The sequence below is a fragment of the Vanessa cardui genome, chromosome 26 (assembly GCF_905220365.1).
Source record: "Vanessa cardui chromosome 26, ilVanCard2.1, whole genome shotgun sequence".
Taxonomy (NCBI): domain Eukaryota; kingdom Metazoa; phylum Arthropoda; class Insecta; order Lepidoptera; family Nymphalidae; genus Vanessa; species Vanessa cardui.
The window spans coordinates 5,950,897-6,239,254 of NC_061148.1; the positions used below are offsets into that span (position 1 = coordinate 5,950,897).

The 288,358-nt window shown below is 34.3% G+C and overlaps 8 protein-coding genes across 13 annotated transcripts; 3 read left to right on the forward strand and 5 right to left on the reverse strand.

The window, feature by feature from the left end:
• The first annotated feature begins 14,754 nt into the window (after positions 1-14,754).
• Positions 14,755-169,209, forward strand: LOC124540688 (ryanodine receptor). The gene is made up of 111 exons (XM_047118358.1): positions 14,755-14,888; positions 57,455-57,581; positions 64,680-64,829; positions 67,462-67,515; positions 68,155-68,172; positions 68,982-69,059; positions 74,933-75,051; positions 75,896-75,965; positions 77,541-77,740; positions 78,313-78,495; positions 78,884-79,055; positions 79,724-79,893; positions 80,392-80,516; positions 81,128-81,331; positions 82,476-82,645; positions 83,992-84,182; positions 84,680-84,820; positions 84,923-85,077; positions 85,387-85,528; positions 86,133-86,343; positions 86,766-86,843; positions 88,013-88,143; positions 88,610-88,700; positions 88,863-89,012; positions 90,061-90,214; positions 90,771-90,898; positions 91,793-91,873; positions 92,808-92,907; positions 94,612-94,729; positions 94,867-94,947; positions 95,038-95,150; positions 95,422-95,533; positions 96,150-96,286; positions 96,972-97,097; positions 97,994-98,108; positions 98,683-98,821; positions 99,061-99,135; positions 100,092-100,237; positions 100,861-101,004; positions 101,764-101,938; positions 102,543-102,740; positions 103,356-103,461; positions 104,250-104,361; positions 105,570-105,710; positions 106,492-106,629; positions 107,650-107,802; positions 108,119-108,234; positions 108,781-108,955; positions 111,451-111,554; positions 112,102-112,235; positions 113,334-113,423; positions 113,694-113,818; positions 114,099-114,281; positions 114,404-114,451; positions 115,109-115,226; positions 116,176-116,390; positions 116,616-116,763; positions 117,424-117,618; positions 118,334-118,465; positions 118,818-118,947; positions 119,752-119,900; positions 120,582-120,730; positions 121,521-121,683; positions 123,055-123,247; positions 123,663-123,740; positions 124,452-124,575; positions 125,400-125,493; positions 125,925-126,062; positions 126,696-126,852; positions 127,523-127,845; positions 128,862-129,016; positions 129,420-129,597; positions 130,713-130,848; positions 137,969-138,093; positions 138,677-138,797; positions 139,148-139,337; positions 139,713-139,962; positions 142,696-142,840; positions 143,515-143,627; positions 143,851-143,922; positions 145,672-145,830; positions 146,293-146,520; positions 147,139-147,251; positions 148,578-148,671; positions 148,792-148,920; positions 149,189-149,326; positions 149,939-150,118; positions 150,549-150,669; positions 151,171-151,281; positions 152,009-152,136; positions 152,477-152,607; positions 152,842-153,002; positions 153,334-153,535; positions 154,158-154,319; positions 154,653-154,809; positions 155,547-155,749; positions 155,940-156,143; positions 157,186-157,331; positions 158,612-158,711; positions 159,518-159,649; positions 160,207-160,300; positions 161,962-162,117; positions 162,496-162,589; positions 163,294-163,442; positions 164,209-164,339; positions 164,819-164,977; positions 165,600-165,807; positions 166,301-166,432; positions 167,088-167,354; positions 167,909-168,011; positions 168,571-169,209. Exons 2-111 carry the CDS (start codon positions 57,525-57,527, stop codon positions 168,672-168,674), a joined length of 15,414 nt encoding a protein of 5,137 aa, XP_046974314.1. The 5' UTR covers positions 14,755-14,888; positions 57,455-57,524; the 3' UTR covers positions 168,675-169,209.
• On the reverse strand, positions 31,776-32,710 carry LOC124540685 (protein unc-13 homolog C-like). The gene has a single exon (XM_047118355.1). It carries the CDS (start codon positions 32,678-32,680, stop codon positions 31,934-31,936), a length of 747 nt encoding a protein of 248 aa, XP_046974311.1. The 5' UTR covers positions 32,681-32,710; the 3' UTR covers positions 31,776-31,933.
• On the reverse strand, positions 131,233-133,503 carry LOC124540686. 2 transcript variants are annotated; one of them, XM_047118357.1, is made up of 5 exons: positions 133,242-133,503; positions 133,019-133,153; positions 132,511-132,673; positions 132,093-132,169; positions 131,233-131,587 (listed from the first exon to the last, which is right to left on the reverse strand). In XM_047118357.1, exons 1-5 carry the CDS (start codon positions 133,293-133,295, stop codon positions 131,321-131,323), a joined length of 696 nt encoding a protein of 231 aa, XP_046974313.1. In that variant the 5' UTR covers positions 133,296-133,503; the 3' UTR covers positions 131,233-131,320. The 2 variants fall into 2 exon arrangements, with proteins under 2 accessions (XP_046974313.1, XP_046974312.1); XM_047118356.1 differs by having other exon boundaries at positions 132,093-132,175.
• Positions 133,965-137,346, reverse strand: LOC124540684. Of its 2 annotated transcripts, none has more exons than XM_047118353.1 (6): positions 137,230-137,346; positions 136,287-137,162; positions 135,497-135,649; positions 135,039-135,237; positions 134,494-134,540; positions 133,965-134,412 (listed from the first exon to the last, which is right to left on the reverse strand). In XM_047118353.1, exons 1-6 carry the CDS (start codon positions 137,269-137,271, stop codon positions 134,113-134,115), a joined length of 1,617 nt encoding a protein of 538 aa, XP_046974309.1. In that variant the 5' UTR covers positions 137,272-137,346; the 3' UTR covers positions 133,965-134,112. The 2 variants fall into 2 exon arrangements, with proteins under 2 accessions (XP_046974309.1, XP_046974310.1); XM_047118354.1 differs by having other exon boundaries at positions 134,334-134,412; positions 134,494-134,536.
• Positions 169,210-170,653: 1,444 nt separating the features above from the next.
• On the reverse strand, positions 170,654-178,145 carry LOC124540712 (Golgi pH regulator). The gene is made up of 9 exons (XM_047118389.1): positions 177,990-178,145; positions 177,687-177,850; positions 177,316-177,422; positions 176,481-176,584; positions 175,849-175,970; positions 174,725-174,945; positions 174,004-174,185; positions 172,314-172,499; positions 170,654-171,202 (listed from the first exon to the last, which is right to left on the reverse strand). Exons 1-9 carry the CDS (start codon positions 178,029-178,031, stop codon positions 170,942-170,944), a joined length of 1,389 nt encoding a protein of 462 aa, XP_046974345.1. The 5' UTR covers positions 178,032-178,145; the 3' UTR covers positions 170,654-170,941.
• An 875-nt stretch (positions 178,146-179,020) lies between these two features.
• On the reverse strand, positions 179,021-180,782 carry LOC124540821 (zinc finger protein 888-like). The gene is made up of 2 exons (XM_047118541.1): positions 180,449-180,782; positions 179,021-180,369 (listed from the first exon to the last, which is right to left on the reverse strand). The coding sequence occupies exons 1-2, from the start codon at positions 180,629-180,631 to the stop codon at positions 179,074-179,076; spliced, it is 1,479 nt and encodes a 492-aa protein (XP_046974497.1). The 5' UTR covers positions 180,632-180,782; the 3' UTR covers positions 179,021-179,073.
• Positions 180,783-181,040: 258 nt separating this feature from the next.
• LOC124540729 (glycerol kinase-like) lies at positions 181,041-229,350 on the forward strand. Of its 4 annotated transcripts, XM_047118417.1 has the most exons (14): positions 189,170-189,254; positions 206,206-206,288; positions 211,884-212,040; positions 212,873-212,974; positions 213,742-213,959; positions 214,876-214,985; positions 215,882-215,987; positions 216,746-216,938; positions 221,679-221,856; positions 223,553-223,633; positions 223,988-224,112; positions 225,098-225,235; positions 225,637-225,723; positions 227,709-229,350. In XM_047118417.1, exons 1-14 carry the CDS (start codon positions 189,212-189,214, stop codon positions 227,804-227,806), a joined length of 1,719 nt encoding a protein of 572 aa, XP_046974373.1. In that variant the 5' UTR covers positions 189,170-189,211; the 3' UTR covers positions 227,807-229,350. The 4 variants fall into 4 exon arrangements, with proteins under 4 accessions (XP_046974372.1, XP_046974370.1, XP_046974373.1 ...); XM_047118416.1 differs by lacking the exons at positions 189,170-189,254; positions 227,709-229,350 and adding an exon at positions 181,041-181,205 and having other exon boundaries at positions 225,637-226,439; XM_047118414.1 differs by lacking the exon at positions 227,709-229,350 and having other exon boundaries at positions 189,169-189,254; positions 225,637-226,439.
• Positions 229,351-232,402: 3,052 nt separating this feature from the next.
• LOC124540838 lies at positions 232,403-234,260 on the forward strand. The gene is made up of 3 exons (XM_047118564.1): positions 232,403-232,526; positions 232,642-233,823; positions 234,050-234,260. The coding sequence occupies exons 2-3, from the start codon at positions 232,684-232,686 to the stop codon at positions 234,143-234,145; spliced, it is 1,236 nt and encodes a 411-aa protein (XP_046974520.1). The 5' UTR covers positions 232,403-232,526; positions 232,642-232,683; the 3' UTR covers positions 234,146-234,260.
• The last annotated feature ends 54,098 nt before the right edge of the window (positions 234,261-288,358 follow it).

Genomic DNA, 288,358 nt, shown 5'->3' on the forward strand with positions numbered 1-288,358 from the left:
AATTTGTACTTTATTCGGTAAGGAAGTCTGGGGCTTTTGAATTGTATCGTAATGAAACGTGGCTAGCATCAAATATATCTTGAGCTACCGTCTGAATGGTCGTTTTAGACCGAGATTATAATAAAAATTAAGCGCAGTGCATACAATTCAACCGAGAAAAAATGGCTTACTGAAATGAAAAAGTTCCATTACTGACGAATGTTGAAAATAATGAGAGGATGATTTTTCGTAAAGGTTAGTGGTCACTATTGCTGATAGAAAATGGCGCTGTAAGAAATATTAATTATTCCTTGCATATCCAATGCACCACCAATCTTGGGAACTGAGACTTATATTCCTTGTGCCTGTGGAACACTACTGATTAGAACTCAACCCACTGGTGTTTGGCGGTAGAATATCTGATGAGTGTGTGGTATATTCATACATATCCTTATTAGGGTTGAGAAATATTTAAAGAACTGTCATATAAATTACCGATATACTGTTGCTTAAATGACATAAGTTATAATTATTTAAAATTTCATCACAAAAAAAGTAAGCTAATCTTAGATCAAGAAAAAAGAAACAAGCTTAGATCTTTTAAATGTAGAGTATGTATGATCTATGTAGATGTAGAGTATATATGATGTATCTAGTAAATGTCGAGACTTTCTATTTCCTATAGTTGTTATTTGTCTTCTTTTTAATCTTATAGTTGTCAATAAATCCTTATGAAGCCGAGATGGCTTATGTACTATAAGTTGATACAGCTATCATTACGGCCATATGAAATGTCAGTGTCAGTTGATATGTGGCAATGTCTTTACATGTATTAAACATGTAACGCTGTTCTAAGTTAAGGATTAACAAGGAAATTAATACTATTATTATTGGCTTTAAAATTCAATTGAGCTTAGTGTCTCAACCGTACCGATCAATCTCACTCGTGTCTTCTCCGTCCTACGTGACATTGGCGAAATAATCTGTGCTCTGCCGGCATAACTAAAAGCTATTATACTAAGAATTGATTTGAATTAAACATGTAACGCTCCAGTAAATAACTTATCACCATTAGTTACTTTTACAATTACACGAGTGAAAAAGAAAGTGAAATGTTACAGAATAATACTGCACGTACATTTGTTCATCTGCATTCGGGTAAAATATTGATACTAAATATACTACCAAATATGTGTTTATTTATGTCATCACATAAGAAACTTCTAAAATAATCAGTGTTTCATTACTATGTAACCTTCATCTCAAATTAATCTATCGTTGCGTACCTAATTTTAAACATCTAAGCATACATAAGATGATGTAAAGTAAAGTAACAAAGCCTGTAAATTTCCCACTCACACAAGAACATATATAACCAAGCTGTTCCAATGCGGCAGAATTTCGAAGAAATTAGACACATGCAGGTTTTCTCACGATGTTTTCCTTCACCGCCGAACACGAGATGAACTATAAACACAAATTAAGCACATACATATAGTGGTGCTTGCCTGGATTTGAACCGCAATTATCGGTTAAGATGCACGCGTTCTAACCACTGGGCCATCTTCTCTGAACACGATGAGATGTGTTTAAAGCAAGATTTAATAAATAAGTTTTTTAAATAATAAAAACATAATTAAAATTGTAAAAAAAAAATGTTGTACACTCATCCTTAGTCCGATGGCATAGGTCAACTTACGTTGGCCCACGAATCTCTCCCAGCCAAAATATAAATAGCGCGTATGTCTTGTGTTCCCGCCCGCTCTAAATTCCATCCGGCGCTCGCGCAGCCCGGACTGTTGGAAATTCCTATTTTAATGTAGGATTTTATTATCGAAATACGACTGGAAAAGGCCACTTGTGTTATATATCGTTTCGTGTTGTGTGAAAATGTGTGATCAGTGCATACAACGATAGTTATTGGATGTTTGATATGTGTTGGTAAGTACTATATATATACTGTAGTAATCGCTTGAGCTAAAATATATCTTGATGTCTAAATCAGTATATTATAAAATAGGTCATTCTTAAATAATACTGTATTGATATTGATGTTGGGAATACTTGGTTCCAAACCCATTTTTTTTAGATACACTATGTACCTACTTACCTTATATGTTTCAAAGGACTATTGCCTATATAAAATTTAAACTATTCTAGGTAAGTACTTGCGTGTATACTGTCATAATATATATGATGACTAGATGTGTCCGTAACCTTGTACGCTTTTGAATTAAACAAAAAAAAAGATTGTAGTCTAAGTTACTCCCTATATATCAGTTATCTGCCAGTAAAAGTCCCGTCAAAATCGGTCCAGCCGTTCCAGTGATTAGCCGGAACAAACAGACAGACAGATCGACAAAAATTGTAAAAAATATTTTTTGGTACCGTGTATAAACACATATGCATTGAGTAAAAAAGGGCTATTTTAATATTACAAACAGACACTCCAATTTTGTTATATGTATAGAAGGTGACGATTTATTTCTTTAGACGGAAATTATTTTTATTTTTGAAAATATATCTTTAAAAAACATTATATGACTTTTACGGTCTGATCACGTGGTTGTAATATATGATATAATACATTAATAGTCTTACTCTCTTAATAGTTATTTAAAAAGCGATTTGAAAATAAGTCATTCAATAATGAATGAAATGAATGAATACGGAAGAACATACGAGAAGATTATACATTCGCCACACTTAAATACTTTTACAATAGTAATTAGTCATGTAAAATAAAAGTTATTATTTTCGAAACGTACTTAGTATATAAGTCTTCTTCGGCGTTTAATGTTGATATTGTAGGGTTATATACATGTCGATATTACTCTTATGTACAGGGTTATTGGCAATTCGACGTATTCCCGTTTGGAGGTGATAGGGGTGACTATTTGCAATCATTTTAACCCTCCTATGCAAAGTACAATCTAACAAACGCGATAACTCAAAAACGATTCACTTTTGCACTATGCAATAAATAACCTTATGTATTTATGAAGAGCTGAGTGGTTCGAACGCGTGCATCTTAACCGATGATTGCGGGTTCAAACCCAGGCAAGCACCACTATATATATGTGCTTAATTTGTGTTTATAATTCATCTCGTGCTCGGCGGTGCAGGAAAACATGAGGAAACCTGCATGTGTCTAATTTCATCGAAATTCTGCCACATTTGCATTCCACCAACCAGCACTGGAACAGCGTGGTGGAATATGTTCCATACCCTCTCCTTAATGGAAGAGAAGGTCTTATCTCAGCAGTGGGAAATGTACAGGCTGTTACTTTACTTACTTTATATATTTATGTATAGCATTATACACTTTATTTAACCAATGAAGTTGTAAATATGTATTGGTTTAATCAAATTAATCGCTATAGTCTGTACGAGATCGCTTTTGGCAATATAGACGGTATTACATGCGAAGTTATCAAGTTTTATCACACGTTCTGTGTACGAATAAACGTTTATTTTGTTATTAATTAAAGTATATGTTGTTATATATGTTCCTCTTAAGAAACCGAAAGTGATGTCATAAATTTATTTTACATCAATGAATTTGCTTGGTTGTAGTATTTGTGAGAGCTCGCTCGGAAAGCAAACACACTTTTCATATGTTTATCTCCAAATAACAATCTTTAGTGTTGTCTTAAATTTTCGTGATTATTACACATAGAAATAAAACTAGTTATAACGGATTTGAATCGCGTATATTAATTATTTTTGGCATCCCGACGTTTCAGTCTACCCGTGACCACGAACGCTGTAAAGTGCTTTAGTATTGTTGTGTTCCAATTTGAAACCCTTTTTAAACTGGAACACAACAATAAATAAAATAAGTTAGTGTAACTACAGTCCTATGGGACACATATCTTAGTCTAGGAGTGTGTACAACAGCGCTACGCGCGCAGGTGATAATGCTTGCATAGGCGGGCCGACCGTCAGGGCGTCACAGTAGCATTCGTAAGCGATCCCAATCCCCCCCCCCACCTTCAATCACATGGGGGAAGCGCGTAATGCGTTTTTCCAGCGAGAAGAAAAAGGAGTGTGTACTACGATTTGTCGATATAGCCAATTCATAAAATATGCAACCCTATTTGAAGTGAATATATCGTTATCATATATTTGTGATAACGTCGAAGAAGTCCTCAGGTTTTACTAACACCTTGTAACATATATAAGCAGTGAACTATTTAGCTCGTTGCCAAATATATTAAGCTTTAATTCCGTGTCGTTACGAACAGTTATTTATCACGACACATGTTAAATACCCACACATTATGTGTATTTGTCAATTAGCTAATTTTATTACATATTATAAATGTGAAAGTTACTCTGTCTGTTTGTCGCTCTTTCACGACCAAACCGCTGAACTGAATTCGATGGAATTTGGTGTGAAGCATACCTGAATTCTAAGAAAGGACAAGGGTTACTTTTTGCCAAACACGTGACAACCAACAACCTAAGAACTAGCGCACTGGTAACTTTTGTCTCGGTGACTTTTAAGTGTTTGTCACTGTCACGTCACGTTTCCAAAGTGGGGTGCGCTCATTAATAGAGACAGTGACAAAACATTTTCGAAATTGAAGTGTCATTTGCAACTATGGATTTCGAAGAGACGGTGGTTCTCTGTGAACTCATGAGTCTCGGCAGAAAAAGACTTTAATTTTCACGTGAATATATAATACTCTTTCATTTTTTTTATCATAAAGAGCTGGTCTCTTTTCTACTTCTTCTATTAGAACATCATTATCAATATCGTCTTCACGAATATTTACGTTTTGAATAGATGTTGACGCCGAAAGTCGGCAGTCAAAGTGCAAATAGCGCAAGACTGACGACGAGAGTGACAAATTTGTCGCTAGCGGACACAAATGTCACGCAATTGTCACGTCGTAACGTGCGCACACCTCCTTACATATTCATGGACTCGACAAGAGTGACGAAACAGTCACCGTGACCAAAGCTACCAGTACGCGTTAGTTCTAAAACGCCAGCGAAGCCGCGGACGACTACTAGTTAATGTATAAAAATGACAATTTGCGGTTATTGACGTCGTATTGGAAATCAAATAAAAACCTAAACGCCCGACAGTGGTTGACGAAGAAACTTTCTACGTAGCTCGACTTCGCATCGAGGTTTTGACATTATATAAAACTTACTTAGTGTTAGGGCTTCGTGCAAGCCCGCCTGGGTAGGTACCACACACTCATCAGATATTCTACCGCTAAATAACAGAACGCCGTATTGTTGTGTTCCGGTTTGAAGGGTGAGTGAGTCAGTATAATTACAGGCACAAGGGATATAGAATCTCAGCTATTCCATTAAAAAAAAACTGGGTTTTAAATTACAAATAAACAAAGAAAACGTCTTGTTTTTAGAGCCACAAATATTCGCTAATGGATAACAAATCGTCAAAGTTTTGACAAATGTTTCAGGAACGATTCGAATACAAACATTGAAACAATACAACAATACATTTACATCGTTCTTTCGATGATATTAGACGAGAACTGACATAGCCCAATGGTTCGTAAAACTTTATGAATTTTATGGGATCAAGACACAAAATATTCATGTGCATCATTTAGTATTGTTCTCGTGCTATTCAGGAAAACATCGAGAGGAAACTGGCATGTTTATCATGAAAATCAGCTTGACGTGTATAGGAAAAGAAATTAATTTAATGCGATTAACAATATCAATAATAATTTGAACGAGGAAACTATTTAAAATATATATTATTGCACAAGTCTATCATAGTAAAAGTAAAAGTAAAGTAACAGCCTGTTAATTTCCCACTGCTGAGATTATGCCTCCTCTTCCATAACATATTCCACCACGCTGTTCCAATGCGGGTTGGTGGAATGCACATGTGGCAGAATCTCGGTGAAATTAGACACATGCAGCTTTCCCCGCGATGTTTTCCTTCACCGCCGAGCATGAGATGAATTATAAACACAAATTAAGCACATATATATAGTGGTGCTTGCCTGGGTTTGAACCCGCAATCATCGTTAAGATCGGTTAAGATGCACGCGTTATAACCACTGGGCCATCTGAGCTCCTTATAGTCTATCATAGTAATAATATTTAACAGGGCGCTTGATATGCTCAATGAATTTGTCACGTGACGAATAGTCTTCTATTCTTGTGAACTTCAATGATTTTCATATTACACGTGATAAATTTGAATAGAATTTTGATAATTTATTTACATTATGTTTAAACCACCATTGACAATATTATGAGCAATATTAAATACTACTATGTATTTCACCGTAAGATTACAAAATTCGTTAGATTACAATCTGACGACATACATGCATCATGCTGCAACTGCAACTGTTCTACGCCAGTTCAAAATTTGACTGCTTCCCATCGCCGGGATTACAATATAGCGAAAAATAATACGTTAAATTGCAATAATATTTCTCAGTTCACAATATTTCGAATGATTACAATCTATGTCGTCAGATTGTAATCTAACGGATTTTGTAATCTTACGGTGACATATACATTGTTTAAATATAATTTACCTGTGCACTTTTGTAGACTAAAAATAAAACATTTAATATTTACACTAAAGTCAATCAAGAAAATCAAATTTAGCTATAAACAAGTATCAAGATCGTTTCCAATTTCGTACTTAGCATTATAAATAGTGCATTCAATTGGGTAATATAAAATCACCATCCTGAATTACATCATCCTGAATAGTGTTTTATAGTATTTGTCATCCACTGGCAGCTGATTTGGCAATAGATTATACGATTCTCTACATAATAGTATCGTTACGAACAAGATCGTGAAATCAAGCTTGTCACGTCAATAGTCTAAATTTAAAGCGAATGAATCTGCTTAGCGCATGTACTTATATAAGAATATTGTATGCTAAGATCTTCGGAACACGCTGCATCGTTTGATATGAGTTTCATGTATATCGGTTTGGTAGCGTTTTCAGTTAGGTTTCAAATCAATTAAAAGCCGCTGGAGCTAATCTCAAATGAGGCTCGCTAACTACGCAGAACGTATAACGTACAAGTTTGTGGACAAATATAAGTCCACTCTCTATTCCTTCACTCGTAATCCATCACTGGAATTTCTTCTTGGAACACAGTTTTCCAAACTAAGGGAGTATACAATATTCAACTTTCAGACACGGGGTTGTTAGTGAGATTTTTTCGATAGAAAATTCCAATAACATTTTTTTCGGCCCAATCTGGATCTCCATGGAATCGAGGCTTTATATCAAACCATTAGATCAACCAGACATTAATCTATACTTAGTTTATAAAATATGTAGTAATTAATAGTTAAGACTAATAATAGACTTTGGAATTGAATTGAAATATAATTAGTCGAGATATTTAATAATCAATGCTGCTGCATTAATTATAGAATCGTCAAACAAGATCCGACAAAATTTGGAACTATTTGGGTATTTAGACTTTTATCAATGATCATCATCGTCATTATTACTTTTCTTAAGGATGGATAATATTTATAATTATATTGCAAGAAATATAAAAGAATGCTTAAAAATTTAATACCGTGAACAGGTAATGTATAAATTTAGCATTCTATCAATTTGTCTTACGAGTAAATCTGTCTAAAATCTTATATAATGTAAAAGCTGTTAGAGGTTCCAAATTGTGACTTCATAATTATTAACGGTGGCATGACTACAGGAATTTACCACAACTCGAAATATAGGATGCATTAAATAATTGAAAAAGTAGCCAAAAATATTAAAACCTACCATCTTGTACTCAAAAGATTTTATAATTTCGAACGTTTCATTAATTTTGTCCCTAGCAATTTATTTAGAGCCAATAATTTTTATTGACTGAAAAAAAATGACTGTGTTTATCAAACATCAAGAGGTATAATTAGACACGAGAAATAGATCAAAGTGAATAATAATAAGCAAAGGGATTTATCATAGGCGTTTTATTGTGGAAACTAAATTTATGCGCGTCGACACATGACATTAAATTAAAACAAATAAGACTTAGCTGTCATTATCCGTCGCCATGAACGATCGACAAAATTTCATTTGGTAATAAATAAACGAATTTATGTTTCCAGTCTTTACACTTATGCATATTATGTTCCGAATATTGTCACCTAATTTATCCCAGAGACTCTTTTAAAGAAGTTCTCTTTTTAAATTTCTCTTACTGCTAGCCAGAAAATACAATTCTTTGCCAATAAACTCAAGTAATCTCATAAGCAGTAAACCAGCTGCTGAGATAGCTTTTACTTAGAATACGTGAATCTTATTCTTAGATAGCTGAATCAAACCCAGCGGGAAGCCTACCGACTTGTAATTAATTTCAAATTTGTTATAATTAATCTCTTGTTCTGTGATGATAGAAAACATTATGAGAAAGCCTGCATGTGTTGCATACTTGGTGTACATCTACTAAATGGTATTGGAGTAGTCGTAAAATAAGTTCCAAGCCCCTTTAATTTGAGGCATCATCAGCCCGTTGTGAAACTTTAAACAATTTTAGATTTGCCATCATTAAAGTGTCTGTTAAAAATCATAATTTATAAGATATCAATCAATAAAACGGAAAAAATAAGTCCTAAGCCTCCTCAATTTACGGCATCAGCCCGTTGTGAAACATTAATCTATATTAGAGTTTCCATTAATAAATTTAAAGATTCAGTTAATCATATTTATTAAAACAATCAATAAAACGTTATTTAGATAAAACAAGAAGGGTTTAAATAATGTATGTCAATTTTTTATGTTTGCTAAATTATAATTAGATTGTTTTCGATTATCAGAATTATGTTATTTAATTACTGATACAAATAACTCCTCAGTATCTTCAAAAATTTTGTTGTAGTTACCGTATCAGTAGTAGCTTCGAAGCTTAAGTTCATTTCATAAAATGACAATTCATAGTTGCTTAAACTATATTTGAAGACAATATGCATTGTTTCGATTTGATTTGACGAGCAAATTAAACCAATACATCTTATTAGATTTACTTCAGAACCAATTCACAGAAGTTGATCTCTATATCGGCAATCGGGACATATCATTTGGCTTTCATCCAAACTTACGACACGACAACAAAGAAATAAATAAACGTATGCTTAAAAGAGCACTGTTACTGTGTTACGAATTGTCGAAGTAATTTTGAAATGAACTGTCTGTCGGCATGTAACATTATTCAGATGAACTTTTTTTTTATGTAATAGGTTGGCGGACGAGCATATGGGCCACCTGATGGTAAATGATCACCATCACCCATAGACACTGACGGTGTAAGAAATATTAACTATTCCTTACATCGTCAATGTGCCACCAACCTTGGGAACTAAGATGATATGTCCCTTGTGCCTGTAGTTACACCGGCTCACTCACCCTTCAAACCGGAACACAACATTACTGAGTACTGTTATTTGGCGGTAGAATAACTAATGAGTGGGTTGTACCTACCTAGACGGGCTTGCACAAAGCCCTACCACCAAGTAAACTATTCAATTTGTCTTCGAAATCAACTCAAACTCTAAAATATTCAAGCACATAAGTAATAAAATCGATTTAGTTTAAGGTCCTTTCGTTTATTATGTAAGACTATATTTGCTAGTTTTTGACCCCCTCTTTCCTATTATAAGAAAAATGAGACGGCCGAGCTCTGTCCTTCTGTTTAATATTAATTACGCATAATTTAAAGGAGAAATGAATACACATTCGGTTTTTTTTTTCAATATAACAAATTTTGAAATATTTACTGTTAATTCGAAAGGTTCTAAAAGTACGCATTCGAGCGAACCTCGGCAGTCGCGCGGCTAAATGAACATTTTTTGTTCTTACCCTGACCATGCTAACCCTTTTTTTTGAGTATCCATATTTGGCCTTTTTCTAATATTAAATTTCAAATAAGCCTGTAACAAATGGTGCTTGTATAAAACAATTTTCTTTTATAGTTTTACGTTTGGCGCCCTAAAGGGTTCATAATGGTAGTATAATAAGCTAACCCAAGTACACATTATGGAATGCAATAAACGATTTAGTATATAGTTTACCTTGAGCTAGGTAGGGGGCAATCTTGGTCCTTCACTTATGACTATGCTTTTACTATTGTAGTAGTAGTCGCCTGTGGTTTCGCTCCCGATTTTGGGTAACGTGTGTTAGGCAAAAAAAGTAGCCTATGTCCTGCCTATGTCCTTTATTGGAGTTAAATTTTTTTTCATACCAAATTTCATCAAATTCGGTTTAGCGGTTTGGATTGAAAGAGCCTCAGACAGACAGACAAACAGAGTTACTTTCACATTTATAATATTAATAGAGGTGTATACTTACTAAGTGCCAACGAGCAGATAAATATTTAAAGAAAAACATATAAATTGGCCCTGTAGATAAATAGTTTGGCACTAAAAGTATCAAGGAAAAAATATTAGTGTGTTTTTTTTCGTAACACTTATTCGTATATAACTTATATTAAACTTATTTAGTTATTTAGCTATTTATCGCTCTAAAATATATTTATATATAGATTGATGGTTTCAACGGGTTCATTGGTCTAAGGGCTGATTTTTCAATCCTCAGATAAACAGACAGATAGCGTTTATTCGACCGATAGCCAAAAAACCAGTTGTTCAATCGTCAGATAGACTTTATTCGACGAGTAATTCCATTATCGAAGGAATAAATCTATCTGACCCTTTAACGGCCCGGTAACCGCTATTCCATAGATAAACGTTGAAAAAGACGTTGATTTTTAATTGTTGAAAGTTTGACGTTAGGGTTTCATATTTTAGAAAAAAGTTACAAATGCAATAATTAAAAATGGATATTTTCGATAGCATGCATTAGAAGAAGAAGCCATAATAAATTTATATATTAACCGTAATTCAAATGAAAGAAAGGAAAGAATTATAAGATTTTTTAAATGTTTTTTTTTTAAGTCCTCGTATTTGAGTTTTAAGGTTTTCCACGAGCGGAAACTTGTTGTAATTCCGCATGAGTTAAAACCATCCTCAATTTTCTTCCATACGGCCTCTTTATCTTTATTAGAAACTGCATCGGTCTTTTTATTTTCAATTATCACTTTATATTTGTTGACTAAACTCATGAGTAGCTGAACTTCTGCCTCATTAAAGTTCACCGAACACTCTCTTTTTTTAGACTCCATTATATCTACACCAATTATACCTATTCCAAAAAAAATACATTCAATTAAACACCACATCCAACCAAACGATAAAACTAAAAATAATAGACACGGCATGTGACATGACAGAGACGTTATTGACAGAAATTGTGAAAAACATCTGTCTTGCTCTAATGCTTGCCTAAACAATATATTTGTCTCGCTTCTTTGAAGTTGGAGTTGCCAGAGTTGAATTATTATGTCAGGTAGTTATCAATGGAATAAATAACAGTCGAAAAACCGGTGAGCATTTGTTCATCTGATAAACAGCCAAATAATTTTATACTTTAGATAGTTATTGCACCTATTAACTGAGGATTGAAAAATCGGCCCTAAATTGAATTTATTTTATTTTTTATTTTATTTATATTTTACGGAAACAAACAACAAGATAAACTTATGGGATATGAATATAAAAAATTACATATATCAGCTGAGTTTCCACTGGTAATTAGACACATATTATCAAAATTAAAAAAAAGACTAACATACATAAAATCAAATATTATAAACGTATACTGACGAAAATCTTAGGCAGTTACGAATAAAATCTAACATAAACATAATTAAACGAAACAAAATTAAAAAAAGTAACAAAACATGAATGAATGTGAATGAGTGAATGTTGAAGAGTTGCAGAACCCATCAAAATATTGCAAATATTTCAGTCCTTATTAAACGTAGATAAGAACCGAGATGGCCCAAAGTTTAAAACGCGTGTGAATTTTTATGTGCTTAATTTGTGTTTGTAATTCATCTCGTACTCAGCGCTGAAGGAAAACATCGTGAGGAATCCTGCATGTGACTAATTTCAACGACATTGCCACATGTGTATCCTCCAACAGGCATTGAAACAACGTGGTGGAGTATGCTCCAAACCTCCTCAAATTTATAGGCCGTTGATGTATCAATCAATTGCCTTTTATACAAACAAACATACTCCTATACATTTCACTTTGATGTCGAGGCCAACGTAGTCGTGTTCGAACTTACAAAAAATAAACTATTAAACAAACACAAATCAACATTCATCATGATCACCGTCTGGTTAGGTACCACCCACCATATATTAACAAACAGTAACTACGTATAGTTATATGTTTCTAGTTGACTGCACACCTTGGGAATGAGATGATTGCCTCCAGGCTGTTTCAAATAACAAGAATATGTTTATTACTATAAATAGTAAATTGTAATGATAAAAAAAATCCCGCTGAGTTTCTTTCGCCGGTTCTTCTCAGGTCTGAGGTGTTATATTCCGAACCGGTGGTAGATTTTCGACAATGAATAAGAAAGTGTAAACACTTCTATTTTGAATAAAGGTTTTTGACACACAAAGAACATCACATTATATCAATATGTTGATGTACCATTGGCAATGTAAGGAATGGTTAATATTTTTTTATGTATCACTATCTGTGGGCAGTGCAGATAACCACTAAGCATCAGGTGGCCTATTTATTTGTACCCTAACCAATACCATAAATAATATAACGTTATTTATTTTGTAACTAGAGGGTCGCTAGTATATTAATAGATATTAAAATACTCAAACAACAAGATTAGGATTTTCCTGTTGTTTTAGGCGCGTAGGCTCTTTTCTTTGCTATTAATAAAAAAGGCATACTATTCCACAGAAGATTATATATTGGTTATGTAGATAGATATAATTTATAAGGTAATACCTAATGCGCATTAAGTATACGAATTAAATAATATAGTTAATATTTCATAGAGTTACGTCAATAACTTTGTGTTTTAAATCAGTGGTAGCTTTATGTTTAACTAGTGGACGCCCGCGGCTTGCGTTTCAGAGTGTTGGTTGTCATGTGTCAGGTGAAAGGAAGGAGCCTATAATTTTTCTAGGATTTCAACTTTTCTTCATAGTAAATTTCATCGAATTCGGTTCAGTGGTTTGGTCGTGAAACAACTCCAAGAAAGGACATTGGTTACTTTTTTTGATACGTGACAATCGCGAGCGAAGCCGCGGGCGTCCACTAGTTAAACATAAAGCCACCACTGGTTTAAAACACAAAGTTAGTAACATTACTTTATGAAATATATTGGTGGTAGGGCTTTGTGCAAGCCCGTCTGGGTAGGTACCCACTCATCAGTTATTCTACCACCAAACAACAGTACTCACTACCACTTACCATCAGGTGGCCCATATGCTCGTCCGTCAACCTATACCATAAAAAAATAAAAGATTTTTTTTTCATATAATGTACATAATTACCTTATACATGTACCTATATAACCAATATATAATCTTCAGTAGAAGAGTATGCCTCATTTATTAATGGAAAAAAAGCCTGTGTCTAAAACAACAACAAAATCTATTCGGTAATTCCGGAAAATATCGTGTAAAGAAAAGGAAAAAAATTCAAATCTTCATTTTTTTGTTTTGGTATTCTTATTTATCACACACACTTACATATTTTCTTTTATAAATCAATGCACAGACTAGCGTCTTCGCACGGTTGCAATGCTGATACTAAATATACTACAGAATTTGTTTATTCACAACATCACATGAGAAACGTCTAAAATTATTCGTGTTTCTTTACGATAAGTCCATGTATTTGACGACCTCCGTGGTCGAGTAGTGTGTACACCGGTTTTCATGGGTGCGCCACTCCGAGGTACCGGGTTCGATTCCCGACCAAGTCAATGTAGATTATCATTATGGTGTCTTGGGTCTGTGTGTTTGCGGTATCGTCGTTACTTCTGATTTTCCATAACACAAGTGCTTTAGCTACTTACATTTGGATTAGAGTCAATGTAGATTATCATTAATTTTTCTATGTTGTCTCGGGTCAGGTTTTTGTTGTACCGTCGTTACTTCTGATTTTCTCTAACACAAGTGCTAATGTATGTGATGTTGTCTCATATTATATACAAAAACTTACCTTTCGAATCACTATATTTATTAAAAAAAAACCGCATCAAAATCCGTTACGTAATTCTAAAGATCTAAGCATGAGTCGAGATGGCCCAGTGGTTAGAACACGTGCATCTTAACCGATGATTGCGGGTTCAAACCCAGGCAAGCACCGCTGATTCATGTGCTTAATTTGTCTTTATAATTCATCTCGTGCTCAGCGGTGAAGGAAAACATCGAGAGGAAACCTACATGTGACAAATTTCATAGAAATTCTGCCACATGTATATTCCACCATTGGAATATCGTGGTGGAATATGTTCCAAACCTTCTCCTCAAAGGGAGATGAGGCCTTAGCCCAGCAGTGGGAATTTACAGGCTGTTGTTGAAGCATACATAGGGACAGACAGCGGTAAGCGACTTTGTTTTATACTATGTAATGATGATAGCCATGATGCTGAGGCGAGACACTGATATAAATCGCTATAAGCTTTAAAATTATACGTATTATAGTTGAGTATTATTTCTGGTTCAAATATCTTCACGAACTCGTATAAAGCTCCGTTAACTTCGGTTAAATTCGAGCGATTCGCAACTCCGAATATTCCCGAAGGCTGGCTTGAGTTTGCGGATGTCAGTAATTCACTTGTATTCAGTTTTCAGTACGTCTGCGGCATTTGACCGTAGCGGTTGTGTGTGAAATGCGTGTAAAACGATAATAGAATACAGTTTCTCACTTATTTTTGTCATAAAAGTGTATTAAAACATGTATACAGTGTTCAGTTTAAGTGATACGTGGATTTCATTGTGATATCGTGCGTGGGATTTAATTTAAAACGATAATATAGGTTTGTTTTTGTAATTTTGCACTTTTATGTAGTTAACCTGTATAATCGGCGGCCTTTACGAGTTTTGCAAAATCGATCAATGCATTTTCGCTATTGTATCGTGTATACAGAGGTCATTTTCGCTTGTCAGCATTTGTAACATGTTAGCTAATGTTTCCAATATGTTGTGCTGATATTTATTAAAATTGTGACACGGAACGGGCTGGTCATTTGCGTTGAACTCAACATTTTATTAAAGTTAGCTTTTACGTATACGAACTGCAGTGCAGTAGAATTCTTGTATCTTAAGACTTCTACTAGTGAGTCCCAACTATGCACGAATACAATATACAACTCAAACTCGGAAATAAGTTACAAAATTAATAAAAAATAAACACAATATCTATATTTATTAAAAACTTAAGGCTCTGTATTTTTGAACGTGCTAATCTCAGGATCATCAAATCCGATTTGTGATCTTTTTTAAGTGTTAGACAGCTTACTTAAAAGGAACGGTAAAACTACATAGTATAAAATAGTCGCTTACTGTTGTCTGTCCTTATATATGCTTAGATATTTAAAATTACGAAACGGATTTTGATGCGGTTCATTTTAATAGATAGACTGATTCGAGATGAAGGTTTTTGTATAAAATACATGGAAAATACACTAAAGAAACACTGATCATTTTAGATGTTTCTAATGTGATGTCGTAAATAACCAAATTCTGTAAGGTATATTTAATATCAGTATAGTACACGTGCGAAGCTGGGTTGATCACTAGTATACTATAAGTTTATTAAGATCGTCGAGGGAGTGTTTAAAGTGGGTGAAACCGCGCGGATTAGCTAGCTACTAATTAATATAAGGAGTCTTTTATATATCAATATACCTATCTATTTTTTAAAGGAAACAAACAGTAAACTTAATAATTAACTTTTCATTAATAAAACATTAACCAATTAAACTTTCATTAATTTTGTAAACATAAAATAAAGCTTAGGAACGCCAACAATGAGAAAAAATCATTTAATTTAATTCAATTTTAATATCCTTTGGTCGCAACCATCTTTGTTAAAATTGAATATGTTAAGTTATCTATTTATTATATTTATAAAAATTCGTATGTAAAGTTAAACCTACCCTAACCGAATCTACCCTATACCTAATGTTCTTGCGCTGGTGTTAATTCGTAAGTACAGTCAGGGTAAGAAAAGGTTCGTCACCTTAAGATCTATTTTCGTGTGCTCAGTATGAGCGATAATCAGCTTTACCGATCGAGAATGACATATTGCGTCGCAATGATTCGATGTTTAGATTCAAAAGGTACTAAGAGTTTAAGACTTGATAAAGGAATTAATTTGAAAATTGACGAAGGTTTTCTTACTCTGACTGTATATAGCTAATACGCAATGGAAGATTTCGTATTGATTTCGATATAATCAATATAATAGCTGCAATATGCATCCTTGTATCGTATATACTTGTGTCTGTAATACAGCGGGATCTGAAGTACTATTCTGCAACAAGAAACTCGAATCTCACCGCAGAATACGAGCTTAAAATATCGAACGTTAAGTGTGATATTGATGATAAAAGTTATCTGTCTGTCTGTCTGTCGGTGTTTCACGATTAAACGACTGAACTGAAATTTATGAAAATTGGTATGAAGCAAATTTCAACTCCACGGAAGGACGTAGGCTAATTTTTTTGCCTATCACATGTCACCCAAAAATGCGAGTGAAACAACAGGCGACTACATATGTCAATATAAAAGCAAAGTCATAAGTGAAAGACATAAAGAACTTGGTGGTAGGGCTTTGTGCTAGCAAAGAAAACTCAAGATTACCCCCTACCCAGCTGAAGGTATACTATATACTAAATCGTTTACTGACTCATGACAACTAAAACTCAAAAACGCAAGCGAAGCCGCGGGCGACAACTATTAAGATATACCTACGTATCAAAATGGTGTATCACTTTATGTCTGTTGTCAATATTTCACGAGAATTTTGACAGAATCGCACTGCTGAACCGTCAACTGGATGATGAATGGTTTAAGTTCCTAAATATGCAATTTGCTATATCCCCAATAAGATATACAGATGAAAGTTAGAATTAAAAATTAAAAATGCATTTTAAATGTTGCTACAATGCAAACAAATGAAGTATACATACTAGTGATTGTTTATTTACGACATCACATTAGAAACTTTTAACATTGTCAGCGTTTTTTAACTATATTGTCCGTGTGTATTATACAAAAACTCTCGAATCATTCTAACTATAAAAAAAGCTCAGCAAAATCAGTTGCGTAGTTTAAAATATCTAAGCATACATAGGGACAGACAGCGGTTAGGGACTTTGTTTTATACTATGTAAAGATAAGTATGTTTTCTTTTATTTTTTTTGTTTATTTATGTAGATTAAGTAGTATTTGCTTCGTTTTCTTTTGTCCAGATTTTTTCAATGAAAAATAAGTAAGTAAAGTAACAGCCAGTAAATTTCACATGGCTGGGCTAAGGCCTCCTCTAGTCTATCACACAAAATGTGATAGCAAAGTCATTTATTGATATTAACAGTACAGTAACAGCCTGTAAATCTCCCACTGCTGGGCTAGGACCTCCACTCCCACCAAGGAGCGGGTTTGGAACATATTGCACCACGCTGTTCCAATACGAGTTGGTGGAATTCACATGTGGCAGAATTTCAATGAAATTAGTCACACGCAGGTTTCCTCACGATGTTTTCCGTCACCGGCGAGCACGAGAGGAATTAATACTATTCATTTTTAAATACTATTTAGAATTGTGCGGCGTCCCAGATAAACTTTTCTTTTATTCCTTCTTTCTTATAAAATCCTTCGTCAAATCCAAGCCCATCTATCACCCACTAATCATATATTTTCGCCAAGGATCATTAGTTATTGTCAGAATACTTGTGTTTCGGTTTGAAGGATGAGTAAGCAAGCGATTCCCATTTACTGTATTAGCGATGTGTTAAATGGTTACCATTTCTCATCATCGATGTCTGTGATCAGTAGTGATCACTTACCATCAGGTAACATTTGTGAGTCTACCTGACAATATTATATAACAAGTATTTTGTACATTTAGATTAATATACAAAGATTATAATTTAAACGACTTCATGTAATGTCAATAACTCGCTTATTTTTAATGGTCTTACTTTTTAATTAACTTAATCATTTACGATTAAATAAAATTGCTAAGTAATTATAAGCTATGCTAGCTAGGATGTTAGTTACAATAGTTAGGCAGGTAGGCTTATGATGGTAGGTAGTAGCCACTGACTATAAACATCGGTACTAAATGATTAATTAACCATCTTTTACGTCGTATAAGTCCTACCAGTGTTGGGTAAAACGTTCGGAGTCTTGTATTTGCTGTAAAAAGCTCACTTAGTATTGAAAATGAAACACAACAAAGGAACTATCAATTAATATAATGTAAATATAAATATGAGACAACATCACATACATTACTCTGATCCCAATGCAAGTAGCTGAAGCACTTGTGTTATGGAAATCTGTAGTAACGACGGTACCACAAACACCCAGACCCAAGACAACATAGATAACTAATGGTAATCTACATCGACTCGGCCGGGAATCGAACCCGGGACCTCAGAGTAGCGTACCCATGAAAACCGGTGTACACACCACTCGACCATGGAGGTCGTGGGCGCATCCCATTGATAGTTCCTTCTAATATGTCTAAATCGTACCCAAAATATAAAAATTCAAACAGAGAAGTTTAGCTTATTCCACCACGCTGTTAAAATATCAGTTGGTGGAAGACATTATATAAAACACTTGTGGAAGATTTTCATCCTCCTCGTGCTCCTTTGCTATGTTTTCCATCTCCGCCGAGCGCGTGATGAATTATAAACACAATTTAAGCACTTGAAAAATCAGCAGTGCTTGTCTGAAACGCGCAATCAAAGATTCATTCGTTCTATACACAGCCTTCTCGGCATTTTTTTGTATATAGTTCCAATTTATTTGTAGCTGTATATATCTACATATATATACAAACTCTTTTGTTTGTCGTTGTTATTCTAAAAATGCCGTCGAGTCGAGTGGTTCAGTAAAGACAGATAGTTGTTTTGTACAATTAATAGTAAACTGTAACAGTAAAAGCCTGTAAATTTCCCACTGCTGGGCTAAAGCAGGAGGCCTCCCATTAAGGAGAGGGTTTGGAACATATTCTACCACGCTGTAACAATGCGGGTTGTTGGAATACACATGTCGCAGAATTTTGATGAAATTAGACACATGCACGTTTCCTCACGATGTTTTCCATCACCGGCGAGCATGAGATGAATAATAAACACAAATTAAGCACATATATAGTGGTGCATGGTGCTCAATTTATAGAATTGTATGAATATGTTATTTGAGGTCAATGAATGTTTTTAATTTGAGAATTCATTGAACAATTTATAGTCGTCCAAGTATTAAATAGTGTTTTCTATTCCAATTCAGTTGAACAATTTACGATACATGTTTTGCGATACAAACATACTTCTTCAATAAACAGTAATAACATTTGTACCGTACGTAAATTCTGAAATTGATAGAATATATTATAGTCTGAATCTTACTAGATGTTACGCTAAACTTATTTAATTAAACATGAGCGAAGGTACCAAAGACTGTGGGTTCAAACACGAGCTTGCAATTTGTGCATATAAGAAATATTCGGTGGTGAAACATATACAACAGGTTGATAGAATATCACATGTAAAAATAATAAATAATAATAAAGCCCATTTATTTCCAACAACCTTAAATAAAAAAAAATCTTAGAACTAAATAACTAATACTACTCTATTATTGGAACCCCACGCTGGGTAAAGGCCTCCTCTAGCGCACACCATAATTTCCTATCTTTTGCTTTTACTCTCCAATTTGTTCCTGCTACTAGATTTATTTCGTCGAGCCATCTTTTCCTTGGATGACCTCTTTTTATTTTTCCCTCAGGTCCTTTCCATGTTGTGGTTCCTAATGTCCATCTGTTGTCTGTGTATCTCGCTACATGCCCAGCAAATCGCCATTTTTTGTGTGCGAGAAATGTAATTCTGTAATGTAAATAAGTTCTGTAATGAGAATATCACATATACCCATGTATATTTTCTTGTTCACAAAATATGAGCGCTTTTTGCTCAAAGTTTACTTTTATTTTATTTTAATTTTAAGAGATTATTCTACAACTAATACCGCGAGTTTAAGTATGGTAAACAATTTAAAATACTCAATGCCGTGACAAATCCAATAGCGAAAAATTTATATTCAATAGAAGCGCCAATCTTGGTTATAAATCGTTCGAGAATCTTTTACAAGTTTTACTTAGAATGGGTTCCTGTCTCCGTTTTTATTCCATTTAACGGCGTACAGTACACAACTCAGACGTAGCATCGCCAAATTTGTAAAACCTATCACATCAGAATTAAGTACGCTATACCAAATTATCAAAATTTATTTCTTATTTGAATATAATCTTTACACAAACGTAATAACCCGTATTATCATATGACCTAATTTATTCGTCAATTTGACTAAGATTTACACATTCTGTCTCGGGTTGAACTGCCGCGAGAATCTATAGCATCGAATGGCGCGACAGGCTATTTCTATTGGTTGGGTAAATCGGCAATAATCGGTTTTATTGAATTTGCCGATGCTACATCTGAGTACACAACTCAGTATAATACAACGTTATGAAATACCGAGAGATCTGAAATGTCACGCTCTTTTGTCGGGACTCAGCTTTGAAGTGTCACCATACAACCATGCAAAATGATAGATCACTAATAGTATTGCTGTTTGTTTTTCTGAATAAATGGTTAGTGAGCCCCATATAGACTGGCCTCCAAAAAGTACTTATACTTCAGTATCCATTAACTACCGTAAACAGTTATAAGAGGCATTTACAGACGCGCTTATAAACAATTTTCCTAGCTTATAACTTCCATGCATAATATTAATATTCATTGCCCGTGCGATGTAATTAGCATACTGTAAGTTATGTTCGTTTGAATTTAATCACGCTGAACACATCGATGTATGTTACTAGCTTGTTAACTGTGGATTCGTCTGTATTTAAGACATCATTTATTTATTTCGACTTAAGCTCATACTTTATAAGTCAAGATGGCCCAGTGGTTAGAACGCGTGCATCTTTACCGATGATTGCGGGTTCAAACCCAGGTAAGCACCGCTGATTCATGTGCTTAATTTGTCTTTATAATTCATCTCGTGCTCTGCGGTGAAGGAAAACATCGTGAGGAAACCTGCATGTGACAAATTTCATAGAAATTCTGCCACATGTGCATTCCACCAACCCGCATTGGAACAGCGTGGTGGAATATGTTCCAAACCTTCTCCTCAAAGGGAGCGGTGGCCTTTAGCCCAGCAGTGGGAATTTACAGGCTGTTGTTGTTGTTGTTGTTGTTGTTGTTATTTGTTTGTTCTAATAAGTTTAATGAAGATTTCCTGATTGATTTTTTTGGCTTACTGTGCTATAGTCTAGTCTAAATGTGTATATGTGTTGTAGTGCGCTATAATGTGCAAAAGCACAAGTTCTCTCTCTGCTTTCTAATTCGATGGATACGCGAATGCAGCACGACCGTAAATATATTTAGGCATAGAATCAACGGCTTTAAATGTTTCTCGAGGTCTAAACAGTACCGATTTCCAATTATCGTGCTGGTTCTGAGAAATCTGGAAAAATAACTCAAATATTGATCCGAGATATGGTTTAACCTCGAAATCTACTCGTTACATGAATGATTCGTGGACTCGTAACGTGATAAAAACCCTGAGATCTTGAGTTTTTAAGTTCAAACCTCAGATCAGCTCTATAAAAAGTGATCGGATTTTTTGACCAATTCGGATTGATATCGACCGGAATTGGTCAAAATTCTTATGAAATTGGGAAGTGTGTACAGTCCAGTGCCTTAGGAAGAAAGTAAAGCCTGGTGCTGCGTTTGAATTCTCTCCGCCCGTACCGGATCTGCCCATCGGATTTCCTGCGTAGTTGACTCGTTTTCCTTAAAATTGGCAACGGTGGTTGACTTTATTATATCAATAATTTTAGTCGATTATTAATTGATTGAAAAAAATAAAAATTAATTAAAAGAGTATCGGAATTGCGATTCAACGGGGAAATGCTGCTGGCATTCTTGTCACATTCCACGCGGTCAAGATTTATACAATAATTAATTTTAATTAATATTCATATATATTTGTAAGGGCTAAATGTTAATAATTATTTATTTCATAGTATAAAACAAAGTCTCTTACCGCTGTCTTTCTCTATGTATGCTTGAAACTACGCAACGGTATTTTTACAACTTAAACAACCAGATGACTTTAAATCGAAATCAATCCAATATAGATTCAATAAATCTTTGTTACCCTTTTAATTTAAGATTTCGATTGCTTATGAAAGTTTTAATGCCTGCGCTAGTATGCTCGACTTTTTTCTTGTTTTTATTTTTTCACTAGGTGCCTTATAGCATCATGATTTCCGTTCCACATGTTGGTTACCAATGAATCCTTACAGCATACTAGATATGCACGGTTTTGCTTGCGTTTGTGTGTTGTAGGTAGTCTGATTGAGAGCCGAGAGGGCCCAATGGTTAGAACGCACCTTAACCGATGATTGCGGGTTCAAACTCAGGCAAGCACCACTGAATGTTCATGTGCTTAATTTGTGTATATAATTCGTCTCATGCTCGGCGGTGAAGGAAAACATCGTGAGGAAACCTCCTTATGTTTAATTTTATAAAAAAATTGCCACATGTGATTCCACCATTGGAACAGCGTGATGGAGTATGTTCCAAACCTTCTCCTTAAAGGGAGAGGGCTTAATCAAACAATGGAATTTTACAGAATATAGAATGGAAATTTACAGGTTGTTGTTGTTGTTGTCAGGTATTAGGCATGAAAAAGTATTATTTGTCTTTCTATGAGATTCAAGCTTAATTACAAATTGTGTTCAGTGGTTACGCGTTAAAAGAGCCACAGGCAGATTCGTTTATAATATTAAATACCTTCTCCCATACAATAATCAAGACAGAAATCGGAGTTACTAAAATAACATCTGCGTAGGATTGGCTCTAATAGAGTCACATACAAATATATACAAACTAATATTAATGCGTAAAACATACATATAGTGTGCAACATATATTTATATTAGCATTTGAAATATTTCTAAAGCATTTATCGACGAGCTGAGATGGCCCAGTGGTTAGAACGCGTGCATCTTAGCCGATGATTTCGGGTTCTAACCCAGGTAAGCACCACTATATATATGTACTTAATTTGTGTTAATAATTCATCTGGTGCTTGTACGTGAAGGAAAACACTGTGAGGAAATTGCATGTATCTAATTTAATCGAAATTCTGCCACAAGTGCCAAGAACCCGCATTGGAACAGCGTGGTGGAGTGTGTTCCAAACCCTCTCCTTAATGGAAGAGGAGGCCTTATCCCAGCAGTGGGAAATTCACAGCCTGTTACTTTACTTTTGTTTTTAAAGCATTTATTACGACTACTAGTTTCATTGGGTCGGTTATTATGAGTAAGATAACAAATAGCCTATGCCATTCCTTGGAGTTCAAGCTTGCTTCATGCCAAATTTCATAGAATTCGGTTCAGCGGTTCGGTCGTAAAAAAGCGACAGACGGACAGATTACTTTCACATTTATTAGTTATTAGTATAGAAGAATAAATAATTTGTAAAGATATCATTAAGGAGTCGCCTCTAGTAATAATAGTTTATGTATGTCGAACGCAGTTTTGATATTATTTTATTCAATTTTCAGAATTATATTAGAGATTAAAGAAATTACAAATTATGTCAAAATATACATATCATATATACACATCAACACCGTCTAGGGATATTTTGTGTAAAATTCTTAAACTCAAAAAATCATATCCGGTTTTAAAATCTTTTGATGAAAGACTATTTTGTAAACCTTCTTGGACGATTCTAAATTTGAATTTGAAAAAAATAAATAAAAATAAAATTTTTACGCGACATAATGTTAGCGATGGCCGAAGGTTACGTTTACCTACCGTCATATTAAGATATTTTTTTGTGTCAAATTTAAGTTTTATAACAAGTTATCGATTAATTTCGAGTTAAACCTATTGTGTGCATCATGCAACGGTGCCATTTAACGAGAGAAGAAATGCTAAGGGCAGGAGGCATGCTCCAAGCTGGGGCTACTCAACAGAGAATAGCTGAGGAGATTGGAACAAGATAAAACGTCATATCTAGGTTATGGTCACGCTACCGTGCTACTGGTGAAGTGACTGAAAGATATCCAGGTGGGAAGCGCATAACCGATCAACGGCAAGACCGATATTTGCAAGTTGCCGCGAAATGAGAACCAAATGTTACGGCACTTCAATTGGTTCAGAGGCTCCAGCCAGAGGACCAGTTGCTTGTGAGTGACCAAACTGTAAGGAGAAGGCTGCATGAAGCTAACCTTCATGCTCGCAGGCCATTTCGTACTCCAGCACTACGCCGAGGAAATCGTGGGCGACGACTAGAGTGGGTTCGTGTAAATTTGCTCTCGGATGATAACCAGTGGTCTGTAGTGCTGTTTACCGATGAGTCCCGGTTCGGTTTCCATCCCGATACACGTAGCGTATGTGTTTGGCGATTCCCTGGTCATGATAGCCGTCTGCAACATCTTCAGAAAGTCCATTCATACCACGGCGGCATAATTATGGTTTGGGCGAGAATTTATCTTGGTGGAAGAACAGACCTCGTTTGGATCAGAAACACCATGGCGGCCAAAAAATGTCGTAACGAGATGCTTGTGCCAATAATTTAGTCCCATAGACTAAAAATGGCCCAAGAATTCACGCTCATGCACGACAGCACCCGTCCGCACACAGCGGGAGTGGTGACGAGATGCTTGTAGGAACAAGACGTATCGGTCTTAGGCTGTCCCACTCAATCACCTGACCTAAACCCCATAGAGCACGCGTGGGCCATACTCCAAAGAAGGGCTTCGAGGAATTTTCCTGCAAATATTGCGACGGATGAGCCACTTTTTTGCATCTTAGTCGGACCTGGGACAATATACCGCAGCAAGACTTGGATAACTTAATCCAAAGTATGAAAAATTGTTGCAGGACGTTATAAATGTCCTGGATAGTTTTACAGACTACTGATTTTTCATATGACTGTTAAAAACAATAACTTTTCTAAATTTTTCACATTTTCTTGAGACAAACATTAATTGTTAGTTTTACCATTATTTTACGATTTTTCTTTATTTAAGGATAAATTTTTTTACGCAAAATAATATGATTTATTTTTTATTCTGGAGTATAGTCAGATAAATGGGCTTTATAAAAATATAAACATGTTGCATGTTATCTTTAATAAATTTTGAAATAATTGAGTAAATTCAAAATATCCCTAGACAATGTTGATGTGTGTAATAGGTACTTGGAACCTCAAAGCACACGCAGCTAAGCTATAAATGTCCTGACTATAATTAGATGGTACCATTTTGTCGAACGGTAACGACTTCTATAATTATAAAGACGAGTGACGTCATGGATAGTATCTTTCTTGGTGTGTACTACTGCGAAACGTAGACAAGTTATTTTTTAAAAATTTGTTCCAGAATAAAATCCGCTTCTACACATTTTATTTTGCTCGGATTCAGGGGATAACCGGGGCAATTGTCCGGGGACCTCCACGATACAGGGGAACAATATCGGGGATCCGGGGATTCAGATGAGCTTACAATTTTAATGTTATATATTTGTAGTTATTTATGTATAGTACGACACAAGATAGATGTAGCATCGGTAAAATTCGTAAAACCGATCACAGCCGAATTAAGTACGCTGTCTTAAATTATAAATAATTATTTCTTAGGCGAATATCATCCTTACACAAACGTAATAACTTGTAATATTATATGACCTAATATATTCGTCAATTTGACACGTCGATTTATACGCACTTGCTTTCACGGGTTGAATTGACGCGGGAATCTATAGCGACGAATAGCGTCGAACGGTGCGATAGAGAGCTATTTCTATTGGTTGTGTTAATCGGCAGTAATCGGTTTTACGAATTTGGCCGATGCTACATCTAAGTTGTGTCGTACTACATGTTCCTAAATACTGTTTAAAGAGTAACTAATACGAAGGGTTCATAAATTATTGCTTACAGACTTGAATTTTCTGGTGCTTAATTTGTGTTAATAATTCATCTCATGTTCGGTGGAGAATGAAAACATCGTTGTACACATAGAAGTTATATGTGTATAATAAATAAAATTCGGTCACGTATTTCAATCTGTAGGAACAGCGTATTGGAATAAGCTACAAATCTTTTCCTCATTCCCAGCTGTGGTCGAGTGGTGTGTACACCGGTTTTCATGGGTACGCCACTCTGACGTCCCGGATTCGATTCGTTTATTAGTTTTCTATGTCGTCTTGGGTCTGGGTGTTTGTGGTACCTTCGTTATTTCCGATTTTCCGTAACTCAAGTGCTTTAGCTACTTACATTGGGATCAGAGATGTGTGATGTTGTCCAACATTTATTTATTTTATTTATTTACAGGCTGTTACTTTCTTTTATACATAACGATATTTCTCACATTTAAAGGTTGGTGGTGAGTTTTAGGTACCCTATCTTCGTCCTTTTAATTCCAGCTTGCTTCATACCAAATATCACCAAATTCAGTTCAACTTTTTAAAAGAATAACAGATGGACAAAACGAGTTGCTTCCGCATTTAAAATATTAGTATAGATTATTAAATTTGTATATTGTATAGGGCTTCAGTAAAATATATATCTACTAGCTGCGGCTTTGTTCGGGTGGAGGTTGAATATATCTATACCACTATTTGTATACCACATTGGTGTATATTTGACCCTTAAGGGTAGAATATCCAGAAATACATAAATACGTATCTATCCATTTTAATCATTAGCCCAAAAATTAAGTTTCATTGTTTTTAGTTGAAAAATGATGGACCTCCATACAAACTTTCCACCCCCATGTCCCATAAGGAGTAGAATATTCAAAATTCCTTCCTTAGTAGATGTCTACTTAATAAAACGATCCTACTCACCAAATTTCATAGCCCTAACTTTAATAGTTTACGTGGGCGGTGATTAATCAGTCAGTTAGGATTATTTTATAAGTATAAATAGATAGATAGATAGATAGATAGGTTTGCCCTTCTCTATAAGTGTAATCTCACTACCCCGAGGTTGTCTGCAAAAGATTGCTATTAATGATAAGCCAGCATTTGCATGCAATTCTATTTTCTATTCTCCGTAAAACTTGTTATTTTAATTGAGCAATCAAGTTGTTATCTATCTATCTATCTTTATATTCATCCCTAGTATATGTGGAAGACAGTAAATGGGATATTAGAATATGTTATATAAGATGAAAACCCGGTTAAAATCGATAAAACTAGACATACATATACTAACTACCGTAAGCCTATACGACATTAATATTTGGAACACATTTTCTGAACGCACCCGAACATGCCTGCTCGTTGAACTGTCATGTCATTGAATTTCATGGATTTAATATCGAAATATCTCGATTGTACGAATTGCGAATATATATTTTTTATGGTTTAGGTTACCATCACCCATAGACAATAACGATGTAAGAAATATTAACTATTCCTCACATCGTCAATGTGCCACCAACCTTGGGAACTAAGATGTTATGTCTTGTGCCTGTAGTTACACTGGCTCACTCACTCAAACCGGAACACAACAATACTGAGTACTGTTATTTGGTGGTAGAATAACTGGTGAGTGGGTGGTACCTACCCAGACGGGCTTGCACAAAGCCCTACCTCCAAGATAAGATATTATTTATCAACTAAAATCATTATATTTTAACTATTTATAATTGTGGATAGGTTTCGATCGAGTCTATCGTAGACCTGCACGAAATCTATATTATATTAATTTATTTATTTATTTATTTTATTTAAACACTTTATTGTACACCACAAATTAAACAGATAAGTAAGAACACATAAAAAAAATAGATGGTACAACCGGCGGTCTTATCGCTTTAAAGCGATTTCTTCCAGACAACCGAGGTGATATGGAGTAGTAGCCAACAGAGAAATGGTAGGTGGTGTAAAATAGACTACATGCATAGATACAAATAATATAATACATAAATAAACTACTACATACATATAGCTAGGTACATAAATACATTTATACATACATATATACATAGAGTCATACATAAAAACATATAAATATACAGATATATACAAATAACAAATGGTATCTAGTCGCCATTCAGTGTGAGAGTGTGAGGTAATAATTGATAACTTTAGTTTTAAATAATGTTAAAGAGGTTGCAGATTTGATATTAAGCGGGAGGGCATTCCACAATCGAGTAGCCTCAGCCGTAAAAGATTTTTTGGAAAAAATTGTTTTCTGTACAGGTGGATTTAAAAGTAAATTTCCAGATGAACGTAAGTTCATGTTGTGTCCGTCAATAACATTGCGAGAGTTCAAAAATTTAAATTTTTCTTTCAAATAAATAGGTGAGTGAGGATTGAATAACACACAGTACAGAAGACAAACAATATGTAGATTCCGGCGAAAACGAATAGGTAACCACTTGAGCTGAGTACGAAATTCAGAGACATGGTCATATTTGCGTAAGCCAAATATGAACCGTATAGCTAGATTTTGAAGACGCTCAAGTTTATTTAAATGGTCCTCATTTAAATCTAGATAGCTTGCGTCTGCGTAATCGAGAATAGATAGAAGTAGAGAATGTGCTAACATAGTCTTGGTGGAAATAGGAAGAAAGGAACGGAGACGTCGTAGAGAGCCCATCGCCGAAAACATTTTCCTGCTGACTACATTTAACTGATGTGACCATGAAAGTGTAGAATCTAGATGTATACCGAGATTTTTTACCGTAGAACTATATGGTATAGTACAATTATCTAATATAATCGTAGGAATGTTTCTCCAGTCAACTCTTGAAATCATAGCAGCACTGCCAATAATAATGGCCTGTGATTTTGATGGATTGATCTTTAAACCATAACACTTGCTCCAATCACTGATTGTAACCAGGTCATCATTAATGGCAGCGATAGCGCTGGGCAAGTTATCCAAGGTTGACTGGGTATAAAGCTGGAGATCATCTGCATACATGTGGTAGAGAGAAGAAATCTTTTGAGTAATAGAATTAATGAAAATTGTAAAGAGAATAGGAGACAACACGCCACCCTGAGGCACTCCAGCACGTACTTCACACCAAGACGAAAATGTCTCGTCTACCTGAACACGTTGCCTTCTGCCTCTAAGATAACTCTGAAACCAGCCAAACACCGATGGAGATATGTTAAGAGAACGCAGCAAACTCAATAAGATGTCAAAGTTGACAGTACCGAAAGCATTGCTAAAATCTAACAATGTCAGCACTGTAAGTTGTTTATTATCCATGCCCAATCTAATGTCGTCGGTAATTTTCACGAGCGCTGTGACCGTACTATGACCGGAGCGAAAGCCAGATTGGAGTGGATTAAGAAGGCTGTGCCTATTTAGGAATGTTATTAATTGCTGGAGCACTAGTTTTTCTAAAACTTTGGAAAGGAATGGAAGGATGGAGATAGGACGAAAATCAGTGTAGTTCATAGAATTAGCCTTTTTGGGGAGTGGAATAATACGGGCTACTTTCCAGGCATCGGGGAACTTTGAGGAAGTGATGGATTCATTAAGGATATGAGTAATAACAGGAGCAATAGTTTCAAGGATAGGTACAATCATATTACGGCCAACGCCGTCGTCGCCCACGGCATTAGAAGAGATGGACACTATGCTCTTCTTAACATCACATTCGGTGAAAGGAATGAAATTAAACGGTGGATAGTCAAAGGTTGGCAAACAAGAAAGAATATTTAACGTCCGCTCTTTTTCTGCGTTGTCAATAACGTCAGATGAAGAAAAATGCTTATTAAGAGACTCTATGTCAATGTTACGGTGAAGAGAATTATGAGATGATTTGCCAATTCCAAACGATTCGAGGAATTTCCAAACTTTAGCTGGGTCGCCGTTTTCGACTGATTTATGAATGTGGCGTCGTTGCGCATCTCTACACGATGTATTGCAGCGATTCCGGATTTTATTATATTTAATACGGTTTTTGTCACATGCATCAGATTTTAATTTACTTTTAGCCATAGCTTTTTTTGCAATTAGACTTTTTAATTCCTCAGATAGCCAAGGCGCTGGTAAGTGTTTAATTTTAATAGGTCTAACCGGAGCATGATTATCATAAAGATCAGTCAAACAAGAATTAAACATGTCAACTTTTAAGTCGACTGAGCTGGCATCGACTACAGCTGACCAATTAATTTTGCGAGCATCCTCAGTAAGACGTTCTTTATCCATTCCACCAAAACTACGCCGCAGAAGTATTCTCGATTTTGGTTTAGGAGGACGAACTTTGTATGAAACAAAAATCAGATCATGATTCGAAAAAGCATCAGCCTCAAATTGGCCGTGCGTGAGGACAAAATCTGGAGATGACACTATAATAAGATCAAGAAGTGAAGGGACACAGTTAGGGGGGTTATGAGTGGCCGAGAGAGGCAAAATGTGTAGGTTGCACGCTTCAATTACAGAGTTTAGCTTTCTGCATCGGTTGTCACCTTTAAGGAGACATGTATTAAAGTCACCCATAATTATGGTATGACTATATAAGGGAGACAAATTAATTAATAAACTTTCGAATGCAGAAAAATAATCAATATGTAGAGAGGGAATATAAAATACGCCGAGAAGAATTTTGGTGAGAGAAAGAGTTATTTCGATGAGTAAGTGTTCAGCAGCATTAGTTGGAGGAGGCTGAGTCGACGAGCTAACAATAGTAAAGGGAATATAAGAACGAAGGTAGATCGCGACTCCACCCCCACCTTTACCAATGCGGTCGTTACGTATCAGTGTAAACCCTGGTAAGCAGTAAGATGTAGATGGTAAACATGGCTTTAACCAGGATTCGGAGATGAGAATCGCGTGGATATTACGAGATTCAAATGACGCAAGCATATCGGGATAATGGGCCGGAATACTCTGTGCATTAATGTGAATAACGTTGAAATTCTTCATTGAATCTGAGAAACAAGAATTAAGGACGACGTTTAAAGGGAGGGAAGATGTACTGTGGAAACTATCCTCATCCTCAACTGACAGATCTTCATTTGATGAGCAAGACAAAAAATGGCTACTAGATATACTATTATTTAATGACATTATGATAGTTTTATAATTGATATATATATATAAAATACAATAATAAAATAAGAAAATTTATATATAAATAACTTATAATAAATAGTAAATAAGTTATAATAATAATAAACCAATAAAGGCAGAAACCAACCCACCAGCGGTCTGAGAGAAAGAAAATCACTTAAAAGGTAAAAAACAAATTCAAAACCGTTGTAAACTAATAGATAGTATCAAGTAAAAATAAAACACGTTACAACAAAAGAAACAAAATTGTAAAAAATAAAATAAAAAAGAAAAATATAAAAAAAAAAACAACAAAAAAGGAAAAGAACAACAAGTAACATATTTATAGTAACAAAAATAATATATAATGAATGCAATAAGTAAACTATACTAGTATTGAGATAAAGAAAAAATAATGCAGAAGCTTAATTATGATAAACATTCGTTATGACATTTATATCTCAAAGCAATATTAGCAATAACGGAACGCAGTATGAATGCACTTGTCAAGATGTCAACGTGACAGTGTTTAGTTGTTTACATTTTACAACATAAAATTGCTTACTACCTGATTTGTTAAATTATATTAGTTTTATTACGTGATAAAACTAAACTGAACATTGAAATAAACAAAAACAAGACAATAAAAAGAAAGAAACGAAGTTGATACAAGTACTCGCGAAAGGAAGACGTTAAATGTTAAATGATCAATAGAAAAAACAAAAACAGTACAAGATAATAAGGATAAATTATTTCTTAACGATCCTTTTAGATCGCAAATAAGTTGTTTTGCTATCCTTAACTGCATTTGAGACAATAGTCGCAGCAGAAGGGCCTTGAACCACACTGTCACTGTCACTGGGGATGGCATCCAGTTCCTGTTTTGTGTGAACACGATGCTTCGACTGGTCGGACCCCATCACCACCACTACACCATTATCAGTCCAGCATCTAGATATCCCAAATCGCTGCCGGGCTGCTAAAAACACTTTATGGCGACGTTTGGTTAGAAATTCAGATATGGTGATACCGGTGCCTTTAAGGTTCTTTTTGGCGCCCCAGACCTTGTCTTTAACCGAAGTATCCTTGAATTTCACCAGAATCGCACGTGGCTTACCATTGCCAAGCTGACCAAGGCGATGGGAACGGGATATGGAGTCAGCTGTTAATCCAGGGAGTTTAAGGTGATCGCCCAAAACTTTTGAGATATGAGCCGGTATATTCTCATGTTTGTCCTCTGGAACACCATGAACCAGGAGTATTTTCCTACGTGACCGCATCTCCATCACATCACATTGTTGGGACAGCAACTCCACCTGCAGTTGCAAACTTTCAAGAGCCGCTATTACAAAACTGCGGAACGAATTGAATTGGCTGTTGATATTGGACACGGGGCTTGAGGCAGGAACAGCATTTCTCAAGTCTCTCTGGAACTCTGCCATCCTTAAGTTAAAGTGCTCCGTGAGATCCGCTATAGAGCTTTTAATTGATTCCATGTTGTTGTGTTAGATTTGTTCTAATTGTGGTAGTGATTATTAATCTCAGACCAAGCTGGCAGGTGTAGGAAATGTCACAGGTACATTAAATTATTTTTATATTATTAAAACTATTTAAATTAATCAAATTTAAAGATGTAAAAAATTTGCGACTATTATTTACACTGTTACATTAATGTTATATATGTGAAAGTAACTCTGTCTGTATGTCGCTCTTTCACGACCATACCACTGAAACGATTTTGATGAAATTTCGTATGAAACTTGAACTTCAAATAAGGATATAGGCTACTTTCTTGCCTGACACATGAAAACCAATACTCTTAAACGCAAGCGAAACCGCTGGCGATAACTAGTTATTAATATAGATACTTATTTAATAATAATTTATTTATTTAAGCATCATTTTGAACAAAAACAAGATGTGAACGATAATAACTACGGTACTATAAAACTGTGGTGCAGTTATTAACGCCAGCCAACAAAGCGACAATTGCTCTATTAATTAAAACACTTAAATTACACATATTTGTTACATAATATATGAATACAAAAAAGAAAAGAAAAATAAAACACGAAAACACTAAAGAATTTTGAATTGACCGATTACAAGATTTAAAAAAATAAATAAAATAAAATCACCAAATAAAGAATAAAATAAAAGTCATCAATAAATAGTAACATCGATTTAGCCAAAACAATTTTGAGAATTAAATTATATTACAATTAGTGTATTATACTTAAAACTAATAAGTTACATACAACAACAACAACAGCCTGTAAATTCCCCCTGCTGGGCTAAAGGCCTCCTCTCCCTTTGAGGAGAAGGTTTGGAACATATTCCAATGCGGGTTGGTGAAATGCACATGTGGCAGAATTTCTATGAAATTTGTCACATGCAGGTTTCCTCACGATGTTTTCCTTCACCGCTGAGCACGAGATGAATTATAAAGACAAATTAAGCACATGAATCAGCGGTGCTTGCCTGGGTTCGAAACCGCAATCATCGGTTAAGATACACGCGTCTAACCACTGGGCCATCTCGACTCCCCTAAGTTACATAATTAATGAAGTTAATGAACTTCAGTATATATTTGATTTCTTTGTTCTAAGTAAATAAATACAAAGTGTTTTAACCCTTTGTTTCGTTGCATTTAGTAATTGCGTTAAAATTAATTAATTTAATCATAAAAGTTCATTTACCGCCCAGCCCTTTGTAAATTACGAAAAGGAATAGTGAAGCTAGAAAATAGTGACGACAACCAAGAGCGAGCCATACTCAAACATTAGGTGTTCCGTAGATCATTTACACTTGGACTTTTTGTACAGTCATAGTAAATATATATTTAAGAAATAGTGTTTACGATTCTAAAGGTACAAGTCTTTAATTAACTTAATGAGATGTAGTCTTAATAATAGGGTTTAATTCGAACACGAAAACGGATGAACATATATTTTAGCTAATTGGGAAATAAACACCTAAAAGTAATGGAGTAACTGATCCCAAATATTTCCACGTTTATTCACGTATCTATAATATATTCCAATCGGATAATAACAAACAAAGGTGGGATTCACGTATGCTACACGATTCGTTAATAGCTCAGCTATATTGTGCACTAATATTTCTTGACTAATATATCTTTATTCACGATACCACAATTTTTCACAAAATTACCGATCGTGTCATGATTTTTAAATATACAATATTTTTATATATAATTTTAATTGAAATATCATTTATTAGTATGATTATTGATTCGATTATCGACACCGTATAGTGGGACTCCCGTCACTTCCTCTCGTGGCGTGGTGCGACGACTGGTACTGCCTGGCACAAGAAAAACAAAAGGCGGTTGATTTTGAACAGGGTGGGCAGAAGAAAGCTAGATTGGTGGATGGGCGGTAAAAGGATATAATTAATATACAATACGCGGATAAATAATATATGTATCGATTGGTAAAGTAATATAGTGACATAAATTAATGTTATGTGTAGTTTTATTACAATTACTTTAATTTTACTTTCAAAGTTTGAGGACAGATTAAATGCAATATTTTCGCAAATCCACAATGAATATCAGAGATTATACAAGCATTTGATAGGATTGACGTTGCGTCAATTTGATGTCAACTGCTGTTTATGGCCTTTGTTCTCTTGTAGTTAAATAAATTGGAGTCCTTTTTATTGTTAAAACATTTTTAACGGTTGACTAGCTGTTACTCCCGGCTATGGCCACGTAGAATATGAATATATTTACAAATTACCTTAAAATATTATGTTGATGATTGGTATGCAAAGACGTCTTTATTTCCAAAAAAAGTAGCCTATGTCCTTGCTCAGGCTCTGGACTATTTGTGAATCAAATTTCATTTGAATCGTTCCAGTAGTTTTGGTGTGGAAGCGAGACAGATATATAAAGTTACTTTCGCATTTATTATATTAGACAAAGTCCCAAAATCTCATCGACGAACAACAGGCACTCCAGTCAGCAAAAATCCTTTTCCAAGTATGCGTTGATAGAGTTTTCCCGTCATTTTTATTATAGGGAACCCTAAATTATGCCCGCCATCCTTTCTCGTTGACCTTATTTGCTCTCGACAAATATTCAAGCAGAAAATACGTAAACTTGATATCCTTTGACTTCAATTCCATTTGTACAATAACGCAATCTCTGACTCTCGTTTGTATAGTTATATGAAACGAAATATGGTAAATAAATTATATTTCGTTTATAACCGAATTTGTAAAAAGAATGTTCTCAATTTTTTGTTTTTTTTTTTTGGTAGTGTAACCTCAGAACTCTTTTATGGATGATTTGGAAACGTACGTTCCGATTTGGAAAATACTTTATTTCGGATGATCAAGTAAAAAAATGTGTATTTTTTTTTCATTTATATCCTAAATGTATGTGGTATTTGAAATCGGGTAATCGGCTTATTTTAGTACTAATTGTCACCAGCAACTACACTAGCGTTTTAGGGGGCTATTTGTCATGTGTTACCCAAAAAAGGTACCCTATCTCCATTCCTGGACATAAAATCAAAATCAAATTTATTCAAGTAAGCTTTTACAAGCACTTTTGAATCGTCATTTAACAATTAAGTGAAGCTACCACCGGTTCGGAAAGTATATTCTACCGAGAAGAACCGGCAAGAAACTCAATAGTTACTCTTTCTTCAACATTTAAAAATTACAAAGTCAAGTTAGTTATATACAATCATTTAAATTAATATATCCTGCTTGAAAGTCAACAGGTATAAAAAATTTGCTTCATACCAAATTTCATCGAATTCGGTTCATTGGCTCGCTCGTGAAATACCGACAGATAGACAGACAGAGTTACTTTCACATTTATAATATTAGTATATTAGTTCAATATAGATAACTAAAATTGTATTCAATAAAGTCACACATTATAGTTTTACTATAAAGAAAGCTAAGTTTTATATTTCAGGATTCCATTACATTATAAAAAAAATAATATGTATTTGTAACTTATTTTCATTTATAAAATAAACTGTAATTGAAAGTTAATTGAAAGCAAGTCAATTGAAATTGTATAACGATGTTTCGGATTGGATTAACAGCCTGTAAATGTCTAATAGGCGGTCTTAAGCGTTTTCTCGTCTGGAGCTTACTATAGCTCCGAACCGATTGTTTAAAGTTGGGTTAGTAGTTAGCTAGGTTTACAAAACTTTCTCAATATGTATTAGTTACACACGTGTTTGTAGGTATAGTAGAACACAACTTAGATTAACATAGAGCATCGGTAAAATTCGTAAAACCCATCACATCCGAATTGAGTACGCTATCCGAAATTATCAATATTTATTTCTTATGTGAATATGATCTTTACACAAACATAATAACTTGTAATATCATATGACCTAATATATTCGTCAATTTGACATGTCGATTTACATTGCTTTCTCGGGTTGAACGGACACGATAGCGTCGAATGGCGCGATAGCGAGCTATTTCTATTGGTTGTGTAAATTGGCAGTAATCGGTTTTATTGAATTTACCGAAGCTACATCTAAGTTAGGTCGTAATATATGACATTCGTCATATGCTTCGTGGTTTTAATCGCGTTTTATCTATCATTTATAATTATTTTTGGGAACTGCTCTTGAATTGAGATGGCCCAGTGGTTAGAACGCGTGCATCTTAACCGATGATTGCGGGTTCAAACTCAGGCAAGCACCACTATATATATGTGCTTAATTGTGTTTATAATTCATCTCGTGCTCGGCGGTGAAGGAAAACATCGTGAGGAAACCTACATGTGTCTAATTTCATCGAAATTCTGTCACATGTGCATTCCACCAACCCGCATTGGAACAGCGTGGTGGAATATGTTCCAAACCCTCTCATTAATGGAAGAGGAGGCCTTATCTTAGCAGTGGGAAATTTACAGGCTGTTACTTTACTTTAATTTACTTTACTACTGCTCTTGAGATTTCGTTTTAATCAAATTTGCATTTTAAAAGTTATACAACTTTGCCATGTGGCTTTGTTGCAATTTCAGAACGGAAGAAACCAATTTCGACTAATGACGAATCATTGAAATCGTAGACCTTATCTCAATGGCAGTTTTGAGACCTAATGACGACTAAAGGTGATACAAATATACACCTTATTGTAAACCCAAACAATAGAATTTCGAAAAAAAATCCTTGTTCTTAAATTGCTGTACAGAACAAAACTATAAGCATAACAAATGAAGCTCGACTACTTAAAACATTAGTCTGAAAAGTATTCTTAGCTATGAACAATTAATTATTCATCATCTTATTATTAGACTTATATAAATACATTTTAATTTAATTCATAAATGTCATTATGTTCAGATGATAAACAAATTACGGATACATGATATTGAATAATTACATCCAAGCTAGTTTAGCAAGTTGACCAGCTTCATTGATCTTCTTCAATGTAACCTATTTTTTAAAATGGACCACCTGATGATAAGTGGGTGCCGCCATCATTCCTTACGTGACCATGCGCCACCAACCTCGGGAACAAAGTTTTAATGCCCATGCTTGTGCCTTGTGTTTTTTTTTCTCGCCGAATGCGCCCAGGTCCACCGGGTTTACCCACTAAAAAACCAGCGGTACCCTCTCCATCTTTCGCCGGGCGCCACGGGATTGCCTACGCATGCTACCGTGACATGCTCCTTGTGCCTGTAGTAACAATGGCTCACTCATTTTCGAACTGGAACACAACAATACAAAGTATAACTGCTTGAAGAAAAAATATACGATGAATGTATCTACCCAGACGGGCTTGCACAAAGCCCTACCACCAAGCTTAGAGATATTACAAATAACAATCATTGAACAGTTACAAAACGAAATCTTTGATTTACATATAAATCTATGTTATCGTAGAACCAATAAATATTCAAATATTAATGACAAGTTATTTTTGTTGTCGTTTTAATCGAATGGTTAGTCCGTGGGAGGAAAAAGCCGTTCACAAATTTATATATACAGTACTACATGTTTCCCGTGGCTTCGCTCGCACTTTAGTCGTTGGTCACGTGTTACACAAAAGGAAGTAGCCTATGTGATTCCTTGGAGGTTAAGTTTGCTTCATTACAAATGTCATCAATTTCAGATCATTGGTTTGGAGGTGAAAGATCGACAGACATAGAGACATTATTTCCACATTTATTATATTACATGTTAAAATATATTAAAATAAAATTTTATATAATATTATTAAGAGTATATATATATCTCTTACAGCTGTGGGTTGGCTGTACGAAATTTCTTTTAAAAATAAGCCCGCCATTGTGAATAATAATTTCATGTGTAAAGTTATTGTCTCAGTAAAACGTGTTTCATGATTTTAAATAATACTATAACCCACGGCGACTGTTGTAATCATTACACCACGTAAAAATTGGCTGCAAGTCAAAATCGTCATTAGTAAAGACTTCCTGTTTCTCTGCATAGTACATGCATGAATCTTTGGATAAATTTACCATTAAAGATTTCCAAGACGTGATCGGATTTATTATTAACTAGCTGTGCCCGCGACCTTGTACGTCTTTGAATAAAACAAAAAAAAATGTAGCCTAATTTACTCCCTATTATATCAGTTATCTGCCAGTGAAAGTCCCGTCAAAATCGGTCCAGACGTTCCATAGATTTATACGGAACAAACAGACAGACAGACTGACAAAAATTGTAAAAAATGTAATTTTGGTATTATGTACTGTGTATACATATGCATTAAGTAAAAAGGGCTATTTTAATATTACAAACAGTCACTCAAATTTTATTATATACACAGATTCAATAACATAAATTCCAATTTCAAAAAGTGTAACTATATAATGTTTCCAATTTCCCATGACAAAAGAGAGCCGCCTCACAAAATCTACTTTTTAATTTAAATACGGCGACCGGCCTTGACTTAGAGAAGAAAGCGAGCAAATAGTCCATTCATATAATATGTTCGGGTTTTAACCCCTATAAATTTACCTAACGTTGCCATAAAGTTCTATTGACTGGCGGAGAACACCACGCGCCGTATTTAAATAAAAACATTAGAAATTAAAAGCAAAAAGTTTGTATATATCAGCTAGACTAAAGTAACTGCCTGTAAATTTCCCTCTGCTGAGTCAAAGCCTTCTCTCCCATTAACGAGCGGGTTTGGCACCTATTTTACCAAGCGGTTCCAATGGAATACCCATGGTGGTAGAATTTCGATGAAATTAGACACATGCAGGTTTCCTCATGATGTTGTCCTTCACCGCCGAGCACGAGATGAGATGAATTATAAATACAAATTATCAAGGGCGTAGCCAGGATTCTATACAGGGGGGGGCAGATTAGCAAAATCCCATACTACATTGTTTTAATCGTGATTTTTAACATATGAGTATCTAACATTGGTGGTGGAGGTGAGGTAAACATTAAAAACAAATATAACAATAAGAAACAGCTTTATTATTTGAAGAGTAATCTGCGCGGTTCTTCACAAAATTTATTAAAAACTTCTCTTACAATTTCATCTTTTTTTTCTTGGACAATTTTCCGGTGTACGCTTAACATACATAGCCCGTTTAAACGGTTTTCGGTCATTGTAGACCTCAGCCACGTTTTGATACGTCTCAGGGTAGAAAAAGACCTTTCTATATTACTTGTTGTACACGGTTGTGCCAACAAAATAAGTATGGCTTTTTTGGTTGTCGGGAAGAAAGTGTCCGCCTCCTTTAATACATCAATAAAATCTAATTTTTCTAGAGCGTCTTTTTCCATACCTTTATCCTTCCAAAGTTTATACCATAATTCCGCTTCATGCTCAAAAAGAAGAAGATCATAGTACTGGCAGAAATCTTGCGATTTTTCTTTAAAATCAACCAGTGACATATTTAACATTGAACTTGGATGTATCGACATTAAACTAAAAGCTGGTAAATGTTCATTAGAAAAACGCTGGTCGAGTGCGGATATCAAAGAATCTAAATAAGGAATGATAATTGATCGCTTCCAAAAATCGCATGAACTCTCAGCTGGGTGATTGGACCTATGTTGTTGGTGACATACAATACGCGGGATTTGCAAATCACTGCCAATGGCAGTTGCAGTTCTACGTGAAATGTCTAAAATAATCTGACTCTCTTTGTCTGCGTTACCACGATGATCTCTAATAACAGAAATAATTCTCTTGATATGATTCACACACGTGTACATATCGATATTCTTCGATTGTAATGCATTTGCAACAGGTTCCAATATACTTGAATATTTGGCTATCAATGTAACGCATATAATGAATACTGATTTAGTAGCAGCACAGTGTAACTGATAGGCGCTTTTTCTTGCAGCAGCATTTCCTTCTGTAGATATATTTGCAAGTCCATTAATAATTTCTTCAAAATGTTTGTTGAAAATTGCAATACTCTTATATTTTTGCGACCAGCGTGTCTCACATAAAGCCGGAATATTGGGAACATATTTCCTCCTTAAAGAAGATTCTCGGAAAAAGTTAATTATATCTTTTATCGTGCCGATTGTGTTCCGTATTTCTGGCACTTGATTCAAATCATTTATTACTAAATTAAGCCTGTGACTTGCACAATGAAAATATAAGGCTTTTTTATATTTCTCTCTCAGTTTTTTTTGAACGCCCCCAATACTTCCAGCCATTGTAGAACACCCATCGTAACCTTGACCAATGCACCTATCAGGTTCAAGTCCTACGTTTTCTAAAAACTTATCAATTGCTGACGCTATAGTATTAGCATCCATTGCAATCAATTCTACGAATCCTAGAAATTCTTCTCGGATCATATTTTTGCCTTCGTCGTAAAAACGGATTCCAATGGAAAGCTGCTCTCTTCCAGCTATGTCACATGACTCATCTGCCATGACACTATATGCAAAAGCTTTCTTTGCTACCTGTATAATTTCATTCTTTACGACCAAGCCGCACAAATCAATAATTTGGTTTTGAATCTGTGGGGAAGTATACATGGCATTTTTTTTGCCATGTTCTAAGTGCTGTTTTAAATCTTGATCGCCAGATCCAATTTTTAGATTTAAAAGGTCTTCAAAAATACCTTCATGATTCTCTTTACCCCTCAAAGGCAAGTCATGAGTGCCACAAAAAATAACTGTAGATATTATAGATGCCAGTATGTTTTTATTTTTCTCTATTTCTGTCTGATGAGCCGTGTTCATCATTACATCCACAGGCATTTGCTCCGATAAATTTTTTGCATCGTTGACTGCATTTTTATGATATTGTGATGAGAGATGCTTAACGCAGTGTTCATGTATATTTTTAAAACGGCAAAAAGGTCGAATTACAAATGAACCCAAATATCCAGCTACTATTTTTGGAGGAAATAGTACGCAATATAAACACAGCGCACCTTTTAGACGTTTGGAATAAACCAGCCAAGGTGAATAAGTTTGCAACCAACTATGATTAAATTTCCGCTTCAGATTAGCAGTTTCGGCATCTTTAGCAAAGTCGTAATTTCTAGGGGGTACCCAACAACGATTGAGCATATCCAATTTTTGACTTGTGGTCATCAAAGAAGTTCGCCCTACCCATTTGCCTAGATCATTATCACAAACTACTTCATCTTCAGGTATATTTTCTACAATTTCGACTTTAGAAGAACCAGCTTGAGCCAGTGAACTCTGTGATATACTTTCGACCTTCTTTTCTTCATCACTTTCACTACTAGTTTCTTCTTTTTTCCTTTTCAAAGTCTCTGAAACAAAAATCCATATGCTTTTAAATAAAATGGTGATTTTTATACACAACAAGTAGAATTTATTATTAAAACAAAAAAAACAACTGCACACTAAACAGAATATCTCCTAAACCCGTAAGAATTTCAGGATAAAATGTATCCTATGACACTCCCGTGAATAAGACGAATCTAACGACTTACATCAAAATCCATTAAGCCGTTTAGGCTACAGGAGGCCACAAAGAAACAGACATACATTCATACTTACTTTACATACATACATATACTCGAAAACATTACACTCTTTTTTCGGCAGTAGAAGGTTATAATAATATTTCACACCAAGCCTCTAGCTAGTCCTAAACTAAAGCTTGTGCTATGGGTAGGTACTAGACAACGTTATATTTTTTAGATACTTATACACTTTTCTTGTAATTATTATTCATAGAAAACACACAGACAGATCAGTAACAACCATAGAAATAGTATGCAATAGAAAACCAGTAGGTGCGGCAAAAAATGAATGCATTTTGCAAAAATAAATGTAATTTTTCGGGTTACATTTTCTTGTAATACAGACAAATCTTCACATAACACGATATCATTAAAACAGTATACACTTTTATTGCTGTTAATTTTATGATTTGCATGTAATATTAGAAAATGTTGTCTTAGATTTTCGCGATTATTACACATTGAAATAAAACTATTTTTAACGGATTTAAATCGCGTATATTAATTTTTTAACATCCCGACGTTTCGAGCACTTTGCAGTGTTCGTGGTCACGGGTAGACTAAGGTGACATTTGTCTATTTGAAGTACAAAGAAATTATTATTTAAAACTACCGCCAACGATTTCTCAATTGGTATCTTGAGTAACGTTCCGGTTGCACGCAGAAGGCACTAACTGTATCTTTAGGTCTTGCAGTCTGTTGGATTTGGGATTTTAAATTTTTAATAAGTGGATCCCAGGTGTTAGAAAGTCTCCAACCATCTTCTCTATTGAAGTTCGGATGTTTTTGAATTTCAATAGCCTCGCGTATCATTCTAGGAATGAATCTGTGTTCTCTAGCGAGGATCTGTGGTTTATCGAATCGAATAAAATGGTTAGGTTTATCCAGAGCGTGTTCACAGACTGCAGACTTTGAAGATCGCCTATTTTTGACATCTCCTATATGTTCTTTGACCCTAGTACCGATACTCCTCTTTGTTTGGCCTATGTAAGATAAACCACACTCACATTCGAGTTTATATACTCCCGCAGTTTGTAAAGGAATATTACTCTTGATAGGTCTCAAGAATTTTAAAAAAAAAAAAAAAAAATTAATATACGCGATTTAAATCCGTTAAAAATAGTTTTATTTCAATATTAGAAAATATCAGCAATACGAAATCACGCCAGGGCGCTAAAAGTTTATAGCTGTAAACAAAAATGAGCGCGTTTGATATTTTATTTGTCTCTTTTTCTCTTGTATATCGTGCATTTAATAATGACCTCTCGTTTCACACTTTGTATGTCTAATAGCGGTACTAGCGCGCGAATTCTAAGTCTATGGTAACAACACAAACAGACATTTTTATGCACATGCACTAATGCGAGGCGGGAACCCGTGACCCTAGGTACCGAAGTCCGTCGTGCGAATCACTGCATCAATCGAGTCTTCAAATTATCTTTCTAACAAACAAATCTGTTTCTAATAACATTCATAAATTATCCGCATAAAAAATAAAAATCGATGTGCATCGAGTCGATTTTTCGATAATCGCGCATGCGTGTGTGCCATCCAACCTGTCTCTTTCTACCACACAAGCACAATACGCGGACACGAGAGAAAAACAATAGCACGTCACGTTGGGTTGTTTGGCGCGCGCGGCGACTAGCCCGCTCGACTCACGTAATTCCTCAATCTACACTCCCACATCATTATTCTTTGCTGTTATTTAATACATTATAGAAAATTATTTGACTATGTACTTACCTTTAAAAAACTTCCTTATATCCATTTTCAAAACAAGTGAAAAAATTAGAAATTGTCAATTTCGAGAAATTGTCGAGGCATTCAATTGTCAATTGAATGCCTCGCCTCTCGCGGCTCTCGCTCGCTCGACCCGCATCCCGCTCAGGGGGGGGCAGCTGCCCCTCCCTGCCCGTACCTCGCTACGCCCATGCAAATTATGTAATGTATTGTAATTACAAATTAAAAGCAACAACCGAAAGTATAATTCTGCGTCCATCGTCGCATTAGTAAATCAAACCGTATAGTACGACACAACTTAGATGTAGCAACGGCAAATTCAATAAAACCGATTACTGACGATCTATACAACCAATAGAAATAGCTCCCTATCGCGCCATTCGATGCTATTCGTTGCTATAGATTCTAGCGTCAGTTCAACCCGAGAAAGAAAGTGCATGTAAATCGACGTCTCAAATTGACGAATATATTAGTTCATATAATAATACAAGTTAATGCGTTTACGTATAGATCATATTCACATAAGAAATAATTATTGCTAAAATTTGGGATAGCGTATTTAATTCGGATGTGATCGGTTTTACGAAGTTTGACGATGCTATATTTAAGCTGTGTCGTACTATGCTTGTCTATAGATAGTAGTCACTTGTTACCTTAAAGAAATAGCTATATAACAACACAAATACTTGATGGTAGGGCTTTATGCAAGCCCGTCTAGGTACTTTGTGCAAGCCCGTCTGGGTAGGTACCACCCACTCACCAGTTATTCTACCGCCAAATAACAGTTGTGTTCCGGTTTGAAATGAGCCAGTGTAACTAAAAGCACAAGGGACATAACATCTTAGTTCCCAAGGTTGGTGGCACATTGACGATGTAAAGAGTAGTTAATATTTCTTACAGCGTCATTGTCTATGGGTGATGGTGACCATATATGATCGTCCGCCAACCTATACCATAAAAAAAACAATTGTGTGTGTAATGTATTATTACAAATGAAAAGAACTATTCTTCTTTTTATAATCGCCACAGCCGAAGTATAATTCCCCGTCCATTGCTACGAATCACGCCGTACTCGCCTGAATAAATCACACTGTACGTGTAATTTACGCCATTGTCCGTTGGTTTATTTAATCCCGACGTAAAACGATGTTTCTCCATTAAAAGGTTTTATTTAACTCTGTATGTATGTGAGGATTACGTTTTGCAACGGAATATTAAAATAGTTGCACTCAAACGATTTCGCTGAGATTTTGCGCAAATATTTCGAGCTGGACACAATAGAATCTGATATAGAATTGTATATGTACTTGTATATTTCCTTACGGATGGATAGGTTAAATAAAAGATTGGATTCGGGATATAAGACTCTAGACTTTATATTCTTAGTAATTAATTATTATTATTTATTTCGCATTTATAAGTGTAAAGTTGTATGTTTTTTTTTTATTTCATTGACTTATTCAATTTTTGAAATCGCTCAGCAATTATTTTGATTATTTATAAGAAAGCTTAAACCATATATTAGTCAAAAATCAAAATCTAAACAAACTTTATTCAAGTGGGCTTTTACGAGCACTTTTGAATCTTCATTTTACAATTAAGTGAAGCTACCTCCGGTTGGGAAAGTAGATTCTACCGAGAAGAACCGGCAAGAAACTCAGTAGTTACTCTTTTTTAACATTTAAAAAATACAAAGTCATGTTAATTAAATACAATTATTTAAATTAATATATCCTGCTTGGAAATCAACATGTTTTAACTACATGCTTTTTTTAGTATAGTAATAATTTACGAACCGGTACATTTAAATGCTATTCAACGCTGTATACATTTTTTTTTGCTGTCGGTACCCTTAGTCATCTCACGCACACTAAGACATATTGTGAGCACGTACTTCACTAACTTGTACTAATGAACGAGGATAATACTTTAACGTAAACTGATGCGCACTCCCGATAACAGAGATCTAGGAATACATCTCTGTTCATATCGTATAAAACATATGCATAACAATATGCAGTATCTTCTGTAAAATATTCTTTCCTTTTGATAACAAAACTTTACGAAGATTTTACATTATAATTCTATCTGTACAAAATTTAATTACATTAAAATTTGCTCAGAAAATGCTTACGATGAATGCACGCAAAACATTTTAGTTGTAGTGATCATGAAACGTGCCTTTTCTTAATTACAAATAAATATTTGTGTTGGGGATTAAACAATTTACAATGAAAGTCACTCGAGCGTCGGTAAACATAGAAAAATTCGATTCAGTCTGTTTGTATATGTCACAGTAAAATTACAAAATTCGTTAGATTATCTTACGAGACACATTGTAATCTGTCAAAATATTGTGATTGGTCGCTCTTACAATAAGACCGACCAATCAGAAAGAGCTTTCGACATGACACTTTAACGCGGGACAGATTGTAATCATGTATCAATGTGAAAATAATACGTTAAATTACAATTATATTTCACGGTTCACTTTTTTTTTACGGTATTGATTGGCGGACGAGCATATGGGCCACCTGATGGTAAGTGGTCACCGTCACCCATAGACAATGACGATGTAAGAAATATTAACTATTCCTTACATCGTCAATGTGCCACCAACTTTGGGAACTAAGATGTTATGTCCTTTGTGCCTGTAGTTACACTGGCTCACTCACCCTTCAAACCGGAACACAACAATACTGAGTACTGTTGTAATGGGTGGTACCTACCCAGACGGGCTTGCACAAAGCCCTACCTTCAAGTAAATTATTTCGACAGATTACAATCTGACGAGACAGATTGCAATCTAACGAGACAGATTGCAATCTAACGAATTTTGCTATCTTGCGGTGACATATACATTCGCGTTGCTTGTGTACATAGTGTTTGTTACGTTAAAACACTTAAAACTATCGACTTCCACTGCGTTTCATATATTGCGTTTTACGCGCCATAAATCCACTCATGAAAGGTACATAAAAAACTTATATTTACGCAGACATAAGCTATAACACGAACTGTCTTTTTTAGTTTTTTAATAAATACGAAACCAAGAATATTTTTGTTTTATTTCTTACTAGCGATCCGCCCCGGCTTCGCGTACTAATCATACTACATAATTTGTTTATTCACATCACACTAGAAATTCCTAAAATTATCAGCGTTTCTTTACTATATTGTATGTATATTATATACAAAAACCTTCCTCTCGAATCACCCTATCTATCAAAGAAAACCGCATCAAAATCCGTTGCGTAATTTTAAAGATCTAACCATATATATGGGCAGACAAAAGTTAGCGACTTTGTTTTATACCATGTAAAGATTCAAACAGCGTCGTAATAAAGCGTCGCTATACACGCTTTTGTGTAACTTTACTTTTTATTGTGCGAAATTTTATGACACTTTTCGTAACAAAGGATGGCGAGTTGTACAGCTATTTGTAATCCAAAACTCACAGCAAAACCAGAATTTGTAATTCCAGAATGTGATATGCGACACTGACTAAAATAATTATAAAATTTATATAATGTAGCTTTGCCCGTGACTTTGTGCTTTTTTGAATTTAGCAAAAAAGTTATTGTAGTAGCCTAAATTACTCCTTATTACATCAGCATTCTGAAAGTGAAAGTGCGTCAGTTCAGTAATTTGACCGTCAAAGAGCAACAGACCAATAGACATACATACAGACTGAGTTACTTTCGCATATATTAAACAAGTATTAGTATAAATTATTTTAAGGAAAGTTTATTAATATTTACTATTCGTGAAAATTTTTGAAATTGATTTTTCAGTTGCATTACTTTAGTTTAGTGATTCTATTACGATAGTATAGCGATTGTTGCTAACAAATATTTGTTGCGGATTGATATGAAATCAAAATAAATAAACAAGTATTAATCAATATATATTATATAAAACTGTTCCGTTACTGAGTGACTGACAGACAACGCACAGCCTAAACCACTGGACCTAGAGACTTGAAATTTAGCACAAGTATTCCTTAAGTGTCCTAGAGGTGCACTAAGAAGGGATTTTTCAAAATTCCCACGGGATAGGGAATAAATGGGATTTATATTTTCGAACCAAAGTAGCTCTATCTCCGTAACTATAATTATTAGGGGTTTCAAATTTAACATGCAAATAGGTTATAACAACAACTAAAAACTAATTTTAGGAAATTTCAGAATTCCCAAGGGATAGGAAATAAACGGGACTTGTTTAGTATAAGCATCTGTGCGAAGCCGGGGCGGATCGCTAGTTTATAATAAAATTAAACCAAATTCAAAATTAGAATTAGATAGTAAAGTTGATAGATATGTTAAAAACAAAAAAAATATCTATCTAGATTGATAGATCGACCGATTTTAATGAAACTTACACTGTTTCCTAAGTTGAAGTGTACCTAAAATATACTAAAAATGTAATTAAATTCTAACAATCTTATATACGTACATTTTGATGATATGCTATCGTAATAACACCAAAGATCATCAAATAAAACTTCAGAGCTTGCAAGCGACTATACACCTTAGTATCTAAAAATTCCCTGACACCATCAGATATATACGACCTATATAAAGGAAAGTTAAAATTTTGCTCACAGGATTTTAATTTTTATTACCTTAACAAAATTTAGGTCAAAGTAACAAAACGTAGGGTGCGTGAAATATTTGCTAAGCAATTTATATTACGGAACATAAAATTATATTTTCCGTAAGAATTGCTTGATGGTGAACAATAAAGATGACCATTTGTACATCGTAAATTGTTGCTAAATATAAAATATTATTTATACTAATTTTGTAAATAAATTAAAGTAACTGTTGTTCAAATCAAATTAATTCAAAATAAACTTTATTCAAGTGGGCTTTTACAAGCACTTTTGAATCGTCATTTAAAAAAGAGTAACTACTGAGTTTCTTGCCGGTTCTTCTCGGTAGAATCTACTTTCCGAACCGGTGGTAGCTTCACTTAATTGTAAAATGACGATTCAAAAGTGCTTATAAAAGCCTACTTGAATAAAAAAAAAAAAAAAAAAAAAAAAAAAAAAAAAAAAAAAAAAAAAATCAATTAAGTGAAACTACCACCGGTTCGGAAAGTAAATTCTACCGAGAAGAACCGTCAAGAAACTCAGTAGTTACTCTTTTTCAACATTTAAAAATACAAAGTCATGTTAGTTACTACAATTATTTAATATTTTTTTTTTTTGATTAATACATCGTGTCTGGAAGTCAACAGGTATTAATTCCACGCTTTTTTTATCATCTATAAAATCATGTATCGTATAATATGTCTTTTTTATCAATATATGTTTTATAAACGATTTGAATTTACGAAACGGCAACGTTAAAATCTTTTTTTGTAGTGTACCTTTCTCCGTCAAATCACTTTCTAAATATAAACATTATTTATTTCTTACACTAATATTATAAATACGTCAAAGTAACTCCTTTCTTCTTCAGTCTGACTGTTGATCTTTCGGGATCAACTTCAAGGAAAGGGAGGTTACTTTTTGATACCTAAAATCCGAAAACCCATCCTTAAAACGCAAACAGACGACAACTACATATGTCGATATTCTTTATTGATTAGTTATACACATATAAATTAAATTATTTATAACATTGCCGAAAAACTTGGCCCTTGGAGTAATGGTGCAAAAAGCTTAATATACAGTTACACACCACGCCTTATTCCCTGTACTGGTGACAGAGGCTGGATCGTTTTTTGCCCAAAGGATCGTAATTGCGAATCAACGGGGAAATGCTGCTAAACTTTTTGCCACCATTCCACGAGATCAGGATTTATGTAATAACTATTTCTAATTCATATTTGTATATGTTTAAGGTCTTAAGATTATTTAGACATACAAAAAAATCCCTCAAGTTCAAATTATGTACAGGATAAGCCATTAAAGATTAATATATAAACATATACAATTATTTTCACATTTATAATATTACAGAACAAAAGGCGTATAATAATTACAAATGATTTACACAAGACTAATTACTAAGATCCTTGTCGGATCATTTTCTTGAACCTACATTGTTTGTAGCTTAGCTGTAGTAACGCTTTTTATCGCTTAAATCTTGTAATATTACCCTTCAAAAGCAATTTGCTTGCTTGATTTATTAGTAATACAAGTATTTTATTGTACACAATGATGTTATATATAAAATATATATTCTATAAACACTAAAGTTATTAATTGCGGGATATTTACCATGTTTTTTATTTTTATTATATGGAGCTCGATATTTCGACATTATCTACGAAGGTCTTGTTCACGAGATGTCTCGTAAACATGGTAAATATCCCGCAATGAATAAATTTAGTAATAAAAATAACCATGTTAATTTAAAATCTATAAACAGTTTTAAAAAATGACGATCACGTTACGTGGGTAGTGAAGAAAGTATTGGCATATGAAAACATAAAAAAAGATTTGGTATTATCTGTTACCGATTCATAATATATTAATAATAATAAAAATAAGGTTCTGTCAGTCTTACACGAGTTCCATACCAAACAATGCTGAAAGATTAAAAGGTTTTTGTACGTTATCCAATAACTATGCTACAAGATATTGCTTTTGCCATTTTATTCTATTTTAACGGGAAGTTCCCTAAAGATTTTTCGGAGATTATAAACAACTAGATAAAAACCAGGCTTCGTTCGGAAGAAATAAATAAAGACGTTTTGTCATTTCCTTTTCATATATATATATTTTATAAACCCTGCGATTGTAACTAAGGATAATCATTCATTTCACTGCTTTCTGAACGCACCCGTAAACGTCAAAGATGGCCGCCGTTGAACTGTCATGTCAAAATCAAAATCAAATCAAAATACCCTTTATTGTACACCAGTAAATAAATCACATGTACACGGTTAGGAAAGATGTACAATAGGCGGCCTTATTGCTAACACAGCGATCTCTTCCAGGCAACCTTAAGGTAGAGTAAAAAAGATATATAAAGAGGTAGGGGTGTACAGAGAAGATATTAACATTATAAATAAATACAGTGTATTATTAATATTAATATTTAAAAAAATAATAATAATGTGCAGTACCTGATATCTAAAATGCATAGATATATGTATCTATCAAATTAAGTCAAGTCATTGAATTTCATGGATTTAATATCGAAATACCTCGAGTATGCGTGTTTTTTGGTAGATGTTGTCGACTACTACTACTAACTATCAATAATAGTGGGTAGGTTTCGATCGGTTATATCGTACCAGCAACAAATTGTTAATAAAGATTCTCCGTTTATAATCTTTCGAATATAAGGATGTTTTTAATTTTATTGAAATATATAGACATAAAAACGTCTGCCGGGATTTCCTAATTTTACTTTCTTCCTTATATTGTTAATACTTAAGATTATTACGTGTAGCGTGCACGGATATGTCATTATACATGATTGAATATTACTTTAATAGTTACAAAGAAATAAGCAATTGATTGGATAATATTCCCAGGGGTATATTAACTTGTAATCCTATTGGTAAATGTTTCTCAAACCTGTGTCTATACTTAGGACACCGGTCTACGGTCATACAAAAGGAGACCGGCCTTCACGTCAATAATTTATGGAGCATCACCGATTCGACTGCTCGCATAGTCAACATCACCAACCATCGAAGTGCGACCATAGAACGCGCAGTTTATCCCGTGTTTACTTAAAATTAATATAGACTATACAACGAAGCGTTTTTGAACCGTCATTATTTAAACACTACAAGCGTTTCGGAAGGCAGCTTCTACCGAGAAGAAATGTCGATTTTTCATATTGATTTTATAGATTTCTATGTAAGTTTATATATTTAGCGCTGTAGGAAACTTTGCCAAAGGCCAGATATCTGCCGGGAACGAGGTCAAGAAACATTTATTGGAAAGTTTTTAAAAACATTTCAGATCCAAATCGAACTTCGCTAACTTTCTGTTTCGAGCTTAAACTTCAACTGTCAAGACATAAATGATTACTAGAAGATCTTATTTACAAATGTATACAATACTAGTTGTCGCCCGAAGCTTTGCTCGCGTTTTAGAGATTGGTTTTCATCTATTAGGCCAATTAAATAGCGTATCTCCTTTCTTGCAGTTCAATTTTGCTTTTTTTGTGACATATGGGCCACCTATTGGTAAGTGGTCACCATCACCCATAGACAATGACGCCGTAAGAAATATAACAATTCCTTACATCGTCAATGTGCCACCAACTTTGAAAACTAAGATGTCATGTCCCTAGTGCCTGTAGTTACACTGGCTCACTCACCCTTCAAACCGGAACACAACACTACTGAGTACTGTTATTTGGCGGTTGAATAACTGATGACTGGGCGGTACCTACCCAGACGGGCTTGCACAAAGCCCTACCACCAAGCAATTGCTTCATACCAAATTCCAAAAATTCGGGTCAATGGTTTGGTACTTTGGCATTTATAATATTAGAATAGAAGTATAGATTGTCGATAACGATTTTTTTAGACTTTTAAAATTGTGATTGAAATACATACCATTTCAATTCTTCCTTTCTTGTCAAAAGTCTTAGAATTAAGTATTTACCAACAAGTTTCTTCCTTTGTTTATAACAATAATATTCTCAGCTCATATCAGTCAGGTTTTCGACCAGGCCATAGTACAGCTACTGCTCTTCTCAAAGTAACTGAGGATATTCGGATTGGTATGGAGAATAGATTGATCACCATACTGGTCCTCATTGATTTTTCTAACGCGTTTAACTTGGTTGATCATGATATTGTTCTTGCCATTTTTAAGTATTTAAACTTTTCTTCATCAGCTCTGGACTGGTTCTCCTCATATCTTCGCGGCCGCCAGCAAGCGGTCAGGCTGGATCAATCTCTTTCCGGGTGGCTTGATCTATCTGCTGGTGTGCCGCAGGGTGGCATCCTTTCTCCTATTATTTTTTCTATTTTTATAAATTTTCTTACTTATAACATCGACTGTTCTTACCATTTCTACGCCGATGATCTGCAACTCTATATTCATACTAAGTTGGAGGATATCGATTCAGCTGTAAATAAAATTAATCGAAACCTTACTTATATATATGACTGGTCTAATAAATATGGTATCATGGTAAATCCAGCTAAGTGTCAGGCGATCATTGTTGGTAGTTCGCGTATCATTTCCAAGTGCGATATTTCTTCTTTGCCAAATATCGTGTTTAATAATAATATCATACCTTACTCTCAAAATGTTAAAGATCTCGGACTGCACATTGATTCAACTTTGAGCTGGAAGGTGCACATTAATGAAGTTAGTCGCTCTGTCACCGCTACCTTAAGGTGTCTCAATAGATTTAGAAATTTTCTCCCTATTAAAACCAAAGTTTTGCTAGTGCAAGCCCTTATATATCCGATCATCGATTACGCTGATGTGTGTTATGTCGATCTCAATGAAATTTTTTTAAATAAACTCGATCGCCTCATAAATAATTCCCTGCGTTTCATCTTCTGCCTTCGAAAATTCGACCACATTTCCCATTGTCGAGCCGAACTCAAATGGCTCCCTATCCGCCAACGCAGGGATTTACGGCTACTGTGTACTCTTTTTTCTATTCTTTTTGACCCTCTTTCCCCTGATTACTTAAAAGATAAATTCAAATTTCTCTCTGACAATCACGATCGACAGCTACGCTCTATTGATTCTCTCATTCTCTCTTTTCCCTGTCACTTCTCTGGTTTCGTAACTAACGCTTTCTCTGTCCAAGCTGTCAGATTATGGAATAAACTTCCGGTAGAAATTAGAAAGGCTCCTACTAGGACATTCTTCAAGCGTCGTTTACAGGATCATCTTATTAAAAACCTCTCTTAATTTTCTCTTTTTTTTTTCTCACTACGCTGTGTTTTTATAATTTCTATTACGACTCTGTTATTTTATATCATGTATGTATATATAATTATAAATGTGTATTCTTATGCATATATACAATATTTCATCTATGTTCTTGTTTTATTATTATTACTATCGTATTTATTATAAAATTTATTGTTACCGCCTTCATGACTTTCTGTTTGGCCTAAAGGTTGACTGGTAGAGAATGCCTTCAGGCATTAAGTCCGCCTTTTGTCACAACTTATGTTGTTGGTCAATAAAGAATTTTAAATAAATAAAAAATAGAGGTAAATTAATAGAGCTACTAGAAATGTCAACGTCATATCTTCCGATGCAATCGTCGGTCGACAATAACAAGCAATCAGAACCATAATTGGGTTAATGGTTCCTGATTGGCAATTTTTGTTTAAAATAGGCAGCTGCTGGACAAATATTCCACCTGGTGGTAAATAGTTACTATCGCTCACAGTAATTTTTAATAGCATTATTACGTCGCAATCTAGATACTGTGATTTAGACATGGCTTAGCAGAACCGTCTGGGTAGGTACCGCCCAAATATATTCTACCACCAAATAGCAATACTTTGTGTTTTGGGTACCAGTTTGATGGGTGAGTGAGATTATGTGCAGGCACGAGAGACAAAATTTCTTACCTCATATTATTTGAAGGAATGGTAAATATTTCTTTTAGCGCCATTGTCATTGGTTGGTGGTGATCAGCAGCAGTGAAATGGACCACCCATTCCACGTTTGACAACCTACATCATTAAAAAGCAGCCTAGCTACACACACATTCCAGAGCGTTGCATATTCAATATCTCGTCTTTCTAACACATCTCTTATGGATGCGTAGCTTTGGGCTATTGTCATCTCCACGATATTCCGAAGACGAATTCAAACGAGATGGAACGAATGTACTCGAATATAATTAATTTAAAACAACTTTTGAATTTTTGTTTTGAAAATTTATAAATATAATTACTGTTAATAAATTTATTTTTAATTAGCTATCGCCCGCGGGTTTGCTCGAGTTTTAGTGGGTTGGTAGTTACTTAGGTAGAAAAGGAGCTTATGACCTTCTTTGGGGATCAAGCTTGATTCACAACAAATTTCATCAAATAGGGTTCATTCGTTCGGTCGTGAAAGAGCGACAGACAGACAGAGTTACTTTCACGTTAATAATATAAGTATAGATAGTATAGATATAGCAATTACCGAAAAAGACCAAGGGTTTATTAAAAATAATATTGTTTAAATCTCTTCAACAGTTCGAAAAAAAGGCAAACATAAATTATATGGATCTAAAAGATCTTTGACCTTTTGCATATTACAAATCTAAGTGAACAGTGTTACTTGGTGGTAGGGCTTTTTGCAAGCTCGTCTGGGTAGTTACCACTCACTCATGAGTTATTCTTCCGCCAAATAACAGTACTTTTTTTGGTGGTAGGGCTTTGTGCAAGCCCGTCTGGGTAGGTACCACCCACTCATCAGTTATTCTACCGCCAAATAGAAGTACTCAGTATTGTTGTGTTCCGGTTTGAAGGGTGAGTGAGCTAGTGTAACTACAGGCACAAGGGACATAAAATCTTAGTTCCCAAGGTTGGTGGCACATTGACGATGTAAGGAATAGTTAATGTTTCTTACAGCGTCATTGTCTATGGGTGATGGTGACCACTTACCATCAGGTGGCCCATATGCTCGCCCGCCAACCTGTAACATAAAAAACAAAAAAAACTCAGTACTGTTGTGTTCCGGTTTGAAGGGTGAGTGAGTCAGTGTAACTACAGGCACAAGGGAATCTTAGTTCCCAAGGTTGGTGGCACATTGACGATGTAAAGAATAGTTAATATTTCTTACAGCGTCATTGCCTATGGGTGATGGTGACCACTTACCATCAGGTGGCCCATATGCTCGTCCGCCAACCTATACCATAAAAAAGTAACAAAAATAAAATATAATATAGTGGTCTCACAGGGTCACTGTTAGGATTACTTGAGTCTTATCTTACTAGCAGACATTTTTATGTTGTTGCCAGCGGTTTTCAATCTAGTAAACGCAAAGTAATATCTGGAGTTCCACAGGGCTCACACTTAGGCCCGTTATTATTCAATATATCCATAAACGACCTAACTAGTTCTCTTAAATATTCTACCCCATATTTGTACGCTGATGATGTAAAACTTCTTAAAATCATTGGGAATTCAAATGATACAATCCTTTTACAAGATGATTTAACACAATTGTACAACTGGTGTCAAAATAATGGTATGAAACTCAACCCAGATAAATGTTCATGGATATCTTTCACTAGAAATTATAATGAGATTAGTACGCATTATAATATAGCTGGCAATCATATCAAATCCGTAGATACGATTAGGGATCTTGGGGTGGTCTTTGATAAAAAATTTACTTTTATATCACATATGGACAACATAATTAGCAGGGCATCTAAAATGTTGGGTTTCGTTATCAGAAACGGTAAACTGTTTCGAAATCCAAAAACTAAGATCATATTGTTCAACAGTTTTGTCAGGAGCATTTTGGAATATGCAAGTGTTGTGTGGAGGCCACATTACGCAACTCACAGTTTAAGACTAGAGAGAATTCAAAAACGTTTTCTTTACCATCTTACATTTTCTTTAGGTAAAGCCAAATTACTTCCTACCTACAATGACAGACTAAAGTACTTCAAAATTATTTCCTTAAGTCAACGGCGTGACATGCTAGATTTAACGTTTTTATACAAATCTCTAAATAGTTTATATGATAATTCTTTTCTAGTTTCTAGAATAAATTTAAATGTTCCTGCTAGATACCCACGAAAACCGATAGCGCCATTAGTAAGACCTTTTCGTAAAACCGTCTTAGGAAGTAACTCACCTGTGGCACGTTTTTGTAAAATCTTAAACGAGCACAGTGCCTCCCTTGATCCATTTGGTGACTCTTTATCTAAGTTCCGTAAGAAAATGTTAGAATTATTAGCCATTTGATTGTTATTGTTTCGTTATCATTTTTTTTTAAATCTCTTTTTTTTTTGCAAATTTTTTGTTAAGTATATTTTTTTTTTTGTAACTTTTCAATTAGCATAATATTTTTAAACTTGTAAATGTACATATTTTTACCGTGTAAGCTCCTTTTATATCCACATTGCATGAGGTATTCTCCTTTATAGGTAATGCATTTAGATTTAAGCTTTATGTTGTTATTGTTACTAATATTTTGTTAATGTATTTACTCCTGGAGGATCTTAATAAATAAATAAATAAATAAATAAATATGTATTACTCGGTATACTTGATAAAGCTTACAAGGTGAATTTCAGTTGGTTTCGTAATATTACATAACAAATTCCATTGAGGCCTGCATTCCGCAGTCATGGACTGAAGTTTCATGCGAAATTGTTTTCATTCTTCCGTCAAGGTCCGTTGAGCTATTTTCGCCCGTATTCCAAAACCATTAAAGTTTATTTATTTCAAAATAAAGTGACATCGCCGGTTAATTGGTTAAATGAAAATACAATCCCGAATATCGGTCAATTTGAAATTCCAAAATTGTTTTAAAAGTGTTGCAATTGTAAAATTTTATTTATCATGGATCGAGTTTTATGTGAAATTAATTAATCTGTTTATTTAAAACTATATTCGAAAATGGAACGTTATTTTTTTAATGGATTCTTATTCTCTTTTGTTTCAGATATGCACTTCAAGAGGAATGATAAAACAATAGACATAATTTGACATTCGAGTGATTTAAAGAAACAAAGATGGCGGAAGCTGAAGGAGGAGCGAGCGAGCAGGATGATGTTTCATTCTTACGAACGGTAAGCTTACTGTTACATTTTATTTATAGATGAAAGGAATCTCATTCCAATTTAAGAAGTATGATCTTTCCAATAATTCAAAGGAAATTAGGTAGTACTTCAAAAAGAGCATTTATCTGTAGTCTAATGCCGCAACGTAAATGCGAAATTTACAATAATCATTCGATCATGATTGTCAAAATCCTTATTATAGAATAAGAAATACGAAAAAAGGTTCCTCGTTTTTCATTTTCGAAATGGTGTGACCTCCAAATTTTGTTACGATATTCAAGATTAGGAAGTCAAAATACTTTATGAAACGTAATTTAGAATTAATCTACGGTATGATGAATGATGATAGATCAGGAGTTTATCCAGAAATAAAAACATGTAACTTGAAAGAGGAACCTGGGATCTCCGCCATTGTTTCAACATTAAAGGCAGGGGTGAGCTAAATCCGGTTAGTCTAAATGGTTGTGAAAATCCAATACAAGATCGCTCTCAAAGATTCAATAAAGCAACTTATCGTGCTTTATCATTTCTAGTAGAGAAGACGAGTACGCTTCGAAATAATTTTGAACCATAAACCAAACGTATAAAACCTGAAAGCGAAGTTCGTGACCTACATACGTGACCTTCAATTGCAGGGTAAATATTATTGCTTAATCGTCTAGCGGCAACTCAAGTTCAGTGAACAAGTGGAAGGCATTTTTTAAACCACCATTGATTTCAAAACGTTTTGTTATGTAATATCATAATCAATTGAGTCTGAGACATTTAAAAAGTTATAAAATCTCGTCAACTATCATGTGGACAACATAAATGTTGCCAGTTCTTTTAATCTGATGATGCAGATTTTAACTTTTAGTGTGAAGAATTAACCGATATTCTAAATTTACTTTGTCTTTGTTAGCTTATGGCAAAGATATAATGTGGAATGCCACAGACTATGTATTCAATTCCGCGGTAAGGCCATTACTTCTCAGCAATAGCCCATAAAACAGATTTTCGGAAGACTACACTCTCCATTTTTTATAAATTTGGTAAGCTGCCGAGTAATGGATCTAGTGATAGTAGTTTTTCTGTACTGCCCGTAGGTATATTAAACACCATTGACCTTGGCAATTAAGAACTATCCTTTGTCCCTTGTAATTGTAATTATGCTGCTCACTCAGCCTTAAAACCGAGACACAATAATACTAAGTATTATTGTTTTTCGTTGGATTATGTCGTTACTTATACAGACGGTCTAGCACAAAGTTTTGTTAGTATGTCATGAGTTGGTGGTACCTACAGGCTTGCACAAAGTGGTACTACTAAGTTTACCACCGTGTTCATTCAAGTTATTAATGTAAATAAAGTATTATAATTGTTGAGGTAAAGTTAAATCACGAAAAGTTAATCTCTAGGGGAAAATAGACAACAGAGGCACTGGTCGTTGTGGTCAATGTAAATTGCACATAGCGGAATGCGTTGCGGTTCTTTTAATATTTGACTACGTATTGTGGTTATATCAACCGACAGCATCTAAACCGTATATTCAAACTATTTATTTTCGCTACAAATACACATGCATTAAAACGATTGTACACAAGAAAGTACATGCTCAGTATATGATGTGCACAACACTGATTTTCAGATTTATTACTTTGAATAATAAATCATACAAAATTGTTAAAATGAGACTTATTTGGCTCAATTATTTTCGAAATGTTGACAAAGAGTTCTGAATCAAAAAGGTTTTACTCCTGTCACGTGTACTGACTAACAGGCCTCCAATTTTTTATGAGATAATCTTATGACAGCAAATGGTCTTAAATAAAAAAACATAAAACTCTTATAATTTTAGTGTAAAAAAAAATAAAGACCATTGACCATTATTATGATGAACATAAACAGCAAACAATGTTTGTTTGCTGTTTATGTTGTTGTAGCTTTGATATAAAAGTAAAAAAAAAAGTTTCAGCCTGTAAATTACCCACTGCTGGGCTAAGTCCTCCTCTCCCATTAAGGAATCATCCCATTTTGGAAAATATTCCACAACGCTGTTCGGGTTGGTGGAATGCACATGTGGCAGAATTTCTATGAAATTAGACACATGCAGGTTTCCTCACGATGTTTTCCTTCACCGCCGAGCACGAGATGAATTATAAACACAAATTGAAAAAAAACATGAATATAGTAGTGCTTGCTTGGGTTTGAACCCGAAATCTTTGGTTAAGATGCACGCGTTCTAACCACTGGGCCATCACGGCTCTAGACCATTATTATGATGAACATAAACTGCAAACAAACATAGCTTTGATATAAGTTGTACGTAATTTTAATTTAAAAACTGGTATCATTACTAACCGTCAGTATAATGTCGGTGTAAATGTGGTGACATAATATATACAGACTTCATACATGCATTTTAAATACTAGCACTTGTGTCGGAAGTCCGATGTCGTGACTTCGTTAACGTTTCAGATTGTAACGAAAATTATATATTAAAAACAAAATTGTTACAAAGTAAAGTGAATTATTATTTTAATATTACGTTAGGAAATGAGTTTCTGAAGTTACAATGAATACCTAGGGGGTTCAAAGAAAGGCCCACTCAGTTAATAAATCTTCACAATGCAACAATTGAATAATAGTGAAGTATATTCAAACGAACTTTTAATTATCTGTTGAAATTTTTTTTTATTATTATTTAATCCATAATTTCGCAAAGTAACGATATTTGTTATTTGTTTTCATAAATAAAAAGAGAAATATGAATAAAAATATCGAATAAAGCGTACCATTTTAATAATTTATATATTATACCTTGCAACACAAAACAAGTGATTTACACTTATCGCTTTGAAAAACTGTAAATCAGTATAAAAAAATATCGTGCTGACATTGCAAATAAATTAAATAAATTATACACTTGAAGCCTTTTTAAAGAAATGTAGCATTAAAAATATACACCCAAGCTAATACACATAGGTTAAGCACATAGGTTGCTAGTTGCCTGATGGTAACCAGCCACTACTTCCCTTAAATATTGGTACTTGGTGTTGTATGAAACATTAACTATTCTTTACATCGCCAATGCGTCACCAACCTTGGGAACTGGGATGTTATTACCCCTGTGTCTGTAGTTACACTGATACTCTGATCGTCGATTCAATTAGCTATATTGTCCATCATTCTATTCGAAAAGGCATTGACCTGTGTCCATACAGCCAACGAAATTAAACTGTTAGTTTTTCTTAATTGACTTTTTGATATGGCAAGTGAGCACAGATTATTAATGACATTTTTCATTTGACAGCACAATCGTTTTCCGCAAAAATGCATTGTGACATTTAATATCTTTCTGATGAGATTGACAGTTTACATTTGAAGTTAATATTCAGAGAGTAACAAGAAAACATTCGTATTTTATAAGATAAAATCTCGTTTATACAAATAATGTATTCTATTTATACCGGCTTTGAGTGATTCAGGCCTGGGGTTTGGCAGCGAACGCCAAAATATAAATGTCTGTCACTATTTATAGATTTGGCCATTTTATAGTTCGTCTAACTGTAAGTTATCGTTGAGAGATAACTGCTTTTTAAACAATGCCCTGAAATATATTTTTAGAGATTCACGCCATTGTAATACGTACTAGTTCAATAGTCGTCTTGGTTGTTTCTGCATGCCTTTCTTCTTGGGTACCAACGATACATCACGTATTTTCCCGAAAAACAGTAATAAATTGTGTTCCGATTTCATATAAAAGATTTGTCTCTAAAGTTTCGGGCACATTGAGTATGTTATTGATGTTTTATTTTACAGTGCTAATTTATGTAGGTCGTGGTAGCTTTGATAGTCTGCTTTGGTTCGGTAAGGATTGTATCGTAATTTCTTTAAATTCTAAAAAAATATTTGTATGGATTTTTGGGATTTTACCTACGTCAACACAACGCTGACCGCTACTGTATTTATTCAGTATTTATTCCACATAATGTGTAAAATATATAAATAAAAAAAAACAGGTAAATTTTAAATGCAAAGGCGGCCTCATCATTTTAGCCCATATCTAACTGACATTTGAACCTTACCTTACGCTTGTGGCAACAGTTCTGGCAACTTGGAAAATGCTAAGTTTGCTATTTTCTCCCTAAGTCAAAAGAAGAGATGACCAAGTAATTAGAACCGTTTCTAAGTCAAAATATATTTCAAAATCTATTCCTTTTAATTACACGCTATTATTGCTACAGTTGAGTCGAGATGGCCTAGTGGCTAGAACGCTTGCATCTTAACCGATGATTGCGGGTTCAAACCCAGGCAAGCACCGCTGATTCATGTGCTTAATTTGTCTTTATAATTCATCTCGTGCTCAGCGGTGAAGGAAAACATCGTGAGGAAACCTGCATGTGACAAAATTTCATAGAAATTGCGCATTGGAACAGCGTGGTGAAATATGTTCCAAACCTTCTCCTCAAAGGGAGAGGAGGCCTTTAGCCCAGCAGTGGGAATTTACAAGCTGTTATATAAAAAAAATTTGCTACAGTTTATATCCGACCTAAAACTATAAACAAGAATAATATGAAAGGTCCAAACAACAGGAATAGGAAAAACAAAGAAATAAATACCAATACTTGTAATACTATCATGATTACAGTATATCCTCACCGATAAAGTACGTTTATATTGGTAATAAAGCCTTGGCAATGAGTGTCGCCGTGTTCCCAATAACTTGGATGGAGTTCATTCACCCGCACCCTTAAGATCCTTACGCTTTTGTCTGTATTATGTATAACCAGGAATAATTTGTGGAACTCGTTAAAACGAAATAGATGAGCCTAATATTGAGGGTTAACTAGAGCGATGTACCTTTTGTAACTATTTTGAGATCAGCTCAGTACCTTAAATCATGGTTTTTCAATTGTATTATAACACCTATCTCTCTCTTTCGTCTGGTGGTGGAAAGGAGGCCGCACATTCTGATCCTGGGTTCCCCAGGTTGGACCGATGAGAATTTATTGAGGTTTTCTATAGAATTTCTCAGTAACTGTCTGAAATCTTGAAGTTAGAAGTACCTCTGAATGGAGAAAATCCTTAGGTGACCTAAGCTCTTTCCGGTTGGATTTTGACGGTACAGATATTTTGAGGAACATAGAGAATATGTGTTAGCGCACACACTTGTTCACTATTAAATTGTGTAGATGAACTAGTAAATTAAATAATTTGATGAGATTAATTTTACACTAACCGTGGTGGAAAGAAAAACAATATAGAAATGGCGGAAAACCGTTAATTTTTTCTGTCTTTAAAATTCTTCATAAAAATTACGAGAACATTTTTCACAACTTATTATAATATTCTATCAAGCAGCAATACTTATTTATCTGTTCCGGTTTGAAGGGACTGAGCTGGTGTAACTACGGGTACAAAGGACGTAGCACTTCAGTTACCAAGTTTATTGGTACGTTGGCGTTGTAAGGAATGGTTATTTCTTTTACGTCACCAATGTCCAAGAGCATTTGTGACCACTTATCGTCCTACCTAATCCATAAAAAAGTATTTCAAGTAAACTTACTTTACTTTTACTGTTTCGAAATATTTTTATTTAATTTAGAATTGAAATTGGTCTCCGAATTCCACAAAATTGGGTAAGGGTGAAAATTCATTTGCAAGATATAGGTCAAGTCGATAAGAGCGTGTTAAAAAGGGCAATAGCGTATATGAAACTGTGTAGAATACATTTCATTTTACGCCCAATATCACGTAAAATTATAACTGTTACATTTACAATAATATTGTATGACAAAGAACTATAAATGTATGCCCAAAATTATTATTGAGATTAGCAAGAAAATGTTGCTGGCAGTTTTTATCTGATTATTTTGTTTTTACAACTTAGTTTTGCGCTTGGGCTTTACCTGCGAAATATCATAGCGTATCCATCATATATTTTATTTTTTACTGCCATTATTCTGAGCCGTCTCACACACACTAAGATATCTTGTAAGTTGAGGTTACGAAATCAACATCCTCTTCCTCTTATAAGCTGATTTATACGTTTTGAAGGGAAACCAGAGATATTAATTTAAAGTGGAGGAGCGCGCCTTCGTAAGTGAATACATAGGATAAGAAACGGGTGCGTAATTCAATTGGCAAAATATCAATAATATTATAAAAATGAAAGTAACTCTATCTGTCTGTCTGTCTGTCGCTCTTTCACGACCAGACTGCTGAACCGAGTTTGGTACAATCGAGTATTACCGAAGAAAGGCCATAGACTTTTTTCTCTAAAACATGACAACCAATTCCCAAAAACGCAAGCGAAGCCTTGAACGACTACTAGTACTATTATAAATGCATGAGACCGCTATCGATGGGACATATATCGATGGTTTTTTTTTTACATAATAATGCTAAAACGGCGGAAGGTAACGTTGGCATAGAATTAGTTCAAAGTATGAAATAGCAGATACATTTTTATTGGAAGAAAAATGTACGGTTCCTGAATGTATATGTTATTTCTACGGCAAGGAATTCATTTATTTTTTCATTGTGTGAGAATAAAATGGTTCCATTTTTATAAGCCAGATTATCGGCGATACGCAGACTAGCTTAGCGAAAATTTCATCACAAGGAATATTGATCCTATTTTATATTGATTTTGTATAGAATATTGTGTGTGCTTTGAAGGTATTGGCTTACAGAACGCATAGACAACAAACATACGTTTTCAACAGACTTCAAAAAATAGGAGGTTATCAATTCGACTATATATTTTTTTTTAAGTTTCTCGTAGTATTTTGTGGTTTTCTTGGCTGACATCGGCTCCAAATAGAACAATAACTATAACTACGTTATAGAATCATACATCGACTTTTAAGTGGTCGAATATTTTTCATTTAATTTTACTTAAGAGGACTTTAAAAATATTTTGAATATGCAATTATTTTTATTACTTTTCAGTGCATATTAATTTGTTATAAAATAGTGTTTTGTTTGAAGTCGGTTTTTTTTTGTTAGAAGTTTTATTTATTATTTATATTGATCGATTAGTATTGGCGATACATTCTAGGTATCTTGTTGGTAGGGACTGGACTGGACTAATTCTGGACTAATTATAATTAATCTTTACAGGAAGACATGGTGTGCCTGTCTTGCACAGCGACGGGTGAACGCGTGTGCCTCGCGGCTGAGGGATTCGGTAACAGACACTGTTTCCTCGAAAACATCGCCGATAAGAACATACCACCGGATCTATCACAATGTGTGTTTGTGATTGAACAGGTTAGTAAAAAATACGGTTTAAAAGATCATATGTAAAATGATTAGCGGCCTAGCCGGCTTCGCACGGGTGGACATAATTTTTTTTTATATATTTTTTTTATTGCTTATTTCCGACATGTTTGACAATTGTTGTACTATTTCAACTTATTTACATAGAAAACCTTAATAAATTACATACGTAAACATTCCCTATGAAACCCTCTATCCATTATTGAAAACCGCATGAAAATCGGTTCTGTAGTTTTGGAGTTTATCGCGGTCATACAGATAGATTTGAACTTTGTTTTCTGATGTGTAGTAATTAGTATTATTTTCTTACGACCTTGATTTGTACATATGCCCTTTTGAACTTAGTGAAGCGATAATTATTCAGTAAAATTACTTTTAAAATGATATTTTATAGCAGAGGTTCTCAATCTGTGAATGAAGTACACGATTAAAATATGTTTCAAAAGAAATGTTACATTATTTTTTATTCATAATGAGCCACTCTATACGAATACGATTCTACAATGATGAAATTATTGGAATGACACTTAAAAGCAGGGAATTGTGCCTCAGAATGGATTATTTTTTACGAACAATCTTTTATTCGTCTGAGTAATTTCACGGCCTTACGATCAAAAATATTTACCGCCATTTTAAGAGTAATGGGTACCATGAACGTCTTTGAATTTCCTAATATAAAAGATTTGGAACTTATTTCCTAAAGCTGAGAACTGTCACACAATTAGTGAAATGTTTACTAGTTAATTTAGGTGACTGGTACATATTGGTACTAGCGACTGGTACTTGGACGAGTGGTACAATTGTTATTTCACTAATAATGATGACACGATCGTTACGTTACTGATTCATAGACAATATTTTCAGTAAAGGCCATGACTATATTTATAGTGGTCTTGTTGTGTGGCAGTGTCTGTTTTAGAAATCCGGGAGATATTAACATCTTTACGAAACGATATAGAATGATTTTTTATTCGCGTAAGACGACAATAAGTAGAAATAACAATAAAACACAAATCAGTTTATATTTGATGAATTTATTTTATTATAACGATGAATGAATAATAATATATCGATAAATGTCATTATGAACATGTAATAGTTGTAATTAATCAAAAAAGCAATATATGTATCTAGCAATTCAGTAGAGCACGCACACTGAGTCTGAGTCTAGATATTTAATAATCGTATTTAAACTATATAAAGGACTTCGTGTGTAATTGTAATTGTTATTTATTTTCTTAGTTACACTAAAACCTTATAACATTAATATATATCTATGACAGTTTCAAATTAATACTCACAACAAAGTTATAAGCGAATTAGTAAACAACGCATGGAATAAGAATTTAAATACAACAAAATCAGCCTGTAAATTTCACACTGCTGGATTAAGGCCTCCTCTCCCTTTGAGAAGAGGCCTTAATCTAGGTGCGGAATATATTCCACCACCATTTCCAATGCGTGTTGATGGAACATGTGGCAGAATTTCTTTGAAATTAAACACATGTAGATTTTCGTATGTAGAATATTCAGTGGTGCCTACCTGGGTTTGAACCCAGCCATCTGGGCTCTATTTATTTTTTAAATACAAATAATTAAATTTAAAAAATCAAAACACAAAAGCTTTTGCATTTACGAAGTAAGAATGCGAAACAATGTACGACTAGAATAAACAGGTTGCATGCATTTTGTAGAGAGTTTACTCTGAAAGCGTGACACGTTTGAGTAAAGAAGGATTTTATTATATTGTTACGTGCCTCGAACCTTGAAAGGATCTTAAGCGACATCGTTTATTCATAGACAATCTTACTTTGTTTTATTGGATAATTTTATCTTCATTTGCAACGATATATAACGTAAATAAAAACAGACATAAACATTTTGTCGGTGTTTGTCAGAACACGTTTAATTTATTTTTCTTCCACTGGAGACCCTTTGTATTGAATATTGGAATATTTTTGTTTCTTTTTCCATTCGTTATTGTATATATTTTTTAATTTAACTGTCTGTCTTTATTTTGTTTTAGAAATCACTAAAACTATTTCCATAGAAATCGAGTTATTTTAATCCAATATTTAACAGACTTTTTTAAAATATAAAGCAAATTACCTAATGTATATGAATGATAAACTATTTTGCTCTTAAAAAATTCTGATGTTCAAATTTTTTTGCTAATTTTACCTTTAATGATCGAAATAACTTTGATGAAGGACGTGATTGGTCGAGATTTGTTGAGTACCAATTGTGATTATTTTAAGTGTCATTCATAATTCAATGAAATAAAAGTCTGATAGTGCATATAAGATTATAAATTTAAATTAATTTATAATTACATATAAGTTAGGTGAAATGGCTCTATAATTCTACTTTATAGTTTTAAAAATAGTCCTTTAAAACACGTGCGCTATGCTGTTGGTATAAATTAATGCCGGCATACGAAGTAGAAAAAAAAAACAAATTACAGTTTAGTACATACTAAAGGCACAAACAAAATATCAATAAATAAAATCTTTTGCACAACAAAATCCCATGCAAAAATTAATCAATAATAATTTAGACCTATGGTCCTAAAAGTTTGGGAACCTCTGGATTATATTTTTTTAATTTTTGCTTTTCTTTACAGGCGTTATCGGTAAGAGCTCTCCAAGAATTGGTGACAGCCGCGGGATCAGAAACTGTAAGTATAAAAATTTTATTTAATAAATATAAATGTAAATGAAATAAAGATTATGATTAACAATTGAACACCTATCCTTGAACTACTTTTACGTTTACCTTTAAATAATTTTCAATATAAACTAAAATTGATCTTATAAATATTTGCAGTTAAATGATTCAAATTTTATAACATGTTACCATTTAAAATTTGAATTTCGAATGTGAAATTTGAATTGCCATTTTATTGGCCAATTATAAATAAAACAACACCAGTAGAACTTATTCTGTGAGAAATAAAATCTAAAAAAGTTCAAGAACGTGGTAAGCGACATCAACTACAATAAACAATAAACGAATTAAAATAGCTTTGAAAGTGCTTACGATTGAGTCGAGTATTGAATGACAAATGCTTTTATCCCTGATATTCTAGAATATGGGCATTCTAAATTTAAAAACGTATTGACAGTTCTTAATTAAAAACATGTTATTAAATACGAATCAGTTTATTTAAAAAAAGAACGATTTTAAACGGCAAATCTCTTTCTTTATCTTATATTCGCAATTCGTTATAATAATATTGTGTTTAACATTAATGTTACCATTTGTGAATAATATTTACCCTTTTTTTAAGTATTGCGTTCGTGTTTAAATTTTACAGGGCAAAGAAAACTTAGTAGTGAGTACACGATCAAATATGAAATATTGGTAATAATTACGTCACGATAATAAATATCTCAAAATAAAAATAAGAAACACATTCCATTTTCAAAATTCAAAATTGCTCCACAGATATTATTTGTCGTGACTTTTTGCATGATATTTTGAAGTCACACGATTCACTGTGTGACTGACTTACGTTTCTTATTCGATTTTTTTTTCGTTTTTCGGCTAAACTGCTTTCTTTCGTAACATTTTTTTATTACAATCGAACTCATTTTTACACTAATTATCTTAGGATTAAGTTACAGATAACGAATAAACTTTTTCATTAAATTGTTAGCTGTCAAAATAGTTTTGACAGTTTGAAATAAAAAAAAAATAAACGTCAGAAATTATTACATTAATAGCAAATTACAATATCCGAACGTCATCTCAATTTTTATAATATTATTAAGAATTTTTATTAAAAAACAAAAATTAAAAAAATAAATTAAATATCCTTTTTATAAATGCATGTTTTAGTATATATTTTTTTAATAATAAATTAAATGATTTACGCATTCCACATTATTTAATATAGATGCTTAAGGTTGATACTAATAAAAGCTTACTAATAGTTTTAAAAAAAAATCAAATAGAAAATGCAATATTTTAGAATAATATTATATTTCTCTCAAATTTAATATTACGTTCAATGTAATTAATTAAAAAAATATATTCATCATTTTTTCAAAATATTTATATTTTTTTTGGTAACAATATATCTTCGTCTGAAAAATATAAGCCATGTGTTGTAATTTTGGTAATAATGACGTTTCCTTCCAGGGTAAAGGCACTGGTTCTGGACACAGAACACTGCTTTACGGCAATGCTATTCTCCTGCGGCACCTTAACAGCGACATGGTATGTATTGTGTAAAATTAGGTTACGAATTCTTATACAGCGTGATTCACTACAGAGATTTACGTACAACACTACACTCCAACACCAACACCCTGTAAATTTCCTTCTGTTGGGCTAAGGCCTCCTCTCCCATTGAGGACATGGTTTGAAACATATTCCACCACGCTGTTCCAATACGGGTAGGAGGAATACACATGTGGCGGAATTTCTATGAAATTAGACACATGTAGATTTCCTCATGATGTTTTCCTTCACCGCCAAGCACGATTATAAACACAAATTGAGCACAAGAACAATCAGTTGTGCTTGCCTGGATTTGAACCCGCAATCTTCGGCTTAGATGTACTTGTTCTAATATCTCGGCGATCTCGTTCAGATATTTATATTATACATTTATACAAAATTGAACACTAAGCTCCTACGATACAGTATATAATTAATTTATGAACAGCACGATGAAAGAATATACACTAATACAAATTGAGAATAAATGAACTAAACTTTTGTGAAATATATAATCCACATAGGTGGATGGTCAAATGGGTAACCTGATAGTAAGTGATCACTACTGTCCATAGACAATGGCGCCGTAAGAAATCGTTTCCAATATACCCATAATGGAAACTAACTTATTTGGCTCATGCCTGTAGGTATAATGGCTCACCTTTCAAACCGAAACTAAACAATACAAGCAATTTCTGATTGGTGGTAGAATATGCCTACTCAGAGAGGTTCGGAAAATGCGCTACCACCAAGAAGGTTCCCGAGGGTTTTAGGCATTAGTGTTGTAAGATTATGGCAATATGAGTTCACTGATAACCATCGAACAACCTACTGTACAAAGAATAAGTACAGTGTTATAGGGCTTTACCTCAAAGACTCTATCAATTCTAAATTACATAACTATTAAACTTTTTAGTGGCTATAAATTATTATTTTTTCTCGAAAAGTGCGTGATTATATTCGGCTGTACTCAGAAACATTACAATCAACACACACAGACCGATTTTATTAAAAACGTAGGCTTTGTTCTAATTTCAAATAAAATAAACATGTAATTCTAAACGTAGGTAAATAACTCGTTTAAGAAAAGGGCTTAAGTCACAGATATAGAGTAGATATAAACACCAAGTATCAAGTCTATACTAAAGATGACGTCATCCCAGCCCTACTTGAACATCATAATATAACTTTTAAAATAAGAACAGTTTATTGATCATCAAAATGAGTTACCTATGGTAGGTAATTATACTATTGACTTAATAAGCTCTAGAAGACTTTTACACTAACAACTCTTTAGTTGTAGTAGTAAAAGTACTAGCTTGTTATTTTTGGCCATATGGTGTGCCTGCTTCAAATCTATGGTTTAAGCTTTCGAGGTATTCCAAATCTGATCAGTTACCAGTCTATCATACAAAATGTGTTAGGAAAGTAATTTATTGATATTAACAGTACAGTCATAGCAACAGCCTGTAAATTTCCCACTGCTGGGCTAGGACCTCCACTCCCATTAAGGAGCGGATTTGGAACACATACCACAACTTTGTTCCATTGCGGGTTGGTAGAATGCACATGTGGCAGAATTTCGATGAAATTAGACACATGCAGATTTCCTCACGATGGTTGATAATTTATAAACACAAATTAAGCACATATATGTAAATAGTGGCGATTGCCTGGGTTTGAACCGAAATCATCGGTTAAGATGCACTAGTTCTAACCACTGGCCTATCTCAGCTCTTGATATTAATAAAAATGGGAAATTTTATTGCCGAGTTCAACCTCTATAATCATATAAAATTTATTTTAAAATCATAATATTCTATATTCAAATCTCATAAAAGCACACTTGAATCTTCATTCAACTCAAATTCACGCTCCAAAACGCGCTGCATTTCTAGTACAAATTGTATGTATATTCGCTTAATCGTTTTTTCAATTAGGTTTCTAAGTACGATAGCGCCCCTTTAAATAGAATATTTTATAAGAACACGATACAACTTATCGTTGGACGACCTCCGTGGTCGAGTTGTGTATACACTGGTTTTCATGGGTACGTCACTCTGAGATTCTCAGCCGAGCCGATTTAGAAATTTCCATTCGTTTTCTACATTGTCTTGGGTCTGGGTGTTTGTGGTAATGTCGTTACTTCTGATTTTCCATGACACAAGTGCTTTCGCTACTCACATTGGGATCAGAGTAATGTATATGATTGTCTAACATTTATTTATTTATATTTTTTTAGTTACGTTTTAAAGTACGATGGCCCATTTATGTAGAAGAATATTGTGTAACAACACGATACAATTTATAGTTTATTTCAACTATAAGAGGACAAACCAAATAAACGCCCATTGACATTGATTTGACGCGATAATATTGGGCGACAGCTTGGATAATTTATCATATTTATTATGGGTTTGTGATAAATGGACATTGAACGATGACAAAGCTGTTATCAAAACTTTGGAAATATATTATAGGTGATATAAATACTTTAGTTAAATACTAGTGGTCGCCCGCAGCTTTCGGTAGTGTTTAACTGAAATAACATTAAACTAATATAAGTAAAACTTATACTAGAAGACGCAGCGTGTTTCAGGAAAAAAATAGTATTAAGCTACCCATTTCGGCTGTATACTGTTACAAGAACCAACATTAAAATTTATTTCCAGCTAGCAGAATTATAATTCTCGGCATTTCTCTACTATAATGTGCATATCTTATACATAAAAACCTTCCTCTATCATCCCTCTCTCTCTGTTCATTGTTGAAAAGTGCAATAAAATCCGTTGCGTAGTTTAAAAGATCCAAACGTACAAATGACGGGAAGCGACTTCATTTTATACAATGGAGACATAAGAAGCGACGCTGCGCCGCTTCGCCCGATTTAAATGAAGACTATTGAAATGATAAGCGAGAATTACATGTTCTTGGGTTCGTTATTCAAGTAGGCACATAAAATCAGTATTGAATTGAATTTTGCAATAAATAATATGCAATATCTTAATTATTATTGCCTATAAGACTGTATGAAATTTGTATTTGCATAATACTTGCATTCTACTCGTGTTTCCGTAGTAATGGTTGTTCGTAATAAATTTGCAAACAGCGACTGAATTCTGCAATGCGCAAACAGTTATTATTTCATGTTAAAATGATTGTAATTTCTTAGTCTAATAATATAATTGATTCAGAGCGCATAAAATGCTACAGTTAGATTATTTTCTATTAGTCGCTATACTTCGCAATTGCTTGATTTTTTTTATGGAATAGGTTGGCGGACGAGCATATGGGCCACCTGATGGTAAGTGGCCACCATCACCCATAGACAATGACGCTGTAAGAAGTATTAACGATTCCGTACATCGTCAATGTGCCACCAACCTTGGGAACTAAGATGCTATGTGACCCTTCAAATCGGACACAATACTGAATACTGTTGTTTGAATATCTGATGAGTGGGTGGTACCTACCCAGACAGGCTATCACAAAGCCTTAACACCTTGTAAATTACTATAATATATAAAGCTTACGTATAAGGTACCGTAAATTGGTTTTCAAAATCCTTTTTCAGTCTGAATTGCGTCTGTATTTGTTGTTAAACACATCTCTGTAAACTTAATAATCATATATCAAAATACTACCAATACTAATATTATATATATTAAAAAAACTATGCCTCTGTTAGTTCCTCTTTCACGGCCAAACCACTGAACCGATTTTAATGAAATTTGCGATAAAGCATAAACTCCAAGCAAGGATATTATTTGTCTAACCTAAAAGCGACCACAACTAGTATATAAAAGCATAGAATAATTAATTACTTAATTAACGAAACAAAGTAAAATAATTAATAACTTCAAAACGCGCGTGTCGTTTTTTGGTTTACCCAGTTTTTGATTAAAATTAAAATTGTACAACTTCGCATCGCGTGACTTGATTTCGTGATTAACGCGAAATAAGCCGACGCTAAACGCTACGCCACTGGCATATGTAATGCCAGTGGCGTAGCGTTTTCGCCGTAGTGTTAATCCGTCGTAGTATTGCAATTTTGATTTGTAATAGATTTTGGTCGTTAATAATCATAGCAGTAAATTATGCCTTAGTATATGAAAACCCTAAGAGTTGAGATGGCCCAGTGGTTAGAACGCGTGCATCGTAACCGATGATTGCGGGTTCAAACCCAGGCAAGCACCGCTGTTTCATGTGCTTAATTTGTCTTTATAATTCATCTCGTGCTCGGCGGTGAAGGAAAACATCGTGAGGAAACCTGCATGTGACAAATCTCATAGAAATTCTTCCACATGAGTATTCCACCAACACGCATTGGAACAGCGTGGTGGAATTTGTTCCAAACCTTCTCCTCAAAGGGAGAAGAGGCCGTTAGCCCAGCAGTGGGAATTTACAGGCTGTTGTTGTTTGTTGTTTTTTTTAAACAAATACGGTTTAACAGTTATAAAAAAAATATGAATACTCGTAAGTTTCCTTTTGTTTACCGTACCCTTGCTTGAAAATATTATTTGCAACACACTGAACGTATCAATCTCCAAAAATGCCATTTAGTTTAATTTTGTCTTTGAATATTATATTATAAATTTAATAACGAAATATCTGGTTTGTAAGAATTTTAGGGATATATGCTGTTGACACATTTTTAACGATCCATAATTTTATTATGGATAGGTTTCCATCAGCTCTATTGTAGACCTGCACGTAATTGTTAATAAAGATGTTAAAAGAGAGCAAATACTTATCGCAGAGGTAACAATCTATTTGTAACATACATTTATTTTTTACGCCACATGCACATACGACTTCGAAATTAACGAGGGGTATTTCAACGGGACGCTTTTTAATGTTTCCTAACTATCATTATTAAATACTAGTTGATCGACCGCGAAACTTCGCGTTTCCAACAGATTTTTAGAAAATTCGAATCTTGAATTTTAATGTTTTGTTTTTTTTTTTTTGTTTTGTCCGAAACTTTTCCTTAGTAGTTTACTTTAATAATTGTTGCTAATTAGTAAATTACAATTAAGAATCCAATCCAGTCAAAACTAGCAGCTAAGAATTCAGCTTGCACTATAAATATTTAAGAAATGATGCATGTGAAAAGTGAAAAAATTCACAGCACACAGTTAAACATAACAGGACAGTAAATTAATTATCCGTGTTTATGCAGAAATGTCCCAACCCACAGAGCACTAATGAAAGCTGTTAATATTTAAAAGAGAATACAATTTTTATAGTGACAGCAACTCTGTTAAATTAAAAATGTGCACTAAATACAAAGTCATGCATATTATTTAAAAGACATTTCATAAAATTGGTTTTCTATTTTAAATCTTAACAACTTATTTATGTGCTTCTTTGACTTGGTATATTCCTGTATTATACTCAAACATAATATTCAATAACGTTCTCACTTTTAAATTTCGTTTAGGGATGAATAGATAAATGGACTGTTGTCCTCTTCTTTCCAAAGACAATTCAATGGTGAGAGTGAAAGAGAGGGAAATCAGATAAATTATTCCAGTTCAGTGTTATGCACTACCCGTTTGATTCTATCACAAATTGAAATTTATATTTGTGTGGCTGCAAATGAACAATTCTGTCATCAATCATCATAATCAATTAGTTATTAATGGTAAATCTATTATACGACGATTCCTACTCAAAGCTGCTTGCTAATGTTTCGATCGAAATGTAATCTCATATCAATCAAGTTCGGAGTCATTTCCGATATTTGATTACAGTTGGGTGAATCGTTCGAAAATCAAAATTCGGCAAGAATTTTAATTATAAGTAAATTTGGCTCATAAATATAGACTAGGAATAAAAATAGATTAATATGTATTTCTTTTTTCTAGTACCTGGCCTGTCTTTCAACGTCGTCGTCTCAAGATAAACTGGCTTTCGATGTGGGTCTTCAGGAACATTCTCAGGGTGAGGCCTGCTGGTGGACGCTGCATCCCGCTAGCAAACAAAGGTAAATCTATTTAAAATATCATTTCCAATTAATATGATGACGTCATCCTAAACGATTTCGGCTACACCCTCAAATTTCAAAGGAGACCAGCTAACGTGGAATAGTACAGTTCACGAATTTATATATTTCCTCACTCTTGTAATCCGATGGAATAAATCCGACAAAACTGAACATTTCAGGTGTAGGACCAACTAGGAATACACTTTCAACTTCCAAGGACCTGGGGTTTGAACCCAGGACTTAGAGATTTGCAGCATCATATTTAGCCACTAGACCAACAAGATATAAACAACTACACTTAAATACACACACACACACACACACACACACACACACACACACACACCCATACAGATTTATAACCAAACATATTATAATATAATTTTTCATGCTTGTTCTTACATTAGTAATTTATATAAGGTAGGGAAGGGAAATGATTAGCTATGATAATTACCAGCACTGTTCTACGAATTATAATGTATTTAAAGGTACCACTACAAGTAACATATCAATCTGATGCCGATTTCAGTATCTAGTTATATTAATTCTTAATTTTCTTACTCCTCATTACCTTAATAGTATATATATGTAATCTATATTATAATATTATAAATGTAAAAGTAACTCTGTTTGTCTGTCTGTCTAACTGTCGCTTATTCACGACCGAACCGCTGAACCGAATTTGATAAGATTTGAAGTGAAGCAAACTTGAACTCCAGGAAAGGACATGGCTGCTTTTTTCCTTAACACGTGACTACCAATGCTCTTAAACGCGAGCTAAACCGCGGTCGACTGCTAGTATTTAATATTGTTAAGTAGTACATATTGTTTGTCTCTATTCCAGATCTGAGGGTGAAAAGGTCCGAGTTGGTGATGATCTAATTCTCGTGTCCGTCGCCACGGAGAGATACTTGGTAATTATTGCTTATAACCTAATAACCTATTAAGCCAACCGATACTACGGAGCTTCTTTATTACACTAAAAGTACATATAAAAATGTAATAACATAATGATCGTAACGAGTCAAACGAATTGTGTGACGTCAAGTGTCAAAGAACTTACAGGCACGTGTACAGCTTGTACACCATTCTTGTCTATTCCCGTCAAAGTTATACCCCACATAGATTATTTTACTTCTATGCAATGATCCGTGACTAATATTATTATAAACATTTCTAAGCTAGGCTATATCGTGATGAAGTCATCAAGACCTATAAAGTTATGTAATAGATAAAATAAGTATAGCAAGCTTTGTGCAAGGCCTTCTAGGAAGGTACCACTCTATAAGATTTTATATTAACATGGTTATTTTTATTATTAAAGTTGTTAATTTCGGGATATTTACCATGTTTTTTTTAATTTTGTTCGGTAGAGCTCGATATTTTGACATTATCTACGAATTTCTTGTTCACGACACTCAGTCAGACGATTCAGTTTCGAAATCCACCGAAAAAAAAAAAAAAAAACATGGTAAGTATCCCGAAATTAATAGCTTTAGGTACCACTCTCTATATATTTTACCGCCAAGCAGCAATAATCAGTATTGTTGTGTTCCGGTTTGAAGAATTAGTGAGTGTAATTACAAGTACAAGAAATATAACATTTTAGTTCTCAAGTGCCTACGCCAAACACGTTTTTTTGTATTTCTTGCCATATAAGTTATGGTCCGCTCATCTAGGTACCATCTATTCATAAAAACCCATTATATCCGTATTATACGCGCTGGAAATTCTAGGTCATCGCTTTTATTATAGTAGGATGCTCAGAGGAACTATTAAAACAAGAATAAAAAAGCCGTTAGATAGAATTTCAGTTTCCAAATCAGACAAGTTTTTTTATAGCCTAATAAAGTGTAATCAACTTTTTCGGACAGCATCAGATATTTTCATAATTTTAAAATTTATTGCAAACAAATAAGCAATAAAAGAAGTTTTTTCGTAAAGTCATTTAGATTACTTCACCATTTTTAATATGGAGGTATTCTGCACTGCATTGCTTTGAGGTATAAAATAAGTTTTGTCACGCGTTGAAATTATTGCTGTATTATATAGCGGTAAAATCAGTTCTTAAAGCTGGTCTCAAAAAATTGATCAATCCTTTTCATCATAGTTTTCTAACTGTTGTATACGTTGTCTATTATAGTTGATACTGTATAATTTATGACTGTTATCAAGACCTCTCTGCTCAGTGATATGAAAAAAGACAGCTCGTTGTACTCCAAAACTTTTATTACCCAAAAGTAAATCCACTACTCTGCCGTGGTATTACAGTAATACCGTTAACATCCGGTCTAATTTTACTTTTGATGGACCCGTGCAAAGTATCTACATGAATCCACTTATCTTGGAGTTTCATTTCCCCCGTAGTATGACAATCACAGCCGTTTATTGTGTTCATAGCTCATAATTGAATTATGGTAGATAACGGCATTATAGATATACCAACCAGTATTGTAACACTAATATTTGTAAACTTTTGTGATTTCCAGCACACAACAAAAGAGAATGAAGTCTCGATAGTGAACGCCTCTTTCCACGTGACCCACTGGTCGGTGCAGCCCTACGGCACGGGAATATCGCGCATGAAGTACGTCGGTTACGTGTTCGGTGGTGACGTGCTGCGGTTCTTCCATGGCGGCGATGAGTGTCTCACTATACCCAGTACTTGGAGTAAGGATGGAGGGCAGAAGTAAGTTGAAGTATTACCTAGCTAATAGTATTGTAATTTCCCACTGCTGGGCTAAGGCCGACCTTTGTGGAGAAGTTTTGGACCTTATTCCTCGCTGTGGCAGTGTGGATTAGTGGAGTGGATTAACACGTAAAGATTTATCTACAGTGCCTATCTTCTCCGATGAGCACGATATGTATTAGGAGCACAAATTAAAAATATGAAAAGTCAGTGATGGTGGCTTGGGTTTGATCACTTGGCCATCGGTTTTATCACTAAAAAACGCCTTCACGCGTTTCTCCCATATGATGTAAGGGGTATATGCGGCACGCGAGCATTGAAGGCGCCACAATACCTACTAAAAACTAGCGATACTCATTCTAATTTTTTGGAGGACAAGGTCGTTTGCGCATACTGCCATCATCGTTCTACTCGTGTTAGGAATGGATATAGAAATGTTTAAATGGTTTTCATTTAATGTCTTAAATAAAAGTTATTTTATTTATAGATAAGTAATAACTTTAGAATGTATAAAGATATATAGATTTACAAATTTAACTTTGAGTGACTACATGACGCGAGTGACATTCCAGTATCGTGGTGTACGAGGGCGGTTCGGTGATGTCGCAGGCGCGCTCGCTGTGGCGCCTGGAGCTGGCGCGCACCAAGTGGGCGGGCGGGTTCATCAACTGGTACCATCCCATGAGGATCCGCCACATCACCACGGGCAGATACCTGGGCGTCAATGATCAGAATGAGCTGTATTTGATTAGCAGGTAATCTTCGTTTCTTCCTTCAGAAAATAAAAATAGTAATAAAAGTTATGTTATAATTTTTTTTTGTTACATTATTTGGAAGATTTTAATTTGATTGAAATATATTTTGTTTCTCGTATAAGGTCCTAACAATAAATTTTCAATCAACATTTAAAAAAATATAATTTCCTTAAAAATTACCAGAAATAATTTAAACATGGAAAAGATTGGTCAAAGTGTTTTGTAACGTGACAATTAAGTACTAGAAGAAATTATAATAATCGAATTTATTTTATAATTAATAATAACTAACTCCAAAATAATATATAATATAATATATATAGAAATTTACTTTTATTAATAACTAAATTAGACATAGTAAAAATTAATCAATTAACTGTGTTTATAGAGAGGAAGCAACAACAGCGTCGTGTGCATTTTGTCTTCGTCAGGAGAAAGACGATCAGAAAGTGGTGCTAGAAGACAAGGACTTAGAAGTGATCGGGGCTCCCATCATCAAGTATGGTGACTCCACGGTTATCGTACAGCATTCGGAGACTGGTCTTTGGTTGTCTTATAAGGTAATTTTTCATAAATATAAAATTATAAAATATAAATAAAAATAACGTCAGAATAGGCTATTTGACAATGCGAAAAATAAATTGTGAATTATTGTAATCAGTGTATATTATGAGTTTAAAAATGGTTATTTAGTAACGAAACTTGAAAATAATACTTAATTTATTCAAAAATCAATAAATAAAAATGCATTTTTTCAAACGTTTGTCACGTGACACAAAACGCTCCTGATTGGCCGGGCTTGTTGATGAAGTCACTTTATTGTAAACCTTGCTTTTCTACTATATGTACCACAGATTAAAATTCAGAAAAGTGACGTCACCGAACCCATTGCAGCGCCATATTGTCCAAGTAGCGTTTTCGCGCGCTATTTAAACATGTAATTTTTAATATGATATTTTTCGGCAAATATGTACTAGAAATAAAAAAATCAACTTTTACTGGGTTCTTTAACCTCTACTTAAAAATATAAAATGGATTTTAAAAACCAGTCAAATAGCCTATTCCAGAATGAGCTAGGTGAAGTATCCCTCGTTTGGTTACTGGTTACATTTACCTGGTTAACCAATCCATCAGAAACTAAACGAACGAAAATCAGACGCTTGTCTGATTATACTTGTATATTTTTTATATGTCTACAATAATACTTGGTTATATTTCCATTGAGCAGTCATATGAAACAAAGAAAAAGGGGCTCGGCAAAGTTGAAGAGAAACAAGCCATTCTGCACGAGGAAGGTAAAATGGATGACGGTCTGGACTTCTCAAGGTCACAAGAAGAAGAATCGCGCACAGCCAGAGTCATTAGGAAGTGTTCATCACTATTCACCAAGTTTATTAAGTAAGTATTTAGTATTACTCACTAATAAACTTATCGCCCTTGTACAAACCTTCGTAACCTTCAAATTCATTCAAAATTTATCAACTCGTATACTCTTTCTTTTGAAATTAAAGCACTGCATACAAAATTAAAGATACCTAGTATGATAACTTGGTTCAAAATAGTGTAACATCTTTGGACTACGTCTAGTTTTATATCAACATGAAATCTTTTTAATGGCGTAATTAGTCATTCCAAATTCAAATTACATATGATATCTTGATTATCGATCATACTGATCACACGAAAATAGATCTTAAGGCGACGAAACTTTTCTTACCCCAAACTTACTATTATTTTAGGCACATCAAGAGTTCAGTTCCTTCTGAATGATAATAATTTTATCATTGTTTTTAATAAACATATTCAAGTGTTGTTCTAAATTTTAAATGTAGAATAATTGTAAAAAGTTAGGTATTAGCATTTTCCAGCTCATTAAATTAAAAAACTCATTCGCAGTGGCCTTGAAACGTTACAAGAGAACCGACGTCATTCGATGTTCTTCGCATCTGTCAATCTAGGAGAAATGGTGATGTGTTTGGAAGATCTGATCAATTACTTCGCACAACCAGACGAAGATATGGGTGAGTTCAATTTTAATAATATCTATGTATGACAAATAATGTCCCGTTTTCCTAGTAGCTTGGTACCGATTTTCCCACTGGGTAGAACTCGTACAACTTGACCAATTATTGCTCAAACCCAGGCAAGCACTGCTAAAATTTCATGTGCCTAATTGTAATTCATTTCGTGCCCGGTGGTGAAGGAAAACATCGTGTGGAAACCTTCATGTGTCTCATTTAAATGGAATTCTATCATATGTCAATCTACCAACACGCGTAGGAGGAGCACCGTGGTGAAATATGCTCTTAGCCTTCTCCTCAAAGGGAAAGGAGGCCTTAACCCAGCAATGGAAAATTTGTACATATTGCTAGTAGCCTCGTACTTTAGGAGCTATAGAGAAGGAATCCCCAAATTGGGCTATAAAAATATCGAATATTTCTACCAAGATCTTCTCAGTAGCAAGTTGGAAGGAAATTTAGAACTTGAAATAATGATCAGTGTTACTCTAATATGTGCGGTGCTTTAGAGTATATTCATGTATGCCAACATATGAAACCTTATTTATAATAATAGTAAGTATAAAAGAAGTATATATGTACACATATATGACTTGTTCTGGCTTATGTCACAGAGCACGAAGAGAAACAAAACAAGTTCCGCGCTCTCCGCAATCGCCAGGATCTGTTTCAAGAGGAAGGCATCCTGAACTTGATCCTGGAAGCGATCGACAAGATCAATGTGATCACGTCTCAGGGCTTCCTTGCTGGTTTCCTCGCTGGAGACGAATCTGGACAAAGCTGGGATATGATATCTGTGTATTTGTACCAACTTTTGGGTAAGTAATTTTAGAAGAACTCTTTACTAAAAGTACTTAATAAGTATAGGTTTTGATAGTGAACGAAAAAAAATAATATGATTAAAATATATTAGAGCTAGTAGCCGCCTACGGCTTCGCTCGCGGTTTAGGGTCATGTGTTAAAGAGCGACAGACAGACCGACAGATAAACAAAGTTACTTACACATTTAAAATATTAGTATAGATGATTAAATTTCGTATTAATTGTACTTTACTGCCTTTGAGCCAGTAAAGTTGGTTACGCGTCTAAGATCATTCTCTTAGCAATTTTGGTACCATTAGATTATGACTGTAAATATACAATACATAATTATATAATGTATTGTATATTAATATAATACTTGTGTTTGTGCGCACACTTGTGTTGTATAATATGACCCGCTCAATTACCTTTGGTTTTCTTGATTTAAATATTTACATTTACTGTACTGCATATTAGTTTTTGATTGTTGTGTGAAAGAGCACTAGACTGTTTTAATATAATTGAACACTTGCTTTAAAATATAATCTGATTCTATTTGTGTAGAATGGTAGTGATTGAAATGATCTCGTTTAGGAATTACCTTCATCATCAATGGCGTCTTTGTCTACTTATCTACAAATAAAAAGAGTATTACTCTATAACTCTAAGTTCATTTAGTACAATGTAAGTTCTCTCTCTTCATAGCAGAGTATTACACTATTACTGTAAGTACACCAAATATAAATCCTTCTTGGGCCAAGGAATCCGTCTCTATAATAAAATTCCGCAGACATTTTTAACTTTGCCGTTTCGTAAATTCAAATCGTTTTTAAAAAATACATTGGTAAAAAAGCATATTATTCAATACAAGATTTTATAGATGATAAAAAAGCGTGGAGTTAATACCTGTTGACTTCCAAGCAGGATATATTAATTTAAATAATTGTATTAACTAACATGACTTTGTATTTTTTCAATGATAAAAATAGTAACTACTGAGTTTCTAACCGGTTCTTCTCAGTAGAATTTACTTTCCGAACCGCTGGTAGGTTCACTTAATTGTAAAATAACGATTCAAAAGTTCTTGTAAAAGCCTGTTTGTATAAAGTTTATTTTGATTGATTGATTGATTCATTGAATAATGTACGTTTCTCTCCACAGCCGCGATAATCAAAGGTAATCACACTAATTGTGCCCAATTCGCCAATTCCAACCGTCTGAATTGGCTGTTCTCGAGACTCGGCTCCCAGGCTTCTGGTGAGGGAACCGGAATGCTGGATGTACTGCACTGTGTGCTCATCGACTCGCCTGAAGCTTTGAACATGATGAGGGTGAGTGTGAAGACTTTTAATATTATAATACAAGATTTAGAAGTCATTTACATATCATTTACATTTCTTATTAATAACTTAGATTGAGTAAATTTAAAGCTATTTTGATAAGTACGCTTTAAAAGAGTATTTGTATATATGCAAACACAATTATAGTATTTGTACTACCATTAAATACATTCTTTAAATTTTCATATATGTTCTTTGTTGGTAGAGTTAATAAAGAAGATAAAGTTAAAACTTCACTCTACTTTCTTGCTTGATTCTCGACACGCTAACAGTTTGAGGATATCTTTTATTTGGATAAGAGATATTACCCTTTCACTTCCACATCTATACTCTATTTCAACTATAAGAGAAGAAAAGCCAAATAAATATTTAACAACAAATTGATGCGATATCTTTGGACAAGACCTTAATTAATCTGTGATATTCTTTTTTAAACATCGACGAAACTGTTATTGGAATTTAGCTATCAAATTAAAGTAAAATTGAAGTGGATAAGTAGATTTTATAAATGATGTTTATTATAAGCAAATCGCATCAAATATGTAGATCTAATGTTTGTTTACGTTTTGTCCTATTTCCCCTGGAATAGCTTATAATTATGTTAGAGTCGAGATGGCCCAGTGGTTAGAACTCGTGCATCTTAACCGATGATTGCGGGTTCAAACCCAGGCAAGCACCGCTGTTTCATGTGCTTAATTTGTCTTTATCGGTGAAGGAAAACATCGTGAGGAAACCTGCATGTGACAAATTTCATAGAAATTCTGCCACATGTGCATTCCACCAACCCGCATTTGAACAGCGTGGTGGAATATGTTCCAAAATCTTCTCCTCAAAGGGAGATGAGGCCTTTAGCCCAGCAGAGGGAATTTACAGGCTGTTGTTGTATGTTAGTTATTTATAGACTCCTTCCCACTCTTTGAGAAAATAGGCAAATAATAAATGTTTATTATTAATTGACGGAATATTTCTTTTACTTTTACAATAATCAATTCCATTTTATTCAACCATGAACCGAGGCGTGGAATGGCCGAAACATAGAGGCGAGACTTTCCATTCATTTTGCTAGAAATGTTCAGCTTGAACTAGCTCTTTTCCATACTAGTTTTTATCAGTGGTACCATCTCGTCATCATTACCAGTCAGCGATGCTTATGCTTGTGCTTGTATGCCAGTATAAATGAGCATATCAATTACGATAGCTGAACTATCTACAAAAATGTTTCAGTAGATTTTTTTTGAATGAGTTAAAAAGATAGATAAATATTTATGAAACGATTGGCAAAATTGTAGTAAATGATTGGTACCTCAAAACATATATCTGATGATAAATTTTTCCAGGATGAACACATCAAAGTCATCATATCGCTTCTGGAGAAGCACGGTCGAGACCCGAAAGTTCTGGATGTACTGTGTTCCCTCTGCGTCGGTAACGGCGTCGCTGTTAGGTCTTCGCAAAACAACATCTGTGACTATCTCCTGCCTGGGAAGAATCTGCTCTTGCAAACTCAGCTTGTGGACCACGTGTCGAGGTAAATGTTTAAAAATGTAATCCTCATTCATTGTAATCACATTTTTCAAAAGCGCCTGGCTATTCTACAAATTTTATTTTTTATTCTAAAACGTCTAAACGTCTAAAGTTTCAGAGTTAAGCCAGTCAGGGATACTTGATATTTATAATAATTATAATACTTTATTATGTGTACCTATTCTACGCTCATCAAATTAGCGTATGGCTGTTGGAAGTCACTTCTAACGGAATATAACTGCAGGCCTTTTTTATATACATTGAAGGATCTGATCTGTTTCATAAACGACAGGTTCTTACAAATTCAGTAACATAAATAAATTTGATTAATGAAAAATGCGATTTTGTAGGCAGATTTTAATTAATAAAAATTCGTTATCAAAATGAGAGATATTGAGAAAACTCTTCCTGTGAAGATAAAACTTATGTCAAAGAAAAAGAGAACAATATTCTTTTAGTATATATTTTTGTAACATATTTGTCAATTTTTGTTGTTTTTAGTGTGCGTCCTAACATTTTCGTGGGCCGAGTTGAAGGATCAGCGGTGTATCAGAAGTGGTACTTCGAAGTGACCATGGACCATATTGAGAAAACTACCCACATGATGCCGCATTTGAGAATCGGATGGGCCAATACTACTGGGTAAGAAGTATTTTCAGCCAGTTCTACTCTGATATAAGCTGAACTTTGTCTTATATTTAAAAAAAAAAAAAATCTGACAAAGAATATACCTATCTTTCCTAGGTATGTCCCGTATCCGGGAGGCGGTGAAAAGTGGGGCGGTAATGGAGTGGGAGATGATCTTTCCTCGTACGGTTTTGATGGAGCTTTCCTCTGGTCCGGAGGTAGAAAAACGCCCGTTAATAGAACTCACGCGGAAGAACCATTTATTCGGAAAGGTAAACTTTATTTGACCTCCTCATCTCTTGATCAAACGCGAAAAAAGAACTCCTTCAATATTAGCTTAGATATGGAACTAGGAATATAACATCTTAATTCCCGAGGTTAGTGGCACATTGGCGATATAAGGAATGGGTAATATATTTTATATCGCAACGTAACGTATATTATCTATGGGCAGTCGTGACAAATTCTATCAGGTGGTCCATTTGCTTGTCCAGTTACCTATATCATATAAAAAATGTCAATTAAAATGTTCCTGGTTTATTATTTTTAAAACAGACGTAAATAATTCATTAATATTTTAGGTGACGTCATCGGATGCGCGCTCGACTTGACCATTCCGCTCATCAACTTTATGTTTAACGGGATAAGGGTCACGGGTTCTTTTACCAATTTCAACTTGGAAGGCATGTTCTTCCCCGTCATCAGCTGTTCCAGCAAGTTGAGGTAAGGATACATCTTCTACTAGTAAATCAAATTATGTCATCTGATGACTTATATGCTTCTATTTATAGACTTGAAGGTCTACTTGATTATATTATTTAACGTTAAAAAAAAAATTATAAAATTCCGCAGAAATTTTTAACTTTGCCATTTCGTAAATTCAAATCGATTGTAAAAAATACCTTGGTAGAAAAAGCATATTATTCGATACAAGATTTTATAGATGATAAAAAAGCGTGGAATTAATACTTGTTGACTTCCAGGCAGGATACATTACATACATACATATATAATTGTATTTAACTAATATGATTGTACTTTTTAAATGTTGAAAAAGAGTAACTACTGACTTTCTTGCCTGTTCTTCTCGGTAGAATCTACTTTCCGAACCGGTGGTAGCTTCACTTAATTGTAAAATGAAGATTCAAAAGTGCTTATAAAAGCCTACTTGAATAAAATTTATTTTGATTTTATTTGGTTAAAAAGTCAATCTTTAAAGTACAGCTAAATTGACACTCATATCATAACAAGCTGTGCTCCTATGGAACTTGGTCATATCGCCCGCTTTTGTTTTTATGCCACAGATAATATTCCCATTTTCTTCTAGTTGTCGATTCCTCCTCGGCGGTGAACATGGACGCCTTCGATACGCAGCTCCTGAAGGATACTCTCCTCTAGTAGAATCGCTGCTGCCCCAACAGATACTGAATCTTGAACCCTGTTTCTATTTCGGAAACTTGGCCAAGAGGGCGCTCGCGGGGCCACCGCTTGTTCAAGATGATACGGCTTTCGTGCCCACACCTGTTGATACTGCTTTAGTAAGTATTTATAAACTTCATTTTGCAGAATATGCATATTATGCAACATATCTTAAAAAGCTAGATATCAGACTATTATTAGTACCCTTCATTCAGTAAAGATTAAAGATTTAATTAAATCATATGATGATTTATTTGGGGTATTTCATTGAGCAATAAATTCATTTTATTCAAAATTAATATTAATACTCTAAAGCAATTGTGTGTAATTTATATATGATTGATTATTTCCAAATTACCGCAACTTTAAATGGTCAAAATTGTAAGTAAAAGTTAGAATACTGTAACTATGTAACTCGTATCGAGAAAGGTATAGAAACACTAGAAAAAAAAAAATCTGAAATGACAAGAATTCTCTTAGAAATAGTATTGAAATAATATGTTAATTTATGAAGAGAACTTAAAATTAATTCATTTTCCAGATAACATTGCCAACTTACATCGAACAAATCAGAGACAAGCTCGCTGAGAATATTCACGAAATGTGGGCGATGAATAAGGTAAGTGGTGCTTAGTGGGCTCTGTGCAAGTTCTTCTGAGTAGCTACCACCTAAACATCGGATATTCTACCCTATTATTCTATTCTATTTAGAATTGTAACTGCACAAGGGACATAACATCTTCCAAGGTCGATGGTGCAATATAAGGAATGTTCATCATTTCTTACAGCTGTAATGTCTGTAGGTGGCGCTAACCATTAAGTTGGGCCATTCGCCCGTTTATCTAACTGTACCGTAAACCTAAAAATAATGCGTACATTTTAATAAATATGAGATAGATACCTGTTTTGGTGTTAAGGTTGATATTAGCTTGCAGGACGATCATGTTTTTAAAGAAAACCACGATATGTGTTCACTTAAACGTTGTTTATTTGCGACTGACTCAAGATTTTAACAGATCGAGTAGTACAATGATGTCATTTTGATCATGATAGAATTAGGATAGGTTCAATATTACTTGTTTGATATATTCATTTGAATTTACATACAATCTCATATAGATAATGAACTTTGACAACGTCTTGGCCTGTCCGCTGGTCATGCCCATAAAAACTTACTGAGTTTTCTTTCAAACGATCCTTAGTGTCGTCCGGTGTCTCGAGTCGGATCATCCCTCTCATTGGATAATGAGAGCGAATAAAATGCAGTTCACCTGTGTTTGCACACACACTAATGCACTATAGTACTTTTCCTTGGTGGTAGGGCTTTGTGCAAGTCCGTCTGGGTAGGTACTACCCACTCATCAGTTATTCTACCACCAAATAACAGTACTCAGTATTGTTGTGTTCCGGTTTCAAGGGTGAGTGAGCCAGTGTAACTACAGGCACAAGGGACGTAACATTTTAGTTCCCAAGGTTGGTGGCACATTGACGATGTAAGGAATAGTTAATATTTCTTACAGCGTCATTGTCTATGGGTGATGGTGACCACTTACCATTAGGTGGCCCATATGCTCGTCCGCTAATCTATACCATAAAAAAAGTAAGCCCAGCTTAGTTGATCTGCCTTAAGATTAGGACGAAATCGGTCAGGACGAATACACCATCAATACCTAAAGAAAGGTCACACGTGCGTCCGTTAGCGTTGCGCGCGCGCGTGTGTGTGTATGTATGTGTGTGCGCGTGTGTGTGTGTGTGTGTGCGTGCGTGTCGAGATGTCGGTGTGCGCAGATCGAGGCTGGCTGGAGTTACGGCGCGGCGCGCGACGACTCGCGGCGCGTGCACCCGTGCCTCGTGCCCTTCGAGCGCCTGCCGCCCGCAGAGAAGCGCTACGACGTGCAACTCGCCGTACAGACCCTCAAGTACGAACCTTCCACTGGAACCTGATACTTATTACTCTACATACTATTGATCATGCATTATAGAGCCGTGATGGCCCAGTGGTTAGAACGCGTGCATCTTAACCGATGATTGCGGGTTCAAACCCAGGCATAATTTATGTTCATAATTCATCGCATGCTCGGCGGTGAAGGAAAACATCGTGCGGAAACCTGAATTTGTCTAATTTCATAGAAATTCTGCCACATGTGAATATGGTCTCCTCAAATGGAGAGGCCTTGGCCCAGCTGTGGGATATTTAATGCGTTTTGTTGTTGTTGTTTGTTGCATGATACATTTTTAATAATGTGATTATAGGCATCTTAAATAATGTGATTAGGATTGTTCTTATGATTTACTAAACATAATCAATAAATTTGCAAGTGTCCTTAATAATATGATTAGGATTATTCTCAGTGGTATCAATTATTTGTTTGTTTTTTTATTCAGGACAATCCTCGCTCTGGGCTACTACATAAGCTTGGACAAACCACCGGCGCGTATTCGTAACGTCCGTCTTCCAAACGAACCGTTTATGCAAGTAAGTGGATATTTCCTATCATCTCATTTAAGATCAATTATATTTTCAGATTTTTCAGATCTGTTTCAGTTGTTATAATGATATTAATTGTGATGTTGAAATAATGATATGACCTTACTCGTTATTTTACAAAAAAACTGAAATTAAATGGTTTCTTCTTAGTCAAACGGCTACAAACCAGCTCCGCTGGATCTAAGTGCTGTTACCCTGACACCGAAGATGGACGAGCTCGTGGACCAACTGGCTGAAAACACGCACAACCTATGGGCCAGAGAACGTATTCAGCAGGGCTGGACCTACGGTCTCAATGAGGTAGATTTTAATTAATTCAAGCTAAATTTTAAACACCGATTTTGTTTCTGAAAACCGCCTCGAAATTTGGTACCAAATTCGATATAACATTTAATTTATAAGTCAACAAATGCTGCATATTTTTGCAAGTTGATGAAATGTGTCTAAATAATAATATCTTAAGAAATAGTTTAAAATTATTTAGATTAATAAAATATTAAGCATGTCAAATAAATTAATGTCATTATTAATTAAAAGTTAACATTATTCAATAAACATTTTAATACAAGCGAGAGTGTGCACAGATTTGTGCACTATAATATCTCCTGCCTATTTTTTTTGGTTATCACGCAACACTATAAAGTATTATGTTATATTGTATATTTGTTTATTTAATTTAGTAGTCTTAGTATTGGCAAATCATTAAAAAAAATTGTATCCTAAAGGTGGCAGCATGTTGACTAAATACCATGAACAGTAGCCCATATCAAAGAGTCGTATCTTTCATGAAATCACATATTAATAATTTATTTTTCCGCCTTAGTGCTTTCGTAGATAGAGTCGAGATCATCGAGAAAGTTCTAGATCCAACTGCTGTGACTCTCACATTTAATATTTGCTGTATTTATTAGGTGTGAGGGTCACAGCTAGCTGTGTCTGGAATACCACACAGAAGAATCAAGAGAAGAACATATCCTTTTACCATTCTATGTTTAGAACACGTGCATCTTAACCGATGATTACGAGTTCAAACCCAGGCAAGCACCATTATATAAATGTGCTTAATTTGTGTTTATAATTCACCTCGTGCTCGGCGGCGAAGGAAAACATCGTGAGGAAACCTGTATGTGTCTAAATTCATCGAAATTCTGCCATATTTGCATTCCACCAACCCGCATTGGAACAGCGTGTTGGAATATGTTCCAAACCCTCTCCCTAATGGAAGAAGAGGCCTTATCCCATCAGTGGGAAATTTACAGGCTGTTACTTTTACATCACATGTTCGAAGCACTTAATTTTTTAAAAGATTTCATTTTACAAGTTTAAATAATCGAATATTAATCTTCAGGATTCAGACATGCACAGATCACCACATCTCGTACCCTATCCGAAAGTCGACGATGCAATTAAAAAAGCAAACAGAGATACTGCATCTGAAACCGTTCGAACTCTTCTCGTTTACGGATACAACCTCGATCCACCGACTGGAGAACAACACGAAGGTATGTGTACAGCTTTTTTTATGACATAGATAGCTGGACGAGCAAATGGTCCCCCTGCTGGTAAATGGTCACCACTATCTACTGATAACAGCGCTGTAAGAAATATTAATCATTCCTTACATCGCCAATTCGCCACAAATCTTGGGAGCTAAGGTGTTATGTTCCATGTATCTAGTCAAACTGGCTCACTCACCCTTCAAACCAGAATTTACTCACCCTTCAAACCAGAATACAACAATACTGAGTACTGCTCTGGTGGTCGAATAACTGATGAGTGGGTATACCATACCTACCCAGGCGGGTTTGCACAAAGCCCTACTACCATGGTTAAATCAATCATAAATATCGTCAAAATAAATTTCCATACTATCTTAAATGATATTGATTTTGTGTATTTTTTATAAATAAAATAATAACGATTACTATTAAACAAAAAAATAAATAAACTGGTGTTGTTCAATTTTATAAAAATACAATTAAAAAAATATATTTCCAAGCTGATCCTTCGAGCCGGATATTTATAAAGTATTATTAAAAGCTAAAATATCTTTTGCAGCTTTATTAGCTGAAGCATCAAAGCAGAAACAAGCAGATTTCAGAACATACAGAGCTGAGAAAAACTACGCGGTCAGTTCGGGAAAATGGTATTTCGAATTTGAAATCCTCACTGCCGGCCCTATGAGGGTAAGTAATATAGAATATTTAATCATAACAAACATGTTTATTGAAATAAATAATAATAAATAAATATTGACAACATCACATACATTACTCTGATCCCAATGTATCTAAAGTGTCATGAAAATTAGAAGTAACAACGGTACTACAAACACCCAGAACCAAAAAACATAAAAAAAAACAGAAAAGTAATGAACTGTTCTACATTGACTCGGCTGGGAATCGAACCTGGTAAAGTGGTGTACATAGCTATGGCTATTTGACATTGCGAAAAATAAACTGTCAATTATTGTAATCAGCATATATTGTGAGTTTAAGAATGATTATTTATTAACAAAAGTTGAAAATAATACTTAATTTATTCAAAAATCCATAAATAAAAATGCATTCTTTTTAAACGTTTGTCACGTGACACAAAAAGCGCTCCTGATTAGACGGGCTTATAATTAAGTCACTTCCTTGTTAACCTTGCGTGCCTACTATATGAACCACAGATTAAAATACAGGAAAGTGACGTCACCGAACCCATTGCAGCGCCATATTGTACAAGTAGCGTTTTCGCGTGCTATTTAAATATGGAATTTTTAATATGATATCTTTCGGCAAATATGTTATATAAATAGAAAAATCAACATTTACTGGATTCCTTAACTTCAACTAAATAATATAAAATGTATTTTAAAAACCAGTCAAATAGCCTATTAAGACACATTCCTTCCACCTGGCTGTCTAAAGAAATTAAAGTTTTAGTATTTAACACTAATTATAACTAAAAATAACACTAATATTTTATACATACATATAATTAATAGCTAATTATAATTTTTTTCAGACTTTCATGTATTTCGTTTATTTCACTAATGAATATTTAATATAGCCAATTTTTTATTATATTTTTAGGTCGGGTGGGCTCACGCGGACATGGCGCCCGGTATGATGTTGGGACAAGACGAAAATTCCTGGGCCTTTGACGGTTATAACGTACGTATACAAATGTTGCATACTCAAATTTTAAATAGACTTTTCAATATAATCTAGTGCCAAGAATTATTGGCGAAGCGTTAATCAAATGTTAAAAAGTTTGATAACAACAAAAAGTTTGATTACAACAAAAAGTTTGATAACAACAAAAAGTTTGATAACAACAAAAAGTTTGATAACAACAAAAAGTTTGATTACAACAAAAAGTTTGATTACAACAGTCCTTAAAATGGCACGGTGGAACCAGTGACACGTTCGGCCAGCAGTTGAAAATCGGTGACATTGTCGCTTGCTTCTTAGACGTTCCCGATCAAACGATTAGTGAGTTACTAGGAAGTTCAGATCCTTGTCTGATAAATGGTCTTAACTAAAAAAACGGAAAAGAATATCCGTAACAAAATTTAAATATCGAACGCATGAAATAATATTGATGTTGTATTAAAACTGTAATATTTACGTTATCTGTCGTAACATTAGTGTATCTGTGTTGTGTTAGACGTTAACTTCTATCAGTATATTTGAATGGTATTCATTGAATACACGAATCATCGATTGATTTAATTCGTGCCCAACGATCCCTTATATATTTTTGAAATGGTTCTTCCAAACTTAAATTTGCCAAACGTTTTTTTTTTTTATAAAATAATTCGAAGCATTTATCAGACAAGCCCGAAAGTGTGTTATGGTTGGTGGTATTATCGAATTTTGTCGTATTGTGGTACCGTATCAGTACAATCCTTATGTTCCTCTGTATTTTGACTTACCTGTATATATTACCCAGTGTACCTAATGTTGCTATTTTCACCCTCGATCCAATAATACATTACAAACTTTAAACATTAAGAAAAGCGAATATTATAAGTAAGAAATAGATGAAACAAAAAGTATTGCACACATTTGCAACTTAATGTAAATTGGGACTTTAACTTTTAAGGAGGAAAAAGTGTACTCCGGTAGTACGGAGTCGTTTGGCAAGCAATGGGCAGTGGGGGACGTTGTAGGAGTATTCCTTGATCTCATTGACAAGACGATAAGTAAATACTGGAGAATTTTGGACTGGCAACACTTAGCTTGCTTATAGAGGCGTGGCGGGAACATTGTTTATAATTCATTCTTAAATAAATGTTAAATAACTTTAGAGAAAATAAAAATAGACAAACTAAATCAGCAATTATTATCAATTAAAACATTATTATAATTATCGACTCTAAAGATAAAGCGTTAAATTAATTAAACACACTATAGACTAATCTTTAGTCTAATGGATTATTTAAAAGTTTATTCTTAATCATATTTCGTAATAATTGACATTGTATGTATATGTCATCGTTAAATTGTAAATAAAATGAACCGTAACATATCGCTTACATTAATTTTCGGTAGATTATAATCTACCAAAACTAATTAAATTTAAACTATGAAATCTTTAATCTAACCGAAATTTCATAAACAATCGAAGATTTTTGATGTTTTATGAGTAAAATCAGCGTTCAAAATATTTTGGCTGTTTACAATCTCGCGAGATAGATAACTATCTAACGGTATTTACAATTCAACGGTGATATATATAAGTAATAATTCAATTGAATGTGTAAATGTGTTCCTGCCACTGTTAAATTCACGCCAGGCTTTTATAGCTGCTAAGCTAATCGACGAGATTACGTCTGCTTCCGATGTAATTCGATCACATCGCTTTGCTTATAAATAAAACAGAATTAGATAGTTTTTTTTTATAATTAATAATATTTTGATATCGATGAACTTTGGCACCATCGAAAGCATGATTAGATACTCAGAACACCATTGAACGCTCTATGGATAGTTCTAAGTTTGACCGAGATGCATATAAAAATATGCAAATCTATTTGAATAGATTATTTTTAAATTTTCATTAATTTCGTGACATATATTTGATGCACTTTTATTGAAAATAAATTTGTGATATACAACACTGACACATTTGCTACTAACAATTTAAAAATGGAATTGAATCCAAATTTGAAAACCGTTTTTTGTTTCCGAAAACAATTGCCTGCTGCCTTGATTATCACTAAATGTAAACCTATGGAGTATCTTAATTAATCATCGCTTGTTCAAATGTAAAGTTAACGCCATAATTGATTTCTTGTGTTGCAATTTGTTAATTTAAATGTGTTATGAATTCGTTATAGTATTAAATTGGTAGGTTCAGAAATCAAAAGTGAACTAGATTTGAAATCCATATCCATAAAGAAAAGTATTTCCATGATATGTACAGTCAGAGTAAGAAAACCTTCCTCAGTTTTCAAATTCATTCCTTTATTAAGTCTTAAACTCTTAGTACCTTTTAAATCTAAACATCAAATCATTGCGACGCAATATGTCACTCTCGATCGGTAAAGAAGATTATCGCTCATACTGAGCACACGAAAATAGATTTAGGGTGACGAACCTTTTCTTACCCCGACTATACCCTGTGTTTTTCTATGATATTCAATCTTGGATATTAATATGGGATTCCAAGTCTTGGTCACTTTTGTTTTGCTTGGTCGTTCAGGTATTTTTGAACCTTTAGTAACCTTAGACCTTTTGGTGTTTCTTTTTTTAACGCAAAAAATAATTGGGTCTATATAAAACTAAAGAAAGTTTCCAAGTTTGTAACTATGGAACAAAATTCGCTTTTTAACTTCAGGTAAGAGCATGTTTGTGTCAGAATCAATTGTACTTGAATTTTAATATTTATGTCAATTGCGTGATAGGTTTCTCTCTGAATGGAGAATTACTGATGGATGCTCTGGGTGGTGAGACTACATTTGCAGATGTACAAGGAGACAATTTCGTACCTGCTTGTACTCTTGGAGTTGGCCAAAAAGCAAGGTAAATTGCATTTATGATAGGGAACTTAACAAACAGAATTCTGTATTTGAAATAAACAAATCATGAAATTTTCCTTAAATATTTTTAATCATATTATTATTATTGCTTTTTTGCTGTATTGAATGTTTGATTTTTAGGCTTTCGTATGGTCAAGATGTAAATTCTCTGAAATATTTTACAACTTGTGGTCTTCAAGAAGGATACGAGCCTTTCTGTGTGTAAGTATTGTCATATCTATAAATGCTGTCATACAATGCCCTAAGTCTTCCACTTCACAGTTAAATTTACTGTGATTGTGATGTTTTTAGTAATATGAAACGGGATGTCACACACTGGTATACAAAGGATCAGCCAATATTCGAAAATACGGATGAAATGGCAGACACCAGAATCGATGTGACAAGGATACCTGCAGGATCCGGTAAGTGCCTATTTTATATAATACATTTCGTGCTATATGACGAAAACGTCGTAAATCCATGGACATGTCAGTTGAAATTATGCCATTCTGTAAACAAGCGTAGTGAATTAAGCTCCAAACTTTCATTACCAAAAAGGTCTTAGCTTCATTGTTAGATATTTACGAGTACTTTATTTATATCGAATTTTTATATTTTAATAAATGGTAAAAAATTATTCTTATAAGGTTCAAGAATTATTATTTAAAATACCCATATTTGTATTGATTTCAGATACTCCGCCATGTCTCAAAATATCTCATAACACATTTGAGACTATGGAAAAAGCAAATTGGGAATTCCTTCGTCTATCTTTGCCAGTAATTTGCCAAGCGGAGTTCATTGAGTAAGTATTATAGTTTTTTAATACATTTCGACCGTCAGCAGTATTTTTACTTGGTGGTAGGGCTTTGTGCAAGGTCGTCTGGGTAGGTACCAACTACCACCCAATATCAGCTAATTTACCGACAAATAACAGTACTCAGTATTGTTGTGTTCCTGTTTGAAAGGTGAGTGAGCCAGTGTAACTACAGGCACAAGGGACATAACATCTTAGTTCCCAAGGTTGGTGACACATTGACGATGTAAGGAATAGTTAATATTTCTTACAGCGTTATTGTCTATGGGTGATGGTGACCACTTACCATCAGGTGGCCCATATAGGTTGACGAGCATATGCTCGTCAACCTATAACATAAAACAAAGTATTATTCAGTGAGAACTAACTTTTTGTAGCTGGTGGATAAATGGCATTTACGTTAACATTGTTTTAGTGAAATTTTGAGATTGTGAGAAAATATGAGATTGACGTTTGAAGGACAATTATACTACAGTTAATAAGGACATAAGAGGCATAACATTTTGATTCCAATATAGACTGTAATTTACGATGGTCTTAAAACAGTTATTCCAAGTAACGAAGACTGTTAATTGTCACTAAATGCTTATTCAAACTATCCCAGTGAGTCCGAGAAAGCCCGTCGTTGGGTCGAGATAAAAGAGCGTCAACAGATCCTGATGAAGGAAGCGACTGAAGCGCAGATGCCGGCTCATATTGACCAGATCATGAGGAGTGGGTTCACCATGAACGATATTAAAGGTTCGTTACACATACCCAAAAATTTACTTAGAGAATTAAATGAAAAGTGTTATCTTGTCTCTTGTGATGTAGACTTGTTTATTACAGTACCAGTATTGAATTAGATATTGTTATATGTAGTATGTATAGTACGAAATAACTTAGATGTAGCATGAGCAAATTCAATAAAAAAATTTAACTACCGATTTATACAACCAATAGAAATAGCTCCCTATCGTATCGTCGCTATAGATTCTTGCGTCAGTTCAATTCGAGAAAGCAAGTGCAATGTAAATCGACGTGTCAAATTGACGAATATATTAGGTCATATGATGTTACGTTTGTGTAAAGATCATATTCACATAAGAAATAAATGATGATAATTTGGGATACCGTACTCAATTCGGATGTGATCGGTATTACGAATTTTGCCGATGCTACATCTAAGTTGTGTGGTACTATATCTATACATTATGTTATTTATTTATCATTCTTAAGAAATTATAAGGAATGATATATGGTTTGAATTTAGTTTGAATTTGTCATGCTTATATGTAATTATAATTTCCCTTATTCGTTAGCTTTCCTTTGTAAATAAAATGTATATTACTTTTAATTATTTTGGTTGCGCCGAACCCCTTTTAAAATATTATTTTCAACAAGCTTTTTGCCCGTGTGACCCTTTTTGTTTCTCCCTCCCCCCAAGGTCTGCACTATGACGAAAATCAAGAAGAAATGCCGACGTCAAAGTCCAAAAAACAACCTTCGAGGCCGCCGAGGAAAGGTTCCATACCCCGCGGTGTCACGATACAGAATTACAGTTTGCAACCAGGTTCTGAATGACGCTTGAAACCAAACTATCCTTCGCTTTACCCTTTTTCATTTATTTTATCTATTTCTTTAATGCCTTTCATTTGCTTTTTTATTTATTTTAGTGAAATAATCATATGGTATAATATTTTGCTACGTTGTTTAACTAAACGTTATTCTATTTCTTTTTCACATCTAGTCTTCTCTCAAATAATCTATGACGTAAATTCAGTTTGAGAACAAAATCAGTCAATTTACAAATGTTCATGCAGATATGATCACGTGACTGATTTGATTAATTATTTCTGTCAAAGAGTAAGAGCTAGCGCGCACCGGTGATTTTTGTCACGGTGACTGTTTCGTCACTCTTGTCAAGTCCGTGAATCGCTCTAACGTGCGTGCGTTACGACGCGACAATTGGGTTACATTTGTGTACGCCGACCGGCGAACAAGCCCGTGACGAAACTGTCAACGTCTTTACGTTTTTTCATAGCTATGCGCGCATTAGTGACAAATTTGTCACTCTCATTCACGTGATAATTAAAGCGTGGTAACAAATTAGTACCCAGTATTCTCTTCGCTTTCTTTTTCTGCCGAGTCTCACGAGTTCACAGAGAACCACCGTCTCTTCGAAATCCATATTGGCAAATGACACTTCGATTTCGAAAATGTTTTGTCACTGTCTCTTTTAATGAGCGCACTCCACTTTGGAAACGTGACGTGATAATGACAAACTCTTTAAAGTCACCGTGACAAAAATCACCGGTGCGCGCTAGCTCTAACAATAACCATGTTCATTCAAAAAATAATAATGGCAAATATTTTATCACATATCTGACAATAATAATGAAGCATGTTAGGCAACAATTATATTGAACCAAAAACTTTGTTTTGTAATCATACGACGGTTGGGTTCAGGTACTGTCAACGGTATGCATCGTTCAACCAGCGAAGCAGAAATGTCTAAATATGAGCTCGGAGTTCAGAGCGCAGAAGACAAGAAAGCTGATAAAAGAGGAAGATCACCTTTCAAGTAAGAATCAACTATTTTCGTTAATTTCCTAAATTTTTACGAATTTTATAAGATCCTATTAAACTGGAATCGTTCTTTAAATCGTTGCAATAATTTTAATCACAAGCTATCAATGCTGAGTTTTTCTTATATCTTAATACTTTTAAACCGCAATGAAGAAATGGTGATTAAACAAACTACGACAAAACGACCAAAATTCAAATTCTTATTTAGACATCAGGAGGAATTTTACGTTAAGTGCTTGCAAGACTTGTATAGTAACAGCCTGTAAATTTTCCACTGCTGGGATAAGGTCTCCTCTTCCGTCGTGGAGAGGGTTTGGAGCATATTCCATGAAATTAGACACATGCAGGTTTCTTCATGATGTTTTCCATCACTGCCGAGCACGAGATGGTGCTTGTCTGGGTTTGAACCCGCAATCATCGGTTAAGATGCACGTGTTCTAATCACTGGGCCACCGCAGCTCTGACTTGTATAAGTTGCTTGTCACCAAATGTAATTTATCACGAAAAAAATATTTTTAAGCTCTGTATTATTTTCCGAATGATGTTATGAAATAAATGTATCCCAACAGATTCTTCAGAAGCAAGCGCGGTGAAAGTGGTGAGCGTTCTAAGTCTCGAAAATCCAAAACACCAGATCCATTCAGCGACACCGAAGTATCTCCTGAGAGGGGAATGAAACGGCCTAACCCCCAAATAAGAATATCTCAGGTAATTTAAATTCTATTACTGTTGGTATAAAGTTCATTTTCGCTTTGAAACTCCTTATAATTTAACTTACTCCATAGAAAATTTACATAATATTTGATTTTAAGTCCCAATCTTTAATATCAATAATCTGCACATTTTATCTTCCCAATAAATTCCCCAGTTTTCAAAATAAGAGTGTCAAATAACATTCCCAAAAATGTAAATATGTGATATTTTACGTGATGTGTTCTGTTTCTAAGGCGAATCAAAGGTACAATAATACGCAGGCTAGGCCCAGTAGACCTAACCTGTACGGAAGCCAGACGGGCTTGAATGTAAGTTTACTGTGTCTGCATAATTATTGGTCTGTGTCTTTTCTAATTAATAACCTAATCTTCGGTCTTCTATAGTCTGTGTCTTCGTCTTAAATTGTGTATTGTTTTTTCTTTCCTTTAACACAACTATGACTTATGTGTATATCTTTAACACCGTAATCTTGAGGATAATATGTGATCGTATCTAAAAATTGGCTAACAAAAATATGTGCATAAAATTTGTATAAGGCAGCAGCTGACTTCATATCTTCGTTGCAACATCATCATTACTCCCTAGGAATATCTTATGTTCATGAAATTAATATCAGAGAGTATCAGACCGAAATATAATATTTTTTTAAGTGATCATTTTTATTTGTTAACTTGCATTAAAATGTTGTGTTTATAGAAAATTATTTTCCAACTATGCACTTAGATACATTACAGAGTAACAACTGATTTCTTGGCGGTCGGTAGAATCTACTTTCCGAAACTGCTTTCAGCTCTAAATTTATTTCAACATAGATTTTATGAACCTACTTGATTGAATAAAGAATATTTTGATATTTGATAACCAAAGTGTAACATTTTAAAATTTGTATTAATTGTTTCGGAAATTGTTAAGAATATTAAACATTCTTAAAACAGCTATCATTACCAATATTCGCTTGCATAAAACTTCTTTGGGGTCGTGCAGTCGTCTGACTGACACCAGCTCTTTGAAATGCTTTTGCTGGAGGATTTGATTTTCGCGGCAGTTGTTTTTGAGGCACCAAGTGCTAACGATATTGATTGACGTTCCTAACACAGAAAAGAATCTTTTGCTTCGTTGGCAATAACAACTAGATGATATCATCGTCGTCTTTTCTGTGATACGCTTTTGAGCCCGATCTTCGGATTTTCTTTTCCAAGGATTATGGGCTGGCTTTATTGAAACAATTTAAGATCATCAATCAATTTAATACAATGTCTTCCAGACCAATCTAACGGTAGCGACTCCACCACAAGAGCGCAAGCAGATGACGACGGGCGCGCTGTCAGCCGCCGCCACGGAGACGGTCGGCAACGAGATCTTCGACGCTGACTGCTTGAAACTCATCAACGAATACTTCTACGGCGTTAGGTAACAAATGTTTACAACAACAACAACAACAGCCTGTAAATTTCCTAGTGCTGGGGTAAAGCTTCCTATCCCTTTGAGGAGAAGGTTTTTGAACATATTCCACCACGCTGTTCCAGTGTGGGTTGGGGGAATACCCAAAACACTCAAAAATTAAGCACATTAATATTCATCGGTGCTTGTCTGGGTTTGAACCCGCAAGGCCATCTCGGATAATAAAACTATGGAGCCAGTTACATTCGGCTCTTTACAAATGTTTAACACTCAATAAATACTATCGTGTCATAGAAACTGTGAAACTACTTTTAATATTTATCCCATTTTAGTCTTATATACAGGGATGTGTTTAAGATGATGTAACAATTTTTTATCACCTAATAGTATATACAATCAGTAATTTTTAAAAGTTTAATTTTTATTATTTAAAATAGGTAGGCAAACTGACAAATAAGCTTACTGGAGGTAAGCGATCACCACTGTCCATACATTGGCAATAAAAGAAATGTTAAACATCCTCTGAATAAACATCTCGAATTATTTCTGTTTGATAATAAAATATGTGATGAGGTGACCGTACTTACCAAGAAGTAAAGCTGTTTAAATATTTATTATGTTTATTGTCACAGGATCTTCCCTGGTCAAGATCCAACTCACGTGTACATCGGCTGGGTGACCACGCAGTACCATTTGCACTCGAAGGACTTCAATCAGAACAAAGTTACTAAGTCTTCTGTCATAATCACTGATGATTACGACCGAGTCATTGAAAGGTAACGTCGTAATTGCTGCTAACATTACATATTTAAACTTTGATTATTAATAAATTTAACGTTAAATAACAATATTATATAAGACAGTTGACGACCTCCAAGGTCGAGTGGTGTGTACACCGGTTTGCATGGGTACGCCACTCCGAGATCCCGGATCCCGGCAGAGTCGATGTAGATTACCATTAGTTTTCTATGTTGTCTTGGGTCTGGGTGTTTGTGGTACCGTCGTTACTTCCGATTTCCATAACACAAGTGCTTTAGTTACTTACATTGGGAACAGAGTAATGTATGCAATGTTGTCTCAATATTATTTATTTATTTATATTTATTTTACAAGAATTTTAACTTGAAAATTTTCGGTTAGGGTGACCAATATCAAGTAGATGCTGGACATATTATTGTGTACAAGTGTGTATCCAAATAGGTGCACTGTCTCTCTCAATCTCATTATCCTTTGGGCGTAGGACCAACGCCTAAACGTATTATTCAGCATGTACATACTACCAAATTTAAGACTGGACACTGACTTGTCACTAAGGGTCGTTTGAAAGAAAACCCAACTCTTTATGGGCTAGATCCAGGGGTCCAACGACTTAGTCATCAGTAACTTCAAATATATGATGTGATATGATGATCATAGATGGTTGTAAAGTTAGTCACTTAGACTTTCCAACCATCTACGATATATTTTTCTAGTGTCAAATGTAAAATTGTTAAGTATTGATGGATTATAAAGAAGAAAATGACAAAATGTTCCAGCGTGAACCGTCAGTCGTGCTACATGGTGCGCGCGGACGAGCTGTACAATGAAGTGATGGCGGAGGCCACCGCCAAGGGCGCCTCGCAGGGCATGTTCATTGGTTGCTCCGTCGACACCTCCACCGGCACAGTCGCCTTCACCTGCGAGGGGAAGGACACCAGCATCAAGTTCAAGGTCAATAGCATGTCTAGCTCGAATATTTTACCACATGTTTTGATAAACTACTAACTTTTACTTGGTGGTAGGGCTTTGTGCGAGCCCGTCTGGGTAGGTACCACCCACTCATCAGTTATTCTACCGCCAAATAACAGTAGTCAGAATTGTTGTGTTCCGGTTTGAAGGGTGAGTGAGCCAGTGTAACTACAGGCACAAGGGACATAACATCTTAGTTCCCAAGGTTAGTGGCGCAGTGACGATGTAAGGAATAATTAATATTTCTCACAGCGTCATTGTCTATGGGTGATGGTGACCACTTACCATCAGGTGGCCCATATGCTCGTCCGCCAACCTATACCATAAATTTTAGATATAGATTATAGATTTATTGAATACAAAAATTTAAGAAACCATTCAAGTCTCCGAAGGGCATTAGAAATATATAGATTCTATAACCACACATTAATAAAAATATGTAAGGTTTATCTGTGGTCTAATTACTATTGTATGTATTCTGACTGATTTCAGCAAAAGGCCATTCGCCCCAGACTAGATATTGATTATTTCAGAATGTCTAAATACTATGTAATCAAGTATTAAAATTACTCACTTTCTCATTCAGATGGAACCGGAAACGAAACTCTTCCCGGCTATATTCGTAGAAGCGACGTCGAAAGAGATCCTGCAAATCGAACTCGGAAGGTCATCCACGAGTCTCCCCCTGAGTGCCGCAGTGCTGCCGACCAGCGACAAACACGTCAACCCACAGTTCCCACCGAGGCTGAAGGTGCAGTGCTTGAAGCCACACCAATGGGCGAGAGTAAGTTGAAAATGTGATTGATAATAGCAGTTACATATAACAAATAAATCGTCCGATACGTCTAATCAGCTGGACATGACTAAAGTAGAGGAGAGGTCTACGGAATTCCAAAAATTGTAACCGAATCTACGGAAGAATTCGAAACGATTAATTAAAATCCAAATTTGAATCGTCATTTAACAAATTATATTTAGTGAAGCTTCCGAACCGATGTTCGGAAGGTAGATTCTATCGAAAATAACCTACAAGAAACTCAGTAGTTACTCTCTTTCTATATTTGAAAATACCAAGTCATGTTAGTTAAATAGAATTATATATGAATTTAATATAGTGCCTAATGCCTAGAAGTATTAGCTCCAATCCTTTTATCATCTGTATAATCTTGTATTGAATAATTTGCCTTATTTACCAATGTATTTCTTACAAATTATTTGAATTTATTAAACGGCAAAGTTAAAAATATCTTTGCAGACTTAGTGAATCATAGTCTCATACATTCAACAGTTTTAACGCACAGCAATAAGACATACATTTTGTCACTTCACTTTTGTTTACTGTACTGTACTTTTCTCTTGATCCATGATCATTTTCATATTTTCCAATAATTATCTCCAGGTACCGAACCAATCGTTACAAGTCCACGCTCTGAAGCTGTCTGACATTCGCGGTTGGTCCATGCTGTGTGAAGACGCAGTATCCATGCTCGCTCTACACATACCCGGTAACAATTATCTCTATGTAGCTTTGGTTATTATTATTAATTGTCGTAACTATATAGTCAGTTAAAGTCCTTAATAATGTTGTCTTAAATTTTCGCGATTATTACACATTTAAATAAAACTAGTTATACCGGATTTGAATCGCTTATATTAATTATTTTTGGCCTCCCGACGTTTCGAGCACTTTACAGCGTTCGTCACGGTAGACTGTCAGTCTACCCGTAATATACGCGTATATCGCGTATAAGTAATATACGCGATTCAAATCCATTATAACGAGTTTTATTTAAAGTCCTTAATGTTGTAATTTTAGTTTGGGTCCAGTAGTATCAGAGTTCGTGTATGATTATGATCTATTGGGCCATACGTTATAGCTGTAGCTTTACGTTTGATTGTTTAAAAATACAAATTTTTTTATTAGTGAACATTTTGGTCATTTATGGCATCTAAATATAAAATCTTCACATCTTCATCTTCATCCAAGAAGGATAGATTTTCGATCTGAAGATTAGAACATCGACATTATTTTGGAAATTTTTCATGTGCCAGTGTAACTACAGGCACAAGGGACATGACATCTTAGTTCCCAAGGTTGATGGCACATTGACGATGTAAGGAATAGTTAATATTTCTTACAGCGTAATTGTCTTTGGGTGATGGTGACCACTTACCATCAGGCGGCCCATATGTCCCCAATCTATACCATAAAAAAATGCTCCGAAAAAAAGCCTTCGAAAATAAATATCGCTATGTTTAGACGCTACAATGATTGTCTAATTTTATATTTCAGAGGAGGATCGTTGCATTGACATCCTCGAACTGATTGAAATGGATAAACTGCTGAGTTTCCATTCGCACACCCTCACATTATACGCGGCGTTGTGCTACCAGAGCAACTACAGGTAAATTCTGATAGATTTATTTGGAAAAGCAAACAAAATGTAACGATTTCAAAGGCATTTTTTTGAACAACTTATTCGAGACTATTCTAGAATACAAGTAAACACGTTTGACATACAAACGAAAAAAGAACAAAAAAACTATATAGCCAGTAAATATTATTAAAGACCTAATTATTGGTAAGTCATTTTGTAAGATGACTTACCAATAATTAGGTCATAATGTCTAATATAAATAATGTCATAATGCCTTATGACATTATTTATATTAGACAGCTCTAATAAATTCACCAAACATATCATAACCTCACAACTGGTCACTATCCCAAACAAAAGTTTAACACAAACTTTTTTTGGAAAAAAGGATTATTTGTAGTATTGAGAACAGCTTACTTCACTGATAAAAACATAGATATGAATACATCATGAAGTTTTTTTTTAATATACACGTGATAAATTAAATCAGACACATAGAATTACTTGCGAAGATGTTCTTTACGTTCAGACGGTGCTAGTCTGATTTGAAACCGTTATTTAGTTAATATTTTTATTTATTTATTTCACACACAAGTTTTGTTTACATTATTTAAAGTTAGCCCTGAAATCCAAACTAGCTTTCGCTGTGTTTTGGAAGTCAGTTTCTTCCCAGATGTTATGTTGCAAATTTGTTTCTTATTATAAAACCAGTAATCAGTTAACCAATCATCCATACAACAACAACAACAACAACAACAACAACAACAGCCTGTAAATTCCCACTGCTGGGCTAAAGGCCTCCTCTCCCTTTGAGGAGAAGGTTTGGAACATATTCCACCACGCTGTTCCAATGCGGGTTGGTGGAATACACATGTGGCAGAATTTCTATGAAATTTGTCACATGCAGGTTTCCTCACGATGTTTTCCTTCACCGCTGAGCACGAGATGAATTATAAAGACAAATTAAGCACATGAATCAGCGTTGCTTGCCTGGGTTTGAACCCGCAATCATCGGTTAAGATGCACGCGTTCTAGCCACTGAGCCATCTCGACTCAATCATCCATGAGTTTTATTTTCTCAACTATATTGTATCGACTCATGAACTCTTCGATCCATCATAGTCAACCATTGTGTAAGGTGCGTTGATTCTCAGTACCTTTGACACCTCTATCCAGTAGACTTACCATTTTCAAGGTCAGTGGAGTATAACTGAATGTTATGTGTGTGTTCACAGGGCCGCGCATGCGCTGTGCCAGCACGTGGACCAGAAGCAGTTGTTATACGCGATACAGTCGCAGTACATGTCCGGCCCGCTCCGCCAGGGTTTCTACGATCTGCTAATCGCACTACATCTAGAGAGCCACGCGACCACTATGTAAGATTACTATTATACAACAACAACAGCCTGTAAATTCCCACTGCTGGGCTAAAGGCCTCCTCTCCCTTTGAGGAGAAGGTTTGGAACATATTCCTCCACGCTGTTCCAATGCGGGTTGGTGGAATACACATGTGGCAGAATTTCTATGAAATTTGTCACATGCAGGTTTCCTCACGATGTTTTCCTTCACCGCCGAGTACGAGATGAATTATAAAGACAAATTAAGCACATGAAACAGCGGTGCTTGCCTGGGTTTGAACCCGCAATCATCGGTTAAGATGCACGCGTTCTAACCACTAGGCCATCTCGACTCTAGATCACTATTATAATACTAACCATTTATCCTCAAATTAAATACTGTATTTGTAAATGAAATTTTTGCCTTAAAAAGTTATCACCAGTTCGGAAATAAATAACTCGAACCTGAGAGTAACAGAGAGGAGCTTCTGTTAATTCTTAAACTAATAACTCTATCTGACTTTATAATTGAAAAATATAATACAAATCTCAATTAACAACAAAATTATTTTAAATGAATTGATTATACAATGACGGAAATAAACTAAAATGACAACATTTTTACTCACAATAATCGTAAGAAGCACATAAATCTCGCGCCAAAAAGTAAACCCAAGTCTCTGTGACAAGAGATCGCGCGCTTCTTTTTAACTTTATTGCGCTACACGGTAGAGATGTATTAGGTGGTAAAAATATTCTAATATTTATAAGAATATTGTTTAAAAAACAAACGTCATTAATAACAAATTTCTTTTTTTAGGGAAGCGTGCAAAAACGAATTCGTAATACCCCTCGGACCTGAGCTGAAGGGTCTCTATGAGGACCCCGAAATGGGACACAGCTTGAGATCGCTTCAGACTGAGAGCGTGCGGCCGCAAATGAAGATGACGGACATCGCGTAAGTATGAAATAAGTACCTAGACACATATATCGTCATTTCAAAACATCTTATTAACATTGTCTTAAATTTCTACGAGAGATCGTTGGCGGTAGTTGCAAATAATATTTCTTTGTTCTTCAAATAGACAAATGCCACCTTAGTCTACCCGTGACCACGAACGCTGTAAAGTGCTCGAAACGTCGGGATGTCCAAAATAATTAATATACGCGATTACAATCCGTTATAACTAGTTTTATTTAAATCTTATTAACTATCCAGCCTCAATAGCCCCATACTCTACGGACTTGAACTCAGGTTGGGTTGTCTGAAATAGATGGCTAATTAGCCATAAGTCCGCCTGTTGTACAACACTTTTAATCAACATTTACTCTTTATATTTTATTTTACTTTTTTGTATTTTATTAATTTTGTGTTTATTTTTTTGTGTCTTTCTATATTTCTGTTTGTGGTGTACAATAAAATATTGACCTCTTGACTATTGTCGTCCACGCTTTAAATATGAATTGAATGATGATATGATTAATAATTTCAATTGTTTTCATTTTTAAGAACATTAAAAATGGTCCAAAAATGAAGCGCGCTTATAAGACTTCATTTGAAAGCGATTGTATCTCGTATGTCTCGTTTGAAAACTGTTGCAAATCCAATATAATTACTGACAGCTGCCATGACTGATATAATGTTCATAGTCGCGATCGAATTTAGGTCATTTGTGGCAGGGCTTTATGCAAGTCCACCTGGGTACCATCCACTCATCAGATATTCTACCGCCAAACGATAGTACTTGGAATTGTTGAGTTTCGGTTTAAAGGGTGAGTGAGCCAGTGTAACTACAGGGACAAGGGACATAACATCTTAGTTCCCAAGGTTAGTCGTATTGGCGATGAAAGGAATTGTTAATGTTTCTTAAAGCGCCATTGTCTATCATCGTCATTAGGTGGCCCATATGCTCCTCCGCCAACCAAAAAAAATGTAATATCTGATGATATCTATTAATGTATCTAAATATGACTACAGGGAAAGTATAACCGAAATCAGCAACCTGTACTCTCCGTACTTCCCACTGGAAGTGGTACGCGAGTTCGTGATGCAGGCTCTAGCGGAGGCCGTGGAGACCAACCAGGTCCACAACCGGGACCCCGTGGGGGGCAGCAACGAGAACTTATTCCTGTGAGTCTACAGATATTTTCTTAAAATCCAATATAACATAAGAAAAAACTAATTCTTAATTTTTTTTTTCAGCATTTTTGATTAATATAATGAAAATAATTTCATGCTAATCAATGTCAATAAAGACAATGGGGTTTCTAATATGATTCACATTTATTTATTAGTTGATATTCAAAAACCAATTAACTACCAACGATATATAAAAGTCTAGGCGTATAGTGAAAACAGAGACACGCTCTCAACTGTGTTACTAATATCTAAATTGAAAATATTTAATCAGTTGGAGGTACAATAAAAAACTTTTTGTATTTTTTAGACCACTGATTAAACTCGTGGACCGCCTTCTATTGGTGGGTATGATGAGAGATGAAGACGTGGAGAAGCTGCTTATAATGACAAATCCTGAGACTTGGGACCCCACTTTTGATAAAGGTAAGATATTGGCTAAGTTTTGATAGTTTTGTGTGATTTTCATTGTTTTTTCTTATGGGTATAGTTTGATGACGCTAATTGGTAGGCTTTCTCTATGCAAAAACTTTGTTCATTTCTGTATATTTTTTATTATATCTCTATCTTTGAAGGGGAGAGCGATTTTCTCTTTTGTGTTTGTTGTCAACTTCGATGTAAGGATACAATACAAATCAACTCAAAATATTCTCTATTCAAATAAGCTTATAAAAGCTTTTTTGAACCGTCGTGTAACATAGTTGAATTGAGTGTAAAACCATCGCTTCGATGCATCGAAATTTGAAGAAATTCACTAGTTATTCTTTTTCACAATCTTAACCACAGATAAAGTGCAATTAAATATGTATCCTATTTGGACTTCAATAAATACTAAGATCCTTTATGTAATCTTACATTGAGTGATTTGTCTTTTTTATCAACGTGTTGTTAACATTAGACTAAAAAAAAATAACTAAAATTCAAATCCTCTAAATAGACTACATTTTTCTCAAATTCCCAAACTGTCTACAGAAGGTAAAGATGAGCATCGGAAAGGTCTCCTGCACATGAAGATGGCCGAAGGCGCCAAGCTGCAAATGTGCTACTTGTTACAACATCTCAATGACATCCAGCTGAGACACAGAGTAGAATTTATCATCGCGTTCGCGCATGATTTCGTCGGTGACCTGCAAACAGATCAGCTCAGGTACATTTGAATATAAAGTCAGAGTAAGAAAGTCTTCGTCAGTTTTCGAATTCATTCCTTTATCAAGTATTAAACTCTTAGTACCTTTTGAATCTAAACATCAAATCATTGCGACGCAATATGTCATTCTCGATCGGTAAACAGATTATCGCTCATACTGAGCACGCGAAAATGGAGCTTAAGGTGACGAACCTTTTCTCACCCCGATTGTACATTCTAGAACTGTTTCAGGTTTGATCGAAGCCACTAATTTATAAATGCATTGAAGTTTTTAATTTTAATAGTTTTTAATCGTTAAACTAAATACAAATTAAATAATAATTTTGGAAAACATACAACAAACAAAAACAACAACAGCCTGTAAATTCCCACTGCTCCCCTTTGAGGAGAAGGTTTGGAACATATTCCACCACGCTGTTCCAATGCGGGTTGGTGGAATACACATGTGGCAGAATTTCTATAAAATTTGTCACATGCCGGTTTCCTCACGATGTTTTCCTTCACCGCTGAGCACGAGATGAAATATAAAGACAAATTAAGCACATTAATCAGCGGTGCTTGCGTGGGTTTGAACCCGCAATCATCAGTTAAGATGCACGCGTTCTAACCACTGGGCCATCTCGACTCAATACTTAACCTTTTGGAACACATGCAAAATAAATCGTTGATACTCGTCATACGAAAGAACTGCAATCAATAAATAAAATTTTAACAAAAAGAAAAACCGACTTCAAACAAAACACTATTTTAAAACAAATGAATATGCACGAAAAAGTAATAAAAATAATTGCGTATTCAACATATTTTTTAGAGTCTTCCTAAGTTAAATGAAATGAAAAATATTAGACTACTTAAAAGTCGATTAACGATTATATCATGTAGTTATAGTTATTGGTATATTTGGAGCCGGTGTCAGCCACAGTGCCCTTGCCCCAACAATCAAAAGAAAGAAGCGATACGAGCCCCATGATTGATCCAGTATATTATTGTGTAAAAGGTAATTTGTAAAAAACATATTTGTCAAAGTATTCTCGTATTGTTTTTTGATAGATATACTGTAGGGTTTTATTAGCTGACACCGACTCCAAATATAACAATAATTATAACTACATGATATAATCGTTAATCGACTTTTAAGTAGTCTAATATTTTTCATTTCATTTAACTTAGGAAGACTCTAAAAAATATGTTGAATACGCAATTATTTTTATTACTTTTTCGTGCATATTCATTTGTTTTAAAATAGTGTTTTGTTTGAAGTCGGTTTTTCTTTTTGTTAAAATTTTATTTATTTTTTGATTTTAAGTGAAGCTGATGTTGACTAACTAATTTTTTTTAATATGGATAGATTAAACGTTCCGTTTATATGAGTCAGAAACTACTTCGAGGACAATTTCAAAGGAAACTTGCGAATAAAGCAAAAATAGACTTTCGAAAATGCGGATTTAATACGTCACGCGGCGTAAACTACAAGGATCCCTCGAAAGAGCTGTAATCGAACTCAGCAAAAAAACTTTGAAAAAGACCAACTATATTTCGTACATCATATGACATCACATCACATACACAAAATTTGATTAAAGATAGTAAGAAATTCTGCCCCATATCGCACCCTAACTGCGAGCCGTATAGGAGTTGCATCACTACATAGTATAAAACAAAGTCGCTATCTCTGTCCCTATATCTTTAAATCTACGCAACGGATTTTGATGCGGTTTTTTTTAAAAGATAGTGTGATTCAAGGGGAAGGTTTGTGTATATAAAACATGAACAATATAGTAAAGAAACACTGATAATTTTAGAAGTTTGCGATGTGATGTCGTATATAAACAAATTCTGTAGTATATTTAGTATCAGTATTGCACCCGTGCGAAGCCGGGGTGGGTAGCTAGTTGATTATAATATTCGACTATGATAATTACATAAACATAACCACATTACGGAAGGTGACTCAAATATCCAAATAACCTATAAATAAAAGATTCGACCAAGTATCGCTAACGTGCTCCTCAGAATTGTTCCGTTCCCTTCCGTTCCGTTACTTTGTGATGGATCCTGTGCTCAGAACCTTACCAAACTTTCACCAAATTACCCTTAAAGTATATATTTTATAATAAAAAAAGAATTATCAAAATTGGTTAACGTGATTTTCAGTTATTCACCTATTTGTCGCGCATATACATAATGCAAATTTAAGACTTATGTCGTTTTCACATGGATATCATTATCGGAAAAAAAATTAAAAAAAATGGGACCCCACGGGAAGCACTACCTTTCCAACAAAAAAAAAATTATCAAAATCGGTCCACCCAGTGAAAAGTTATGAGGTAACAAACATAAAAAAAAAAAAAAAAAAAAAAAAAAAAAAAAATACAGACGAATTGATAACCTCCTCCTTTTGGAAGTCGGTTGAAAACTAATCGATTACACTAGTAAAGGCAAACATCAATTTCGTAAAAAAAAATTAATCTAACTTTTAAACCATATTATTTCAGACGTTACACGGAAATCAAACAATCGGACTTACCGAGTGCAGTCGCAGCTAAAAAGACAAAAGAGTTCCGTTGTCCGCCTCGGGAACAAATGAACGCTATCCTGAGTGAGTAACACGACAAATTCGAACAATTTTGAAGCTTCAGTTAATAATAAGCTTCGTTACGTAATGCGTTACGTTGTCAGTATATCTGGCTTCCCTTTCTCTTACGCCAGCTGTAGGTAGGCTCCTCTTCAACTAAGAGCGCTATTATTATATGTATTTATTTATAACAGACTTTTTTTTCACTTTTGTGGGGCATCTAAAGACACACATGTATGTTTGAAAATATGGAGTGATATTTCGCTGTATGTGATAGGTTTTAACATACTATACACCTTTGATGAAAAGTTATAGTGGTGTATAAAAGCAAAAAAGGAAATGTTGTAATATATTATCAGTACAACACTAAAGGATTGTTGTTAAATTTTTTATTAATGCTTTTTAAATTTTTTATTTCTGTAACTGGTAAATGATTTAAAATTGAGTGTAAATTTCTATAAAATTTGATACCTATATAAAAGGTTAGGTACAATTCTAGTACCAAAATAATTTAAATGTGAAATAAATCATGAATCGAAATATTGTCCTCTAAATGAACGTCTCACCCCAGGCTTCAAGCACCTGGAAGACGACGACCCTGAGAACTGCCCGTGTGGAGAGGAGCTGGTGTCTCGCATGAACGAGTTCCACGAGGGCCTCATGACACACGTGTCGCTGCACGCACTGCAGGAGCCCGACGGAGACGTGAGTTGCGATTTCATCAAAGGGTCACGTATAGTATGACACAAATTAGATGTAGCATCGGAAAATGCAATGGAATGAAAATAAAACCGATTACTATCGATTTAGACAACCAATAGAAATAGCTCCCGATCGCGCCATTCAACGCTATTCGTCGCTATAGATTCACGCGTCAGAGAAAGCAAGTGCATGTAAACCGACGCGTCAAATTGACGAATATATTAGGTCATATGATATTACAAGTTATTACGTTTGTGCAAAGATGATATTCGCATGAGAAATAAATATTGATAATTTGGGATAGCGTACTTAATTCGGATGTGATCGGTTTTACGAATTTTGCCGATGCGACATCTAAGTTGTGTCGTACTATACTATGACAAACTGCCACTGCTTGGCATAGTTCACGTACCATGACAACTTTTACGACGACCTTCATGGTCGAGTGGTGTGTACACCGGTTTTCTTGGGTACGCCACTCTGAGGTCCCGGGTTCGATTCCCGGCCAAGTCGTTATAGATTACCATTAGTTTTATCTGTTGACTTGGGTCTGGGTGTTTGTGGTACCGTCGTTACTTCTGATTTCCATAACACAAGTGCTTCAGTTACTTACATTGGGATCAGAGTAATGTATGTGATGTTGTCTCATATCTATTTATTATTATTATTTTATTATTATCAAGTATGGCACATAACTTATCTTCCTCTTTCATTCAAACGCCCCTCATCAAGCAACAGAGATTGAATATCAGTGATAAAGGGAGGCGAACTGACATAAAAGCTTTTTATTAATGTTTCTAAAATTGCTATATTGTTGGCGTTTTTGATGTTCAGGAGTTAAGGCACTAAAATATTGATGTCAAGTGGAGGACAAGTTTATGTCCGAATAATTGTATGCTCAACCTTTATACAACAAAATTGACGAATTAACCGTTAGTCAAATAATCTTTTATAAAACATTATATTTGGAGACAAAAAAAATCCACCTAAGCAGTACTTAGAACGTTTTTTGTAAACTGTTCATTATACCTACATTTTTCATCAAACATTTGATATCTGTGAGTTACTTGAATTGTAAATAAATAAATGTTTGTTATGTAGGAATCAACAGAGCCAGAAACAAAGACTGGAGCAATGGGAAGACTCTACAACATCATTAATACTGTTAAGGAGCTGGAAGAAGAACCCAAGGTAAGTAACGCTACTTACAACCTATGTTCTCTATACAGCTAATGGTCTTAAGACTTGGTTTAAATCCAAACTAGCTCCATTAAGCTTTCATCAACGTAAGGATACCTGCTTGAGAAATAGTCTAATGCCATACAGTAGAACATCTAAAGGTCTTATAGACAATAATACTTGCTTTTTCTATGTTAATTGTAATAAGAGCTAAAAACCAAAAACATATTGTTGTTTTTTTTTTTCATAATAATAGAATTGTTATGTTTTCAAATCGTATAGGCAATTGAAGAACCTGTTAAGAAGTCGCCAGAAGAAAAGTTCAGGAAGGTTCTAATCCAGACCATCGTGAACTGGGCCGAAGAATCTCAAATCGAAACACCAAAACTCGTCAGAGAAATGTTCAGGTAATATATTTCAAAATAGAACATATGTACATATAATGAAACTGATAGTTAGTGTCTAAACTAAAGTTTGACAGTTTATATATCTTACTTAATCAATAATAAACTTTTTACACACAGAAATTCTAAAGATTCACAAATGGTAATGATGTTATTACAATATAAAATCCAGGTTAGTTTGGACGCCCAGTGTTGGGCAAAGGCCTCCTCCATATCTTTCCATTTTTTCAGCCACTCGCTCTGCACTGCCATGTAAAAGATAATGTATTTTAAAATATTTCAGTCTCCTCGTCCGCCAATATGACGCAGTGGGAGAACTTATTCGTGCGCTAGAAAAGACTTACGTCATCAACGCTAAGACTAAAATGGACGTAGCTGAAATGTGGGTGGGACTCAGTCAGATCCGCGCCCTGCTACCCGTGCAAATGAGCCAGGAAGAAGAGGAACTCATGAGGAAAAGACTGTGGTAAGTTAAGCTTATACAAAATATAAGACGTTTTAAGCCACCATATCAATGGTAACTGTAATTATAATTAATGTCCATTGAAGATTTATTTTTCAAAATACAAAGTAAATTATTCCTTACAGGAAGTTGGTGAACAACCATACATTCTTCCAGCATCCAGATTTAATCAGGTAAAGATGTCATTAATGTATTGGTTATGATTGTCCAAACTATACAATATAATTTCAAGAGCTTATATGCAGAGTATGAAAATCTTCGTCGTTTTTCTAAATTCATTCCCCTTTCAAGTCTTAAGCTCTTAGTACCTTTTAAATCTAAACATCAAATCATTGCGACGCAATATGTCATTCTCGATCGGTAAAGCAGATTATCTCTCATATTCAGCACAGGAAAATATATCTTATGGTGACGAACCTTTTCTTACCCCGACTGTACCTCCACACGATTCTCTTACCAAACGGTAATACTTGTACACATATTTATGCTATTTGTGAAAGTTTAATATATATTTTTTTTATGGTATAGGTTGGCGGACGAGCATATGGGCCACCTGATGGTAAGTGGTCACCATCACCCATAGACAATGACGCTGTGAGAAATATTAACTATTCCTTACATCGTCACTGCGCCACTAACCTTGGGAACTAAGATGTTATGTCCCTTGTGCCTGAAGTTACACTGGCTCACTCACCCTTCAAACCGGAACACAACAATACTGACTACTGTTATTTGGCGGTAGATTAACTGATGAGTGGGTGGTACCTACCCAGACAGGCTCGCACAAAGCCCTACCACCAAGTAATATAAATACTCGTGTTATCATGTAGAGTTCTACGTGTGCACGAGAATGTGATGGCGGTTATGATGAACACACTGGGCCGGCGCGCGCAGGCGCAGTCCGACGCGCCCGCCGCCGCTCCGCCCACGCCCGACGACAAGGAGAAGGTAATATATGATGGAGAAGGTAACGACCTCCATAGTATGTACACCGGTTTTCATGGGTACGCAACTCTGAGGTCCCGGGTTCGATTCCTGGCCAAGTCGATGTTATATCATTAGTTTTCTATGTTGCCTTGGGTCTGGGTGTTTGTGGTACCGTTACTTCTGACTTTCCATAACACAAGTGCGTTAGCTACTTACATTGGGATCAGAGTAATATATGTGATGTCTAAAAAAAATAAATAAAATAAATAAAATAAAATAAATAAATAAAATAAATATATGATACCCCGACGGTTTCGTGTAAACACTTCCACAAAATTAACCCGTGGACCTGCGTGACTATCTCCCGTCCATCTGTGGTCACGCTCTTAGCTGGACAAATAGCTGTCGAGGGTGGGGAGTACCTTAAGATTACTCAAGTGATCCTTCGAGTAATGTCATATAGAATCAAGAGCATTTGAACTACTAATAGAAGTATTTTATCAATTCTGTCGAATATGTGGACGTTCAACAATTCTATATATGTTTAATATAGATATCTGGATACACTTATGTATGTATCCAATTTATTTAAGAGCTTTTTTTCTATTTTCATTCGAAATATCCTCGGGCACTTGTTTTATTTTATAAAACTTGGTAGGAAAGTTATTGTTAGATGCTAAAACTGTTTAATTTTTATACTTTTAAAAAGTCTAAAATAATGTACCTTTGTTCAAAATATTATGTTTTATTGATCGTAAATAAATTTCTGCTAATATCTAATAATGCTGGTGGCAATGGTACTGACCACGTTATTCTGGCGCGTTTTGATGGTGATGACGACATCGCTTCGTAACTCAAAATTTTGTCTTTACGTAAAAGGCTGCAAAGGATGGTAGCGGCGGTGGTGACAAAAATGCTTCGTGACGTAATTTTTTTCATATTACTATAGATGCTTTATTGTTTTTCACAGGACACATCTCACGAAATGGTGGTGGCGTGTTGCCGCTTCCTCTGCTACTTCTGTCGTACTGGCCGTCAGAACCAGAAGGCCATGTTTGATCACTTCGACTTCCTGCTCGAAAACTCCAACATTCTTCTATCGAGACCGTCTCTCAGAGGCTCTACGCCCCTCGACGTGGCTTATTCCAGTTTGATGGAGAATACGGAATTAGCGCTAGCTTTGAGGTATGAATTTGTGAAACTATTACAATTTAAATACAACTCTTAGATGTTTGCACTTAAAAATCTGGAACCCTAGATCCATGACCTTGAAAATATATATTTCAAATTGTACTATTCAATTATTCTTTTGATTATAGAAGTCAATTGATAGAAATTTAACGTAATATTGAAAAGTAACGATTCACAAATTGAAGACAATTGTAAAAGCCTACTTCAATAATATTACAGAGAACATTATTTGGAGAAAATCGCGGTATATCTGTCTCGTTGTGGACTTCAAAGCAACTCTGAGCTGGTGGAGAAAGGGTACCCCGATCTTGGATGGGACCCCGTGGAAGGTGAACGCTATCTGGATTTCCTCCGCTTTTGTGTTTGGGTAAGTTTCAATAAATTGACGAAAAATTGCATATTGTCATTTCACACATTAAAGTAAAGTAAAATTATTATAATAGTTCATTAATTTAGACTCATATTAGTAATGCATATTTTAGGATGGTCACGAGTTTAAACAACGATATTCTTCCAGATTAATTTATTAGCGCTATTTTCACATTCATTTTATCCACTATTTCATGTTTTACAATACATCCCGTATTTTATATCTAAATTTAGCTTCTCATTCTCATTTGTCGCCGCATTCTATTTCTTGACATTCTCTTTCTTACCGGCCAGTATCAGACAATCGGCCAGTATTCATCGTGAACAATTAAAATATTACATTACAACATATTCTAAAAATAGTCAATCGACATATTATTAACTAAATTATTCTAATAAATTATAGTTATACAAAAATAACTCTAACACATATAAGAATACTATAGTTTTTGTGGTATCCTCTAAGGCGGTCACTGGAAATCAGCGTTTAACTTTGGGCGTCATCGTAATCTCTTCTTAGTAAAATATTATAGATTTTCGTTGTTAAATCGATGCAGATATCATATTTTTATAATACGGTGTCCTTTTTTTAAGTATTTTTTGTAGCAGTATGTGTCAGAAATAAAATAATTTCAAAACTGACATTTTCTTTGTATAGGTTAACGGTGAAAGTGTAGAGGAAAATGCCAATCTTGTGATCCGTCTCCTTATTCGAAGACCGGAATGTTTGGGTCCAGCGTTGAGGGGTGAAGGCGAAGGTCTGCTTAAGGCCATCGTCGATGCGAACAAAATGAGTGAAAGAATTGCCGATAGGCGGAAGTTGAGGGAAATGGAGCAAGAAGGTGACGTCAGTGTAAGTATTGAATTATTTATTGGACTTAATGTTTAAAGTTGCCTAGAACCGAAATGGCCTAGTGGTTAGAACGCGTGCGTCTTAACCGATGATTGCGAGTTCAAATCCAAGCAAGCACCAATGATTGTTCATGTGCCTAATTTATGTTTATAATACATCGCGTGCTCGGCTGTGAAGGGAAATATCGTGAGGAAACATGCTTGTATCTAATTTCATAGAAATTATACCACATTTGTATTCCATCATTCTGGAATATGTTCCAAAGCTTCTCCTCAAAAGGAGAGGAGGCTTTAGCCCAAAAGTGGGAAATTTACAGGCTGTTGTCAAATTCCATGAAATTTTTATGAAGCACACTTGAACTCCAAGAAAGTACATTGGCTATTTTTTTGCCTGACACGCGACAAACAACACCCTGAAATGCGTGCAAGGGCACGGGCGACTACTAGTAGACTATGTATACTATACCGGTGGTTCCGCCCGCAGTAGGGCACGGGCGACTACTAGTAGACTATGTATACTATACCGGTGGTTCCGCCCGCAGTAGGGCACGGGCGACTACTAGTAGACTATGTATACTATACCGGTGGTTCCGCCCGCAGTAGGGCACGGGCGACTACTAGTAGACTATGTATACTATACCGGTGGTTCCGCCCGCAGTAGGGCACGGGCGACTACTAGTAGACTATGTATACTATATCGCTGGTTTTGCCCGCAGTTCAGCCACCCGCTGCCGCAGTCGGACGACGACGAGGACTACATCGACACGGGCGCCGCCATCCTAAACTTCTACTGCACGCTCGTCGACCTGCTCGGCCGGTGCGCGCCCGACGCCGGAGTCATCGCTCTTGTAATTACACTTATTACCTTTCAATAATTACAGATTTCCATGACCAAAATTTTTGGTTGCCAAGTAAATGAAGCCGAATGATAGGGTTTTGATCGACATTTCAAAGTTGTGTTAGAGTTTTCTTTGAAATTTAATAAATCGCAAATAATATAATTTTGAACTACCTTCAGATTTAAAACAGTTTTGTGGATTATAAATAGTCCTGAAGCTTGATTTTGAACGAACTTCATTAAAATTGAAATATGTAATTTTTTTTGCATATCAATGTAGCAAATGAACCAATCCTTACGTAATATAATCTCACAGCGATATAAGCAAATTAATAATTATGATTTAACGCATTTGTGAACAGGGCAAAAACGAATCGCTCAGAGCTAGAGCAATCCTGCGGTCTCTCGTTCCGTTAGAAGACTTGCAAGGAGTCCTCAGTCTCCGCTTCACACTCAACAACCCCGCTGCTGGCGAAGAGAGACCGAAATCTGGTAAGACCGAAAGCTAGCAGCTTTGACTTCCTTGCCACGAATATTCTTTACAAAATTGTCAACCCAACTATAGACAATGAACTGTCATTATAAGTATATCTTACTCTTTCTATCTTATACGATTTTATATCACACCAGCAATAAACGGGTTATTCCCTATCCCTTGGGAATTCTGAAATAAAAATAGTTTTTAGTTCTTGTTGTAACCTACTTGCGTTCTAAATTTGAAACCCCTAATAATTATAGTTACGGAGATAGAGCTACTTTGGTTCGAAAATATAACTCCAATTTATTCCCTATCCCGTTTGAATTTTGAAAAACCCTTCTTAGTACACCTCTAGGATACTTAAGGGATACTTGTGCCAAATTTTAAGTCTCTAGGTCCAGTGGTTTAGGCTGTGCGTTGTCTGTCAGTCACTCAATAACGGAACAGTTTTATATATATATATAATTTAATAGATTATAATATATATATATATATATATATATATATATATATATATATATATATATATATATATATATATATATATATATATATAGATTATTTGGACTTATTTTTTGTCTTACGTATTTCATAATGTTCAGACACTGTTAATTTATTTGATTGTGTTTTTTTTATTTAGGTACAAAAATGTTGTATATTCAAGAATGTTTCCTATTATCGCCAAAGTATACATAATATGTTTATCTAATTTTATCATGTAAGCAATTGATGACATTTAGTAATTTATTTCTCTACAAACTAAGAAAGTACGTTGACCTTTTCTCTGTATTCATTTATTAAATTTTCTCTTTTTACAGATATGCCATCTGGACTTATTCCTGGACACAAACAGAGCGTCGGCTTGTTTTTGGAACGAGTGTATGGAATTGAAACGCAAGAGTTGTTCTATCGGCTCTTGGAAGAAGCCTTCTTACCAGATCTCAGAGCCGCTACAATGTTAGATAGGGTAAGTGAAAACGATATCTTGTTACAACAACAGCCTGTAAATTCCCACTGCTGGGCTAAAGGCCTCCTCTCCCTTTGAGGAGAAGGTTTGGAACATATCCACCACGCTGTTCCAATGCGGGTTGGTGGAATACACATGTGGCAGAATTTCTATGAAATTTGTCACATGCAGGTTTCCTCACGATGTTTTCCTTCACCGCTGAGCAGGAGATGAATTATAAAGACAAATTAAGCACATGAATCAGCGGTGCTTGCGTGGGTTGGAACCCGCAATCATCGGTTAAGATGCAGGCGTTCTAACCACTGGGCCATCTCGACTCATATCTTGTTATCTGTATAAATATTATTATTATAACAGGTTTATTTAATTTCACGCCAAATTATAATAAAAAAATAAAAATAAAACTATATTGAACAATTCGGGTGCTTATGTATTTTTGTGTGGAGGGGTACAAGCCTCCTTCAAGGAATTGCTCCCTTCTCTATGACTAGCAGCAACCATCCATTCCTGGCCTGCCAGCATCGCTAGCTGGTCTGCCCAACTTGTATATGGCCGGCCTCTTGTTCTTGTACCTTTTGGACCCAACCAGTTTATCCTAAAGGTGCTTCTTATGTCCCCGTACCTATTAAGCTATCAGTACAAATATAGGATAGTAGTAATTCGTATGTTTTTTTGTTTCAGAATGACGGCTGCGAGTCCGACATGGCGTTATCCATGAACCGTTACATTGGCAACTCCATCCTACCGCTTCTCATCAAACATGCCAACTTCTATAACGAGGCGGAGAATTACGCCAGCTTGTTGGACGCCACGCTACATACAGTATACAGGTATGTACCAAGTGACATTAAGTTGGGAAGTTCTGAAAGAGCACCTGTAGAAAGATGCCATTCCAACATTAAAGTCTGCGTCAAGCTGTTTAATCTATTCGACGATAAACAAAGACGCCATCAAAGGCAACAACAACAGCCTGTAAATTTTCCACTGCAGAGTTAAGGCCTCCTCTCTCTTTGGGGAAAAGGTTCGGAACATATTCCATGATAAAGGCATGATCAAGTTATTCTTATTCCAAAAACAAGTATGATTCGATGGTTCAGTTGTTTGCTGTTTTGTCGTGAACTTATCATTGCATAGTGTAAAACAAAGCCCGTTTTCGCTGTCTTTCCCTATGTATGATTAGATCTTTAAAATTATGCATACGATTTTGATGCAATTTTTTTATTTGGCACCATGATTCGGGAGGAAGGTTTTTGTATATAATAAATAAATAAAATAGCTTTATTTATTCCACAGTACTACTTTTGATGTATATGATTAATTTTTGTTTCGTGTGGACCCCTTCAGGGTAAAAGCCTCCTCCATAGAGTCCCATTTTCCTCTATCTTTGGTAGTGGTCATCCAATCACTCCCCGCGTAGGCTACAATCTCGTCTTGCCACCGGGCGCACGCACGCATTTGTATATAATAAATGGATTAAATAGTTAAGAAACACTGATAATTTTAGAAGTTTCTAATGTGATATCTGTGGTATATTTAAAATATATTCAACCTTCATTGTTGTATCTTCCATCAAAGTTTTTAAACCGGTGAGTGATAGTATCTGATATGCCCGTGCGTCAGATTGTCCAAGAACCGCATGCTGACGAAGGGTCAACGTGAAGCCGTGTCGGACTTCCTGGTGGCGCTGACGGCCGCCATGCAGCCCTCCATGCTGCTGAAGCTGCTGCGAAAGCTCACCGTCGACGTGTCGCGTCTCTCGGAGTACACCACCGTCGCGCTGCGGGTATGCGACTATTCTATCTATACATATAATTAAATTGGAGTGTCTGTTTGTAATATTAAGATTTTTTACTCGATGCATATGTATGTATACACACGGCACAAATTCCAGACAACAACAACAACAACAGCCTGTAAATTCCCACTCCTGGGATAAAGGCCTCCTCTCCCTTTGAGGAGAAGGTTTGGAACATATTCCATCACGCTGTTCCAATGCGGGTTGGTGGAATGCACATGTGGCAGAATTTCGATGAAATCAGACACATGCAGGTTTCCTCACGATGTTTTCCTTCACCGCTGAGCACGAGATGAATTATAAAAAAAATTAAGCACCTGAATCAGCGGTTAAGCCTGGGTTTGAACCCGCAGTCATCGGTTAAAATGCACGCGTTCTAACTACTGGACCATCTCGACTCACAAATTCCAGATTAACAGTTTTTAAAATTTTTGTCTGACTGTCTGTTTGTTCCGGCTAATCTCTGTAACGGCTGGACTGATTTTGACGGGAGTTTCACTGACAGATAACTGATATAATAAGGAGTAACTTAGGCTACAATATATTTATAATTTTGTTTATTCAAACGCGTACAAAGTCGCGGGCACAGCTAGTCTATATTATATATTTGGTTGATCCAACTTGAATGGTAAATATATTACATAGGAACTTTGATTAATAGTTGTAATCTTTACATCCTTAATATTATAATAAACAAAGCATTTACAAAGTATAGAATAGTATATATTATTGACATCTCAATATCGATGACGGGGTACTCCGTAGGGTACCGCCATTGTTAGTAGGGTATCGCCGTTATCTTTTATGCCTATACTCTTATTTAAATAGTAAAAATTGAAAGAACGCAAATATTATTAAAAAGTAATACTATCATAATTTAATATGGGATTGAAAACTACGGATTTGCACGGTGTATTTCACTGTTTCTTTAATCTCACATAATAAATAATAATTTTTCACCTTTTACTTAAAATAGAAGACATCACGTCAAAAAGTAAAAAGTAACGGTCTGTAAATTTCCCACTGGTGGGCTAAGGCCTCCTCTCCCCTTTAGGAGAAGATTTTTGGAACATATTCCACCATGCAGTTCCAGTGTGGATTGGTGGTATACACATATGGCAGAATTTTTATGAAATTAAACACATGCAGATTTCCTCACGATGTTTTCCTTCACCGTCGAGCACGAGATGAATTATAAACACAAATTAGGCACATGAATATTCAGCGGTGCTTGCCTGGGTTTGAACCCGCAATCATCGATTTAAATGCACGCGTTCTAACCACTGGGCGATCTCAGGTTTTATATTAAAACAGTCGAGAAATCATATGAGCTTATTATAATAACCGTAACTTCCACAGCTACTGACGTTGCACTACGAGCGCTGCGCGAAGTACTACGGTAGCACGGGCGGCCAGGGCATCTACGGCGCCTCCTCGGACGAGGAGAAGCGCCTGACCATGATGCTGTTCTCCAACATCTTCGATTCCCTCAGCAAGATGGACTACGAGCCTGAACTCTTTGGAAAAGCGCTGCCGTGTCTCATTGCGATAGGTATAGTCCGAAACAACTTTGATCTAGCATCGGCAAATTCAAGAAATCCGATTACAGCCGCTTCATACAACTAATAGAAATAGCTCCCTATTGCGCCATTCGACACTATTCGTCGCTATAGATTCTCGCGTCAGTTCAACCCGAGATAGCAAGTGTATGTAAATTGACGTGTCAAATCGACGAATATATTATGCCATATGATATTACAAGTTATTACGTTTGTGTAAAGATCATATTCACAGAAATAGATATTGATAATTTGGGACAGTGTTCTTAATTCGGATGTGATCGGTTTTACGAGTTTTGCCGATGCTGCATGTAAGTTGTGTCATACCTATGGGAAATTAACAATGTCTATTACAAATAAATGACTTACTTAAAGGCTTTTTACGATTAAAAAATGTGTTATTTTCAGGTTGTGCTTTACCACCGGACTATTCACTATCGATGAATTACGACGATGAGTTTTATGGCAAGGAAACTCATAGCTTAGGTAATTATATCTCATATTCACTTTTTACAATAGTCGAGAGAGCACAGTTGATGAGATTGGAACACACCCATCACAATCAAAGATCACGAATTCCACGAAGATTTTATTAATTTGTGTCTCTATTTCTTATCGTACCAAAGTTTTGAACAAAATCTTTATTGGAATCTATATTATTCATATAAAAGAAAGTAACTCTGTCTTTTTGTCTGCCGCTCTTTCACGACCAAACCAATGGACCAAATTTTATAAAATTTGGTATGAAGCAAACATGAACTCCAATAAAGAACATAGGCTACGTTTTTTGCCTGACACGTGACTGTTAAGATGTTAGTTACATCTTAAAACACCAGCGAAACTGCGGGCGACAACTAGTATCTTATCTAGTATTACCTATAATGTAGCCACGCTGATTCATGTGCTTAATTTGTCTTTATAATTCATCTCGTGCTCAGCGGTGAAGGAAAACATCGTGAGGAAACCTGCATGTGATAAATTTCATAGAAATTCTGCCACATGTGTATTCCACCAACCCGCATTGGAACAGAGTAGTGGAATATGTTCCAAAACCTTCTCCTCAAAGGGAGAGGAGGCTTTTAGCCCAGCAGTGGGAATTTACAGGCTGTTGTTATTATTATCCCTAACAGGAACGAACTAAATTTCCTAAAATTGTGCTATATACGATTTTTATGACATTTATGTCGCAACTATTAGCAGGAGCCGACAACCCACAATATGACCCACAACCCATCAACACATCGTCGGTGGCGCTCAACAACGATCTCAATACAATCGTTCAGAAATTCTCCGAGCATTACCACGACGCTTGGGCATCCAGGTAAATATATACTTGTCTATGCTTCCAGGTATATTTGATTAGATATTGTTTTGGTTATTGACTTGATTTCGAGATATTGGGTGATAGGTGAACCTGCTTTTTTATTGGTTTGCGGATATTGGCCACTTGATGGTATGTGATCACCACCGCCCATAGACATTGGCGCTGTTAGATATATTAAAAATTCCTTACATCGTCAATACGCCAATATCCTTGGGAACTAAGATGCTAGCCAATGTAACTACAGGCACAAGGGACACCTTGTGCCTGTAGTTACATTGGCTCACCAAGTATTGTTGTTGGGCGGTAGAATATCTGATGAGTGATTGTTACCTACCCAGATAGGCTCGCACAAAGCCCTACCACTGAAGTCCCGATAAAACCATATCATCCATACCATCATACACGATATTTTTTTTTTTTTAATTAAATCAAATGAAATAATCTTTATTTGGACACACACACACACACACCTTATGCAAACAATATAAAAATGTATATAAAAGGAACGTATAAGAATAAAGAATACAAACTAAAATAAAGATGAAAATTAAACAAAACAATGTGTGATGCCCAAATTGGTAAGCAACTCAGCATATATGTTGAAAATCATTTTTGTGATGAGTTTCAACGCTAGTATTCTGTGGCCGCCAATAACTACGTACGTCACGTCGTAGGAAGTGAATTACGAGTATGTGTTATATAAGTTCATAATAATTACATAAATATAAGTATAAGAATATATAATAAAATAATTTAAAAAATAAGGAAAAAAAAAACATTAACATTTTTTATGTTGTACATTCCTGTATTTATTTTGTCAGGAAAATTGAAAATGGCTGGGTCTACGCGGAGTCATGGTCCGACAGTCAGAAATCTCATCCAAGGCTCAAACCATACAACATGCTTAATGATTATGTAAGTATATAATTGCAAAGATATTTAATTTATTTGAATAGTTATATCCTTTTGAAAATGAGCCTTTGTCGTTTTATGTTCCCATTTCAAATAATATGTATTGTCTTACCGGTTCTTCTCGATGGAATCTACTTTCCGAATGATGGTAGCTTCACTTAATATAGTTGTTAAATGACGATTCAAAAGTGCTTGTAAAAGCCTACTTGAATAAAGTATGTATTGATTTTGATTGAGTTTGTGTACATAATCGAAAATTGCTGATTTGACCAAAATCGTTCAGGTGCACATCATGAAAATAAGATGTTCTCTTAAACGAATTTGGCACAAAATGAGACACTTTGTATGGATATTTTATTTTGTACCTGTTGACTTCCAAGCAGGATATATTAATTTAAATAATTGTTTTTAACTAACATGACTTTGTATGACAGGAGAAAGAGCGTTACAAGGAGCCAGTGCGTGAGTCGTTGAAGGCGTTATTGGCGATCGGCTGGTCAGTCGAGCATTCTGAAGTGGACATCCCAAGTACCAACCGAAGCTCCATGAGGCGACAGTCCAAATCTGGCATCGTGAGTACACTTACCATATTTAATATTGTAGAAGCTAAAGCGAGTTTGTCGTTACCCTTCCAATAATTCAACTGATCATTCAGGAGATCAGAAAAGGACATAGAGTACCTAGCACCTGACCCCTACCCTGGTCCCTCGAACACGCCCCCATCAGTTATTTGTTTTTGACAAATATATATAATGTAAATAGTTAGCATATTATGACTTTAAGAAGACATAATCTGAACAAATTTGCTTTGGCCATATAAATTTTTATAGAAAATTTACTTTTCCTTTTTTAAATATCTATTAATAACCCTAGACTTAAAATAAATTGTAGCTGTTTAAGTTTGTGTGTGTCTAGTATCGTAGCTCCGAAACGGATGAACCGGTTTCGATTTTATTTTTTTCCTTAGATGATATATATACCTTTATTTTATTAAAAACTTTATTATTTATATTACCTAAATAATATGAGATTTTTTTTTTATTTTCTTGCGCACTGAAGCAAAGTCACGAGATTTTTGTAAGTACATAATTTATTTATCTAAATTTTCAATAATATTTACTAATTACAAATTAATATTTTTTGATATAACTTTTTTTGATTAAGTTACTTAGTTACGTTACTCAAATTGTGATCTCTCTCGTCAGACGGATTCAGCGACACCCTTCAACTACAACCCTCACCCCGTCGACATGACCAACCTGACCCTATCCAGAGAGATGCAGAACATGGCAGAGAGGCTCGCAGAGAACGCACATGACATCTGGGCTAAGAAGAAGAAAGAAGAATTAGTTACTAATGGAGGTATGCATTACGAAATTAATTATTGGGAATTTCTTAAAAAAATAGTAGCAATACCCCAAATTATTTTAAGAATCACTAATTTCTATTTGTCCCTTCTTTTAAGCTATATGTCATATCAAAGAGTCGAGATGGCCCAGTGGTTAGAACGCGTGCATATCAACCGATGATTGCGAGTTCAAGCCCAGGCAAGCACCGCTGATTCATGTGCTTAATTTGTCTTTATAATTCATCTCGTGCTCAGCGGTGAAGGAATACATCGTGAGGAAACCTGTATGTGACAAATTTTATAGAAATTCTGCCACATATGTATTCCACCTACCATTGGAACAGCTTGGTGGAATATGTTCCATACCTTTTCCTCAAAAGGGAGAGGAGGCCTTTAGCCCAGCAGTGGGAATTTACAGGCTGTTATTGTTATTGTTGTTATTGTCATATCAATTGTGTAAGGATTATGGATGATATTGCACAAGCCCAAGATATCCCGATGAATCCTGCCAATTTTTTGCATCGTCGGGTAGCCCGTAAACTATTGCCCTTTTGATGTTTCAATGACTAGCCTTATTATTTTTGAAAGCAAAGCATACTCAATAGACATTGGCTAATTTATTATCTTATTTTTGTAATAACACTATCAACCATTCAACCGTTTAATATGTAAATGTATCTACAGGTGGAATCCATCCTCAATTAGTCCCATACGATCTTCTAACCGACAAAGAGAAGAAAAAGGATCGTGAACGTTCTCAGGAATTCCTCAAATATCTCCAATATCAAGGCTACAAGTTACACAGACCCAAAACAGCGCAAAGTGACACAGAACAGACCACTACCGGTGTAGCAATAGAGCTCAGATTCGCTTACTCGCTGTTGGAGAAACTGATACAGTATATCGATCGAGCCACAATCAATATGAAACTCCTGAAGCCTTCCACTACGTTCAGTAGACGAACCAGTTTCAAAACTAGCACTAGAGATATTAAATTCTTTTCCAAGGTATGTTTTGTATTTAGAATCCTATCCGTAAAAACCGTTAAGTTTCTCAGCAAGAAACTACCTTTTGCACAAGTTTTCCTTCCAAACACTTCTGGTTACTTCCAAGTTTATATTTAAGTATACACGACGATAATACGACACAAATAAGACGTAGCATCGGCAAAATTCGTAAAACCGATCACATCCGTATTAAGCACGCTATCCCAAATTATCAATATTTCTTTCTTATGTGAATATGATCTTTGCACAAACGTAATAACTTGTAATATCATTCGTCAATTTGACACGTTGATATAAATGCACTTGCTTTCTTGGGTTGAACTGACGCGAGAATCTATAGCGACGAATAGCGTCGAATGGCGCGATAGATATTTCTATTGGTTGTGTAAATCTGCAACAATGGGTTTTACGAATTTTGCGGATGGTATGTCTAAGTTGTGTCGTACTATACATTTGTATTATATAGTAAGAGTAAGAAGACTTTATAGTTCTCTCTGTAAACTTTTACTTCAATTTACACATTCTTCTATGAATTGTACCAAAATTGATCTCGAGTTATTTTTCTTATAACAATCGCATGCTTCGATACTTATTAATTTCATTAATAATGTTAATTACTCAAATTTAATATTAATTAATGGAACTAGTTTCACTTTTGTCTTTAACAATTTTATCTTCTATGTCTTTTGTATTTTTATTGTATTACAAGCAAGACAAGTCGGAGCTAAAGTATTTCAAGAAGGTATCAGTCTTATTATATAAATATTTTGACTAGCTCTTCTCCTTATAATTTTAAATTGTAGATTACTTGTGTAGTTATGTATATGCTTTTATCTAGTATATTATTATTATTTACATATTTAGTGTCATTCTTATAGTGATTGTTTTGACTTGTATTATTGGCATAATTAATTTCATTTTTTATATTTCGAAGGTGTTCTATATTTAAAAATATTTACTTCTTAATGTTAATCGTTTATAAATGTTATTGTATTATATGTTACATTTATTATTAGGTGGTACTTCCTTTAATGGAGAAGTATTTCTCGACGCATCGTAATTACTTCATCGCCGTAGCGACCGCCACCAACAATGTGGGCGCGGCGAGCTTGAAAGAGAAAGAGATGGTCGCTGCTCTCTTCTGCAAGCTGGCTAGTTTGCTGAGATCCAGGTGATTTTTCTCCTAAGATATTCTCTTACACACACATACAAATTGACAAGCTATTTTTTACATATAATAGAAAGAATTATCATTCATGAATATGATCATAATTAAAATCGACTTAGCTTCTAATGATAGATTATCACGAAAATGCCGCATTAATTTCAAAGTTAATTTCCAATATCTTTTAACATTGTAGGTGTCATTTTTTCATGCTTAAAAATATTAGGAATTTCTTTTTTTTTTAGAAATGTGTACCTATAGACTAAATTGTTTGTTGCGCTAATCCGACGAAGATTTATTTGTTTTTTTCACGAGAAACGCTGCAACTGAATATTTTTTAACGATTAAGGGTTATCGTTATCGCCTAATGTATTATATGTACACCTACAAACTCCAATTAATCCAACAGATTGGCAGCCTTCGGTCCTGATGTCCGAATAACAGTCCGCTGTCTCCAAGTGCTCGTGAAGGGCATCGACGCCAAATCCCTCGTGAAGAACTGCCCCGAATTCATCCGTACTTCCATGCTCACCTTCTTCAATAACGTAGCTGATGATCTTGGGCATACCATCATGAATTTACAGGATGTAAGATATTAAATTGTACCCTTTCAACTTTCAGCTGCATATGCAAAAAGTTCGGCTAAAAATTTTATGTACTATGTGAAGTTACGTTTTGCTTTACTATTAATGTAGTTCAATCTTTAAAGCGATGTCAGCGCCAGAATATGTTTAGTAAAGAGTAAAGTAACGGCCTGTAAATTTCCCATTGGGAGAAGGGCTTAGAACATATTCCACCATGCTGTTCCAATGCGGGTTGGCAGAATGCACATGTGGCAGAATTTCAATGAAATTAGACACATGCGGGTTTCCTCAGGATGTTTTCCTTCACCGCCGAGCACGAGATGAATTATAAACACAAATTAAGCACATATAATACATAGCGGTGCTTGCAAGGGCTTGAACCCGAAATCATCGGTTAAGATGCACGCGTTCTAACCACTGCTTACTTTCTGTTATCACAAGACTTGTTATGAAAGTGATTGAGACAGTGATATTACATTGTCTCACTCTTATTCAAACGGGAACAGTCCAATTAAAAAAAAAAAATTTTAACGGTAATAAAGTAAGTCAGTTGGCGTATTAACTTGTTAATGTTACTGTAAGATTACAAACATCGTTAGATTACAATCTATCTCATCAGATTGTAAACTGTCGAAATATTGTGAACTGTGAAATATGATACATGATGACAGACACGCTCAATGATGTTCTAGTAAACAGATATGTTATTAACGCGCAAAAAGTGAAGACTAGAAAACGTCCCAATTGGGACGTTTGACTTGTTTGGTTTTACGTAGTAATACGTTATAATACTTTATAATACATCATAATTACGTACTAATACGTTTTGCGTAATTATAACATCTAGTTGTCTCTTTTTTTGTTATTGTTTTTATCAAGCTATCCTTTTTACTTGTAACGAAATGTAAAATAAACGGTCCCCGGCGCGGCACACTTTTTTCTGTTATTTAGTATGGATATAACATATCTGTTTATTAGAATATCATTGGACACGCTGAGTTTTTTCGCCGTTATCTTTTCCGAACCGGTTGTAATGTTTATTTTAATATGAATATGTAAGAGTTATGTTTGCATATTGAGTAAAGGGATTTGAGTTTGAGTTTTGAGTGTGCGTGCAGGGCAAGTACGCGCACCTACGTGGAACGCACCTGAAGACGTCGACGTCGCTCGGCTACATCAACGGCGTGCTGCTTCCCGTACTCACCGCCATGTTCGACCACCTCGCCAATTGCGAATACGGCGCCGACTTGCTGTGTGAGTTATCTCATTTACACCATTATTATTATTATTATTAGAAACAGGGTGTTCCGGAATGCGATGGCAAACCGGTACCGGGTGATAGGCCAAGTCATAACAGTTATCCTAAAAATATTTATGTCATTTATTTTAAAAATGATGATCATTTTAAAAAATAAACACCTGTGACGCATTTCACTTCTAGTCTCTAAAAATTTTCATTTTATTTTTATTTTGTAATCCAGAGTAATACTTCTGTAGCTAGAAGTCAAAAATTTCAACACAACTGCTCTAATTTTGAAAAAAAAATGACACACAAAGGGAGTTATTCCCATATCAAAAGTGAAATTGACTTTTTAGATTATGGTCAATTTTTTATTTTTCGGAACGAATCCAGTTTTCACGTATTTTTTATGACTTAATTTAAAATGATTTGGTGTACCAATCCCAATCCAATATTTTTTCCAAAAATTTGCATTTTATTTACACTTTAATTGGAACTGCCGCTGTCACTGGAACTCTCTATCGTACGAACTTGGTACGCACTACTGCATACTTTCTTACACGTGTTTTTAAACGAACGTTCCTTTCGTTTACTGCACTCATGCATTTTGCAAACAATAGAGCTGGTATCGACACATGCCAGATTACATTTATCTCGAGACAACTTCTTACATTCTCTCTCGGAACGACTACGAAGTATTTGCTCGACTAAGTTTCCTAATACATCGTTGCGTAGACTTCTATTAGTAGTTTTCTGAAATTGTAACAATATTATAAGTAGGCATGTGTCCGATCTATCGAAACTAATCTTATATCTGATGTCGTCGGAAAATCAATGAAAATGTCATCGATTTTATGTGGACGAGTAACCGTTTCCACCGCATATAAAGAACTATGAGTATCGGTTTGAAACGTCAAAGCATCCAAAGAACAATAACTATAATATTCGTCTATCTCTCTTTAACATTACAGTAACACATCTGTGAGAAAGAGATGAAGCGAATGTTAGACCGATTTCGATATCACATCCGCTTCATCTCTTTCTCACATATCGTACAATGTTAAGTTAAACAAAGAAGGGCGATCTGAAATCGGATTTGAACACTTATATTCAATCAAAATATCCATACACAACCGTGTCACAAAATTGGGATATCGCCCATACCTAATTATGGTAATTATATATAACCTCTATAATAATTATATATAACCACTTTACAATTCATCGAAATAAAGTACAATCCTTTATATTGACTTACCATGCTTTGAGGTACCATATGAGGTATGCAAACATCTAAGTATCTTTCTCGAGTCTCATCAGTATGTTTATTATTATCTGAAACTAACATTGTTTGGGTCAATAATATAAATTAGATAACATTGCAATAAACATTTACATTACATTAAATTAACAGTCTGTAAACTGCTAGGCTAAGGCCTCCTCTCCCTTTGAGGAGAAGATTTGGAACATATTCCACCACGCTGTCTCAATGATTGAATACACAAGTGGCAATTTTTTATGAAATTAAACTAATAACGATATATTCCTTCACCGCCGTGCACGAGATGAATTATAAACACAAATTAAACACATATTCAGTAGTGCTAATCTGGGATGCACGCGTTCTAACCACTGGGCAAACTCAGCTATCGGCAATATCAACTAAATTAAATTACCGTTTTCGTCCGAATAGGCCTGACTATCCTTATTGATTGTCGATTGTCTGTAGTCAAATTCTCGAAGGCATTTCTTCTTAGCTTCGTTTTTAAAATCGTTTTTCATAGTCGAATTACATCTTGGATACGACTTACAGACTTTTTTACTTACTTGCATAAGAGCCTGTAATCAACAACAGCCTGTAAATTCCCACTGCTGGGCTAAAGGCCTCCTCTCCCTTTGAGGAGAAGGTTTGGAACATATTCCACTACGCTGTTCCAATGCGAGTTGGTGGTTGCATGCAGGTTTCCTCAAGATGTTTTCCTTCACCGCTGAGCACGAGATGAATTATAAAGACAAATAAGCACATAAATCAGCGGTGCTTGCTTGGGTTTGAACCCGCAATCATCGGTTAAGATGCACGCGTTCTAACCACTGGGCCATCTCGAGCCTGTAAGTTATATGAGCATTGCTAAATATTTCGAACATGCAAAGTTTTATTTCAAAATCTATAGTGACTTGGCTTACTTTGAAACACTTTCTTAGAGCGACTTTTAGACAGGGATCGCCATATTTGTCTCGTAATATTTGATGTTCTTGTTCATTATTCCATTCATCTCCATCTATTTTAAAAATAAGAAATATTTTCGTTTCACATTTTATCTGAAATTATAAAACTCTTTCAAATCTTTAATATTCAAAAACATAAATTTCAATAAACGTTTCGTAAATTTTAAAGTTATCATTTTACCAAACAGAAAATAAATGTTAGGAGGAAACAATAAAAAAGATTGGTCAATTTCATTTAATAGCGTCAGGGCACAATAAAACAAGATTGCTTATACGACTGGTTTCAAACCATTTATTACGTTATTTTAAGAATTAAAACAAATTATTACAAAACTGTTAACGCTCGAAATTGATTCTCAGCTTTTATAATTACATTTAGATATGGGGCCATCCATTTTTTACGTAAGATGATTTAGAGGGGATACATAGCACCCATGTCTTACGTTTTCTTGCAAGGGTTTACTTTGTAAAATCTATCTATCTATCTATAATAAAAGAAAGTGGTGTTAGTTAAACTACTTATAACTCAAGAACGAATGAACCAATTTGGCTGAAAATTGCTGGAGGGGTAACTTAGAACCAGGAGACGGGCATAGGACTTTTTGTCCCATTCGAAGGGATTTCCGTGAAGTCAGTATAAAATGCGGTATAACAAAAACGCATCTGACATGGAATAACAGAACAAAAATTACACATTATGAAGACCTTAAAAAAAGCCAGTTAGACATTCTGTTATATATTTAGTTCCAGCATTGTATCCGTGCGAAGTCGGGGCGGGTCGCTAGTACACAATAAAATAAACCAAACTTATATTCATTTTTTCCTTTAGTTTCTTACGTAATAAATATGAAATCGAAATGAGGGGGACGGCCTATTCTTATTTTTTCTTATGATAGGAGGGGGTCAAAAATTGGCGAAAATAGTCTTACATAATTAATGGATAGTCCCTATTTTATAGTTCACATGTGTACCGATATTTATGTTTATTATGATATTTGTTGCTATAGTAAAATTGCTATTAATAAATGTCTATAATGGGTTTGGTTTAAGTCCTAGTCACTACCATCGCTACTGCCGCTGCTGTCGCTATCACTAGAATCTTTCCCAGAATCTTTGCCATCATTGACAATGAACAGTTTCTTACATTCCTCTTTACACGAATTTTCGAAAGCTTTCTTTTTATTTTTATCGCAAGTAATCTCAGCGCATGTTTCCTTCGTGGCGTTATTGCATGCTTGTATACATTTCGATCTGTTGCTCTTTTGGCACTCTTTTTCATATTTATCACGTAAATACGATTTCGGTGGAGAAACGGACATAAGAGTTTTATTGTTTGTATAAATAATGAAATCCTGCAATCATAGAAAATCATTAAAATGACGACTCTGATGTTAGATGTATTATATTTTTGTGATTTAATTTTTTCTACTTACATAATGCTTTTCTGGTACTATATCTTTTGTAGCACCAATAGAACTATCTACAAAAAATAGAACAATGATATATTATCAATGTTAAATAATTACATGGTCTGTCATATGTATGCTTAGATCTTTAAAATTACGCAATGGATTTTGATGTGTTTTTTTTTTCAAATAGATTGATTCAAATAGATCCGGTTTTTGTTTATAACACGTGGACATTATAGTTAAGAAACACTGATAATTTTAGAAGTTTCTAATGTGATGTCGTAAATAAACAAATTCTGTAGTATTTTACTTGGTGATAGGACTTTGTGCAAGTCCGCCTAGGTACCATCAGATATTCTGCCAATATACCACATTCACATTTTAGTTCCCAAGGTTTGTGGTGCATTACAGCGTCATTGTCTATGGGCAGTGGTGACCACTTACCATCAGGGCAAAATTTTCGTCTGCCAAGCAATAGCATAAAAACAAATTATATTGAGTATCAGTTTTGTATCCGTGCGTCCCTTGTGTTAAATAAAAATATTCCGTAGTAGACGAAGTTCTCATACCGTTGTAGTTGCGTTTTCGCAAATGTAACGGATGAAGATTTTGTTGTCCTCTTAGTCTTGTTTCACTATCCTTACTACTTTGAGTAATGTCATATTGCTTCTTGCATTCCATTTTACCGTTTCTTATAAACGCGGATTTGAAGTTAGCCTTGCATTTAAATCGTAATTTGCAAACTTTCTTATTTACTTCTTTTATGGCCTGAAAATGAAAAATTACAAAACAATAAATAAATGTTGGACAAAATCACATACATTACTCTGATCGTAATGTAAAAGTTAGAGCACTTATGTTATGGAAAATCAGAAGTAACGACGGTACAACAAACACCGAGACCCAAGACAACATAGAAAAATAATTAACTTTTTCTACATCGACTCGGCCGAACCCGGTCAGAGAGATCGTCAAATACTAATATATAGTCTCGAGTTATTAGTTGTATGCAAGTAATGCAACTTACTTTAACGCATTTTTTAATCGGAACCTGTAAACAAACATCCCCATAATTGTTACGCAATATGATTGTTTCATTGTTTCTGAATTGGTGCTCATTTGGTTCCAAATTACCATCTTTAGCTAGCTTAACCGATTCCTCGAAGGTATTGTTATCATCCTAAAATCAGACATTATAGAAATAAAGAGATCTATGTTGAAATTATGAGCTGAGATGGTCCAGTGTTTCGAACACGTGCATCTTAACCGATGATTGCGGATTCAAACCCAGGCAATCAATACTGAATATTCATGGTAGGCAAGCACCGCTGATTCATGTGCTTAATTTGTCTTTATAATTCATCTCGTGCTCAGCGGTGAAGGAAAACATCGTGAGGAAATCTGCATGTGACAAATTTCATGGAAATTCTGCCACATGTAAATTCCACCAACCCGCATTGGAACAGCGTGGTGGAATATGTTCCAAACCTTCTCCTCAAAGGGAGAGGAGGCCTTTGGCCCAGCAGTGGGAATTTACAGGCTGTTGTTGTTGTTGTTGTTGATTCATGGTATTTTTTTGTGTTTATAATTCATCTCATGATTGGTGGTAAAGGAAAACATTGTGAGGAATCCTGCACGTGTCTAATGTCAAAGAAATCCTGCCACATTTGAATACAACCAATCCGCAGTGGAACATCATGGTGGAATATGTTCCAAAAATCTTCTCCTCAAAGAGAGAGGAGGCCATAGCCCAAAAGTGGAAAATTTATAAACTGTTGTTGTTGATGTTGAAATTCATCATAGACAGTTTTAGTTACCATTTCTGGTTTCGCCAAAATAACAATTGTTATTTTATTGGGTTCTTCTCTTTTGGGTTTTTGTGATTTGAAAAATGGATCTTCGTCATTAGTCAGCTTAATAGGTCTGCTTATAATCTCTTGCCAAATGTTATTCGGCGAAAATGTTTCCGAATATATTATCCTCTTGATTCTCCTACTGTTGTCCCTTGCAAATGGTGCTCTAAATTGTAATTTTGGTTGGCTATAATTTTTCCGTGTTCGGGAACTAAGACGTTGTACGCTGAATCTAGTTTTTTCACCTAATATATTTTGAAATACTTTAGGTTTTTTCCTCGTCACGGTTTTCTTTTTATTTTTATTTTTTGTTATAATTTTGTTTTGAATCGATTTTGTTGTTGGGGGCATGTCAATAGATATAACTTGTATGTCTTCCGATTCGTTATCTTCAGATGAATAATTTTCTGTATCATCTTGAGCATATTCTAAAGATTTTTTTTCAATGCTTAATTTATCGACTGGTTCTTTGGTTTTATTTAAAGCTGTATTCGTTACTTTTTTAATGTCATCAGTATAATCATCATCTAGCGACTCGCTGTCATAAATAGCCGCTGTTGCTGGTTTAAATGTACTAGCCCTCACATAATCTACTTTTGAAGGCAACCATATTTTCTGTGTTTCATTTTGGTTTTCATAAGATGAATCGTCAGAGTCGTCGTTATCGCTTATAGATGCTGAATCGTTCTCTTTGTCCTCTTTAAACTTCAAAACTTTTAGTATTTGATCATATTTGTTGATAAAATCGTACAATGCTCTGTTAACTGACGAAATATTCCCAGATTGGGATTTAAGTATTATTTTTACATCTTTTGATTTTATCACATTATTACATATCACCTGTAAAATATTTGATTTTAGTGTTTAAATATGTTTTTCTGTTATTTAAAAGAATAATAGTACTAACAGCAAATATCAAAAATACTTCAGGCAAATACTTGCGCAACATCTAAGTTTTATTTCCGAACAACGATAAAGTAAATTGTTTGTTATACGACCTCGCGTTTTATTTCATTAAACCCAATAGAAGATTTACATGTAACAAACTATACTATAATATAATAATATATACTTAGTATCCAAATAAAACAAATGAAAAAATATTAACAAAATTCCAATATGTATGAAATAGTCTTTTATTTTAACTGATATTATTGGCCCTTATGTTATGGGCGATATGTCCCTTTTTTACCATTTCGATTTAAATATCGAAAGAAACTAAAATTAAAATACAATAACGCTATCGTCCCGACTTCGCATGAGAGTTTTGTTGATAAGACTTTTACAACTTTTTTACAATCAAACATAAATCTACCATTAAATAAGAGTATACCCACAGAACTAATTTCCAATTTCATCCTCTTAGGTGATCAGTTTTCACAATCTTCATCAACTCTATTTAGCATAACATAATAATACCGTCATCATCGTTTGTAGTATAAAATTGATCCCAATATGTCTGAATGTCTTTCTTGTATCTGTCTCATATGTCAATTAGATCAACGAAACGAAGCAATCTTTATTTATAAATAATGAAAAATTATCGATGAAATTCATCATAGTCAGTTTTGTTACCATCTCTTGTTTCGCCAAAATAAATAAATAAACAGAATTGATTGATTGATTAAAGAAATTTTTTGTTATAGTGGACGAAATCCAAGTGGCATCGTACAAGATGCTCGGGTCATTGTACACGCTGGGAACTGACGTGGGACTCACACATGACAGGAAATACCTTAAAACTGAAATAGAGCGACACAAACCAGCTCTGGTGAGTATAACATAATATTAGTTGGTTTGCTATTTGGCAATCAAATTTTTAGCTTGATGCATGAATAATTTTCAAGTATCTATTTTACTTTACATATTACTACTTTACTGGTACTGTACTTTATTGGCTTTCACGCCATTAAAACAATGGTACAAAATTTTGATTCAGTCGTGTACTTACGAGCATAGAATTTGTATAAAAACAATAAATATTTTTAACCAAAAAAAGGTTAAACGCAGTGGCGGATTTACCAATAGGCTAAGTACGCTGGAGCCTAGGGCGGCTAGTTTAAAAATTAAAAAAAAAACTTATAATTATATATATACACATTACTTCCGTAATACGTATACTCGTCACTACATAGCGGGATCCAAAAATAATAATAGTAACTGACAGAAATATCACCTAGTATATAATCATAATGAGGACGACATAACACAAATCATAAATGTTGCAAAAAAAAAGTAGGGGCAACAAAAATTGAATAGCCTACTTGCGGCAGATTTGTAAATCCGCCACTGGTTAAACGATACGTCACTTTTGACAGTTATTTTATTGTCTTTTTATTAATGAATGTCAACAGGGCTCATGTTTAGGAGCGTTCAGTTCAACATTCCCAGTAGCCTACCTCGAGCCTCATCTCAATAAACACAATCAGTTTTCTTTGCTGAACCGCATCGCTGACCATTCGCTTGAAGCACAAGGTAAGAACATGACAATATACCGTTGGCATATTCTTATGAACCAATCAAAACTAATTGTTTTTTTTTATGCAAAATTATCATTACAGGACGTTGGCCCAATTCGATATTACAGCACGTTTAACAAAAGTATTTAAAATATCTATCTATTTTATAATACAATACTATTTATGTGGTATAGGATATATTCCACGTAGCAATTAGGTATATATTATCAATCAGTATATACCAATATTATTATTTCGATTCCATATGGGAATTCTTATTGGTAGTTAAATTATTTTTGTAACAAAATCTAATCGAAGAATTCGTCAATTAGTTTTAAAGATTTTATATGATATATTTATCCACAGATATAATGGCGAAAATGGAGCAATCAATGCCGACATTAGAATCGATCCTCAATGAAGTTGATCACTTTGTAGAATCTGACAAAACGTATAGCGAAGCTCCGCACATTATTGATGTGGTTATGCCTTTGCTGTGTTCGTACTTGCCATTCTGGTGGGCGCAAGGACCTGATAACGTGACACCAACTGCCGGGTGAGTATTCTTTTATGCATATTTAACGTCATAATTCTATAGGCTAGTTAGAAGGCTTCAGAGTATTCAAATCTTAGGGTAGACCAATAATATGTTATTCGGTCAAGAAATTCCCATTAACATTTTGAATTTACAATGTTGGGTCTGTCTAGCAAAGCGCCCAAGTCAATCTTTAAAGTTCTTTCGAAAAGTACAAGTTTTATTACGACGCTTTCCGTCATTTTCGGAATTAATCGATGCCCCTAACACATGACAATTTGTGTTGTTGCACGAATTTGAGTCTGTTATTTAGGATGCAGAATTTATAGTCACTTGCCGTTACGATACTTATCTGATTACTTTATAAAACTCTTTAAAATATTGTAATTTTTTTAGTAACCACGTCACAATGGTGACGGCGGAACATATGAATCAACTATTGAAGAATGTTCTCAAACTTATCAAGAAGAACATCGGTAATGAGAACGCGCCTTGGATGACTCGCATCGCGACGTACACGCAACAGATCATCATCAACAGCTCAGAGGAACTATTGAGGGAGTCATTCCTGCCTCTAGCTGAGAGGGTCAGGAAGCGGACTGACAATATGTTCCACAAGGAGGAAAGCTTGAGAGGTTTTATCAAGGTTTGTATTTAATTTTTTTGGTATATAAATCAATTTATTACCACTGCAACACTATTCCTTTGTTTTTGTCTTATATATACTATTATTCTAGAAGCTTCTTTAGTATAAAATAAAAGAACTGTAAGTCAATTTAAAACTTGGCTTTACTGAATAACCGAACAAATTTTATGAATTTTATACTAAGCATATTTTAAGATCTAGACACGCGGTAGCGTATCAGCCAAGTTCAGGTAACAGAACTGGCGAGCAGCACCATGTATAATATACATACAAATGAATATAAATACAAACGCTGCGAATGGGCTATATGATTCTTCTATTATATTTCTTTCCAATAATTTTGCAATTTGATCTTCAATCTCTTTCTTATCTTCTATTGTGCAACGGTATGGTCTTTTGGAGCAATATTTTTCTATCAGTAGGTCAATATGTGCTTCATAAACTGTTACCTGTCCTATGTCATATTTGTCCTTTGCAAAAACAGACTTATATTTCGAAATTAATTCATCAATCACTGCCTGTTTTTGAAAGTCTAGATGATTTATGCAAATTTTGAAGTTTTCTTTTTGTATACCTTCATTGAAGTTTATTAAATTATCATATTTAATCTCCCTAGAGACTATATCTATTTTGTCTGTTTCCTTGGAAACCATTTCACTTTTTTTTATTGGCAATTTCTGAGTAATTTTTAAGTTTTCGTTTTGAACTAGGTAAAATTCTTTTATACAATCAAGACCCACTAAAAAATCATAATCGAAATTTTCCTTGTCTATTACGAAAACATTCATTTTTTTTTCTACATCAAAGATCGCTATATCAAGTGTAATTATTCCATTTGCCTTTTTAACGCCATTAATCGTTTTTAAATTAGTATTATTGCAATGACTGCTTTCCTTATTCTTTATTTTTAACAATTTAGAATTTATTAATGATACATTAGATCCAGAGTCATAGATTCCAGACACTTCAACATTTTTATTCAGTACTAATTTCACTTTGATCAATGGCGGTACTATTAGTTTTTTGGATCTTCACACTGCAATTCACATTCCAATTCTGGATTATTAATGAACTTTATTTGCTTTTTATCTTTTTCAGTAATTGAATTTGTTTTAAACCAGCAAGAATCTTCTGAATGATAGCGGACACCTTTATTTAATTTTTCACAAATACTACATTTTTTTTTCTCTGGCTTAGTATCTTCTTTCTTCTTGATAAATTTTCTTCTTGAAACTAAATGTTCTAATTTTCCAAGTTCACTAAACAAATTTTTTGTTTCTACGATTTGGTCTTTGTTGATTCTGTCTGTTATAAAATCTGGTAACCCAGCAGCAATGATATCAATAAGAGTCCCTTCATCTATTGTTTTTCTTACCTCTAATAAAAGTTTTTCTTTCTTTACCGCATATTCTAGTAAAGATCCTGATTGGTACTTGTAAGATAAAGCATACTTGCTAGCAGTCCAACCTTTATTAGCATATGTTTCCAAAAGACTTGAATTCCATTTTGACCACTCGGAATGTAAACTAAGTTTGATCATCATGGAAGAATACCAATCAATGCATGATTTTTCAAGAAATAATCTGAAGATTTCAATTATTTCTTCTTCTTTTACGATACTAAACCTTGTACATTCTTTTTCAAATACTTTCATCCACTGGTGTGCATTTGAACTTTTACCATCAAATTTTCCAATAACAAACTTGTCAGCTAAATTTTTAATACTATGTTTTTCTTTGTCTTGTTGACTTAACAAATGTTTCCAAAATTTTTACTATGGGTTCTTCTGAACACCTTTTACTGCCAATAGCCATTTGTTCTTGGGTAGTTTCCTCTAAAAATTGTTCCTGAAACATCATGTTTCCGTCATCATCAAAATAAGTTTGTATTATATCCTGAGTTGTTTTTATCCATACACTTCTCGTTTGATATCTTTTCTTCAATGTATTTTTCACGGCAAAGAAAGTTTTCGAGGTTTGGATATGTTTGTGAAGTGCTACTGCTTGATATTCTTCAGGCATAAGGAAAACTTTTCCATCTTTTGTGGCAATTGCGGTTATGGCGATATAGTTTGACTTTCCGTCTATCGATGGTTTAATTTCAAATTTAAACTTCAACGACTCCATTTTTTTAAAAATAAATGTCGTTTTATAAGATTTTATTCTTTTTACTAGGATGACACGGTTAATAAAACAAAATTGTGTTTCTCTGTAAAAGGAAATTTAATGGTTAGTTTTACATACCTCACATTAATAAAAATAAAATAAAATAACATTGAACATTGAAAAAAAGTAATATTTACGCACCTGTAAAAGAAACGACATTTAATGTTACTATTAACAATGTCTTTGTACTAAATTACAAAATTCTTTACTTTTCTAAGAACTCTCTATCGATATTTTTATAGCTAACAAAATTTAGTTGTCATGGTGCGTTCGATAACAGTTCATACGTGGAATTCAAATTAAAGAAATACTTTTTCTTTACATATATAACAGTACATTTTAATTGCGTTTTCTTAACATGAAAAATATTTCGTGATGATGGGTATCCTGTCAATGTAACTTGCTGTTTTTTCGACGTTTTTCACACAATCTTTGTGCTTATTCGGTGAAAAATATTTTGATAAATAATGGAATAAAAAAAAAACAAAGAAAAAGTCGTTTTAATTTTTTTTAACATTATTCAAACTGGCCGTAAAGAACATATTACTAAAAAAAAATTCACTTCCAGTCATCAACCGACGACACGTCTCAAGTTGAATCCCAAATACAAGAAGACTGGCAACTCCTCGTACGAGATATCTACTCGTTTTATCCTTTGCTTATTAAGTACGTTGACCTGCAAAGAAACCACTGGTTGAGGAATAATGTACCAGGTGAGCATTTTACAATTTTCAAGGTCACAATGGAAAATGATGTCAAAACAATGATTAAAAGATATTGTTAGTGCAAATTCAAAGATCATATTAGGACAAGTTTATTTTCTTTTTGTATGTTTTGTTTTGGTGATCGTTTAACAAGGTTTCCAGCATTTTTCTAAGCCATTAAATGAAACTTTGAAATATTATTATTACTATTAATTTAAAAATATTTTCTGTCTTTAAATATAAAAATTAAATAAAATGATATCAGAAAGAATGACATATAAAAAATGTCAAACGTGAAATGCTATGTCAATTCTTAAAAATAGCGCTATTGGTTTACGTGAAATACGATAATAAATGTGGCTTGGTGCTGAAACGACCTATATCAATAAGCCTTACTGTGGAACAATGAATGATATTAGATCTTATATTATATAGAAATACGTAATATTATTGGGATTAGTAATGATAAACTGACGCCTTTTTATCATAAATAAATTTAATATTCATCATCCTACTGCCCTTATCCCAATTTACTTGGGGTCGAGACAGCACATCTTTCTCCATACTTGCCTATCTGACATCATCTGACAAGTAACATTCTTTCCAGTCATATCATATTTCACACAAACCATCCATCGTTTCTTCGTTAAATTATTTTAAATGATACATTTTAATTACAACAGAGGCGGAAGAACTTTACAACCACGTGGCTGAAATATTCAACATTTGGTCCAAGAGTCAGTACTTCCTGAAAGAAGAGCAAAACTTCATATCAGCCAATGAAATCGACAACATGGTAAGGCAAATGAAAATGATCTCTATTCTTATAAAGTTAGGTACTATTTCCCAACACTGTATCCTTGATGTTAGTTGCTGTTGTGACGTTTCATTTCGATGTACACCATTTTTTAGTGAATTGATTTATGTTGGTTTATTTTTTGTTACAATCATACAAGATGTTTGTCTTTTTCTTTTCTTTTTCCATTGTAATAAGGTTCAATTTCGTTTGTCGTGAATAGGTGTTGATAATGCCAACTGCAACTCGGAGAGTTACAACCGTTGTTGATGGGGCTCCACAAGGGGGCGGGAAGGTAAATTTGAATCTAATTTGTTTCTAACAATATTCTTCTTTCTAATAATAATGTATTGTTTGACTATTTCTTCTGTCTTCCAATTAATCAATTATTTTTTTCAATTGTACAGTAAACAAACCCTATCATTAACTAAATTAATTTAATATAATACTAAATCGATATAATAATTTTTGCCATATTCAATAAATTAATATTTAAAAAACAATTATAACACCTTATTTAATACTTTTTTGCAACATCTCACGCTTTTTAATCTCGCATTAAACCACAGTAGTTATTCGTAGCCTCGCCTGTATCACTTATAACGAATCCTGCACTCGTAACATTTTTTTACAGATAAGTCGGTAGATTTAGCCAAGGATCAATGATATTCTAATAAACAGATATGTTATACCCACACTAAACAACAGAAAAAAGTGTGCCGCGCCGGGGACCGTTTATTTTACATTTCGTTACAAGTAAAAATGATAGCTTGATAAAAACAATAAGTAAAAGAGATAACTAGATGTTTTAATTATGCAAAACGTATTACTGGCATAATTATGAAAACGACTAAAGGCAAACGTCCCAATTAGGACGTTTTCTAGTCTTTAATTTTTGCGCGTTAATGACATATCTGTTTACTAGAACATCATTGCTAAAGATTCATTAAAAAAATGATTATTGCATGTTATTGTCTTCCAAATGCTTACCTAAAACTATAAATATTTACTTAACTAATTATATAATTAAAACTCTCAATAAAATTATATTATATTTTTTATCATTAAAAGTTTGAAAAAAAAAATTGTCTGTAAATTTCCTACTATTGGTCCAACGGTTTTTGAAGGTAAGATTAGGAGCGCAACTTGACCAAAAACACACAGACGAACAACGACACTTGGTGAGCAAGCCTGTTACTACAAAGCAATGGGACATAGGTTCCAATTCTCAAGATTAATTGCGTTTGTAGAGACAATGTTAATAGACGTAACATTACCCTGTCTGTGTAATTTTGAAAACTAGTCTCCTTTTAATATGGCCTGAACTCCTAGCCAACTTTGGGGTGGCATGCCCAAGGGAGACAAATTAACCATGTAGTACATATTTACGGCAAATCTGACACAACCAGAAAAAAACTGCTTCAGGATCTATTCTATCCCAGGAAGCGAATTTAAAGTCTCTAGAGTCGAGATGGCCCAGTGGTTAGAACGCGTGCATCTTAACCGATGATTGCGGGTTCAAACCCAGGCAAGCACCGCTGATTCATGTGCTTAATTTGCCTTTATAATTTATCTCGTGCTCAGCGGTGAAGGAAAACATCGTGAGGAAACCTGCATGTAATAAATTTCATAGAAATTCCACCAACCCGCATTGGAACAGCGTGGTGGAATATGTTTGAGGAGAAGTCAAAGGGAAAGGAGGCCTTTAGCCCAGCAGTGGGAATTGTTTACTATCGGGCTGTCGTTGTTGTAAGTGAATATGGAATACTGAGATTGGAAAAACGTCTACACGAATTAAATAGCTAAACCAATGAAGGAGTTACTATTATTAGACAATATTAATTGTTCGCCTTGAAGGGATAATAAAATTTAAAATAAAAAGGGTTTTTTGTACTTCATACCAAAATATTATATATTAGATTATTGTGACTTTAATTAAAGTAACATAAATAACTAACAAATTAAAATAATTTAATTCTAATCAATCACGAAAAAGTAAATCGCCTTGAAATATTGTATGAACGTATTAATTTGAAACTTGCAGAAAAAGAAGAAGCACCGTGACAAAAAGCGGGACAAAGATAAGGAGGTGCAAGCGTCGCTCATGGTCGCTTGTCTAAAGAGGTTGCTACCAGTTGGTCTCAACCTCTTTGCTGGCAGAGAACAAGAGCTCGTTCAACATTGTAAAGATCGTTTCCTGAAGGTAAATGAATTATATTCTCAATATATATCCTCTCGCTAGCTATTCCCGCGATTTTGTGCGCATTTGAGTTTAAAAAAAAATATATTGTTAGTAACCTAAGTTACTCCTTATTACATCAACTATTTGCCAGTAAAATTCCCGTCAAAGTCGGTCAGTTCCAGAGATTAGACGGAAAAAACATCTGTTGTAGACAGACATTCATTGGTTATTATAGTATTATTACCGTATATGCATATTCGTACATATGTATTTAGTGGTTATTTGAATATTACAAAAGATACTCCAATGTTATTGCATAAATATGTATAGATATTTTTGTCCTCTCTTTAATATTGTCTCAATACTATTGAACATACCTACAGTCATAGTCTTTTCCAAAATAATGTTTTATACAAAGGCTAACTTCGCTTACGTTAAATGAACGAGGCCAATATACAAAAACTAATTTACAAAAACATCTAGAAAATGTCTGAACAAGACGTCGCCGAGTTTGCGAAAACGCAGCTGACATTGCCCGATAAGATCGACCCAGCGGACGAGATGTCCTGGCAACATTACCTCTACAGCAAACTCGGGTCGAAGAGCAAGACTACCGTCACCGTGGAAACGTCCGAGAACAAGGCCAAGATCATAGATGACACCGTGGAAAGAATCGTCGCTATGAGCAAAGTACTCTTCGGTTTGCATATGGTAAGTAAATCTATATTCATCATCATGAATTCAAAATTAACGCCAGATGAGTAAAAATATCGTCTGCAAAAAAAAAAATGAAATACGAAATAATTTTGACAAAAATAATATTAGAATTGATTCAATAACTATTTCTGGTTGATCTGGTAGTCAATCTTGCTAAGTATACTTTTAAGTATAAACATCTGTGATTTGAATGGATACTAAAACTGTTTTGACCACAGTAACAACTTTTGATGTAGGAGCTTAAATATTTCCTATAATTATTCGTAAAGTTACATTACTGTGTAGTAGGGCTAACTTCTCATCAAATATTATACCACCAAACAGCTTAGTATTGTTGTATTCCGATTTGTAAGGTGAGTGAGCCGGTGTAACTACAGGCATAAGAGACATAACATTTTCCCCAAAGTATGCCTAATGTAAAGAATGTTTTACATTTCTCACGACGCCAATGTCTACGGGATGTAATGACCACTTACAAATGGAAAGACCATTTGTGTCATTAATTATGTGAGAATAGGTAATAATATGTCTGTCGTCTGATAAGTTAGAATAAGGACTGGATATATTTATTTATATAAATTTGTTTGTATTTTATCCAAAATTCACGTTTAGATTGACCATCCACAACAAATGAGTAAAAACGTATACCGTTCCGTGGTCTCGATACAACGTAAGCGCGCCGTCATCGCCTGCTTCAGGCAGACCTCTCTGCATTCTTTGCCAAGGTTTATAAGACATATCGTGTGTGATTGGTGTTTTAATAACAAAAAGCTAATTGAGTTAATATTTTTATTTTGATGTTCACTACTATATTTTTTAATAAATATGATCGTCAAATATTTAGACAGTTATTATAATATTGTGTGTGTATTTGCATGTTTTTCTTTGGACCTTTTGGTCTACATTACCCGAAAATTGTGTAAACTGGTACACTTTTGTTTTGAGACAATAATATAGAGATAGATGTGTTTGACAATAACAAAAAGGGCAACAATAAATTGGAGGCTAGTTTGGTAATAGTTAAAAGTTAATGTTTACCTAATAATAAGTAATATGCATGCTGCATTGGACTAACAAGGCAACAAAGCCGAAACAACGTTCGAATAACTGGAAAAGAATTCTTTGTGCTGCGAGGAAAAGGGCAGCGATCGCATGCTTACGATCTAGACACCTTTATAAAATCAGTCGGTAAGGAAATGCAAGTAAATGTTTGGATTGCTTGCGAACAATATACACTTTAATATTCTAAGTTCTGAAGTAAGTTAACAATGCAAATATAATCAAAATAATGTTTTAATAACCCAAACCTTAAGGCTGTAAAATTTTATCGAAAAAAAAGAGTGCGACTAATTAGATTACAAGATTGGGTCCTTCCAGTTGGTATAAAGAAAACCTTGTTTCAAAAGGTATACTTTAGATATGAACTTTGTCGTAGCGTTGTAATTTATATTAATTAGATAATATATAATGTTATAATATTAGATTTAAGTATTTTTAGAGAGCTGACATTATTTATGTTATTCGAAAGATCACTAGTTAAAAGGTGACGATTTATCAAATGCTGTTTGTGCTAAATATTAGAATATATTGTATTTCTTTGCAATTCTTCGTAATATGCATAAAGATTCTAATTTCAACAATGATATTCTAATAAACAGATATGTTATACCCATACTAAACAACAGAAAAAAGTGCGCCGCGCCGGGGACCGTTTATTTTACATTTCGTTACAAGTAAAAAGGATAGCTTGATAAAAACAATACGTAAAAGGGATAACTAGATGTTTTAATTACGCAAAACGTATTACTACATAATTAAGATGTATTATTACGTATTACTGGCATAATTGTGATGAAAACAACTAAACGCAAACGTCCCAATTAGGACGTTTTCTAGTCTTCACTTTTTGCGAATTAATGACATATCTGTTTACTAGAACGTCATTGAATTTCAACATATTCCGTACAAAGAATTGGGATAGCTATGACATACATTGTAATTCGTAATTTTATTTCAATTAATTATGAGATTGTGATAATACTATTTCCCAGACATCGAGCTTGTAACATATTCGCCCGAACGTATTACGAATTGTGGCTGGAGGAGGAGAACATAGGACAGGAAGTTATGATAGAAGACTTAACTGTAAGTCCTGCTTAAAATATTTCATGCAATCCATTTAATGTTGATTTTTTTGGTAATTATTCTAGTATTCTAGTGTCAAAAGGTATCAAATACTATGTACATTATAACTTTTCTTTACAGCAATCATTCGAAGACGCAGAATTGAAGAAGACTGATGTGGTAGAAGAAGAAGGCAAGCCTGACCCTCTCACTCAGCTGGTTACGACATTCTGCCGCGGTGCTATGACTGAACGATCGGGTGCCCTTCAGGTAGCAGAAATTAAAATATATCGTCAATTTCATTTTCTTTACCAAATCAACACAGTTTTTATATTGACCATCACCTCAGTAACAGACTTTTAATGTTTTTTTCTTAGAACCAGAATGCAGTAAAGTTTTTCTCAGTTAGTCCTGTATTTGACCCAAGTTCGAATTAAATTAACCCCAAAAGTTAAGTTAAGTTATTATTGGTGAAGACTTCAAATAACTATTTCGTTTTAATTCTTTGAGGATAAAATGTACTTTATTTAATTTGCAGGAAGATCCTCTCTACATGTCATACGCTCACATAATTGCAAAATCTTGCGGTGAGGAAGAGGAAGAAGGCGGTGAGGAAGAAGAGAGTGGCGGGGGTGAAGCAGAGGCGGGTGAAGATGAAGGTGGTGCTAGTATCCATGTAAGATTCATGTTCCTATTCTTTTAGATTAATATGCCAATTTTTTTTGTTTCATTACGGTTAGTTTGTAATTTTACAATTGATCAATTCAAATCAGCCAATTCGATTAGACAAGTCCTTTGGTACAAAACTGATTGGAGTATTCGTATGCTTAATTATTTATATAAATTGTTATATATTTCACGGTAAAAGAAAATCGATAGGAAACTGTAATGTCTTGGATGAAATTGTGCCACATATATTATGTTAGCTGATATATTTTATTGCTACGTAATCATTTTTACATTGTACCGTCTTCTAATTTCTATTACAAAAAATATTTTATATTACATGCAGAAAACTATGGATACATATATGGTATGTATGGAAATGAGATACATAATATACAATTGGTTAATATGACAAATATTGTTTCTTTTTGTAAAGTTTGTTGGCTATTTCCTCCTAATTTTTGAAATGGGATTTCATTTAAGATTTCTTTATTCAATATAAAACTACTTTTTGTTATTTATAGTCTAGGTAAAATCTACTACTGATATAGAAAAGAAATTACTATGACCTTTAAAGTACCGTAATAAAATTGTATTAAATCTTCCAAATAAAAATCGCCAGGAGCAAGAAATGGAGAAGCAGAAGCTGTTGTTCCACCAGGCGCGGCTCGCCAACCGAGGCGTGGCGGAGATGGTGCTGCTACACATCTCGGCCTCCAAGGGCGTGCCCAGCGAAATGGTCATGAAGACCCTACAGCTCGGCATCTCGATCCTGCGCGGTGGAAACATCGACATACAGATGGTAAGGTCTAGAATTGTAAAGACAAATTCCAGGATGTAAAGACCAATTTTAAGGCTTGTTATTGTCCGATTATGAATGAAGTATTTTTTCGATGAAGTTCTAGCTCTATTTGGTGGTAAGGATTTGTACAAGCCCGTCTGAATAGATACCATCCACTCGCCAGATATTATAAAATCAAACGCATTGTTATTTTCCGGTACGAAATGCGACATTACAATATAACACAAATTGTCTGTCTTGTGACCTTATAATTGGTCTTTTATTAGGTCACAAGACAGACAGATTGATCTTTTAAAATAGTGCCTAAACATTTTAATAATTTTGATTAACCAGTCTTTAGTGTGTTGTGTTGGTTTAAGTTCTGGCAAAAACTGTACTTGTGTTATATAATTCAAAATCTAAAATGTAGTGTACGATTGAAAATTTTCAGGGTATGCTGAACCATCTTAAAGACAAGAAAGACGTGGGCTTCTTCACTTCCATCGCTGGTCTTATGAACTCCTGTTCAGTTTTGGACTTGGATGCCTTTGAAAGGAATACTAAAGCTGAAGGTTGGTATTTCACAATTTTATTGCATGTCGTGGTAATAAAGTTCTGGAAAGTGAACACTTGATTAACAATTTGCAAATCGACATTTCCTCTTCAAATAGGCAAAACATGTATACATAAATTGCTTTGATATAAATTCTTAATATTAATCACAGTAAAAAAAAACAGTAACAAGCTGTAAATTAAAAGGAGAGGGTTTTGAATGCACACGTGGCAGAATTTTGTTTTTCGATGTAATAAGACACATGTAAGATTCTTCACAAAGTTTTCCTTCACCGCTGAGCAAGAAATAAATTATGAACACCAACCACCGCTGAGCCATCTCAGCTCAAATTAATCTCATAATATACATATTGTACGTCAAGATACTGCAATTAAATATACCGAAAGATAAATGACTTGAAATATACTCTAATAAATTTTTGCATATTATCTATGTTACTCAAACGAAATAAAAACAAACATCTATGCAAATAAATACTCATGTCAACATTTCTGTACAGGGTTGGGAGTGGGTCTCGAAGGCGCGGCGGGAGAAAAGAATATGCACGATGCGGAGTTCACCTGTGCGCTATTCCGTTTCATACAGCTTACTTGCGAAGGTCACAACTTGGGTGAGTATTGAACCTCTGTAGATATACTATACACAATGTTCATAGATTCGCAGAATAAAGATAGGATATTTAAATAGTTAATTCCTGTTATCACAGTACATTTATTGGTATGCCATAAATGTTTATTAGATTTTACTTGTTGGTAAATGTATGTGTGGGCCTAGTTAGGTACCCACCCATCAGATGACTGATATTTACTTAGGACGTCAATGTACATATAGACTGATGACTCTTACAACACGCTCAGAGCCGGGTTTAAAGGTCTGGAGGCCCTCGGGCCACAAAGCAGTGGGGGCCCTAGACAAACAGAAGCGTGAACAACCTAATAATTATATTATCATGAATTAATTACTTTTTTATAGCAATCAGTAAGCTATGAGTTATTTACTTGTATCGGTAACTTTAAAAATATTAAATAATAACATTATTATAATTTGACTATATCTCGGTATTTGTTAACTTGCTGAAAACTGTGGCCCCCACTACTGTGGAGGCCCCAGGGCAGTTGCCCCGGTTGCCCTCCCCTAAATACGGCCCTGAACACGCTATCAAATGGCCTAGGATGTAATACCACAACATTAAATAAATAACATAAAAATAAGGTATTTTTCTCAATTGTAGATTTTTAAAATATATAGGTTAAGTTCGATCCAGAATATCAATTGGCTTTGATGCTTTGACCCGTTTTTTTTTTCATTACCTAAGATTTATGTTTTATCCATTTCAGAATGGCAGAACTACCTCCGAACGCAAGCCGGTAACACGACCACCGTGAACGTCGTCATCTGTACTGTCGACTACCTGCTACGTCTGCAGGAGTCTATTATGGACTTCTACTGGCATTATTCAAGCAAGGTATATATATCTTATCATTTAAGCAAAGCGAGAGATACTAGAGATATTCCCTAATCATGATATTCCGGCCAAATTGACGATTTTACACATTTTCCGGGACACGGGAATGCTGATTTTCTAAATCCTAGTAAAGTCATCATAAGGCGTCATATCTTTTAAAATTTTCGATTATTTACGGAGGCTTATTTTCCAAACCAGTCATAAGTCTAAGTCTAGAAGGATTTCTATTATTTTCTAACTGTTACGAGTTTAGTTTTGAAAGAAAACAAAGTATTGTAAATAAATTTATGTATCTCGTCATTTCAAATATTCTGCTAAACATGTTTATATTGTTGGACAGGAATTAATAGATCCAGCCGGTAAAGCGAACTTCTTCAAAGCGATTGGCGTAGCGTCGCAAGTGTTCAACACCCTCACTGAAGTCATCCAAGGTCCCTGCACGCAGAATCAACAGGCTCTAGCACATTCAAGGTATCAATCAGAAGACCATCTTTAACAGAACAGTATCTTTCCCTACATATTACACCATTTTTTTTATGGAATAGGTTTGCGGACGACCATATGGGCCACCTGATGTTAAGTGGTCACCATCACCCATAGACAATGTTGCTGTAAGAAATATTGACTATTCGTTACATCGTCAATAGTTATTTATCTATAAATATGACAACTGCTCGTGATATTAAAAACATTATTATTCTCCAGATTGTGGGACGCAGTTGGTGGTTTCCTGTTTCTCTTCTCACACATGCAAGACAAACTTTCGAAGCATTCCTCACAAGTGGATCTTCTGAAGGAACTTCTCAACTTGCAAAAGGACATGATCACCATGATGTTGTCTATGCTTGAAGGAAATGTTGTCAATGGTAAGAATAATAACACAGTTTTATATTAAGGGTGCATTTCTTCCCATCAGTCTTTTCACGGCGCAATTTTTCCGCAGAAATAACGAGCACGACAAAAGCATTATCTACCCAAATTGTAAACAATGTTACCTAATTAGTGGTATTTCTCCAAATGATCAGGCTCCCCGTTTGGAGACGGTTATTTAATGAATTCTTTGTTTAAAAATGCCTTAAAAGTTGGTAACATCTAATCTACATAAGATAAGTTGTTACCAATTTTGTAATTTTGTGTAGATTAGATGTTACCAAACTCTCATTATACTTATATTCACTGAAATGTATTTAATTACAGGTACAATTGGTAAGCAAATGGTAGACACGCTGGTGGAATCCGCCTCAAATGTAGAGCTAATCTTGAAGTACTTCGATATGTTCCTGAAGCTAAAAGATCTGACGTCAAGCGCCAGTTTCAAGGAAATTGACACCAACAGCGACGGCTGGGTTCTGCCTAAGGACTTCAAAGAAAAAATGGAACAACAGAAAAGTTATACTCCGTAAGTTACGAATCATTTGCAGTTTTATATAATTAATAATTTTGAAGTACATAAATAAAAGTTTTATTTCATGTATAAAAGTAGGTTGGAAATATTAAACTTTACTAAAGTGAGCGGACAAATTGCACTTTTTTATGGATTAGGTTGGCGGACGAGCATATGGGCCACCAGATAGTAAGTGGTCACCATCACCCTTAGACAATGACGCTGTAAGAAATATTAACTATATCTGATGAGTGGATGGTACCTACCCAGACGGGCTTGCACAAAGCCCTAATATTTACCACTAGCTATCGCCTGCGGATTCGCTCGCGTTTTAGGGGGTTGATTGTCGTGAGTTAGGTAAAAAGGGTACATACCCTATCTCCTTCCTTGGAGGTCAAGCTTGTGTTACATCAAATTTCATCAAATCGGTTCAGTGCTTTGGTCACGACAGACAAGCAGAATTACTTTCACTTTTATAATATTAGCATAGATTCTCTACACCAACAATACGCCACCTTAGGAACTAAGATATTATTTCCCTTTTTAGTAGTATAGATCCACCACTAAGTCGAATCTTATATAAAACTAAATATTATCTTATCTAACATTATGCCAATAATTATCAATTCTCTTACAGTGAAGAAATAGAGTTCTTGTTAGCCTGCTGTGAAATCAACCACGATGGCAAACTGGACTACGTCGGATTCTGTGACCGCTTCCACGAACCAGCTAAAGAAATCGGCTTCAATCTTGCCGTTCTACTCACCAACTTGTCAGAGCATATGCCCAATGAGCCAAGGTAAGACTTTAATGCCATATAATATTTGACGTCCTAGTGTGTACACCGGTTTTCATGGGTACGTCACTCCGAGGTCCCGGGTTCAATTCCTGGCCGAGTCGTTTTAGAAAAACTTCATTAGTTTTTTATGTCTTGGGTCTGGGTGTTTGTGGTGCCGTCGTTACTTCTGATTTTCCATAACACAAGTGCTTTAGCTACTTACATTGGGATCAGAGTAATGTATGTGATGTTGTCCAATATTTATTTATTTATAATATGCATCAAATTTTTGACATAAAAAAATGGGTTTCATTCATTCAATTCCGGTATTTATTTTCCTGTATTTATTATTAGATTGGCACGCTTCCTCGAGACGGCTGGTTCCGTCCTGAATTACTTCGAGCCATTCCTCGGTCGTATCGAAATCATGGGAGGCTCCAAGCGCATCGAGCGCGTCTACTTTGAAATCAAGGAATCAAACATCGAACAGTGGGAGAAACCTCAAATCAAGGTACAGAAAACTCTCAAAACAAAGTATTTGCATCATGTATATCCATTATAAAACTTATATTTGTATCACAGGGAGAAGCAAGATTGTTTGATATGGGGTCATCAACAACAAAAAATAGCTGGATTCGTATATTGATTTGTTTTAATATTTTATAACCCGCGACACCATCTGCCAAATCCTTCTTGACAGCTGTCATTTCTTGTTTTTTCTTACATGATTCTTACTGGCCATTCAGAATCAAATCTGTTAGCTGAGTGATTACAATCGAAGTATTTAATTATTTGATGCTGCAGCATGTAAATAGCCATCATGCTTGTATAGACATCCCAATAAAAAAACTATTATTGTGAAGTGTTTGATCGTGTTGACGTTCTCACATAAAGTAAAGTAACAGTCTGTAAATTTCCCACAGCTGGGCTATGGCCTCCTCTCACATTAAGGAGAGGTTTTGGAACATATTCCACCACGCTGTTCCAATACGGGCTGGTGAAATGCACATGTGACAGAATTTCGATGAAATTATGCAGATGCAGGTTTCCTCACGATGTTTTCCTTCACCGCCGAGCACGCGATGAATTATAAACACAAATTAAGCACATATATATATAGTGGTGCTTGCCTGCCTTTGAACCCGAAATCATCGGTTAAGATGCACATGTTCTAACCACTGGGCCATCTCAGCTCTAACATTTCGTATGTATACTCCGTTTCCAATGGCCACCTGACTCGTGTTCCAGGAGTCGAAGCGTGCGTTCTTCTACAGCATCGTGACGGAGGGCGGCGACAAGGAGAAGCTGGAGGCCTTCGTGAACTTCTGCGAGGACGCCATCTTTGAGATGACGCACGCGTCCGGCCTCATGGCGGCCGGGGAGGACGCCGTCGGGGGGCCCAAGCATCGGGAGGCCTACCACGTGTACATGGGGGACGACGAGGAGGAACGGTGAGATCAGGAATCTTCGACAGCGGGAGCTCTACTACGAAGTAGTTTCAAAACTATCTTATGAGATTGCTAAATCTCTATTCTGTATAACTATTCTAATTAAATGACATTAAATCCATTTTAAATATCTAAAGACTAAGTATTTTGTGTTTGTAATAGTTTATTTATTTATTTTTTATCTTCCTTACAGAGCTGGAAAAGATCCAATCCGTCGCGGTTACCAGTCCGTCAAGGATGGCATCTCCGCGGCATTTTCGTCTCTATCGCCATCGAATCTAAAGGCGAAAATGGCGGACCTCCAACAGATGCCTCCATCGGAACTCTTCATTGGCTTCTTCAAACTTTTCTTCTACTTCTTCTATTATATCGGATACGGTTTTGTAGTTGTCATCAGGTGAGTTTAGTTCTTATTACTTTAAATATAAGGTTTAAATTTGATTCAAATAATAATAATGGTTGTCTCATTTCACGCAACTTTCTCGGTGCACAGTCATTGGTAAAAATTCATATTTCATTTGATGATTTTTTTAAAATTTTGCACTCAATTAAATTTTTGGCACTTTTCTTTGATTTTATCACACGGAACATATTTAAAATCCAGTAGCTCAAAGTAATATATCAGCTGTTCAATTATGTAGAAGTTGACAAATCCATTTTGACCCCTTGAGCGATTATTACGGAAATCTAGAAAAAAAAATGCTTACTACTGCAATTTTTTGAGCTTTCTCGCTCTTTAGTCAAAAAAGAGTTTGTATTACATTTTATTACTTGATAATGGTGCTTATTTGCTATTTACAATTTAATAACATGATCTGTATTTTTCTTTATGCTAGCATTTTCTTTATTTTAATTGTATAGCTTTCATTTCTCAACATCTTAAAGTATATTAATCTCAAGACGATTTTAAGTGTCATTAATATCTAAACTAATATATCTAAAGATGTCTTAAATTTTCGCGATTATTACACATTTAAATAAAACTAATTATAACGGATGAATCGCGTCTATTAATTATTTTTAAACATCCCGACGTTTCGAGCACTTTGCAGTGTTCGTGGTCACGGGTAGACTATGATCATAGTCTACCCGTGACCACGAACACTGCAAAGTGCTCGAAACGTCGGGATGTTTAAAAATAATTAATAGACGCGATTCATCCGTTATAATTAGTTTTATTTAAATATCTAAAGATGTTGTACATATGTTGCAACAACAACAACAAAAGCTTGTAAATTTTCCGCATGGCTAAAGCCTCCTCTCTCTTAGAGGTGGCTTTAGTCATGCGGAAAATTTGAAACATTAAACACAACACAACAACAACAAACACAAACAAACACGGAAGGTTTGAAACATATTTCACGTATGTTGCGTGTATGCCAAGTTCCTTAAACTCGCCTATTTCTGTCGTTTCCTATATATTGTGTCGCTGGGCGCAGGTATGTGTTCGGCGTGCTGCTGGGCTTAATGCGCGGCCCGCAGAACGACGACACGCCGCCCGAGCCCACGGAGGAGGAGAAAATCGGTCAGTTGAAGCTCTCCCTCGCACACGCACACTCGCACGCGCTGCGAGCGCCGCTCACAAGTAAGACACACACACACACGCGCACGCTTGCCGCCGCGCCGGATGCTCTAACTACTAAGTCGCCATGAACTCATCCAACCCAAAGAGGATCGTTATCTCATTTGCTTGGAATTGATGCTCATACAAAATACTGCAAGGAAGAGGATTTTGCAAACAATTATGACCAACCGTCTGCCGGATAAAAATCCTGAGATTTTGAAGTCGCAATATTTACCAAGCAATCTTCATATCTTTGAAGCGACATTCCAAATAGTCACATTGTATTGATGGCAAATATCACATTTGTTATCAAAAATGACGAATTATAAGAGATATCACAATGAATTGAGAAAGCAAAACATGTATATAACTGATCATCGCGCTAAGCTGCTAGGCAGGCTTTACGATTTGATTAACATTGGTTTGAAATAACTTAACCGCTTAAAACTATGAATTTGATTAAAAACTTTTTTTAATTTGACTTAATGCTTCTAAAACAATGTTGATATACTCATCGCTACGACAAGGTATATAAATGAGCAAGCAAGAAAAGAAAAAAAAATTGACACTCTTAATAATTAATGCCAAGAATATGTAATGATTGCTATGTAAAAAATATTATTTCGTCTTAAACACACACACACATATATACATAAGTTCTTATACACACACAAAAACTCGCACTACACACAAGTACACTTTTTGACACCACAGATTATTAATTTTTTTCAGCAATTGTTTTCATTTATGGAGATTCATTTATTTAATTTATTTGAAATTGTGTTTATATCAGAAATGCTTCAATAATTTTTCACACACTAAAACGAATTAATTTTTTTTTTGAGAGATTTGCAGTGAGGTGTTGCATTAAAATTATTAATATTTATTCAAATAAGCCATACAGTGCTGAAAATTTATAAGTGGTCAACATCACGCATAGAGTCTGCTTCTATAAGAAATATTGATTCTTCCTTACATCGTCACTCACCCTTCATACCGGAACACAACAATACGTAATATTACCCTTTGCTTAGAATATCTAATGAGTGAGTGGGACTCTCGAAGGGACTTTCAAAAAACTCTACCACGAAGTAAAAGTTTCACCGAGCATCATGTATATTGTAAAAATATTAACATCGAATATATTTTTATACATTCAAATCAGTTGAACGGTACAGGCTGTTACAATATTACTAGATAAATAGTACAAAATAACTTCTAGATGTAGATATGAAGGAGAGACATTAAGCCCTTTTATGAATTAACCAAGGGATCGATATTGAAATTCTGTTTCTATATAGGTCCAGTCCGGCATCTTCCAGCTCTACCGCCAGCAGAGGACACTGGGCAAATGCAAGTCTCTGCATTCGGTCTGGATATCACTAAAGAGGACAATGGCCAGTAAGTTTCCTCTAAAAAACTCCAAACCATTCAATAGTTTTGTCACAGTTTAATAGGAGAAGATTAGATAATCAGACAAAAGTTTGGCTGGTTATTATTCGACCCAATATGTTGTTCCACACTTACGCTCTTGAAGATGAAGACGCGTACTTATTAAATTCATCCAGCTCATTTCACCCGAGATCGGTGCTGTGTGTAGGGAGACTTACGGCCTGCATCGTGACAAGCCTTTTTGTAATTCATTTTTGATTAGCTTATCGCAACCATATCGCTGTTAATGTACTACTAATAATGATATATTATAGTACGATAAAACTTAGATGTCGCATCGGCAAAATTCGTAAAACCGATCACATCCGAATTGAGTACGCTAACCCAAATTATCAATATTTATTTCTCATGCGAATATGATCTTTGCACAAACGTAATAAGTTGTAATATCATATGACCTAATATATTCGTCAATTTGACGCGTCGATTTACATGCATTTGCTTTCTCTGACGCAAGAATCTATAGCGACGAATAGCGTGGAATGGCGCGATAGGGAGCTATTTCTATTGGTTGTGTAAATCGGTAGTAATCGGTTTTATTTTCATTCCGTTGCATTTTCCGATGCTACATCTAATTTGTGTCATACTATAAGTGGAATCCCAGAAAATAATTGCACAGTTAAATGTTACTACATCCATGAAAAGTGGAGTGGCCCCATTGTAATTTTTATTTGGAAATAATATTTTCGATCAGTTATAAGTAACGACCATTTTAATAATATATGTTCTCTTTTTAAAATAAACTACTATTTCAGGATACAAGTGAAACCGCACGAATCACCCAGTACTTCCACTCCATCATCAGGCGAGGAAGCCGAGGTGTCTCCGGATGAAAGCGTTGAACATACTGAGGAACAACAGCCGCCCTCCCTTATCGATCTCTTGGGGTATCGCATTATTTGTTTTTTTTTTATCCTGTTTACTTCAATTGATGAATTGATGAACCTACCCTATCCAATTTTAATTTCCAAAAACCTAAAAAAGGTTCAGTAGCCCGACTCTGGTTTTGATTTGGTACTTAATGATATGATAAGTTTGTTGTAATTATTGATATTCGTTTTAAGTTTTTTAACAATACTTGCATGTCAATTTTTTTTAACTAAACATGTACATATTAAGAGTAATGTGTATCACCATTCAAATAAAATCAACTAAACTAGACCAAAGACACGCTTAATGTGGCGTATTTTCTCCTTTGTCTATGCTGATCACTTTACAATAAGAGTATTTGTTTCCAAGCTCTATTTTTATTTAATAAATCATAGTTCTTAGTCTTAGTCCTATTTATTAGGGTCGTCTGGTAGAGGTCACTGTTCAGTGATAAGACCGCCCTTTGCACGCTTTTTATGTTAGTGTTAAGTTTGCTTCTTGCTGTATCTGTGTGATTTTATTTGATTGTATTATGTGTGCAATAAAGTTATTTATTATTATTATTATATTTCAGTGGCGAACAAGCGAAGAAACAAGCCCAGGAGAGATTAGAAGCTCAGGCAGTCCAGCAAGCCGCTATGTCGGCCATCGAGGCTGAGAGCAAGAAGGTATGTTTTTATGTGCATAATTAAATCTTGACAACCTTTTTAGGTGGTGATTAGTTAAAGAATAGTGTGTCTTCTTCTTTCGAATGCTGATAGAAAGAGAGAGAAATCGCTTAACCATACGCCTTTTAAAAATTCTTTATAAGTAAGATGTTAGATTTCTCATTTCATAGACTTTTGCCAGTTTTAAAAGCCCATTAAATTGAGCTGACTTTTTTTTATGTTATAGGTTGGCGGGCCAGCATATGGGCCACCTGATGGTAAGTGGTCACCATTACCCATAGACAATGACGCAGTAAGAAATATTAACTATTCCTTACATCGTCAATGTGCCACCAACCTTGGGAACTAAGATGTTATGTCCCTTGTGCCTGTAGTTACACTGGCTCACTCGTTTTCAGCCATAATTTTTTAATTTTTTTTAATAGAAAATTAGTCTTTTTTACATGCATATACATATTAAAGCTCGCATTTTTCTTTTTTTTAATATTGTTGAATATCAAGATAATTAGTTTTTGACTAATTATTTTGATAATTAATTACAAAAATAATCGATTTCAACATTCTAATTCTATTCACGCAGCGTGGATACGGGAAATCATATTTCCAAAGCAAGCAGGTAAAGTACGAATGTATTCCTTCTATTTGAGGAATACTACTTGAAAACTTGGTCTACAAATAGGCATTTACAACATGCCACCTGTCAATATTTAAAAAAAAAAAATTTTTATTATTCTCTCTTTGTTGGATCAATGTAAAATGTATTCCGTTCCGAAAGTCCTATCTTAATAGAGTTTGTAATCAAATCAAAATATACTTTATTCAAGTAGGCTTTTACAAGCATTTTAAGTGAAGCTACTACCGGTTCGGAAAGTAGATTCTACCGAGATGAACCGGCAAGAAACACAGTAGTTAATCTTTACCAACATTTAAAAATACAGTCATGTTAATTAATTTCAATTATATATGTATGTAATTTATCCTGCCTCAGCAGGTATTAATTCCACGCTTTTTTGTCGTCTGCATAATCTTGTATTACAATATAACTTAGGTGCAGCATCGCTAAAATTCGTAAAACCGATCACAGCCGACTTAAGTACGCCATCCTAAATTATCAATATTTATTTTTTACTAGCGACCCGCCCTGGCTTCGCACGGGTGCAATACTGATACTTAATATACTACAGAATTTGTTTATTAACGACATCACATTGCAATCTTCTAAAATTATCATTGTTTCTTTACTATATTCTTTATGTATTATTAACACAAACCTTCCTCTTGAATCACACTGTCTATTAAAAAAAACCGCATCAAAATCCGTTGCGTAATTTTAAAGATATAGGGATATAGAAAGCGACTTTGTTTTATACTGCTTAGTGATGTGATTTTGTTCTTTACACAAACGTAATAACATGTAATATCATATGACTTAATATATTCGTCGATTTAGATGTACTTGCTTTCTAGCGTTGAACTGGCGCGAGAATCTATAGCGACGAATAACGTCCAACGGCGCGATTGGGAGCTATTTCTATTGGTTGTGTACATCGGCATTAATCGATTTTGCCGATGCTACATCTAAGTTATGTCCTACTATACAGAATAATGGATTGTAGCTGAATTGTGTAAAAGAATAATCTCTGGACGCTTGTTCCCAACAGGCAGTACAGGGCCCGTCGCCGTCAGCGCTGTCCCAAGTGGACTTGTCTCAGTACACGCGGCGCGCGGTTTCGTTCCTGGCGCGCAACTTCTACAACCTGAAGTACGTCGCTCTCGTGCTCGCCTTCTGCATCAACTTCGTACTGCTCTTCTATAAGGTGGGTTTGGGGATATTTTCTTCATGTAATCGATCACGACAGTTCAAACATTTTGGGCTACATCGGTTACGTAACTGCAAAATGTCCTTTGTGAAAAATCTCAATTCGAAACTGCAAATTTTAAAGGATCAAAGTTTCATTTTGGAATTCATATTTATTGGAAAGTTATATAGTCCCTTATACCTATAATTATACTTACACATTGAAATAAAACTAGTTAAAACTAGTTTTATTTCCATGTGTAATAATCGCGAAAATTTAAGACAACATTATATACTGACACACACATCCGTCAAACCGAAACAAAAATAATAAATATTGTTTGCAACAAAAGCCATCGACCAAGAATAAGCCTTAGAAATATTCCTCTTACTTCAGGTTTCAACATTGGAGGTGGAACGCGGCGAGGGTTCAGGTATCGGTGACATTATCAGCGGATCGGGTTCCGGACAAGGTTCTGGCAGCGGAGACGGTAAGTACTATTTTTTTAATATAAATAAATAAATATCAGATATCACATACATTACTCTGATCCCAATGTATAGCTTAAAGCACTTGTGTTATGGAAAATCAGAAGTAACGACGGTACCACAAAAACCCAGACCCAAGGCATCATAGAAAACTAATGATAATCTACATCGACTCGGCTGGGAATCAAACCCGGGACTTCGGAATGACGTACCCATGAAAATCGGTGTACACACTACTCGACCACGAAGGTCATCTAACATATAATTCATTAATCTTACACATGCAGTCGTACCTGACAATTTTCAGACAAAGTTCTACGAATAATTTGGTGCATATCCATAAAAAACAGCTTTCTAGTGATATTAATTACATACCCTCAATTCATTCTTTTAGAGTGTTCTGATACGATATTATTTTTAAGCTAGTTTACACACTTAGAAATTGACAATTTTTGGACAAAGTTCTTCAAATATTTTGCATATATAAGGCAAACAAGATTTCATGTGATATTAATTTAATGCCCTCATTTCAATATTTTATTTTAACGTCAAATAATATACGATTTTCACACATTATATATATAAGATACTTAAATACTAGAGGACTACCTACCGAATTGCTAACCAGTTTTTCTCGGTAGAATCTACTTTCTAAACCAATCTACAGTCTACTTAATTACATTTTGTAAAGATGTTTCGTTTGTAGGTGGTAGCGGTGAAGGTGATGACGAAGATCCACTAGAAGTGGTGCTCATAGACGAGGACTTCTTCTACATGGAACACGTGATCAAAATCGCCGCCGCACTGCACTCTATTGTTTCCCTCGCTATTCTGATTGGTTACTATCATCTTAAGGTAGGCATATTAACTTTTATAATGAACGTCCTATCTTTATTCGCAATCAGAGTGAGATACGACCTTTTATAACTGAAACGCTGTTCGCAAACTCGACGACGAATCACAAGACGTTGTTTCTTGTTTGTTTGTGTGGATTTATGCTCGTGATTGGCGATTGGTGATTAGTGATACTTTAGATTTATGGTCGTCACTCATTTATATATTAAAAATCTCCAATAAAAAAGATTTACGAGTATCTATCATTACACATTACATCGTGGAATAATCTTTCTAAATGTGTGTGCTCTTGTAATTATATGAGACCACATTAAATATTACTAATTTTTGTTTCATTTAAACAAAAAGAAACATTACATAGTGGAACTGAACTACAAAATGTAAATGATGGATATCTAAAACACATTATGAGAAGACTTTTTCCAGACTGATATTATCTGAACAAAGCTGATTTAAATCCACGTAACTACTTTACATGTATTTATGTAATATAAATCAACAATCAATCAATCAACAACAGCCTGTAAAGTCCCACTGCTGGGCTAAAGGCCTCCTCTCCCTTTGAGGAGAAGGTTTGGAACATATTCCAAACTATACGAGTAATATAAATATACGAGTATATTTATATACAATTTTTCTTTTATAATGTTGATATACATTCTGACACATTACCACCAAAAAACAATGTTTTCTTTGAATATCGAATTTCTTCATAACAGGAGCGACCTTTGCAAAAGCAATATTAATCTATTACCTTATATCACAGGTACCGCTAGCTATATTCAAACGGGAGAAGGAAATAGCTCGTAAGCTTGAATTCGACGGTCTTTACATCGCAGAACAGCCGGAAGACGACGACCTGAAGAGCCATTGGGATAAGCTTGTGATATCTGCCAAGTGAGTCATTGTTTAGTATCATTTGCGAAATTATTAATTTCTAACTTAGATTTAATCACGAGAGCTAAAATCGATATTCGAAAACTATTTCTTCACACGGGAGAAGTTCAGGTGTTTAGTCGTATTCCCATTCCATAGTCGATAGAACTAGAACACAGAATAGACCTATATGCAAATATCATGACTGACATATTAGGAGACCGACATGAAGGTTATGACTGATATATTATTGCAAACTGGTGATGAAATCTTTTTGCACATTAAATAATTTACGAGAATAGTACAGCAATAAATTGAATTAGGTCTTATAATTAGTGAATTAAACAAATAATGTATTAATAACACAGATTAAATTAAAGTTAGATAGAAAATAAAGCTGTTTGTGGAGTTAAGGTTTTTTGGTACCTATGTTTTTTTTTGAAAAGTCACATATCAATTATGTTTGATTTGGTGAACGGCAATGAATGTTTCTTTTACAGATCTTTCCCGGTCAACTATTGGGATAAGTTCATCAAGAAGAAAGTCCGCGTGAAATATTCGGAGACGTACGACTTCGATTCGATTTCCAACATGCTCGGTATGGAGAAGACTTCGTTCTCTGCTCAGGAAGAAGAAAGTAGCAAGGGATTCATCCATTAGTAAGTTTTCTTAAATTACTTTTAGTAGTCAGAAATAAAATGTATCCAATTATAAATAAATAAATAAATATTGGACAACGTCACATACATTACTCTGATCCCAATATAAGTAGCTGAAGTACTTGTGTTTGGGAAAATCAGAAGTAACGACGGCACATAAACAGCAAGGCCCAAGACAACATAGAAAACTAATTCTTGCATCTTTGTCTACATCGACTCGGCCGGTAATCGAACCCGGGACCTTGGTGTGGCGTATCTATGAAAACCGGTGCACACACTACTCGACCACGGGGTCGTCAATTAGAATTAGTGGAACTTTATTTCGTCTGTTAATAAATATTGAATTTCTTAGGTTAGAACGCGTGCATCTTAACCGATGATTACGGGTTCAAACCCAGGCAAGCACCGCTGATTCATGTGCTTAATTTGTCTTTATAATTCATCTCGTGCGGTGAAGGAAAACATCGTGAGGAATCCTGCATGTGTCTCAATTTATACAAATCTACCACATTTGTATTTCACCAATCGGCATTGGAACAGTGTGGTGGAATATGTTCCATACCTTCTCAAAGGGAGATGAGGCAAACAACAGTGGGAAATTTACGGGCTATTGTTGTTGTAGCATAATCAACATCGACTGGCGCTATCAAGTGTGGAAGGCGGGCGTCACGATCACTGACAACTCCTTCCTGTACTCCCTCTGGTATTTCTCCTTCTCCGTGATGGGCAACTTCAACAACTTCTTCTTCGCCGCTCACCTACTGGACGTGGCCGTCGGCTTCAAGACCCTGAGGACCATCTTGCAATCTGTCACCCACAACGGAAAACAGGTCACACTTACTAACTTAAAGAACTAATTGGATCTATTTTACAGGATTCAATTTTCTTAATATAAAATATGGAATACTTATACATGAAATTCTAGCTGATTACTTTAATGGTCTCAATTGGGTTGATATTGCTCACTTATTTATATAATAATATTAATGAGCACTAAAACCACTAGTTGCCTTTTCTGATGTCAATTATATATAAATGTTCTTATAGGTCTTTAAATTAGTTACTTTATTTAGTCGATACTCCACAAGTTTTAGTATATATAGGAGACATTATATCTACTAGAGAAATAATAAAACATACGAGTAAACCTAGAGGGAAACTTTACATGTAATAAATTATTATATTTTTGATTTGTCTACAGATTAAAAATGACATAAATCTATTATGAAACATTGTCTGATTGTGACAGAAAGCAATCAAATAATTTGTTCCATTATATTTTTTTGTGTTATTCGAAAGTATAATCCTTCTTTATGTTGGCAGCTGGTACTCACGGTGATGCTGCTAACGATCATCGTGTACATCTACACCGTCATCGCGTTCAACTTCTTCCGGAAGTTCTACGTGCAGGAGGAAGACGACGAGATCAACCGGAACTGCCACGACATGCTCACGGTTCGCTCCTTGTTCTTTATCTCTTTTTATGGTATAGGTTGGCGGACGAGCATATGGGCCACCTGATGGTAAGTGGTCACCATCGCCCATAGACAATGACGCTGTAGGAAATATAACTATTCCTTACATCGTCAGTGCCACCAACCTTGGGAACTAAGATGTTATGTCCCTTTTGCTTGTAGTTACACTGGCTCACTCACCCTTCAGACCGGAACACAACAATACTGAGTACTGTTATTTAGCGGTAGAATAACTGATGAGTGGGTGGTACCTACCCAGACGGGCTTGCACGTAGCTCTACCACCAAGTAAACTTCTTTACTTATCATCTTACAATTGAACTTCAATTCCAGTGCCATCCAGTATATCTTTAGTATTCTTGATCATTTTTGTCAATATTGCCGTCGATTAAACTATAAAATCAAGCATATTTCTACAATTCTTAATATTTTTGGCAATATTCCATCGATTAAACTTTTCAACTTTTGAATGAATGAGATGATAACTTCGCAAATAAATCATATCATCCAGAGAATTGCACTAAAAAACAATCGATATATTGTAGTTTGTGTGTTCTAAATAAGTTTTCAAGTAGAATTTCGATGATTTTTGGTCTTTTCGTCTTTTGCACTTATTGATTTTTTCCTTGTCGCCAGTGTTTCGTGTTCAACCTGTACAAGGGCGTGCGCGCGGGCGGCGGCATCGGCGACGAGCTGGAACCGCCCGACGGCGACGACTCCGAGGTGTACCGCATCATCTTCGACATATCCTTCTTCTTCTTCGTCATCGTCATCCTGCTGGCCATCCTGCAGGGTCTGATCATCGACGCCTTCGGTGAGCTGCGTGACCAGTTGGAGTCCGTCAAGGAGGACATGGAATCCAACTGCTTTATATGCGGCATCAACAAAGATTACTTCGATAAGGTAACCGATGTTTAAATAGGCCAATTATATACTTAATCCCATGTAGAAAAGACCATTGACTTTTTATTTGATAAATAGGTAAAGTTAATAAAAATTATACTAAGCTTATTCGTATTTCATAAACAAACTTTTGTATGTATTTAAAGTGTAACTAATAAGTACTAAATTGACTATACGGGGTGTTTGACATGCACTTTAAAAAAGGTGAAAAAATTCTCTGTACATGTTCTGAATAATGACATCAACCCCTTCATAGAAGAGAGTGAAATTTGAATATAATACAAAAATGCAGCTACGGGTTGGAAGATTATCGACGTAACAAAATTTCGTCGCGATATTCTATGATATTTATTCTCATCGCCAAACGACATGTATTCAAAATAAAATGAATCACATCGAAAACTCGAAAATAAAAACTGTCAAAGGAATTTAAAAAGAAACCATGATTTAGAGGACCTGAGCGGATAAAACAACTGTCTATTAATTTTGGTCTTATAGTGCCACAGATCATGTCTATTTTTTTTATTATATTATTAATACCGATAATGTTTCAGGTTCCACACGGGTTCGACACCCACGTGCAGAGGGAGCACAACTTGGCCAACTACATGTTCTTCCTCATGCATCTCATCAACAAACCTGACACTGAATATACAGGTAAATAATTCATGTTACATCACTATTTGTTGGGACTAGGCCTGTGCTGTGGCTTAGGTGACCAACAGATGTTATCACTTTAGTGCTTTTATTATTTTGTCTCGGGTTATGGAAATTAAATCTGCAGAGAGACGAACTTTTGAGAATATTATAATCGGAATTTATAATGTGAATCCGATGCAGTATACAACCCTGGACGCGTCGAATCATTTCAAACTAATAATCAGTTAAGATTTAATTGGCAACTAAGGCTAAAAAATTGAATCAGGTTTTTGTTAAAAGAGCTCTTTCCCTTAGTTTGCTATACCTACGTCGAAAAAGTTCTTTGAAGTATACCAGATATTTTCCTTTTTATCTACGCTATTTTATGGTGTTGTATTGTTCGATTCTGTCTATGATTATTAACTTTTAAATATCCATGTTGCAGTTATATTTTTCATCAAAATTTGTCGACACTTTATGATAATTTTTCAATATTTTAGTTTTAAAAACCTGTACTATACTAAAACTTGTATATCAAATAATGAGCTAAAATACATACATTTTTTTACTACTTCAGGTCAGGAAACATTCGTGTGGAACATGTATACTCAAAGGTGTTGGGACTTCTTCCCAGTGGGAGACTGCTTCAGGAAGCAATATGAAGACGTAATGGGAGAATAGATTAATTAGTCCAAATGTTGGTCAATTACGTGCCTGTCTTTTTTCTCTTTCATTCCTATGAAGAGTGACAAAGACGAAATGACTTGACATTTGGAAATAATCCTGTACAAATGTTAAGTTTCAAATTGTAATCATAATTTAAATATCAATTGTTGCTCAAAAATAAAACAATTTATAAAGCGTCTCTAAAATAGGATTTCATCGACGAATTAAAAAAAAAGTTATAATGACATAAAATTTTGTTTTTAATCTAAAATATGCGCTAATAATATTTCCTAGTCTGAAAAAAAGCTAATTATTTTTATATTTATACGTTTTCGATTTAAGAATAAATTTTTAACAATTCAGATATAAAAGTAATACAAAATGTTTAATCTGTGGCTTCATAAATCTTACAACTGTCAAATGTTATATTCTTCTCCATTAATTAATTAAGGTGGCCTTTCCAAGAAAATTTTCTATTTTAACATTTCGATATAGTTTATGTAAGATAGTTTAAAAGTGTTAATATATAAATAAATCTTTAATTTATTCATTTTGATCGTTTTATTTAAAATAAACAATTTTCCTTTCAATGAGTAATTTTAAACCTATCCCAAAAAAAATACCAATAAAAACCGGTTCAATCATTCCAGAGATTAGTCGGAACAAACAGGAAGAGAGACGGACAACAATCGTAAAAATATTATTTTGGTATATGTACCGTGTATACATATGCAAATAATATTGTTTAATGAATTTAGCATAGATTTATTTGTTAATGTCGCAATTAGAATTCTTTTAAAGAAGGCAATTTTATAACAGATTATATTTGACCATATATTTACACAGATAATACTTACTGATTATACTTTTTTTATTTGATGATCTAACATAAGATTAAAATAACTCAATGGGTATAAACCTATGGTGATTTTGTCAAAAGGATTTGATGAATGAAACAATTTATTTTTATAGCATTTTAATTAAACACATATATACATATATCTTTATCTTAACATAATCATAATACTTAAACACTAGTCTGTCAGTCTTAATCACTATGTTTCCACTTAGTCTTCAAATGACTGATGACTCCTGTAATCTCTTATCCTAATACTTTTTAAGTAAACCTAAGAAAATTCTCAAGTTAATTAAGCCTCTTTTATTTAGGCTGGATCCATGTTGTATTTTTTGTGTATGTTGTACAATAAAGTATAAAGTAAGTAAAGATATATAGAAATATGTAAATAACAAAATATATGATAAGTAGTCAAGTTATGGTAGGGCGATGTATTGCCGTCCGGTATTGCCATCTACTAAAATGATTGTACTATTTAATATAAATATCAGTTTTAAGGGTGTGTGAGTGAGATATGAGATTAGTACCTATGGTTGGCAGTGATGACGTAATGATTTGTACTTTTTACAGTACTCGTGTTAAAGGAGGGGTGGTTTGGTCAAACCTTCCATCAGGTGAGCTATGAATAACTAATAACCTCGATTTTATCCATTGTAATTCAGTACCACATAAACTTTATATATAAATGGCATAAAGGTCTTATTTTTAGTAGGGTTAGCAAAAACAATATTTATTTTTTGTACTGGAGTTAAAATTTCAAAACAATTATTAGATTTTTTTGAATTTATCTTGCACCACACAAAACTGGCTTCTGTGACAAATCATTATAACTATGCTCGAAGGATGCAATAGTGAAACGAATAGTGTGAAAGTCAGATAGCAAGAGATAGTTGTACATATATATTTATTTAGTAAGAGAGAGAGAGATAAGCCGTTGCATATATATTTTTTATTTTTTCGACTAGCACAAGTTATTCGCATAAAATTTCAGACACTGTATTGAAATTCTATAATTATCTTGATTAATTAATATGAATACACGCATTTTATGGTGCTTGAAACACAGAATACAGAGATGATATTTAAAATGTTTTAAAGTTTTTTTTTAATTTCATCAAAAGCCTTTTTTATATGTTTATATAAATAGATAATAAATGTTAATTTTGGAGACATAGATATAATACGTCAAGATAATGTTAATAATAATTAAATCACCAAAAATAACTGGTATTGCTTTTAGGAGCACTTTGGATACTCCTAAAACTCCTCGCAAACTCATATCAAATTAATAGACAAAGAAATTCAGACAATGTAAGTAAGGTCTTGTATGTAAACATTATTTTTATTCATAACAAATATATATTGACCAGTTGAATATGGAAAAACATTGTTTTAATTGTTTTTAACTAACTTACATTATTAACAGTTAGTTAACAGATGGTTGTTTATGAGCCAAATACAATGTAAATATACTCGTTAAAGCACTCACTAGGAAGATTACGTCGAACCATCTGTGGTAGAAATTAAACTGCAAATCACCCAGAACCTGAGTTATTATTATCCTGTACTCCGGAGGCATATTCATTCTCATAAGCAAGACGGATGAACAGAAGTACATTCCCATTATTTGGGCAAGTATCAAGACGATTATATTCGAAGATTTCGATGAGGATATTTTGTAGAAGAACTGTAAAAGAGAAAATATGTAAAGTAGCATCCTAGTTCCCACAACTGGGCAAGACCTGTTCTTCTGAGCAGTTCTGCTTATTCCAATATTGCTCGAATGTACTCTTAGCTGATATGAGCAGATATTTATTTATTTATTTATTTACAACAAGCACACTTACAACATACATATTGAACATTTACAGTTAAAGTGACTATATTAAAACATCAGATATGTACGTCAATGACAAGTGTACATAACATTTACTAACTATAAACAGTGCACAATTAAAAAGTTTACATATTAATTTAAAGATAAAATAAAAATATTACGTAATAATCACAAAATAAAATAAAAAATATTACTATATAAACTTAGGAAAACTTTAACTTAGAAAAAAAATAGTCAATAATTTTTTGTTTAAATACATAAAATGAGTCACTAAATAGGTCTAGACTTGGTAATTTTTTTGGAAATGTCATTATAAAATTTTGCTAATTGCACTACGGGAGACTGAGATCCAAGATTAGTTTTAACGCTAGTTTTAGATATCCTCACGATGTATTCCTTAACCAAAAAGGAGATTAATTACAAATTCATAGAAATTAAGATTGTGGAAATCTGAGGTGCCAACCTGGGTTTGAATCCAGAATAGTCCACTAAGAGTCATGTGTTTTTATTAGTGGCCATTGGCATATTTAAGCTTTTATTTAACAGCAACATTAATCAATTAACTAACGTTGATTTTTGAAACACGGGTTTAGATTAATTAGCCCAGCGTAGTAAAATACTTTTTTTAAGTTGCCTTATAAAATCATTAGTCACTGTTCTTTGTACCCTAATAACTACACTACTCTAACAATTCGGGAGAGTTGAAGTCAATATACATGTATACTAAAATAGACCTTATTAGATGGGACGTAAAGTCGTTAGTTCTGTAAAGTTGATTATAGCATCTTGATTATTTGGAAAAATGTTTCATACATTTTTCCTCGGTCAGAAGTCAATATATCAATCAAAATACTCATAACAGGACCTCATTGGATATACCACGACAGAATGAGATAGAAGATCTGTTGGTAGGTCACCTCCACCCATGGTCTAAGAATATTATGATGATAATGCAACATACCTTGGTGAGTGTGAGCAGTAATCCTCGTATGCTGGTGAGGACGATGCAGCCCACTAACAAGAAGGATACATGCTGGGACCAGAAGCCCACGTCGATGTCCACTCCCAGTCTTAACACGGCCAGTTCGAGCCCACGAGTCACCGGATCCTTCTTGCCCACTCTATCGAACACTATGTTGATCGTTGACTGCAAAAAAGACCATAATGACCATTCATTTATACCAGTAGTTCCCAAACTTATTTTTCTGGTAGACCACTTTCACAATTTTATTGGTTTCGGTGGACATTTCTGCCACATTCTTAAAGTCGCCATAAAATAAAAATTGTGTCGCTTCTGAGTTCTGTGCCTATAATCTGATAGGTAAAATAAAAACGAAAAATGGTACATTTTCTAACACTTTACTTATTAAAAGAATAAAATTACAAGAAAAAAATAATAAGGTAATATAACCACGCTTACATTTTTACTCTTTACTATCAAAAGCAAATAAATTTTCGTGGACCCCCATTAACGTCTTATGGACCCCCATTTCTTATTCACGCCTACGTAGACCCTCATAATGTCTTCCGACCCCTAGGGATCCAACTGGACCACTTTGGGAATCACTAATTTATACTAATACTAAGTAGTCGCCCGCGGCTTCACTCGCGTTTTAGGGTGTTGATTGTCATGTATCAGGCAAAAAAGTAGCCTATGCCCTAACTGTCTATCTGTTTATCTGTTGCACGTTTTTCACAGCCCCAACAACAGCCTGTAAATTCCCACTGCTGGGCTAAAGGCCTCCTTTCCCTTTGAGGAGAAGGTTTGGAACATATTCCCTGGGCCACTGGGCCATCTCGACTCGACTCGACACAGAGCCGATTTTGATAAAATTTGGTCAGAAGCAAGCTCAAATTCCAAGGAAGAACATAGGCTACTTTTATAAGTCCAGCGCTTGTCGACCACACGATAAAACGCAAGCAAAGTTGCGTGCGACAACTACTTCAATATAAAAAAAGTAAAGGCATAATTTACTTGTAGTAGGTGTGCAATCTCGTCTGAGTAAACAATGGTAACATCCCTACCAGTTAACTTACTAATAGGCTATTTGACAATGTGAAAAATAAATTGTGAATTATTGTAATCAGTGTATATTATGAGTTTAAAAATGGTTATTTACTAACGAACTTAATTTATTCAAAAATCAATAAATAAAAATGCATTTTTTCAAACGTTTGTCACGTGACACAAAACGCTCCTGATTGGCCGGGCTTATGATGAAATCACTTTCTTGTAAACCTTGCTTTTCTACTATATGTACCACAGATTAAAATACAGCAAAGTGACGTCACCGACCCCATTGCAGCGCCATATTGTCCAATTATCGTTTTCGCGCGTTATTTAAATATTGAATTTTTAATATGATATTTTTCGGCAAATATGTACTAGAAATAAAAAAATCATCTATTACTGGGTTCCTTAACCTCTACTAAATAATATAAAATGGATTTTAAAAACCAGTCAAATAGCCTATAGCTGAGTTAATCCACTAAACTGTTCTAATGTGGCTTAATGTAACAGATGGTATATATAATATAATAGGATTTCAAGGTCACATACTCCATAGGAGTCAATCCAGCCTGAGGGACATCCACTCAATATCCACATACAATATATGAATTTTTTTTAACAATAAAACATTTACACTTACAATAAATATCTTCCAGATGCAATACAATGAGAAGAAATAACCGAGGAAATTGAAATACTTCCCCTGGAACGTTCTAGACCATTCTATCTTCTCTCTCATTGTTCTTGCATCGTGTGCCTCCAGGAATAGTTGCCTACTTAGCTCCTCCAAACTGGATATCTCCTGTCGTAGTTGATTTATATCTGAAATATTGTAAAATTATCATTTATTATTGTTAATTAAATGCTTCTGTAATAAATAAAGGAATTTGATTTTAATGTTAAGTCAATAGGGTTGGGTTGGTAAAATAACCATTTATACAAATACCTATATAATAAATAAAGTTAATAACAGAGCTGAGCGGAGATGGCCCAGTGGTTAGAACGCGTGCATCTTAACCGATGATTGCGGGTTCAAACCCAGGCAAGCACCACTATATATATATATATATATATATATATATATATATATATATATATATATATATATATATATATATGTGCTTAATTTGTGTTAAAATTCATCTCGTGCTTGGCGGAGAAGGAAATCATCGTGAGGAAACCTGCATGTGTCTAGTTTCATGTAAATTATGTTCCAAGCCCTCTCCTTAATAGAAGAGGAGGCCTTATCTATGTTACTTTACTTTAGTACAAATGTACTGGCAGCAAATAAATAAACAACAAAAACATTGTAACACCTAAAATACATGAATACATGTTTAATAATTAAAAATAAAACTCACTCTCACTTCCCTGACCCAAAGGGTTAGCAATACTCCCAACACTGGACAATATATTGGTCCAGAACCCTTTGTTCTTCACATTGGACTGATCTAGCATGTATTGGTTCCGGCCCATACTGTTATTCTCCGCTAATGCTATCCTTTTCTTCTTTACTAATATCATATCCATGGTTTGAAGGAGTTTTTTTTCTATTGATAGGACATCTGATTGTGTAACCGGCCTGTAAATAGTATATTTAATTGGGTAGATAGATAGACACTTCACTTGGTGGTAGGGCTTTGTGTAAACCCTGGGTGGTCTGGGTAGGTACCATCCACTCATCAGTTATTCTACCGCCAAATAACAGTACTCAGTATTGTTGTGTTCCGACCTGAAGGGTGAGTGAGCCAGTGTAACTACAGGCACAAGGGACATAGCATCTTAGTTCCCAACGTTGGTGGCTCAGTGACGATGTAAGGAATAGTAGTAATAATATTTCATACAGCGTCATTGTCTATGGGTGATGGTGACCACTTACCAACAGGTGGCCCATAAGCTTGTCCACCAACCTATACCATAAAAAAAAAATACAGACTGAAAAATAGACCATATGGTCATCACTTTGCACATTGTTCCTTGTACTATATTGATTAGCAAACACAACAAGAATATAGGTACTTATTTGGTCGTAGAATAATGCATGAGTAGATAGTACCTACCCAATGGGCTTGCACAAAGCCCTCTTACCAAGATATTTTTTGGGATGTAGTGGTAAAACTCACACAGACACAAATATTATTCATCATACACAAAAGAATAAAATACACATTCTTTATCTAATTATTTATTATTGTGTTGTTTTAGGTTATGTTAGTACTAGACTCTCAACTCATTTTGCCTTCAAAATTAAATTAAGTGTATAATCTTGTGTGTTTTATCAATCTCTATCATGTCTTCTCCATCGCAAGTGACATTGACGAAAACATTTGTGCCCTCTTGGCACAAATAAAAATTAAAAAATACTGTGCCCTGTCGGCACAGCTAAAAGTCATTAAACTAAGAATTGAATTGAATTAAAAAATATATATCTATATTCTGAGGCAACATAAATGTTATAAATTAATGTATAAAGAAACTATGTTACCTTATAAATATAGCCATTGAAGTGTACGGATAATTTACCGCACCGAAACCAGATAGTAATGCCATCACTGTAACACCTATCACTCCGATACGAGATACACCTTGTTCTATTGAAAATATACCCTGAAAACAAAACAATATAAAGTTTAGAATATTAGGCATAATTCAGGCGAAAATATTTTCACAAAAAAACACTTGATTTTAACTTTGATTTTCTTTGTATAAAAAGTTAAGAATAAATCAGCAGCCACAATTTGAAAAGAGACAAGTATTGCCTATTGTATTGACAACATGTAAATTAATTGTTCCTTGAAATTCAGATTATTCAGACTTTGGTTAAGATTCATATATTGCATATTTTATATTGAATCAACAGACATGGACATTAATAAATGATAAATTTGATTATTCTTAGTGTTTTTTTTTATGCAAATTGTATTCTATTCACTCACACAGGTGCAATTCCATATTAAACTACTATTAATAATTAAACGCTCACATGTCAATCATTACAAACACACTGAAAACTGGAGTGGTACACCGTCATGAGTGAATAGATGTTCAATTTTATTTACTTTTCTGACCTTTCATGCCTGAAAACATATGCCATGCCATAATAAAATAATATCTTACTTGTTTCGGACTGAGAATAGGAAATGGATCTCCAATTTTCCAGAAGAAATATAGATATATGAACCAAACAAACATCGTCAACGGCCTTATCATGTTCTTTGACACTGAAATATAAATGTAAACATATAATTTCAAACACCAGACATATTTCATTTCTTTGCTGGGGCAAAATGTCTAATACATAGGCTACCCTTAACATTTAAAACAAGTTTATTTTAAAAATCATTTGATAATTTGTGACATTTTAATTAAATTGCACTATTAGCTATGAATTTTATAAATTGGTAAGTGATTAAAACATTTTTTTTAATTTTATAATGTACATTCTAATAGATATATATTATTTTGTTCTTGCATGTAATTACATGCAAATAAGCATTGACATTTATATTTCGGATGAATATGATGTATTATAACAGGTGATAAAAGGAGCAAAGCATTTAAATAGAAACAATATAGCAATGGTTTTTCTGGCCTGTAAAAAATTGCAGGATTGATCCTGAATATTTAAGCTATAGTTATGGCCACAATTCTAGCACTTATTTCACATCTAAGTTCTCAAGCTTGGTGGCATATTATATAAATAATAAGTCTTACTGTACCTATGTCTATAGGCAGTGACCACTTAGTATCAGGTGGTCCCATTTGCCAGTCAGCCCACATATATAAGATATAGAAATTTTAAAAACATATTAATCATTTCTTAATAATGAATATTGCTATAATTAATATTAAAATACCATAACCAGGTACATTGACAATTTTGATTCATGATGAATGGGTTTATGTCCACCATAGCAGTAACTATTTGATGGTAGACAGAAGGACAACTTACCAAATCGAACATTACTAATGCAAAAGTAAGCAATATAAAATGGGATAAGTGCTATCACCATAAACAGCAAGAAATAGAGACCCATGTTCCAATGGAAGTATCTAGAACTGCAAAGAAATATATTTAGTAAAAAATTTACATTAAATTAATTAAAAAATATATATATTTATATTATTAAATATGACTTTATTTGTCAATATTTTTATTTCCTTGAAGGAAATGTTATAATAATAATTTTAAGAATGTACATGTTATTCTTTTTGGTATATTTAAATATAAGTAACCTTCGTAAAATTAAACTGGTATCGAGTATTAAGCTTTTTATATGATAGTTTGAGTCTATAAGGTATTTAAAAAAAAAAAAAAATTACCTTGATTCTAAGTATCCTATTATCTCAAAAATTATAAGTTCGAACATTGTGCAACTCAACGCAAATGTTACTGAAAAAATAAGCTGCACTAAAGTATGATGAACTTCATAATCCCGGAACAGCTGCTTTACGAAAAATATCCAACCGCCGACGAAGAAAATTGTCTAAAATATCAAAGAATAATTAAGCTACGTTAATATTGAAAATATGCAATACAATATTAATCTTATTTAAAAATATACAAAAGAAAACAAATAATAAAACTGAAGATGTAACTTAAAAGTTTTGTTTATATTTCCATACTTGTGAGATTAATATGATAAGCGTATCTTCCAGAAACGACATCTTGATTTTTTAATTTCGGATAAATTATAACATTATTATTAGTTTGTATCAAAATGTTTTAATTTGTATGAAAAGCCGACTGTTTTGCAAATTGCAATAAATGTCATACATGTCTATCTTACAGCCAAACGTCAAAGTTATAACCGTCATCAAATTTCGTGCGCTGAATGATAGTACATTCGCTTTAGATTCTGAATGCTTGTTTGCAAGGTTTTGAAATACTCTTTCAATCAAAAGTGCCTACAGGTAGGTAGGTAGGTGCTTTTGAGTATGAAATCAATCAGAGATGCCATGAGTCAATTTTTAACAATCAACAAAGTCAAAGTTTTATAGTTTGTATAAATTCTATTTTATACTGCTTATCTTATATGTTAAAAAAAGAAGTCACAGCGTCTTCACACTAGGAAAGACGATCTATGATTCTATGCGTTTTAATTTTAAAACGATACAATGGAACAAGACGCATCACGTCGGACGGCACACCATCGTTGTATTTATTTACAAAATGGATGACAGAACATTAAAGGTTTATATTACAACAGTTGACTTAAAACAATAGCAACAGTTTCCACATAAAAATACACAATATCTTGTATTATTTTATCTACGTCTGTATTCTTCTTTGTATGATATATATGAGGAATCAGTCATTATGAACCTCAAATCTTAGTTTCGAGATTGTAATACCCCTCGAAAATATGGTGGTTAAGGATTTTTAAGCATAATATTTAGGAATAATTCATAAATTTTGTTTACACATGAGTGAAAATTCTACATAAAAAAAATTACAATTTTAATTAATCATAATGATTTATTAGCATATGATTAAGTATTAGAGAAATAGTCTCAATATTAGTTAAATAAGGTTCTATAATATTTTCAATTAATGTTTTAATAAAAAGATACAAATTTGATTTCAATACAACAGTACAAGCTCTTCATAAAAATAATAGTACAGTTTCCATAACAATAAAACAAAAATAATTGTAAAATAATTTAATGAAAAAGATCTTATAATATTTTAATAATTCCCCAGCATCTGTTAACTTATATGTTGAGTTAAATTGTATTCTTCTTCATCAGACATCTCCAAGAATATTTTATCCTCCTCCGATAATTGTAAGCGTTTATTTGACTTTTCATGCGTTTTCTTGTGCTTGTCTAGACATACCTGTGTTGTATACTTTACATTACAAACATCACATTTATATATTACATCAGAATGGTGGCGTTTAGTGTGATCTGCTCGTCTAGACGCAGACAAGAATTTACTATCACAGAAGTTACATTTGTATGGTTTCTCGCCTGTGTGAGTTCGAGTATGATACAACAATGACTCTTTAGATACAAATTTACCCCCGCATGTCGTACATTGAAATTTCTTTTCTTGTGTGTGTTTTACTATGTGTGCATTCAATCTGCTTTTAGCCCAAAATTTCTTTTTACACCATTTACACTCATGACCCTTATAATTCCCATGTTCATGTTGTATGTGAACTCGTAAGGATACCTTTTGAGTATATTTTTTGTTGCAGTAGTCACATGTAAACTTAGCATCAGCCGGAGAAGCTCTAGTATTTTGTCCGCAGATGTTCAACTCTATATGTTTTTTAAATGTTGTCTGGCTCCTATAAATTCGTCCACAATCTTGACAGACAAGTTTTAAATGATGGCTAATCTCATGCATTTTCAGTGTATGACGATTATGGAATGTTTTCCCGCACTCTATGCAGATAAGAGTGCAATGACTCTCACTTTTATGAGCCTCTACAAGAGCTATCGAACCAAATTTTCTGTTACAAATGGAACATTCGTAATCTTTAGGTGCGTGAACTCTAATGAAATGGTTTCTTAAGTTTGACAAAGAAGGATAAGATTTGAAGCATACTTTACACTTCAAATTTGTACGATCATTTTTGTCATAAAGCATTTCACATGTTTTAATAGGAACTGAGAAATAATCTCTTCTTTTTCTTTTTTGAGTTGGTTCTGGCATTGTTATATTTTCTTTTTTTATTGGCATATCTGTGTTTATATTGAAACTAAACTGATTATTGATTATAGATTGGAATCTTTTAAATGCATTTGTTGTTGATGATATTGAAGTATCATCATAGTATTGTTGAGTTGAATAATTATTTGAATCTAATGTCACATACAATGCATTGCATTTGTAATTGTTATCGCCAATACTATCGAAACAAGAACTTAGACTGCATAGAGCCTTACTAAGTACTTCAAAATTCTCTTTACATGTTGTTATGAACCTGTAGCATGTAACCGCTGAATGAGTACACTGCTTACATAAGAATTCAAAAGCCGATATATTATTGCTCGTCTGAAACAATAGAAAATTATGAAAATATATACTTTATAAAATATGAAATGTTAAAAGATTTTTTCGATATAAAACATACTTCGGACCCGAGGATGAAGGTTAAAACATCAAATATCTTAATAGTGCAGTCTTTGTCATCTTCTTTTAATATAACTTCGTCCTGTACATTCACCGAGTTTTCCTTGATTACTTTTAAGCATAAGCAACAAAATTCATTTTTTCTTGTTATTATGCTCTGTAATACATGATTGAGAGCAGCCATACTGCACAGCAATTATTGAAGTATTTATTATAAACTCAATCCAACACGAAATCTTCTAATAGTGATTTATTATTTATAATTTTAAAATACAAATTACAATCATTTTTGACAATACGCTAACAATAAGTATTAAGTATTCACTGTCCAACACTCCCACAGAAGTACAAAAATATTCGATGTCAAAAATGACGTTTGATATGTGCATTCATGTGCATGTGTTAAAATAATATTCAATAAAATCAAGAACAGAATTATTATTTTTTTATTATATAAATTCAGTTTAAAAAATGTTGTCCCTTATCATTATTGTATTACTTATTTCTCTTTTTTTATTTAGGTAAAAGTAGTGTTATGCTTACAGCCTAAAATATTGCATTGACATTTCTGCATATTTATAATTTATCTATGTCAGTATTTCCGCGAATTTGCAATTACAAGGGAGTAAATTTCTATTTTACTTCTTCCTTTTATATTAAAATTGTTATTTACAATGATGTGCAATCAATGAAAAATAATAAATAATCCGGTTTCATTTTTCTGGAACATTATTTATAACGAAGATATTTATAAAAAGGTGAGAACACTGTTTTTATTAAATGCAATTTCTTATTGGTTACACAATTTTGTCGAATATATATTGAGTTTTTTATAAAAATACCAAGGTATTCAAACATAATTATATTTAAACACAACCTGGAATTAATTTGATTGCTGAAATGTTATAAATTAATGTTTAGGTATAAATTGAATATTATTTATTCATAATATATCTTACGAATCTCATTAGTTTATTATATAAAAGGAAAATAATATTCAAATTTGGGAATATCTGAAAATAGATATATATTCGAAAAATACATTTAATATATTTTATTTTAATTTCAGTCTAAATGTTATTTTCATATTATTTTAAATGAATAATTAAATATTAATGGCTTTATTTTTAAGATTACACCAGCCGATTTATATAAACAAAAAAAAAAAAAAACGAATAAAGCTATACACAGAGATGACATACATATTGCTAAATTTGTTTTTTAGGTTTTAAAAATTGAAGGGCCAAGGTACAATATTGTGTAATATAAGTTCTTATCATTTGTACTTTGGAAGTGACCTTTCGCTATCTATAATGAAGTGATTATTGGTATATATTTTTATTTACTATTTATTGGTAGAATTATAATATAATTTCAAACTTATTGGTTTCATACTTTGTGTTTTATGGATGTTTTTAAGGAGTTATAGATAACCTTTTGTTAGTAAATAAAACACGAAATACTTAGATTATCAACCAGTAAACAAACTGTTTGGAATAAAATAAACTGAATGAAAATGTTAAGAAACCATTTCTTTGTAAATAAAAAGTGGAATATAATGATCATAAAATTTGTAACACTATATAAAATTCAAATATATTTTAACAGCTTTTATAAGTAACGCAATCTTTTATAATTAAATACCTATTGATTATGATTTAATGTCACTATTTAACATATATATATTTATTCAATATAATATTACAACTAATAGAAGATAAGGTGCCGTTTAATAAGAGAAATATATTGTTATTATCATTAAAGTATAAATTTGTAAATATGTCTATAATGCTTTAAAAGCTAAACTAATATTGCTGAGTATAATAAAACATAAGAAAGAAATATATTAAGTGATAAAAAATCTGACCAGTAAACAACACAGGAATTTTGCAACTCAAGGACTATTGAATTATCAATTAAAATAAAACTATTTCGATTAGCCTTATATATGTTTGAAGTTAAAAAATAATAAGTTCTGTCATCAAACCTACTGCGGTTAATTGTGAAATACTCAATAAAACATTATTTCGACAACTACTCTGATACAAGCAATATATTCTTGGGTATAACTGATTTCTGGGACATTGAATGTCCATAGATGTTATAACAATTACTTATCTATTTTGTCTAATACACTGTCCTTAGTATTCTTGGTAACTTTAACTGTAATGTAGCAGATATTAGACAAAGCTATATTCTAGTAGCATATATGTTGCATTGCTAGAAAATTACAAGATAGATTATGTAAATAGTTTATCTATGCCATATATAAAGATGACTTAAAACTTAACTCACTTTTACTAATAAAATGTATAATAACAAAAACATGGTGAAAAATTATGTTTCTTTTTTTACCACAAAAGCTATTTTGATTCTATTTCTTAAATTCACTAGTAGTGACAATACTATGAAATTATTTTATTTACATTCTTTTTAATCATACTTTGGCTAAGGATTCAACTTTCAGTTCCAAGTGTGGTCATTAGGTCGAATGATAATACAAATAATATGAATGCATGTGAAATTCTCGGTTTTTTGATACTGTGAAGGTACACTAGAAAATGAGCTGAGATGGCCCAGTGGTTAGAATGCGTGCATCTTAACCGATGATTGCGGGTTCAAACCCAGGCAAGGACCACTATATATGTGCTTAATTTGTGTTTATCATTTATCTCGTGCTCAGTGGTGAAGGAAAACATCGTGAGGAAACCTACATGTGTCTTATTTCATCGAAATTGTGCCACATGTGCATTACAACAACCGTCATTTGAACAGCGTGGTGGATGATGTTCCAAACCCTCTCCTTAATGGAATAGGAGGCCTTATCTCAGCTGTGTACACAGGCTGTTACTTTACTTTTACTACACTAGAAATGTCTAACTTATAACTGTTGATCAAGCTTTTTTACGAGCTTTTTCCGTCAACTTTAAAATTATGTTATACTTTATATGTTAAATATTGTTGTTTTGTGATAACATTCGTGTCATGACTTAGAGCCACAGCACGAAAATTGCAAGTGTATAATTTTTTATTGCTTTTTTTACGCTCTATAATTTCGATCATACGATTTTATTTACGCGCCGTTAATCTTGTTTAAATATCGAATGATAAAGACTTAAATGAAAAAAATTGCGTTTTGTTTTTTTTTTGTTTGCGATATAAATGAAAAAATTGGCCCCATATTCCAATTTTTATATTACTTGAAAGGTTTATCTAGAATCAGTTAATTTTGCCATATCTTAAGCACAAACAAGCATCCGGGTGCAATCAGTATAAACAACAGACATTTGTTGGTCAAATAAACAATTTTGACAATTAATTGACGCGATATGATTTGTGAAGATCTTGAATAGTCTATGACACCATAGACTCGACGAAAAAAATGTCGTTTTGAATGTCGAGGAAGTTGTTATCGAACCACCAATCAACTAAAAGAACTGAAAGAAAAATAATGTTGAAATACATAGTCAAGTGTGATGCTGATATTAAACATACTAAAGACTTTATTTATTTACGATATCGATATATCGCATTAGAAACTTCTAAAATGATCAGTGTTTCTTAATTATATTGTCTATGTTATATTCAAAAACTTCATCAAATTCCGTTGCGTAGTTTTAAAGATTTAAGACAGGGATTAAGGGACAGAGAAAGCGACTTTGTTTTATATTATGTTATAATTATAAATAAAGAAATCCTATATCGGGACTATTAGGATATTATATTGAATATGTACATCGAAGGTTTGTTTAAATTTTTGGATCGGAATAGGCTCTAGACGTGACGTCATGAGTGTAAACTTGTGTATGACTTCCAATAGGGAGTGTCCAGTGATCATAGATTCTTATATAATATGAAAAGATTAATACTCTAGATATGCATATCAGCAAAGATTCCACTTAGCTGTTAACACACACTTTTTTATCACTTTAATACGATATTTTTTTTTATCAATTGAACATATCTTATTATTATGTTATCGTATTACTTGGTGGTAAGGCTTTGTGTAAAGTCCGTCTGGCTAGTTCCCGGCTGATTGTACCTCTTATCATCAGATAGCAAAATGGCTCACCCGCCTACCTTTAAAATATCTACTATGCAACCTATGTAATGAGTAGTTCTTTGCAAGTAAGATTTTTAAATTATTTTCTTTTTCGCTTTATATATTAGAATATACTAATAATATTAGATTATACTTTTTTCTTTTTCTTTATAATCTTATTTATTTTGGGACTTTTGTCCAACACAGGTACGTCAGTCTCATGAAATTATACTTGTTTAATTTATTTTTTATTGATTAATTTAACCCTGACTGACGTTAAAATAGTAAAACTGGTACTAACTAATATTGTTTTCATACGATTTTCTTTATATTAATATAATAGAATAAATTACTAAATAAATTACACCGGGTTGCGTTGCTAGTAGTTATTAATAAGATAGTAAATTATTAATATATAAGACTTAAAATAATAATAATTGGAGAAAGAGTAATTAACAAGTAGGTTCTTATCGGTAGTAGCTCTTTAGTTTTACTTGTGATTAATTAATCTTATATATTACAGATTATAAAGGAATTTAAATGAAACAAAATAATTCTCCCTTCTCTGTGTTTTGGACTACCAACAACAAATTGTATTTTTTTTTACAACGAGTACAATTTTTGATTTTTGAGGCCATAGCATAAAGGAAAAATTTACAAATAAGCTATGGTCCAAAGTATAGTAGATAAACTATGTGGTAACTGTCAATGACTACTGCGCAAAGCCAACATGTAATCGAGAACAAGTCCAAGGTCTTGGTACATGATACCAGGGTTGTAGATATGTGAGGTACATCGGACAAATTAGTTTTTTTTTTTTTATAATATAACCTTGTTTATTAAAGTAGAAACGATTGATTTGGTTGGAAGTACGTTTATAATTTATAGGCTTAACAATAAACTGAAAAAAACGATACACATCGAAAATGTAAGAAGTAATTCGTCACGTCGTCGTAGTCGACGTCGTCGTGGTCGAGTGGTGTGTACACCGGTTTTCGTGGGTTGAGTACTCCTAGGTCCCGGGTTCGATTCCGGCCGAGTCAATGTAGATTATCATTAGTTTTCTTTGTTGCCTTGAGTCTGGGTGTTTGTAGTAACGTTGTTACTTCTGATTTTCCATAACACAAGTGCTTTAGCTACTTACATTGGGATCAGAGTAATGTTAGTGATGTTGTCTCATATTTACATATTTATATTTATTATATAATTACAATCAGTACTAACTCCTCCGCCAAAGAAAAATTAAATCCAAATAAACTTTATTAAAGTAGGCTTTTTCAAGCACTTTTGAATCGTCATTTAACAGCGAAACTACCACTGGTTCGGAAAGTAGATTCTACTGAGAAGAACAGGCAAGAATCTCAGTAGCTACTCTTTTTCAACAAAGTACTTAATCGCATACATGAATGTTTCCAGTGAAGAAAAAAAATTAGTAAACAATTTAATTCCTTACATTCAATTCTAATTAAATAAGCAACCATGCAAATCGATTTATAATTGGCGAAGTAATCAAGCGGCATCCATATACAATCCATCCGTATAAGCAGTTGCCACTCATTTTCCTTACATACCATATATTTTTTTATTTTATATGTTTGGCATAAATATAAACTGCTTTAAACTAAAGACATATAGGGACATACGAAGACAATTGGAAGGGACAAGCGATAACATCTTAGTTCCCAGGAGATAAATGAAGGAACATCTTAGTTCCCAAGTTTTGGGGCGCATTGGCGATGAAAGGAATGGTTAATATTTCTTACGTTGCTAATGTCTATAGGCATTGGTGATTAATCCGCTTATTTGTACCATAAAATACTGTGATGTCCTTATTCTTTAAAGAAAATCATATCGTTCTTTATATTGCCTCTCAAACGCCGAAAATGTCGTCAACACAATATTGTCCATTCATAAAGGTGCATGTTGTTTCAAATCTATTGAAATAAGTAACATGTCCAAAAAGGTTAATTTACATGGCAAACGTTTGTATCGATAAATCCATTCATTCGCGGTAAAGGCGAGACGCAAATTTTGGCCAAAATGTATGCCATGAATATATAAGTAGGATGAATACGATTGTTAATAAATAACAATGTAGTCTCCGGTCGATAACCGTTTAAATTAAATATTAAAGAAAAACAATACACACACAAACCGAGGAAAAACGAGGAAAGTATAATAATATATGTAACACACCCACAAAAGAGAGAGAGAGAGAGAGTTTCTCTGCCGCTACTCTCACCGCGTACTCGAGAATTAATCCTACCCCGAATGTGCTACAATAGATATATAACATGCAATATCCTCTCGTGATGCACAAGACATTTTTGGGTTTACATAGTAGGTTTTTTTTTTTATATACAGTGACCCTGTAAGAAATATTAACTATTCCTTAAATCGTCAATGTGCCACCAACCTTGGAAACTAAGATGTTATGTCCCTTGTGCCTGTAGTTACACTGATAGGTATGCCCATAGATCAAATATCATTGGACAATGGCGAATTAAGTTTTGAATATGCATCATGTCGGACTGTTTTTTAATTATATGTTACATCAACAAAGGGCCAATTAGTTAAGACAATGGCATTGTTCGAATTGTCTCTTGACATTGATGTGTCGCCTGCCGAGTTGCAAAAATAGTTTCAACGCGGGGTGTGAGATGAAATGACAGTCGTTTACAAATTCATGCGATTTCATTCGCTTGGATGTATACGAATAAATAGAATTGAAGCGTCTGTGTGCGTAAAATACATAACAAGACCCAGACATTTTTTTTCTCTGATTGATATATGTTTTTTACGACATGACATCGAAAAATTCACGGACGTTGTGATTTTCTTCGCTCGAAATTTTAACTTATCAACAAATGTAATATATTCGGGGTCAATGTTTTGATTTGAAATAATAAATGAAGACTTTATGTAAAATTTGATGAATAAACGATTTTAAAATTATAGGCAAATATAAAGCGAACACTATATGTAACAATAAATTGTAATGCTTGTAATTCAATTGTCCATAGCCAATTAATCAAATGACTAATGGAAGTGGATTACTTAATGTCCCCTACTAGTGTTACCATACTCGAAACTATATTAACACTTTTTTTAACAATTATTACCTGATCACATCTCGTTGTATATGAATTAGTCGAAAAGAGTAAATACGGAGCTTCTTGCTATGTCATACAAACTGATGCTGTGGTAGTATTTTGTGGTAGTTTTATAACATTAATTGTCAAATGACAGTTCGTTTGTTTTTTTTTTAATTTATGCACAGGCTTGTTATTATAGTGCCTTTGCCATTTTTTTTTTTGTTTCGTTTCGCTCCGTTAATTGCGAATCTGTAAAACATTATCCTAAATAATATTATGAATGTGAAAGTGAGTATGTCTGTTACGCTTTCACATCTTAACTACTTAATCCACGATCATGAAGTTTTGTTAATATGTCAGAGATATAGATCACGGCATAGTAACATTAAACTGAAATTCTTCCATAACTGCTCTTTATATTTTTATATTATTGATCTATAATGGGAAAGTGTATATATGATTGAAGAAAGTGTATATACATATAATTTTATATATCAATTTATTTTTTAATCATATATGCGAAGACATAGAAGTATGTATGATTTTTGTTATGAGGAAATATTTTTATGTCGTATTTTTAGATTTACGTTTAAAACATAGTGTATGCCAAAAAATTAAGACTGATCTTTGATTACGTAAAACAGCGTCAGCTTGCCATGAACGTGTATGACGTATTTATTTTTTTGTGGTTAATGAATCACGTTTACTCAAAGAGTCGGGTTTAAATGTCAGGAAGCCCTGGGGCCACAAAGGAGTGGAGTCCCTAGAGCCACAGACTTGTGGAGAAGCTAGTAATTATATTATTAATTAATTTGAATATTTTTTATTTGTCAGTCATTTGAAACTCATAGTTATTTATATTTAATTTGCTGAACATGCGGCTTTATCTGCGCGAAATTTATAAAACACAAAATTTTATGCTCCGTTATATCCCCTTAGGGGTACACCTACCTGTCAAATTTCAAGTTAATAGTTTTTATAGTTTCCGATATTTCATTATTAAACAATGCATAGATTTATTAGAAACGGGGAATATATTAAGAATTATACATTGCCATACATAAGGCTTATAGATCTTGTATCCATGATTACGTTCTTAGTATTGTGTCTGTATAGCCATTGGTTCAAAGACATGTGAGAAGTCTTATTTAATTTTTATTTAAAGAATGTATATAAGCATTTGCTTGTTACTAAAATACTTTTAAATATATTTTCCATGTGAAATATACATTGGCGCGCTTAGGGGGTAAGATGGACTCGTATTAGCAAACCGTATAACATCAAAATATTTATGAGTGTTTTAATTAAAATAATAATTTTTAATGCTTTTAATTTTCTTATTTTTGATATTTCGATTTTATACTATTATAATCTATTTTAAAAACCATTAATTTTGACGTTTCAAATCATTCGGGCGTCCCGTGATGGCAGTATTTTTTTATTAATATGGGATAACGTCTCAATGAATCACAAATACATCCAAGCTATGTTAATTAGAACTATTTTTATCTTGTTCGCAATGATCATTGTCTCGCCAACTTCCCAATCACAAGACCCAATTCAATAACTAAATTTAGTACATAAAATGTTGTGTGGTTGTACAGGTGTGCTTGAGTTGTGATAAATAATGAGTTTCAAGAGGATTCTACGGAGACAAAAAAGAATATATGGTATTGTTTTTTTTTTCTTGAACCGTAAACATTGCTACCTTTGCGTTATTAAAAAAAAACGGCAAGTATTTAAAACTTTAATTTAATAATTTAAACGGAAGACATGGCTTTATGCCTTACAATTTAATTGAATATGAATAAAAATTACAAAAGACTAAGGCTGTACGGTGTAATACCTTTGCCTTTTCCCTCTAAGGAAAGAAAAAAGCGAAAAAAAAAAAATTTAATAAGCGGTGAAATTTATTTAATGAGGTTATATTTTGTAATCTTTTAATGTGTTATATAGATGTATAGTTTTTAGAGGGTGTTTTATCATATACTGAAAGTATTGCCGATAAAGTATTCGGATGGCTGTAATTTGGTAATAAAGATACGTAGGCTCAATGTCAATATTTAATGACGTAATGCCTACGTCACGTCGTGTAGCTGTATGTGAACGGAACGGTTCGCGGGCGTGCCGTGCCGCGCCTCCCCAGTGCAGCTATTTATTTGCGCGGGAAAGCGCGCGTCTGTCACGTTAAAAAATTCTCTGTAAAACGTTTTGTTTTTAAGTGTTTTTGTTTATGTATAAGAGAAAAGTGTCGTGAATATTCCTGTTTTTTTTTTCGAAAATGGAAGATGGTATGTTCCATTTTTAAATTGTGTTTGTGTTTCATTGTTTCTATAATAAAAATTTTTTATACGCTGAAATATTTTACTTAAATTTAATTATTGATTTAAAAAATTAAAATATTTTTTAACAATTTGAAAATAAATCGAAATCTTAGTATTCAAAAATAAAAAATTAAAATAAGGAAAATTAAATTACTATTCGCAAAATTAAGTAATTGTATGGACGATATACTCGTATATATATTTTTTTTATTAGTAATTTTGCACTTGTGAGAATTTTTTTTTGTATCTTTCTCTTTAATTGGTAAGTTTAGTTTCTCTCAATATATAATATTATATCAAGTATGTCGTACGTCTGTGCAAATAACAATATCAAATATTGTAATGCAAAGGTATAAAGGATCAAATTTATAAAAAATAAATTTAAAGCGGAAAAAAACGAAAAATTAAAAAAAAAATAGTATATTATTAGTTAAATAAAACAACTGATATCAAATATAATTTATAGCCCCTATAACACTCGGGAATAATGTAGCTAGCTTTCTAAAAGTGAACATATTTTTTATAATTACTATATAGTATTTGAGATTAAGCCTTAAAAATAACTCTTTATAATATATGGCATTATAATTTATAATAAATAAAAGTATTAAATATATAAAAATAATAATAAAAAAATATCGGTATACTATCTTACAGATAAGATTGCTTAACAAACAGATTAAAGAATAGGTGCTTATTATATTTATTTGAATATAACAGATTGTAAAATTATTATTTAATTACAGCTTATCACATATTTAGTACAAGATATGTTTTTTTTTAAAATTAATACGTTGTTATGAAACGAGGACGATGTCATGACCATCCGTAAATTAAAATTTAAATATCGAATTTGCGTTAGAAAAGGAAATATAGTGAGGCAAACTGGGTAAATCTACTAACTTATAATGGTTTTGATACGATTCTGCTTCTATCAAGATCTAACTTGGATTATTCCTTACAAAAATTAACTTGGGCTCATTCGTAAGTAAGAGGTTCATTACAATTGCTACTGAACTACAATTGTATTGTTGTGTTAGTAGAATAAGAAAACGGCTGAACGATTACGTTTCGATTCGATTTCGAAGTTATTATTTGTTAGCAGAATTGGCCAAACCTGTGTTGAAAGAGAATCAGGGATATGTACTAGGTATGCAACGGCAAACTAGCTTTGTCACACCAAGCTCTTAATGCAAGATCTTTTGAATGATTGTCCCTGAGCTGCCTGATAGAGCCTTTATCACTCGATACGTCACTTGACGATCTTCGAGAATATATTATTATCGATTAAAAATATAAATATCTTAAAGATTTACAACAAAATGCATATTAAGCGCGCGAAACACGATACTGAACAAACAAGTCAAATAAAGTTAACGTCAAAGTTTGTGAAATATAAGTGAAGATAAATTGCCAGCACTTTTGACGTAATCCCTACACGCGGTTGGATGTCAATTGTCTAGACGTGTTATGAACAAAAAAAATTACAAACAATTATTTCTCAACTTATCTAAACGCCGCTTAAAATGTAAACAAATAATCCCAATGTATTTAATGTTTATGCTTATTTCAGATGTTACAAAATATACGAAAAGAAGCGTCGTTACAAACAGCTGTGGAATTTGTATTCGCTTTTGTTGCTTCATAATAACGTTCCACGCTCCATGTGACTTATTTTATAATCTGTGCCTTAAACATACCTACTTAATCTATTAGTTATGTATTGTGTTCTTGCCTTAAAATTTTTTGAAACCGTAGGTACATGATAAATTTTGAAACACTAGTTGTGGTCCGCGGCTTCGTTCGCGTTTTAGGTATTGATTGTTATGTGTTAGGCAAAAAAAGTAGCGTATATCCTTTCTTGGAGATCAAGTTTGCTGCATACCAAATTTCATGAAATTCGGGTCCTTAGATTAGTAGTAAAGAGCCATAGATAGACAGAAAGATAGAGTTACTTCCACATTTATAATAATAGTATAGATTTGAAAGCTTTAAGAAAATATATATATATATGTATCGTAAGCGTAAATTATGCTCTATATTTTTGATTAGTAAAATGGATAGGTATTATACACATGCGGTCGTTGACCGATATTAGCCGAGGGCGATGCGGACACATGAAAGAGTATGCGCGGAACTTGTTGGAATATAATTGAAATTTGGAATATAATACGTAGGTAAATTTACACACCTGTTTGTAAGTAATCTGTATTAATATTATAAATGCGAAAGTAACTCGGTTTGTCAGTCTGGCTGTCGCGACCAAAGCAGTGAATCGAATTTGATGAAATTTGACACAGCATATTTGAAACTCGAAGAAAGGACATAGGCTACTTATTTTTGCCTGACGCATAACAACCAATGCTCTAAAACGCGCGTGTAGTCGCGGGAGACTACTAGTGTAGTATATATGCTGGCTTCCATGTCGGCTTCGTCCGAACGTCAAAGTGACAGGTGTCAGTTAGGTCTCGATAACATGCAGAAGCTGATGATTATCGCTAGAGTAGTATTACAGACAAACTAACTTATTGATTAATTATTTATTATAAGTTAGGTTAGTTTTCGTCATGGTCATATGGAAAACATTTTGTACCGTACTTGTTTCGTTTTGCTTACTGCTCTACAAAGCACTCGGGACAGAATAACAACAACAAAAGCCTCTAAATATCCCACTGCGGGTCTAAGGCCTCCTCTCCCTTTGAGGAGAAGGTTTGGAACATATTCCACCACGCAGTTCCGATGCGGGAATACACATGTGGCAGAATTTCGATGAAATTAAAAACATGTAGGTTTCCTCACGATGTTTCCTTTCACTGCCGAGCACGAGATGAATTGTAAACACAAATTATGCACATGAATATTCAGTGTCGCTTGCCTGGGTTTGAACCCGCAATCATCGGTTAAGATGCACCCGTTCTAATCACTGGGCCATCTCGCCTCTCGGGACAGCATTGATAGAAGTTAAAATAATATTTTTATTTATGACTCATTTAACATCTGTTTACATAATTTTTAATTGCTCTGTCTCGTGTTTACGGTTCACAGTTCAAATCCGAGATTGTACAAGTCGGGCGGCTTTTGATCTATTGCAAGCTATTTTCAGCTTTAAGTACAAGTGCTAAAGTGTGAAATGGCTTAATTCATAAGATAATTGTTGTTAATTAATTTCCCTCTAGTTAATTAATAATTACTTGTTTTAGACTACTCGTACGTGTCACGTTTTAGTGTAGTTGGCTCTGGACTCTTTCGAGTTTTATGTGCTGGTAACCAATCAAATTGTTAGAAAGCAGCAGTCAGTGTTCAGACTGCCTGCGATCCTTAGAAATTGAGCTTTGCCAAAACTTGAAAAACATGCTTAAAATAAAATATGATGCTGTTATTAAAACGGCATGCGGGCGCTCAAATTATAAGCAAGGGACACACTATACAAAAATACATTTAAGCCAAATTATTAACCTTTTGTTAAAAAAGTAAGTTAATTCGAATTTATTGAATTGCTTCTTTTCATATTATAAAAACTTAAAACAAATTGTCAATAGCTATTTCTATTGATTGTGTAAATGGGCAGTTTTATTGAATTTGTCAATGCTACGTCTAATTTGCGTCGTACTTTAAGTTTCAATCAAAAGATAAAATTTGACATGATAAAACCTCCTGTTTTATAAGGTTGGCTAAAAATAAATATCCAATGGGGTCAGTATTGACGTGGTTACCTACAAAGGTTTGGTCGTGTTCTTTTAAAACACAATATAATTATTTTATATCATGTACTTACAAGGCGTTTAAATATGCCTTCATTTATTTGTATTATATCAGAGTAGTCGTAGCGGTTTCGTTCGCGTTTCAGGGGTTTCGTTTGTCATTTGTCAGGCAAAAAGTAGACCTATGTCCTTTCTTAGAGTTCAATATTCAAATTTTCTTCATACCAAATTTCTTTAAATTCGGGTCATTGGTTTGGTCAGACAGCAGATAGAGTTACTTAAGTAACTAATGTATAGATCACCTAAAATATGTTGATAGAGATGTTCCATAATATACTTTTATAGTGCTGCTTTTGGAAGACATAATTCAAGAGATACATTTGGACACTGTCATATTTCTTTTCATGGCCGTGATTCATGCGTTTTCACACATGTCAAATAAAAAAAAGGAAAGTAAATTACAGCTTGTAAATTTCCCATTTCTGGGTTAAGGCCTCCTCTCCTATTTAGACGAGGACTTGGAACATATTCCACCACGCTGTTCCCATGCTAGTTTTTGTAATGCACATGTGGCAAAATTACGATGAAATTTGACACATGCAGGTTTCCTCACGATGTTTACCTTCACCGCCGAGCACGAGATGAATTATAAACGGAAATTAAGCACATATATATGTGTGCCTGCCGTGGTTTGAACCCGAAATCATAAAGTAAAAAAAAGATGCATGCGTTCTAACCACTGGGCCATCTCAGCTAACATGACAAATATTTAATTGAATTTCCAAAAAAAATAATCGATAAATAAATATTTGATGTAGCAAAATCATACGTCCGGTTTATGCAACTGCAACTGTCGGCAAACAGTAATATGAGACAAGAATTTTTCATATTTGTTTGCAGCGTCAAATTTTATCATCGATGTTTATTCTTCACTGAAATGCCACTGACGAAAAGATTTACTCGGTCTAATCTCTTCGAGGTCGCAAGAGTTGTGTACACGTGCGAGAATAAACACAATTATCTTGCGGATTACTCCTATACATCTATTTAAGACTCGTCTGTTGTTAATTATCTTAATTTTGTTATTATCATCCGCAGATAGCTATTAGACATCTAAGGCGAAATGGTTGCGAAGTCCGGGAAAGCCCCGGAGACTTGCGTTTGATCGCGTGACTAGAATGTAATTGGTTTATTTGAGTAGTAGTACGACACCAGGGCGTCACGGTAGCATGCGTAAGCGATCCCGTGGCGCCCGCCGAAAGACGGAGAGGGTACCGGCTTTTTAGTGGGTAAATCCGGTGGATCTGGTCGCAATCGGCGTCTAGGGAACCGGGGAGTCCCATACACACCCCAACCTTCCAGCACGTGGGGGAAGCGCGTAACGCGTTTTTCCAGCGAGAAAAAAGTGTATAGTACGACACAACTTAGGTGTTGCATCGGCAAAATTCGTAAAACCGATCACATTCGAATTACATACGCAAAAAAAAAAAAAAATTGGTGGTTCGTGAAACCTTGAAATGTTTTCGTTGGCATTCAGACTATTCTAAGGGCTTTCATTTCGCTTAGATAAATATATGAACTGGGGTTCTGAATACGGGGTTAGTTTGAGGCTGGCTGTATGTATCTATCTCTTTCATTTGAATATATAACGAAGATTTTTTAAAATATTTTATTATTTCTATTTATTCTAAATAGGACCTCTATATATTTGAATATAAAGATCTGTCTGTATTAATTCGATTTACTATTTAATATTTATTTTAATTATTTGATGACGATGTTCCGTTGATCGATTCCGGCTACAATGATCCCTCCCAAAGTATTCTTAAAGGCATGTTCTATTTCTTTACTTTCTTAATCTGATGGGACAGCGAATTCGAAACGGTTGGAAACCAAATACAAAATCATAAGCGAATACATATTACATGGTATTAGTGCTAAACGATGTGTCTTCTTTTAGAGTAACCCACCAAAGGGTAAAATGGGACCCTATAATTAAAATTACGTTGGTGGTATGCACGGTAGAGCAAAAAACTACCAACTTTCAGATTCTGAGTATCTTCTGAAAATGTTAACTACGTTTTATAAGATACCAAAAGCACCGTGAAATTTTACTTTTTAAAGTCTGCATGATATGGAAAATAACAGTTATAAAAATTAATCGTAAAGATTAACAATTTTCTTAAACTCGTGTCGTGCGCTAAGATTATTTTACAATGCAGATAAGCTGTTAATTGTCGTCGTTTGATAAATATTATGACTGTTTTAATACGAGTTGTATATTTTATAAATCAACTTATATAACGTGTTATGTTATAATCGTTATATTGATGATATGTTATGGGTTGTTAAACATAAAATAATTTCTTGCTTTCACGTATTGTCATTTCAATACAATCTTGATCGATGAGACTGTGTCATTATTGGGGAATTACCTCAGGGACAAACGGTGATATATAAGATTTTAAATTAACATGGTTATTTTTATTATAACAGTTATTTAATACGCGTTATTTATCATGTTTTTTTATATTTGTTGGTAGATTTTTGGTTGGTAGTCTCTTGAACAAGATATTCGTAGATTATGTCGAAAAATCGAGCTTCACCAACTAGAAATAAAGGACATTGTAAATAAAGGACACTGTAATGAGAAGCGTTATGTCTATTTATATATCAAATATTTATGGTCTGAATTCATATCTTTAATTCAATGAGAACAGGTTTTATATATAATACCTTATGAAGTCGTATGTGTCTTACGATGATACACGCCTCGTTACTTCTTTTGCATTTCGATATTGTTTATTGTACAAGTATTAACAAGTCATTCGCCATTTTTAGCAAGACATGATAGGTAACCTTCCCGACTTCAGACGCATACAACGTCCTCGGGTATTTCTGTCAGCCAGCCTATCTCTTGTATACGTTCATTAATACATATGACAGGGTACTCCCTACGCTATTTTTATTAAGCACACTTTAAAAATACCGCTTTATATTTTGTTGCTATACAAAAATCAGGCAAAATAATTTGTTTGTCAAATAAGTAGAAATGTATAAAGTTGAAGAGTTACACTGTATGTTTGAGCGAACTAATCTTTGATTTTTGTTAAATATAATTTTTTTTTTAATTTTCTTTTCAAATTAAACAATTTCACAAATCATCGAATGGTAACTTTTTCACCAGGCACATAATTTTTTACGATCATTGTATAATGTATGAAGTAGCATTTCCTACGAGAGTTTTCCTTAAAAAACGAACGTCGGGAAAATACCGAAGAGAAACTGCACGATTTTCTGTTACTGTTATGAACTCTATGTTATATTATTTTTTAGTTACAGCAAGCGTGACAATTGTAATATAAATTATGACGTCATAAAGGTCCTTATCTTCTTTATTAGTACCTAGTAGTCGCGCAGCTACGCTCGCCTCTAGTTTAGGGTGTGGTTGTCATATGTTAGGCCAAAAAGGAGTATTTGTTCTTTCTTGGAGTTCAAGTTTGTTTCATACCTAATATCATGAAATTCGGTTCAACGGATTAGTCGTGAAAAAACGACAGACAAACATTTACATTTATTATATTAGTATAGATGAATTATTGAAATACACTTGAATCTACACCACAAACAAGAATTGGATTAAACACTGAAAGAAAGTAAATTAAAAATAAATGTTGATTAGTGTTGTACAATGGGCTTATTAAGCTATCTCTTCCAGACAATCCAAAAGATTATGAAGTTACAAATTTGTATGCCCTTTTTTATTAGTGATTACCGTGTACATATGAATGTGCTACAGACTTAAGGATTGTTTTCAAGGCGAGACAAACTGTGAACAGGGTGTTTGATGTCTGACGCGTGAAACTCGATACGATTCTGCAATAAGCGCCAGCGAACTTTAATCAATACTTTCGATAAAACACAGTTACACACGTCATTTTTGTGGTACAACGTGTGAACTGCGTTATAAATACTACATAGTATAAAACCAAGTCGCCTTCTCTTTACCTATATCCCTATGCTTGAATTTTTAAAACTACGCGCCAAGTTTTGATGCGTCTGTTTTAATAAATAGTGATTCGGTTTTTCTATATAATACATGGACAATATAATAAAGAAACACTGGTAATTTTAGAAGTTTCTAATGTGAGTTGTACATAAAAAAAATCTGTAGTACATTTAGTACCAGCGAAGTTAGACAAATGTGAAACATATTAAAAGAGAATAGGTATATTTCATGGAAAAGATGAGTTAGTCTGCCGTATAAAGGTCAGGAGGACATTGATATATTATTATTCGTCCGATGAAATTACTTTGAGACATTATCGTTTGTCCATAACTTGAATGGGAGCAATATTATTAATAATATACAGACATATAAAATTACGTACACTTAAGATTAGTGAATCTCTAATATGTTTATGCTCGGAGGCTGATACTAAATTTATTTACTACAGAATATGTTTATTTTTGTCATCACATTAGAAACTTCTGAAATTATCAGTGTTTCTTTACTATATCATCCATGTATTATATACAAAAACCTTCCTTTCGAAAAACTTTATCTATTAAAAAAACCGCATCAAAATCCGTTGCTTAGTTTTAAAGATTTAAGCAAAGAAAGGGATATAGGGATAGAGAAGGCGGCTTTGTTTTATAATATGTAGTGATTATTTTTAATGAGTATATTTTCAAAATTTGTTATGCCCAAATAAGGATCCAAAAAGTTTAACAATAATACATACATACATACATAACATCCCGTTCCATTTAGCTAAGTTGCGAAAGACGGAGACACGCTACGTTGGTTGGTGCTGAAATTTGTACAAAACCGGTTTCTGTAATGAGGTCAAAGTTCTTGTGACAATTCAATGTAAAGATTACTTGTACCGAATTAATGTCTGATAAGAAATGTAGGTCAACTCATTTCAGAATTATAAAAATCTTTACGTTTTATTTTTTTATAAAATATTTATATTTATATAAGACTAGATTTATGCCCTTACATTGTGCGTTTAAAATTTAGTTATATGTTTTTTAACCAATGAAATAAATAATAGAAGTAAAAACTGGATGGTGAGAAGCTAGTATAATTAATGATTATAATGTTTACGTGAGAAATAAAACCGGATCCACTATTGCTAAGAAATATTCAGCTACATAAGTACAAAAGACTTACATTTCGATTCGTCCAGTTGTATAGTGTAAGAGAAGAATTACGAACACACACATGAAATTGATGTACGATGTTTGATATATGTGCCACTTTGCGTCATATATATGGTTACATGTATGGTTTCGATAAAAGATGCAATTTCAACTCAACGCTTGAAAGTTTCGATAATATCCAAACAAATCCTATCAATTTAATGATTTTGGACGAATCGTTTATTTTATTGTGAAAGCAAATAATTTCTCCTATCATAAGATTATGTCATACAACGAAATTTATTCCGCACATAGTATATATAATTGGAAAGTCTTAACATACTATATAAACTGTTTTGTTGGAAATACTATCGCTTCATCATCGACCTCATTGACATGGCGTATTGCGGTCGAGAGTAAACCCATAAATCGTAAAAAAATACTCGTACTTTATTAAAATACATAGATCTTATCTTTCTTCCCTTTCTTGTAACGAATTGTGCCATAATATGACGCCTCTACAAATTTTCTCCAAACTTTTTGTCCGATTGTCGCATGGCGTCTTATAAAGTTTCACTTACAAAAAGAATACTATAAATATTCCATGCCAGTTAGCTTAGAACAAGTTCAAGGCTAAGTTTGGCCAAAAAAATGACGCCCAATTTTTGTGTGGTAAAAAAGTATTTCAAATAATTTACTATAGTCATTATACATTTCGTTTATCGTAACGCAAAGGAGATTTGTCCAAAATACGTTATGGGCTATTTTGATTGCGTTATCTCGAATTCACATGTAATTGACCGATCTAGATTACCCACAAATAATCCAACGTTATCAAAATTTTTTGTCCAAACCATCTGTTATTCGTATCGTAATCGTTTCGTATAAATATTTGTGGATACGTTGCTAAGTTCTTACGGAAAAATCTAGAACGCGCAATGAGTCTTTCGTCTTTCTTGTACGGATTAATCTTGAGAATTATTGGCATAGTTGACTACTGAGGGAAATAGCTGGATATGTTCTGACGAAAATCTTGAGCATCGTCACCTTTTTTGCTAGAGACTTTTAAATGTTTGGATACAGAAAACAAAATTAAAGGACCAATTCTTTTCTTTTCTGAATCTGCACTACATCGACAATTTATATGGGGTACCCACAACAAGTCGTTTAAATTTAAATTGATTATAGTTTAATCTGTATTTATTGTTTATTTTTATTGAACATGTACCTATATGTATTACGCTGTATGTACAAGGTTTTGCGGTAAATGATGTTCGTGTAAAACATATAATACCAATCGTATGTCATACAAGGTCATATTTATTAGATGAAGAATCATACGAGACGGCGTTTAAATAAATCCATTTACCTCAAGTTTATTCTTTATAATTTATAGTTGTTTATGGCGAGATTCTCGCGTCCTTGCCTTTTTTGGGTATTTTTTTGGAGTAATTAGTAGTTCTGATGTTTTAAATTTTAAGTCAATTTATTAATCAACATTCATATACAATTACTTAACATAATAGGTTAATCCTTTAGCGTGTTTTTTTTATAATTTAAGATTATTTAGGGTTCTTTCCAGTACATATATAAATAACATCGATATGATCTTCCTCGTCTGTGCGATAGTATGACAAACAGACGATTTCTCATATACAATATTTATAGTACGAAAGAACATATCTAGATCTATAATTTCATAGATTTAGATATATAATTACATTTTGTTTATCTTCGTCTTTGTGATATAGCCGCTGATCTCGTGCTAATGAACGCTCCGCGAATAGTGTGTAGGTATAGTACGAAACAACTTAGATGTAGCATCGGCAAAATTCGTAAAGCCGATAAAGTTTAAGTACGCTCTCCCAAATTATCAATATTTATTTCTTATGCGAATATAACCTTTACACAAACGTAATATCTTGTAATATCATATGACCTAATATATTCGTCGATTTACATGCACTTGCTTTCTCGGGTGGAACTGACGCGGGAATCTATAGCGACGAATAGCGTCGAATGGCGCGATAGGGTTTTATTTAATTTGCCGATGCTACATCTAAGTTGTGTCGTACTATATACGATTTGTGTTTTATTACATAACAGCCAACTTGAATATTACGATGTTACGATGAAATAAATAAAACGATAATAAATGGTGTGTTTTATTGATGCTTTGATGTTGTGGAAAATTTTATTGTTATAATTAATAAATAACAGCTTGTCTCAAGATTAGCTAACTTGGAACAATAACGTATAATTATTGATAAAATAATACCTTACTTAGATATTGCGTCACGAATATAAAATAATTAATCAATACTATATAATAATATATATATTTAAGCATTTAATGTTGTTAATTCTTATGTTAATAAACTCTTTATTAGTCATACTAATATTATAAACGTGAAAGTAACTTTGTCTGTCTGTCTGTCTGTCTGTCTGTCTGTATATCTGTCTATCTGTCTGTTCGTAGCTCTTTCACGATCAAACTAATGAACCGAATTTAGGTTCAAAGAAGTTTATTTCCAAAAAGAACAAAGTTCGCTTACAAAGGAAATTTTAAAATTATAACTACAATTAAGATTTTACAAATAATAAACAGTAGTGATATTAAACAAGATCAGTGAAATCATCTAATATATGGGTTCTTAATCGTTTTTTAAATATATTTAGAGATTTTGAATTTACAACACTTAGAGGCAAAGTTTTAATGCCGTACTTGAGTATTACAAGGTATTACGTTTGTTTTGTGTTGAAGTTTCCTTCACACCAAATTTGATGAAATTTGGTGTGAAGGAAACTTGAACTCCATTAAATGACATAGGCTACTTTTTTGCCTGACATATGATAATCAACCCCTAAAACGCGAGCAAAGCCGCAGGCGACAATTAGTATTTAATATACGAGTTGCCATGACTTAGTTAAAGTTTCTTGTAACTAAGTTCAGAACGACAAAAACACGCTGCGTTGTTAGTGCTGAAACCGGCTTCAATAATGAGGTCATATATGTTTGAAATGCACAGTTCGATCGATTTAAGAGCTTATCCCTTAAGTAACAATCGATCGTAACGAAACGTGAGCTTGGCAAGAAAATAATAACTGTATTATTGCTGCCACTGGTGGCAGGATGGTTGGTTTTTTTTTGCTCGGACCAACGTGAATCGCAGCCACTGGTGGCAAGGGAACTGGAAGGTTGAAATTTTTTTTACTCGGACCAATGTGATTGCGTTTCTATAGGATACAGTATTCTTGTAATATTTTTATCCAAATAAGTTTATTAGTCATAGTTATATACGAGTAGGTATGTAGATATTCATTTACGTTATATTGTATATGCAGTATATTGTTTTTCGCAATTGTACCTGTTCCGAGATTGAGTGCCCAAAGGTTTTTTTTATGGTATAGGTGGGCGGACGAGCATATGGGCCACCTGATGGGACACCATCACCCATAGACAATGACGCTGTAAGAAATATTAACTATTCTTTACATCGTCAATGTGCCACCAACCTTGGGAACTAAGATGTTATGTCCCTTGTACCTGTAGTTACACTGGCTTACTCACCTTTCAAACCGGAACACAACAATACTGAGTACTGGTATTTTGCGGAAGAATAACTGTTGAGTGGGTGGTACCTACCCAGACGGGCTAGCACAAAGCCCTACCACCAAGTATTTTAGAAGGGCACCCGTTTCACCTAATGCGAATTTCTAATTTAGTTTTAAATATTTGTGTGTAATAAAGAACAAATAATTGATGAATAAATAAACCATTCCGTGCCGTTATGCTTATTTGTATTAATTTATTATAGTAGTAATAGTCCCGTGAAACTGCGCGTTTATTCAAGATTTTTTTTAGATATTTCGAAACCTAAGACATGTTTTTTTTATTTCATTTAATTGTAATTAGCAAGTCACTCATCGGACATGTAAATGATGAAATCTCATTTAAATGAAATCTTTTTTGTCACAAATTATACATTGGTTTAGTTAGAACTGGAGGTTGTCGATAAAAATTTAATTAAGTTTACGTTTTTACTTTTTTTTTTCTTATCAAGTCCAAGTACCGCTGTCTTAACGGCTAGTACTTTTATTAAGTCTCTAAAATTAATTCTTTGTTAAATCACAACCATTTAGTAAATGTGATAAAGATCCTCCTTATAGATCCTTTTTAATTTTATGCACATCTAAGGCGTGGAGTCCTTCAAGGCTGGACCATTAATGATTTTTTATGTGCACCTATATTCCTATAATCACTGGGATAAAAATCGGCTTAATCTTTTAATATATAAGATTATACCGCATAGCTAATATGAGAAATAAAGACAAAGATAAATCATATACAAAGTATTTTAATTCACTAAATCCGAATAATCTCGATATTTCGAATATTGTGTTTTTATCAGAAGTTTTGATGAATTAATTAATTCAATATTATAAACTGTAACATAAGTAAATAAGACTGTAGTGTGAGTAATACTCAAATATTTAAAGTAAACGTCATCTTAAAGACTCGATCGCCACACGGAATACTAATTAGGTAGCTTCTGTTATTCGGCATTGTAATAAAATAACGTCAGCGAATTAAAGATAAACATCTATACTAATGGTATATATAAGTATTTTTCTGATATTCTTTTTTTGTAAGGATGGATACAGTTAATCAAACATAATTGAGTTTATCTGTGAGAAGAGAAACTACATTTAATGCCATTATTAACTACGTATGTTCCTAAATCACAAGATGCTTTACTTTTCAGGATCACGAAGTTGCTTCTAGTTTACAACAAACAACAACAGCCTGTAAATTCCCACTGCTGGGCTAAAGGCCTCCTCTCCCATTTGAGGAGAAGATTTGGAACATATTCCATCACGCTGTTCCAAAGCGGGTTGGTGGAATACACATGTGGCAGAATTTCAATGAAATTAGACACATGCAGGTTTCCTCACTATGTTTTCCTTCACCGCTGAGCACGAGATAAATTATAAAGACAAATTAAGCACATGAAACAGCGGTGCTTGCCTGGGTTTGAACCCGCAATCATCGGTTAAGATGCACGCGTTCTAATCACTGGGCCATCTCGACTCTAAGAGTAGTAAGAAAATAAACTACATTTAATGCTATTATTAACCATGTCTGTTCCTATATCACAATATACTTTTCAGGATCACGAGATTGCTTCTATGTTAATATAACAATAATTATTCGTCATGTCACTGCGCAATCGATGACGGTTGATGCGCGGAATTCAAATTTAAGATAAATAATTGTTTTTTCTTTAAATATAATTATGATAGTAACTCTAGTAAAGTAAGTCTAACTAGTAGTCTGCCTATTTGGTGACAGGTGCATCGGGGACAAATTCTACTAATTAATGACGATTACGATACGTTCTCGATTCTATATCGATCCAAATTCGATCGAAATGCGATTGGATTGTTGTGTTGAATAGGCAAGCGATTGAACGTCAACGATTTCATTTCGATATAATTGACTGTCAATACGTTAGTAGAAATAACGATCGGTATTTTAAGAATTTTCTTATAAAATACGCTTAAGGCAAATGGAGGAATATTGGCTACTTTTTAAATCCAAAACAAATGACGATGAGTGAAGCCTTGGCCGTAAATTAGTACATATATTGTTACGACATATCATTGTTGATAATTGGCTTTATCGTATTTAGTATTCGGGAAGTATATTTAAGATGTTACACGATTTATTTAGTAATGTGTTATGTCAATAACTAACGACCCGTCCCGGCTTCGCAACGATAAAATACTGATAGTAAATTTACTACAAAAGATATTACGATCATGGGAAATTTCTAAAATGATCAGTGTTTCTTTACTATATTGTCCATGTATTATGTTAAAAAAACCTTCTTTAGTCTATCTATTAAAAAAAGCGCATCGAAATCTGTTGAGTAATTTTATAGATCTAAGCATACATAGGGATAGAGCGGTAAGCGACTTTGTTTTATACTATGTACCTAATGAATAAACTATGTCAAATAAATAAAGTCATTAATGAAAGTATCAAAAGTGCTGTTTCGTGAAACCATACCCACTTTCTCAAGGAAATGTAGGGTTTCTCGGAAATCACTTTAGGAATTGACGGTCTAGATACTCAAGAATGTTTGTTTGGTATGCAAGGACGCAATCATAATGATTTAAGATTTGGTCTGACGCCCTCCGTGTTCGATTTGTATTTACACCGGTTTTCACGGGTACGCCACTCCGAGGTCTTAGGTTCGATTCCCGGCTGAGTAAATGTAGATTATCATTAGTTTTCTATATTGCCTTGGGTCTGGGTGTTTGTGGTACCGCCGTCACTTCTGATATTCCATAACACAAGTGCTTTAGCTCCTTACATTGGGATCAGTGTAATGTATGTGATGTTGTCTTATATTTATTTATTTGGTTTGAATAAAGAATCGTATTTGATTCTTTCAATAGCCAATGTTTCTTTGGCAGTAAATAGGTTACATATTTACTGCCAAAGAAACATCCCCAATTAAATGTTAAACTGGCTGTACATTTTTATAGAGTAGATTTAATAATATACTTTAATATATATTGGCTTGGCTTTTTGGCTTAAAATCAGCATATTCATTAATGGGACACAAAGAGCCTATCCGAAGCTATCCGATACACGTGTTTTAAGTAACAGCATTAATCAATTGCGATTATCCAACTTAAGGGAAGCCAGTGCTGATCTACCTGGTGCATGATCAAGCATATAATTTGTAAATCACATTATAAGATGTTTCAATTGTCAATTAATTACGATTTCCCTAAAAAGGTAATGATGGTAAACTCAAAACTCAAACTCAAATTCCTTTATTCAATATAGAAGCATTACACTTACTTATTGATTGTCAAATAAACACTACCACCGGTTCGGAAAAAGGAACACCTTGACCTGAGAAGAACCGGCGAAAGAAACTCAGCGGGTCTTTTTTTTGTTATTTTTTTTTGTCAAATTAATAAGATACATAGTAGTATATGATTAGAAATAGCCAGGAGGCGATCGTTTCATTCCCAAGGTGTGCTATCAAACATAAACTCTCTAATTGTAAATGTCAAATTGGTAAATGTCAAATCATATTTATACATAAGTTATCATAAAACTTATAAAAAAATATGTCATAGCACACTTAAATAATAACTTACCAATGAAAAAGAAAATGCTCAAAATTCATACTATTTTAAATAAATTTATATAAATATATAAAAAATATATTTGCTTGAAATATAAAAATAATAATGACTTAAAATATAGAAACATAAATGTTATCATATAATAATGATAAGTTAAAAAAAATGATTACTTCATCATCGATTATTCGATTATTATTAATATAAAAATAATAAATCTGACTCAGTAACAAAAGAAATAACTTTGTAATGAGTAGTAATTCAGATTATTTTACTTCCAGGGGACGAGATGCCAGTTCGGGACGGCACCAAGAGATCACTCATTGGCGCCATCGACGATGGAACGAAGACAGTCAGATTCGTGGTATGAATGGCTCTTGTTACGATGGTCAATGAACTAATTTCCAAAATGTCTGAATACACTGTTAGAGCTACACGCGTCAATAGTAGACAACTATTGTTTACTAAGTACACGCACACAAGCATAGTGGAATATAAGTTTTGCGAGTGTAAGACGTAGCTTTTACGCACGCATCTATAAATGTAATAAAATTTTAGTGTCTGTTTGTATTATTAAACTAGCCCTTTTTTACTCAATACATATGTATGTATACACGGTATTATCAAAATAACATTTTTTACAATTTTTGTCGGTCTGTCTGTCTGTTTGTTCCGGCTAAATTCTGGAACGGCTGAACCGATTTCGACGGGACTTTCACTGAATAACTGATATAATAAGGAGTAACTTAGGCTACATTATTATTATTTTTTGTTAAATTCAAACGCGTACAAGGTCGCGGGCACAGCTAGTTGATAATACAATTGGACGATTTGTTATAGTTATTTTATGGAGCGTCACTCTAGTCCGAAGATAACTTTTCGAAGGTGCTATTGTCAATGTACTTTAGCTTTTTATTTCATATAACGTTAGTAAGTTACGCTTTTTGTGTGTATTTACGATTGGAATAAATAGTTCTTTGGTGTAGTGGTTATTTTATAAGACTCAATAATAGACGTAAGCGCTAAAGATATTGATTTTTTGGTCGTGAAACTCCATAGCCGGTTCCAGTTAACGAAGGGACGATTTTGAAGGGACGATGGGCTATAATGAATCTCTATAGAATTCATGTCATGTCCGAAATATATCAGAAGGACATTTTCATTATCATCAGCGTACAACAACAACAGCCTGTAAATTTCCCACTGCTGTCTTAAGGCCTCCTCTCCCTTTGAGGAGAAGTTTCGGAACACATTCCAACAAGCTGTTCCAATGCAGTTTGGCAATACACATGTGGCAGAATTTCTTCAAAATTAAACACATGCATGTTTCCTCACGATGTTTACCTTCACCGCCGAGCACGAGATGAATTATAAACACAAATTAAGCACATAAATATTCAGTGGTGCCTACCTTGGTTTGAAGCCGCGATCATCAGTTAAGATGCACGTGCTCTAATCACAGGGCCATCTCGGCTTCTTATCATCAGCATGATTAGTTTTAAATGCAAGTTCAGAAAGGTATTTTTTGTCTAGTTAGTTTCTACCCACGGTAAGTAATCTATATCAAATCTAACTGCGCAGGATTTTAATAGTGCATAAGTGCGATTTGCAACCGTATAAGCTAAACACAAGGCCCACGACGCAGCTGAAACATTAGCGCACCTGCTTATTGATAATAATGAACTTGATAATAGTGCATTTACTGCCCTCCTAGATGTATCGCGTCCTGTGCAGGCCCCGCTTGCCGGGACTCGCTATTTAATACATCCTGTGAAAATGGAAATGCACACGTCCCCTTAGAATATATGTATATATATGAAGGAGAGCAGGCAAGATTGTTTGATTCGTGGTCTTCGACATATATATTCACGAAATAATACAACATATCTGTACCTGGATTCGTATATTTTATTCAATTCTTAGTTTAGTTAGGTTGGCGGAAGAGCATATGGGCTACCTGATGGTAAGTAATCACCATCACCCATAGACAATGACGCTGTAAGAAATATTAACTATTCCTCACATCGTCAATGTGCCACCAACTTTGGGAACTAAGATGTTATGTCGCTCGTGCTTGTAGTTACACTGTTGTACCAACAGGGCACAGATTATTTCGTCAATGTCTCATAGGATACAATATTTTATAAGCCGCGACATCTGTCATATCCTTCTTGACACGTGACAATTCTTGTTTTTCTAACAAGATTCTCACTTAACTAGGAAATTAATACTATTATTCTTGGCTTTAAAATTAAATTGACTTTAGTGTCTCAACCGTACCGATCTCACTCGTGTCTTCTCCATCCTACGTGACATTGGCGAAATAATCTGTGCCCTGCCGGTACAACTAAAAGCCATTAAACTAAGAATTTACAACAACAGCCTGTAAATTCCCACTGCTGGGCTAAAGGCCTCCTCTATCTTTGAGAAGAAGGTTTGGAACATATTCCTCCACGCTGTTCCAATGCGGGTTGGTGGAATACACATGTGGCAGATTTTCTATGAAATTTGTCACATGCAGGTTTCCTCACGATGTTTTCCTTCACCGCTGAGCACGAGATGAATTATAAAGAGAAATTAAGCACATGAAACAGCGGTGCTTGCCTGGGTTTGAACCCGCAATCATCGGTTAAGATGCAGACGTTCTAACGACTGGGCCATCTCGACTCTTAGACTTTAATTGAATGATTCTCACTGGCCATCCAGAATCAAATCTCAAAACTAAGTGATTACAGTCAAAATATTTATTTATCTGTTGCTGAGATGTATCCATTAATAGAGAATCTCAAATCAATTAGGTGTCTGTTTTTCAAACATTTTTTAAGCCATTGACAAGTTATAGTGTTACCATTAAAAAAAAATTAATTTAGAGTAGAAATAAATTGCTTATTATTATAATTTTTTTTTTTAATTATCAACAGCGATTTTAACGAATTTTGAGCTCTGAGAGAATGCTAGTTAAGGGTCGATCTGTTATTACGTAAGCCTCAAAGAGAGTCTTCGTTGGATTAAAATTGAATGACGTGAGGCTTGCATGATGATTACGTCAGCAAAAGGTATTTCTCTTAAATTCCTTCGTTGCCTACAAAGGCCAAAATTTGAAACTTAAATGCTGCTCATAAATAATAATAGAGAAACGTAAACAGATTAAAAATACGTTTAAAAATGTTTACGTATAATCCTAAGAAGAATTTTGCTTACAATGTTTCAATTACTTAGACACTGGAGTCCGAACTCAGATAATCCGAACTCAAATAAACAAAAAAATTGCTGTAAAACTAGTTTAATCTTGATATTATTGTAATATAAATTATACATTGTTACGTTGTCATTAGTATTTAGTAAGATAATAAAAAACAAAAGATAGCAGAACATTCGATTTTACACATTACTTTTTCTTTTTGAATATTTTATAATATTAATTAAAATATTAAAAAGGTTTTATATATGATAAAATAATATTAATTAAAATTGAATTAATTCAGATGTATATATAGATATTATTAAAATAAAAAGCGTAGGCTCGAACACAGGGATAAAATATATTGTAATAATTAGACAAAACTAAAAATGCTTTCTTGATACCATTGCCGTTAAAAATTATTATGACCTATTTTTTAATTAGGTGTTATTAAACGTTGAATATTTTGGCGGTTTTTCGAACGAGTAACTCTACGTTAAATTTGTTTGTATTCGCGATACAAAAAGTTTGTAAGAGTGTACTCGACTGAAGTATATTTTAACTGTAGAGTTCTGAATCAGGTTAATTAAAATTATTTGCGTAATATTGTATTTAATATATAGATTTAAATATATTTATTTTTAAATTGAATAGTGATAGTCTGACAAATAGGCCACAGCTGATATGCGGTCACCATCGCCAATATGGAATATTAAGTATAACTTACCTTTCTCATTTCGCCACTAACCTTGAGGACTAAGATGTTACTTCCATTGCTACTGAAAACTGGCTCATTCCCCCTTCAAACCACAACACAACAATACTAAGTATTGTTGATTAGCAGCTGAATACGATATGAGTAGGAATCCACCCAGAAGTTACTGCATCAGTCTTATCACCAAAATAACCAAGTATCCAGATAGAACAAATTCAGTTAATTTAAATCTTAATATAACAATGAAATTTATTTAGATATTTTAACGTAAAACGGAACGTACTTGTATGTTTTCTATGAAAATTACTTGTTATGTAAATATTCTAGATATTTCGAATTCGTGACTTACTAAGTAATAAAAATACATCGCTTAAATGTGTATATTGTAGTTTGTACATTTATTTATTCAGGATAAAGTAACGTTGAATATTTATAAATTAAACAAATGTATTCCACTAAATTGGTGTAATACTCGGAGCATTTTCTGCTAGATAACCTTGTAATGTAAAGAAGAGAATATTTGGATGTGTGTCAAAAAATAAAATCGTATCCAACAAATACTATACATACTATATATATTATGTACAAACTATTTTTTTGGCGGAGACGTCACAAATAATTTTACAATAATTGTCATGTAACATTTTCCGGAATGTCATGTAATTTAAACAACTTATCTCGTCTGAAAACAAAGCTCCAATAGTCAAATCAAAATAAGAATCAAATTAAACTTTATTCAAGTAGGCCTTTACAAGCACTTTTGCATCATCATTTTACAATTAAGTGAAGCTACCACCGGTTCGGAAAATAGATTCTACCGAGAAAAACCGTCAAGAAACTCAGAAGTTACTGTATTTCAACATTTAAAAAATACAAAGTCATGTTAGTTTATACAATTATTTAAATTAATATATCCTGCTTGGAAGTGAACAGGTATCAACTCCACGCTTTTTTATCAGTTTCTAACTTGTCAGTTTGTCGTACTTATGACCCTTAGAAGTAGACAGTAATTTTTGCATAAGTGCGTTATTATCGGACGCTAAATAGTTAGTTATCTATACATATAATTTGCAAGTTGAGTAGTTGTTTTATATTAGCATTAGCTGTGCCCGCGACCTTATACGCGTTTGAATCTAACAAAAAATAATAATATTGTAGTCTAATTTACTCCCTATTATATCTCTTATCTGCCAGTGAAAGTATCGCCAAAATCGGTCCAGTCGTTTCAGAATTTAGGCGGGACGAACAGACAGACAGACACAAAATTGTAAAAAATGTTATTTTGGTATATGTACCGTGTAAAAATACATATGCATTGAGTAAAAAAGGGCTATTTTAATATTACAAACAGACACGCCAATTTTATTATATGTAGAGATGATTTAAGCTTAAGTTTAAACCATTTACTTTTCATATTTTATTATAGTTTTGTTCTATTGTTTAAGTACAATGAACTCTTACTATACGCACACATTGATATTAATAATTTCGTGCAGGGCTATGATCTGTTCGAAGTCTAGCCACAATTATACATCGTTAAAAAATAATGATATAAGTCAAATCCAATCCATTCCCATGCAATCTAAGAGCTGAGATGGCCCAGTGGTTAGAAAGTGTGCATCTTAACCGATGATTGCGGGTTCAAACCTAGGCAAGCACCACTTTATATATGTGCTTCATTTGTGTTATAATTCATCTCGTGCTCGGCGGTGAAGGAAAACATCGTGAGGAAACCTGCATGTGTCTAATTTCATCGAAATTCTGCCACATGTGCATTCTACCAACCCGCATTGGAACAGCGTGGTGGAATATGTTCCATGCACTCTCCTTAATGGAAGAGGAGGCCTTATCTCAGCAGTGAGAAATTTACAGGCTGTTACAAGAGGACAGAACTGTAGGAGAGAGCTGGGGGTAGGTTCGGAGCATATTCCAGCACGCTGCTCCAATGCGAGCTGGTTTGATATGCATGCAGCTGAATACTGTAGTAATATATAGCAATTAAAAAAAGCCATACATTTTAAAATATTCTTTAAGACTCAAGACTTACGTTGATTTTAATTTAGATATATGAAGCGGAAAGATCTGAAGAACTGGTATCCCATCAGTTGGACAAAACAGAGTCTCAGCCACAGGAAGGATGGTACGAGCAAGATCCCTTAGAAATTTTACATAATATTAAACTGTGCGCTGAAAATGCTATCGAACAATTGGCTGAATTTGGTAAGTTAATAATGTTTTTTTAAATATATTTTTATCCGATCTGAACACACGTGTCATCATGGTATGGGCATGTAATGAGGAGGAATGAGGAACATATTGTGAGGAAGGCCTTGAGCATGAATGTGGATGAATGAGGTAGAGGACGATCCAAGAAACGATGGATGGATTGTGTGAAAGAATGATACTTGTGAGATGACGTCTAAAAGAGAAGTATGGAAGGAGAAGACATCCTGCGCCGACCGTAAATAAAATTGGGATGAGGGCAGGAGGATGATGATATTTTTATCCAGTGATTTGTAACACAAACTTAATCCGGCTCAAAGGACCAATTTTATTATAACAAAAAAATATATTTAGTTATGTTATGTTATGTAACTAGACACTTTAACCAATAATATTAGAAACAAAATATAATGCATTAAACCAAAACTTATTTCCAAACAAAAAATCTTTAAACGAAACATTGACAATATCAAATATATTTATAATAATAATTTCTCTTTTCATCTTAAGTGCAATTCAATTGGTTTGTGTTTTAAGCTGTCAAATTTATCTCGTATCTTAGATAATCTTAAATGGCTCAATCTTTTAAAAGTGATGTAAAAGTTCGGTGGAGGAATGTGGGTGTGTCAGGAGCTCGGACTTCTGATACAATTTTGACTTTAAATTTTTAATGGAATGGGAATCTTAGGAGTATTAGTTGTGTTTCAAAAACGATCATTTCTTTATCCTGATCAAAAAGCACTTTTGCAACGCTTTGGAATTATAAATTTGACAAATGTTTCCGATTGTTATGTTTTTTTTTTTCATTTTATATTAAAACTCTTTGCAGGATATTCAAAAGACGACATCGTTGCCTTAGGTATTACAAATCAGAGGGAGACGACAATAGCATGGGATAAATTCACCGGTGAACCCCTGCATCCCGCTATATGTAAGTATTGTTACAGGTCGTTGTATGTTTCACCGCAATTATTACGTGATTTCAGTCTTTTTACTATAAAACAGCGATTATTCTTGTTATGTAAATGATTTGACGAACAAAAGTCATAGACACGGCATTGTTTAAAAAATCACCTCTAAAGTATTAACGCTTAATAAGCAACCTTTACCTAATTAGTTTGTAATGATGTTAAATTTACGAATAACAACAACAACAGCCTGCAAATTCCCACTGTTGGGCTAAACGCCTCCTCTCCCTTTAAGGAGAAGGTTTGGAACATATTCCCCCACGCTGTTCCAATGCGGGTTGGTGGAATACACATGTGGCAGAATTTCTATGAAATTGGTCACATGCAGGTTTCCTCGCGATGTTTTCCTTCACCGCTAAGCATGAGATGAATTATAAAGACAAATTAAGCACATGAATCAGCGGTGCTTGCATGGGTTTGAACCCGCAATCATCGGTTAAGATGCACGCGTTCTAACCAATGGGCTATCTCTGCTCTTTATTTATAAAATTACGAATAAAACAGCAATAAAGTAACTAGATTTTGCCCTCGGCTTTACAGACATTCTAGTTAGGGGAGTTCAGATTGTCAAATCCTGGCAAAAAATAAATAACGTATAGGTTATGTTCAGATTACTTTTTTAAATATTTTTTTTTAATTGTGGCGGTAAAATGGCTGATGAATAGGGCTTTGCACAAATGAGGCTTTATATGTTTAGATATTTAAATAAATATGGGATTTTGTCTTTCAGCATGGAACGATATCCGCACAGATAGCACAGTGGACGCGATATTGGCGAAAGTACCGGACCGCAACAAAAATTACCTTAAGAACATCTCAGGCTTACCAATCAGTCCCTACTTCAGCGCTCTGAAGATGAGGTGGTTGAAAGACAACATCAAGTCTGTGAGACGAGCGAGCAGGGACAAGAGGCTGCTATTTGGTACCGTCGATTCTTGGATTGTTTGGGTAAGTTTGAACTTTAACATGGATTCTTAGTAAAATCCAATTTAAAAAAAAATCTAACTTCGCATACTAGATTATATTAGCAATAAAAAGCAGCAAAGTTGCGAATAGTGCTCGTGGACGAAGAGTTACGTACCATTATCTACAGAACGGTCATTCTGTTTTTTAATATTTGTTGTTATAGTGGCTACAAAAATACATCATCTTATATATATATACAGATACGGGTACAGTCAAGTGACAGACGGACGGACTTAGTACTAGCATCTGTTTAAACATTTGGTCACGGAACCCTAAAAAAGCGTAAACTTGTATGTCACCGTTAGATATAGCGAAAAATAATGCGTTAAATTGCATTTAAATTTTACGGTTCACAATATCTCGTTAGATTACAATCTCACGAGATAGATTGTAATCTAACGAATTTTCTAATCTTACGGTGACATATACATTCCATAAAAATTGACCAGTTCCACCAAACTTGTACTCTACTTCAATCGTGGAGGAGAGGACTGTCAAATTTATTTATTTGTTTATTTAATGCCACACTGTATAAATATCATTACAGGATTGTGCCCCAATTCGATATTACAGCACTTTAAAAAAAACAAATTTAAAACATCTATCCAAGTTATAATAATATATATAATACTAAATTGTATATGATATACTCCAAGCAGCAATTATTATGTATATGTTCACTCATACTGTAACAAAACAAATCCACTCTGTCTGCTATCGCATTGAGAGTACGTACAAGACCTAGCTCTTACCTTACCCTTAGTTCATTGTATCCTACCATACCTAAGACAAATAAAGCTGGGTACATCAATGGGTAGTAATTAATCTAGGATAACCAAGTTCTTGATCTTAAACGTAAGATATGTGGGATTGTGAAATTAAAGTTTATTATTTGTAGAATTTAACCGGCGGTGTCCACGGCGGGCTTCATATAACCGACGTGACAAATGCTTCACGGACGCTACTCATGAACTTGGAGACACTGAACTGGGATCCAATGTTATGTAGGTATGTATAATTTCGAATTATGGACCCCAAACACTTGATCTTATACCGGTTACATCTTATATTCTGAACTACCCGTGCCCCCGAGCGTACGCCTTTAAATATAACATAAAAATAATTATTGTAGACTTATTATATCACTTCCTATTATATCAGTTATCTGCCAGTGAAAGTCCCGTCAAAATCGGTCCAGCCGTTCCAGAGATTAACCAGAAAAAAAAGACAGACAAACCAATGTTATTTTGGTATATGTACCTTGTATATGTATTGAGTAAAAAAGGGCTATTTTAATATTACAAACAGACACTCCAATTTTATTATATGTATAGATGAAAGATTCGTTAACAAACGATGTAATTCACTGTAGCAATCTTGTATGGCACTTTGGCATCACAAAAATATCACTGGTACATTGATTATAATACAATTATTAATGATTGGAAGGCAGGAAATAATTGAGCAAACATTACCACCCAATGGGTAGATGAAAATCCCCAGTGTATTCAAATCCATGAATGCCATTGTCATTCATTGATTTTTGGGGGTTTCAATATCATTATCATCATTATCATTATTATCCCTACATATTATAAAACAAAGTCGCTTACCGCTGTCTGTCTCTATATATGCTTAGATTGTCTGATATGTCTGGGTAGGTAACGCCCACTCATTAGTTATTCTACCGACAAATAACAGTACTCACTAGTACAAAAACATACACAACAGTTGTAGTGTTCCGGTTTGAAGGGTGAGTGAGCCAGTGTAACTACACTAGCACAGGGGACATAACATCTTAGTTTCCAAGGTTGGTGGCACATTGACTATATAACCGTGTGAAGTCGGGGCGGATCGCTATTGTTATTATAAGTATGGTATTAAAAATGATAATATTATTACAGGTTATTTGGCATACATAGAGAATCATTACCGCAAATTCGCAGCAGTGCAGAAGTATATGGTATCGTCAAGGATGGCTCCATATTGGACGGAATTAGGATATCAGGGGTGAGTTCATACTTGATCTTTCTGGTTACAGCCGGTTACTGGTTATCTCTTGTTATGGGATAGTGTCAGTTACAATTATTACGTTGACTAATCTGAGGAACTATTTTTTTGAAATTGAAAAATTAGCTTTCCTTCTCTTTAAAAATTAGAAATTTTCACGCTTTGCCATTTAACAAAAACAACAACAGCCTGTAAATTTTCCCACTGCTGGGCTAAGACCACCTCTCCCTTTGAGGAGATGATTTGGAGCATATTTCACCACGCAGTTCCAATGTGGGTTGGTGGAATGCACATGTGACAGAATTTCTATGACGTTAGACAGGTGTAGATTTCCTCACGATGTTTTCCTTCACTGCCGAGCACGAGATGAATTAGAAACTTAAATTTCATACCTTCTGGAGATCGTTGAAAATCATCTGAGAAGCATCATTGATGTTTATTTTTTTTTTACTGAGCGAATCTCCATTAGGGATTGTTGCACTGTTGTTATAATAATATTTTTTTTTGTGTAAATTTATTTATTGTGTCTTTTTTATACTCTTTTTAATCGTGAATAAGATTGTTATTGTGTTGTAGTGCGACTTTGACCAATAAATATTTTATTATTATTAAATTAAGCACATATATATAGTGGTGCTTGCCTGGGTTTGAACACTGATTTATCGGTTAAGATGCACGCGTTCTAACCCGTCATCTCGGTATTGCCATTTAAATTGCTCCGTAAATATCCTGGCTCAATGGGCAAATCTCCTGTCCAGATCCTCGGCAACCAGCAGTCAGCGCTGGTGGGTCAGAACTGCCTGGCGGCTGGGCAGGCTAAGAACACATACCGCACAGGATGCTTCCTGCTTTACAACACGGGTGCGCGTCGCGTGGCGTCAGCGCACGGTCTTCTCACCACCGTTGCCTACAAGCTCGGCCCCACCGCGCCTGCCATCTACGCGCTCGAAGGTACCACCCGACTGTTCGCTGCCGTCATATATGTGTCATCTTAGATGGAAAACATAGTTAGATGACTATCTCGTGAGATTGTAAACTATAGAAATGTTGTGAACTGAATTGATTGCAATTTAGATTGTTATCTATCTCGCGCTGTTGTTAAGTGTCGGATAGTAGTTTCAATATTTTGGTTAGGTTAGAGTTTTTATAGAAATAAAAGTAATGCGTTAAATTGTAAACAGTATGTTACGGTTCACAATCTTTCGACAGTTTACAATCTCGCGAGATTAGATTACAATCTAACGGTATTTATAATTTTACGGTGACACACCTATATATCATTGAGAACATTTCTGTCAGTATAATGTTGTATCAAAGTTGTTTATTAAATATAATATGATAGTAACGTCACCATCACCCAAACATTGACGCCATAAGAAATATTAAACATCGTTAATGCACTTCCTTCGTACCTAAAGTGTCAAGTCTCATGTACAGTCAGAGTAAGAACCTTCGTCAGTTTTCAAATTCATTCCTTTATCAAGTCTTAAACTCTTAATACTTTTTGAAACTAAACATAAAATCATTGCGACGCAGTATGTCATTCTCGATCGGTAAAGCAGATTATCGCTCATACTGAGCACACGAAAATATATCTTAAGGTGACGAACCTTTTCTTATGCTGACTGTACCTTTCATTACCCTAACTTACACTACCTCTAAACACAACAACCATTACTGTTTGGTGGTAGAATACTTGATGAATGGACGGTACCAACCCAGACAGGATGGAAATGGTTCCCTTAAAGATACGCCCCCAAAAACCTACCCCACCATGCTTAGAACATACGTGTCAAAATACCAACCGTAGTTAAGAATTAACAACATTAAATGCTTAAATATATACAAATATGAAATAACACTAGTTACTGTATAAATCTTGACCGCTTGGAATGGTGGCAAGAATGCTAGCAGCATTTCCCCGTTGAATCGCAATTCCGATCCTCTGGGCAAAAAACGAACTAGCGCTCCTGTCACCAGTGGAGGCGATGAGGCGAGGTGTTATACTTTTGATGAAGCTTTTTGCACCACTATTCCAATACTACTATTTACCGTAGTTTACAACAACAACAACAATAGCCTGTAAATTCCCACTGCTGGGCTAAAGGCCTCCTCTCCCTTTGAGGAGAAGGTTTGGAACATATTCCCCCACGCTGTTCCAATGCGGGTTGGTGGAATACACATGTGCCAGAATTTCTATGAAATTTGTCACACACACACGCACACGCACACACACACACACACACACACACACACACACACGCTTATCATATATGCTTATGTAAGTTAGTCTTCTGGCACAGGTGCCATGCTACACTTAAAAGAAGGCTCCAACCTTTACTGTTTAGACGAAATAAGCTGTCCAATCCAATCCAATCCATCAGCCCATTTCCGTCCACTGCTGGACATAGGCCTCTCCAATTGCACGCCACTGAGATCGTTCTTGGGCTACTCGCATCCAGCTCCTGCCAGCCGTCTTGCGTAAGTCGTCACTCCACCGTGCCCGAGGACGTCCTACACTACGTTTGCCGAGACGCGGTCTCCACTCTAGAACACGTTTCCCCCAACGGTTATCGGTTCTGCGGCAAATATGGCCAGCCCACTGCCACTTCAGCTTACTAATCCGGTGGGCTATGTCGATGACTTTGGTTCTCTGGCGGATCGCCTCATTTCTGATGCGATCCCGCAGAGAAACGCCGAGCATAGCCCTTTCCATAGCACGCTGAGCGACTTTAAACTGGTGGACCAGCCTTACCGTGAGTGTCCACGTTTCGGCTCCGTATGTCATGACGGGTAGGACGCACTGGTTGAAGACTTTCGTCTTAAGGCACTGTGGGATTGACGATGTAAAGATTCGACATAATTTTCCAAACGCTGCCCAACCTAGCTGAATTCTTCTATTCACCTTGTCCTCAAGGTTGTTTCTACCAAATCGCAGAGTCTGCCCAAGGTAGACTTATTTTTGAACAACTTCGAGGACGGTACCGTGTATCGCAATCGGTTCCGGTAGAACATGTTCATTGAACATGACCTTGGTTTTATCCAAGTTCATCCGTAGGCCGATACGCATAGAAGAATCAGTCAGATCGTTCAGCATTTGTTGTAGGTCCTGCAGCGTTTCTGCTACGATGACGATGTCGTCCGCGAATCTCAAGTGAGAGATGTATTCGCCATTGATGTTGATGCCACGTCCTTTCCAGTTCAGCGTCTTGAACATATCCTCCATTGCATTAGTGAACAATTTGGGGGAAATAACGTCCCCTTGTCTCACTCCTCGATGCAATGGTATGGGATTTGTTTGCTGATTCTGTACTCGGACGGACATGGTGGCGGCTTCGTAGAGACATCTCATCACTTGGATATATCGCCAATCAACTTGGCAACGCTGCAGGGACTCCAGAACAGCCCAGATTTCAACCGAGTCAAAGGCCTTCTCATAGTCCACGAATGCAAGACACAGGGGCCGATTATACTCTTGGGACTTCTGTATAATCTGCCGCACTGTGTGGATGTGGTCTATGGTGGCGTATCCGGTCCGAAACCCGGCCTGTTCTGGGGGTTGGAATTCGTCGAATCTTCGCGCAAGACGGTTCGTGATCACTCTTGAAAACAGCTTATAGACGTGACTCAGTAGGGATATGGGACGATAGTTCTTCAGCAGGGTTTTGTCTCCCTTTTTGAAGAACAGGACGACCACACTCCTGCTCCACGCCTCCGGAGTTCTCCCTTCGAAGAGGACAGAGTTAAAAAGCTTTTGGAGTTCCTTGAGTACCGGATTACCTCCTGCTTTTAATAACTCTATAGTAATACCGTCCTCTCCAGGGGCTTTTCCATTTTTAAGCTGTTTAAGAGCAATCTCGATTTCGCCAACACTGACTTCAGGCAGGTCTTCTGAGAAATGGCGTGTTAATGTAGCTCTAGAATCCTCATTTTCGGGATCAGGTCGAGGTGCATGCGATGCGTATAATTGGCCGTAGAAGTCCTCTACTTCCGAAAGAATTGCCGTCTTGGAAGAAACGACTTCTCCACTTGATGTGGTCAACTTCGTCAGGTGGCTCCTTCCAAGAGATTGTACGAACACCTTAGACCCCCGATTCTGCTCGATTGCTCTTTCAATCGTAAGAGTATTGGAGCACCGGAGGTCGTGTCGTACGCGCTTGCTGATCTCTCGGTTTAGTTGCCGCTTTTCTGACGAAGTGACAGGTGGGTTTTCACGTCGTTTCTTCATTAGCCCTAAGGTCTCTTCTGAATGTTTGGACTTCCTGCCCTTACGCTGCATGCCACAAAATCTTGTACCTTCTTCCCTGAGAATTCGAACTACATTTTCTAGGGTCTGGTTTACGTCTGTTGTGGTTTTCACGGCAGCGAATCGGTTCTCCAGGTTTGACTGGAACGTTTCAGATCCCGCAATGGGTTGGAGCAGCTTTGGTCGGAGCGTGGACTTCATCAGACGGACGCGCTCGGCCCTAAAATCGATATTCAGAGAGCCTCGGACAAGTCGGTGATCACTACCGGTATTGAACCTGTTGATCACAGAGACGTCTCTGAATATGTGCCTCTTGTCTGTCATGATGAAGTCTATCTCATTTTTGGTCATAGTGTCGGGGCTTTGCCACGTCCACTTCCTTTGGGGCTGTTTCTTGAAGAAGGAGTTCATCAAGAAGAGTCCCTCCCGTTCGAGGAAGTTGACAAGCATTTGCCCCCTATGATTCCTACTTCCAAATCCATGGGGTCCTACTACCGATTCGCTGCAATTCTGTACTCCCACTTTAGCGTTAAAGTCCCCCATGACAACGTTGTAGTGGGTTTTCGTGGTGAAGTGGAGGGCCCTCGATATATCATCGAACAATTCTTCCACTTCATCGTCAGAGTGTGTCGAGGTCGGTGCGTACGCTTGCACTACCTTGAGGCTGTACCTCTCGGTGAGCTTTATTACGAGGTACGCAACCCTGTTCGACACACTGGAGATTTCCACAACGTTGTCAGCTAGGGACTTATTTACCAGAAACCCAACGCCACCTTGGGATTGTTGGTCTCCCTCTCGGAAGTACATTAGGTGGCCCGAATCGAGGGTTACGGTGTCCTCTCCCTCTCTCCGGACTTCACATAGCCCTAATATGTGCCACCTAATTTTCCCAAGTTCTACCTCAAGTTGCGCCAGATGCGAGTCAAGCCGTAGCGTGCGTCCGTTGTACGTCGCAAGGGTCAGTCGGTTGTGGTGGCCTCCCGTAGCCCGGTGATTCTTAGCACCCCCCGTCCCGCCGTTACCATCATCGCCACCATGACGAGGAATAGCGGGGCTGCCGGGAACTGGGGGCCGTGGCTTGTGTGAGTGCTGCATATAGAGGATATTGCCCATAATCGCCACGCTGGGCAGGCGTGTTGGCGATCGCAGAACGTAGCTACTCGCACCGGTGACGCTGCTGCCCGTCATTGGCCTGTGGTATTTAGCTACGTTTATATTGATGGTTATACCGCCATCAGTCGGTCGCCAGAGCCTCGTTTGCTAGTTGGCAGGATGCACCACGGGCAGGTGAGGTTGGCTTGGGGCGCTAAGATGTAATTTGCGCCCCCTTACATCCCTAAATAAGCTGAATGAATAAATATATATTTTTTTTATTTTCATTTAACCACTGGGCCATCTCTGCTACGTACGTACCGTAGTTTAATAGGATCGCATTAAATGTCCAGGGTCGATAGCGGTGGCCGGCGGCGCGATGAAGTTCCTGCGCGACAACCTGAAGCTGATCAAGGACGTGAGCCAGGACACGGAACACATCGCCGGGCAGGTGTTCTCCACGGGCGACGTGTACTTCGTGCCGGCGCTCAACGGACTCTACGCGCCCTACTGGCGGAAGGACGCTCGCGGGTAATGCACTTATAGTACCGTTGGTCTAAAGCCATATATTGACATTTCTGAAAGTCAAACTCAAATTCTTTAATTTAATGTCCTTATTAATTTGACGACCTCCATGGTTGAGTAGTGTGTTCGATTGCCAGCCGAGTCAATGTAGGTTACCATTAGTTTTCTATGTTGTCTTGAGTCTGAGTGTTTGTGGTACCGTCGTTACTTCTGATTATCCATATCACAAGTGATTCAGCTATTTTGTATTGGGATCAAAGTAACTTATGTGATGTTGTCTCATATTTATTTATTTATTGTATTTATTATTACATAGATTATACAGAAAAAAAATGAAAAAATTTAAAGAACACAGTGTAGTTAGCAAGGGGTTCAGCTCAGTATAAGCTGTGCTAATGCACAGCACTGATTTTCAGATGGCCCCTGACTATTGGGAAAACATAAACACATGTGCGCACACGACAATAAATAAATGAAATTATAAGAACAAAAACTAAAACTAAAAAGCCCTTATACTAAAAAAAAGAAACATATTACACAAAAAGAAAAACATCACAAGGAACTTAGAGATAAGATAGACAGACAGACTTAGGCATAAGACATTAAAAATGATTAAGTATATATGTATAATGTATCGTTGGTTTAAGGCCACATACTGACATTTCTGGATTCCAAGACAGACTCAAATTCCTTTATTCAATATGGAAGCATTGATTATTGATATTCAAAAAAACATTACCATCGGTTTGGAAAAGGTATATGGAAAGTGTATAATACTTAAGGCTTTATTTTTGACCATTTTATTTACTTATATTGAATAGAGTAATAGTAAGGATCGTTTTCATTGTCAAGGTGTGCTATCATCTCAATATTGGTTCGATAAACAGTTATTGGGTCTGGTTGGTTGGAAATTCGCTTCCACCATCTCGCATTGGAACAGCTTGGTTGAATATGTTACGAACCTTCTCCTCGAAGGGAGAGGAGGCCCTAAGGCCTCTAGGTCTAAACCTAAGACCAGCAGGGGGAAGTATACAGGCTGTTGTTTTTGTTGTTGGGTTTTTCGGTGAAGAAATTCTCAGTAACAGTAAAATAAATATAAAAAATATAAATATGAGACAACATCACATACATTGCTCTGATCCCAATTTAAGTAGCTAAAGCACTTGTGTTATGGAAAATCAGAAGCAACGACGGTACCACAAACACCCAGACCCAAGACAACATAGAAAACTAATGATAATCTACATTGACTCGGCCGGGAATCGAACCCAGGACCTCGGAGTGGCGTACCCATGAAAACCGGTGTACACACCACTCGACCACGGAGGTCGTCAGTAAGAGTGAAAGTTGAATGTATGCAGTGTACAAGCATGTAGAGCTGTTGAGCTGAAATCTTTTCAGTCGTATTGGATTTGCCGTTCCAAAGAAAGTGTAGCTGTGTTTGGGCATACTTTTGTTCACTATAATATGTCTTGCAAGATTGGCCGTTATCGAAACCGATGAAAATTTCAGAATCATCATCAGGTCTCTGGATGTGCATTCAGCTGTCTTTATAATTACTATATTGATTTATCTAGTTTTAACTTAAATTCATGTATATCATAATGAAACAAACTTGACCCTGACTCTTAAAAGCAAGCAAAATCGCAGTCGATAACTAGTTTATAAATCAATTCAATGTTTTTCTTCGATTCCCTTCCAGTATAATCTGCGGTTTGACAGCATTTACGACGAAAAATCACATAATTCGAGCTGCTTTGGAAGCGGTATGCTTTCAAACTAGGTGAGTTACATCAAAAATATTAGAAATAAGTGTCAAAAGTGATATTTGAAATAAGAAATTAAAATATAGAAAGTACAAACTGTACCTATCTTGCTCCCACGTGGGTTCCGTAGGTATGAACTAATTTTTAAATAAAAATAATTACTGTTAATCATAGAAAATTGGCAAGTTTTTGAAGGGACTCTCATAGTGTCCAAGGTATATATAAAAGTATGAAAAAAGAAACATATACATACACATACATTACTATTTATGTATACCATGTATAATATATAATATTGTATTATAGATGTCATGAGAACCAGTGGATTTCTATCAAATGGTCAATGATGCCTCGATCGATTTCCTTTCCAGGGATATCCTGGAAGCGATGAACAAGGACTGCGGCATGCCTCTGTCTAAGCTCCACGTGGATGGCAGGATGACCTCCAACGATCTCCTGATGCAGCTTCAGGCAGATCTCACTGGGATACCCGTGTGTGAGTTACATATACATAACTTTATATGTCTGTGTATTTCATAATCAATGAAAAGAGTAAAGTAATTAAATACTGAACAACATCACATTACTCTGATCTCAATATAGCTAAAGCTCTGTTCTGTTATCAATAATCACAAGTAACGACGGCACCACAAACACCCCGACCATAGACAACATAGAAAACTAATGAATTTTGTCTTAAATTTTCGCGATTATTACACATTGAAATAAAACTAGTTTTAACGGATTTAAATCGCGTATATTAATTATTTTTATCATTCCGACGTTTCGAGCACTTTACAGCGTTCGTGGTCACGGGTAGACTTTAATTTTATTTGATGTTTCCAGTCCGTACTGGTTCATATAACGTTGTCTTTAATTTTCACGATATATTGAAATAAAACTACGATACGACGGTACCACACCCAGACCCAAGACAACGTAGAAAACAAATGATAATCTACTTTGACTCGGCTGGGGATCGAACCCAGGACCTCGGAGTTGCGTACCCATGAAAACCGGTGTACACATCACTCGACCACGGAGGTCGTCAGATTTGCAAAACCCATTTTACAAAAACTTGTTAGTTTTCCAAATGCTGGATCAAACACCAAACCCACCAGATCGGCATCCTGTTTCTCCGACATACATATTAATAACATAACAATATGTTTCTTTTTTATGATATAGATTCACGGACGAGCATATGGGCCACCCGATGGTAAGTGGTCACCATCACCCATAGACAATGAAGCTGTAAGAAATGTTATATATTCCTTATCGTCAATGTGCCACCAACCTTGGGAACTAAGATGCTATGTCCCTTGTGCCTGTAGTTACATTTGGCGGTAGAATAACTGATGAGTGGGTACCTACCCAGACGGGCTTGCACAAAGCCCTACCACCATGTGACTCAGAGCGCCATACAGTACTGTAGTGATTATATGTTATATGTGTTTGAAAGTGTTCATATGTCGTTCCAGTGCGTGCGCAGTCGTGGGACATGTCGGCGCTGGGCGTGGGCGTGGCGGCGGGCCACGCCGTGGGCGTGTGGGCCGTGGAGCGCTGGCGCCACCACGCCACGCCCACGCACACCTTCCTGCCCACCACCACGGACGACGGTCAGTTTGTGAATATAATTAACTATAGCATTTTGTATCTATAAGCTTATAAATATGTAATTATCACGAAAACAATTTTATAGTCTTCTTATATAAATTGTAGTATTATGTTGATATTTTTTTTTTTTTAATTTCTTTTAATGTAATATTAATATTTTATTGACATTGTTTACTGTATTTTATGTCTGTGTATTTTTATTATTAGTATTACAGACAGACACAAATTGGTATATTGTCAAATTAAATGTAAACTAAGTAATTATTAATAATGTTTTCATAGTCAACTTAACTAACGCATAGGTTAACTGTAATATTATATACAATTTTGTCTTTAAATAAATCTTAATGACAGCCATTTATTATAAGCTATTTAAATAAAATACATTATGTTTGTATCACAGACCGCGACGCGCGATACACGAAGTGGAAGATGGCGGTCCAACGGTCGCTGGGCTGGGCGAGTACGAAGAAATCCATCACAATGACAGGTCAGGCCAAAAGAAAGAGTAGCATGTTCCAAAGCTCCGACACACTGACCCCGCCCGACAGTAGGAAGACCTCCTGGGACATAGACAATATAAAGCCGGACATAGACAACATAAAGCCGGCCACAGACGAAGGCGTCGATAACTATATCGAGGAGCTAATACAGTATTCGGCGCGGAAATTCTCGATTTTCGTACCCCTTAAAGGTCCGAAAGATGAGCACACGATATTAGACGATGCTGAGTATTATATGAGTAAGAAGGAATGCGATTATGACATGTGCCAGTGTTGCCAGGGCAAAAAAAAGATACAGACAGACTGGAAGACGATTGAGGAAATAATTGAGAACGATCCCGAGATTATTTTCGATAGCGACGACAATCCTATAGTCGTCGAGCCGGTCAAAGAGCATTTGTACGAACCGGCGCCGTTAGTTGGGACTAGTTTGAAAAAACGCATGCAGTTGGAAAAGTTGCCAGTTATATTTAAAAATATTTGCAATAAATTCACGAATACGTCACTGACGTGAAAACTTTTTCGCGAATATAATATCGAATATTCTGATTTTAATCATTGTTTTTTTTTTGTAGTCGATACTGTTATGTATAGGTGTACTACACGTATAGTTTTTAAATTATTTTTAATTTTAATATCTGTAATGGCTCACGTACAATAAGGCTACTAACTTGACCTCAGAATAAAAGTATTATTTTACCTACTAAAGGTCTTTAATTTTTTTCAACTTTAATTTCATACTTGCATGCTCTTGCATTCGTTTTACCAATTATTTTGCTTAAACACATACAAATATAATTATATTAACGGGAAATTCATAATTAAAATTACTAATGGGATTCGTTCATTAATTTATATCAATATAAATGATAATTAATTTAAGAAAAACATATAGAATGATCCAAAAGTGCTTTTTTTTAACACCCTTTGAAAAGGTTATTTAAAAAAAACTTTTAATTCGAAAAGATTCCACTTTTATGTAATCTTTCAGTTTTTGTTCGATTATTAAGTTTATACAGGCTGTAGTCAGAAGTTTTTTCGGTCAAAACCTATATTGTCTGGAAATTAAAAAATTATGATTGCTTTTATAGCATATTATTTGTTTGAGAACATCTCAGTACATGACATCGTACTACGTTTACATCTACTTTGCCTTAAATTTATTTAACCAGTTAAATAGTTTTGTCTAGAATCCGTGATAGTAAAGAGTGCCTACTTTTTCTCAATATAGTTTAAAATGCTCGGCTAACTTCTTGTTATCAAAGATAAGTTTAATTTATTATTTTAATATAAAAATAAATCTTTCTGGGACAAGATACTTTATATCATACACAGGATGAATATTTTCAGTGTATTGTCTGTTTCATATTGTTAAATTAAAGTTTTAAAACTCAGATACATAACTTACGTTAGATAGTTTGGCCAGTAATTGAGTATCTCATGTTTTATATAGTTGAGAATCATCATTATATTTCATTTATTTAATTAAATCATCCTATCAAAACTGAATATCAATAAAATATTCTATTTTACAAATTATTATGACATATATAATTGATCACTTACGAAATGACACAAACATTGTGACGTCACATCGGTAGTTCCCCAGTTATATAAAATTAACCTTCAAATTCCCTATACTAAATCTAACTTCATTTTTATATTCAAATACCACGTGCTAATTCAAAAGGATTCTCTGGTCTGGTGTTGAAAGGGCTAATATCACTAATGCATTTTGGTAATCAAAGTCGAAACAACGAATATTTGTTGCCTGTTTTATATAACATACGCCTTTTTTGTCTTTTCAATGACAAAATGTAGTTTAGATTTTACTGAAATAAGTCCTTAAGTCCTTTTAAAACTAGACCACTGAATTGTAGACTTTCGTTTTTGTACATATCAATGCTTGTTTATTAAAAATAATGTCTTTAACGCCATGTGATTTTGAACTTTTAATTTTTTTTTTTTACAGAAGAGAGATACAAGCTATTGGCGTCAATTCCTGCTACGCTATATCTCATTGGTAGTTTCACGATGCTAGTCGTATCGAATATACTTAAGGATAGGTGATAAGTTGATAAATAGCTTTTACACTGAAATTTCTGGCAATTTCTGTGTTTACAAAGACTAAACTCTTTATATAATCCTTAACAATTTGACGATAATTTTGTTGGTAAATACAGTAATGCCGGTTACATTGTTTGTAACACACAAATTGCCAAATTTCCTTTTGTGGACACAGCATAACATTAAAGGTGTGAACACACTAGCGCTATCTCATCTATGCGATCGATTTAAATCATTTACAATAGGAAAATCTACTTCGATTGATAAATTTTGATAATTGAATGAGTTAACATAATTACCAAGATTGATTTTATAATTTTATTTATTTCAATATTAATAAATGTAAATAGTAAATCTATAGAATTGTATAGAATTTTAATAAATTATTAAAAATGGTGCCTGAAACAATTATCGCTATTTCGATTATAATTCAAGATCAATTATATTGTTAAGTATAAACACAGCGCTTACTTATGGTACATAAATACTTCTTAGTAAATATTTTACATCACAAATGTATACTAAGCACCGGCGTTGAATTTATCTGACCGTGGAATTTAAAAAGTATAAATTTATATCACACTCAGCGATGTAAGCTTTTATTGCTTTTTTGTTTATTGGAACGCATAAAACATGCAGCGCTTTTAAAAGTTTCGCTTGATTGTAAAATTGACATATAAATAATGTATATATTACCGCCAGTGTGTTCGATCTTTGATGTTACACGTTTTCTATTCCAAATACCTATTTATAAAATCAAATCCTATTCAAACAATAAGAATGCTCAGACAATACTTTTTCTATGTCTCGATTTCTTTATTTTCACAATCAATTAAATTATGACATATTTATTTAGTATATAAAACTTTGTTAATTTAATCATTGACTAAATGTGCATTTTATGTTGCCATATTAAAAAATTACTTTTTATACCTACATTAATAAGCTATGCGTTTTCGATATGTAACTATAATAATAATTTATTTAAAAATGTGTTTTTCCCTAACATTATAAATGTGAGTAAGCATTTATTATTCATTAGTCAATTTCATATCCTGTGTTCAAAGTTATTGGATTTAAATATTTAAAAAAAAAATTATATAATTGTATTGATTAACATTTAAATCATACTCCGTAGTTAAGACATTTTATGCATTTAATGTTTCTTTGTGAATACATAATAATCCTGACCGCTAATATAAATACTTCAATTATATATATATATTAGTGAATAAATATTTAAATTTAGAACAATAAGTCTGACAAAAATCAGTTAAAAATTCTCCAATCGCATTGCTTAATCCCGAATATATATATGTCATATCTGTTCTGTCATTTATTCTGATTATTTCTATGTCTAGATAGATTGTCAAAGGTATATTAATAGTGGTGGACAGTTTGCCTATAAGTACACGCACACTATTAAAGTAATATGACGTTTGATGAATGTAAAGCATAGCTGTCACTCACACCAAGATAAAGTTTTGTCGTTTGTATTACGATACTCTATCTAGATATTAATAATCTTTGGATTTCAGAATGGTTGTTATAGTTATAGTTATAGTAGGACACAAATTAGATGAAGCATCGGAAAATACAATGGAATGAAATTAAAAACGATTACTGCCGATTTACCCAACCAATAGAAATAGCTCCCTATCGCGCCATTCAACGCTATTCGTCGCTATAGATTCACGCGTCAGAGAAAGCAAGTGCATGTAAATCGACGTGTCAAATTGACGAATATATTAGGTTATGTGACATTACAAGTTACTACGTTTGTGCAAAGATCATATTCGCATGAGAAATAAATATTTATAATTTGGGATAACGTACTTAATTCGGATGTGATCGGTTTTACGAATTTTGCCGATGCTACATCTAAGTTGTGTCGTACTATACTTCGTTGTTAATAAAAAATATAGTTCGGGATTTAGCAATCGATCAGCGCCATCTATTGGTTCTAGTTTGTAACAGGCATTTATTATCTCTGTAAGAAACGTGATCAACTTCATCGCACCATATAACGCAGCTCAATGTTAGTTAAGAAAGTATGATTGAAAAATTATTATATACAATCCAAATATGATTAGAAATAATGATTAATTTTTTTTATATGAACAAAAAAAAAATATTTTTTTGCTAACCCTACTTTGCAATTTTCAATACACTACCTATTTGGATCGTGTTATAATTATTTCTGCTACTATATTATCGTTACATAACTTAGATATATGACATGTCATATATTGTATTGTATTATGTAAAGGTTTTTTATTACAAAGAAGTCTGTCTTTTTACCAAGGGGGCGTTTCTTTACGTTTAATTAGTTTGTGTGACTGACTGGTTCGTACAAGTTGTCTTAATTGTGGGAAATGCTTGACTCTAAAGAGAGAATTAAATACAAACTAGATATTATTATTATTATTTTATATGAATGCACGGTCATAACACAACGTAAAGATGCGCCTTCGTGGAAGAATAGACTATACGATTGAATTAATAACGAATTTTGCTACTAAATCTTAATAATGTTTGAAAATTTCTTATTGTTTTGTAAACTGTACAAAATCAAAGAAAGCACACTGTTAGTCACAATTTCATTTTGCTGAATAGTAAGGGTATATAGCACAATTTGATATCTCAGTTTGAACAAATAAATTAATAATAATAATTTAATAATATTTTTGTCATAGTCAAGTTTATTATGTACTAGATAATAATCTGTGTTCCTTTTTGTTCTGGAAGCAAGTATCAGACAATTAGCGCCATCTATTGTAGATTTATGAAACTATTTTGAATCCTGCATGCGAATTACTACGAAGTTTTAATTTTATAAGATGAATTATGTTAAGTAACAATGATATTATAATAATAATGTAAGAAAAAGTCAATAAGATATCAAACAGAAATTTTAAGGTCAGCTTCGAGTAATTTAAAAGTTATATTAAACGATTTAGAGGGTGTTCTGACACTTAAATAACTTTTTAAATAGTTATGGTTTAAATATCATCTCTGACAACTCATAGCATATTTGACAAATTTCAAAAAAACATTTGACTGTTTTATTGTTCGTAACAATAGATTATGACTATTTTAATTAATTTCAATGTTATTAAATATAATGTTTTGATGTCATAAATTACCTTGGCAGAATATATTCCGCCCATCGGCTTAGATAAACAAGCCATAAAAAAGAGCTATATAGTAGTTGCATTGTCAACAGTTAAATGGTAGATTATATCGTGCGGTGCTACAATTCGCCGTCAGATGGTACCAACTCATTTCCCGAAGATATATAGGAGTTACACTCGCTCGATTTTTTCTAACATTTTCAAAAAGTTTCACTGTGGTTACGACTGATATTGCCAATAAAAATATATATGATCACGTGTAAAACCTTAGTAAATAAATTTTAAATAATATATATGTATCATATAGATCGCGAAAGTGTGCAATGTAGTCTAGGATATATTCATTCCCGTGGATCTTGCATTTCGAACGAAATTAAGGCTGCGTATCCACTAGAGATGTGCGAGGCTGTGTCCAAGAAAATAGACCAATAGGATCACTTAATTCTCTTAGCTCTGAGGCTAAAAGAGCTTGGTTTTGGCACGTGATTAGCGACGTAAGCTTACCCCACTACATCGCACACCGCCTGTGTATACCACACAATACTTGATTGTTCAGCTAAAAAGCTATACATCTTCGTACCTTTAGTAAATACGCAGCCTAAACCATTTATAATTTACGATTATGTGATATTATTATACTTTTTTTTTTTACGGTACTTAAGTCATTTTTGGTTTGGGAACATTTTTACGTTTGGAGGTTTTATATGTTATAAGAAAAGAAATGTTTAAATTATCGAGGTTATTTCTCAATTTAAGACAATTTTTGGACTTTATGTTTTTGTACTATAATTTTGAATAATTTAATCACAATCATGTAATTTTTATAATGTTAAATCAATTTATTATTTGTTTCTTTTAGCTAAATATAAATAAAGAATTTGTTGGTTTATCGTGTGTTGTTTTATTGACGAATACATTATTTAATTTAGACAACAATAACGTGAACTTGTTACCTCTACTGACCGCCTCTAGAGGGTTAGTAATAAAAAGAATTATAAACCCTAAATGCAAAACTCCTTTTGTATATCACAATTAATCAACAACACAATTTTATTGACATTATGACAATGTAAATTGGAGGTTTATTTAGGGTCCCAAATTATTCAATAGTATAATAAAATGCCAATTTGAAGTGACTTGAAACAATAATATGTATAAAAACTCGTATGCTTGTCACCTGGACTATTAAAGAAATAATACACTGTGCTATACTATACCTCAACACATTTTCAAATTTTAGCGCCTAACTGTTCTGAAATATTACATTTTAGGACCCTCCTCTTAATATTGATTTAAAACAACTTTACCTTCATTTTAGAAGAACTCTTCTTTAGAAGTACTCCTAGTAATTATGCTGAAAATTTATTGCATTAATTTGTTTAAAAATATTTACAATCTTACAAAAGGAATACATCGTTTCTGATTTGATTAGACAATCAATGTTACCAATATTATCAACGTAACCGCGAAGGCTAAAATGTCAAAATCACGAGTTTTACCTTGATTGGAAATTAATTTAATGTTATTTAATTTATTAAAATATTTATTTTTAGAAAGTTCACACAGTCTCTAAGGATGATAATATAAAGGTAAGGATGCCTACCTACATTATGCAAATTAATAATAAGTACCAATTATTAGAAAAACGTTAGCAAAAATTGTTATTATTTTTATATTTATTTTGATTATATGAAACATTTTCAGTAAACAATATTATAAATCAGAATATTAATAGAAGAAGCAAAAATGGTTAACGACTTACATATAAATGATTTGCCTCTGGAAACAATAGTGGAAATACTTTTGAAAATTGACGGAAAAACATTAGGTGGCTGTAGAAGAGTCTGTAAAAGATGGAAGGAATTCATTGACGAAATAGATTATCTATGGCAAGAGATGTGCCGCAAGGAGTTCACATATTCATCTAAAATCGCCAAAAGGAAAGCTGGAACCGATTGCAGCTGGTACCACATATATAGGAATCTTAATCAATGGTCAGATTTGACAAAAATCGAAAAAAACATTAAAGAATTTTACAAATTCAATATACACGACAAATCTCATGTCCTAGATATTGACTATGGGATATTGCCTCTCAAAGATTCTAAAGGAATAATATTGTATGACGTTAGCACCTTTAAATATATACCTGCTGCTTTGCCGGAGAGAAATTGCTTAAAAATTGTTAATAATGATAATGTAACTGTTGTACAAATAAAATCAGGTATTCTTATTCAAAGATCGGCAGACACCCACCCACCAAATTATGTAATGGAAGAATTTTTTAAGGCCGATGATTTTGTTTTGACCAATGATATGTTATATTTTTATAACAATAGAGATATTTACAAATGTGATCTGTCTAGTCAAAATTTGACTCCCATTCTTATCCTACACTGTGATTATGATATCAAAAATATACAACACTGCAATGATAAAATACACGTTTTTACAGACAGCGGTCATATTGTAAACATAACTAATAGCAAGGAAGTGACCGTTAAACCAATAAAATGTCCAGTTGAATGGATAAAACAATTAAAATACATCCGTGCGGTAAACGACAAAAACTTTGTATGTTACTCGAGAAATATATTTAAAATTGAAACAGACAAATACCAACATCTGTATTTGGAGTTCCCACTGGTCACTGCTTTATTTTTTTATGTTGATGTCGTCTTAATCGGGACAAAGGCTGGTGAAATTCTGCTCTATAGGTTGGCAAGTCAGAAGAAAGCGACTCTGCCTATATTTGAAACGTTAGCGACATTACCGGATGGAAAATATGCAGTTCAATTAGATGTTATTGAAAGGAAAACAGGGCCAACGATAATTGCTTCAACGTTTTTTGAATTGTTCCTTCTGGAAATGAACTTTTTTCCTAATGTAAGTTACTTCTGTTTCTGTAATTTACATATACTTATATACACATTAGTATAAACTGAAGACTCTTTTGTAGTCATTGAGTGCTCAGTATAACTTATGTATGTGTAAATGTATCTCTATATGTAGATTAATGTTCAGAATTATATTAGCTGCTCATTACACATAGGACAGATAATTAAATTGACTAGACAGTATTACCAACATAATAAATTTAATTTATTTTCAGGAACCACCACCAAAACAGTCATTTTCAAAAAATAAAATGCATATGTATAAAAGGTTGCTGAAACTTAAAAACAGGTTCCAAGCACCTCAAGTTTGAAAGTCTGAATTAATTTGAAGATGAAGAAATGTTAATTGTAATATAATTAGATCAAGTGTTTATTTAATTTATTCTAAATTGTTAATTATAAAGTTATTTTTTCTTATAAAGAAACTGGTTATTTTCTTTTATATAAACATTATAAATAAGAATCAAAGATTCAATAATTTCAGTTTTAAGTAATGTATACTAAAATCAATAAATATAATAAAATTGGAGTTTCTGTTTGTAATATAAAAATAATAGTTTTTTACCAAAAGCGTATGTATGTGTACATGCCTATACCAAAAAAGGTTTTCTTTTTATGGTATAAGTTGGCGGACGAGAATATGGGCCACCTGATCACCTGGTCACCATCACCCATAGACATAGACACTGTAAGAAATATTAACTATTCCTTACATCGTCAATGTCCCACCAACCTTGGGAACTAAGGTGTTATGTCCCTAATGCCTGTAGTTACACTGGCTCACTCACCCTTAAAACCAGATCACAACAATACTGAGTACTGTTATTTGGCGGTAGAATAACTGCTACAAATAACATACACAAAGCGCTACCACCAAGTAAATTTTTTTTGTCCGTCTGTCCCTTTGTTCCTTTGTCCCTGGAACGGCTGGACCGATTTTGACGGGACTTTCACTAGCAGAAAATTGATATAATGAGTAACTTAAGCTTTTTATCATGAGTAACGTAAGTTATCGTTGCCTATAACTTTTTTTATTTAGTTCGTGATTTTTTTTATTTAAATAAGAATGAAAGATTCAATGTACCATTAAAATTACAAATATAAAAGTATCTCTGTCTGTATGCTAGTAACATCAAGTAACAAAATCAAAGTCAGAAATCTTTATTCAATGTAGAGATATTAAACTTGCTTATTGATAGTCAAAGAATCCTGAGAAGAATCGACGCAAGAAACTCAGTAGGATTTTTTTTTAAATGATAGTTTTACAACTATTGTTTTCATATGCTAAAAAAAACAAATATAATACATACACATACAACAAACAAATATACACATAATACATACAAATATGCACATGTGGTAGAATTTCGATGATATTAGACACATGCAGGTTGCATGTGTCTAATTTCACGATGTTTTCCTTCATCGCTGAGCACGAGATGAATTATAAACACAAATTAAGCCCATATATATAGTTGTGCTTGCCTGGGTTGAACCCGAAATCATTGTTTAAGATGCACGCTTTCTAACCACTGGGCCATCTGTCCTAAGGTGTACAATCAACTAAATCATTAGTGTTGTAATATCCTTTAGCACACAGACTCATTAACTGTTCTTTTAAATTTTACAATTCAACAAATTGAAACTCATTTTGTCAAACGAGTAACTCACTCGTTTAACAAAATACAACAACAACAGCCTGTAAATTCCCACTGCTGGGCTAAAGGCCTCCTCTCCCTTTGAGGAGAAGGTTTGGAACATATTCCACCACGCTGTTTCAATGCGGGTTGGTGGAATACACATGTGGCAGAATTTCTATGAAATTTGTCACATGCAGGTTTCCTCACGATGTTTTTCTTCACCGCTGAGCACGAGATAAATTATAAAGACAAATTAAGCACATGAATCAGGGGTGCTTGCCTGGGTTTGTACCCGCAATCATCGGTTAAGATACACGCGTTCTAACCACTGGGCCATCTCGACTCTTAACAAAATGAGTTTCAAGAATTAAATAGTATGAATAACGGCCGTTGCATCTAGTAATGGAGAAACGATTGCGCTTCATTTCGCAAAAGCGTCAACGAGATTGTCACGATTCGACACTGACTTTGATAAACTCAATAAAATGTGAGAAGTGAGATTAGGGATAACTTGATCAAAACTAATGTTCCGAGTGGTCGATGTTGTTTGGAACGTTGAACAATTAAAAGTTGTTATAGCAAATGTGCTTAAGGCCTAAACGATTTTGACGACGTCCGGTAAGATTCGATTTTGGCATTTTATCCCTATTATTTTATGTGGGGGAGGATGGAGGGGAAATTTGTGGCTCACCTGTGCTCAGGACGCCGTGGGCGCCCCGGCACACCGAAATACACCGGATCGTTTTCGCATGCTACAGTGACGCCCTGACAGTCAGCCTGCCTACGCGGGCCTCCAATTTATAGGAGGGAAAGTTTAAAGAGAAAGGTCAACGGGAATTTGTTCTTCGACTCCTGCGCTCGTGGAATGAAACTTTTCTTTTATTATTATTTCCCTTCTTTTTTTGTTTAATTAGGAGTTTATAATAATAATAGTAACAGCCTGTAAATTTTCAAACATCGCGAGAAAACCTGCATGTCTAATTTCAACGAAATTCTGCCACATGTAAATCCACCAACACGCAGTTGAGCAAGTGATGGAATGTGCTCTTAAACTTCTGCTCCAAATGAGAGGAGGTATTATCCCAGCAGTGGGAAATTAAAAGGCTGTTACATTACTTTTACTTTACTATGATAGAATTGTTCTCTTAAGTATTTGGTCTGCTGTTTATACTATATAAATATTTAATTTTATAGTACAGGATCCGGGGCCTATTTTGTCACTTGATTACTATCAAGCTAATTTTCCGTGAGTAGCTTCATTTTGATAAGACGCCCAACAATTTCCTGTGCGAAAATTCTCGATATTGGTAGCTAACAGAGGTAGCAATAATAAAATATGTCGATTTGATGATTCTCAAATATTAATTACTAACTGGATTGTTTTTTATTAAATCTTAAGATAATTATCTAAATTATTTGAAAAAATATTTGTCCTACAAAATCTATGGTTTCATCAAAGAGTCCTCCCCCTCCAACATGTATTGATAACGAGATCACCAAAAAGTATTACTAACCAGCTGATTTTTTTTTTATTACTTAGTTAATATATATATAATGTCACGGTCATATTGTCCTACAAATTCCGTGGTATGTTATCCCGGTCCTACGGTCAGAAATTGTTAATACCATAAGACCATTTTTCTCATTACTAACTGTAGGACAAAAATATTACATAATAGGTTAGTGTGTTCAGTGCCCAAATAAAACAATGTCCTACAAAAAAACAGGTATGTATCACTAGTCCGACAAAAATTGTCATTTTTTCGTTTTCCGATTTCTAACATAAGATACAGTGAGAAAATCTTTTTTAAAATTTTAATAAGTTTATTTTTTTGAAAAATGAGGTACAAAAATTGGTGTATTGGTGTATTTATAGATAATAAAAATTAATCTTCATCTTATTCATCCGATGAATCATAATCTTCGCTACTAACATCGCTGTCATCTTCATTTGTGTCACTTTCCTCACTTGTGATATCTGACTCTATAATAACATGAAAAAATTAAGTAAATTATATAATAATGAATAATCAATCAATAAATAACAATAGTATAAATAGGTTACCTTGTATTTCAGAAGATAATTCTTCAAAAGATGGACTTTGGGGACCATCAAACCAATAGTATTCATATTTGCCATCAATTATTGTCCATCCAAAATTTTCCGGCAATTTTTCCGTGGGGTACCGCATATGTGCGTTACACCATACATTGCAGATAAATACAGTTCTTTTAATTTGTTGTAACAATTCTTCTTTTGTTGGTGGCAAACTGGAAGGATCATATCCTACGATTTTTTGTTTTAAAATTTTTTCATTCTGATTTTTTGATCTATATCCTTTTTCAAATAACTCGTACCGTCCTTTGTTGATATCATTTTTTATTTTTAATGAATACACTCTGCATACATACTCTTCAATAATTTGAAATACCTCATTCGATGTTGTTACTGCTGTATTTTCAATGTGTAGGAGTTGAATAAAAGCCTCTTGAAATTTTTTATTTTTCTTTAAAATACTAAAAGGTCTCTTTTTTCCTTTACGAAAGAAAGCGGGATTATAATCATTTCCTGTAAAAATATGGCATATAGCGAGTGAACAAGATAATTGATCCCCAAGTTTTTCATACATTTCATTTATGTTTAAGTACATTTTTTTTTTACTCGTGCTTAAATTAATTATTACTTGAATTTCATCTTTTAAATACTTAAAATTAGCCAGCATTATTATTGGTATATCAGAATCTGTACAATGTATCTGCACACGATAGTTAGAATTTAATTGACAAATGTGGTATACAATTTTGGTATCAGCTTCTTCATGATAACACGAGAGGTTATAGTCAATGACTCTTTTTATTTTATTTTCACTAGACACCTCATAAGTGTAACATTGATCATAGTTAAGTTTAACAGTTTTTCCTGTGATCAATATAATAAATTCGTCCCTTGTCCAATCTTCAATTAAAAATTCGACAAATTTTTCTTTAAAGTTGTTGCTCCTCAATAATTTGCAGAAATCTGCAGGACGATTAGAGTCTTTACGTATTACGTCATACTGTGTGTCCTCTTCACCTCTCAAATCCTATTCAAAATCTTTAATACTGGGTTTTTTGTATTTGTCAAATATAATATGTACTTCTTTTCTGTTATATGTAAGTATTTTTAATATATGCATCGAGATTTTACCATATTTGTATGGAAGGTTCTTCAATGTATGTAATAAATAAAATCCATCTACTAAGTGAATGTCTGCTTCTGGAGGATTTAGTATTTCAGTTTGATATTCTAGTAATTCATTAATAACCACAGATTTGGGGGTCTTGCAAATTGTTCCATTTGTGTGACAAAGTGAAAATGGAATAGGAGCTAGAGGATAACTTAATGCTTTTTCTATATCAATTTTATTTTGTAGTGACGCATAAAGTAGACGACCAATCGACCGTAGGACCGGGATAACATACCACGGAATTTGTAGGACAATATGACCGTTACATTATATATATATTAACTAAGTAATAAAAAAAAATCAGCTGGTTAGTAATAATTTTTGGTGATCTCGTTATCAATACATGTTGGAGGGGGAGGACTCTTTGATGAAACCATAGATTTTGTAGGACAAATATTTTTTCAAATAATTTAGATAATTATCTTAAGATTTAATAAAAAACAATCCAGTTAGTAATTAATATTTGAGAATCATCAAATCGACATATTTTATTATTGCTACCTCTGTTAGCTACCAATATCGAGAATTTTCGCACAGGAAATTGTTGGGCGTCTCATCAAAACGATGCTATTCACGAAGATTCAGCTTGATAGTAATTATTTTTACATCAATGATCTGTACTACTACTTTTGACCGTAGGACCGGGATAACATACCACGGAATTTGTAGGACAATATGACCGTGACATTATATATATATTAACTAAGTAATAAAAAAAAAATCAGCTGGTTAGTAATACTTTTTGGTGATCTCGTTATCAATACATGTTGGAGGGGGAGGACTCTTTGATGAAACCATAGATTTTGTAGGACAAATATTTTTTCAAATAATTTAGATAATTATCTTAAGATTTAATAAAAAACAATCCAGTTAGTAATTAATATTTGAGAATCATCAAATCGACATATTTTATTATTGCTACCTCTGTTAGCTACCAATATCGAGAATTTTCGCACAGGAAATTGTTGGGCGTCTTATCAAAATGAAGCTACTCACGGAAAATTAGCTTGATAGTAATCAAGTGACAAAATAGGCCCCGGATCCTGTACTATTAGTGAAGCACCGATTATAATATTAGCGGAATTGCAGACTACCCGATTAGTTTATTGTAAAGAAACTGACTAATCGGTGTCTAGATTTGATTTGTACAGGTCCGAGACGTGTTCAAAATCATGCATGCTAAGTATGTAATAGAGTTTTGTGATAGGTCTTTGTGCTAGTACGTCCGAGCGAGCTTCAGTACCAATCATCAAGTATTTAACTGCCAAGCAGTAATACATGGCAATGTTGTGTTCCGGTTTGAGGGCGAGTGAGTCAGTGTAACTACAGGTATTAGAAACATAACGTTTTAGTTCCCTAGGTTGATGTCGCATTGATGATACTATAATAATAATGGTTTATGGAGGACCTCCGTGGTCGAGTATTGTGTACCAGTTTTTATGGGTACGCTAATCCGAGGTTCGTGTTTGATTCCCGGCCAGGTCGATGTATAAAAAGTTCATAAGTTTTCTTGTTGTTGTCTTGGGTCTGGGTGTTTGTGATACCGTCGTTACTTCTGACTTTCCATAACACAAGATATTTAGCTACTTATATCGGGACCAGAGTAATGTATGTGAATTTGTCTTATATTTTTTATATTTATTATAAACTAGCTTTTGCCCGCGACTTCGTCCGCGTGGAATAGTGACTTCCGGCAGAAAAGTATAGATAGCTGTGCCTGTGACTTCGTCAACGTGTAACTCCTTGTGTGTTATTAAATTAAAATGTATTGGTAATATTATTTTCATCACGTTCACATGGGGCTTAAGTACCTATAGAACCAAAATACTTTAGCGCAAAGCTTCCGGGTAAACTATATTGAAAGTTGACCCGTCCGGCACGTGAACATAAAGATTTCTAGAACTGCTAACACGGGAAAGAGCAACGTATAACTGACCATGAGAGAAACAACTGACACCGAGATCTACTCCGGCAACATGAAAAGTCTGCCCTTGAGCCTTATTAATTGTCATTGCATAACACACTGAAACTGGGAATTGCGTCCTTTTAAATTGGAATGGAAAATTATTTGGTATTAAGGGTATTCTGGGAATAAAGACGGTTTCTCCTGCACCGCAACCTGTTAAAATTTGAGCCTCGATTATATTTTGTTGCAACTGGGTTACTTTTAGTCGAGTTCCATTGCAAAGTTTTGGTGGTCTTAAATTTCGGAGTAGAATAATCGGAATGCCAATTTTTAAACAAATTTCGTGAGAAGGAAGTCCGGGCATATTTAAAGAATTTAAAAATTCTATCGGGTAATTAATAGTTTCTTGTTCATCGACCATTCTATTTATTGATCTATAAACTTTGCTTTCCCCCTGTATGTTCGACAGTATTTTGTTATTAATCTCAGTTGCCTGATCATTGCGAGGAGTTAAAATAGATCTTTCGCATAGCCAAGAACTGTCCCTATTCAATATATTTGTTACGTCACCGTAAACTGACGATATAAGATGTGATTGAGATTGCACTATACAACATAATTCAGGCGTCAGAATAAGTTTTCCTTGGTGTAGTTGTGGATAGGTACCTTCACCAATCTTTAATAATGTATCAGAAAATTGACTATCATCCGGGTTATCTCCAGTTCTCACTCGCATGTTTATAGTCAAATGCACCGACTGTATATCACGCCACAAATAAGAGCTTTTCAGGCAAGTCCTAACCTCATCAGCTCGGGTTCCCCGTGGTATTACCGGTAAGGTTTGTCGGAAATCACCACAAAATAAAACCGTGATACCGCCCATTGGTCGATCATTTTGTCTTATATCCCTTAAAGTTCTATCTACTGCTTCTACTGCTTTTCGATGGGCCATCGTACATTCATCCCATATGATTAAATTACACTCGCGTAATACCTTAGCTTTGTCACTATTTCTTGAAATACTACAGGTTGGACTTTCCGTGCAATCTAAATCAATTGGTATTTTGAACATTGTGTGAGCCGTTTTACCTCCTGGTAGCAATGTTGCAGCTATCCCGGATGAAGCTACGGCAAGAGCTATTTTACGTTGATTTCGAACATAAGCCAATATTAATTTAGTCAAAAAGGTCTTTCCAGTTCCTCCAGGTGCATCTAAAAACCATATTGTTCCCAAATTATTTTGGACACTTCTGCACACGCGATCATAAACTGAACGTTGTTCTGCAGTCATTATTGGGATACCGTTTTCTAATGTTGTCAGCAGTTCCATTAAGTTGTAGCTAATCTCTGCGGAATATTCCCTATTAGTTACTTCTCCGACTGAGGTTGGTGTTGGCAAACCATATTCACATAGTGATTTACCGCCAACTGCTGTTAACTCATCCTGAAGAGCTAATAAGCACTGATTTATGGCAAGATCACGGAAATTATCATTAGTTGTGCCTTCATCGTTGTTAGATATATTTCTAAGAAAGTCTTCTGAAAATTTGTTTTTATATTTTTCCCATAATTGTACAGCATCTGACAAATTACAAAATGTGAGTAATGTTACAAATAAATTACGTAACCGTCTTGGATTATCACTAACACAGGATTCTGCTAAAGCGTCATCCCAATGCTGATCATTTTCTAGCAAATGACGCGCTTGGCAAGCTGCATGATAAGTGGGAAAAACAACATCGTCTACTTTTCTCAAATCTATAAATGAGGTTGGTCCTCGCACAGTATGTAATAATAATCGCAAATAGAAACACTCAGCGTTGTTAGGATGAACGGCGTATACTCTGCCAAGAACATGTTCTTTGAAAATACCTGACTCACCATCTACAGGCCTGCCACGGCGTCTTCGATTAAAGACACCTCGTTGCTTATCGTAGGTATAATACGATGGAACTTCCTCATATAAAAGAGATTTTGCAAAATCATCAGTTTGGCAAAGTCGAAAGAATGCTAATAAAGTTGTTTGTCTAGGGTTCTCTAACCGTTCTGTGACATTTTCGGCGTTGAAATATATACGTTGACCACCTTCAAGATGAACATCCAGATGAGTCACAGGTGGAAATCTTTCATGAATGTTGAAACTTAAGATCCGCCACACAGCTTCTGAAGAACTTATATATCTGCCTGACTGATATCTTGTAACTTCATCATGTTCATTTCTCAAAGCAAATGTAGCTTGGTCACTGCCCTTATTAATGTACTTACAAATATATTTTATTGACTCTACACTATTACACATTTCAACATTTATGTGAGCTTGAAATGCTCTGGACAACACAGGAGAATACGGAACGACCCACCTATTGTCTAAAATAACCTGTTGTCCAGATACTCGCTTTTCAACAGTGAAACCACCAGTATCTCTTGAACGGCGACGATATAATGGGTATCCATCATGTCCTGTTACAGTTTCATCCACTAAGGCTTTTGGATATCTTTTAGTGCAACGACCGTCTTGCATGCAAGGAGAATTTCCGTTAAATACACCACATGGACCATGTATCATATGAGATTTAACAATGTCGTATAACTCAGGATCTGCAATCGGACTTGGAATTTCAGCACTGATTAAACTGTCTACATCATTAGGTCGAACCTTATCTTTTAACCAAACCAGGATATGTGCGTGGGGTAAGCCGCGTTTTTGCCATTCAACACTATACATGTAACATAATACTTCTCCAAAAATGTTATCTTTGGTAAGTAGATCTATCATTGATTTTAATTTTAAATGAAAAACTCTTGCGATGATATCATGACGGTCATGCGGTGCTTGACCCTCAAGAAGCTCCCGAGTGATTTCATCCCACTTAGGATTGGTAGTTACAGTAATAAATAAGTCGGGACGTCCATATTTTCTCACGTAACAAAAAGCATCTCGAGTACGTTCGTGCATGTAGCGTGGACCACCAGTAAAAGGTAAAGAGGGCAAAATAACTAAACGGCCCATATTCACCGTATCATTATCTTGCTGCATGGCGTCGCAAAGGTGCACGTATTCTTCAGCGCGCAGCTGCCTTTGATTAGATCGTATGTAAACTAATCTTTCGGTTTCAATTTTTGCGTACATGTCTACAATAAACTGATTGAATAAGCCACGAAAACGTTGCAAGTATACAAACATATTCCGTCTTACTTGCAAGTGGTAACAGTAAAATTGAAGGCATGAAATCTTTTTATTATAAATAGGTGCGCCTGTACGCGGATCAGTTTGGTATAAAGCAAAATTATAACCATCTTCCCCTCGACAATATATCAAAGGATATTGCAAACTGTCGTAAGCTCTGTGGGTTTCGTAAATACGTTGCAAACGATTGTCTCTAGAACGGATAACGATATCACGCCTATCACATTCCTGGTCGACCAATACCACAGCAACTTCATTCGTGGATGGAGCATTGTAACGCCCAGGGTGCTCCTGCGTTGGACGCCTATCGGCATTTATAACAATTTTATAATTGTTATCATGATCTCCAGGAAGAGCTTCTAATGCCGATTTAAAACTGCATACATACGAATTAACCTGATGCAACATGTTCTGAAGTTGTGAAATGAGTTCAGCATTTAAATTCGGGAAATATTGATTTCTTATATTCGACTGTTCGTCGTAGTCGGATACAAAATATATTTGAAGAAACTTAGGTTGGTCTTCAGGCAAAAGAGATCCTATCAAATGGTAAACTTGACCTTGTATCTTAAAAGTAGGCATGAAAGGACCTTCGGAGATTTGTTGCGCACCAAAGGATGTCATCTGAAATGCACTATTATAAGTGCGAATGTTGTCTAAAAACTGTTTAGATTGCACATGTTCCCCCAAAAGTAGTGATTTCAAAGGTTCCGGTGGGTCTTCGAATGAAGGCAAATTTATTTTGCCTCCAGAACAACAGAAACCAGCCGACAACTTACTCCACTTTGAAGCATTACAAAAAGAACATACCACGTTCATATCGCCTATTACAGAAGATGATTTGTAATCAATTGTAGGTTATAAGCAAACCCACTTTTATATTTGTCGGACCATGCCACCGTATTTCTAGGTTGGTCTTCTATGTATACATCTAAGTTATTAAGACTATGTCGAAATCTGTCTGCAGTAAGACGGGCCTCTCGCTGTTCGTCCGTTTCAGGAGACCGAATATTTTCGATTCTTAATCTTTCATTAGACAAACTTATTAATCGTTCTTGTCTCAAAGAATTGTAATGTTCGCGTACCGACTCTAGTCGTTGTTCATGCTCATGTTCATCTTCGAGAGATCTAATAATATTGTGGTGCACCCTATCATTTGTCAAACGGTCTTCATATTGAGTAAAAGTTTCAGATTCTCGAGATAAAATATGACGTTCGCGGTCAGCTGTGAGACGCAATTCCCTCTCAGTGGAGGTTTCTGACTCGCGAGACAATATATGACGTTCGCGGTCAGCTGTGAGACGCAATTCCCTCTCAGTGAAGGTTTCTGACTCGCGAGACAATATATGACGTTCGCGGTCAGCTGTGAGACGCAATTCCCTCTCAGTGAAGGTTTCTGACTCGCGAGATAATGCATGCCGTTCGCGGTCAGCTGTGAGACGTAATTCCCTTTCAGTAAATGTTTCAGACTCGCGAGATAAAGTTTGTCGTTCGCGGTCAGCTGTGAGACGCAATTCTCGCTGTGAAGCAGTTTCAGCTGCTCGGGATAACACATGTTGTTCTCGGTCAATGGTAAGCCTCAGCTCTCGTTGAGAAAAGCTTTGAGACGCCCGTGATGTAGCTCGTCTCTCTCTGTCAGCTGCTAATCGCATCTCTCTCTCTGAAGAGCTTTCATTGGCTCGAGAAGTTGAGGCACTAACTCTCATAGAGTTTAACCGATGTGCTCTTTCCTCTGCCGATTCTTGAGAACGCGCATTTCTCATCCTCTTAGCATCTCTCGAATTTCGAGATAAAGATGGTCTTTTTTTAGGTGGCATTGTGTATTTTCAATCAACAGTAACCAAAGCTACCTTACACTTACGAAACCTATTAATATTATATAATAACTAAATATGGTATATAATTAAACACTACTTACATATATAGTAATAATTATATGATTTACTTATATAGTAATAATTATTATTATATGATAATTACGAAAATAAACTATTAATATAATTAAACACTACCACAATAACTAAAATGCGTACCTACTACTACTTCACTTATAAAGAAATAAAATTTTAACTAATAATATGCTTAGACTAAAAGTCGCGCTGAAAAGCACGGTTGGTAAATAACAATTATTGTCTGTCAATAAGGTCGAACACTCTAAACGTCTATTCGCATCAACAGCCAAATATTGTATGAAGCTCGCGCGCTTTTTTTTTTTTTTTTTGTGTTGATTGTGTATTGCTGTTGGCCCTACTGGCCTTCACAGCGTCACCTGACTTTCGGGCGAGAACTAATGTCCCCTGCCCTGAGGTTGAGCGCGGGGCTCTAAATTAAAACTAAATTAAAACTAAAGTTCGTCCTGAGGGTGTCTCCTATGAGATCGCACCTCGGCTCAGAACGAAATCGGTGGGGGGCTCGCGCGCGGACCCGCCGCCTTTTTATACCTCCCGCGGCGTAGCGCGTCGAACGCGGCAACCGATACACAAAAATAATCCTTATGGCATGATTCTGTATTCACGCGCGATGACTTATAGCGTATTTCATGTATAACTTTGGTGTTTCTACACCGATTTACATGATTCTTTTTTTTATTGAATAGGTAATAATGTGAACTTTTGTAATTAGGGATGAGTGAGAGTATTGTAAACGTAAGAGTAGACAAATATAGTCAGAAAGCGCCGAATTGCTAAGCTTCCGGAAGTTTCACGTGTTATTGTGAGTCAACTATGAAAGATAGACATATGCTGTCGAGGAATTTATTTTTATATAATAATTTAAGAACATTTGTGTCGTACATGATTTCTATGTAGCTTTAACCATTAAGGCTGCACACGCGACGGAAGCTTAAAAAATGGAGTAACTTCTCCCGTTTTCCCAATATTTCCCTTCACTGCTCTACTCCTATTGATCGTAGCGTAATGAAAAGTATACTATAACCTGCCCAGGAGTAGGAAGAATAATTGTGCCAAATTTCGTTAAAATCCGTCGAGTAGTTTTTGTTTCTATAACGAATATACAGACAGACAGACAGACAGACAGACAGACAGACAGACAAAAATTTTACTGATTGCATTTTTGGCACCAGTAGCGATCCCTTATCATCCCTTGATAGTTTTTTTTTAAATAAATTTCATGTACAGAAATGGCCTCTCTACAGATTTATTATAAGTATAGATTAAACTAAACAGCTAAGTATCATTTATTTCAGCTTGTCATAAAATTGCCTGCTAACAATTATGTATGTTTTAAGAAAAGACGTTAAAAAACTTTGTTAATAAGATATTTTTAAATTTCCAACAATTTCACTAAAACCATTATGTCGAAAATGTCAGACATACTGGGTTGTTTGAGAACACGTAATTAAAGCGCCCGCTACTAAGTCGTCTCGGTGTTATCCTCAGGGCTCAATTATATTAAGACTCTCGACAGTAGATCCTAACCTGTTACGTTATCTATGGTTCCACTAAAAGGTAAAATGTATTTGATATTATTAATTGTTCTTATTTTTACTGTGATGAATTTACTGAATAAAATATGATTTTATATATTTATTAGGCATTAAATGCACATATATTTTGGAGGATGCCGGACTGATCTGGGATCTGGCCAGTAACTATTTTTACTTTTTTTTATTCAAAGAACTTGGTCACACAAATAACTAAGGCATTCTATAAGTCTTCCTTAACCAGAAAACTGGGCTTGAGACATGGTGATCTGGATCACCTTACCCTCAAATCCAGTCATACAAGTTTATAAAGTGCCCTGGCACCCGCGGACAAAGGAAATGCTAGGATGCAGTTTAATCCCCCCGACTTCTCTAATCACACCATAAGACATAAATATTCCATGACGTAAAGGTTCTTTCCGGATACAATCCATAACAATATGATACAACGTCTTCAATATATCACATTCCCCACAATTAGGGAAATCCGTCATATTCATCATATAAACCTGTTCAATGGGATGAGTATCTGGCCAGTGACTTAAATTAGAACACTTGAGTATTAACCGAAGTATACAGGTTCGAGTCTAGGCATTAATTCATTCTATGCTCAGCGGAGAATTAACCTCGCAAGGAAAACGTCTCTGTGTGAAAAAAGCCTACCACATTTGATTGCTTATCTAGAGCGCATTTGGAACCACATCGTGGAATAATAAAAGTTACTTCTACTTAAAAAGATAGGCGGCTTTAACCTAACGGTATGATATTTATAAAATCTTTCGTACGAGCTTTTTGTCTGTTTGCGCTTAGGCGTATGACGAGGTCTATTTAATCACTCTTGATGTCGACGGCGTCCTAAGATTTTTTATGCTCTCGGTTGGCGGACGAGCATATAGGCCACCTGATGGTAAGTGGTCACCACCGCCCATAGACAATAGCGCTGTAAGAAACATTAACCATGATGAATGAAATCATCACCAACCTTGAACTAGAATAGAATAGAATAAGGTTTATATATTTAAATAAAACTAATTATAACGGATGAATCGCGTATATTAATTATTTTTAAACATCCCGACGTTTCGAGCACTTTGCAGTGTTCGTGGTCACGGGTAGACACTAGTCTTCATTTTGATTCATCCGTTATAATTAGTTTTATTTAAAAGGTTTATATAATATAACAGAATAGAATAACTAATATGTTATATCCCTTTTTACCCGTGGTTACACTAACTCACTGACCCTTTAAACCGGAACACAACAATACCAAGTACTGTTGTTTGGTGATAGAATATCTGATAAGTGGGTGGTATCTATCCAGACGGGCTAGCAAAAAGCCCTAGCACCAAGTGAAAACCCTCACAAGAGGGGCCCTTAGGGCTAGACAGTGTCTTTTACAACTGGCTACGATGTAGATGGCACTTTGGCCAAAAGCTAATGTCAATTCGACAAAAAACCATTAGAATTTCCGTGATCGGAGATATGACCCATGACCTAAATAATGAATAGATTGTACATACATTTGGATATCCAATATATGTTGAGGCTGAAATCCTTATCGGAGACACGGCGCATGTGTTCATTTCTTAATTAATCCTCGAATCAATCTCCGAAGCAAGATGAACTTCCATTACATTAGATAAGGCGACCGTTTCCGATTAGATTGTCGTTCGTTATAACTATTAACAAGTCAGGGTCAGATTCCTTAACATCTGGCTACAGTTTTTGGACATGGTATTTGTATCGTTATTTCTTGAGTTGTGTTTGTTGATGATGTGAATTATCACTACATAGTATAAAACAAAGTCGCTTTCTTTGTCCCTATATCCCTATGTATGCTTAAATATTTAAAACTACGTCACGGCTTTTGATGCAGTTTTTTTAATTGATAGAGTGATTCGGGAGGAAGGTTTTTGTATATAATACATGGACAACTTAGTAAAGAAACACTAATAATTTTAGAAGATCCACTGGGATGTTATATCATTATTAATATTCATTTTTTGATTCATTAAAAAAACACATAGGTTATTATATTATTATACTGAGTCCAGTGCATCCAGTAGCGAGTATGTACGTATGTCACAAATTAAGACGTGAGTTCTTAAGTTTTAACACGTTTTAATGCATTAATTATTATCAATGTTGCTTATGTCTCTATTATTTAATTTTGTATTATACAAAATATTTACAGAAAATACCTTCCCTCATGAGACATCACTAAAATATATGTACATAAATTTACCTTAATTTTTTTTTTTGTTTTGGCTTTTATGTGTGCCAAAAAGGCACAGATTATTTCACCAATCGCAATGGAGAAGACACGATAGAAATTGATCGGTAAGATTCCCAAACATAATCATAGCAAGTAAAATTTTTTTAGTTGTCACTAAGAAAAACTACATACGATGATTTTTTTTATATACTTTTTATTTTTAATGAATAACAACAGTTGATGACATATTTCTACGCCGAGATCAAGGTAAAAAATAAGGACATTGGCAGAAGAGATTCAACAGAAAAAAAATAATACAAGAAGATTAGTTTTCCCTGAATTTTTTCCTATTGGAATTTCCATCAGGCACGGCTAGTATAAACATAATTTTATATTCGACTTCCCTAAATAAATATCTAAGACCCTTGTTATATTTTCTGGTTCCCTAATTTTTATTGTTTATTCCACTCATTAGCATTTATATGCGTATTTCTTGGTGCGTAATTTATTACTAATATTACTTCTAGAAAGTCTTGAATATAAATTATGATCTCTGTACATTTTGCTTCATATCGGCATGAGTCCGATTCTGTATATATTTTACCTAAGTCCTTAGTCGTACAACTAATGTGTTACGAGAGTAACCTTAGCCATCAATACGGTGTTATGACATTTGATTCTATATCATAATTTATATCACATTGTTATTGCATATTATGAATATAGCAGGAGCTATTGAATTTACTTTAATTATTATTGTAATCAATTGATCAATAATTTGTAAAACTGTAATTAATATTATTTTATATGGCATAGCATTTAATACTGGTATGTAGCACTATTTCTTAGTTTAAACATGATTGAGCTGTCATTAGAAAACAATTGGACGATAGCGTGGCATTCTAACAAAAAATAGAGAGATTGGAGTATCATTGTAAAACGATAATATTATTTTGGCCATCCCGAACTACTGATATGTAAATAGTTCGGATAGCTCTTTCCCACCTAATAAATATTATTTCAATTACAGGTTTCCAATATCAATATATGGTCATCCTCGGCGGTGCAGAAAAAATCCCTAAAATATCTGCTAAAAGTATTTTCTATAAATCGCAATGGGTTTTGAAAAGTAGAGGCCATAGCCCTGCAGTGGGTTATTCGCAGGTGGTTGTGTTTTCGATTTAATTTCGTGTCTTTACAATTTTCTTTTTATTTATAACAAAATTAAAAAAAGTTGTAATTAAGTTTGAAAATATCCAGCAATTACTTCTAAAATATTAATATTTCTAAAGTCTATCACGATATTGGATTTATATAAAATAAAAACGATATTACTAACTCTTGAATTAATTATTTTCAGCAAATAAAATTTCAAATTCCCCTTACAAGTATCAAGTTTGGTAAATGTTTAAAAAATAATTCAAGCAATTTAATTTACGTTGAAAAATAATAGCATCGAGTTTTATCGAGGTTAATTAGTTGTTTTAAAGTAGCATTTAAGCTTGAAAGAGTTTAAAACATTTACATTTTATATTTAATTTTAATTTTGTTCGTTTGTAGTACAATGACCTCTCGCTTACTATACGCACACTTTTGTAGGTATATTAATATTTTATCTATATATACACAAACACATCTGCAGGTATATCAACATTTTCGTGTAGGTCTACTATAGACTCAATAGAAACGTAACGGCAATTATATATCGGCCGCCTTTGATGTTTACGGGTGCGTTCAGAAAGCAGTGTAAATAATAAAAATTATTTAAGTTTTTATTTGTCAACACCTAAATAGAAAATAATAATTAAAATAAAAAAAAATATTTAAAATTATTATCTAGTAAAAATAAACGCGAGAACTACAAACATACATTTATCATAGTTCTTTAAAAATAAACGTAATATTTACTTTTAATAAGTGTAATTAAATACGTTGCTTATCTTGAATGGATTTTAATATAATTTCTGAAGTGAAAACGATGAAAAGATAAGACTCCGACGATTATTCCAATTTATTTTCTTTGTTTAATCACTAATTATTATAAATTGAACTAAAGGAGATATTGCTCCGCCGCGTCACCGTGTCTGGACGCGATAAACTCGAAAACAGAACTGATTTTCATACGATTTTTACTAATGGATGGAGTGATTTATGAAATATGTGTGGTGTAAAGTGATTGATTTATGAGGATGAACAATAATAATAAATAATAATAATAATAAATATGAGACAACATTACATACATTACTCTGATCCCAATGTAAGTAGCTGAAGCACACAAACACCCAGACTCAGGACAACATAGAAAACTAATGGTAATCTACATCGACTCGGTCGGGAATCGAACCCGGGACCTCAGAGTGGCGCACCCATGAAAACCGGTGTACACACCACTCGACCACGGAGGTCGTCAATGCTGATTGATTTACTTCAATGCGCTACGTAAACCAATAGGTGGTGCGAAGCGAAGGTAGCTAATTAATAAACGTCGCCAAATTACTGGTGCTGCTTGCTCGGCTTAGCAGTTATCTTTTATAAGTCATATAGTTGTTAACTTTCAATATTGTTTTCATCGCTTCTTGTTTTATCGTCTTTTTCATGAACTTTTTTCAGTCCATTTAATGCCTGTAGATCTTTTTTATTGTTTACGCTTAAGGCCACAATTATACCTGTTGGTACATCGCACATGGCAACAAAATGCCCAGATTACAATATTTTTGATTATATCGATTAGAGTCGAGATGGCCCAGTGGTTAGAACGCGTGCATCTTAACCGATGATTGCGGGTTCAAACCCAGGCAAGCACCGCTGATACATGTGCTTAATTTGTCTTTATTATTCATCTCGTGCTCAGCGGTGAAGGAAAACATCGTGAAGAAACCTGCATGTGACCAATTTCATAGAAATTCTGCCATATGTGTATTCCACCAACCCGCATTAGAACAGCGTGGTGGAATATGTTCCAAACCTTCTCCTCAAAGGTAGAGGAGGCCTTTAGCCCAGCAGTGGGAATTTACAGGCTGATGATGTTGATGATTATATCGATTACGTCCCAACAGTCTATCTAGATAGGTTGTGACACAGTGTAACTACCGGCACAAGGGACATAACGTCTTAGTTCCCAGGTTAAGTGGTGTGTTGGTGATATTATGATTAATGTTTCTTGTAGTGCCAAAGTCCATCAACATTGGTGACTACTTACCATCAGTTGGTCGATTTATCAGTCCACGTACTATGACATAAAATATCAATTACAGCCATGCAAATCGACTCCATAAAAGTCGTATATTTAAAAATTCATCATCCAAAGTTAATTAAAGAATATTTTACAAAGAAATATCTCTCAGATACGGTTGTTATAAGTGTCGAGTTTAGAAGCTTGTAATTTAATTCAATAACGAAGCACTTGATCGCATCTTAAGGAGATGCAAATTAGCTTAATGACGTTTACCCCCTCCATTGAGTAGGGTTGCCCGTTGTTATATTAACAGAGCGAGCGGCAATATTAAAATATGTTTTATTAATGGATAATTGCCATCCACGGACTTTTAGCAGAAATGAAATGACTTATACATACATATTTTGGAGTTTTGTATTTCAGGACTTTAATCTTTATAAAGCATTAGCTGTATTGTTTTTACTAATTAAATAAATAGTTCTATTAAAGATTTATAACTGAGACAGTAGTTTATCACTATGTGGTAGGGCTTTGTGCAAGCCCGCCTGGGTAGGCACCACCCACTCATAAGGTATTCTACCGTTAAACAACAGTTTGAAGGGTGAGTGAGCCAGTGTAACTACAGGCACAAGGGACATAGCATTTTAGTTCCCAAGGTTAGTGGCGTATTGACGATGTAAGGAATAGTTAATATTTCTTACAGCGTCATTGTTTATGGGTGATGGTGACCACTTACTATCAGGTGGCCCATATGCTCGTCCGCCAACTTATTCCATAAAAAAAGATATAGTCAAAGTTAAAGTCAAAAACCTTTATTCAAAATAGAAGTGTTTACACTTTCTTATTGATTGTCGATAATCTACCTATAAGTAGGTCGATCAAGTTAGCCCGAAAAATTCCCAAGAATCTGAATATTTAAATAAACATTAAGGATAAATTATAATGAAATTATGAAAAGTCCCCATTGATCCCACGAGTGCTAAAACTTTCAGAACTACATTTTGAAAAACTGTTTTGTTTTTGTTCGTGATCGAAATATCTCAGACAAAAAACGTAGATGGTGAAATTAAGTACATTGAATGGTACTTTATTGTTTTGTAAAGATTCGTAATTGTGAAGAAATACGATTAGATTTTTCAGACAGGATGATCATAATTGTATTTAGGACAAAAATTAAACTTCACAGTTTAATTTACGGATGAGTTTATGGTCGTTTATCTCGGTATGGTTTAGATGTTGATCGGTTAGTAGATTTTCATTTAATATAATCTTGTTATATGTCAATCCAAGGGCTCGGTAATAGGCCACTTTATTATATTTTGACTGTCTTTTGGGTCAATACCCAAGAAAAAGTGAAGTTAGGGGAAGAATATTTATCGATGATTTAAATGATTTTAGATGGATGATAAGGGACTGGAAATGAAATACTCATACGTTATTCCAGTAAACAATTACAGGAACTTTTTTTTTATAGATTGGCGGATGAGATATAGGCCACTTAATGGTAAGTGATCAACCATAAACAATGAAGCTGTAATAAATATTAATCATTCCTTATATCACCAATACGCCACCAATCTTGGGAACTATATTATGTCCCTTATGCCGTTAGTTACATTGGCTCACCCTTCAAACTAGAACACAACAATACTCAGTACTACTCAGGTGAGCTTGCACAAAGCCCTACCACCAAGTCTTATGAGCCATTTTAAAAATATATCACATATACTATATGTTACAGAAGGCCGAGTGTTTATGATATCTGTTTTTACTAGTTCATCTGATATTTTCATTGTATACGTGCATCACAGTCGAGAGTTTTCGAGAGAATAAATTCCGCTCTCCTGAATCCAGTTAACTAATTTAACTGTCGAAGCGTTTAGTATCACTATCATTATCACCAATAAGCCCTACAGATCAAAACTAATAGTATTTTAGTATTATTTATCTATACTAATATTATAAATGTAAAAGTAACTCTGTTTATCTGTATATATCTGTTGCTCTTTCACTGGTTAAACAAATTCGATGAAATTGGTACGAACTTAAACTCTTAGGAAGTATAAAGGTATACTTTTTCTAAAACCTGATACCCAGTTCTTAAAATACGGTCGAAGTCACGGGTGACAACAATTTGATGCCTCAAATATTGATGTATAATGTTTTTACTCGTAATTTTATGGTCAAAGGTCTTCGAAATAAAATGAGTTTCAAAATATACATGTGATCACATTTTTCGTTATCTAGACCCAACATGCCTTTAATATTAATTACTACTTAGCTTGTAGTCCATGACAACAGCATATAATTTATCTATCTATTCATCTATCTATCTACTTAGTTATCTATCTATCTATCTATTTATTATGATAATTATTCAAATTTCGTTTTCATTCTGTATCAGCAACCCTAATACACTAATGATTCCTCAGTGAATACTAATAGCTAATGATATAAAGTTATGAAAAATTTATGCGAATACTCGACATGCCGCCGTATTTTTAAGTGCATCATTAAATATCATAGCGTCTAATTTATCATCATCATGCGTGGTAATTTATCTTGATAAATATATGGGCGGAGGGGATTGATTACCGCAAACCGTAAGAAATGGATTTGAGACCGTGGAATTATTGTAAAATTTACTTGTAATTAGTGTTGACATTTGTCAAAATCATTAATGGGATATATTTTAATCAAAATCAAAATAAACTTTTTTCAAGTAGACTTTTACAAGCACTCTTGAATCGTCTTTTAACAATTAAGTGAAGCTACCACCGGTTCGGAAAGTAGATTCTACCGAGAAGAACCGGCATGAAAGTCAGTAGTTACTGTTTTCGTACATTTAAAATACAAAGTCATTTTAGTTAATACAATTATTTAAATGAATATATCCTGCGTGGAAGTCAACAGGTATTAATTCCACGCATTATTATCATCTACAAAATCTTGTATCGAATAATATGCCTTTTTTTCCAATGTATTTTTAAACTATTTGAATTTACTAAACGGCAAAGTTAAAAATATCTGCGGAATTTTATTATAGAAACGGATACCTTGCCCCAAGAAAGATGTATTTACTTTATCTTTACTCCTAGTGCACATACAATGATTATTATCAATGATTTTATCAAAGTGATCAATGTTACTGTGAATATACATAATATTGTTGTAAATATATTGCGACGCAACAGTGAGTATTCCTACTCTGTTAAAAACATCCCGAAATGCGTCTCTAGCTCCAATATTATAAATAAACCGGATTGCTCTCTTATGTAAAATAAAGACAGATAAAATGAAATATAATTGAAACTATTCTTGTTATTATTGTATAGTGCAAGACGGCAGGCAGGAGCTGGATGCGAGTAGCCGGAGAAAGACCACAGTGGCGTGCCCTCGGAGAGGCCTTTGTCCAGCAGTGGACAAACACAAACTGATGATGATGATGAGGATGATTGTTATTATTTGCTATATGTATATATTTAGGACATTCAACATTTATTTCGAAGTGTGCAACGTAAAACAACAAAACAATAAGTTTAAGTTATTTTATATGAAACCGTATATAGAAAGAGAGGAAAATAACATTACGAGATGTAAGTCTTTTTCACTGCGTGTCGTTCACACATGTCATGTGAAAGAACGTCATTCTAGCAAAGTGTACTATTTTCGAATATTTTCATAAACTGTAAATCCGATTGTGTTAAAAATATGACAAGTTGTAAAGGCTCTACAAAAAACGGAATTATATTTCATAAAAAAACAATAACAAGCGCCTGTAACTTTCCCAATGCTGGGCTAAATCCTACTCTCCCTTCGAGAAGAAGCTTCGGAACATATTCCACCATGCTCTTCCACTGCGGATTGGTGGAATACACATGTGGCAAAATTTCTTTGACATTAGAAACACGCAGGTTTCTTCACGATGTTTTCCTTGACCGCCGAGCACGAGATGAATTATAAACACAAATTCAGCACATAAATATTCATTGGTGGCCTGGATTTGAACCCGCAATCACCGGTTAAGATGCACGCGTTCTAACCACTGGGCCATCTCGTCTCGCTATAATTAAACAACCATCTATCAGCTTTCATCAGTTACGGATGAGCTGGTTCATTTTCCGCCCAGAGGATCTGAGTCGCAATACGACGGGAAATTTCCAGGATTAATTCTATTATTTCACGCGGTCACGATTGGCCCTTGCTTTCAATTTCGATCACATTTTACAAAACGTTTCATTCAAAACATTCTCATCTCAAAGTACAAAGCTATAATAATTACTGTCTTGTAAATTGTATATGGGAAATAAATGCTATTCAAAATTAATTTCAGAACTTTTTAACACCAACAACAACAGCCTGTAACTTTCCCACTGCTGGGCTAAGGAATACTCTCCCTTTGAGATGAAGGCTCCGAAAATATTCCACCACGCTGTTCCGATGCGGGTTGGTAAATACACATGTCACATGCAATACATAAAATATATATATATATATAAAACAATATTTTATTGATCGTTCTACCTTTCCATTTATGATAGTTGGCTAACCGTCTTAATTCAAATTCCAAAGCTGTTCAAGGTTTCAACAAAATCGAATGATTCATTCCTACGAGAAGTAGAAAACGAGTATTCTTCAATACATAGTATAAAACAAAGTCGCTTTCTCTGTCCCTTTATCACTATGTATGCTTACTTGGTGGTAGGGCTTTGTGCAAGCCCGTCTGGGTAGGTACCACCCACTCATCAGTTATTCTACCGCCAAATAACAGTACTCAGTATTGTTGTGTTCCAGTTTCAAGGGTGAATGTGCCAGTCTAACTACAGGCACAAGGGACATTACATCTTAGTTCCCAAGGTTTGTGGCACATTGACGATGTAAGGAATAGTTAATATTTCTTACAGCGTCATTGTCTATGGGCGATGGTGACCACTCGTCCGGCAACCTATACCATAAAAAAAAAAATCTTTAAATCTACGCAACGGGTTTTGATGCGGTCTTTTTAATAGATAGAGTGATTCGGGAGAAAGGTTTTTGTATATAATACATGGACAATATAGTAAAGAAACACTGATAATTTTAGAATTTTGTAATGTGATGTCGTAAATAAACAAATTCTGTAGTATATTTGGTATCAGTGTTGCACCCGTGCGAAGCCGGGCGGGTTGCTAGTTACATAGTATAAAACACAGTCGCTTACAGCTGTCTGTCCCTACGTATGCTTAGATCTTTAAATTACACAACGGATATTGAAGCTGTTATTTTAAAAGATAGATTGATTCAAGAGGAAGGTTTATATGTATAATACATGCACTAATGAGCCTAGATGGCTCAGTGCTTAGAACGCGTGCATCTTAACCGATGATTGCGGGTTCAAACCCAGACAAGCACCGCTGTTTCATGTGCTTAATTTGTGTTTATAATTCATCTCGTGCTCTGCGGTGAAGGAAAACATCGTGAGGAAACCTGCATGTGACAAATTTCATAGAAATTCTGCCACATGTGCATTCTACCAACCGGCATTGGAGCTTTCCGTGGTGGAATATATTCCAAACCTTCTCCTCAAAGGGAGAGGAGGCCTTTAGCCCAGCAGTGGGAATTTACAGGCTGTTGTTGTTGTTGATGCAGAACATAGTAGATAATGCCTGAAAAACATTATAATACATTCTGTAGTACATGTAGTATCAGCATTAAAACCGTGCGAAGACGGGCGGGTCGCTAGTTTATAAATAAGAGTAGGTAACATCAAATTATTGATATAATAAAAAGGTAAAAAAGCAATAAAATAATAAGGTAATAACAATATCAACCAATAATTCAATTATACAACAATTGAACAACAATTTAAACGAAATATGATAATACAAGCTTATAAAACACGAACAAACCTCGCGCGATGTTAAAACTTCGTTTGGAGCTAAATCGTGAACTAATTTCCACTTTAAAAATGATCTTTAATGCATGGTAATAGAATTCAATTAAAATGTGGCAGAGAAACGAAGTATTGCTATGAATACTATCAAGTTTATTTCCATTGTCTGATGACGTCTCTTCGTGATTTTATGAATGCAGTTATTATGGCTTTTACGTATAAAACAACGTCGCTTCCCTCTGTCTGTCTCTTGGTCTGTTCATTTGTATGCTTAAATCTTAAAAATTACGCAGCAGATTTTGATACTGTTTAAAAAGATAGAGTGATTCAAGAGAAAGATTTTAGTGTATAATACACTTCATAATATAGGTACTAGAGGAACACTGATAATTTTAGAGTTTTCTAATGTTTTCGCGTCTCATTTGGTGACGATGATTGTGAGGGTATTTATTTATTTTATTTTTATTTAAAATACTTTATTGCACAACACATTACACGACACTTAATGGTAATAAAGAAACAAAAAAAAAACAACAACAAATGGTGCGCAAAGGCGGTCTTATCGCTTATAGCGATGTATACGTATGTATATAAGGGTGGATTAATTATTATTGAACTCCGCTGTAACACACATATCATGTTTGTTTTTTATGGAATAGATTGGCGGGCGAGCATACGGGCCACCTCATGGTAAGTGGTCACCATGACCCATAGGCAATGACGCTGTAAGAAATATTAACTATTCCTTCAATATTCCGTCAATGCGCCAACAACCTTGGGAACTTAGATGCTATGTCCCTTGTGCCTGTAGTTACACTGGCTCACTCATCCTTCAAACGGGAACACAACAAGTCTGCGTACTGTTGCTTAGCGGTAGAATATCTGATGAGTGGGTGGTACCTACCCAGGCGGGCTCGCACAAAGCCCTACCACCAAGTGGTACTTGTGGCACTATACTTTTTCAAACAAATCAACTGGGGAGAAATAAATCGTATTGCTTTTTCTGTGGGATTCGTTTAAATATTCTTGTAAATTGATTCAACAACTTTAGTTAACATTTAAATATAACACTAACTACTAATGAAATATATTAAAAAAAAACAACGTATAAACGTCAAAATATATAACATAAAATGTAAAGTAAGGTAAGAGCCTGTAAATTTCCTAAGGCCTCCTCTCCCATTAAGAAGAGGGTTTGGAACATATTCCACCACGCAATGCGTGTTGGTGGAATGCACGTGTGGTAGAATTTCGATGAAATTAGACACATGCAGGTTTTCTGACGATGTTTTCCTTTAACGAGCATAAGATGAATTATAAACACAAATTAAGCACTTATATATATAGTGTATATATAGTGGTGCTCGCTTGGGTTTGAACCCGAAATTATCGGTTAAGTTGCACGCGTTCTAACCACTGGGCCATCTCAGCTCTTTGAAAATATATAATATAAATATATCTATAATTTGAGTATGTCGTTCCGTTTTTAATTTAGTGTTTGTATTGTTTTCGAAATAACATGGAAACGGATTCCATACTTGGTCGAAATTGTGGGTGATGGATACGAAAAGTTTGACTAAGAGCAACTTCTTCGCCAACACGGCTTCTATATAATTTACCAATTTACGAACGTAATTATATTAAATTATAAACTCGGAAATAATTATATTGAGGTACAGATTTTGAATAAAATATTTTCGACCAGATTTAAATGGACGTCGTTTTAAATATTTTTAAAATACGACTTTGTAATTTTTACTTCATTTTTAAAGTACGTTTCTGTGTCAAGTACTAATAATGTCTTTTTATTAAGTCTTTCATCATAGTCACATAATTAGTACTGGTTGCTAGAGTATTGTGCACTATACCACCACAACTAGGTACCACTTCGTTATCAAATATTCTACCGTCATACAGCACTACTTAATATATTATGTAGACTGCAGGCACAGAGGATATTTTCATTACCAAGGTTTGTGGAACATTGGTTATGTAAGCATTGGTTAAAATTTGATATGGCGTCAATGTTTTGGGCAGTGGTTACACTTGATGTCCAGTGCTCACATCACCTTTAATATTTACGTAAATATAATAAAATTGGAGAGTCTATTTGTAATACATTTTTTTAAAATTGTTTTTCTGTCTGTATTTTTATTCCGGCTAATCTCTGGAACGGCTGGACCAATTTCGACGGTGTTTCACTGACAAATAGCTGATGTAATAAGAATAAACTAAGGCTTTTATTTTAGAATTAAGTGCATATAAAATTTTGGTATAATTCATATCCCATCAAAAACATAAATGTAAAATGAGAGCCAAGTTCAGTATTATGAAATATACCTTGGTTGTTGACTTCAACGACAAAAGAAGTGTGATCTAAATGGGTGCCAAATTCCATTATCCTTCCTGAAATTCATTTCATATCCTTATAACTTAGAATAATGTATCGTAGTCTAAGGTCTGACTTGGCTAGTTCTCATATACGAATTATATTATAGCCTTCGCAATTGCAATATAATTTCCTTTTCTCTGATGTATCGTAATTCTATCAAAATGTTTGTCAAAAAGAACATTAAGAACATAACGTTAGATATTGTTATTATTAACGAAAATAAATACGAAAGATTATTTAAATCGGCATTCGGAACGTAATTGCTTGTGCCGTAATCTCGAGTATCGCTGCAAATCGCATAATAATCCACTCGCTTTAATTTTCGTTGCTCAAAATTTAAAATTGACCGTTGCGTGGTTTATATAATAAGAAAATCCATCAAGATATATTATTATTCATTTAGCACGACGCTACTTTATAAGTATTTAGTAAATAATAAAGTAAGTGTCACACCTCCGCTAATGTATCTTTTATTCTTGAGAGAGTTTATTTCACGCTGCTCAAATACTGGTTCGGGATATAAACATGGCTTATGTTCTAATATATTTTATTGTTCTAATTTAAATTGCATTTACAGATTCCTTTTAAAATGGTTATAGTATGATAGTAAGTAATCATCACCGCCCATAGACAACAGGCTGTACGAAATATTAAACATTTCTTACATCACCATACTCTACCAAACTTAGGAACTAAGATGTTATGTCCCTTGTGCTGTGGTTACGCCCATTCACACTTCAAACCAATACACAATACTGAGTACTAATCGGTGGTATATTTGATGGGTGGTACCTACCCAGATGGGCTTGCACAAAGTCCTAACAGGTAATATGTGGAATGTCTTATTCTCGTGACTTGGACCATGGACCATTGGGCCATTCACGATGCAGGCCAAGTGGTCTCTCATTGCATTTTCTGTAGAATCGAAAATGGAAACAAATGAGAACTCTCATAATCAAGTACGTTGCATTAAGATGCACTCAACATTATAATAATATGACTTTAAGAGATGTAATTACTTTGATCAACAGATGGTTTTATTCAGAGGAATATTAGCCATATTGGGCATATGGCCCACCTGATGGTAAGTGGTCACCACCGCTCACAGACAATGCTATTGAAATATTACCCATTCTTGACATCGCTAATACGCTACCAAATTTTGGAACTAAGATATTATGTCCCTTGAGCCTGTAGTTACACTGGTGTACTCGTACTGGTGTATTGCCAAACACACTAAGAAATTTACATATTGTTTCTGTCTATTTCTTAGACACTGAAGACAACAAAAAAATGCTTTAAAACTAGTTTATATTAATAATTCTTGCAGTCTAATTGTACATTTGTCGTTATCGTTAATAGTTAGTAAGCGAATAAAAAAGAAAAGAAGATCACAGAACATTCGATTTTACACATTACTTTTTCATTTTGAATATTCTAAAAAAAAGGTTTTATTAATGGTGAAATAATGTTAATTAAAATGAAATTAATTTAGATGTATATATAATATAGATATAATAAAAATAAAAATCTACGATTTTTTGCGCGAATAGTTTCCTTTAGTCATCAAATTATATAGTAGTTAAAATAGATTATTAAATATATATTATAAAATAAATTATTAATTAGATTAAGTATATATTAATTAGATTAGCCGAGTCGATATATGTAACGACAATACTGACTATTGTTAAGCGGTAGAATATATGATGAGTGGGTATCTATCCAATCTGACTTGCACATAGTCCTACAACCAAGTAACTTATCCTAATGCTCCTACTAGGCCGCTGTTCTTATTGGTTTGGACTCCATTTTTGTCACTTTGGAAGAACTCGAAAGGATACAACCATATTTAACTCATTAGCAATTATGTTAATTATCCATCGAAAAGAAGAAAAGGTAACGCTGGTTTTTAAAGGGTAGCCGGTGTACTAGGGACAGAAGCGTACTTGGTTGGCACTGGTTAGTCCCCCGTACCCCATACTTCACATGAGGAAATGTTACGCATTTTCTCAGAAATAAAAAATGATACCAATCATCGAAGTCGCAACAGTAATGGTTAGTATTGTTGGTTCCGGATTGAGAGATGTGTGCCAGTATAAATATAGGTACACTTGATACCCAGACAGGACTGCACAAAGACTAATAAAATCAAATCGAAATATTCTTTTTTTCAAGTAGACTCATAAAAGTACTCTAGAATTGTTATGTCGCAGTATTGATTAAATGTAACCAATGAAAAGTAGATACTTCCGAAGAACTCAAGAGTATATCTTTTCCACAATTTTAATTAATGACTTTATGACGTAAAATACTATTAAATCAGCTTAAAAATGAACAATATTTTTTCTTTTTTTATATATATTTATAAATAAATAAATGTTGGACAACATCACATACATTACTCTGATCCTAATGTATACAGCTGAAGCACTTGTGTTATGGACGATCAGCAGTAACGACGGTACCACAAACACCCAGACCTAAGACGATATAGAAATTAATAAACTTTTTCTACATCGACTCGGCCGGGAGTCAAACCCGGGACTTTGGAGAGGCGTATTCATGATAACCGGTGTAAACACTACTCGACAACGGAGATCATCATTTAAATTTTTCTTACTCGACTATTCATTAAAAATATCTAATCAGAACTGTTGGACAGCTATTTATGAATAAAACGTTAATTTCATTAAATCTTAAATATTATTTAAACCCTTAAAACATTATTATTAACCCTAAAATATTGTTGGTATAGTACGACACAGCTTAGATGTAGCATCGGCAAGATTCGTAAAACCGATCACATACGAACTAACTACGCTGTCCCAAATTATCAATATTTATTTCTTGTGTATATGATCTTTACAAAAACGTAATTCGTATTCGTCGATTTACATGCACTTGCTTTTGTTTGAACTGACGCTAGAATCTATAGCGACGTATTCGTCGCTATAGATTCTAGCGTCATTCTAGCGTCGAATGGCGCGATAAGGAGCTATTTCTATTGGTTGTATAAATCGGCAGTAATCGGTTTTATTGAATTTGCCGAAGCTACATCTAAGTTGTGTCGTAGTATACCTTGCTAAACAAACACTGCCAAGCCTTTTAGGCATATCAGGAAGTTTCACGGTCCACAACCACTTACATCAAATGGATGTCCTGTTTCCTCTTCCGTTACTGAAACCTCGCCCCGATGAAAGCATAAATGTCGCCAAAAGAACTCCAAAATCAATTCCTTCGATTATCACCTTTTTTACAAACTAATAAGGCACATAATCGGATACTATAGAATCGAACGTCTTTGAAAATATTTACGTTTTAACATTGAAAATATTCAGAACATTTTTATTTATGTAGGACTATTTTATAAGGGTAAAAGGTATTGGATTGGTTTATGGATTTTATTATAAAGGTTTTTTAGACCTTTGTGTGTGAATTTGGGTTCGTTTCCAACTACTCCATTACAAGCAACTCACCCTGCTTCGTACGGGTTAATTTAGAAAAAGTAAACATTACATTTATTATCAAAAAAATTAATATTAAGTTCTTAAATATATACAAATATGAATTAAAAATAGTTAGTTATTTATCAATATAAATGTTGACCGCTTGAAATGTTGATAAGATTGCTAGCAGCATTTCCCCGTTGAATCGCAATTCCGATACTTTGGGCAAAACGAAAATGATATGTTATTCATATAATTAGGACTAGTAGACTAGACTAGGAGTAGTAATGCTTTCTACCGGTGGAAAATAATTTAGGATTGGATCATTAGTTCTCGAGATTACCCCCTACTATCGAGAGTCTGCGGAACTTTGTTCGAAAAAACACATTAAAAAAAGGCTCATTTCTTTTCAAAAACGTCGTTCGTCTTGTATGTATTCTTTCAAAAATTCTGGGAAATTTAATCTGGTTTTCTTTTTAATATATCTGTGTTTCCCAGAAGTAAATGTCGTTTGATATAAAATTACCTAGAATCACTTTTGCTTAGAAACAGGTTAAATGATTCAAGAAATATACAATACTGTTAAACAAAACTGGGGTTTAGATAGAAAATATTTAAGCGACATTAAGATGTTATTTCAGTGTAAGGCTAAATGTGTTAACAACAGTGAAGTATAATAAAGTATATGCAGTCAGCCAGTCAATAATGAATACATGAATTAAAAAGAAAAACATAAAGATCAAAATGTTGTAAGCTCTTATACGAATTAATATTAGATGCAGAATAAGAGTCATGATGGCCCAGTGGTTAGAACGCGTGCATCTTAACCAATGATTGCGGGTTCAAACCCAGGCAAGCACCGCTGATTCATGTGCTTAATTTGTCTTTATAATTCATCTCGTGCTCAGCAGTGAAGGAAAACATCGTGAGGAAACCTGCATGTGACAAATTTCATAGAAATTCTGCCACATGTGTATTCCACCAACCCGCATTGCAACAGCGTGGTGGAATTTGTTCCAAACCTTCTCCTCAAAGGGAGAGGAGGCCTTTAGCCCAGCAGTGGGAATTTACAGGCTGTTGTTGTTGTTATTGATGTTGCAGAATAAGATATGTTAGCGACATTAGGGTGTGGATTTCACATGCAGCCGATGTTCCAAAATGCTTTAAGCAACAAAAATGCCGTCAAAACGACTCATTCGTCCAACGTTATTTGGATAAGAAAAACCGCTTTAGTCAAAATCAGAAGAAGTCCATGTTTTCCACAATTTTGTAAGATTTATTTACAATAGTAACAGCCTGCAACTTTTCCACTGCTGGGTTAAGGCCTCCTCTTGAGAAGAAGGTTAAGAGCATATTACATCACGTTGTGATTGGCGAATTTTCATAAATTAATGGGAAACATGCAGTTTTCCTCATGATGTTTTCCTTTACAGCCGAGCTCAAGATGAGTTATAGACACAAACTAAGCACATGAAAATTCAGTAGCGCTTGCCTGGGTTTGAACCCGCATTAATTAAGATACTCGCATGAATTATAGTATACCTAAATTGACTGATGTTTCGTGCGAAAAGAAAGTGCTCCAGTCGCCTTGAACCCGAACGCAAAAATTCTGACGTTTCCGAATGTATATATCTCAATATCCATTAGAATATCGCCCAATACAAATAGCCGAACCGATATAAAGATTAGTATGCTAAACTCCACAAATAATCGTGATTCAGGTAAAAGAAAGATATTTATCCTCAGACAATAAATTATTATTAAAGATTACATATTATGTAAATTATATACAATGCACGCTATATAATAATCGACAACTTTGTTTTAGATAACTTCAAAGTTCTTCAGATATTCCGCGTTTTTTATTTCAATGAACATAATCTACGAATTCCATATTTCTAACTTCAAAAAAGCCCATCCTCCCAAATTAACTTTCATCCCCTATTTAACCGCCTTAGGGGATGAATTTTCATAAATATTTTCTAAATGCTCTCCTAATTTAAATAAGGAAGTTTTGTGCAAATATAATGTGCGTCACAACGTCAGCCAGAGATATTTTATTAAGCGACGCGACAATTATTTTACTACAATTCTATTTTCTTAAAAACAATTATATCAAAAGGGAAGATGCGATATATTTATTTTTGTATTCATTTTAAAGAACTCCACATAGGTTAGACCACTAGCATATTAAAAATCTAAAGCTTTGTAATTTACTGCAAAATATGAGGTTTCAAAATGTCAATTTAAATTTTCGCGCGAAAACGAACCTATATCTCGTCTGACGTCATTGCTGTCTGTCACTGGCCCACTGATCGTACTTGTTCTCACTGGCTTTCATACTTATGCATTTTTTTTCGACCTTTGAGATACTTTTTTGTAAAAATTATAAACGGACTATCGATACTCCGAAAAAACATCGTGTTAACGTATGTTTGGTGCTAATATGATTATCTATTTTATCAAAGTCTTTAAATAAAAGTGGAAATAAAAGTGGTTTCAAGCTGAAAATAGGAATCTGGAGTCTTTGACAAACCCAACTTCTATTTTAATTATAATAACGCAATTGATTTTAGATTTAATGTTCACTTTTTTACAACTATAACCTCAAATAAGTAGTCATAGCAGGAGTGACGTCACAGAACGCTAAATAGTGTTTTTGAGATACGTTCCGTTTCACGTTACTTTAATTCGTAATTATTGTTAAAAAACAGAATTATATCAAATATGAACCTTGCAGTGAACCTTCTTTTATATTTGTTTAACATTTTAATAGCAACATTTTCATAAATATTATATTTGCATGTTCCCTATTATTTTTAAGGCTCTTATAAGGCACGCGATGCACTATTAAGTTATACAACTGAGGGATTAATTTAATTAACTTGGGGTAATCCACAACAACAATAACAGCCTGTAAATTTCCCACCGCTGGGCTAAGTTCTCCTCTCCCTTTGAGGAGAAGGTCCGGAACATATCCACCACGCTGTTTTAATGCAGTTTAGTGGAATGCACATGTGACAGATTTTCTTTGATTAGACACAAGCTGGTTTCCCCACGATGTTTTCCTTCACGAGAAGAATTACAAACACAAATTAAGCACATGACTATTTTTTGGGTTTGTGCCCGCGATCTTCGGTTAATTTGGCCACCTCGGTTCCGGTTAACATATGTTTCCTATTATATTCCAAACTTCGAATGAACCTAACCTATGTTCGTAGAATGGAACAGCGTTTGAAAGCATCGATAATCTATATAATAGTAATAGATTACATAGTAAAATAGACAATTTGTTAATGTATAAATAATGATAAAAGACTAAGATTTCAGTCCAAAATATACCTTAAAACCACGTTTATAAGACTTAAAATTAAATGCACGTCTTACAAGTTAAGGCCCATTTCGAGCACTTCTTTGTAGAATAAGCCTACCGTTTGTAATATGTCTCGATATCATATAAGATATTTGAAATAGTCGACCTTTATAATTGAACCGTAAAATTATTTGCTTATTAAAATTAAATATAAATTTTAAATTGTTTGTACATATTTTTAAATCATTATAGTCTGCAGACGAAATAATCCGACCGTGTTAAATATGTCTCGGTGTCATATACGATGCTTAAAATAGACGACTTTATAATTTATTCCGAGAAATTTTCATATCTTATTGCTTTTTAAATTTAAATTATTAATTCTAATTTTTCAAAATCGTACTTTTTATTTTTAGAACATTTTTCCTATGTACTTTAATTTGGTTGTTCGTTAAAAGTCTTCTAAAAATAGAATAAGTACATGGGATTTTTGTGATTATTGCCTGGATTTCAAAATCAAAATATACTATTTAACAGACTTGGTTATTTTACAAGTACTATCGAATGGTCATTTAACAACTTTTTCTTATATAAATAAATAAATAAAATCACTTTATTTCCAGAACCAAAATTCCAATTTTACAAACACTTATTATTTAATGACTTTACTACTTCAAATCGACAAATAGGAACTTAAAAAACTAAAACAAAGACCTTAACTTAATATTCTTAATATTCTGAGCACAAGCTTGACCGCACAATAACCATTAGCATACCCCTTGATGATGTGTGTGTATTTCGGACCAATGCTCTAACAAATATCCTACATTAATGCTCGAGCATGCCTTTACTAATGAATTATTGCTTTGAGTATATCTTTTCCAGGTGCTCGCAATTCTTACACGCATCAGTGCCCAGAAACCGTGTACTCTCCTTTCAGTGAACATTTCTGATGCGCTACAGTATCGTGGTAGTCCGAACAGTAATCGAAAGGCGTTGTTATATTCCACCCGCATAGCGTTAATGGCACTTTGTGTGTATTTGATCCACAATTCGGCTGTATAGAGACACATACAATAGGTACGAAATAATATAGATTTCACCTCATCAGTGCATAGTCTGAATCTTCGTGATATCATGTTCGCGCGTATAGTTATCGCTCTCCTTTGCCTGTTGATATCATCGACATCTGAGAGATCGTCCCTTATTATATGCCCTAAATATTTTATAGATGACTCAATCTCAATAGCCTTTCCATATAAAGTGAATCTACCACTATTTCTGAAAGTAGATGCTACCGAGAAGAATCCGTAAGAAATTCAGTGGTTATTCTTTTTCAACATTTAAAAAAAACAGTCATGTTTATGGTTATACCCGCTATTAGCATTAAAGATGAACGCTCTCTAATCACTCAACTCAGCACATCATTATATTCTCTACTATATGCCAATCCGGCTAATTCTATGAAATAATCAAAAAACTATGAAATAACATCTCACTATCCAATTTTGATGGGCGATGTACGAAATGTTGAATGTATCTTACAATTCCAATGTTTATGTGTTGGAGCCATCATCCTCAGGTAACACATTAGACCGCCTTACTATATCATAAATAACGTGTCTTACGTTTCTTTTCCATGCGCTTTTCAACTATTTATCCCATTGTAATTATATTTCACTAAGCTGTTCTATATACGCCCAATTTTTTATACGAATAAGTAGTATAGCTTCAATTTAATTAAGGAATTTTCGAGATGGCCCAGTTGTTAGAACGCGTGCATCCTAACCGATGATTGCGGGTTCAAACCCAGGCAAGCACCGCTGATTCATGTGCTTAATTTGTTTTTATAATTCATTTTGTGCTCAGCGGTGAAGGAAAACATCGTGAGGAAACCTGCATGTGACAAATTTCATAGAAATTCTGCCACATGTGTATTCCACCAACCCGCATTGGAACAGCGTGGTGGAATATGTTCCAAACCTTCTCCTCAAAGGGAGAGGAGGCCTTTAGCGCAGCAGTGGGAATTTACAGGCTGTTGTTGTTGTTGTTGCTGTTGTAAGCTCAAAGTTTCTGTTTGGAGTGGGCAAAAAGTGGAAAAAGAGTCCCGTCAATTTTGTGACTTTTTACTTCGCTATTCAGCATTTGATTATAATGTGTTCCTTTATAGAAGATCCCCCAAGGGATAGGATGAGTAGCTAGTAAGTAAATATTTTATTACAACGTTTTAATGTGCTTATCGCTCGTGTATTTTGTTAAACAATTCTGTACATCAAACACAGAATTCAATGACCTTTTCAAATGATTTTTCTATTATTCTAAGTATCTTTTGCGTCTGCTTAAATTGTTTCATATTACGGTACATTAATTGAGTGAATACATTGCCCTTTTTTTCGTCCCGTCTTTACTGACGACATTCGTCTTGTCGTTCTTTAATAAATAGAAGGCTTTCTTTATTTCCATTTGCAAAATAAATAAACAGTTCGCCTATTGTGACTGGGTGTTTGTACGACCGCAAAATTAGCAAGTGAGTTTTTTTTTATTTCTGTTTAAGTTGAGATGGCCCAGTGGTTAGAACGCGTGCATATTAACCGATGATTGCGGGTTCAAATCCAGGCAAGCACCACTGTTCATGTGCTTAATTTGTGTTTATAATTCATCTCGTGCTGGGCGGAGAAGGAAAACATCATGAGGAAAGCTGCATGTGTCCAATTTCATAGAAATTCTTCCACACGTGTATTCCACTAACGCATTGGAACAGCGTGATGAAATATGTTCCAAACCTTCTCATCAAAGAGAGAGAGGAGGTCTTAGCCCCGCAATGGGAAATATACAGGCTGTTGTTGTTAACAGAGGCGTTCTAAGTTCTTCTTAGAAATAATTACTCAGGATAATTTTGGATGAATAGTTGTCCTGAACGAACGAAAACTTTTACATAATGATGTAGGAGCATTTACGAACTTTGCCTCCCTAGGGGGAGGTAAAAACTATTTGATATCATAAATCAACGAAGACGAATTATAACTTTTGTTTTTCAAACAAAAAACATTTACTTTCAAGGTCATTTGGTTAGCTTGAACACAGAATAAGTTATAAAGTATAACTCATATTAAGGTCATCAAAGCCCAATAGCATAGAAGACATTATCGTGCACAAGTGTGCTCAGTCCATTGTGTTCCCTCTCATCCGAGGCTGGCTAGTCAACGAGGCCTGAGAGACTTCAGACAAGCGGCTTTTCATGCTTTTCGAGATACGAGAGTGTAAATACTGGCAAATTTGTAGTTACCATTGAGAATTCGATGACTCTTCAAAGGGAGAGGAGTCCTTAGCCCAGCAGTGGGAAATTTACAGGCTACACAGTGTACATGTGATGTACTTAAAATGAAAGAGAATTATTCTATGTAATGTATTGGGTCCCATACCCATAATATATATACAGGATTATTGGTAATTCGACGTATATCCGTTAGGAGGTGATAGGGGTGACTATTTGCAATAATTTTAATCACCATATGCATGATCCAAAAGTGACACGTTTTTGAGTTATCACGTTTTTTAGCTTTTTTCAAAATTTGTCAAAAATACAACTTCAAAAATTTATATAAAAAAAGGATCAATTAAAATCTATTTTTTTCTTTTGTTTTATAAAAACGATTAAACACTGGATATTTGTCAATATTTAAACAATAATTATCAGTCCAAATTTAAAAATGCCAGACGGAAAATGACTTTTTTTCTATTATTTTTAGATTTTTTTTCCTCAATAATGCCTTAAAGCTAAAAAATCAAGGAAGGTTAAAATTATTGCAAATAGTCACCCCTATCACCTCCTAACGGATATACGTCGAGTTACCAATAACCCTGTATACATTCGCATGGGGTAGGTTTCTTTTTGACAGATTCAAGTTTCTTGCCAATCTAGCCAGGCAGAAGCTGGATGGAAGTAGCCGGAGAAAGACCACAGTGGCGTGCACTTGGAGAGGCCTATATCCAGCAGTGGACAAACTCAGGCTGATGATGATGATGATCTTTCATCTTCGAGTAAGAAATGAATTATGAACAAAAAACATCACGCTTCAGAAATGTCTGCCCAGCATAAAGATTGAATAAGGGAGTAACCGCTGGTGATCCTGAACAGGTTTGCGAGGAAAATTCCGTACCCACGATCCCCCCCCCCCACTCGTCGAGCTCTTCCTTGTAATTAGTGAATTATTTATCAAACAAACGAAAGTAATGTCCAACGAAGTTTATTCCTAAGCAAAGTCTAATTTTGTATATAGTTTTTTCCTTTATCTTGTTTACGTTAATAGAGTATTGGAGATCTTCAAGTAAATGAAACATAAATTCGGTTTTTGTGTCCATTACTAGTAAATTAAATAGGTATAGTATTTTTTACTACTCTCAAGTGTAACTACACCCTAAACTAGCCAAGAAAAAATTGCTCCCACGAGCGAAGTTCAGAGTGCGTTCCAGTAACCTATAAAACAAGTGAATTGTGTAAAATATCAGACCCTTTCTACGATTGTTACTTAAGGAATGGTTTCATTGGCTCGTTTGGTTTGGGTGTCAATCTAGTGTCAATGAAAGATGCATTGAAACATAGAATTTACATTGCTCATTTAAATTTCAAATAAAAAAGTCTGTATGTCTCTGTCTGCTGGGCTAAGACGAACTCGTCTTGAGGTTTGCATATTCTTCTAGGGTCATACACTTCTGCCAGATTTCCATCAGATACGTGTAGGCTTCCTGACGATGACGTTTGACCATTACATGAGTACATGTACAAATTCAACAAATGAAACTCTTAGGTTAAAAATTACGTGATCTAACTAGTTTGTACACGTAGAATCATCTAGTTTGTTTCTGAGCATACACGCTCAGAGTATGAACACTGAGCGTGTATGCTCAGAAACAAACTAATACCGTTAATATGAATTCTACAAAAATGTATCAGTATAAAACTAAGAATGTATATTTTTACTCATTGTACAGAATGATACTGTTCTATAGTGATAAAGGTAATAGTTTTTTTGGCAGATCTTGTGAATGCTGTTTTCATAATTTCTCAACATCTGCTGTAATAAATCAGGAAAAATATCTGTAATGCTCTCATCACGACATCCACGTCGTATGTCCAGTACATAGGCCTCCCACAAAGATCTCCACAAAGATCGGTCTTGTGCAGCCCGCATCCAGCAGCTTCTCGCGACCTTTACCAGGTCGTCGGACAACCTTGTGGGAAGCCAGTCCACGCTGCGACTTCCGGTCCGTGTTCGCCACTCGAGAATTCGTCGGCCCCATATATATATACGCTTATACAGTCAGAGGAAGGAAACCTTCGTCAGTTTTGAAATTAATTCCTTTATCAAGTCTTAAACTCTTAGTACCTTTTGAATCTAAGCATCAAGTCATTCTCGATTGGTAAAGCAGATTGTCGTTCATACTGAGCACACGGAAATAGATTTTAAGACTGTACATTAAACTTAATTGACCTTATATTAGAAGGGGCAGATGTCCAAGAAGATTGTGATATACAGTAGAATGTCGGCTTTGCAATTTCACCAGGCATAAATTTATTGAAGTATAATGCGTCTATTTCACATACTTGTTCAAAATAAATTAATATTTACAAGCGTCTATAGAACTGTATTGGTAAGCGTTGATCAAATCTCGTAATTGAATTTCTAACTAGTTCCGCTCAACCGATGAAGCTGCCGATTGCGCTGAAATTTCGAACACAATTTTGGTGCTGGTGAAAATGAAATCTAGTAAAACTGATTTTTATTTGATTTCATTTTATTACGTTTTATAACGGATTAAGGCAAAGATTATTTTTAGAGGTTTGTTAGTTTTTTTTTACATTCGATTTTACATTTATTTTGGTTTTTCTCTTTAAAATTAACACGACTCTTGAGATGGAAAAACACGTTATAATTATTGAATTTAATATATTTAAGTAATAATTTCGTCGTCAGATGTTACACACAAAAGTAGTCTATGTTCTTCTTCAAGCTTGCTTTATATCAAATTTCATCAAAATCAGAGACAGATATACAGAGTTGCTTTTACATTTATAATATTAGTATATATAATTTACAAAAAAAATAAAAATAGCTTAAACTACAAATCTCGGCCGCGTCGAATTATGTCATTATTAACCAGTCCCAGTCACCACAGGAGAAGGCGTAGTTATATTTTTAGTAAATATTTTTGTGTCATTACTCCACGGTATTTCAATTGCAAATGAAATAAAGACACATTTTGCTATAAGATAATATTTAGATCGTTTGATTTAGCTTTTTAAATAGCAAAATCAATACGAATATAGATAAAATGATATTGATTTGGTAAAATTGTTTTAACGTTTTTATTCATTCTACAAGCCTATATTCTCTAACTAGTATTTCTGTAATATCTCCTAAAAAAAATACACTCGCCCACGGTCCCACGCTTGGTGATCTAATTAATAGATAAGTATAACATAGTGTGAAAAACTAAAAATAGAGCAAAGTGTAGTATACTGCATAAAAGTAGAAAAAAAAAATAATGATACCTTAAATATCGCACGAAGATCAATTTTTTGGGCATCTATATAATCAAATAGCCATGAGAGCTAAACTTCGATTAATATGGCGTCCTTTAGTTATAACTAGCGACCCGCCCGGCTTCGCACGGGTGCAATGATATGACATCACAGTAGTAACTTCTAAAATTATCAGTTCTTCTTTACTAAATTGTCCATGTGTTATATATAAAAACCTTCCTTTCGACTTTATTAAAACAAAATCGCATCAAAATTCGTTGCATAGTTTTAAAGATTTAAGCATACATAGGTAGATTGGGATAGAGAAAGCCACTTTGTTTTATACTATGTAGTGATAAATGGAGGGAAAGTCATTTGTAAGTTGATATTTTTGTCGGACGCAAAATGCAATGGTTTCCCGCGAAAAAATAGCTCACCGCTCTGTGATAAATTTGACTGTTATCAATCTTCTCGACGCTGTATATCAATTATGTTAACTGACTCGTTAGTCTAGTGGCTAGTTTATGAAGGTGTAGATTTGAAGGTGCTAAATATAAACCGCAGGTTAGGACTATAAAAACTTTTGAGATTTGCCACCGCCAAATTATTGGTAGCTGCTGCTGCAGAATGTACCTATTTGGCCGTCTCATATAACAACAACAGCCTGTAAATTCCCACTGCTGGGCTAAAGGCCTCCTCTCCCTTTGAGGAGAAGATTTGGAACATATTCCACCACGCTGTTCCAATGCGAGTTGGTGGAATACACATGTGGCAGAATTTCTATGAAATTTGTCATATGCAGGTTTCCTCACGATGTTTTCCTTCACCGCTGAGCACGAGATGAATTATAAAGACAAATTAAGCACATGAATCAGCGGTGCTTGCCTGGGTTTGAACCCGCAATCATCGGTTAAGATGCACGCGTTCTAACCACTGGGCCATCTCGACTCTTAAGGGCCGTCCCATATTATATGGGAAATAGAGAAAGAGTATCAGAAAGCACATTTTCGTTTGGGTATACACTTTAGCACTAGAATATTTCCTACGCAGTTGGCCAGTTGTACCTACTGTGGTCGAAATCTATAAAAAATCAAATTGTATTTACGAAGCAATTCGACAAAGGTTAAACGATAAACCCTGTATGTTCAGCACCTATTTCCACTGAGAAATATAATACTTATTTACAATAACTTTGTACGGACGTTACTTTGAAAGAGTTTATACAACACTCGTGATATTTCAAACAAACGAACCAAATATATAATAGGTACTTGAATATCCTTGGGAGTAAAGAAAATAAATTGTCAACTGAATTGTGGACTGCGATTTGTTCACATTCGTTCAGAGAATACTAGACACATAGTGCCCTAACGAACTTCAATGAGTTTTAAGCTTTATTTTAAAGAACTGAAAGACTATAATTTCGTACATTTCCGTTTATACGGAACGTGCTGAGCTCAGCGCTTTATTGAATTGGCTTGACTTTAAGATACCTCATCTTGAAAAATCGTAGTTTCTCATAGTTCATCTATCAATTTGTTTTGGCTTACTAATATCATCTATTTGACGTGTATTGTCTTCAATAACATAAAGAGGTTAATGTGGAACAATACTTTTTAAATAATATTGACTATACATATTGCAGACAAGATTAGATAGTCTTTTTATTAGCAGCCTAGCCATTTTATTAAAAAAACCGTTGGAAATTTGTTAAAGAGTCTTGACAATAAAAATATTCAAATTAAGTTAGGTTGGCATAATTATTTGTTTGAATAAAATTGTATAAATTAAACTTTCACCACATTTCTTCGGAGGTCCATATTCGTTATTCATAATCAAAAGGTCTCAAAATGCCATCCCCCCAAAAAAGCTATTTAAATAGAACACCCATAATATATTTTTTTATAACGCATAATTACTGGCACTTTCTTACTAACGTAAAAATTTTAACTTTCGCTTATTTCCATCAATTAACTTGACTTTGAAATAATTTATCACTTTGTTGATAAATCCAGGAAAAGTTGAGCCCATTTTAGTTAGGACTTTTTAACGTTGCACAGAAGTACTTTCTTCCATATTCATTAAAACTTTTTGGGTCTTTTAATACTCTTCTTATAAGCCGTATTAAATACCTAATTTACCGAAGTCGTAAAAATTTCAAGGTTGCCAGTTCTCTAATTAATAAAATTTCGTTTGAGTCCAGCGTTAGTCGCTAGGTTTTTTAATCAATATAGAATTCAAGACTTAACATTCTGTGAATTCTTATTTTCAATACTTTGAAAGGAATCCTATTGAATTCTTGTTAGGGAAATCAGTTTGGAGTTAAGCGAAGAGTCTTTTATAGTTCTTGTTTTGCATTTTTCATTCCATCAGTAGACTCTAAACTATTAGTTGAAGATATATTATCACATCTGATCCTTAAAGCTTAAACTTAACCAAAAAGTCAACAACAACAGCCTTTTAATTTCCCACTGCTGGGCTAAAAACTCCTTTCCCTTTTTGAGGAGAACGTTTGTAACATATTACACCATGCGTTCCAATGCGGGGTGGTGGAATGAACATGTGGCAGAATTTCTATGAAATTTGACACATGTTTATTTTAGGTTTCTTCACGATGTTTTTCGTTACCGCCGAGAGCGAGATGAATTTTGATGTATGAAAATTCAGCGGTGCTTGCCTGGGTTTGAGCCCGCAATCATCGGTTAAGATGAGCGCGTTCTTGCCACTGGGCCGTCATGCCTCATTACCAAAATGTCACTTGAATCTTAGCCGAAGATTTGATTGTACTGAAATTAGTAATTGTGTATTTATAATTCATTTCGTGCTCGGCGGCTTCTCCATAAAATGTAAATTCTGAAAAGATAGCTTACCTTCTAATATAATAGTGTATAATGGTCCAAAAGTTGGAATGCTTTTAAAATACAATAACTTGAATAAAGTTGAATTTTTATTTTAAAATTCGAATAAAGAAATTCATATACAGTATTTCATGCTTAAGACTATCCTCTAAAAAATCATCAAAAAGAAGACACAGTGGAAGATACTAAGGCTAAGACTATTCATGTTTCAGTTTGCACAGAACAGACAAAAATCGTGATGGATTTGATTCGTATTCTGCAAAATTCCATCCATTGAATGTGTACCTCGAAAATAGAATCGCGTGGTTTGATTTCGCAGTGCAGCGCTACCCTAACAAAGTTCGGTATTCGGCAAGCTTACGACTTTTGCCAGAAAAATGCCGAAATTTGTCTATTTTTTATTACCAATTGACGTCAAACATTTGCGTCAGCCAACCTTCGATTCTTCACGAGACAAGGTACTCTATTCAATAGGTACTCACTTCTATATTTCGATTCGATAAAGGTTCTAATTATTATAGTCAATGTTGCATATCATCTTTCAGATGTTTTAAAGTAACAGCCCGTAAAATTCCCACTGCTGGGCTAAGGCCTCCTCTCCCATTAAGAAGAGGGCTAGGAACATATTCCACCACGCTGCTCTATAGCGGGTTGGTGTAATGCACATTTGGCAGAATTTTGACAAAACTAGACACATACAGGTTTCTTCATAATGTGTTCCTTAACCGCCGAGTATGAGATGAATTATAAACACTATTAAGCACATATATATAGTGGTGCTTGCCTGGATTTGAACCCGCAATCATCGGTTAAGATGAACGCGTTCTAACCACTGGGACATCTCAGTTCAGATGTTTTACGATGGCATTAATGTGGAGTTACGCGTGTGATCTTACAAAAGGCTCCGTTTATCTGTCTACTATCTGCTTATATTATTTTACTCGTTCTGCTATTGTACAGTCAAAGTAAGAAAACCTTCATCAGTTTTCAAATTAATTCCTTTATCAAGTCTTAAACTCTTAGTACCTTTTGAATCTAAACATCATATCATTGCAACGCAATATGTCATTCTCGATCGGTAAGTAGATTATCGCTCATACTGAGCACACGAAAATAGGTTTTAAGGTGACGAACCTTTTCTTACCCCGACTGTACAATAAACAAACTTAGTTACAATTTTGTGAGACGATAAATGTTAGTGGTCTAACAGTTTGTTTGGATCACTTATACATATGTATATGGGTATTCCATAAGAGCTGAGATGGTCCAGTGGTTAGAACCCGTGCATCTTAACCGATGATTTCGGGTTCAAACCCAGTCAAGCACCACTATATATATGAGTGCTTAATTTGTGTTTATAATTCATCTCGTGCATGAAAGAGAACATTTATGTGTCTAATTTCATCGAAATTCTGTCACATGGGCATTCCGCAAACACGCATTGGAACAGCGTGGTGAAATATATTCCAAACCATCTCCAAACTGGGAGAGGACGCCATAGTCCAGCAGTGGGAAATTTACAGGCTGTTAGTCAATTAACACGTGCTTAATTTGTGTTTATAATTCATGTCGTGCTCGGCGGTAAACGACGGCAGCATAATTAATTTAATTCCACACACCATCAATTCTCATTAGAGAAGTGGCAAAATCAAGAGTTAAAGGTGCTTTGAACACACAATAGTGCTCACGTTTGATATTGATAGATTTCGGAAAAATGGGAAAAGAAATATACATTTTATTACAAAGATTTTTTATTATGAAGAAATTCATTGTATTGTAAATCCTCTTGTGTGGATCTAACGAATCGTGAAGATCATTGCATTGCAAGCCATTACAATTTGTATCATTAAAATCAAATTTCATGGGTCGAAAAACTCTCTGTATGGTACGACTATATTTCAGCTTAAATATCTTTTGACTTCCAAATGGGTTCTAACAAATTGAATAAATATCATTTTGCATAAATGGATCGTTTGTCCTTTTCAACAACTGGTAATTATTGTTTAAAAATAGTCGTTATTTCAAGATTAAAAAATTATTTTTATTTATTGACAAAATAAAATAAATGACTCGGTTTTTTTCGATTGAAAATGGCGTTGCGAGACATTTTTTTTAATTTTTTGTTTTCAATAAGATATTTAGTGAAAGTTTTGATTTTGTTTGTATAGATATATTAAATATAAGTGGAATTTGAAGGGAAAAATAGATGATTAAATAAATATACATGCCATAAAGAAGATACCGGGCCACAATTTAAGCTGTTAAGCGCTTTAGAAAATTGAACCCTTCTCCTCTTTATTCGGCGTGACTTGATAGCGCAATCTTCGGTGTGTAAAATTTCCAGGTAATTGAAGCAAAATAAAGATTTAGAGCAATAGAAGCTGAAAGATCACGGTGTCAAAAGCGGTCGGTACAAATTAAATAGTGAAAACGGTAACAGTAAGGGCCGATAAATGTCCCACAGCTGGTAATGCTTCCTCTCCCTTTAAGGAAAAGGTTTGGAACATATTCCACCAAACTTTTCCAGTGCGGGTTGATGGAATATACATGTGGCAGAATTTTTGAACACACAATCGTCGGTTAAGATGTACGTTCTAACCACTGGATCATCCCAATTAAAAAACAAGGATTAATTCCAGGAAACATTCATTATGTTCAAACGCACGCATACAATGAAGTTGCATTGAAAAGTAATACCTAAAGCCGTCTTTAGATGAAGCCAACAACGATAATACCAGTTGCTGAGCCGTTATTGGTGAAATGACATGTACTGCGTTACAAGCGATATCATAGCAAAATAAAAAAATCAAATCAAAACAAACTTTATTCAAGTTGGCTTTTACAAGCACTTTTAAATCGTCATTTTACAATTAAGTGAAGCTACCACCGTTTCGGAAAGTAGATTCTACCGAGAAGAACCGGCAAGTAACTCAGTAGTTACTCTTTTTTAACATTTAAAACAGCCATGTTAGTTGAATACAATTTTATTTAAATTAATATATCCTGCTTGGAAGTCAACAGGTATTAACTCCACGCTTTTTTATTATCTATAAAATCTTGTATCGAATAATATGCTATTTCTACCAATGTATTTTTAACAAACGATTTGAATTTACTAAACGGCAAAGTTAAAAAGAGAGACTCTTTCAAACGATTCAATACGAATCAAAGCAAATATAATATTAATAGACATGATATGTATGTAAATAAAATAATGTGTCCTTTTAAATTTGAATTAATTGTTTTCCAAATACTACGAGATATACGCATTTAAATATATTCTCTATGGCATATTATTTACAATATTGAGTTTGAAATCTAATCCCGAGCCTACTTTAATAAATTATATTTCGATTTAATTTTTCCAATATTCCATTTTGAAGGCAAAACGAAATTAATTTTAAACAGAACTGTAGCGGTTTGTCAAAGCCTTTGTTATATGTTTACATGACCCATCCAAAGCGACAGGCAGGCAGGCTGCCTTTTAATGTGAATTATCTATAAAGGTTTGACATTTTACAATTGTTATATCTCATAGTATTGGTTCAGGATCGGGTGGTTGAAGAGAGGATTTAATTTCAGATTCGTGAAACGCAGGCATAGAGCTACAAAATTTTAGAGTCGGCAAAATCAATTTGGTTTCCCATCTAGTATGAGAACGAATATTAAAGCTTGTTTACGTTTAAAGATTCATTTATTCATCATGAAAATGTTCTTCTTTACAATGAAACATTTATTATTTTTAATTCTTATCGATTATCAAATATATTATAATAATAAAGGAAATTAAAGGAATTGACATATAAGTAAATTGATGAAAAAGGAGTTATTAAAAAAATATTGGATTTCTTTTTCTTACAAAACAAAATTATACGAACATTTTATTTCATCTTTTAGGTTTTTTTACTTCTTGAATTTATTAATACTATAACATTAAACTCAAACTCAAATAACTTTATTCAAAGCAGAAGCATTCGTTTCTTATTGATGGCCAATTTAAACACTTCCACCGGTTCGAAAAAGGAACACCCTGAGAAGAACCGGCGAAAGGAACACAGCGGGTCCTTTTTTTGGCAAATTAATTAGGTACAAACATACATATTGTATATGAATAGAAATAGCCTATTACTTAATATAACTCAAGTTATTACTTATCTATACTCCTTCGAATAGTAAAGTTTCTTTCAAAAATTACTTCGTGGTCTTGTAAGTTACAAATTAGTGAGTTAACAAGAGCTGAGATGGCCCAGTGGTGAGAAGAGCATCTTAACGGATGACTTCGGATTCAAACCCAGGCAAGCACAACTATATATATGTGCTTAATTTGTGTTTATAATTCATCTCGTGCTCGGCGGTGAAGGAAAACATCGTGAGGAAACCTGCATGTGACAAATTTCATCGAAATTCTGCCACATGTCCACATGTGGCAGAATTTCGATACACTAACCCACATTGGAACAGCGTGGTGGAATATGTCCCAAACCCTCTCCTTTAATGGAAGAGGAGGCCTTATCCCAGCAGTGGGAAATTTACAGGCTGTTACTTTTTTTGTTACTAGTAAGTTGAATTTTCAGTGTTTTGTTTTTTACATAATTGTGTATTTCGATAAAATATTAAATTTGTAAATTACTAAACAAATATATATTATTGTGCTGCATGTATTATATAACAACATATTTTTTAGTACAAAGATAAATAATTGTAACTTAAATCAGAGTCATCTTTGGAGTCTGAGTGTAAATTAAATACTCATCATCATAATAACCAAGTCACAAGTCATTATCATTTAATTCATTTATTAAAAAAACTTTGTATTAATAAATTGACTCGAGTAAACAAATACAATTAAATAATATATCAACTCATTGGGATTAGAATCGTATGAACTATTTCATGTACAGATTAAATACAGTGAATGATTGAATGAAATAGGTTGATTGGTTTAGCGTAGGGTTGCCAGGCAATCGGCTAATTCAAACTTAGACTTTTGGGTCCGGGCGGCTTATTTATAAAACAAATAACAGATATACTGTGTAGAAAATTATATTGACGCAAGAATTAACAATAACTAGTTCAAAACCCAGCTTCGTTCGGGTAAAATCATTAATACTAAACAAATATAAAGATACTACAGTGAAACTTGGTTAATTGGGACCTGGATAAGTGAAATACCTCCATAACTGGAACTCATGCTGTTGTCCCATCACTTTGACGTTGAATTAACTCTGTTAGTGGGAGGAAGCAAACCTCTGTAACTGGAATTAATTATTTTGTTTTATCATCACAGTTACCTCTATAAATGCGACAGCAATTGATTTTTATACAAATAAACCTCTGTAACTGAGATAATAACATTTTGTTTGTTCGCTAACTTATTCCTCATCTATATTTTCATAAGACATTATTTTATTTAATGATCGCACCTCTGTAACTGAGATATACATTAATTAATGCCTGGGTATCTGAGTCGAGATGGCTCAGTGGTTAGAACGCGTGCATCTTAACCGATGATTGCAGGTTCAAACCCAGGCAAGCACCGCTGATTCATGTGCTTAATTTGTCTTTATAATTCATCTCGTGCTCAGCGGTGAAGGAAAACATCGTGAGGAAACCTACATGTGATAAATCATAGAAATTCTGCCACATGTGTATTCCACCAACCCGCATTGGAACAGCGTGGTGGAATATGTTCCAAACCTTCTCCTCAAAGGGAGAGGAGGCCTTTAGCTAAGCAGTGGGAATTTACAGGCTGTTGTTGTTGGGTATCTGAGACACCGGTTAAGTGGAATACCTCTATAAGTTAAACAATATTGCAGTTCCCTTGAAGTCTCACTTAAGCAGGTTTCACTGTAATTATCGACGAAATTATGATTTGAAACAGCCATTCTGAACGCACCCGTAAACGTCAAAGATGGCCGCCCCTTGAAATGTCATGTGACAACTGTCATTGAATTTCATGGGTTTAATATCGAAATATCTCGATTAAACGAACTTTGCGAATATGTGTTATCGATTAAAAATCATTATTTTTTACGATCCATAATCGTGGATAAGTTTCGATCGGATTTATCGAAGACTTATACAAAATTATTAATATACATAACGTATTTTTAAATGTTAAAAAAGAGTAACTACTGAGTTTCTTGGTTCTCCGGTTCTTCTCGGTAGAATCGGACGAAGCCGAACCGAACCGGTGGAAGCTTCACTTAATTGTAAAATGACGATCCAAAAGTGCTTGAAAAAGCCTACTTGAATAAAGTTTATTTTGATTTGATTTGATTTGTAGTTATTAATACAAGTGTTTATACTTCAATTATTATTTATTATTGACGTATATATATAAACTAGTCTGTATTCAGGTTTGTTGCTTCACGGTTATATCTTCCGCACACCATCTGCCTTTTGTTTCATAATCTGAGGGCGCCATATTGGAATAGGCTTATGTGCTGAATTATTGAAATTTACACGAGCCACAGCGCCGATCGAATATGAATTTTAGTTCTCTACAACTCAGGGAAGGGCTGCATTGATCTGTCCGGGAACTTTCTACCTATCTATCAGATATTTTAGGTACAGGTGGGGTAAGAAAAGGTTAGTCACCTTAAGATCTATTTTCGTGTGTACAGTATGAGCAATAATCTGCTTTACCTATCGAGAATATATGAAACTGACAGACATATTTTGACGATTCTGTTAAAGATATCATATCTATAATTTAAATTTGGAATTACAGATTACACCATTAAAAAGATTTGATGTTGACATAAAACTAGACGTAGTCCAAAGATGTTACACTATTTTGAACCAAGTTATCATACTATGTATGTTTAATTTTATATGCAGTTGTCAGTTAAGTGCTTTAGTTTCAAAAGGTACTAAGAGTTTACGACTTGATAAAGGAATGAATTTGAAGGTTACGAAGGTTTTCTTACTCCGACTGTAAAAATATGAATTGCGAATTATGTAACGCATAATTTTCGTGAAAATCATGTTACAAATACTTCTCTATGTTAGTACATTTATATTATAATTATATATATTTAATAAACTTATATTTTTTAGTGTATCTGATTTCATAAAAGTTTAATCGATTTTAGAACGACAATCGTATGGCTTTAAAATATAATACAAGACGTTTTCCCGCACAAACGAATTATTAAAAAAACAAAAGAGCATCGCGCATTGAATGACAATTGGATTTAGTTAGTTTGGTTTTTAACTACAGGCAGTGGCGGGTTTACAAATCTGCCGCTAGTATGCTAGTAGGTTTTTAAATTTTGGCGCCCCTACTTTTTGTTTGCAACATTTATCGTCCTCATTACATCGGTTTTTTCCCGTTATTAGTATGATTATAAACTAGGTGATATTTCTGTCAGTTACTAGATTATTTTACTTACCCGTGACGTGACGAGTATACGTACGTAATGTGTATACATATAAGGCTCCTTAGGCTCCAGCCTACTTAGCCTTTTGGTAAATCCGCCACTGACTACAGGACAATAATCTATCTATACAAATAATAAAATTCGAGTGTCTGTTTGTAATATTAAAATAGCCTTTTTTTATATTAAGTATTATATTAAGTTAATAGCACGTTACATATACCAAAATACCACTTTTTACATTTTTTTCTGTCTGTCTGTCTGTATGTCTGTCTGTTTGTTCCGGCTAATCTCTGCAACGGCTGGATCTATTTTGACGGGACTTTCACAGGCAGATAGATAACTGATATAATAAGGAGTAACTTAGGCTACAATAATATTTTTTTTTGTTAAATTCAAACGCGTACATGGTCGCGGGCACACTTTTCATAAAAATAAAACAATTGGTAAATAAATATTCATTCTACGGATATATTCATAAATCATGATATAGAATAATTTAGTGAAATACACGGGATAAATATATTTATCATATATTATTTATTTTTATAATCTGCATTCTGAGGTAGAAATACATCATATTCAAAAAATGTCATATTTAAATTGATTCGTTGGCAGCCATTTTAATTAAGCGCAGGAAAACCTATTCTCTTAAACCACAAAGCAAAATAAAATTACGATCTAAAATCGATTACATTTCCGTTATTTTAATCGAATTCAACATTAAATGTTTGTTTCAAAAACATATTCACATTTTTTGAGTTTGTTCTATTTGTAAATACTTTTAATTTTGTTTAATCTGTATATTTTGTTTAAGAAAAAAATACATCTTGTATAGAAATCTATCTAATCTATATATCTATCTATCTATCTAATCTATCTATGAAAACGATGATACATTAATAATAGTAATGTCATTCATTTTAATGCGTGGATTCAATTAAGACTTACAACAACAACAACAACAACAACAGCCTGTAAATTTCCCACTGTTAAGGCCTCCTCTCCCTTTAAGGAGAAGGTTCGGAACACATTCCACCACGCTGTTCTAATGCGGGTTAGTGATATTATGTGTACATACACGTGTGGCAGAATTTCTATGAAATTAGACAAATGCAGGTCTCTTCACGTTGTTTTCCTTCACCGCCAAGCACGAGCAAATTAAGCACATGAATTAATGAAAAGTGGTGCCTGCATTGGTTTGAACCTGCGATCGTCGGTTAAGATACGCCCGTTCTAACCATTGGGCCATCTCGGATTAAATTAAAACTTATTTATATATTAATAGAAGCCACCCGTACGGCTTCGCACGGGTGTAATATATCAATAAAGAGATTGATTTAATATAAATATTATTTACTGAGGAATAATATAACTTTTGAATTTGATTTTTTTTAAACAACAGATACCTCGTTACAATTTTAGCACAAATGAAAAATTGATTCGAATTTTAAAAATAATACTGAAGAAAACATTAAATATGATGCAAGTATTTTAATCTGCTTTTAAACTATAATTTCCGAAGGGATTCGGTAAACTTTTATTATTATTATGAATGCCAGTTTGTAAGTTGCATGTTACTTGCATTTTGGATCTTTGCCGACCAAGTTTTGATAGTGTCGTCGTACGGTTAACTAATAAAACATCACGGTAAGTGCGGAGATGTCTAACTATTTAATAATTTCTGAATTTCTAAACTTTAGATGATTTATGTATACGATATAAAGTGATAAGATCCAAAGCCATGAGAAGACATGCTGTGCCGACCCCAAATAAAATTGGGATAAGGGCAGGAGGATGATGGACTGGAATCTAACCCAGGACCTCGGAGTGGCGTAGCAATGAATGACTGAATGAATGAATGAAAACCGGTGTACACACTTCTCGACCACGGAGGTCGTCTGTAAGCAAAGTCCAATAACCTTCTCTTGCATTCGTAAACGAATTTTTTGACGAACGAAATCTTTCTTTCTTTCTTCTTTAATTTTAAAATATATCAATAAAGAATCCTCTGAACTTCGTAAATTATGAAACGATTTGGATTTTTTTTTTGTTTTCTTTGAAAGTTTCCGATTTCATTTCAATTTAAAAATGGAATATTAACTTTTAGGTGAAAAGTACGGAATGAAGTTGCTAAATTTTCGGGGAAGTCCACAGACTCGAAAGGAACAGAGTGTTATTTAAAATTTTATGTTAATTTGACGTTAATAATATTAATATTGACGAAAAAGTATCAATTGATAGCTGACATAGCTAGGGAAAGGACCACGTGTTCAAGCTTGTTTGTTTTTTTTGTTTTTATGGAATAGGTTGGCGGACGAGCATATGGGCCACCTGATGGTAAGTGGTCACCATCACCCATAGACAATGACGCTGTAAGAAATATTAACTATTCCTTACATCGTCAATGTGCCACCAACCTTGGGAACTAAGATGTTATGTCCGTTGTGCCTGTAGCTACACTGGCTCACTCACCCTTCAAACCAGAACACAGAAATTCTGAGCTCACAAACCCAGACGGGCTTGCACAGAGCCACCAAGAGGCGAGTAATGTAATTATTCCATTTCGTTTTAAGCCCTTTATAAATTTATCACGAATCCGTTTTTCTGCCTTAGTCTCTTTGTATTATAGCAGGACATTTTATTGTTTAACTATATTTGACAAAAGGAGGACTTTTCTTTTCATTTAGGCATTATCTGTCAGTCAACCTTACGGTCAAACAGAAAACCATGAAGGCGGTAATTAGGAATTGACTTGAATTTAATTAAAACAATAAAAGAAAATACATACATACACATGTATCCACACATTAAATATATATTTATAAAGACCTCTGTGGTCGAGTAGTGTGTACACTGGTTGTCATGGGTCCTCTCTGAGTCGATGTAGAAAGATTATAAGTTTTCTATGTTGTCTTGGGTCTGGGTGTTTGGCTACTTAGATTGGGATCAGAGTAATGTATGTGATGTTGTCCAATATTTATATTATCATAACATAGTTGAATATTGAGTTATAAAACTTCAAAGGACTGTCCCACTTATTAACGAACGTTTGGTCACGTTACGTACAGATCATGTAAATATTTGGCACGGTCGAAATTAAACAAGCAGCCTTTAGTGTGTGAGTCTAATGCAGCTGGCATTGCAACGATTAATTTTTGCGTTTTAATTTAACAGCATTATATTTAAATATTAATCTTTTCCTAGGGAAAAATTAGGTAGATACACTACTTCAGTGCCAACGTTAATTTTGCAGAACTGCAGATTTTTTGTTAAAGGTAGTTGAGAAAATAGACCACTTGATGGTCAATGGTTACCACCAAAAATCAGACATAGTGTGCAACTGAACAAAACACGATATACATATAATTGATGGCTATACTTAAGTACCTTTATATACATATATAATAATAATATATGTATGTACGTACGTAGACGAATTAAATATGCACGGTGTCAGTTTCACGAATTTTACGCGTCAGGGATTCCATAATTTCATAATTTTAAGAGTTAGTTAAATACATATAATACCTCCCATATCCCCTTTAAAATCAACACATACTAACTTCGCGATGTTTTGTCATATATATAACGAAGTAACATGTCCGAGCACGTTTTTAAAAAACATGACGTCAGCATTGCTGACGCTAGTGTCAGAGTTTCGATCTTTAACCATCTTCAGTGGTATGAAATAAAACTCAGAAAATAATCCTCTCTGATTTATTCCAATATGAGACGGTCCGATCGCTCCGACGGTTCGACCAAGTCTGTCGATACCGACGGGCACTTGATCTTTTATAACAAAAATAGGTGGGCAGACTTATTCACTCATCATAACAGCTGTTTACAAACACTAAAATATTTTATACTAATATAATATTTCAAAATTCACTAAAAATTATTAATTTAACAATCAAACAGTTTTAAATTATTATTCTTA

Coding starts and splice junctions, on each gene's coding strand:
- LOC124540685 (XM_047118355.1), bottom strand. CDS start 32,680: ATGGAATCAATTAAAAGCTCTATAGCGGATCTCACGGAGCACTTTAAC.
- LOC124540688 (XM_047118358.1), top strand. CDS start 57,525: ATGGCGGAAGCTGAAGGAGGAGCGAGCGAGCAGGATGATGTTTCATTC. Junction 75,052..75,895: donor CATCCCGCTAGCAAACAAAG/GTAAATCTATTT, acceptor TCTCTATTCCAG/ATCTGAGGGTGAAAAGGTCC. Junction 152,608..152,841: donor CAGGCTCTAGCACATTCAAG/GTATCAATCAGA, acceptor ATTATTCTCCAG/ATTGTGGGACGCAGTTGGTG.
- LOC124540686 (XM_047118356.1), bottom strand. CDS start 133,295: ATGAAATTGACCAATCTTTTTTATTGTTTCCTCCTAACATTTATTTTC. Junction 132,176..132,510: donor GGCCTATTCGGACGAAAACG/GTAATTTAATTT, acceptor AAACAATGTTAG/TTTCAGATAATAATAAACAT. Junction 131,588..132,092: donor ATATGGTACCTCAAAGCATG/GTAAGTCAATAT, acceptor TTACAATTTCAG/AAAACTACTAATAGAAGTCT.
- LOC124540684 (XM_047118353.1), bottom strand. CDS start 137,271: ATGTTGCGCAAGTATTTGCCTGAAGTATTTTTGATATTTGCT. Junction 135,650..136,286: donor TTTTGGCGAAACCAGAAATG/GTAACTAAAACT, acceptor GTCTGATTTTAG/GATGATAACAATACCTTCGA. Junction 134,413..134,493: donor TAGTACCAGAAAAGCATTAT/GTAAGTAGAAAA, acceptor CTATGATTGCAG/GATTTCATTATTTATACAAA.
- LOC124540712 (XM_047118389.1), bottom strand. CDS start 178,031: ATGTCGTTTCTGGAAGATACGCTTATCATATTAATCTCACAA. Junction 176,585..177,315: donor CATTAGTAATGTTCGATTTG/GTAAGTTGTCCT, acceptor TTTATATTTCAG/TGTCAAAGAACATGATAAGG. Junction 175,971..176,480: donor CTATTCTCAGTCCGAAACAA/GTAAGATATTAT, acceptor TTTTGTTTTCAG/GGTATATTTTCAATAGAACA.
- LOC124540821 (XM_047118541.1), bottom strand. CDS start 180,631: ATGGCTGCTCTCAATCATGTATTACAGAGCATAATAACAAGAAAAAAT. Junction 180,370..180,448: donor CCTTCATCCTCGGGTCCGAA/GTATGTTTTATA, acceptor CTATTGTTTCAG/ACGAGCAATAATATATCGGC.
- LOC124540729 (XM_047118414.1), top strand. CDS start 189,212: ATGAGTTTCAAGAGGATTCTACGGAGACAAAAAAGAATATATG. Junction 189,255..206,205: donor GAGACAAAAAAGAATATATG/GTATTGTTTTTT, acceptor TTTTACTTCCAG/GGGACGAGATGCCAGTTCGG. Junction 216,939..221,678: donor TGCCATCTACGCGCTCGAAG/GTACCACCCGAC, acceptor TTAAATGTCCAG/GGTCGATAGCGGTGGCCGGC.
- LOC124540838 (XM_047118564.1), top strand. CDS start 232,684: ATGGTTAACGACTTACATATAAATGATTTGCCTCTGGAAACAATAGTG. Junction 233,824..234,049: donor AAATGAACTTTTTTCCTAAT/GTAAGTTACTTC, acceptor ATTTATTTTCAG/GAACCACCACCAAAACAGTC.